Source organism: Pleurodeles waltl, chromosome 12, assembly GCF_031143425.1.
Source record: "Pleurodeles waltl isolate 20211129_DDA chromosome 12, aPleWal1.hap1.20221129, whole genome shotgun sequence".
Taxonomy (NCBI): Eukaryota; Metazoa; Chordata; class Amphibia; order Caudata; family Salamandridae; genus Pleurodeles; species Pleurodeles waltl.
This window is the reverse complement of record NC_090451.1, coordinates 27752277-28040634: the sequence shown is the minus strand read 5'-3', so window position 1 is coordinate 28040634 and position 288358 is coordinate 27752277. Positions and strand designations below refer to the sequence as shown.

Here is a 288358-nt window from a genome sequence, read left to right as displayed (position 1 = left end):
ACAGCAGTAAGATCAGGTTTTTAAATCACATAATTCCAGTGGCCCTCTCTCTAGGTCAGTTTCCATGCAGTAATGGAGTCTGAAGAAAGGCTGCAAAGAATCCAACAGATTATCGTCTTCCAGATGTGCATATAATTGCAGATGGCCAGCCTGTTCTAAGATTCGAGATGGTAGGAGCAACAAGAAATGGGTCTGGAATTATTCCGTTGGGTAGGCTCGGAGGTGGGTTTCTTTAGGAGACCTAGAGTCACAGCTTTATTCCAGGATCGGGGAACCATGACCGTCTCAATCGACAGATGGCATATCACAATACAAATTGGTCCATTCTGATTCTAATTACACGCAGTGGTCAGAAACCAAGAGGGAAACCTGATTTGTTGGTTGGTAGGAGGTGGAGTACATGGCTTTCCTTAATGGGTCAAGATTTTGACTGGAAAGTTCCAGATGTGTGGAGTAAAGTCTCTTCGAGATGCAGCAAGAGAGTAAGGGCCTGATTTATACTATTTTAGCGCCGCATTTGTGTCATTTTTTGATGCAAAAGTGGCACAAACTTACAAAATTAAATTATATTTTGTATGTTTGCGCCACTTTTGCGTCAAAAAATTACGCAAATGCGGCGCTAAAATAGTATAAATCAGGCCCTAAGTGAGGTGGAGGCAGAAACCCCTTGTACATTTTTCTCAGGTTTATCCTTAGGAAGGTAGTTATATTATCACGCAGGGATAAATTGTAAAATTGCTCACAGTGAAGTTAGAGAAATTATTCACAATGGCAAATTGCTCTCTAAAGGGATTTTTTGAGTTTTTAATCTTAGCAGAATATTAGGCTGTTTTAGCTTCTTCTATAAGGACTTATTAACTCCTATGAGTAGCTCTGTATTTTGTTGTAGCTTCACTCTCATAGGATTTCCCCCACACCTATTCAAGAAGTCTACATTGATGTTTAGCTCTTCTGAGATTTTCTGAAAAATAAAATGGAGCAGGTGTCTGTCTTTTATGTTCCACCTCGTGCATGGGTACAAGAGATTCAAGGACAGGTGTAGCCCATGCATTAAAATTGCAGAGTATCTGTATCCTCTATAGTACAACGCGTATTGATATTGAAACCTCAAGGTTATCAGAATTGTGTTTAGCCCACTGGAGAGCTTTTAGGGAGTTTGGTGGCTTCTTGGGCCCTAGTTGGCCATAGGAATGCTGATCCTAAATGGAACCACAGTATGGTCAGACCAAGTCCTGCGGGAGGGGCAGGTTCTGTCTGCCTGGGCTGTTATTTACTGGCGGAATGAGCCTCAGGGCAATGCCCAGGCTGCCAGAGAGCCTTATTTATAGGGGTATTGTGGCCTGACAGCCTTTTCCTGTCTGCTAGAGAGTTGTTCAAAGAGGTACTGGAGCAGCTGTGCCAGCAGTGGGCCTGGCTTTTCCAAACTGGCATGGGTATATCTAAAAAGAATTGCAGATTCTCTTTCTGAAGATAAGGTCGTGTTTACTCGCTACAGAGGGCCTGGCAGCAGCACAGGATTCTCAGCATCTGCTAGATGTGGTTTCAAAGATTCTCTTGCAGCATCTGTTCCAGGAGGAAGCATCCATTGTCCAGTTTTGGATCTTTCATAGATTCACATGCTTGCATCATTCCCCATCGTCATAGTGGGAGTCCCACAGTACCATAATAAAGCCGTATGTTAAACTATCATAGTCTATAATGGCGCTAGGCCATTAGTTTAACAGCCTAAGTATGTCCTTTTTAGAAAAGGACCAAACTTTCAGTATCACCAATCAGCTACTAGCACTCACTAGAACACTCCCAAGAGAAGATGGTTCCCTCCGATGTTCTACCACACATCATGTGAAGGGAGTCTTCCTGAGATCTGCTCAGTTTTTTCATAAATAGCCAAATGTTTTTCATCTAAAATGTTTGAGTCTTTTAAAAAAGGCCTCTTCATATTCTGCAAGTCCTGTGGGAAGAAAAGGCTACATGTGGACGACCCACACAGAGACTGTCTCTATTGCCTCTTCCCTAAACACCAGATGAATCCCCAAAATCCAGCTCTTCTGAGGAGGGCAGTGGACAATGGGGCTTCTGAGGAGAGTAGAAAGACCTGCCTAAAAAGGAGAAACTCAAACTCATCTCCATAGGTATACCCTCTTCTCAACCCTCTATCTGTTAAAAAAGGGAAACAACAACAAACTCTATCCTTAGAACCTATCGACGTTGAGAGCAAAACCTCCTCTCAAGAAACTCTTGACGATGACAACTCCATCGGCATTAGTGTTGACGACAACGGTGACCGTCACCACTGTCTCATCCACAAAGCTATCATCGATGAGAACTTTGACTACGGCAGCCATTAACGCTTCCATTCCATCGACCACGGTGATCACTTCTTCTAAGTCACTGTCGACTATAGACTTGACTTCAACTTCACCAGCGTTGATAAAGATATAGTTGATGAAGACACCGTCGACAGCAGCGGCACTATCCACAATAGGGCCATTGACGGCAACAACGTCAATGACTACACCCTCGATGGTGACAACATCTACAGCAGCATTGCTGATGATGGCACTGCCGAAGACGGTACTGTCGATGGGGGAATTTGTACCGTTGACACCTCAATTCACTTTCGCGTCATCTATGACTTCATCGACGAGACCATCAACGAGGATTAAAATGACCAAACTAACCAAGGCTGCTTTAAGGCCTGACGTCACCTCTCCAAGCACGGTTTCATCGTTGCTACCCAGTTACTTACTGGACTGGGAGAAGTCAGAAAATGAAGTACCTTCTGGTGACGCACACAGTCCTTCAGGGTTTCACATCAAGTACCAGGAGGACGATGATGATGATGAGAAGGATGAGCAAACAGGGTTACCAACTGGAGGAGGCTGGCTCAGTTTACGCTGTACATTTATGGTGTGCCACCCTATGCTGAGTCCAGGCAACCCTTAGTGATAGTGTTTTGGTGCCTAGGTAACCAAAGCTGTCTAGGGGTAACTGTGGAGAGCAGCTTAGGCTTATCTTGGAAGAGTGTAAAGCACTTACAATACCAGAGTGGTCAGTCAGTGATTGTCCACAAGAATAAATCACACCAAGTATTGCAAAAATGAAGTATTGCAACACTACTACTAAACTAACGTCGGTATATCTCCATTTGGAGATATCTACACACAAAATATACACTTAGCAACAAGAAGGAAAAGCACAGAAATACATCGGACCCTATGGGGGGGCAAACCATATACTTAGAAAGTGGTATAAGAATGGAGATGCATAACCACAGTAAGTTTGTTAGAATCCCAAGGACTGGAGAAGTAAGGAATTAGCAGAGGTAAGTATCAGAAATCCCACAGGTGCCCGGGTACAGAGTAGTTATCAAGCTGGGTGTCCCATAGGCTAATTGTTGTGGTTGGAATGCTCAAGATTCAGGACCCTTCCCAGAGGACCCCCAGGAAATCAGTTGGCACAAGGAAGGTTGGATAGTGCCCCCACCTGTGGATACCCACACCTGCACCAGGGAGTCCACTTGAATAGGAGTGAAGTGACGTAGGAAAGCCGTGTTGGAATCACTGGGTGCCTCGGTTGTCCAGCTGTTGTCGTGACCCGTGGACGAGGTCGGTGGAATCAAAAGGTGGATTCTTGACATGAAAAACCTGAAAAAGAAGGGGGCAGGTCCAGACCACTCGGAGATGTCTAGGCGGTTCAGGTAGGCAATGCCCACCCTCATAGAGGTGCAGTTCCTGCAGGTCGTGAAGGATGAGGTCCGGCTGCGGAGTCCACGGGATGCAGGGGATCCTTGGAGTCACCCACAAGCTGTGTCACATTGGTTGCCGAATTGCAGGAGGGTCAGTGGCCAGCAGGACCACCAACCAGCATTGACAAATGCAAGAAGTTGCAGGAAGTTTGCAGGATTTTGGGAACCCGCAAGGTCCATGAGAATCGACCCTTGGATGGGAGTCAGGGCTGGAACACAGCACACAGGAGAGCTGGCAGGAATCATTGGAGTCCTCACAAGTGACTAACTGGCAGCAGGCACAGGGAATCACAGGGAGACCTTAGCAGGACAGCAAAACAGAAGTTCCATGCCACAGGCGATGCAGAGTGGAAGTTGAACTTGGAGCTGCAGAGTGCTGGAGTCTGAGGCTTCTTGGAACATGAAGTCTCTTAGAGGAAGAGTCAACAAGCCTTGGTAAAAGCAATAGTTGTGGTGTACAGGGGTTCCGTTCTAGTGGCTGCAACAAGGGCCCACCATCCCCCAAGTTGGTCAGAAGACAAGTTGGACTTAGGGAGGACCACAGAACCATGACCTGTGTTGCAGAGACTTTGGATGTCTGTGGGACAGCACAATCCACCCGCCGGTCATTGTCGTCTTAAGGTGCCTGCGGAAGCAGGGAAGTGACTCCTTCATTCCAAGGGAGATTCCTTCTTGGGTGCAAACAGAGTCCTTGTGACCCTAGAGGATGTACAGCCATGGATGTTGCAGTGGGAGCCCTCCCAACTGGTTACAGTCTTGTTTCAGTTCCGAAAGCAGATCAGCAGCGGTTCTAGAGACCAAAAGAAGATGTCTTGCATAGAGTTCCTTGCAGTGTATTACTTGACGAATCTGAGGACCCACCCTTGGGGGAGCCCTTACGTAACCCTAAAAGGGAGTTGGTCACTATCTGCAGTGACCCACCTATCATAGGGGGCCAGGGACATCATTTACCTGGCCTAACCAGTCAGATGCTCCCAGTGGCCTCTGCACATCTTGTTTCCAAAATGGCAGAATCAACCGGCCACCTGGCAGAGCTCTGTTCATCTCCCTAAGGGATGAGCTGGACAGGGGGTGGTCACTCCCCTGTCCTTTGTGTGGTCTCACGTCAGAGGGAGAACTGGGGGTTCCTGCACTAGTGCAAATTGGTTTATGCAAGGAGGGCACCAATTGTGCCCTTCAAAGGAGTCTGGTGGTGCTCAGAGACCACCTCATCCCAGCCCAGAGACACCCATTTCAAGGGGAGAAGTAGTCCTACTTCTACCCTACAGGAAATCCTTTGTACTGCCTTCCCTTGCTCATGTTAGGCTCAGTAGCCGGAGGGCAGAATAGTTTGGGCTGGCAGACAGACCCTGCAAGGCGTTCAAGCAGATCTGGGGGATTCTCTAAGGAGCCCCCAGAGTACATAGTCTCATGCATCTAACACTGGAATCAGTGTAGTTGCATGATTCCAACATGTTTGATGCCAAACATGCCTATGTTCGGTGAAGCCATTATGTCATTGGACTACTTGTGTTGACCAGTGTCCTGTACATACCTTAAGATGTCTTCCCTGCACTTACAAAGCCCAGGGAATGTAGTCTGAGGTTTGTAGGGGCACCTCTGCTCAGGCAGGGGTACCCTCCGACTTAGGAATATGCACCCTGCCCTTGGTCTAAAGGTCCTACCAGGGGGGTGACTTACAGTGTCTAAGTGCAGAGACCCTGATATAAGGCAAGCCTTAAATTTAAAGTGAAAGGTGAAAGGTGCATGCACCATTTCATGCAGGCTGCAATGGCAGGCCTGCAGACACAGTTTGCATGGGTCCCCAGGGGTCGCATAATACATGCTGCAGCACATGGAAGACGCCTGGTGTACCAGTGTCCTGGGTACCTAAGTACCATGTACTAGGGACTTACATAGGTACACCAGTATGCCAATTGTGGTGGGTAAATGTTAGCAAACAACCAAATTTAAAGGAGAGAGCGCAGACTATGGGTTCCTGGTTAGCAGGATCCTAGTGCACTACATTCTAAAGACACTGACACCAGGCAAAAAGTGGGTGTAGCAATGTCAGAAAGATGTTACTTTACTAAACTAACCATATCATGCCCCTCCTAGATGCCATTATGAACACAGTGAATATCACCCGCATCCTCGGCCTAGGCAAGGTGTTATGGAGATGCTGATCTCTTTAGTTCAAGATCTACAGGTCATGTTACAGGATTGCAGAAAAAGATTTCCTGAATCTCCTCACGAGTAACAACCTGTACCCCTACCTGCTTCTCCTGTTACACCAAGGAACAGTCCTCCTCCAATAACGCCCAGGACAACACCTGCCTCAACCACTGCAGCACCACTGAGAGAGGATCCATCATCTTCAGAAGATGAGAAGGAGGAAGGGGAGATCCCTGATCCTCAATGACCATAGGATAAATGGGATGACTACCTTGTACCTTCCCCATCTCGACCAACACCTCATCCTTCAGACTGCCCCCCAGAGAACATCGGGACTTCCATAATCTGATGGACCGAGCTGCTCTCCGTTTCCATCTGCCAACTTCAGTAAAACAGTCAAACTACTTTCTTCATGATTTTAAGGAACAAGCCAGGAAGTCTGTAGGAGTCATTCCGTCTGTAGGAGTCATTCCCATCACAGACTATAAGTGGGATGGGGGAATGAAAATCATGAAGACTCTGGCTACTGTACCATCAGTTCCACCTCGCCTGGTTAAGAAATACAAAGTCACAGATGATTCTCCTGCATGTCTCACTGGTCATCCCAAGCCTGACTCCGTCATCTCACAAGCAGCGCAGAGGCACACAAAAAATCCTTCAGCTCCCATCTCCGCGCCGCCAGACAAAAAAGGCAGATGCCTGGATAACATAGGAAAGAGAGTCTCTTACGTCTGCAGTCACTGTGTGAGCAGCCAACACATTGGCCATGCTGGGGCGTTATGACCGCCAAATGTGGTCAAATACCAGCTACATCCACCAACCACATGGGTGTGAACAACTCCAACTGTCTCTCCCAGTGGAAGGAGATAACACTGGACAGTTGGGTTTTGGACTTAGCAAATTACGGACATACCCTGGAGTTTGTGCAGAAACCACCAAAGGAGAGTATTCCCCTCGACTTCACTTACTGAAGAAAGGAGCCCTGATAATGCTGGCCAAGGGTGCAATAGAAAAGGTTCCTTCTCTTCAAAAAGGCATGGGACTTTACTCCTGTTTTTTCCTTGTAAAAAAGAAGACAGGAGAATGGAGACCCATCCTATACCTCTGGAAACTAAACAAATCTCTGCGCAAACAGTGCTTCTATATGATTACTCTATCCCGCATCCTCCATCTTTTAAACAGCGGAGATTACTTGACATCCCTAGATTTGCAAGATGCATACTTCCACGTTCCCATACATCCCAAGCATTGCAAGTATCTCCGTTTCATCATAGCTGGTACCCACTACCAATTTAAGGCCCTTCCCTTTGACCTTGTCTACTCCTCAAATCTTTACAAAATGCCTTGCCCCTGTTGCAGCCACCCTTCACAAACAAGGGCATCAGGTATTCCCCGACCTAGATGACAGGCTGCTAAATGCCTCAACAGCACAGTAAGTTGGCAAAGCTACGAAAGCCTACCTGTCACTGTTTCACAAGCTAGACCTCACATTAAACTACTCAATATTCTCCACCATTCCAAGTCAGACTATAATGTTTTTGGGGGCCAACCTCGCTCCAGTCAGAAACAAGGCATATCTCTCACAATACAGGCAACAAAGATTGTCAAACCTAGCTCTACATATCTCCAAAAGAAAGTTCGTTTCACTATGGCTGTTAAACTTTCTCCTAGGCAGGATCTCCGCAATAAGGTTGGTCCCGCTGGCACGATTAAACATTAGGTCTTTGCAGGAGGAACTCCAGATACAATTACCCCTCTCAGTCCGGATTCCGAGCCAATCACAGCACAGAAACCGCCCTCATCTCAGTCACAGACGACATCAGAACTCTGATGGACAACGGAGAAACAGTCGCCCCCATCCTCCTCGACCTCTCTGCTGCCTTCGACACCGTCTGCCACCGAACCCTAATATCCCACCTCCGCTCCACCGGTATCCAAGGACAGGCCCTGGACTGGATCACCTCCTTCCTCTCCAACCGCTCCCAAAGAGTCTACCTCCCACCGTTCCGCTCAGACCCCACCGAGATCATCTGCGGCGTCCCACAAGGCTCCTCGCTCAGCCCGACTCTCTTCAATGTCTACATGAGCCCCCTCGCCTACATCGTACGCAAACACAACATCAACATCACCTCCTACGCCGACGACACTCAGCTGATACTTTCCCTCACCAAGGACCCCACCAGCGCCAAGACCAACCTGCAAGATGGAATGAAAGACGTCGCAGAATGGATGAAACTCAGCCGTCTGAAACTGAACTCAGACAAAACGGAAGTCCTCATCCTCGGAAACACCCCGTCTGCCTGGGACGACTCCTGGTGGCCCACGGCCCTTGCCACCGCACCATCCCCCTCAGACCACGCACGCAACCTCGGATTCATCCTGGACCCACTTCTCACCATGACCAAACAAGTCAACGCCGTATCATCTTCCTGCTTCCTCACCCTCTGCATGCTCCGAAAGATCTTCCGTTGGATCCCCGCCAACACCAGAAAGACTGTGACCCACGCCCTCGTCACGAGCCGCCTGGACTACGGTAACACCCTAAACGCAGGAACCACTGCTAAACTCCAGAAACGTCTGCAGCGAATACAAAACGCCTCTGCCCGCCTCGTCCTCGACATACCCCGCAACAGCCACATCTCCGCCCACCTGAGACACCTGCACTGGCTTCCCGTCAACAAAAGGATCACCTTCCGGCTCCTCACCCACGCACACAAAGCCCTCCACAACAAGGGACCCGAATACCTCAACCGTCGCCTCAGTTTCTACACGCCCACCCGTCAACTTCGCTCCGCCAACCTCGCACTCGCCGCCGTCCCTCACATCCGCCGCACCACGGCAGGTGGGAAATCCTTCTCCTACCTGGCGGCCAAGACATGGAATTCCCTCCCCACCAACCTCAGGACCACCCAGGACCACCTCGCATTCCAGAGGCAACTCAAGACCTGGCTCTTCGAGCAGCAGTAACCCCCTCGCCCTAGCGCCTTGAGACCCCCACGGGTGAGTAGCGCGCTTTATAAATGTTTTTGATTTGATTTGATTTGATCCAATCACAAGGCTCCTTTGAAGACTTGATCACCATTACCCCAAGGATGAAAGAAACACTAGCATGGTGGTCTCACATAAATCAACTCTCTCAAGGTGTCACATTCCTGACTTCAGTACCAGACTTCGTCATCACGACCGATACCTCCTTGGAGGGCTGGGGCAGCCATTTACAGGACCTTCGGACACAGGAAAAGTGGTCCACACTTCACAAATCAATGCACAGCAATCGCCTTGAACTGAAAGTGATATTTCCCACTCTACAGGCCTTTCTACCATGAATAGAAGGAGCCTCTGTGCTTGTCCGTACAGACACTACAACCAGCATGTATTACATAAACAAGCAAGGAGGAAACAAGTCTTTATCTCTCTCTCAGGAGGATCACGACCTTTGGAACTGGCTCACTGTCGGCAACATATCTCTAAAAGCCGAACACGTTTCAGGAGTGAACAACACCCTAGCGGACACTCTCAGCAACCCACAGACAATTGCCATGAGTTGGAACTGGATCAAATGGTATTAGACAGGATATTCTCACACTCAGGCAAACCAACCTTGGTCCTCTTTGCGACAGAGAAGAATGCAAAATGCCAGTTCCATGCCACTTGATACCAACTCCCAGGGTCATGGGGGAATGCCCTTTCACTGAGATGGTGCAGGATTTATTTTTACGCTTTACCCCCTTCCCTTTCATACCAAGACTCCTCAACAAGACAAAAAGAGAGCTGTTGCCTCATTGTAATAGCTCCCAAATGGCCCAGACAGCATTGGTTCAAGGAGCCCCTGCTGCTCTCGAAATCCAGTCCCATCTGCCTGTCGAAGTAAGCCTCAGCAAGGCCTACTAGTGCAAGGGGTTCGCCCTTCTCTGCACAAAGTCCTCAGACCATATAGGAAGACGTTGGCACAGAAACTGAAATAAAAGACAAAGGGCCATATGTACCAACACTTTTCCCCATAGACACAGAATGGGTAAAAACCTTTGCTACATCTGGCCCTAAGTTTATTAAACCTCATGAGGTGGTACCACAGTTCAAACAACACCCTTTGGTAATGTTTGAAGTAGCAAACTGAACTAAGAGAGCATGGTCCTTTTATACCCACGCAGGGGCTAAAAGAAGGTGATACAATTATAGAAGCAAGACTTATATACATATAAGGTCATATGGAAATGCACAGTCGACAGGTAGGAGGGGCTAACAGTTTTCAAGGACTAGTTGACACATTACTGTCTGTTACTGATTACTAACAGCTGCAGATTTTACTGGGCATATGCGAAAGTGGGAGATGCTAAATATAACTTGTCACTAGACAGATTTTCAAGAGTAGTTAACAGAAAGGTAGGACAGAGCACATGGCGAGCACATGGCAGAGAAAATGGCTGCCATGAATACAAAATGGATTCCGCGAAATGTTCACAATAGTTGCTAAATACAAGATGGCTTCTGCTAATGCTTAATCTAATCGCTACTAAATTACAACAGACGACCCTTTCAGCATTAGCTGAAGACATTCGTCTTTCTGGGATAATCTAAATATTCATCTTGTATATTTATGCTCATCATTTCAGCTATTTCCTTATCTAACATGTGTTGTGCTTTCATTTCTGTAATATTTATTTTGGTAGGCATACAAGCAGTAATACACATGGAGCAGAACATTGGACCACACTGAATACAGATACAGCATGTGAAAAATATTGCAATCATTACACACAGGATAGTCAGTAGTTTCCAGCCCCAAGCGGAAACAAGAGCCCAAAACCATCCAGAAAAAGTCCAAGTACCAGTCTCTGTGTGTATTTCTGCAGCAATTTTATGCAATTTAGATATTGCATCATATACTGAAGGTGAATGATCTGGAATGAAAACGCAGCAACTACTACCGATGATGCGACATGCACCACCTCGATCAGCTAATATCACATCTAGTACCATACGATTTTGGAGCACTACAATCCTCGCAATTTGGAGCTCCTCAGTAATATTCCCAAGTGCCAGAGCTGCCTGAGTGGTAACAGCTTCCACACCCCTAGTCATACGTCTCACTTTCCTACTGTTTAATGCAGCACCCACACAGGAGAACAACCCTAAATTAAAATCAACATATTGTTGCAGGCTAGTGTCCGTTTGGTCTACCTCATTTGTACTTATTGTCATTTTATATCTATTTTTAATGATGTCATTGAACAGTTTAAAATCTCGGTGATATGATGCAGGGGCCAAAAACACAGGGGGTAATAGAAAAGATACATAACACACACCTGACCACCCAACAGGTAGTTGGTAATATCCATAGTTACCACAAACAAAATATGTATTATGTGAAGCTGTAAAACTACTATTATTCACACCCTCAATAGTTAAAATCAAGGTACAATCGCTTATCCCCACTGGAATTCGCCCAATGCTACGTATACATAAATCTGTGTTAGTTTTTGTAACAGAAATCACAAATTGTTCTTTCTTGTCAGAGTCTCTTATATTTGTGAAGACATATGGTATTGAAACATTGTCCGGTTTAATACTCTTCCCATTCCCATTTAGTTCCTTTGGCATGGGGATACCCATCTTTGTCTTGGTAGCATACTTTATTAAGGCGAAAAAGAAGTCAGCCCTCTGTACGTTTTCCAGATGCAAACAAAAGCGTATACCAAGCTTGACAAGAACCATTGTGTGAAAAAGGAAGAGGAATGAAAGGTGTTCCTCCTTTCTCTTGATGCGCAGGTATCATTCCACATACCCAACAGTTAGTAGTATTTGTAGCATTATGAGTATGATGCAACATCTGAATGAAAGTATTATTGAAGTATGATTGACGGGGCTTCTGCTCCTGATAGGGAAGCGTAAAAGTAATAATGATCCTCTGGTACTGGAGTAGTGGCAACAGAAAACTCACGAGCAGGAGCCTTCTTTCCAACAAACCAGGTGATTATTGCTATAACCACCAAAACAACAACAAACCCCATAGTACTAATGATCATTTTATTATTCATTTTAGCAACAGTGTTAATCGACCCTTTCAGAAATTAATTAAAAACAATCGTTGGAGCTCTTATCCCTGGGCAGCCGCAGATTTCTTCACCATGGGCCAAGACGGGTGTCACTACTCCAATGCATGGCTGATCCCCCCCCTTGCCACATTGGCTCTCCGTTTCACTAACCCAGGGCGGTAGCTCAACCAGTTTTCTCCAGCACTACGGGGTCTTTCCTCGGTCTCAAATTATATTGCGACACTCCAGAAGTCGTATGGTCCTGGAAGAACTCTGCAGATTTGTCAGGTGATATAGCACGGCCTTTCTCTGTAGTCAAAATCTCTCGATGATCGGTCAGCACAGCAGGTTCCACCAAGGTAGGTAGCACTCTCTTGCAGTGAGTACTATGGACCCAGTTCTTTCAGTTCGTCACTCAAACTGCTGTCCTTGTCGCAAGGAGCACCTGCTCTGGGCCTCGCCAACTTGGTTCCAAGCTGCTTGATCTTTCAAATGACTTAATCATCACCTGGTCACCAGGTCGGAGTTCATGGCCTTCACCTGTAGATCTGTCAGGAAGTGCTTCTGAAACCCGATCCTTTAGGAGGAACATACAAAGGCACGGCCTCGCCCATTGGTTTTGCATGAACTATCATAGTCTTATCTGTTCCGAAGATGGAAGCTTGCACCCCGCCGGTCTGAGATGTCCGTGCAACTACGTCCACGGCCCTTTTCTCCTCTTGTAAACGGACTGCTGCAACACACAATTTCACCAAACGCCTGATTGCATCAGCCACCGGGGAGAAAACAAAAAGACCATCACGCATTTGCTTATGATCAGCTGCTACATCGTCGGGTTCTAACTCATCAGAATATTTCCAAAATAGTTCAATAACTTCTGTGCCAAATGCCTCTGTAAAATATAGCTGCTCCTTTTCCGTCCACCCTTTCATGTTGTCTAAAAGTTCAGAAGCAGAGATAAGGCTATGAATTGTTTTATGAGCAGTAGATCTAAGCTCAGACGCACGGTCAGCAGGCAACATAGAGCGACTGTCTCGTATCTTCTGTTGCTCCGTACCGGAGACCTCAGCTAACTCATGAGGGGCAGAAGGAACGACATCCGGAGGTGAAGGGTGATCTAGTAACAAAAAATCATTGTGCGGTTTATTAAGGATAGGATAGAGAGGTTGCCTAACTGTGTATTGGCCAGTTACCTGTAATTTACGTTCTTTCTCTTCTAGCTCCTTTAAGTCATTTATTTATTTATTTCTAATTTCCAATGCTTTCACATATACATTCTTCCGCTGCTCTTTCTCAAGCAAGGCTTGCTCACGCTTCACTTGTCCATGCACTTCTTTCTCCCACATTCGTACACAGTCAAACATATCTTGCCTAGACCTTCGCTTACACATACATTGTTCCACATACTCAATCTTTTGCAAATCAAATGACCCATGCATAGGCCAACGTAACTCAAGATCCGCACCAGTGCATTTATTCCATAATGTGATGTACATTATAGAAGAAAGATCATGTTTAACACACATATCTCTTTTGGGCGTCCTCTCTGGGGGTGCCGGTTGCGATTCTTCCAGTCTCAAACTGGTACCTTTACAAAAGCAACACATCCTACGAAGTGTGCTAAAAACAGGCATGCCAAAAATAGTGCAGAATATGCAGTATTATAATCAAAGTAGCACTTAAGGTGCCGTTCAAATCAAAATTAAATTGGAGAAAATTCTCCTCATTACCTGCCTATAAAAATTGCAATTTATATTTCAATTCAAAGGACACAAATTAACTAGTCACCCAAAACACGAGAGCCACAGTAAGTGGTGCTAAACTTCATTACCAAACAAAGGCATCAAAACCCACAGCAAGTGCCGTAAAACGGCTCTTACCAATCACAGGGCGTCCAGGTTCCAACTGCCAAGTTCTAAAATCGACCAAATGGTCACTGCATGACGAATGAACAAAAAGGATCTCAGTCGAGGACCGGTGCCCCACGGATGGTCAAATCAGAAAGAAGGGGAAAACACCGTGGTTGCCAAGACTCGGGTCTCCTCAGGCATTGATCATCCGCAGCGAGATCCTAATCCTTCGTCGCGACCAATCCATCATGCGTCCGAGTCGCCGATGAGTCCCTGTTCTGGTACCAATTTGTCGAAGTAAGCCTCAGCAAGGCCTACTAGTGCAAGGGGTTAGCCCTTCTCTGCACAAAGTCCTCAGACCATATAGGAAGAAGATGGCACAGAAACTGAAATAAAAGACAAAGTTAATTAAACCTCATGAGGTGGTACCACAGTCCAAACAGCACCCTTCGGTAATGTTTGAAGTAGCACACTGAACTAAGAGAGCATGGTCCTTTTATACCCAAGCAGGGGCTAAAAGAAGGTGGTACAATTATAGAAGCAAGACTTATATACATATAAGGTCATATGGAAATGCAGTCGACAGGTAGGAGGGGCTAACAGTTTTCAAGGACTAGTTGACACATTACTGTCTGTTACTGATTACTAACAGCTGCAGATTTTACTGGGCATATGCGAAAGTGGGAGATGCTAAATATAACTTGTCACTAGACAGATTTTCAAGAGTAGTTAACAGAAAGGTAGGACAGAGCACATGGCGAGCACATGGCAGAAAAAATGGCTGCCATGAATACAAAATGGATTCCGCGAAATGTTCACAATAGTTGCTAAATACAAGATGGCTTCTGCTAATGCTTAATCTAATCGCTACTAAATTACAACAGACGACCCTTTCAGCATTAGCTGAAGACATTCGTCTTTCTGGGATAATCTAAATATTCATCTTGTATGTTTATGCTCATCATTTCAGCTATTTCCTTATCTAACATGTGTTGTGCTTTCATTTCTGTAATATTTCTTTTGGTGGACATACAAGCAGTAATACACATGGAGCAGAACATTGGACCACACTGAATACAGATACAGCATGTGAAAAATATTGCAATCATTACACACAGGATAGTCAGTAGTTTCCAGCCCCAAGCGGAAACAAGAGCCCAAAACCATCCAGAAAAAGTCCAAGTACCAGTCTCTGTGTGGATTTCTGCAGCAATTTTATGCAATTTAGATATTGCATCATATACTGAAGGTGAGTGATCTGGAATGAAAACGCAGCAACTACTACCGATGATGCGACATGCACCACCTCGATCAGCTAATATCACATCTAGTACCATACGATTTTGGAGCACTACAATCCTCGCAATTTGGAGCTCCTCGGTAATATTCCCAAGTGCCAGAGCTGCCTGAGTGGTAACAGCTTCCACACCCCTAGTCATACGTCTCACTTTCCTACTGTTTAATGCAGCACCCACAAAGGAGAACAACCCTAAATTAAAATCAACATATTGTTGCAGGCTAGTGTCCGTTTGGTCTACCTCATTTGTACTTATTGTCATTTTATATCTATTTTTAATGATGTCATTGAACAGTTTAAAATCTCGGTGATATGATGCAGGGGCCAAAAACACAGGGGGTAATAGAAAAGATACATAACACACACCTGACCACCCAACAGGTAGTTGGTAATATCCATAGTTACCACAAACAAAATATGTATTACGTGAAGCTGTAAAACTACTATTATTCACACCCTCAATAGTTAAAATCAAGGTACAATCGCTTATCCCCACTGGAATTCGCCCAATGCTACGTATACATAAATCTGCGTTCGTTTTTGTAACAGAAATCACAAATTGTTCTTTCTTGTCAGAGTCTCTTATATTTGTGAAGACATATGGTATTGAAACATTGTCCGGTTTAATACTCTTCCCATTCCCATTTAGTTCCTTTGGCTTGGGGATACCCATCTTTGTCTTGGTAGCATACTTTATTAAGGCGAAAAAGAAGTCAGCCCTCTGTACGTTTTCCAGATGCAAACAAAAGCGTATACCAAGATTGACAAGAACCATTGTGTGAAAAAGGAAGAGGAAGGAAAGGTGTTCCTCCTTTCTTTTGATGCGCAGGTATCATTCCACATACCCAACAGTTAGTAGTATTTGTAGCATTATGAGTATGATGCAACATCTGAATGAAAGTATTATTGAAGTATGATTGACGGGGCTTCTGCTCCTGATAGGGAAGCGTAAAAGTAATAGTGATCCTCTGGTACTGGAGTAGTGGCAACAGAAAACTCACGAGCAGGAGCCTTCTTTTCAACAAACCAGGTGATTATTGCTATAACCACCAAAACAACAACAAACCCCATAAAACTAATGATCATTTTATTATTCATTTTAGCAACAGTGTTAATCGACCCTTTCAGAAATTAATTAAAAACAATTATTGGAGCTCTTATCCCTGGGCAGCCGCAGATTTCTTCACCATGGGCCAAGACGGGTGTCACTACTCTAATGCCTGGCTGATCCCCCCCCCTTGCCACATTGGCTCTCCGTTTCACTACCCCAGGGCGGTAGCTCAACCAGTTTTCTCCAGCACTACGGGGTCTTTCCTCGGTCTCAAATTATATTGCGGCACTCCAGAAGTCGTATGGTCGTGGAAGAACTCCACAGATTTGTCAGGTGAAATAGCACGGCCTTTCTCTGTAGTCAAAATCTCTCGATGATCGGTCAGCACAGCAGGTTCCACCAAGATAGGTAGCACTCTCTTGCAATGAGTACTATGGACCCAATTCTTTCGGTTCGTCACTCGAACTGCTGTCCTTGTCGCAAGGAGCACCTGCTCTGGGCCTCGCCAACTTGGTTCCAAGCTGCTTGATCTTTCAAAGGACTTAATCATCACCTGGTCACTAGGTCGGAGTTCATGGCCTTCACCTGTAGATCTGTCAGGAAGTGCTTCTGAAACCCGATCCTTTAGGAGGAACATACAAAGGCGTGGCCTCGCCCATTGGTTTTGCATGAACTATCATAGTCTTATCTGTTCCGAAGATGGAAGCTTGCACCCCGCCGGTCTGAGATGTCCGTGCAACTACGTCCACGGCCCTTTTCTCCTCTTGTAAACGGACTGCTGCAACACACAATTTCATCAAACGCCTGATTGCATCAGCCACCGGGGAGAAAACAAAAAGACCATCACGCATTTGCTTATGATCAGCTGCTACATCATCGGACTCTAACTCATCAGAATATTTCCAAAATAGTTCAATAACTTCTGTGCCAAATGCCTCCGTAAAATATAGCTGCTCCTTTTCCGTCCACCCTTTCATGTTGTCTAAAAGTTCAGAAGCAGAGACAAGGCTATGAATTGTTTTATGAGCAGTAGATCTAAGCTCAGACGCACGGTCAGCAGGCAACATAGAGCGACTGTCTCGTATCTTCTGTTGCTCCGTACCGGAGACCTCAGCTAACTCATAAGGGGCAGAAGGAACGACATACGGAGGTGGAGGGTGATCTAGTAACAAAAAATAATTGTGCGGTTTATTAAGGACCCCTCCCAATCCGGCTTCAGACGAAATCATAGCACCGAAACTGCGCTCCTCGCCGCCACAGACGACATCAGACAGCAAATGGACAACGGCGAGACTTCAGCCCTCATCCTTCTAGACCTCTCCGCGGCCTTCGATACAGTCTGCCACCGCACCCTACTAACTTGTCTCCACGAAGCCGGAATACAAGACAAAGCCCTCAACTGGATCTCATCTTTCCTCTCCGGCAGAACCCAAAGAGTCCGACTCTCACCCTTCCACTCTGAAGCCACCAACCTCATCTGCGGTGTCCCCCAAGGCTCCTCGCTAAGCCCGACGCTGTTCAACGTCTACATGGCCCCCTCGCACAACTGGCCCGTCAACACAACCTCAGCATCCTCTCCTACGCCGATGACACCCAGCTCATCCTCTCCCTCACCACAGACCCACACACCGCCAAAGCCAACCTCCATGAGGGATTGAAATCCATTGCCGAATGGATGAGAGACAGCCGCCTAAAATGAAACTCCGACAAGACGGAAGTCCTCATCCTCGGACACCCCCCCTCGGCCTGGGACGACTCCTGGTGGCCCACCGCACTGGGACCCCCCCTACTCCAGCCAACCACGCACGCAACCTCGGCTTCATCCTCGACTCCGCCCTCACCATGTCCAAACAGGTCAACGCAGTCTCCTCCTGCTTCAACACCCTTCGCATGCTCCGCAGAATCTACAAGTGGATCCCGACGGAGACCAGAAAAACGGTGACCCAGGCCCTCGTCAGTAGCAGACTGGACTACGGCAACGCCCTCTACACAGGCATCCCAGCAAAAGACATCCAACGACTCCAACGCATCCAGAACGCATCCGCCCGCCTGATTCTCGACATTCCTCGCCAATGCCACATCTCCCACCACCTGAAAGACCTCCACTGGCTCCCTGTGAACAAGAGGATCACCTTTAAACTACTCACCCACGCGCACAAAGCACTACACAACGCCGGACCCGCCTACCTGAACAACAGACTCAACTTCTACGTCCCCTCCCGCCAACTCCACTCTGCCAACCTCTCCCTCGCCATCGTCCCCCGAATCCAACGCAAGACCTCCGGCGGCAGATCCTTCTCCTACCTCGCTGCCAAGACCTGGAACTCCCTCCCGACCCCCCTGCGCCAGACCCAGGACCTCCTCACCTTCAGGAGACTCCTCAAGACCTTGCTCTTCGACCAATAGCAGCTCCCCCCCCCCTCAGCGCCTTGAAACCCTAACGGGTACATAGAGTGCTTTATAAATGTTATGATTGATTGATTGATTGATAGGATAGAGAGGTTGCCTAACAGTGTATTGGCCAGTTACCTGTAATTTACGTTCTTTCTCTTCTAGCTCATTTAAGTCATTTATTTATTTATTTCTCATTTCCAATGCTTTCACATATACATTCTTCCGCTGCTCTTTCTCAAGCAAGGCTTGCTCACGCTTCACTTCTCCATGCACTTCTTTCTCCCACATTCGTACACAGTCAAACATATCTTGCCTAGACCTTCGCTTACACATACATTGTTCCACATACACAATCTTTCGCAAATCAAATGACCCATGCATAGGCCAACGTAACTCAGGATCCGCACCAGTGTATTTATTCCATAATGTGCTATACATTATAGAAGAAAGATCATGTTTAACACACATATCTCTATTGGGCGTCCCCTCTGGGGGTGCCGGTTGTGATTCTTCCAGTCTCAAACTGGTACCATTACAAAAGCAACACATCCTACGAAGTGCGCTAAAAACAGGCATGCCAAAAATAGTGCAGAATATGCAATATTATAATCAAAGTAGCACTTAAGGTGCTGTTCAAATCAAAATTAAATTGGAGAAAATTCTCCTCATTACCTGCCTATATAAATTGCAATTTATATATCAATTCAAAGGACACAAATTAACTAGTCACCCAAAACACGAGAGCCACGGTAAGTGGTGCTAAACTTCATTACCAAACAAAGACATAAAAACCCACAGCAAGTGCCGTAAAACGGCTCTTACCAATCACAGGGCGTCCAGGTTCCAACTGCCAAGTTCTAAAATCGACCAAATGGTCACTGTATGACGAATGAACAAAAAGGATCTCAGTCGAGGACCGGTGCCCCACGGATGGTCAAATCAGAAAGAAGGGGAAAACGCCGTGGTTGCCAAGACTCGGGTCTCCTCAGGCATTGATCATCCGCAGCGAGATCCCAATCCTTTGTCCCGACCAATCCGTCATGCGTCCGAGTCGCCGATGAGTCCCTGTTCTGGTGCCAATTTGTCAAAGTAAGCCTCAGCAAGGCCTACTAGTGCAAGGGGTTCGCCCTTCTCTGCACAAAGTCCTCAGACCATATAGGAAGAAGTTGGCACAGAAACTGAAATAAAAGACTAAGGGCCAGATGTAGCAAAGGGTTTTTCCCATTCTATGTCAATGGGAAAATGTGTTCGTACATATGGCCCTAAGTTTATTAAAACTCATGAGGTGGTACCACAGTTCAAACAGCACCCTTCGGTAATGTTTGAAGTAGCACACTGAAATAAGAGAGCATGGTCCTTTCATACCCACGCAGGGGCTAAAAGAAGGTGGTACAATTATAGAAGCAAGACTTATATACATATAAGGTCATATGGAAATACACAGTGGACAGGTAGGAGGGGCTAACAGTTTTCAAGGACTAGTTGACACATTACTGTCTGTTACTGATTACTAACAGCTGCAGATCTTACTGAGCATGTGCGAAAGTGGGAGATGCTAAATATAACTTGTCACTAGACAGATTTTCAAGAGTAGTTAACACAAAGGTAGGACAGAGCACATGGCGAGCACATGGCAGAGAAAATGGCTGCCATGAATAAAAAATGGATTCCGCAAAATGTTCACAATAGTTGCTAAATACAAGATGTCTTCTGCTAATGCTTAATCTAATCGCTGCTAAATTACAACATGGCTACCTAGACTATCCTCATGAAGAACAATGGCCAGATCCTGCACCTGGAACGAGCTTGTCTCCAATTACATGCATGGCTCCTGCATTCGAATCCTGAGATCTAAATCTCTCTCAAGATTGTAGAGACATTCTGGCCAAAGCAATAGCAGAATCAACAAACATGACATACAGGTTGAAATGAAGAAGTTTCTGTTTGTGGTGTCAGCAATCTAACCTGCCTCCCTTAGCAGCAGCACCAGAGCAGGTTTTACCGTACCTACGTTCACGAGCCAGGACAGGTTTGGTACACGAGTCTGTTAAAGTTCACCTAGCCCCGATTTCAGGATACATACATTCCACTCATTCTCCCTCTCTATGTTGCACTAGGATAGTCAAACAATTCATGAAGAGGTGTTTTTTATTCATATTAAATTCAAATATTTATTTCAGTCAACTGAATATTGTCGTTTGATCTATTAATGCTTATTTATCTAAAGGGTTAGAAAGAAAGCTTAAGATTTCAAATGTATACCTATCTATCTACATTATATATATATATATATATATATATATACACATATATATATATCGCACCAAAACCTCAACATAGAAAGGAAATTCTCGGACACGTGATCAAGGCTACGGCTGAAACGTGTTGGGAGGAAGCATAGTTTTACAAAAGAACATATGCAATTTCAAACGTGTCACAGCATTTCCTTTCTATGATGAGGATTTGGTGCGATATTTATGTGGAATTCCAGGTCCACGCTCAGACCAACACTAAGTTGAGCCACGGGTCTCCGGTATCTGTGTTTGGCGATATATATATATATATATATATATATATATATATATCTTTTGTATAGTCTGTTAGAAAGTGTATTGCTTTTAGTCACCATCCTCTAAGGGTACTTAAGTTACTTACAATACTGCTTGCTATTCCAATTCAAGTATGCGAATCTATGAAAGATCCGATACTGGATAAGAAAATTAGTTACTTACTTTAACAGAAATTATCCAGTACTAGTATCTTTCATAGATTCACATGCGACCCACCCTCCTCCCCTGAGAGGCTACCCTTATAACTAGGGATGTTATTCCCACTTGTGCTTGGAAATCTGAGGGCATCAGCCTCTCTTGGGAGTGTTCTAGAGGATGCCTTTTTCAAAAGGACATAGATAGGTTGTTAAACTAATGGCCTAGTGCCATTATAGCCTATGATAGTTTCACATACTGCTTTATTATGGTACTGTGGGACTCCCACTACGATGTCAGGGAATGATTCAAGCATGTGAATCTATACAAGATACTAGTACTGTATGAAAGCAGTTACAGGTAAGTAACTAATTGTCTGTCTATGCCAGTACAGGGGCTTTGCCCTGCCTAAGCACCTATCAAAAGGGGGTGATAATTTGAGCCAGTATTGAGAAACTTACTCTGCCTGATTTTGAGCCTGAAAGCCTTCACAGCATTCATGTTAGTAGATGATCTCTAGTCTGTCTGCCAGATGTGCACACTAAAAGCCCTCACAGCATCTGTGCCATCTAATGAAGTCTAGGCTGTCTGCCAGATGTGGACACTAAAAGCCATCACCACATCTGTGACATCAGATGGGCTCTAGCCTGTCTGCCAGGTGTGAACACTAAGGGGGTGATTTTAACCGCCGTGAAATGACCGCACCGCGGTCAAAAGACCGCGGCGGCCATTTAAACATTTCCGCTGGGCCGGCGGGCGCTCTCCGAAAGAGCGCCCGCCGGCCCAGCAGAAATGCCCCTGCAACGAGGACGCCGGCTCAGAATTGAGCCGGCGTAGTTGCAGGGGTGCGAGGGGTGCAGTTGCACCCGTCGCGTATTTCAGTGTCTGCAAAGCAGACACTGAAATACTGTGCGGGGCCCTCTTACGGGGGCCCCTGCAGTGCCCATGCCAGGGGTTTCCCGCCATGAACAGGATGGCGGTAGGGGGTGTCTGAATCCCCATGGCTCCGCCGCCATGGAGGATTCAATGGGGCAGCGGTAAACCGGCGGGAGACCGCCGGTTTACCCTTTCTGACCGCGGCTGAACCGCCGCGGTCAGAATGCCCTCGGGAGCACCGCCAGCCTGTTGGCGGTGCTCCCGTGGTCGGTGACCGCCAGGGTCAGAATGACCCCCTAAATGTCATCACAGCATCTGTGCCATAAGAGGGGATCTAGCCTGTGCCTGATATGGACACTAAAATCCATCACAGCACTTATGCCATAAGAGGGGCTCTAGCCTGTGCCTGAGGTGGACACTAAAAGCCATCATAGCATCTTTGTCATCAGATGTGCTCTAGCCTGTCTGCCAGATGTGAACACTAAAATCCATCATAGCATCTGTGCTATCAGAGGGGATCTAGCCTGTCTGCCAGATGTGAACACTAAAAGCCATCACAGCATATGTGCCATAAGAGAGTCTCTAACCTGCCTGCCAGATGTGGACAATAAAAGCCATGACAGCTAATGTGCCATAAGAGGGGCTCTAACCTGCATGCCAGATGTGGACACTAAAAGCCATGACAGCAACTGTGCCATAAGATGGGCTCTATCCTCTGCCACATATGGACACTAAAAGCCATCACATCATCTGTGCCATAAGAGGGGCTCTAGCCTGTCTGCCAGATGTGAACACTCAAATCCATCAGAGCATCTGTGCTATCAGGGGGCTCTAGCCTGTCTGCGAGCTGTATACAGTAAAAGCCATCACAGCATCTGTGTCATAAGAGGGGCTCTAGCCTGTCTGCCAGATGTGGACACTGGAAAATAAAAGCCATCACAGCAGAGGTGCCATGAGAGGTCCTCTAGCCTGTCTGCCAGATGTGGACACTAACATCCATCACAGCATCTGTGCCATAGATGTGGGTAGAGTCAGCACATCACTGAGACCATGGTGGGTGGTTTCAGCACAAGGCTGACTGGGTGCATTGTGGGCAGCATCAGCACATGATATTGACTGGGAGCATTGTGGGCAGAGTCAGCACATGACATTCACTGAGAGAGCATTGTGGGCAGCGTCAGCACATGACATTGACTGAGAGCATTGTGGGCAGCATCAGCACATGCCATTCACTGAGAGCATTGTGGGCAGCGTCAGCACATGATATTGACTGGGAGCATTGTGACTGGTGTAAGCAGGGTATGCTGGGAACATTGTGAGCAGTGTTAGCACATGATGTTGACCGACATACCTGGTAAAGAACAACACTGGCTGCTGAATAAAGAAGTGCTCTGTGCATTACCTATGACTTATGCGCCTAGGTTTATGCGTAAATTGCTAGTAAATGCGTAATTTAGTTTGGTAGAGCACTAGCCCTTATGCGTGAGGGAAGGGCATATGGGTTTTCTAGTAAGTGTGGTGTTTTGTTACCTGCACTGGCTAGTCTCGCGCAAAGATAAAAACCCTTACTTCTGGTGCAAGCAGGGCCATACCATACACAACGGTGATGTACTCTACGCACTACACGAGCCATGAGAGAGGGTGCTTGCTGCCCAAAGGCCCCACACCAGGTGAGGCTCATCTGACTGTCTAAACTAACATCTCTGGGACATTCACTGCTGGTGCCCGTGGTGCATTAGGTGAGGCTGCTTTCAGTTTGTGTGTGAAGTGAAGCTGTCTTAAGTTTGTGACCATATTCCAAAGCTTTGTTTATGCTAAAAGTTTTGAAATTTCAGATTTTGTTACATCTGTGTTTGTGTAGTTTTTTCCTTGTCAGAGACTTGGGGCTTCATTACAAGATTGGCAGTCCTAGGAACCCCAATGCCACGGTGGAGGTCGGACTGCCGCGCTCCAGGAGGTCTGACTGCCACATTACTACCCTGGCGGTCGGACTGCCAGAGGACCACCGTCCCTGCCAGGAGCATGGTTCCCGATGGACTGACAGCAGTTGGAGTCGTGGTCAGCCACAGCGGCGCTGAGATCAGCGCCACCGCACTGCTCACGAGTCCGGTTTCTGCCAGCCTTTTCATGGCAGGGACCCCGTCATGAAAAGGCTGGCAGACACACAGTGCAAGGGGCCACAGGAGGTCCCTGCAGTGCCCATAACCATGTCGTGGGCAGAGCAGGGGGCCCACTGCCCAGCACCATCAAAATGCACTCTGTCTGCTTTCCAGACAGTGCGCATTCCGAGGGTCCTTAAGGGAGCTGAGACCAATTACCGTAGGACTGTTCCCATTGGTCAGCCCAGTGGGGACATCATAATATGACGGGGTGAGGCGGCCGGGTTGATGTCTGCCTCATCCCCGTGAGTTTGGCGGTCGGCTCGTTCAACTGCCAAACTCCTAATGGGCCCCTTGGTTTGAGCAGAAAATCTGTTGCTCAGACTTGTAACGTATGAGTGAGCCGCACGCGCAGCGCTAGAAACACTCCCTGCATGACTTTTGAAAAAGTATGGCGAATGCATTGAAAAATATGGCAAGATTTTAGTACAGATTACATACATCGCAAATAATTTTCATGCAGACGACACCCGAGGGAAACCTGCACATGCCTTTTTCGCAAGGTTTATGCTCTGAATCAAACACACATTGTCATCCAGCCACCACAGCGTCACTCAAACATGCCCCCGTGAGACAGAGTAATGGCATCAGCTGGCCTGGCCCCAGCCCTGAGGCAGAGCAGAGCCTCTTACGCCGGTACCCACACTGGGCACGGGTTAGAGCCCAGCCAGAGATGGGGGTGCTGCCTCTCTCTGGCTCTCGGGTGTCTTGTACTGTCTCAAGCTGGCACTGTTTGTCCTTTTCTGCTGGTTCATGGTTCCACCTAAGAGGAGTCGAATTTTTTCTTCATCGCTTCCTTCTCTAAAAACCTGTAGCTTTCATTTCAGCTCTTCGAGGCAGCGTGTTCTTTCTTCCAGGTACAGTGAACGAAGGAACAAATGTATTTTTATGAATTTCAGAATCTGAGTGTCTTCTGCTCCCTGCTGGCGAGGAGTACGAACTGCAGGCATTTGCTGCAGCGCAAGAAATGTCTGTTGTTTCTGGCCCTCTCAGGGACCCAAGGAAAGTGCCGCCCCTTCCTTCCCACAAACAATACATACCCAGGACTTAGGGACTGATTTTGAGTTTAGCGGAAAGAGTACTCTGTCACAAACGCAATGGAGCCTGCCCTCCAAGCCCTCGGCCTGCCTGCCTCATTCAGCGTGAGGCAGATCTGAAGTTGTCCACGGAAGGAGCCCTCGCTGGCATTTTTGACGAGACATTTCCTCCAATGGCCTGCCAGAGTAGGGGCTGTCGGAGTAGGGACATTACACTGCAGTTTTATTTAGGGTGGATGGTATAATGACTTTTTTTCATTCCTGACCACCGGCCTATAGAAAAAACCTAGCAGTGAGGGACAGAAAAACAATAAGGACCATCAGTACCATGGGTGAGAGCTCCCGGGGCGTGAGGGTCATTCGTTTTATTGTTCTTCATAAACAATCTCTCACTTTGGCAGTTTGTTTAAAAAAAAAAAAAACTTTTGAAAAGTTTGGTGAATGGCCGTGATAACCAATGGCACCTGTCCGCTAAACATTCTGTACCTTGAAAGGAAGCACTGTGACAATGCATCCTTTCGAACAACATAGATGATCAGTGGGTGGGCGGTCATCTCTGAATCTGATAGGTGGTAGTCCTTCGGGATGGCGGAGGCAATATCTTCCACCACCCTGGCGGATGCAGAACTGTCTCTCAATGCCTACCTAATTCTAGCTTGATCCTGAGTTTGTGAACAGGCTATTCAGACAAACACACGCCACACATGCTGTCACCTTATTACAAGAGCATTATACGTAGACTATGGTACTAGTAGCAAGGCAGATGGGATATCTGTCACATTTGTGACAGAGTAACACGTGCACCAAACTCTAAATCCGAACCAACGATTTCTACAAATCCAACAGAATTTGGGTCTTTGTGGGGTCAGGATGCATCTGTCTGGTGGTGACCCGGGTGGAGCAGAAAAATTCTGCACCCAAATCAGCATTCTTCAGAAGAAACTACAGTTTGTGGCACACTTTTCAGAATTTAAATACACAATTTTAAATCTAGCTCATACAGATTGTGATACTTGAAAAAGATGCATCAGATATGGTGCTCGAAAGTTAAAAGCTGACCCTGGCAATTGCGGATTGCATCTTCCAATATTAAGCAGGCACTAAAGAACAGACACTTTTACTCAAAAAGTAAAAATGTTCTCAGTTGAGGCACACGGGGTAGGCATGTGCCTGCTTCATAAAAACAGTCTTTACACATTTAAATGCAAGTGGTTTATTTTTATTCTGTTATGCTACAGACACTGCTCTCAAGGAAGCAATGAAGAGTTCAGATTATACAAAAACATCCCAAACATTGTACTTCTATTTTTAAGTTCCAGTGAGTTGAATCGTACAATGTTTAAGGCTCTTTCTTGGTGGAAGAGGTGCTTCCAGAAGCCTATGGCATGGACACAAAGTAAAAACAAAACTGAAGACAAACTCCGAAACAAAACCTAGATGCGCGTGAGAATAGGGGCTCGCCTGTTTTTACATGACTTGCTCACAGAAAGGTTTGTTGTCTGCTGAGTGCAACATTGCATGATTTACACAGTCTAAGAGTCTTACGGGACAGTGTCAATAAAATAGTGTCCCTGGGCTTCCAATCAAGAGGCCTTTGTGGTGAACAGTGAACCGCATCTTTCAATGGTATCTGATGATTGTGTATATGTTCTTTCTTCAGAAACCTATGTATTTTGAACAGAATTGTAATCCATTTTGTATGAACGTGCTAACATGGTGAGATATTAAGATTATGCTGCCAAATAATTTGCTGACCGATGGTACATAATTTAGCTCTCCTTGCTGTATAACGTAGTCAGACTTACAGATAATTAATGTGTCCATTGTTGCAGAATACCATGACCCCTGGTCATAACCTGTGCTTTTGTTCAAGCTGGTATTTCACAAAAATTAACATATTTCTTTCGCTTCATAAAAGACCTTCTTCAATTCATTGTTTTCACAGCTTCCCTCGCATAGTCTGAGCTGATGCTGAACCCTGGGACCACCCATTTCCCCCTTGGCCAGGCTGGCACAATGCTGTGGTTTTAAAGACGTGCACTCTGCAGGCTTTCTCTTTTTTATTTAAGTTTCATATTTTATAGTATCACAAGTTTTTTTCCTGTACCCTCACTCCCCCAATTCCACTTTCATACACGTTCCTTTCTACTTCTGCATCTAATGTGAGAGGCTCTGAGGACGGGCTCCAAGAAGGGAAACTTGAGTTAGACTGAGCTTCAAACCATGGGACCTGCAGAGAGAGATTCTGTGCCCCAAGGTGTGGGACTCACACCAAATGAGTGAGCCTGTCAGTCTTTGCTTAAGAAGTGACGTTTATAAAGTGCTACGTTATGTCTATTTGGAGCGCGCACTATCACCCGCGAGGGTATCCTGACGCTGAGCTGTTGCCCGGCCCTACCTATGGTAGTTATTTGTATGTGTAGAACACACTATCACCCGCGAGGGTATCCTGGCGGTGACCGGGTCCCTGGCCCAGCATATGGTAGTTATTTGTATTTGTAGAGCGCACTATCACCCGCGAGGGTATCCTGGCGCTGAGCAGGTGCCCGGCCCTGCCTACGGTAGTTATTTGTATTTGTATAGCGCACTATCACCCGCGAGGGTATCCTGGCGCTGAGCAGGTCCCCGGCCCTGCCTGTGGCAGTTATTTGTATAGCGCACTATCACCAGCAAGGGTATCCTGGCGCTGAGCAGGTGCCCGGCCCTGCCTGTGGTAGTTATTTGTATTTGTATAGCGCACTATCACCCGCAAGAGTATCCTGGCGCTGAGCAGGTGCCCGGCCCTGCCTGTGGTAGTTATTTGTATTTGTAGAGGGCACTATCACCCGCGAGGGTATCCTGGCGCTGAGCAGGTGCCCGGCCCTGCCTGTGGAACTTATTTGTATTTGAAGAGCGCACTATCACCCGTGAAGGTTTCCTGGCGCTGAGCAGGTGCCCGGCCCTGCCTATAGTAAATATTTGTATTTGTAGAGCGCACTATCACCCGCAAGGGTATTCTGGCACTGAGCAGGTGTAGGCGCCCAGCCCTGCCTACGGTAGTTATTTGTATTTGTAGAGCGCACTATCACCTGCGAGGGTATCCTGGCGCTGAGCAAGTGCCCGGCCCTTCCTATGGTAGTTATTTGTATTTGTAGAGCGCACTGTCACCCGCGAGGGTATCCTGGCGCTGAGCAGGTGCCCGGCCCTGCCTATGGTAGCTATTTGTATTTGTAGAGCGCACTATTACCCACAAGGGTATCCTGGCGCTGAGCAGGTGCCCGGCCCTGCCTGTGGAAGTTATTTGTATTTGTAGAGGGCACTATCACCCGTGAGGGTTTCCTGGCGCTGAGCAGGTGCCCGGTCCTGCCTATAGTAAATATTTGTATTAGTAGAGCACACTATCACCCACAAGGGTATTCTGGCACTGAGCAGGTGTAGGCGCCCGGCCCTGCCTACAATAGTTATTTGTATTTGTAGAGCGCACTATGGTAGGTATTTGTATTTGTAGAGCGCACTATCACCCGCGAGGGTATCCTGGCGCTGAGCAGGTGCCCGGCCCTGCCTATGGTAGATATTTGTATTTGAAGGGCGCACTATCACCCGCGAGGGTATCCTGGCGATGAGCAGGTGCCCGGCCCTGCCTATGGTAGTTATTTGTATTTGTAGAGCGCATTATCACCCGCGAGGGTATCCTGGCGCTGAGCAGGTGCCCGGCCCTGCCTATGGTAGTTATTTGTATTTGTAGAGCGCACTATCACTTGCGAGGGTATCCTGGCGCTGAACAGGTCCCTGGCCCTGCCTATGGCAGTTATTTGTATTTGTAGAACGCACTATCATTTGCAAGGGTATCCTGGCGCTGAGCAGGTGTAGGCGCCCGGCCCTGCCTATGGTAGTTATTTGTAATTGTAGAGCGCACGATCACCCGTGAGGGTATCCTGGCGCTCAGCAGGTGTAGGCACCCGGCCCTGCCTATGGCAGTTATTTGTATTTGTAGAACGCACTATCATCTGCGAGGGTATCCTGGCGCTGAGCAGGTGTAGGCGCCCGGCCCTGCCTATGGTAGTTATTTGTATTTGTAGAACGCACTATCATCTGCGAGGGTATCCTGGCGCTGAGCAGGTGCCCGGCCCTGCCTATGGTAGTTATTTGTATAGCGCACTATCACCCGCGAGGGTATCCTGGCGCTGAGCAGGTCCCTGGCCCTGCCTATGGTAGTTGTTTGTATTTGTAGAGCGCACTATCCCCGCGAGGGCATCCTGGCGTTGAGCAGTTGCCCGGCCCTGCCTATGGTAGTTATTTGTATTTGTAGAGCGCACTATCCCCACGAGGGCATCCTGGCGTTGAGCAGGTGCCCAGCCCTATCTATGGTAGTTATTTGTATTTGTATAGCATACTATCACCCGCAAGGGTATCCTGGCGCTGAGCAGGTGCCCGGCCCTGCCTGTGGAAGTTATTTGTATTTGTAGAGGGCACTATCACCCGTGAGGGTTTCCTGGCGCTGAGCAGGTGCCCGGCCCTGCCTATAGTAAATATTTGTATTTGTAGAGCGCACTATCACCCGCAAGGGTATTCTGGCACTGAGCAGGTGTAGGCGCCCGGCCCACGGTAGTTATTTGTATTTGTAGAGCGCACTATCACCTGCGAGGGTATCCTGGCGCTGAGCAGGTGCCCGGCCCTTCCTATGGTAGTTACTTGTATTTGTAGAGCGCACTATCACCCGCGAGGGTATCCTGGCGCTGAGCAAGTGCCCGGCCCTGCCTATGGTAGATATTTGTATTTGAAGAGCGCACTATCACCTGCGAGGGTATCCTGGCGCTGAGCAGGTCCCTGGCCCTGCCTATGGTAGTTATTTGTATTTGTAGAACGCAGTATCATTTGCAAGGGTATCCTGGCGCTGAGCAGGTGTAGGCGCCCGGCCCTGCCTATGGTAGTTATTTGTATTTGTAGAGCGCACAATCACCCGTGAGGGTATCCTGGCGCTCAGCAGGTGTAGGCACCCGGCCCTGCCTATGGCAGTTATGTGTATTTGTAGAACGCACTATCATCTGCGAGGGTATCCTGGTGCTGAGCAGGTGTAGGCGCCCGGCCCTGCCTATGGTAGTTACTTGTATTTGCAGAGCGCACTATCATCTGCGAGGGTATCCAGGCACTGAGCAGGTGCCCGGCGCTGCCTATGGTAGTTATTTGTATTTGTAGAGCGCACTATCACACGCGAGGGTATCCTGGCGCTGAGTAGGTGCCCAGCCCTATCTATGGTAGTTATTTGTATTTGTATAGCATACTATCACCCGTGAGGGTATCCTGGAAGTGAGCAGGTGCCCGGCCCTGCCTATGGTAGTTATTTGTATAGCGCACTATCACCCGCGAGGGTATCCTGGCGCTGAGCAGGTGCCCGGCCCTGCCTATGGTAGTTATTTGTATAGCGCACTATCACCCGCGAGGGTATCCTGGCGCTGAGCAGGTGCCCGGCCCTGCCTGTGGAAGTTATTTGTATTTGTAGAGGGCACTATCACCCGTGAGGGTTTCATGGCGCTGAGCAGGTGCCCGGCCCTGCCTATAGTAAATATTTGTATTTGTAGAGCGCACTATCACCCGCAAGGGTATTCTGGCACTGAGCAGGTGTAGGCGCCCGGCCCTGCCTACGGTAGTTATTTGTATTTGTAGAGCGCACTATCACCTGCGAGGGTATCCTGGCGCTGAGCAGGTGCCCGGCCCTTCCTATGGTAGGTATTTGTATTTGTAGAGCGCACTATCACCCGCGAGGGTATCCTGGCGCTGAGCAAGTGCCCGGCCCTGCCTATGGTAGATATTTGTATTTGATGAGCGCACTATCACCCGCGAGGGTATCCTGGCGCTGAGCAGGTGCCCGGCCCTGCCCATGGTAGTTATTTGTATTTGTAGAGCGCACTATCACCCACAAGGGTATCCTGGCGCTGAGCAGGTGCCCGGCCCTGCCTATGGTACTTATTTGTATTTGTAGAGCGCACTATCACCTGCGAGGGTATCCTGGCGCTGAACAGCTCCCTGGCCCTGCCTATGGCAGTTATTTGTATTTGTAGAACGCACTATCATTTGCAAGGGTATCCTGGCGCTGAGCAGGTGTAGGCGCCCGGCCCTGCCTATGGTAGTTATTTATATTTGTAGAGCGCACGATCACCCGTGAGGGTATCCTGGCGCTCAGCAGGTGTAGGCACCCGGCCCTGCCTATGGCAGTTATTTGTATTTGTAGAACGCACTATCATCTGCAAGGGTATCCTGGTGCTGAGCAGGTGTAGGCGCCCGGCCCTGCCTATGGTAGTTATTTGTATTTGTAGAACGCACTATCATCTGCGAGGGTATCCTGGCGCTGAGCAGGTGCCCGGCCCTGCCTATGGTAGTTATTTGTATAGCGCACTATCACCCGCGAGGGTATCCTGGCGCTGAGCAGGTCCCTGGCCCTGCCTATGGTAGTTATTTGTATTTGTAGAGCGCACTATCCCCGCAAGGGCATCCTGGCGTTGAGCAGGTGCCCAGCCCTATCTATGGTAGTTATTTGTATTTGTATAGCATACTATCACCCGCAAGGGTATCCTGGCGCTGAGCAGGTGCCCGGCCCTGCCTATGGTAGTTATTTGTATAGCGCACTATCACCCGCGAGGGTATCCTGGCGCTGAGCAGGTGCCCGGCCCTGCCTGTGGAAGTTATTTGTATTTGTAGAGGGCACTATCACCCGTGAGGGTTTCATGGCGCTGAGCAGGTGCCCGGCCCTGCCTATAGTAAATATTTGTATTTGTAGAGCGCACTATCACCCGCAAGGGTATTCTGGCACTGAGCAGGTGTAGGCGCCCGGCCCTGCCTACGGTAGTTATTTGTATTTGTAGAGCGCACTATCACCTGCGAGGGTATCCTGGCGCTGAGCAGGTGCCCGGCCCTTCCTATGGTAGGTATTTGTATTTGTAGAGCGCACTATCACCCGCGAGGGTGCCCGGCCCTGCCTATGGTAGATATTTGTATTTGATGAGCGCACTATCACCCGCGAGGGTATCCTGGCGCTGAGCAGGTGCCCGGCCCTGCCTATGGTAGTTATTTGTATTTGTAGAGCGCACTATCACCCGCAAGGGTATCCTGGCGCTGAGCAGGTGCCCGGCCCTGCCTATGGTACTTATTTGTATTTGTAGAGCGCACTATCACCTGCGAGGGTATCCTGGCGCTGAACAGGTCCCTGGCCCTGCCTATGGCAGTTATTTGTATTTGTAGAACGCACTATCATTTGCAAGGGTATCCTGGCGCTGAGCAGGTGTAGGCGCCCGGCCCTGCCTATGGTAGTTATTTATATTTGTAGAGCGCACGATCACCCGTGAGGGTATCCTGGCGCTCAGCAGGTGTAGGCACCCGGCCCTGCCTATGGCAGTTATTTGTATTTGTAGAACGCACTATCATCTGCAAGGGTATCCTGGCGCTGAGCAGGTGTAGGCGCCCGGCCCTGCCTATGGTAGTTATTTGTATTTGTAGAACGCACTATCATCTGCGAGGGTATCCTGGCGCTGAGCAGGTGCCCGGCCCTGCCTATGGTAGTTATTTGTATAGCGCACTATCACCCGCAAGGGTATCCTGGCGCTGAGCAGGTCCCTGGCCCTGCCTATGGTAGTTATTTGTATTTGTAGAGCGCACTATCCCCGCAAGGGCATCCTGGCGTTGAGCAGGTGCCCAGCCCTATCTATGGTAGTTATTTGTATTTGTATAGCATACTATCACCCGCAAGGGTATCCTGGCGCTGAGCAGGTGCCCGGCCCTGCCTGTGGAAGTTATTTGTATTTGTAGAGGGCACTATCACCCGTGAGGGTTTCCTGGCGCTGAGCAGGTGCCCGGCCCTGCCTATAGTAAATATTTGTATTTGTAGAGCGCACTATCACCCGCAAGGGTATTCTGGCACTGAGCAGGTGTAGGCGCCCGGCCCTGCCTTCAGTAGTTATTTGTATTTGTAGAGCGCACTATCACCTGCGAGGGTATCCTGGCGCTGAGCAGGTGCCCGGCCCTTCCTATGGTAGTTATTTGTATTTGTAGAGCGCACTATCACCCGCGAGGGTATCCTGGCGCTGAGCAAGTGCCCGGCACTGCCTATGGTAGATATTTGTATTTGAAGAGCGCACTATCACCCGCAAGGGTATCCTGGCGCTGAGCAGCTGCCCGGCCCTGCCTATGGTAGTTATTTGTATTTGTAGAACGCACTATCATCTGCGAGGGTATCCTGGCGCTGAGCAGGTGTAGGCGCCCGGCCCTGCCTATGGTAGTTATTTGTATTTGTAGAGCGCACTATCACCCGCGAGGGTATCCTGGCGCTGAGCAGGTGCCCGGCCCTGCCTATGGTAGTTATTTGTATTTGTAGAGCGCACTATCACCTGCGAGGGTATCCTGGCGGTGAGCAAGTGCCCGGCCCTGCCTATGGTAGATATTTGTATTTGATGAGCGCACTATCACCCGCGAGGGTATCCTGGCGCTGAGCAGGTGCCCGGCCCTGCCTATGGTAGTTATTTGTATTTGTAGAGCGCACTATCACCCGCGAGGGTATCCTGACGCTGAGCAGGTGCCCGGCCCTGCCTATGGTAGTTATTTGTATTTGTAGAGCGCACTATCACCTGCGAGGGTATCCTGGCGCTGAACAGGTCCCTGGCCCTGCCTATGGCAGTTATTTGTATTTGTAGAACGCACTATCATTTGCAAGGGTATCCTGGCGCTGAGCAGGTGTAGGCGCCCGGCCCTGCCTATGGTAGTTATTTATATTTGTAGAGCGCACAATCACCCGTTAGGGTATCCTGGCGCTCAGCAGGTGTAGGCACCCGGCCCTGCCTATGGCAGTTATTTGTATTTGTAGAACGCACTATCATCTGCGAGGGTATCCTGGCGCTGAGCAGGTGTAGGCGCCCGGCCCTGCCTATGGTAGTTATTTGTATTTGTAGAACGCACTATCATCTGCGAGGGTATCCTGGCGCTGAGCAGGTGCCCGGCCCTGCCTATGGTAGTTATTTGTATAGCGCACTATCACCCGCGAGGGTATCCTGGCGCTGAGCAGGTCCCTGGCCCTGCCTATGGTAGTTATTTGTATTTGTAGAGCGCACTATCCCCGCGAGGGCATCCTGGCGTTGAGCAGGTGCCCAGCCCTGCCTATGGTAGTTATTTGTATTTGTAGAGCGCACTATCCCCGCGAGGGCATCCTGGCGTTGAGCAGGTGCCCAGCCGTATCTATGGTAGTTATTTGTATTTGTATAGCATACTATCACCCGCAAGGGTATCCTGGCGCTGAGCAGGTGCCCGGCCCTGCCTGTGGAAGTTATTTGTATTTGTAGAGGGCACTATCACCCGTGAGGGTTTCCTGGCGCTGAGCAGGGGCCTGGCCCTGCCTATAGTAAATATTTGTATTTGTAGAGCGCACTATCACCTGCAAGGGTATTCTGGCACTGAGCAGGTGTAGGCGCCCGGCCCTGCCTACGGTAGTTATTTGTATTTGTAGAGCGCACTATCACCTGCGAGGGTATCCTGGCGCTGAGCAGGTGTCTGGCCCTTCCTATGGTAGTTATTTGTATTTGTAGAGCGCACTATCACCCGCGAGGGTATCATGCGCTGAGCAAGTGCCCGGCCCTGCCTATGGTAGATATTTGTATTTGAAGAGCGCACTATCACCCGCGAGGGTATCCTGGCGCTGAGCAGGTGCCCGGCCCTGCCTATGGTAGTTATTTGTATTTGTAGAACGCACTATCATCTACGAGAGTATCCTGGCGCTGAGCAGGTGTAGGCGCCCGGCCCTGCCTATGGTAGTTATTTGTATTTGTAGAGCGCACTATCACCCGCGAAGGTATCCTGGCGCTGAGCAGGTGCCCGGCCCTGCCTATGGTAGTTATTTGTATTTGTAGAGTGCACTATCACCTGCGTGGGTATCCTGGCGCTGAGCAGGTCCCTGGCCCTGCCTATGGCAGTTATTTGTATTTGTAGAACGCACTATCATTTGCAAGGGTATCCTGGCGCTGAGCAGGTGTAGGCGCCCGGCCCTGCCTATGGTAGTTATTTGTATTTGTAGAGCGCACGATCACCCGTGAGGGTATCCTGGCGCTCAGCAGGTGTAGGCACCCGGCCCTGCCTATGGCAGTTATGTGTATTTGTAGAACGCACTATCATCTGCGAGGGTATCCTGGCGCTGAGCAGGTGTAGGCGCCCGGCCCTGCCTATGGTAGTTACTTGTATTTGCAGAGCGCACTATCATCCGCGAGGGTATCCAGGCACTGAGCAGGTGCCCGGCGCTGCCTATGGTAGTTATTTGTATTTGTAGAGCGCACTACCACACGCGAGGGTATCCTGGCGCTGAGTAGGTGCCCAGCCCTATCTATGGTAGTTATTTGTATTTGTATAGCATACTATCACCCGTGAGGGTATCCTGGAAGTGAGCAGGTGCCCGGCCCTGCCTATGGTAGTTATTTGTATAGCGCACTATCACCCGCGAGGGTATCCTGGCGCTGAGCAGGTGCCCGGGGCTGCCTATGGTAGTTATTTGTATTTGTAGAGCGCACTATCCCCGCGAGGGCATCCTGGCGCTGAGCAGGTCCCCGGCCCTGCCTATGGTAGTTATTTGTATTTTTATAGCGCACTATCACACGCAAGGGTATCCTGGCGCTGAGCAGGTCCCTGACCCTGCCTATGGTAGTTATTTGTATTTGTAGAGCGCACTATCCCCGCGAGGGTATCCTGGCGCTGAGCAGGTGCCCGGCCCTGCCTATGGTAGTTATTTGTATTTGTAGAGCGCACTATCACACGCGAGGGTATCCTGGAAGTGAGCAGGTGCCCGGCCCTGCCTATGGTAGTGATTTGTATAGCGCACTATCACCCGCGGGGGTATCCTGGCACTGAGCAGGTTCCCGGCCCTGCCTATGGTAGTTATTTGTATTTGTATAGCGCACTATCACCCGCAAGGGTATCCTGGCGCTGAGCAGATGTAGGTGCCTAGGAGTGAGACGATGCTTCCCCATCGCCTTGTCCTTTCATTGGGCAGGGGTTTGCTTCTGGGGACTTCAAAGCTCCAGAGATGGACACAGTCACACAAGAAGCTTAATTCAATGGATCACGCTTGCAATCAAATGAGCAAAGAAGTTTTGTTAAGGTTTGGTCACCTATTTGCTTTTTCCTAAATTGTGATCAGTGTGCGCCATTTTGTCTCAGATTTCAGCGTTCCTTAATGTGTGAACATGGCTGATATGAATAATACAGCACCCAGCAGATCCACCTTGCCTGACATTAATGGGAAGGGATTTGTTGAAATAGATGCTTTGGATCTGATTTTGAAGTTGTCAGAACCCTGGACCCGCACAAAGCACTGTCTCCTCTCATACGTCCTCACGCCCTCGCTCAAGGAGCGGCTTGTCGGCGATTGGAGGCAACCACTGGGCTTCTCCCGGACCCTGCCTCGCTTCCCTTTCTTCTTTCTCTAGGCACAAAAGGCTCAGCTTCTCTGTGCCAATTAGGGCCTCTTCTTCCATAGACCAGCAGCATCTCACTTTCAGGCTTCGGAGGGTTCTTGGCGCTGCATATAATGGGCTCGCTCGGGGGCCTCATCGGAGACCTGTCTGCAGATGAAAGGATATACCCTGACACTCGAAGTCGAAAACCCTGAGACGTCATGACAAAATAAGGTTAATAAAAGCCATTATATCCCAAAACCAGTTCCTTCACACTTCTGGGATGAGTGTCCTTGGTTAGTCTCGCACAAATTACTTCTTCCAAAAGTTATGTGAGACGCTTAGGGCCACATGTACAAATGTCAGGTTTTGCGACTCTCAAACAACAGTGATGTACAACAGTGTCTCAGACACTGTTGGTGATTCCCAAGTTGGTTGCAAGGGACCTGCCTCATTAACATTCATGAGGTAGGTTGCAAATTGCGACCCATGTGAGAATGGCCGCACTCACAAGGATAGAGCCCTCCTAGGGTCAGCAGACCACCATGTCTGTGTCTGCTGTTTTAAATAAAGCAGTTGTGTTTTTTGATATACAGCCTGTTTTCCTTAAAGGAAAACGTGATGCATTTAAAAAATAAAAAATTAAACTTTTCAGTTTCATTTTTTCAGAGTAGACAGTCATCCGTGGGACCACTGCCTGCTCTGAAAAATGTTTGCGCCCCCATTCAAAAAGGGGAAGGGGTCCCTTGCGGACCCCTTCCTGTTTGCAAAAGGGTGAACACCAATTTGAAATTGGTTGTAACTGTGATTATTTTGCGACCGAATTTACGTCACAGAACAATCATACACTGCGACTCGCAATTAGGAAGGGACGCCCTTGGCACGCCCCTTCCTAATTGCGACTCGCAAACCTATTTTGCGATTCAGTAAATAGATTACTGAATTGCAGAACAGCATTTGTACAAACCAAAATGCTTTTTATTGTGTGCAAACTTCCTGATTCTTTGAATAGGGCCGTTTGTGCACAGAAAAAAGCTTTGTATATGTGGCCCCTAATCTTCAAAGCACTTTTGCCTTGTAAGCCGATCTAATAGGACATATTTAGATAAAAAAAATTCAAATGGACGTTGATAAAACTTGCCAAGGAAAGCAAATATGTTTAAAAAAACGAAGCTCAGGGGAACTCTTTAAAGCACTTCGGTACCAGTCGAGTTATTAACCTCTTAAGTGCGGGCGTCGGCCACTGGCCGACGCCCACACACCCTCCCTGGTGCGGGTCACGACCAGTGGCCGACACCAGGAAGGGCATTAATAAATCCTCGGGTGCGTCGCACCCGAGGATTTTTTATTTTTTTCCCCCCCCCACCCGGGAGACACGGAAGCTACCGTGTCTCCCCCCGCCCCCCACCCGCCCCTTTGTGACGTCAGCGCGCCGCGAGGCGCGCTGACGTTGCAAAGGTGTTTTCCCCATGAAAGCAGGAAGCAGCCTTGCGGCCGCTTCCTGCTTTCATGGGGAAAACGGCCTTTTACACGTTCGGGAAGGCCTCGTAAGAAAGGGGAGACACTCCCCTTTCTTACGAGGCCTTCCTGAAAGTGTTTCCTGGCCCCCGGTCGCAGCTGTGCTGCGATCGGGGGCCAGGAAACACTTTCAGGTTTCCTGGCTCCCCCGATCGCAGCACAGCTGCGATCGGGGGGGTCAGGAAACATTTTGAAAAGGCCTCGTAAGAAAGGGGAGACTCTCCCCTTTCTTACGAGGCCTTCTGAAACTGTTTCTTGATCGGGGGCCAGAAACAGTTTCAGAAGGCCTCGTAAGAAAGGGGAGAGTCTCCCCTTTCTTACGAGGCCTTCTGAAACGGTTTCCTGGCCCCGATCGCAGCACAGCTGCGATCGGGGGCCAGGAAACCCCACTAGACACCAGGGATTTCACTTTTGGGGGGCGCCCCCCCCCGGAAATCGGGCGGCCCCCCTCCCCGGCATAATTTTCATCAAAAAAAAAAAAGGTAGGTGCCCCCAGGGTATTTTTGTTTTTTCCAAAAAAATAAAATAAAAAAAAATATGAAATGACAGGGGGTCGCCCGTGGGCAGGGTGACCCCCTGTGGGGGCAATTGTTTTTTTAGATGTTGTAGGGTTTCCCTGGGGGCCATTTTGGCCCCCAAGAAAACCATACAACAACTAAAAAAATATATATGTATATATCTATATATATATATCTATGTAGATAGATATATCTAGGTACATGGATATATCTATAGATATATCTATGTAGATATATATTTATATATATATATATATATATATAGGTAGATCTGTATCAAAGAGATTTATAAAGCGCGCTACTCACCTGTGAGGGTCTCAAGGCGCTGGGGGGGGGACGGGGGGAGGGAAAGGGGCTAGGAGGTTCACTGTTCAAAAAGCCAGGTTTTGAGGCCCTTCCTGAAAAGAAGTAGGTTTTGGGTCTTGCGAAGGTGGGTTGTGAGTGCGTTCCATGTTTTGGGTGCAATGTAGGAGAAGGATCTGCCCCCGGTGGTGGTGTGTTTGATGCGGGGGACAGAGGCGAGAGAGAGGTCAGCTGAACGGACGTTTCGTGTGGGGGTGTGGAAGGTGACTCTCGTTGAGGTAGGCAGGGCCTGTGTTGTGGAGTGATTTGTGTGTGAGGATGAGGATCTTGAAGGTGATCCTTTTGTCAATGGGGAGCCAGTGGAGGGATTTGAGGTGTGGAGAGATGTGTTCGTGTCGGTGGAGGTCGAGGATGAGTCGTGCTGCTGAGTTCTGGATGCGTGTAGTTTGCACTTGAGTTTTAGAGTGGTGCCGGCGTAGAGGGCGTTTCTGTAATCAAGCCTGCTGCTGATGAGTGCGTGAGTGACAGTTTTTCTGGTCTCTGTGGGGATCCATTTGAATGTTTTTCAGTATACGGAGTTTGTTGAAGCATGAGGAGGTAAGAGCGTTGATTTGTTGGGTCATAGAGAGGGAGGAGTCTAGGATGATGCTGAGGTTGCGTGCGTAGTTGGCGGGGGTGGGTGCAGGGCCTAGCGTGGTGGGCCACCATGGGGGGTCCCAGGTTTTTTTAGTGAGGGCCAAAGAGGATTATTTCGGTTTTGCTTGAGTTGAGTTTCAGGTGGTTGGCTGTCATATATACATCACTTTTGTCAATATGTGTGTGGTTTCCCTGGGGGGAAAAGGGTCCGACTTGTCTAGTGGCAGTTTTAGTGCCATAAAGAAGCACAGAAGGTTTATATGCCTACTGCAAAGAGCACATCTGTATTTTATGTAAATAGCTGAGTACATTAGTAAAGTCTATGGAGAGATGAAGGGCACTTTTGCTGGGTGGTAATGAGGGAATCCGAGGAGGAGGGAGTGGGAGCACCAATAATGATTGTTGGACTGGGCGCAGGAGGTGCTAAAGACTGTGACGAATGGTATGTGACAAGGTGTTTTTTGAGTGTCTTGAAAGTACGTGCTGATTGAGGGAAGAAGCGCAGGTAAGGTGGCCTCTACTGTTGCACGTATCTCACACACACCATCGATTTTGTGACTGTCTACGTAGGCTAGTGTTTTAGAGCAACAGTTTAGCCAATAGCAGAGATGGCATCTTGATGGATGACTGCTGCCTGCACTCGGGTTATAGAGGACCGCTCTGACATAGGATCAGAGACTGAGACATCAGATACTGAGACAGCATCTGAGGGATAGGACAATGGCGCAGACTCTGGGAGTGATTTTTCAGTCAGAGGAGTCCCATTCGAAAACTCCTCTTCCAGTACATTATGAGGGAGGTGATGAGGACAGTCCTGCTGTCCCTTCGCAAGCTGTTCGTGCAACTGGGTAATAGTGGGTTAGGCCAACCCAGAGAGCAGGTGAATGCGGCGGCAAGCAGAGAGAGAGTGCTCTCTTGGGAGCTCACCAATTTAGTTCAGCCCCAAATTCCACCACCCAAATCATATTGTGGAGACATCAAAATTGTCTATGGCAAAACAAACTGGTTTTGTAAGGCAGGCAGCTGTGTTTTTGGTCCTGGATTCGGCGACCATATAGAGAAACACACTAAACCCAAACATTTCTGGAAACTAGACATTCGGGGGAGTCCACAGAGGTGTGACTTGTGTGGATTCCCCAAAGTTTTCTTACCCAGAATACCCTGCAAAGCTGAAATGTTGAAAAAAACCTCTATTTTTCTCGCATTTCTGTCACACAAACTACAGGAATATGCTGGGATCCACAACATTCCTACCACCCAGTGACTCCTCACCTGTCCTGATAAAAACACTACCCCACTTGAGTGCCTACACCTAGTGCCTGTGTCAGGAATGGATCACCCCAGGGTCAACAGCTGCCTCACGTAAGGACCAACATTGACCGTTGTGTGATCTATTCCTGTCACAGGCACCAGGCCTAACCACACAAGTGAGGTATCATATTTATCGGGAGACTTGGGGGAACGCTGGGTGGAAGGAAATTTGTGGCTCCTCTCAGATTCCAGAACTTTCTGTCACCGGAATGTGAGGAAAACGTGGTATTTTAGCCACATTTTGAGGTTTGCAAAGGATTCTGGGTAACAGAACCTGGTCCGAGCCCCACAAGTCACCTCATCTTGGATTCCCCTGGGTTTCTAGTTTTAAAAAATGTGCTGGTTTGCTAGGTTTCCCCAGGTGCCGGTTGAGCTAGAGGCCAAAATCCACAGGTAGGCACTGTTTTCTATGAAAAAATGTGATGTGTCCACGTTCTGTTTTGGGGCATTTCCTGTCGCGGGCGCTAGGCCTACCCACACAAGTGAGGTATAATTTTTATCGGGAGACTTGGGGGAACGCCGGGTGGAAGGAAATTTGTGGCTCCTCTCAGATTCCAGAACTTTCTGTCATCGAAATGTGAGGAAAACTTGTTTTTTTAGCCACTTTTTGAGGTTTGCAAAGGATTCTGGGTAACAGAACCTGGTCCGAGCCCCGCGAGTCACCCCTCCTTGGATTGCCCTAGGTCTCTAGTTTTCATAAATGCACAGGTTTGGTAGGTTTCCCTAGGTGCCGGCTGAGCTAGTGGCCAAAATCTACAGGTAGGCACTTCTCAAAAAACACCTCTGTTTTCTTCCAAAAATTTGGATGTGTCCACGTTGCGCTTTGGGGCGTTTCCTGTCGCGGGCGCTAGGCCTACCCACACAAGTGAGGTATCATTTTTATCGGGAGACTTGGGGGAACGCCAGGTGGAAGGAAATTTGTGGCTCCTCTCAGATTCCAGAACTTTCTGTCACCGAAATGTGAGGAAAACTTGTTTTTTTAGCCACTTTTTGAGGTTTGCAAAGGATTCTGGGTAACAGAACCTGGTCCGAGCCCCGCAAGTCACCCCTCCTTGGATTCCCCTAGGTCTCTAGTTTTCAGAAATGCACAGGTTTGGTAGGTTTCCCTATGTGCCGGCTGAGCTAGAGGCCAAAATCTACAGGTAGGCACTTTGGAAAAAACAGCTGTGTTTTCTATAAAAAAAATAGGATGTGTCCATGTTGTGTTTTGGGGCATTTCCTGTCGGGGGCACTAGGCCTACCCACACAAGTGAGGTATCATTTTTATCGGGAGACTTGGGGGAACACAGAATAGCAAAACAAGTGTTATTGCCACTTATCTTTCTCTACATTTTTTCCTTCCAAATATAAGAGAGTGTGTAAAAAAGACGTCTATTTGAGAAATGCCCTGCAATTCACATGCTAGTATGGGCACCTCGGAATTCAGCGATGTGCAAATAACCACTGCTCCTCAAAACTTTATCTTGATCCCATTTTGGAAATGCAAAGGTTTTCTTGATACCTCTTTTTCACTCTTCATATTTCAGCAAATGAATTGCTGTATACCCAGTATAGAATGAAAACCAACTGCAGGGTGCAGCTCATTTATTGGCTCTGGGTACCTAGGGTTCTTGATGAACCTACAAGCCCTTTATATCCCCGCAACCAGAAGAGTCCAGCAGACAAAACGGTATATTGCTTTCAGAAATCTGACATCGCAGGAAAAAGTTACAGAGTAAAACATAAAGAAAAATGGCTGTTGTTTTCAGTTCAATTTCAATATTTTTTTATTTCAGCTGTTATTTTCTGTAGGAAAACCTTGTAGGATCTACACAAATGACCCCTTGCTGAATTCAGAATTTTGTCTAGTTGTCAGAAATGTTTAGCATTCCGGGATCCAGCATTGGTTTCACACCCATTCCTGTCACTAACTGGAAGGAGGCTGAAAGCACCAAATATAGTAGAAATGGGGTATGTCCCAGTAAAATGCCAAATTTGTGTTGAAAAATTTGGTTTTCTGATTCAAGTCTGCCCGTTCCTGAAAGGTGGGAAGATAGTGATTTCAGCACCAGAAACCCTTTGTTGATGGCATTTTCAGGGAAAAAAACACAAGCCTTCTTCGGCAGCCCTTTTTTCCCAAAGGTTTGGAAAAAACTAAATTTTCACTGTATTTTGGCTATTTTCTTGGTCTCCTCCAGGGAAAACCACCAACTCTGGGTACCATTAGAATCCATAGGATGTTGGAAAAAAAGGACGCAAATTTGGCGTGGTTAGCTTATGTGGACAAAAAGTTATGAAGCCCTAAGCGCGAACTACCCCAAATAGCCAAAAAAGGGCTCAGCACTGGGGGGGGGGAAAGGCCCAGCAGCTAAGGGGTTAAAACCATTAATTTAAAGTCACAGTTGGTGGTGGGGAGTTTCGCATGAAAGCTTTTGATAACTTAAGAGCTTTTCTTCAGAGAGTTCAACGAAATTGATCCGAATTCCTCCCCTGTGAATTCAGGAAATTATGTGTGTCAGACATGGTGTCTGGCTGTTTCTCCTTATTTTCCCTTACCCTTGGAGGGCTACTCCAGCAGGTGATTGCACTGCACTCTACTAACCAAGACATTTCCCCCTCCATCTGTGATGGAAAGGTGCCCTCACGAGTTTCTTAAGTATGATCGTTGTTCAGGCAGTCAGGACCTGTCCAGGGTGGTACGGTTGGTTCTAGACATAGTTATGGTTTCTTTGGTCCCGTCACATCACACAGAACCAATATAAAATGTCTCACACAGGTACTTCAGGCTGTTCCACCTGGTAGGGACAGAATGCCCCGATAGGCTATTCGAATACGGACTCCATCCCGCAGGTTACATAGCTCTCAAGCTTCCCAGGTCCAAGAGTGAGTACATCATTCATTCCAGATTTTAGCTTTGCATTCTGATATCCAAAGTCCTGTTTATCCAATTAACAATCCATAATTGCAAGTTCCAGAATGCAAACAAAAATTCTGGATGGATGAACTACTCATGCATAAAAACCTGGAAACATGACACTTCTGGGGTTCCAGGTCCCCCAAACTATCAAACCCCTAAAGCGGCATGTTTTGGGATGTTTATGTACAATTCATAACTAAAAATACGTTGGCACTAGGAACATTACCTAGACCCTACACGTAGAAAATTTTAAAAAGGCATTTTATTTTTCATCTATCAAGCAAGAGAGGTGTTTCCAACCTTTGACCTGCTGCCTTTGCAGGCTTTCTCAAGAGGAGTTCCACGTGTTTCACCTTCTCAGGACCCCCACGAATCGGCTTCAGTGCTAGGTCACATTTCAGTTGTGTTTCACAGTACTGGATTATTTTGAGGACAGGATATGGGATTTATAACAAATATATTAATTGAGCTGCATGGACGTCCACAAAACCTTCGCTTTGTCTATGGCCCAAGAGCTTGCGTGACCAGATGGCCCTGTGTCACAGTCGTGTCTCTCTTCCATTCCTGGCTTTTACCAAGCCATTGTTGTCAGGTGTGGTGGTCTAACTGGATTATTTAGAACGAGCAACGCTACAACTCTCAGAATGCTCTGTTATGTTAAAACAGAAGGCAGAACTGGAAAAGTTGTGTCCTGGTGACCCTGCAGTCATCTGGTCACCCTCTGGAGGACTCAGCTGAAGGCTCAAAGAATCCACTAAACCAGCCGCCATTTTAAACCCAAAATGGGTGGAGCCAAAATCTCTCAACCCTCTTACAATAGACACAGAAAACATCTCATACTTTCAACAACTGCCTAGAAGTGGTCTGATCTGATTAATACGTATTCGAATGATTTCAGGATCGACAACGTTTCACCCTGACGAGGTTCTGGCTTTATTGAAACAGAAAGGTGTGGGAGGGGCGGGACAGGATATTTCCTTCTTGCGTACCCCGCCTGAGAGCTTGAGGGCAGAGGTTTATAATCCTGCCACTCTCCCTCCTGTAACCCTTGGCCCCCTCCACCCTACCATCAGCCAGCCTCGGGGTAGGCCTCCTACCTTCATTAGAGATGCCTGGGTGCCCCCCAGGTGCCACCACCCTCTCGGTGCAGCTGCCTGTAATTGGCAGGAGATAGCAGTGAGCCGGAAGCAACCCTTGCCGGGGTGACTGACTCCCTCTGGACCGGAGGGAGCTGATGAGCCTGTGTGGCCAGGATCGGGCTGGGACAGAAAATAGGCCAGACACCAAAATAATAGGGGACCCCCCCCATTAGTGAATCAGGTAACTTAAAAAGTGGCCTTTGTTTGCTCATTGGGCAGTTTTGAACTTGTAAAGACATGCTGTATAAGTGTTTTGCAAATCATGGAAGACTGCGTGCATTTGAGCTTGCCCAGGCAAAGTTTGTTTTAATATCATGGAGTTGAACAGTAAACCTGGCCCAGCAGTCCATAAAACAGGCTCACGAACAGTCCGGTTATCGGCCAACACACTGACCTGTCAAATCAGCTGGCCAAGCACTGCCTGGTTGCCCTCCAGGCTAGTCTGACTTTGTGGGTGACTGACTCTCCGTGGACAGGAGACATCACTGATATGCCTGCAGCTCTCCCCTGGGTGACTGACTGCCTGGACAGGAGATAGCAGGGATCTGATTGCAGCTCTTCCCTGGGCCTGGATGACTGACTCTCTGGACAGGTAATAGCAGTGAGCAGGCAACTGTCCGCCCCTGGGCATAGGTGACTGACTGCTCATAGACAGAGAGATGGCAGAGAACTGACTGCTCCTCTCCCGTAGGTCTGGGTGGCTGACTCCCTCTGGACAAGAGAGAGATAATGAGCCTGGGTGACTGACAGGGACATTTTTAAGGCATGGGCAAAGTGGACTGTGGCCCAGGGCCCCATCCTTTAAGCAGCACCCCCCCGATAGAGACAACGCTGTTCTGCAGAAAGCCTTGCCCTGCTGACATTGGATAAAACAGTTTTAAATGCTGTTTTCCTTTAATTTACTTTTTATATGAGTGATCTGTGAGAGTCTGTTACAGACATTCTGCAGTCAGTCACCCAGGCCTGTAGGACAGCTGCAGCCACGTCACTGGTATATCTTTGTCTATGAGCAGTCAGTCACCTACACCCAGGGGCGGACAGTTGCCAGTTCACTGCTATTTCCTGTCCCGACAGTCAGTCACCCAGGCCCAGGGGAGAGCTGCAAGCAGATCACTGCTATCGCCTTTCCAGACAGTCAGTGACTTCGTGTAAGAGGAGGGAGCAGTGATCTGGCAGCAGCTCTACCCTGGGTGAGTGACTTTCCATAGACAGGAATGAGAGAGAGAGCAGGGATCTGGCTGCAGCTGTCCCAGGGCCTGGGTGACTGACTCCGTGGCAGGGGAGGGAGCAGTGATCTGGCTGCAGCTCTCACCTGGGCCTAGGTGAGTGACTTTCCATAGACAGGGGAGAGAGAGCAGTGAACTGGATGAAGCTCCCCCTCCTGACACTGACACGACCAGGACAGAATGTGTACATTAAACAAAATGATGATACTGGAGTCTGGTTGGAGAAGGACCATCCTCCTGCCCTTTAGGCACGCCCATGTGCCAAGCTCTCTAGGCCCGACCCTCCTCCTGACCTCTAGGCGCACCTGGTGCCAAGCTCTCTAGGCCCGCCCCTCCGCTCCATCCTTCTGCCCTCTAGGCGCATCTGGTGCCAAGCTCTCTAGGCCCGGCCCTCCGCTCCATTCTCCTGCCCTCTATGCGCACCAGGTGCCAAGCTCTCTAGGCCGCCCCTCCACTCCATCCTCCTGCCCTCTATGCGCGCCCAGGTGCCAAGCTCTCTAGGCCCAACCCTCCGCTCCATCCTCCTGCCCTCTATGCAAGCCCAGGTGCCAAGCTCTCTAGGCCACCTCTCCGCTCCATCCTCCTGCCCTCCATGCGCACCTGGTGCCAAGCTCTCTAGGCCCGTCCCTCTGCTCCATCCTCCTGCCCTCTAGGCGCAACCAGGTGCCAAGCTCTCTAGGCCCGTCCCTCCGCTCCATCCTCCTGCCCTCTAGGCGCGCCCAGGTGCCAAAAGACAGACAAAACAGAGATCCCCATCTTCGGCAGCAACCCCTCCACTTGGAACAATTCCTGGTTGCATACCTCCCTAGGAGCCGCACCCATACCCACCACCCAAGTACGAAACCTGGGAATCATCTTGGACTCAGCACTCAGCATGACTCAGCAGGTCAACGCAGTCTCCTCTTGTAGGAAAGTACCATCTTGCCTGGCATGTTACCCCCATATTTCACTGTATATATGTTGTTTTAGTCTATGTGTCACTGGGACCCTGCCAGGTAGGGCCCCAGTGCTCATAAGTATGTGCCCTGTATGTGCTCCCTGTGTGATGCCTAACTGTCTCACTGAGGCTCTGCTAACCAGAACCTCAGTGGTTATGCTCTCTCTGCTTTCCACATTTGTCACTAACAGGCTAGTGACCAATTTCACCAATTCACACTGGTACACCCATATAATTCCCTAGTATATGGTACTGAGGTACCCAGGGCATTGGGGTTCCAGGAGATCCCTATGTGCTGCAGCATTTCTTTTGCCACCCATAGGGAGCTCTGACAATTCTTACACAGGCCTGCCAGTGCAGCCTGATTAAAATAACGTCCACGTTATTTCACAGCCATTTACCACTGCACTTAAGCAACTTATAAGTCACCTATATGTCTAACCTTCACCTGGTGAAGGTTGGGTGCAAAGTTACTTAGTGTGTGGGCACCCTGGCACTAGCCAAGGTGCCCTCACATCATTCAGGGCAAATTCCCCAGACTTTGTGAGTGCGGGGACACCATTACACGCATGCACTGTACATAGGTCACTACCTATGTACAGCTTCACAATGGTAACTCCGAACATGGCCATGTAACATGTCTAAGATCATGGAATTGTCACCCCAATGCCATTCTGTCATTGGGGGGACAATTCCATGATCCCCCGGGTCTGTAGCACAGAACCCGGGTACTGCCAAACTGCCTTTCCGGGGTCTCCATTGCAGCTGCTGCTGCTGCCAACCCCTCAGACAGGTTTCTGCCCTCCTGGGGTCCAGGCAGCCCTGGCCCAGGAAGGCAGAACAAAGGACTTCCTCTGAGAGAGGGTGTAACACCCTCTCCCTTTGGAAATAGGTGTGAAGGCTGGGGAGGAGTATCCTCCCCCAGCCTCTGGAAATGCTTTGATGGGCACAGATGGTGCCCATCTCTGCATAAGCCAGTCTACACCAGTTCAGGGATTCCCCTAGCCCTGCTCTGGCGCGAAACTGGACAAAGGAAAGGGGAGTGACCACTCCCCTGACCTGCACCTCCCAGGGGAGGTGCCCAGAGCTCCTCCAGTGTGTCCCAGACCTCTGCCATCTTGGAAACAGAGGTGTTTGTGGCACACTGGACTGCTCTGAGTGGCCAGTGCCAGCAGGTGACGTCAGAGACTCCTTCTGATAGGCTCTTACCTCTCTTAGTAGCCAATCCTCCTTCCTAGGTAGCCAAACCTCCTTTTCTGGTTATTTAGGGTCTCTGCTTTGGGGATCTCACCAGATAACGAATGCAAGAGCTCACCAGAGTTCCTCTGCATCTCCCTCTTCACCTTCTGCCAAAGGATCGACGCTGACTGCTCAGGACGCCTGCAAAACAGCAACAAAGTAGCAAGACGACTACTAGCAACCTTGTATCGCTTCATCCTGCCGGCTTTCTCAACTGTTTCCAGGTGGTGCATGCTCTGGGGGTAGCCTGCCTCCTTCTTGCACCAGAAGCTCTGAAGAAATCTCCCGTGGGTCGACGGAATCTTCCCCCTGCAACCGCAGGCAACAAAAGACTGCATCACCCGTCCTCTGGGTCCCCTCTCAGCATGACGAGCGTGGTCCCTGGAACTCAGCAACTCTGTCCAAGTGACTCTCACAGTCCAGTGACTCTTCAGTCCAAGTTTGGTGGAGGTAAGTCCTTGCCTCCCCACGCTAGACTGCATTGCTGGGTACCGCGTGATTTGCAGCTGCTCCGGCTCCTGTGCACTCTTCCAGGATTTCCTTTGTGCACAGCCAAGCCTGGGTCCTGGACACTCTAACCTGCAGTGCACAACCTTCTGAGTTGTCCTCCGGCGTCGTGGGACTCCCTTTTGTGACTTCGCGTGGACTCCGGTTCAGTCTTCTTCCAAGTGCCTGTTCAGGTACTTCTGCGGGTGCTGCCTGCTTCTATGAGGGCTCTCTGACTTGCTGGGCGCCCCTTCTGTCTCCTCATCCAAGTGGCGACATCCTGGTCCCTCCTGGGCCACAGCAGCATCCAAAAACCATAACCGCAACCCTTGCAGCTAGCAAGGCTTGTTTGCGGTCTTTCTGCATGGGAACACCTCTGCAAGCTTCTACACGACGTGGGACATCCATCCTCCAAAGGGAAAGTTCCTAGTCCTCTTCGTTCTTGCAGAACACCAAGCTTCTTCCACCCAGTGGCAGCTTCCTTGCACCCTCAGCTGTCATTTCTTGGGCTCCTGCCCTCTCTTGACACTGTCGTGACTCTTGGACTTGGTCCCCTTGTCTTACAGGTACTCAGGTCCAGAAATCCACTGTTGTTGCATTGCTGGTGTTTGTTTTCCTTGCAGAATCCCCCTATCACGACTTCTGTGCTCTCTGGGGGTAGTAGGTGCACTTTACACCTACTTTTCAGGGTCTTGGGGTGGGGTATTTTTCTAACCCTCACTGTTTTCTTACAGTCCCAGCGACCCTCTACAAGCTCACATAGGTTTGTGGTCCATTCGTGGTTCGCATTCCACTTTTGAAGTATATGGTTTGTGTTGCCCCTATACATATGTGCTCCTATTTCAATCTACCGTAACTTTACATTGCTTAGATTACTTCCTTTTGCTATTATCTGCATAATTTTGGTTTGTGTACATATATCTTGTGTATATTTCTCATCCTCATACTGAGGGTATCTCACTGAGATACTTTTGGCATTTTGTCATAAAAATAAAGTACCTTTATTTTTAGTATATCTGTGTATTGTGTTTTCTTATGATATTGTGCATATGACACCAGTGGTATAGTAGGAGCTTTACATGTCTCCTAGTTCAGCCTAAGCTGCTTTGCCATAGCTACCTTCTGTCAGCCTAAGTTGCTAGAAACACCTCTTCTACACTAATAAGGGATAACTGGACCTGGCACAAGGTGTAAGTACCTCTGGTACCCACTACAAGCCAGGCCAGCCTCCTACATTGGTTGTGCAGCGGTGGGATAAGTACTTGTAACTACTTACCACTTTGTCATTGTGTACTTTTCATAAGAGAATAATATACAAAACAAGTTCAGTGTATGTACACTTAACCAAAAAGTTTTGCTTTTCTCATCTGACACTTTCTACTAAGTGCTGAAAAGTACTCTAAAACTTCTAAAAGTTTCCAAAAAGTTTGAAAAAGTTTTTTTTCTCTGTTCTTTAAAAAGTTCTGAAACTTTTTCTTTCTTCTCACTGTCTCTAAACCTTCTTCTAGCATGTCTGATGTAGGAGCTGCTCTTAAAATGGTCAATACTACCTATGACAATTTAAATTTCAAGAGCCTAAGGAGTCTCTGCTTAGATAGAGGTTTAGTGATAGGAAAAAACCCTACAAGAGAGTTTCTGTATAACATGCTCATTGTGAATGATGAGTCCCTAGCTGGCACTTCAAATGAGAAGTTAATAGATAGCTCCCATTCTGACTCAGGGGAACTCCTTGAGGGAGGTGGGGAGGGTTATATTCCAAATCGGCCCCTCAGCAGACCACATAGCAATGCTGGTAGTAATAGGAGCTCCCATTATAGTAGGGATGTTTTTATTCCTGGAGGCCAGGTTGTTAGAGTCCAAGCTGTTAGGGACAGATCTCCCTCTGTTGTTTCCAATTTATCCTCAGTGTCCAAGCATTCCCAACCCACCCACCCTGAAGACAACATGTTAGAAAAGGAACTCAAAAAATTGAGAGTGGAAGTGACCAGACTGAAGCTTAAACAGCAACAGCTGGCTCTAGACAGGGAATCCCTAGACCTGGACAAGGAGAGACAGATTGGGGTTTGGACCCCATGGTGGCAGCAGCAGTATTCCTGATAGTAATCCTGTTAGAGAGCATGATTCCAGGAATCTGCACAAGATAGTTCCCCCTTACAAGGAGGGGGATGACATCAACAAGTGGTTTGCTGCACTTGAGAGGGCCTGTATGGTACAGGGAGTCCCTCAAAGGCAGTGGGCTGCTATATTGTGGCTATCTTTCAATGGAAAGGGTAGGGATAGGCTCCTTACTGTTAGAGAAAGTGATGCTAACAATTTTGCAGTTTTGAAGGATGCACTCTTGGATGGATTTGGCTTAACCACTGAACAATACAGGATTAAGTTCAGAGACACCAGAAAAGAGTCCCCACAAGACTGGATAGACTTTGTTGACTGTTCAGTGAAGGCCTTGGAGGGGTGGTTACATGGCAGTAAAGTTTCTGACTATGAAAGCCTGTATAATCTTATTCTGAGAGAGCATATTCTGAATAACTGTGTGTCTAACTTGCTACACCAATATCTAGTGGACTCAGATCTGACCTCTCCCCAAGAATTGGGAAAGAAGGCAGACAAATGGGTCAGAACAAGAGTGAACAGAAAAGTTCATACAGGGGGTGACAAGGATGGCAAGAAGAAGGATGGTAAGTCTTCTGACAAGGGTGGGGACAAAAGTAAAACTGAGTCTTCATCAGGCCAACAAAAATCCTCTGGTGGGGGTGGTGGGTCCAAATCCTCTTCAAATTAAGTTAAAAAGCCTTGGTGTTATTTGTGTAAAGTCAAAGGCCATTGGACAACTGATGCCAGTTGTCCAAAGAAAAACACCAAACCTCCCACTACCACAACCCCTACTGCAAACTCTAGTGCCCCTAGTAATAGAAGTGGTGGTGGGAGCAAACCTACTAATAGCCAATCCAAGGGAGTAGCTGGGCTCACTTTTGGTAATTTAGTTGGGGTTGGTCTTGTTAGGGAGACCACAGAGGCTGTGTTAGTCTCTGAAGGTGCCATTGATTTGGCCACCTTGGTTGCTTGTCCCCTTAATATGGATAAGTACAAGCAACTTCCCCTAATATATGGTGTTGAGGTTCAGGCCTACAGGGACACAGGTGCCAGTGTTACCATGGTAATAGAGAAACTGGTACACCCTGAACAACACCTACTTGGTCACCAGTACCAAGTGACAGACGCTCATAACAACACTCTTAGCCACCCCATGGCTGTTGTGAATCTCAACTGGGGGGTTGGGGGGGGGTTACTGGTCCAAAGAAAGTTGTGGTTGCTTCAGATTTACCTGTAGACTGTCTACTAAGAAATGATTTAGAGACATCAGCTTGGGCAGAAGTGGAGTTGGAGGCTCATGCAGCAATGCTGGGCATTCCTGGGCATATTTTTGCTTTGAAAAGGGCTCAGGCCAAAAAGCAAAAAGGACAGGGTGACTTGGATCCTGGAACAATGGACCAAGTGCTCCCTAAAGCTAGGGGTAGCAAGGGTAAATCCCTACCCACTATCCCTCCCTCTACAGATGATTCTCCTTCTGAGGAAGAAGAATTTCCTCCCTGTGCAGAACCTTCACCAGATGAGCTGGCAGCAGACACTGCTGAGCTTTTAGGTGGAGGGGGGCCTGCCAGGGAAGAGCTGAGTGTGGCACAGCAATCCTGTCCCACATTAGAGGGTCTCAGACAGCAAGTTGTCAAGCAGCAAAATGGGGATGTCAGTGACTCACATAGAGTTTACTGGGAGGACAACCTCTCGTACATAGAGGCAAGGGACCCGAAACCTGGAGCAGCCAGGAGATGGGTCATTCCCCTGCAGTACAGAGAGTTCCTCCTACCTCTGGCACATGACATGGGCCGGATCAAAACATGGGAAAGGCTTGTCCCCCTGTTTCACTGGCCTAGGATGTCAGAGGACACAAAATATTTCTGTAAGTCTTGTGTGACCTGCCAAGCCAGTGACACGACTGGTGGCACACCAAAGGCTCCCCTTATTCCACTACCTGTGGTTGGGGTCCCCTTTGAAAGGGTAGGGGTTGACATAGTTGGCCCCCTTGACCCTCCTACTGCTTCAGGCAATAGGTTTATCTTGGTGGTTGTGGACCATGCCACAAGATATCCTTAAGCAATTCCTCTAAGGACCACTACAGCTCCTGCAGTGGCAAGAGCACTCATGGGAATCTTTTCCAGGGTGGGTTTCCCAAAAGAGGTTGTATCAGACAGGGGTAGCAACTTTATGTCTGCATACTTGAAAGCTATGTGGAAGGAATGTGGTGTAACCTACAAATTTACCACACCTTATCATCCACAGACTAATGGACTGGAAGAGAGGTTTAATAAAACTCTCAAAGGAATGATAATGGGACTCCCTGAAAAACTCAGGAGGAGATGGGATGTCCTGTTACCTTGCCTCCTTTTTGCTTACAGGGAGGTACCCCAGAAAGGAGTGGGCTTCAGCCCCTTTGAACTCTTGGGCACCCTGTAAGAGGTCCACTAACACTTGTGAAGGAGGGTTGGGAACAACCTTTAAAAGCTCCCAAACAGGACATAGTGGACTATGTACTTGACCTAAGATCCAGAATGGCTGAGTACATGAAAAAGGCCAGTAAAAACCTGCAGGCCAGCCAAGAGCTCCAGAAGCAATGGCATGACCAGAAGGCTGTTCTGATTCAGTACCAACCAGGACAGAAGGTGTGGGTATTGGAGCCTGTGGCCCCAAGAGCACTCCAAGACAAATGGAGTGGACCCCATCTCATTGTTGAGAAAAAGGGCGAGGTCACCTACTTGGTTGACCTGGGCACTGCCAGGAGTCCCTTTAGGGTGATTCATGTCAACCGCCTAAAACCCTACTATGACAGGGCTGATCTCATCCTGCTCATGGCAACAGATGAAGGACAGGAAGAAGAGAGTGACCCTCTTCCTGATCTCTTCTCCTCCACTGAAGATGATGCTTTAGTGGAGGGAGTAGTTTTAGCAGATTGACTGACTGCAGAACAGAAAGACAACTGCATAAATCTTCTTGGACAATTTTCTGAACTCTTTTCAACTGTGCCAGGCACCACATCTTGGTGTGAACACACAATTGATACTGGAGACAGCATGCCTGTCAAAAGTAAAATCTATAGGCAGCCTGACCATGTCAGGGACTGCATAAAACAAGAGGTTCAGAAAATACTTGATCTAGGAGTGGTTGAACCTCCTGAAAGCCCATGGGCGAGTCCTGTGGTGCTTGTACCAAAGCCTCACTCAAAAGACGGAAAAAGGGAGATCAGGTTTTGTGTAGATTACAGAGGTCTCAACCAGGTAACAAAAACTGATGCACACCCTATACCCAGGGCAGATGAGCTCATAGATACACTGGCATCTGCCAAGTATCTAAGCACCATTGATTTGACTGCAGGGTATTGGCAGATCAAATTGGCTGAGGATGCTAAACCTAAAACTGCATTTTCAACTATAGGAGGGCACTACCAATTTACAGTGATGCCCTTTGGGTTGAAAAATGCACCTGCCACTTTTCAGAGGTTGGTGAACACAGTCCTGCAAGGGTTGGAGGCTTTTAGTGCAGCATATCTTGATGATATAGCTGTCTTTAGCTCCACCTGGGATAAGCACCTGGTCCACCTTTGGAAAGTTTTGGAGGCCCTGCAAAAGGCAGGCCTCACTATCAAGGCCTCAAAGTGCCAGATAGGGCAGGGAAAGGTGGTTTATCTGGGACACCTGGTAGGTGGAGAACAGATCGCACCACTTCAGGTGCATCCAGACAATCATGGATTGGGTTCCCCCTACAACGCAGACCCAGGTGAGAGCCTTCCTAGGCCTCACTGGGTATTACAGGAGATTCATTAAAAACTATGGCTCCATTGCAGCCCCACTTAATGATCTCACTAGCAAGAAGATGCCTAAAAAGGTATTGTGGACAGATAGCTGTCAGAAAGCTTTTGAGGAGCTCAAACAGGCCATGTGCACTGCACCTGTCATAAAAAGCCCATGTTACTCCAAGAAATTCATTGTTCAAACTGATGCATCTGAATTAGGGGTAGGGCCAGTCTTTTCACAACTTAATTCTGAGGGCCAGGATCAACCTGTTGCTTTTATCAGCAGACAGTTGACCCTTAGAGAAAAGCGTTGGTCTGCCATAGAGAGGGAGGCCTTTGCTGTGGTCTGGGCACTGAAGAAGTTGAGGCCATACCTGTTTGGCACTCACTTCATTGTTCAGACAGACCACAAACCTCTACTTTGGCTAAAACAAATGAAAGGTGAAAATCCTAAATTGTTGAGGTGGTCCATATCTCTACACGGAATGGACTATACAGTGGAACATAGACCTGGGAGTACCCACTCCAGTGCAGATGGACTCTCCAATTTCCACTTAGACAATGAAGACTCATCAGGTTATGGCTAGTCTTATTGTCCTTCGTTTGGGGGGGTTGTGTAGGAAAGTACCATCTTGCCTGGCATGTTACCCCCATATTTCACTGTATATATGTTGTTTTAGTCTATGTGTCACTGGGACCCTGCCAGGCAGGGCCCCAGTGCTCATAAGTATGTGCCCTGTATGTGTTCCCTGTGTTATGCCTAACTGTCTCACTGAGGCTCTGCTAACCAGAACCTCAGTAGTTATGCTCTCTCTGCTTTCCAAATTTGTCATTAACAGGCTAGTGACCAATTTCACCAATTCACACTGGCATACTGGTACACCCATATAATTCCCTAGTATATGGTACTGAGGTACCCAGGGTATTGGGGTTCCAGGAGATCCCTATGGGCTGCAGCATTTCTTTTGCCACCCATAGGGAGCTCTGACAATTCTTACACAGGCCTGCCAATGCAGCCTGAGTGAAATGATGTCCACGTTATTTCACAGCCATTTACCACTGCACTTAAGTAACTTATAATTCACCTATATGTCTAACCTTCACCTGGTGAAGGTTGGGTGCAAAGTTACTTAGTGTGTGGGCACCCTGGCACTAGCCAATGTGCCCCCACATCGTTCAGGGCAAATTCCTCGGACTTTGTGAGTGCGGGGACACCATTACACACGTGCACTGTACATAGGTCACTACCTAAGTACAGCGTCACAATGGTAACTCCGAACATGGCCATGTAACATGTCTAAGATCATGGAATTGTCACCCCAATGCCATTCTGGCATTGGGGGGACAATTCCATGATCCACAGGGTCTCTAGCACAGAACACGGGTACTGCCAAACTGCCTTTCCGGGGTCTCCACTGCAGCTGCTGCTGCTGCCAACCCCTCAGACAGGTTTCTGCCCTCCTGGGGTCCAGGCAGCCCTGGCCCAGGAAGGCAGAACAAAGGACTTCCTCTGAGAGAGGGTGTAACACCCTCTCCCTTTGGAAATAGGTGTGAAGGCTGGGGAGGAGTATCCTCCCCCAGCCTCTGGAAATGCTTTGATGGGCACAGATGGTGCCCATCTCTGCATAAGCTAGTCTACACCGGTTCAGGGATCCCCCAGCTCTGCTCTGGTGCGAAACTGGACAAAGGAAAGGGGAGTGACCACTCCCCTGACCTGCACCTCCCAGGGGAGGTGCCCAGAGCTCCTCCAGTGTGTCCCAGACCTCTGCCATCTTGGAAACAGAGGTGTTTGTGTCACACTGGACTGCTCTGAGTGGCCAGTGCCTGCAGGTGACGTCAGAGGCTCCTTCTGATAGGCTCTTACCTCTCTTAGTAGCCAATCCTCCTTCCTAGGTAGCCAAACCTCCTTTTCTGGCTATTTAGGGTCTCTGCTTTGGGGATCTCACCAGATAACGAATGCAAGATCTCACCAGAGTTCCTCTGCATCTCCCTCTTCACCTTCTGCCAAAGGATCGACCGCTGACTGCTCAGGACGCCTGCAAAACCGCAACAAAGTAGCAAGACGACTACTAGCAACCTTGTATCGCTTCATCCTGCCGGCTTTCTCGACTGTTTCCAAGTGGTGCATGCTCTGGGGGTAGCCTGCCTCCTTCTTGCACCAGAAGCTCTGAAGAAATCTCCCGTGGGTCGACGGAATCTTCCCCCTGCAACCGCAGGCAACAAAAGACTGCATCACCGGTCCTCTGGGTCCCCTCTCAGCACAACGAGCGTGGTCCCTGGAACTCAGCAACTCTGTCCAAGTGACTCTCACAGTCCAGTGACTCTTCAGTCCAAGTTTGGTGGAGGTAAGTCCTTGCCTCCCCACGCTAGACTGCATTGCTGGATACCGCGTGATTTGCAGCTGCTCCGGCTCCTGTGCACTCTTCCAGGATTTCCTTCGTGCACAGCCAAGCCTGGGTCCTCGACACTCTCACCTGCAGTGCACAACCTTCTGAGTTGTCCTCCAGCGTCTTGGGGCTCCCTTTTGTGACTTCGCATGGACTCCGGTTCACTCTTCTTCCAAGTGCCTGTTCCGGTACTTCTGCAGGTGCTGCCTGCTTCTATGAGGGCCCTCCTGACTTGCTGGGCACCCCTCTGTCTCCTCATCCAAGTGGCAACATCCTGGTCCCTCCTGGGCCACAGCAGCATCCAAAAACCCTAACCGCGACCCTTGCAGCTAGCAAGGCTTGTTTGTGGTCTTTCTGGGTGGGAACACCTCTGCAAACTTCTTCACGACGTGGGACATCCATCCTCCAAAGGGGAAGTTCCTAGTCCTCTTCGTTCTTGCAGAACACCAAGCTTCTTCCACCCAGTGGCAGCTTCCTTGCACCCTCAGGTGGCATTTCTTGGTCTCCTGCCCACTCTCAACACTGTCGCGACTCTTGGACTTGGTCCCCTTGTCTTACAGGTACTCAGGTCCGGAAATCCACTGTTGTTGCATTGTTGGTGTTTGTTTTCCTTGCAGAATCCCCCTATCACGACTCCTGTGCTCTCTGGGGGTAGTAGGTGCACTTTACACCTACCTTCCAGGGTCTTGGGTTGGGCTATTTTTCTAACCCTCACTGTTTTCTTGCAGTCCCAGCGACCCTCTACAAGCTCACATAGGTTTGGGGTCCATTCGTGGTTCGCATTCCACTTTTGGAGTATATGGTTTGTGTTGCCCCTATACCTATGTGCTCCTTTTGCAATCTACTGTAACTTTACATTGCTTGCATTACTTCCTTTTGCTATTATCTGCATAATTTTGGTTTGTGTACATATATCTTGTGTATATTTCTCATCCTCATACCTTTATTTTTAGTATATCTGTGTATTGTGTTTTCTTATGATATCGTGCATATGACACCAGTGGTATAGTAGGAGCTTTACATGTCTCCTACTTCAGCCTAATCGGCTTTGCCACAGCTACCTTCTATCAGCCTAAGCTGCTAGAAACACCTCTTCTACACTAATAAGGGATAACTGGACCTGGCACAAGGTGTAAGTACCTCTGGTACCCACTACAAGCCAGGCCAGCCTCCTACACCTCTTCCTGCTACAACACCCTTCACATGCTCCGCAAGATTTTCAAGTGGATTCCCATCGAAACCAAAAAGACTGTAACCTACGCCCTGGTCAGCAGCCGACTGGACTACGGCAACGCACTCTATGCAGGAAGCACGGGCAAACTACAAACGAAAATGCAGCGTATCCAAAACGCCTCCGCCCGACCCATCCTCGCCTTGAGAGCCTAACGGGTGAGTAGCGCGCTTTATAAATTATGTGATTGATTGATTGATGGATTGATTGCCAAGCTCTCTAGGCCCATCCCTCCGCTCCATCCTCCTGCCCTCTACGCGCACTCCGCTCCATCCTCCTGCCCTCTAGGCACACCAGGTGCCAAGCTCTCTAGGCCCGTCCCTCCGCTCCATCCTCCTGCCCTCTAGGTGCACCTGGTGCAAAGCTCTCTAGGCCCATCCCTCTGCTCCATCCTCCTGCCCTCTAGGCACACCTGGTGCCAAGCTCTCTAGGCCCGTACCTCCGCTCCATCCTCCTGCCCTGTAGGCGCACCTGGTGCCAAGCTCTCTAGGCCCATCCCTCCACTCCATCCTCCAGCCCTCTATGCGCACACAGGTGCCAAGCTTTCTAGGCAAGTCCCTCCGCTCCATCCTACTGCCCTCTAGGCGCACCAGGTGCCAAGATCTCTAGGCCGTATCTCCGCTCCATCCGCTCCATCCCCCTGCTCTCCATGCTCACCTGGTGCCAAGCTCTCTAGGCCCGTCCCTCCGCTCCATCCTCCTGCCCTCTAGGCACGCCCAGGTGCCAAAAGACAGACAAAACAGAGATCCTCATCTTCGGCAGCAACCCCTCCACTTGGAATGATTCCTGGTTGCCTACCTCCCTAGGAGCCGCACCCACACCCACCACCCAAGTACGAAACCTAGGAATCATATTGGACTCAGCACTCAGCATGACTCAGCAGGTCAACGCAGTCTCCTCTTCCTGCTACAACACCCTTCGCATGCTCCGCAAGATTTTCAAGTGGATTCCCATAGAAACCAGAAAGACTGTCACCTACGCCCTGGTCAGCAGCCGACTGGAGTACGGCAACGCACTCTATGCAGGAACCACGACCAAACTACAAATGAAAATGCAGCGTATCCAAAACGCCTCCACCCGACCCATCCTCGCCTTGAGACCCTAACGGGTGAGTAGCGCGCTTTATAAATTACGTGATTGATTGCCAAGCTCTCTAGGCCCATCCCTCCGCTCCATCCTCCTGCCCTCTAGGCGCACCTGGTACCAAGCTCTCCAGGCCCGTCCCTCCGCTCCATCCTCCTGCACTCTAGGCACGCCCAGGTGCCAAGCTCTCTAGGCCTGTCCCCCCGCTCCATCCTCCTGCCCTCTAGGTGCACCAGGTTCCAAGCTCTCTCGGCCCGCCCCTCCGCTCCATCCTCCTCCCCTCTAGGCGCACCAGGTGCCAAGCTCTCTAGGCTCGTCCCTCTGCTCCATCCTCCTGCCCTCTAGGGGCGCCCATGTGCCAAGCTCTCTAGGCCCGCCCCTCCGCTCCATCCTCCTGGCCTCTATGCGCACCTGGTGCCAAGCTCTCTAGGCTGTCCCTCCACTCCATCCGCCTGCACTCCAGGTGCGCCCAGGTGACAAGCTCCGTAGGCCCGTCCCTCCGCTCCATCCTCCTGCATTCTAGGCGCGCCCAGGTGCCAAGCTCTCTAGGCCCGTCCCTCCTCTCCATCCTCGTGCCCTCTAGGCGCACCAAGTGCCAAAGTCTCTAGGCCTGTCCCTCCGCTCCATCCTCCTGCCCTCTATGCGCACCAGGTGCCAAGGTCTATAGGCCGTCCCTCCGCTCCATCCTCCTGCCCTCTATGCGCACCAGGTGCCAAGCTCTCTAGGCCCGTCCCTCCGCTCCATCCTCCTGCCCTCTAGGTGCACCAGGTGCCAAGCTCTCTAGGCCTGTCCCTCTGCTCCATCCTCCTGCCCTCTAGGCGCACCAGGTGCCAAGCTCTCTAGGCCGTCTCTCCGCTGCATCCTCCTGCCCTCTATGTGCACCACGTGCCTAGCTCCCTAGGCCCTTCCCTCCGCTCCATCTTCCTGCCCTCTAGGCGCACCAGGTGCCAAGCTCTCTAGGCCGTCCCTCCACTCCATCCTCCTGCGCTACAGGTGCCAAGCTCTCTAGGCACGTCCCTCCGCTCCATCCTCCTGCCCTCTAGGCGCACCAGGTGCCAAGCTGTCTAGGCCGTCTCTCCGCTCCAACCTCCTGCCCTCTATGCGCACCAGGTGCCAAGCTCTCTAGGCCCATCCGTCCGCTCCATCCTCCTGGCCTCTAGGCGCACCTGGTGCCAAGCTCTCTACGTCCGTCCCTCCGCTCCATTCTCCTGTCCTTTATGCGCACCAGGAGCCAAGCTCTCTAGTCCCATCCCTCCGCTCCATCCTCCTGCCCTCTAGGCGCGCCCAGGTACCAAGCTCTCTAGGCCCATCCCTCCGCTCCAACCTCCTGCCCTCTAGGCCACCAGGTGCCATGCTCTCTAGGCTCGCCCCTCCGCTCGATCCTCCTGCCCTCTAGACGCACCTGGTGCCAAGCTCTCTAGGCCCGTCCATCCCCTCCATCCTCCTTCCCTCTAGGCGCACACAGGTGCCAAACTCTCTAGGCCCGTCCCTCCGCTTCATCTTTCTGCCCTCTAGGCCCGACCCTCCTCCTGCCCTCCAGGCGACCAGGTGCCAAGCTCTCTATGCCCGCCCCTCCGCTCCTTCCTCCTGCCCTCTGTGTGCACCTGGTGCCAAGCTCTCTAGGCCGCCCTTCCTCTCCATCCTCCTGCCCTCTATGCGCACCAGGTGCCAAGCTCTCTAGGCCCGCCCCTCCGCTCCATTCTCCTGCCCTCTATGCGCACCAGGTGCCAAGCTATCTAGGCTCGTCCCTCTGCTCCATCCTCCTGCCCTTTAGGGGCACCCAGGTGCCAAGATCTCTAGGCCCGCCCCTCCGCTCCATCCTCCTGGCCTCTAGGCGCACCTGGTGCCAAGCTCTCTAGGCTGTCCCTCTGCTCCATCCTCCTGCCCTCTAGGCGTGCCAAGGTGCCAAGCTCCCTAGGCCCGTCCCTCCGCTCCATCCTTCTGCACTCTAGGCGCGCCCAGGTGCCAAGCTCTCTAGGGCTGTACCTCCGCTCCATCCTCCTGCCCTCTAAGCGCACCAGGTGGCAAGCTCTCTAGGCCGTCCCTCCACTCCATCCCCTGCCCTCTATGCGCACCAGGTGCCAAGCTCTCTAGGCCCGTCCCTCCGCTTCATCCTCCTGCCCTCTAGGCACCCCAGGTGCCAAGCTCTCTAGGCCCGTCCCTCCGCTCCATCCTCCTGCCGTCTAGGCGCACCCGATGCCAGGCTCTCTAGGCCGTCCTTCCACTCCATCCTCCTGCACACCAGGTGCCAAGCTCTCTAGGCCCATCCCTCCGCTCCATCCTCCTGCCCTCTATGCGCACCTGGTGCCAAGCTATCTAGGCCCGTCCCTCCGCTCCATCCTCCTGCCCTATAGGCGCACCTGGTGCCAAGCTCTCTAGGCTTGTCCCTCCGCTCCATCCTCCTGCCCTCTAGGCACACCCAGGTTCCAAGCTCTCTAGGCCCGCCCCTCCGCTCCATCCTCCTGTCCTTTATGCGCACCAGGAGCCAAGCTCTCTAGGCCCATCCCTCCGCTCCATCCTCCTGCCCTCTAGGCGCGCCCAGGTACCAAGCTCTCTAGGCCCATCCCTCCGCTCCAACCTCCTGCCCTCTAGGCCACCAGGTGCCATGCTCTCTAGGCTCGCCCCTCCGCTCGATCCTCCTGCCCTCTAGGCGCACCTGGTGCCAAGCTCTCTAGGCCCGTCCATCCCCTTGCCCTCTAGGCGCACACAGGTGCCAAACTCTCTAGGCCCGTCCCTCCGCTTCATCCTTCTGCCCTCTAGGCCCGACCCTCCTCCTGCCCTCCAGGCGACCAGGTGCCAAGCTCTCTATGCCCGCCCCTCCGCTCCTTCCTCCTGCCCTCTGTGTGCACCTGGTGCCAAGCTCTCTAGGCCGCCCTTCCTCTCCATCCTCCTGCCCTCTATGCGCACCAGGTGCCAAGCTCTCTAGGCCCGCCCCTCCGCTCCATTCTCCTGCCCTCTATGCGCACCAGGTGCCAAGCTATCTAGCCCCGCCCCTCCGCTCCATCCTCCTGCCCTCTATGTGCACCAGGTGCCAAGCTCTTTAGGCCCGCCCCTCCCCTCCATCCTCCTGCCCTCTAGGCGCACCAGGTGGCAAGCTCTCTAGGCTCGTCCCTCTGCTCCATCCTCCTGCCCTTTAGGGGCACCCAGGTGCCAAGCTCTCTAGGCCCGCCCCTCCGCTCCATCCTCCTGGCCTCTAGGCGCACCTGGTGCCAAGCTCTCTAGGCTGTCCCTCTGCTCCATCCTCCTGCCCTCTAGGCGCGCCCAGGTGCCAAGCTCTCTAGGGCTGTACCTCCGCTCCATCCTCCTGCCCTCTAAGCGCACCAGGTGCCAAGCTCTCTAGGCCGTCCCTCCACTCCATCCTCCTGCCCTCTATGCGCACCAGGTGCCAAGCTCTCTAGGCCCGTCCCTCCGCTTCATCCTCCTGCCCTCTAGGCACCCCAGGTGCCAAGCTCTCTAGGCCCGTCCCTCCGCTCCATCCTTCTGCACTCTAGGTGCGCCCAGGTGCCAAGCTCTCTAGGGCTGTACCTCCGCTCCATCCTCCTGCCCTCTAAGCGCACCAGGTGCCAAGCTCTCTAGGCCGTCCCTCCACTCCATCCTCCTGCCCTCTATGCGCACCAGGTGCCAAGCTCTCTAGGCCTGTCCCTCCGCTTCATCCTCCTGCCCTCTAGGCACCCCAGGTGCCAAGCTCTCTAGGCCCGTCCCTCCGCTCCATCCTCCTGCCGTCTAGGCGCACCCGATGCCAGGCTCTCTAGGCCGTCCCTCCACTCCATCCTTCTGCCCTCTAGGTGCACCAGGTTCCAAGCTCTCTAGGCCCGCCCCTCCGCTCCATCCTCCTCCCCTCTAGGCGCACCAGGTGCCAAGCTCACTAGGCTCGTCCCTCTGCTCCATCCTCCTGCCCTCTAGGGGCGCCCATGTGCCAAGCTCTCTAGGCCCGCCCCTCCGCTCCATCCTCCTGGCCTCTATGCGCACCTGGTGCCAAGCTCTCTAGGCTGTCCCTCCACTCCATCCGCCTGCACTCTAGGTGCGCCCAGGTGACAAACTCCGTAGGCCCGTCCCTCCGCTCCATCCTCCTGCATTCTAGGCGCTCCCAGGTGCCAAGCTCTCTAGGCCCGTCCCTCCTCTCCATCATCGTGCCCTCTAGGCGCACCAGGTGCCAAAGTCTCTAGGCCTGTCCCTCCGCTCCATCCTCCTGCCCTCTATGCACACCAGGTGCCAAGGTCTATAGGCCGTCCCTCCGCTCCATCCTCCTGCCCTCTATGCGCACCAGGTGCCAAGCTCTCTAGGCCTGTCCCTCCGCTCCATCCTCCTGCCCTCTAGGTGCACCAGGTGCCAAGCTCTCTAGGCCTGTCCCTCTGCTCCATCCTCCTGCCCTCTAGGCGCACCAGGTGCCAAGCTCTCTAGGCCGTCTCTCCGCTGCATCCTCCTGCCCTCTATGTGCACCAGGTGCCTAGCTCCCTAGGCCCGTCCCTCCGCTCCATCTTCCTGCCCTCTAGGCGCACCAGGTGCCAAGCTCTCTAGGCCGTCCCTCCACTCCATCCTCCTGCGCTACAGGTGCCAAGCTCTCTAGGCACGTCCCTCCGCTCCATCCTCCTGCCCTCTAGGCGCACCAGGTGCCAAGCTGTCTAGGCCGTCTCTCCGCTCCAACCTCCTGCCCTCTATGCGCACCAGGTGCCAAGCTCTCTAGGCCCATCCGTCCGCTCCATCCTCCTGGCCTCTAGGCGCACCTGGTGCCAAGCTCTCTACGTCCGTCCCTCCGCTCCATCCTCCTGTCCTTTATGCGCACCAGGAGCCAAGCTCTCTAGGCCCATCCCTCCGCTCCATCCTCCTGCCCTCTAGGCGCGCCCAGGTACCAAGCTCTCTAGGCCCATCCCTCCGCTCCAACCTCCTGCCCTCTAGGCCACCAGGTGCCATGCTCTCTAGGCTCGCCCCTCCGCTCGATCCTCCTGCCCTCTAGGCGCACCTGGTGCCAAGTTCTCTAGGCCCGTCCATCCCCTCCATCCTCCTGCCCTCTAGACGCACACAGGTGCCAAACTCTCTAGGCCCGTCCCTCCGCTTCATCCTTCTGCCCTCTAGGCCCGACCCTCCTCCTGCCCTCCAGGCGACCAGGTGCCAAGCTCTCTATGCCCGCCCCTCCGCTCCTTCCTCCTGCCCTCTGTGTGCACCTGGTGCCAAGCTCTCTAGGCCGCCCTTCGTCTCCATCCTCCTGCCCTCTATGCGCACCAGGTGCCAAGCTCTCTAGGCCCGCCCCTCCGCTCCATTCTCCTGCCCTCTATGCGCACCAGGTGCCAAGCTATCTAGGCTCGTCCCTCTGCTCCATCCTCCTGCCCTTTAGGGGCACCCAGGTGCCAAGCTCTCTAGGCCCGCCCCTCCGCTCCATCCTCCTGGCCTCTAGGCGCACCTGGTGCCAAGCTCTCTAGGCTGTCCCTCTGCTCCATCCTCCTGCCCTCTAGGCGTGCCAAGGTGCCAAGCTCCCTAGGCCCGTCCCTCCGCTCCATCTTTCTGCACTCTAGGCGCGCCCAGGTGCCAAGCTCTCTAGGGCTGTACCTCCGCTCCATCCTCCTGCCCTCTAAACGCACCAGGTGCCAAGCTCTCTAGGCCGTCCCTCCACTACATCCTCCTGCCCTCTATGCGCACCAGGTGCCAATCTCTCTCGGCCCGTCCCTCCGCTTCATCCTCCTGCCCTCTAGGCACCCCAGGTGCCAAGCTCTCTAGGCCCGTCCCTCCGCTCCATCCTCCTGCCGTCTAGGCGCACCCGATGCCAGGCTCTCTAGGCCGTCCCTCCACTCCATCCTCCTGCACACCAGGTGCCAAGCTCTCTAGGCCCATCCCTCCGCTCCATCCTCCTGCCCTCTATGCGCACCTGGTGCCAAGCTATCTAGGCCCGTCCCTCCGCTCCATCCTCCTGCCCTATAGGCGCACCTGGTGCCAAGCTCTCTAGGCTTGTCCCTCCGCTCCATCCTCCTGCCCTCTAGGCACACCCAGGTTCCAAGCTCTCTAGGCCCGCCCCTCCGCTCCATCCTCCTGTCCTTTATGCGCACCAGGAGCCAAGCTCTCTAGGCCCATCCCTCCGCTACATCCTCCTGCCCTCTAGGCGCGCCCAGGTACCAAGCTCTCTAGGCCCATCCCTCCGCTCCAACCTCCTGCCCTCTAGGCCACCAGGTGCCATGCTCTCTAGGCTTGCCCCTCCGCTCGATCCTCCTGTCCTCTAGGCGCACCTGGTGCCAAGCTCTCTAGGCCCGTCCATCCCCTCCATCCTCCTGCCCTCTAGGCGCACACAGGTGCCAAACTCTCTAGGCCCGTCCCTCCGCTTCATCCTTCTGCCCTCTAGGCCCGACCCTCCTCCTGCCCTCCAGGCGACCAGGTGCCAAGCTCTCTATGCCCGCCCCTCCGCTCCTTCCTGTTGCCCTCTGTGTGCACCTGGTGCCAAGCTCTCTAGGCCGCCCTTCCTCTCCATCCTCCTGCCCTCTATGCGCACCAGGTGCCAAGCTCTCTAGGCCCGCCCCTCCGCTCCATTCTCCTGCCCTCTATGCGCACCAGGTGCCAAGCTATCTAGCCCCGCCCCTCCGCTCCATCCTCCTGCCCTCTATGTGCACCAGGTGCCAAGCTCTTTAGGCCCGCCCCTCCCCTCCATCCTCCTGCCCTCTAGGCGCACCAGGTGGCAAGCTCTCTAGGCTCGTCCCTCTGCTCCATCCTCCTGCCCTTTAGGGGCACCCAGGTGCCAAGCTCTCTAGGCCCGCCCCTCCGCTCCATCCTCCTGGCCTCTAGGCGCACCTGGTGCCAAGCTCTCTAGGCTGTCCTTCTGCTCCATCCTCCTGCCCTCTAGGCGCGCCCAGGTGCCAAGCTCTCTAGGGCTGTACCTCCGCTCCATCCTCCTGCCCTCTAAGCGCACCAGGTGCCAAGCTCTCTAGGCCGTCCCTCCACTCCATCCTCCTGCCCTCTATGCGCACCAGGTGCAAAGCTCTCTAGGCCCGTCCCTCCGCTTCATCCTCCTGCCCTCTAGGCACCCCAGGTGCCAAGCTCTCTAGGCCCGTCCCTCCGCTCCATCCTTCTGCACTCTAGGTGCGCCCAGGTGCCAAGCTCTCTAGGGCTGTACCTCCGCTCCATCCTCCTGCCCTCTAAGCGCACCAGGTGCCAAGCTCTCTAGGCCGTCCCTCCACTCCATCCTCCTGCCCTCTATGCGCACCAGGTGCCAAGCTCTCTAGGCCCGTCCCTCCGCTTCATCCTCCTGCCCTCTAGGCACCCCAGGTGCCAAGCTCTCTAGGCCCGTCCCTCCGCTCCATCCTCCTGCCGTCTAGGCGCACCCGATGCCAGGCTCTCTAGGCCGTCCCTCCACTCCATCCTCCTGCGCACCAGGTGCCAAACTCTCTAGGCCCATCCCTCCGCTCCATCCTCCTGCCCTCTATGTGCACCTGGTGCCAAGCTATCTAGGCCCGTCCCTCCGCTTCATCCTCCTGCCCTATAGGCGCACCTGGTGCCAAGCTCTCTAGGCTTGTCCCTCCGCTCCATCCTCCTGCCCTCTAGGCACACCCAGGTTCCAAGCTCTCTAGGCCCGCCCCTCCGCTCCATCCTCCTGCCCTCTATGCGCGCCCAGGTGCCAAGCTCTCTAGGCCCGCCCCTCCGCTCCATCCTCCTGCCCCCTAGGCGTACCAGGTGCCAAGCTCTCTAAGCTTGTCCCTCTGCTCCATCCTCCTGCCTCTAGGGGCGCCCAGGTGCCAAGCTCTCTAGGCCAGCACCTCCGCTCCATCCTCTTGGCCTCTAGGCGCACCTGGTGCCAAGCTCTCTAGGCTGTCCCTCCGCTCCATCCTCCTGCCCTCTAGGTGCGCCCAGGTGACAAGCTCCCTAGGCCCGTCCCTCCGCTCCATCCTCCTGCATTCTAGGCGTGCCCAGTTGCCAAACTCTCTAGGCCCATCCCTCCGCTCCATCCTCGTGCCCTCTAGGCGCACCAGGTGCCAAGCTCTCTAGGCCTGTCCCTCAGCTCCATCCTCCTGCCCTCTACACGCACTAGGTGCCAAGCTCTCTAGGCCGTCCCTCCGCTCCATCCTCCTGCCCTCTATGCGCCCAGGTGCCAAGCTCTCTAGGCCCGTCCCTCTACTCCATCCTCCTGCCCTCTAGGCGCAGCAGGTGCCAAGCTGTCTAGGCCTGTCCCTCCGCCCCATCCTCCTGCCCTCTAGGCGCACCAGGTGCCAAGCTCTCTAGGCCGTCTCTCCGCTGCATCCTCCTGCCCTCTAGGCGCACCAGGTGCCAAACTCTCTAGGCCCGTCCCTCCACTCCATCCTCCTGCGCACCAGGTGCCAAGCTCTCTAGGCACATCCCTCCGCTCCATCCTCGTACCCTCTATGCGCACCAGGTGCCAAGCACTCTAGGCCCGTCCCTCCGCTCCATCCTCCTGCCCTCTAGGCGCGCCCAGGTGCCAAGCTCCCTAGGCCCGTCCCTCCGCTCCATCCTTCTGCACTCTAGGCGCGCCCAGGTGCCAAGCTCTCTAGGCCCGTCCCTCCGCTCCATCCTCCTGCCCTCTAGGCGCACCAGGTGCCAAGCTCTCTACGCCCGTCCCTCCGCTCCATCCTCCTGCCCTCTAGGTGCACCAGGTGCCAAGCTCTCTAGGCCGTCCCTCCGCTCCATCCTCCTGCCCTCTATGCGCACCAGGTGCCAAGCTCTCTAGGTCCGTCCCTCCGCTTCATCCTCCTGCCCTCTAGGCGCCCCAGGTACCAAACTCTCTAGGCCCGTCCCTCCGCTCCATCCTCCTGACGTCTAGGCGCACCAGATGCCAAGCTCTCTAGGCTGTCCCTCCACTCCATCCTCCTGCGCACCAGGTGCCAAACTCTCTAGGCCCATCCCTCCGCTCCATCCTCCTGCCCTCTATGCGCACCTGGTGCCAAGCTCTCTAGGCCCGTCCCTCCGCTCCATCCTCCTGCCCTATAGGCACACCTGGTGCCAACCTCTCTAGGCTCGTCCCTCCGCTCCATCCTCCTGCCCTCTAGGCACACCCAGGTTCCAAGCTCTCTAGTCCCGCCCCTCCACTCCATCCTCCTGCCCTCTATGCGTGCCCAGGTGCCAAGCTCTCTAGGCCCGCCCCTCCGCTCCATCCTCCTGCCCTCTAGGCGTACCAGGTGCCAAGCTCTCTATGCCTGTCCCTCCGCTCCATCCTCCTGCCCTCTAGGTGCACCAGGTGCCAAGCTCTCTAGGCCGTCCCTCCGCTCCATCCTCCTGCCCTCTATGCGCACCTGGTGCCAAGCTCTCTAGGCTCTCCCTCCGCTCCATCCTCCTGCATTCTAGGCGCGGCCAGGTGCCAAGCTCTCTAGGCCCATCCCTCCGCTCCATCCTCATGCCCTCTAGGCGCACCAGGTGCCAAGCTCTCTAGGCCTGTCCCTCAGCTCCATCCTCCTGCCCTCTAGACGCACCAGGTGCCAAGCTCTCTAGGCCGTCCCTCCGCTCCATCCTCCTGCCCTCTATGCACACCAGGTGCCAAGCTCTCTAGGCCCGTCCCTCTACTCCATCCTCCTGCCCTCTAGGCGCAGCAGGTGCCAAGCTCTCTAGGCCTGTCCCTCCGCCCCATCCTCCGGCCCTCTAGGCGCACCAGGTGCCAAGCTCTCTAGGCCGTCTCTCCGCTGCATCCTCCTGCCCTCTATGCGCACGAGGTGCCAAACTCTCTAGGCCCGTCCCTCCACTCCATCCTCCTGCGCACCAGGTGCCAAGCTCTCTAGGCACGTCCCTCCGCTCCATCCTCGTCCCTTCTAGGCACACCAGGTGCCAAGCTCTCTAGACCTCTCCCTCCGCTCCATCCTCCTGCCCTCTAGGCGCACCAGGTGCCAAGCTCTCTTGGCCATCTCTCCGCTCCAACCTCCTGCCCTCTATGCGCACCAGGTGCCAAGCTCTCTAGGCCCGTCCCTCCGCTTCATCCTCCTGCCCTCTAGGCACCCCAGGTGCCAAGCTCTCTAGGCCCGTCCCTCCGCTCCATCCTCCTGCCATCTAGGCGCACCAGATGCCAAGCTCTCTAGGCCGTCCCTCCACTCCATCCTCCTGCGCACCAGGTGCCAAGCTCTCTAAGCCCATCCCTCCGCTCCATCCTCCTGCCCTATAGGCGCACCTGGTGCCAAGCTCTCTAGGCTCGTCCCTCCGCTCCATCCTCCTGCCCTCTAGGCACACCCAGGCTCCAAGCTCTCTAGTCCCGCCCCTCCACCCCATCCTCCTGCCCTCTATGCGTGCCCAGGTGCCAAGCTCTCTAGGCCAGCACCTCCGCTCCATCCTCTTGGCCTCTATGCGCACCTGGTGCCAAGCTCTCTAGGCTGTCCCTCCGCTCCATCCTCCTGCCCTCTAGGTGCGCCCAGGTGACAAGCTCCCTAGCCCGTCCCTCCGCTCCATCCTCCTGCATTCTAGGCGTGCCCAGGTGCCACGCTCTCTAGGCCCATCCATCCGCTCCATCCTCCTGCCCTCTAGGCGCACCCAGGTACCAAGCTCTCTAGGCCCATTCCTCCGCTCCATCCTCCTGCCCTCTAGGCCACCAGGTGCCATGCTCTCTAGGCTCGCCCCTCCGCTCGATCCTCCTGCCCTCTAGGCACACCTGGTGCCAACCTCTCTAGGCTCGTCCCTCCGCTCCATCCTCCTGCCCTCTAGGCACACCCAGGTTCCAAGCTCTCTAGTCCCGCCCCTCCACTCCATCCTCCTGCCCTCTATGCGTGCCCAGGTGCCAAGCTCTCTAGGCCCGCCCCTCCGCTCCATCCTCCTGCCCTCTAGGCGTACCAGGTGCCAAGCTCTCTATGCCTGTCCCTCCGCTCCATCCTCCTGCCCTCTAGGTGCACCAGGTGCCAAGCTCTCTAGGCCGTCCCTCCGCTCCATCCTCCTGCCCTCTATGCGCACCTGGTGCCAAGCTCTCTAGGCTCTCCCTCCGCTCCATCCTCCTGCATTCTAGGCGCGGCCAGGTGCCAAGCTCTCTAGGCCCATCCCTCCGCTCCATCCTCGTGCCCTCTAGGCGCACCAGGTGCCAAGCTCTCTAGGCCTGTCCCTCAGCTCCATCCTCCTGCCCTCTAGACGCACCAGGTGCCAAGCTCTCTAGGCCGTCCCTCCGCTCCATCCTCCTGCCCTCTATGCGCACCAGGTGCCAAGCTCTCTAGGCCCGTCCCTCTACTCCATCCTCCTGCCCTCTAGGTGCAGCAGGTGCCAAGCTCTCTAGGCCTGTCCCTCCGCCCCATCCTCCGGCCCTCTAGGCGCACCAGGTGCCAAGCTCTCTAGGCCGTCTCTCCGCTGCATCCTCCTGCCCTCTATGCACACGAGGTGCCAAACTCTCTAGGCTCGTCCCTCCACTCCATCTTCCTGCGCACCAGGTGCCAAGCTCTCTAGGCACGTCCCTCCGCTCCATCCTCGTCCCTTCTAGGCACACCAGGTGCCAAGCTCTCTAGACCTCTCCCTCCGCTCCATCCTCCTGCCCTCTAGGCACACCAGGTGCCAAGCTCTCTTGGCCATCTCTCCGCTCCAACCTCCTGCCCTCTATGCGCACCAGGTGCCAAGCTCTCTAGGCCCGTCCCTCCGCTTCATCCTCCTGCCCTCTAGGCACCCCAGGTGCCAAGCTCTCTAGGCCCGTCCCTCCGCTCCATCCTCCTGCCATCTAGGCGCACCAGATGCCAAGCTCTCTAGGCCGTCCCTCCACTCCATCCTCCTGCGCACCAGGTGCCAAGTTCTCTAAGCCCATCCCTCCGCTCCATCCTCCTGCCCTATAGGCGCACCTGGTGCCAAGCTCTCTAGGCTCGTCCCTCCGCTCCATCCTCCTGCCCTCTAGGCACACCCAGGCTCCAAGCTCTCTAGTCCCGCCCCTCCACCCCATCCTCCTGCCCTCTATGCGTGCCCAGGTGCCAAGCTCTCTAGGCCAGCACCTCCGCTCCATCCTCTTGGCCTCTATGCGCACCTGGTGCCAAGCTCTCTAGGCTGTCCCTCCGCTCCATCCTCCTGCCCTCTAGGTGCGCCCAGGTGACAAGCTCCCTAGCCCGTCCCTCCGCTCCATCCTCCTGCATTCTAGGCGTGCCCAGGTGCCACGCTCTCTAGGCCCATCCATCCGCTCCATCCTCCTGCCCTCTAGGCGCACCCAGGTACCAAGCTCTCTAGGCCCATTCCTCCGCTCCATCCTCCTGCCCTCTAGACACACCCAGGTTCCAAGCTCTCTAGTCCCGCCCCTCCACTCCATCCTCCTGCCCTCTATGCGTGCCCAGGTGCCAAGCTCTCTAGGCCCGCCCCTCCGCTCCATCCTCCTGCCCTCTAGGCGTACCAGGTGACAAGCTCTCTATGCCTGTCCCTCCGCTCCATCCTCCTGCCCTCTAGGCGACCAGGTGCCAAGCTCTCTATGCCCGCCCCTCCGCTCCTTCCTCCTGCCCTCTGTGCGCACCTGGTTCCAAGCTCTCTAGGCCGCCCTTCCTCTCCATCCTCCTGCCCTCTATGCGCACCAGGTGCCAAGCTCTCTAGGCCCGCCCCTCTGCTCCATTCTCCTGCCCTCTATGCGCACCAGGTGCCAAGCTATCTAGCCCCGCCCCTCCGCTCCATCCTCCTGCCCTCTATGTGCACCAGGTGCCAAGCTCTTTAGGCCCGCCCCTCCCCTCCATCCTCCTGCCCTCTGGGCGCACCAGGTGGCAAGCTCTCTAGGCTCGTCCCTCTGCTCCATCCTCCTGCCCTCTAGGGGCGCCCAGGTGTCAAGCTCTCTAGGCCCGCCCCTCCGCTCCATCTTCCTGGCCTCTAGGCGCACCTGGTGCCAAGCTCTCTAGGCTGTCCCTCCGCTCCATCCTCCTGCCCTCTAGGCGCGCCCAGGTGCCAAGCTCCCTAGGCCCGTCCCTCCGCTCCATCCTTCTGCACTCTAGACGTGCCCAGGTGCCAAGCTCTCTAGGCCCGCCCCTCCGCTCCATCCTCCTGCCCTCTAGGCGCACCAGGTGCCAAGCTTTCTAGGCCTGTCCCTCCGCTCCATCCTCCTGCCCTCTAGGCGCACCAGGTGCCAAGCTCTCTAGGCCATCCCTCCACTCCATCCTCCTGCCCTCTATGCGCGCCAGGTGCCAAGCTCTCTAGTCCCGCCCCTCCGCTCCATCCTCCTGCCCTCTATGCGTGCCCAGGTGCCAAGCTCTCTAGGCCCGCCCCTCCGCTCCATCCTCCTGCCCTCTAGGCGTACCAGGTGCCAAGCTCTCTAGGCCAGCACCTCCGCTCCATCCTCTTGGCCTCTATGCGCACCTGGTGCCAAGCTCTCTAGGCTGTCCCTCCGCTTCATCCTCCTGCATTCTAGGCGCGCCCAGGTGCCAAGCTCTCTAGGCCCGTCCCTCCGCTCCATCCTCGTACCCTCTAGGCGCACCAGGTTCCAAGCTCTCTAGGCCTGTCCCTCAGCTCCATCCTCCTGCCCTCTAGACGCACCAGGTGCCAAGCTCTCTAGGCCGTCCCTCCGCTCCATCCTCCTGCCCTCTATGCGCACCAGGTGCCAAGCTCTCTAGGCCCGTCCCTCTACTCCATCCTCCTGCCCTCTAGGCGCAGCAGGTGCCAAGCTCTCTAGGCCTGTCCATCCGCCCCATCCTCCGGCCCTCTAGGCGCACCAGGTGCCAAGCTCTCTAGGCCGTCTCTCCGCTGCATCCTCCTGCCCTCTATGTGCACGAGGTGCCAAACTCTCTAGGCCCGTCCCTCCACTCCATCCTCCTGCGCACCAGGTGCCAAGCTTTCTAGGCACGTCCCTCCGCTCCATCCTCGTGCCCTCTAGGCATACAAGGTGCCAAGCTCTCTAGACCTCTCCCTCCGCTCCATCCTCCTGCCCTCTAGGCGCACCAGGTGCCAAGCTCTCTTGGCCATCTCTCCGCTCCATCCTTCTGCCCTCTATGCGCACCAGGTGCCAAGCTCTCTAGGCCCGTCCCTCCGCTTCATCCTCCTGCCCTCTAGGCACCCCAGGTGCCAAGCTCTCTCTACGCCCGTCCCTCGGCTCCATCCTCCTGCCATCTAGGCGCACCAGATGCAAAGCTCTCTAGGCCCGTCCCTCCGCTCCATCCTCGTGCCCTCTAGGCGCACCAGGTTCCAAGCTCTCTAGGCCTGTCCCTCAGCTCCATCCTCCTGCCCTCTATGCGCACCATGTGCCAAGCTCTCTAGGCCCGTCCCTCTACTCCATCCTCCTGCCCTCTAGGTGCAGCAGGTGCCAAGCTCTCTAGGCCTGTCCCTCCTCCCCATCCTCCGGCCCTCTAGGCGCACCAGGTGCCAAGCTCTCTAGGCCGTCTCTCCGCTGCATCCTCCTGCCCTCTATGCGCACGAGGTGCCAAACTCTCTAGGCCCGTCCCTCCACTCCATCCTCCTGCGCACCAGGTGCCAAGCTCTCTAGGCACGTCCCTCCGCTCCATCCTCGTGCCCTCTAGGCACACCAGGTGCCAAGCTCTCTAGACCTCTCCCTCCGCTCCATCCTCCTGCCCTCTAGGCGCACCAGGTGCCAAGCTCTCTTGGCCATCTCTCCGCTCCATCCTCTTGCCCTCTATGCGCACCAGGTGCCAAGCTCTCTAGGCCCGTCCCTCCGCTTCATCCTCCTACCCTCTAGGCACCCCAGGTGCCAAGCTCTCTAGGCCCGTCCCTCCGCTCCATCCTCCTTCCATCTAGGCGCACCAGATGCCAAGCTCTCTAAGCCCATCCCTCCGCTCCATCCTCCTGCCCTATAGGCGCACCTGGTGCCAAGCTCTCTAGGCTCGTCCCTCCGCTCCATCCTCCTGCCCTCTAGGCACACCCAGGATCCAAGCTCTCTAGTCCCGCCCCTCCACTCCATCCTCCTGCCCTCTATGCGTGCCCAGGTGCCAAGCTCTCTAGGCCAGCACCTCCGCTCCATCCTCTTGGCCTCTATGCGCACCTGGTGCCAAGCTCTCTAGGCTGTCCCTCCGCTCCATCCTCCTGCCCTCTAGGTGCACCCAGGTGACAAGCTCCCTAGCCCGTCCCTCCGCTCCATCCTCCTGAATTCTAGGCGTGCCCAGGTGCCACGGTCTCTAGGCCCATCCCTCCGCTCCATCCTCCTGCCCTCTAGGCGTGCCCAGGTACCAAGCTCTCTAGGCCCATCCCTCCGCTCCATCCTCCTGCCCTCTAGGCCACCAGGTGCCATGCTCTCTAGGCTCGCCCCTCCGCTCGATCCTCCTGCCCTCTAGGCGCACCTGGTGCCAAGCTCTCTAGGCCGGTCCATCCCCTCCATCCTCCTGCCCTCTAGGCGCACACAGGTGCCAAGCTCTCTAGGCCTGTCCCTTCGCTCCATCCTCCTGTCCTTTAGGCGCATCAGGTGGCAAGCTCTCTAGGCCCGACCGTCCTCCTGCCCTCCAGGCGACCAGGTGCCAAGCTCTCTATGCCCACCCCTCCGCTCCTTCCTCCTGCCCTCTGTGCGCACCTGGTACCAAGCTCTCTAGGCCACCCTTCCTCTCCATCCTCCTGCCCTCTATGCGCACCAGGTGCCAAGCTCTCTAGGCCCGCCCCTCTGCTCCATTCTCCTGCCCTCTATGCGCAGCAGGTGCCAAGCTAACTAGCCCCACCCCTCCGCTTCATCCTCCTGCCCTCTAGGCGCCCCAGGTACCAAACTCTCTAGGCCCGTCCCTCCGCTCCATCCTCCTGACGTCTAGGCGCACCAGATGCCAAGCTCTCTAGGCTGTCCCTCCACTCCATCCTCCTGCGCACCAGGTGCCAAGCTCTCTAGGCACGTCCCTCCGCTCCATCCTCGTGCCCTCTAGGCACACCAGGTGCCAAGCTCTCTAGACCTCTCCCTCCGCTCCATCCTCCTGCCCTCTAGGCGCACCAGGTGCCAAGCTCTCTTGGCCATCTCTCCGCTCCATCCTCTTGCCCTCTATGCGCACCAGGTGCCAAGCTCTCTAGGCCCGTCCCTCCGCTTCATCCTCCTACCCTCTAGGCACCCCAGGTGCCAAGCTCTCTAGGCCCGTCCCTCCGCTCCATCCTCCTTCCATCTAGGCGCACCAGATGCCAAGCTCTCTAAGCCCATCCCTCCGCTCCATCCTCCTGCCCTATAGGCGCACCTGGTGCCAAGCTCTCTAGGCTCGTCCCTCCGCTCCATCCTCCTGCCCTCTAGGCACACCCAGGATCCAAGCTCTCTAGTCCCGCCCCTCCACTCCATCCTCCTGCCCCCTATGCGTGCCCAGGTGCCAAGCTCTCTAGGCCAGCACCTCCGCTCCATCCTCTTGGCCTCTATGCGCACCTGGTGCCAAGCTCTCTAGGCTGTCCCTCCGCTCCATCCTCCTGCCCTCTAGGTGCACCCAGGTGACAAGCTCCCTAGCCCGTCCCTCCGCTCCATCCTCCTGAATTCTAGGCGTGCCCAGGTGCCATTGTCTCTAGGCCCATCCCTCCGCTCCATCCTCCTGCCCTCTAGGCGTGCCCAGGTACCAAGCTCTCTAGGCCCATCCCTCCGCTCCATCCTCCTGCCCTCTAGGCCACCAGGTGCCATGCTCTCTAGGCTCGCCCCTCCGCTCGATCCTCCTGCCCTCTAGGCGCACCTGGTGCCAAGCTCTCTAGGCCGGTCCATCCCCTCCATCCTCCTGCCCTCTAGGCGCACACAGGTGCCAAGCTCTCTAGGCCTGTCCCTTCGCTCCATCCTCCTGTCCTTTAGGCGCATCAGGTGGCAAGCTCTCTAGGCCCGACCGTCCTCCTGCCCTCCAGGCGACCAGGTGCCAAGCTCTCTATGCCCACCCCTCCGCTCCTTCCTCCTGCCCTCTGTGCGCACCTGGTACCAAGCTCTCTAGGCCACCCTTCCTCTCCATCCTCCTGCCCTCTATGCGCACCAGGTGCCAAGCTCTCTAGGCCCGCCCCTCTGCTCCATTCTCCTGCCCTCTATGCGCAGCAGGTGCCAAGCTAACTAGCCCCACCCCTCCGCTCCATCCTCCTGCCCTCTATGTGCACCAGGTGCCAAGCTCTTTAGGCCCGCCCCTCCCCTCCATCCTCCTGCCCTCTAGGTGCACCAGGTGGCAAGCTCTCTAGGCTAGTCCCTCTGCTCCATCCTCCTGCCCTCTAGTGGCGCCCAGGTGCCAAGCTCTCTATGCCCGCCCCTCCGCTCCATCCTCCTGGCCTCTAGGCGCACCTGGTGCCAAGCTCTCTAGGCTGTCCCTCCGCTTCATCCTCCTGCCCTCTAGGCACCCCAGGTGCCAAGCTCTCTAGGCCCGTCCCTCCGCTCCATCCTCCTGCCATCTAGGCGCACCAGATGCCAAGCTCTCTAGGCCCGTCCCTCCGCCCCATCCTCGTGCCCTCTAGGCGCACCAGGTTCCAAGCTCTCTAGGCCTGTCCCTCAGCTCCATCCTCCTGCCCTCTAGACGCACCAGCTGCCAAGCTCTCTAGGCCGTCCCTCCGCTCCATCCTCCTGCCCTCTATGCGCACCAGGTGCCAAGCTCTCTAGGCCCATCCCTCTACTCCATCCTCCTGCCCTCTGGGCGCAGCAGGTGCCAAGCTCTCTAGGCCTGTCCCTCCGCCCCATCCTCCGGCCCTCTAGGCGCACCAGGTGCCAAGCTCTCTAGGCCGTCTCTCCGCTGCATCCTCCTGCCCTCTATGCGCACGAGGTGCCAAACTCTCTAGGCCCGTCCCTCCACTCCATCCTCCTGCGCACCAGGTGCCAAGCTCTCTAGGCACGACCCTCCGCTCCATCCTCGTGCCCTCTAGGCACACCAGGTGCCAAGCTCTCTAGACCTCTCCCTCCGCTCCATCCTCCTGCCCTCTAGGCGCACCAGGTACCAAGCTCTCTTGGCCATCTCTCCGCTCTATCCTCCTGCCCTCTATGCGCACCAGGTGCCAAGCTCTCTAGGCCCGTCCCTGCACTTCATCCTCCTGCCCTCTAGGCACCCCAGGTGCCAAGCTCTCTAGGCCCGTCCCTCCGCTCCATCCTCCTGCCATCTAGGCGCACCAGATGCCAAGCTCTCTAAGCCCATCCCTCCGCTCCATCCTCCTGCCCTATAGGCCCACCTGGTGCCAAGCTCTCTAGGCTCGTCCATCCGCTCCATCCTCCTGCCCTCTAGGCACACCCAGATTCCAAGCTCTCTAGTCCCTCCCCTCCACTCCATCCTCCTGCCCTCTATGCGTGCCCAGGTGCCAAGCTCTCTAGGCCAGCACCTCCGCTCTATCCTCTTGGCCTCTATGCGCACCTGGTGCCAAGCTCTCTAGGCTGTCCCTCCGCTCCATCCTCCTGCCCTCTAGGTGCGCCTAGGTGACAAGCTCCATAGCCCGTCCCTCCGCTCCATCCTCCTGAATTCTAGGTGTGCCCAGGTGCCACGCTCTCTAGGCCTGTCCCTCAGCTCCATCCTCCTGCCCTCTAGACGCACCAGGTGCCAAGCTCTCTAGGCCGTCCCTCCGCTCCATCCTCCTGCCCTCTATGCGCACCAGGTGCCAAGCTCTCTAGGCCCGTCCCTCTACTCCATCCTCCTGCCCTCTAGGCGCAGCAGGTGCCAAGCTCTCTAGGCCTGTCCCTCCGCCCCATCCTCCGGCCCTCCAGGCGCACCAGGTGCCAAGCTCTCTAGGCCGTCTCTCCGCTGCATCCTCCTGCCCTCTATGCGCACGAGGTGCCAAACTCTCTAGGCCCGTCCCTCCACTCCATCCTCCTGCGCACCAGGTGCCAAGCTCTCTAGGCACGTCCCTCCGCTCCATCCTCGTGCCCTCTAGGCACACCAGGTGCCAAGCTCTCTAGACCTCTCCCTCCGCTCCATCCTCCTGCCCTCTAGGCGCACCAGGTGCCAAGCTCTCTTGGCCATCTCTCCGCTCCATCCTCCTGCCCTCTATGCGCACCAGGTGCCAAGCTCTCTAGACCCGTCCCTCCACTTCAATCTCCTGGCCTCTAGGCACCCCAGGTGCCAAGCTCTCTAGGCCCGTCCCTCCGCTCCATCCTCCTGCCATCTACGCGCACCAGATGCCAAGCTCTCTAAGCCTATCCCTCTGCTCCATCCTCCTGCCCTATAGGCGCACCTGGTGCCAAGCTCTCTAGGCTCGTCCCTCCGCTCCATCCTCCTGCCCTCTAGGCACACCCAGGTTCCAAGCTCTCTAGTCCCACCCCTCCACTCCATCCTCCTGCCCTCTATGCGTGCCCAGGTGCCAAGCTCTCTAGGCCAGCACCTCCGCTCCATCCTCTTGGCCTCTATGCGCACCTGGTGCCAAGCTCTCTAGGCTGTCCCTCCGCTCCATCCTCCTGCCCTCTAGGTGCGCCCAGGTGACAAGCTCCCTAGCCCGTCCCTCCGCTCCATCCTCCTGAATTCTAGGCGTGCCCAGGTGCCACGCTCTCTAGGCCCATCCCTCCGCTCCATCCTCCTGCCCTCTAGGCGTGCCCAGGTACCAAGCTCTCTAGGCCCATCCCTCCGCTCCATCCTCCTGCCCTCTAGGCGCACACAGGTGCCAAGCTCTCTAGGCCCGTCCCTCCGCTCCATCCTCCTGTCCTTTAGGTGCATCAGGTGGCAAGCTCTCTAGGCCTGACCCTCCTCCTGCCCTCCAGGCGACCAGGTGCCGAGCTCTCTATGCCCGCCCCTCCGCTCCTTCCTCCTGCCCTCTGTGCGCACCTGGTGCCAAGCTCTCTAGGCCACCCTTCCTCTCCATCCTCCTGCCCTCTATGCGCACCAGGTGCCAAGCTCTCTAGGCCCACCCCTCCGCTCCATTCTCCTGCCCTCTATGCGCACCAGGTGCCAAGCTAACTAGCCCCGCCCCTCCGCTCCATCCTCCTGCCCTCTATGTGCACCAGGTGCCAAGCTCTTTAGGCCCGCCCCTCCCCTCCATCCTCCTGCCCTCTAGGCGCAGAAGGTGGCAAGCTCTCTAGGCTCGTCCCTCTGCTCCATCCTCCTGCCCTCTAGGGGCGCCCAGGTGCCAAGCTCTCTAGGCTCGCCCTCTGCTCCATCCTCCTGGCCTCTAGGCGCACTTGGTGCCAAGCTCTCTAGGCTGTCCCTCCGCTCCATCCTCCTGCCCTCTAGGCTCGCCCAGGTGCCAAGCTCCCTAGGCCCGTCCCTCCGCTCCTTCCTTCTGTACTCTAGGCGCGCCCAGGTGCCAAGCTCTTTAGGCCCGTCCCTCCGCTCCATCCTCCTGCCCTCTAGGCGCACCAGGTGCCAAGCTTTCTAGGCCTGTCCCTCCGCTCCATCCTCCTGCCCTCTAGGCGCACCAGGTGCCAAGCTCTCTAGGCCATCCCTCCACTCCATCCTCCTGCCCTCTATGCGCCCAGGTGCCAAGCTCTCTAGGCCCGTCCCTCTACTCCATCCTCCTGCCCTCTAGGCACAGCAGGTGCCAAGCTCTCTAGGCCTGTCCCTCCGCCCCATCCTCCTGCCCTCTAGGCGCACCAGGTGCCAAGCTCTCTAGGCCGTCTCTCCGCTGCATCCACCTGCCCTCTATGCGCACGAGGTGCCAAACTCTAGGCCCGTCCCTCCACTCCATTCTCCTGCGCACCAGGTGCCAAGCTCTCTAGGCACATCCCTCCGCTTCATCCTCGTGCCCTCTATGCGCACCAGGTGCCAAGCTCTCTAGGCCAGTCCCTCCGCTCCATCCTCGTGCCCTCTATGCGCACCAGGTGCCAAGCTCTCTAGGCCCGTCCCTCCGCTCCATCCTCCTGCCCTCTAGGCGCGCCCAGGTGCCAAGCTCTCTAGGCCAGCACCTCCGCTCCATCCTCTTGGCCTCTATGCGCACCTGGTGCCAAGCTCTCTAGGCTGTCCCTCCGCTCCATCCTCCTGCCCTCTAGGTGCGCCCAGGTGACAAGCTCCCTAGCCCGTCCCTCCGCTCCATCCTCCTGCATTCTAGGTGCGCCCAGGTGCCAAGCTCTCTAGGCCCTTCCCTCCGCTCCATCCTCGTGCCCTCTAGGCGCACCAGGTGCCAAGCTCTCTAGGCCTGTCCCTCAGCTCCATCCTCCTGCCCTCTAGACGCACCAGGTGCCAAGCTCTCGAGGCCGTCTCTCCGCTCCATCCTCCTGCCCTCTATGCGCACCAGGTGCCAAGCTCTCTAGGCCCGTCCCTCTACTCCATCCTCCTGCCCTCTAGGCGCAGCAGGTGCCAAGCTCTCCAGGCCTGTTCCTCCGCCCCATCCTGGTGCCCTGTAGGCGCACCAGGTGCCAAGCTCTCTAGGCCGTCTCTCCGCTGCATCCTACTGCCCTCTATGCGCAGGAGGTGCCAAACTCTCTAGGCCCGTCCCTCCACTCCATCCTCCTGCGTACCAGGTGCCAAGCTCTCTAGGCACGTCCCTCCGCTCCATCCTCGTGCCCTCTAGGCACACCAGGTGTCAAGCTCTCTAGGCCTGTCCCTCTGCTCCATCTTCCTGCCCTCTAGGCGCACCAGGTGCCAAGCTCTCTTGGCCATCTCTCCGCACCATCCTCCTGCCCTCTATGCGCACCAGGTGCCAAGCTCTCTAGGCCCGTCCCTCCGCTTCATCCTCCTGCCCTCTAGGCGCCCCAGGTGCCAAGCTCTCTAGGCCCGTCCCTCCACTCCATTCTCCTGCAATCTAGGCGCACCAGATGCCAAGCTCTCTAGGCCGTCCCTCCACTCCATCCTCCTGCGCACCAGGTGCCAAGCTCTCTAGGCCTATCCCTCCGCTCCATCCTCCTGCCCTATAGGCGCACCTGGTGCCAAGCTATCTAGGCTCGTCCCTCCGCTCCATCCTCCTGCCCTCTAGGCACACCCAGGTTCCAAACTCTCTAGTCCCGCCGCTCCACTCCATCCTCCTGCCCTCTATGCGTGCCCAGGTGCCAAGCTCTCTAGGCCCGCCCCTCTGCTCTATCCTCCTGCCCTCTAGGCGTACCAGGTGCCAAGCTCTCTAGGCCAGCACCTCCGCTCCATCCTCCTGGCATCTATGTGCACCTGGTGCCAGGCTCTCTAGGCTGTCCTTCCGCTCCATCCTCCTGCCCTCTAGGTGCACCAGGTGACAAGCTCCCTAGCCCGTCCCTCCACTCCATCCTCCTGCATTCTAGGCGTGCCCAGGTGCCAAGCTCTCTAGGCCCGTCCCTCCGCTCCATCCTCGTGCCCTCTAGGCGCACCAGGTGCCATGCTGTCTAGGCCCGTCCCTCTACTCCATCCTCCTGCCCTCTAGGCACAGCAGGTGCCAAGCTCTCTAGGCCTCTCCCTCCGCCCCATCCTCCTGCCCTCTAGGCGCACCAGGTGCCAAGCTCTCTAGGTCGTCTCTCCGCTGCATCCTCCTGCCCTCTATGCGCACGAGGTGCCAAACTCTCTAGGCCCGTCCCTCCACTCCATCCTCCTGCACACCAGGTGCCAAGCTCTCTAGGCACGTCCCTCCGCTCCATCCTTGTGCCCTCTAGGCACACCAGGTGCCAAGCTCTCTAGGCCTGTCCCTCCGCTCCATCCGCCTGCCCTCTAGGCGCACCAGGTGCCAAGCTCTCTTGGCCGTCTCACCGCTCCAACCTCCTGCCCTCTCTGCGCACCAGGTGCCAAGCTCTCTAGGCCCGTCCCTCTGCTCTATCCTCCTGCCCTCTAGGTGCACCAGGTGCCAAGCTCTCTAGGCCCGTCCCTCCCCTCAATCCTCCTGCCCTCTAGGCGCGCTCAGGTGCCAAGCTCTCTGGGCCCATGGCTACGCTCCATCCTCCTGCCCTCTAGGCGCGCCCAGGTGCCAAGCTCTCTAGGCCCATCCTTCCGCTCCATCCTCCTGCCCTCTAGGCGCACCCAGGTGCCAAGCTCTCTAGGCCGTCCCTCCGCTCCATCCTCCTGCCCTCTATGCACACCAGGTGCCATGCTCTCTAGGCCCGTCTCTCTGCTCCATCCTCCTGGCCTCTAGGTGCACCTGGTGCCAAGCTCTCTAGGCCCGCCCCTCTGCTCCATCCTCCTGGCCTCTAGGCGCACCTGGTGCCAAGCTCTCTAGCCCCGTCTCTCCGCTCCATCCTCCTGCCCTCTATGCACACCCAGGTGCCAAACTCTTTAGGCCCATCCCTCCGCTCCATCCTCCTGCCCTCTAGGCGCACCAGGTACCATGCTCTCTAGACTCACCCCTCCGCTCGATCCTCCTGCCCTCTAGGCGCACCTGGTGCCAAGCTCTCTAGGCCCGTTCATCCCCTCCATCCTCCTGCCCTCTAGGCGCACACAGGTGCCAAGCTCTCTAGGCCCGTCACTCCGCTCCATCCTCCTGCCCTCTAGGCGCACACAGGTGCCAAGCTCTCTAGGCCCGTCACTCCGCTCCATCCTCCTGCCCTCTAGGCGCACCAGGTGCCAAGCTCTTTAGGCCCAACCCTCCTCCTGCCCTCCAGGCGACCAGGTGACAAGCTCTCTAGGCCCGCCCCTCCCTCCTGCCCTCTATGCGAAACCTGGTGCCAAGCTCTCTAGGCCCACCCCTCACTCCATCCTCCTGCCCTCTATGCGAACCAGGTGCCAAGCTCTTTAGGCCCGCCCCTCCGCTCCATCCTCCTGCCCTCTATGCGCACCAGGTGCCAAGCTCTCTAGGCCCGCCCCTCCGCTCCATCCTCCTGCCCTCTATGCGCACCAGGTGGCAAGCTCTCTAGGCTTGTCCCTCTGCTCCATCCTCCTCCCCTCTAGGGGTGCCCAGGTGCCAAGCTCTCTAGGCCCGCCCCGCCCCTCCGCTCCATCCTCCTGGCCTCTAGGCGCACCTGGTGCCAAGCTCTCTAGGCTGTCCCTCCGCTCCATCCTCCTTCCCTCTATGCACACCAGGTGCCCTGCTTTCTAGGCCCGTCTCTCTGCTCCATCCTCCTGGCCTCTAGGTGCACCTGGTGCCAAGCTCTCTAGGCCCGCCCCTCTGCTCCATCCTCCTGGCCTCTAGGCGCACCTGGTGCCAAGCTCTCTAGCCCCGTCTCTCCGCTCCATCCTCCTGCCCTCTATGCACACCCAGGTGCCAAACTCTTTAGGCCCATCCCTCCGCTCCATCCTCCTGCCCTCTAGGCGCACCAGGTACCATGCTCTCTAGACTCGCCCCTCCTCTCGATCCTCCTGCCCTCTAGGCGCACCTGGTGCCAAGCTCTCTAGGCCCGTTCATCCCCTCGATCCTCCTGCCCTCTAGGCGCACACAGGTGCCAAGCTCTCTAGGCCCGTCACTCCGCTCCATCCTCCTGCCCTCTAGGCGCACACAGGTGCCAAGCTCTCTAGGCCCGTCACTCCGCTCCATCCTCCTGCCCTCTAGGCGCACCAGGTGCCAAGCTCTCTAGGCCCAACCCTCCTCCTGCCCTCCAGGCGACCAGGTGACAAGCTCTCTAGGCCCGCCCCTCCGCTCCTTCCTCCTGCCCTCTATGCGAAACCTGGTGCCAAGCTCTCTAGGCCCACCCCTCACTCCATCCTCCTGCCCACTATGCGAACCAGGTGCCAAGCTCTTTAGGCCCGCCCCTCCGCTCCATCCTCCTGCCCTCTATGCGCACCAGGTGCCAAGCTCTCTAGGCCCGCCCCTCCGCTCCATCCTCCTGCCCTCTATGCGCACCAGGTGGCAAGCTCTCTAGGCTTGTCCCTCTGCTCCATCCTCCTGCCCTCTAGGGGCGCCCAGGTGCCAAGCTCTCTAGGCCCGCCCCGCCCCTCCGCTCCATCGTCCTGGCCTCTAGGCGCACCTGGTGCCAAGCTCTCTAGGCTGTCCCTCCGCTCCATCCTCCTTCCCTCTGGGCGCGCCCAGGTGCCAAGCTCCCTAGGCCCGTCCCTCCGCTCCATAGTTCTGCACTCTAGGCGCGCCCAGCTGCCACGCTCTCTATGCCCGTCCCTCCGCTCCATACTCGTGCCCTCTAGGCGCACCAGGTGCTAAGCTCTCTAGGCCTGTCCCTCCGCTCCATCCTCCTGACCTCTAGGCGCACCAGGTTCCCAGCTCTCTACGCCGTCCCTCCGTCCATCCTCCAGCCCTCTATGCGCACCAGATGCCAAGCTTTCTAGGCCGTCCCTCCACTCCATACTCCTGCGCACCAGGTGCCAAGCTCCCTAGGCCCATCCCTCCGCTCCATCCTCCTGACCTCTAGGCGCACCAGGTGCCAAGCTCTCTAGGCCCGTCCCACCGCTCCATCATCCTGCCCTCTAGGCACACCTGGTGCCAAGCTCTCTAGGCCCGTCCCTCCGCTCCATCCCCCTGGCCTCTAGGCGCACCCAGGTTCCAAACTCTCTAAGCCTGCCCCTCCGCTCCATCCTCCTGCCCTCTAGGCGCACCAGGTGCCAAGCTCTCTACGTTCGTCCCTCTGCTCCATCCTCCTGCCCTCTAGGGGCGCCCAGATGCCAAGCTCTCTGGCCCGCCCCTCCGCTCTATCCTCCTGGCCTCTAGGCGCACCAGATGCCAAGCTCCCTAGGCCCGTCCCTCCGCTCCATCCTCCTGACCTCTATGCGTGCCCAGGTGCCAAGCTCTCTAGGCCCGCCCCTCCGCTCCATCCTCCTGCCCTCTAGGCGCACCAAGTGCTAAGCTCTCTAGGTTCGTCCCTCTGCTCCATCGTCGTGCCCTCTAGGCGCACTAGGTGCCTAGCTCTCTAGGCCTGTCCCTCCGCTCCATCCTCCTGCCCTCTATGCGCACCAGGTGCCAAGCTCTCTAGGCCGTCTCTCCCCTGCATCCTCCTGCCCTCTATGCGCACCAGGTGCCATGCTCTTTAGGCCGTCCCTCTGCTCTATCCTCCTGTCCTCTAGGCGCATCATGTGCCAAGCTCTCTAGGCTGTCCCTCCACTCCATCCTCCTGCGCACCAGGTGCCATGCTCTCTAGGCTCGTCCCTCTGCTCCATCCTCGTGCCCTCTAGGCGCACCAGGTGCCAAGCTCTCTAGGCCTGTCCCTCCGCTCCATCCTCCTGCCCTCTAGGTGCACCAGGTGCCAAGCTCTCTAGGCCGTCCCACCGCTCCATCCTCCTGCCCTCTAGGCGTGCCCAGGTCCCAAGCTCTCTATGCCCGTCCCTCCGCTCCATCCTCCTGTCCTCTAGGCGCACCATGTGCCAAGCTCTCTAGGCTGTCCCTCCACTCCATCCTCCTGCGCACCAGGTGCCAAGCTCTCTAGGCTCGTCCCTCTGCTCCATCCTCGTGCCCTCTAGGAGCACCAGGTGTCAAGCTCTCTAGGCCCGTCCCTCCGCTCCATCCTCCTGTCCTTTAGGTGCATCAGGTGGCAAGCTCTCTAGGCCTGACCCTCCTCCTGCCCTCCAGGCGACCAGGTGCCAAGCTCTCTATGCCCGCCCCTTCGCTCCTTCCTCCTGCCCTCTGTGCGCACCTGGTGCCAAGCTCTCTAGGCCACCCTTCCTCTCCATCCTCCTGCCCTCTATGCGCACCATGTGCCAAGCTCTCTAGGCCCGCCCCTCCGCTCCATTCTCCTGCCCTCTATGCGCACCAGGTGCCAAGCTAACTAGCCCCGCCCCTCCGCTCCATCCTCCTGCTTTCTATGTGCACCAGGTGCCAAGCTCTTTAGGCCCGCCCCTCCCCTCCATCCTCCTGCCCTCTAGGCGCAGCAGGTGGCAAGCTCTCTAGGCTCGTCCCTCTGCTCCATCCTCCTGCCCTCTAGAGGCGCCCAGGTGCCAAGCTCTCTAGGCCCGCCCTCTGCTCCATCGTCCTGGCCTCTAGGCGCACTTGGTGCCAAGCTCTCTAGGCTGTCCCTCCGCTCCATCCTCCTGCCCTCTAGGCGCGCCCAGGTGCCAAGCTCCCTAGGCCCGTCCCTCCGCTCCTTCCTTCTGCTCTCTAGGCGCGCCCAGGTGCCAAGCTCTCTAGGCCCGTCCCTCCGCTCCATCCTCCTGCCCTCTAGGTGCACCAGGTGCCAAGCTTTCTAGGCCTGTCCCTCCGCTCCATCCTCCTGCCCTCTAGGCGCGCCAGGTGCCAAGCTCTCTAGGTCGTCCCTCCACTCCATCCTCCTGCCCTCTATGCGCCCAGGTGCCAAGCTCTCAAGGCCCGTCCCTCTACTCCATCCTCCTGCCCTCTAGGCGCAGCAGGTGCCAAGCTCTCTAGGCCTGTCCCTCCGCCCCATCCTCCTGCCCTCTAGGCGCACCAGATGCCAAGCTCTCTAGGCCGTCTCTCCGCTGCATCCTCCTGCCCTCTATGCGCACGAGGTGCCAAACTCTCTAGGCCCGTCCCTCCACTCCATCCTCCTGCGCACCAGGTGCCAAGCTCTCTAGGCACATCCCTCCGCTCCATCCTCGTGCCCTCTATGCGCACCAGGTGCCAAGCTCTCTAGGCCCGTCCCTCCGCTCCATCCTCCTGCCCTCTAGGCGCGCCCAGGTGCCAAGCTCTCTAGGCCAGCACCTCCGCTCCATCCTCTTGGCCTCTATGTGCACCTGGTGCCAAGCTCTCTAGGCTGTCCCTCCGCTCCATCCTCCTGCCCTCTAGGTGCGCCCAGGTGACAAGCTCCCTAGCCCGTCCCTCCGCTCCATCCTCCTGCATTCTAGGTGCGCCCAGGTGCCAAGCTCTCTAGGCCCGTCCCTCCGCTCCATCCTCGTGCCCTCTAGGCGCACCAGGTGCCAAGCTCTCTAGGCCTGTCCCTCAGCTCCATCCTCCTGCCCTCTAGACGCACCAGGTGCCAAGCTCTCGAGGCCGTCCCTCCGCTCCATCCTCCTGCCCTCTATGCGCACCAGGTGCCAAGCTCTCTAGGCCCGTCCCTCTACTCCATCCTCCTGCCCTCTAGGCGCAGCAGGTGCCAAGCTCTCCAGGCCTGTCCCTCCGCCCCATCCTCCTGCCCTGTAGGCGCACCAGGTGCCAAGCTCTCTAGGCCGTCTCTCCGCTGCATCCTACTGCCCTCTATGCGCACGAGGTGCCAAACTCTCTAGGCCCGTCCCTCCACTCCATCCTCCTGCGTACCAGGTGCCAAGCTCTCTAGGCACGGCCCTCCGCTCCATCCTCGTGCCCTCTAGGCACACCAGGTGTCAAGCTCTCTAGGCCTGTCCCTCTGCTCCATCTTCCTGCCCTCTAGGCGCACCAGGTGCCAAGCTCTCTTGGCCATCTCTCCGCTCCATCCTCCTGCCCTCTATGCGCACCAGGTGCCAAGCTCTCTAGGCCCGTCCCTCCGCTTCATCCTCCTGCCCTCTAGGCGCCCCAGGTGCCAAGCTCTCTAGGCCCGTCCCTCCACTCCATTCTCCTGCAATCTAGGCGCACCAGATGCCAAGCTCTCTAGGCCTATCCCTCCGCTCCATCCTCCTGCCCTATAGGCGCACCTGGTGCCAAGCTATCTAGGCTCGACCCTCCGCTCCATCCTCCTGCCCTCTAGGCACACCCAGGTTCCAAACTCTCTAGTCCCGCCGCTCCACTCCATCCTCCTGCCCTCTATGCGTGCCCAGGTGCCAAGCTCTCTAGGCCCGCCCCTCCACTCCATCCTCCTGCGCACCAGGTGCCAAGCTCTCTAGGCCTCTCCCTTCGCTCCATCCTCCTGCCCTATAGGCGCACCTGGTGCCAAGCTATCTAGGCTCGTCCCTCCGCTCCATCCTCCTGCCCTCTAGGCACACCCAGGTTCCAAACTCTCTAGTCCCGCCGCTCCACTCCATCCTCCTGCCCTCTATGCGTGCCCAGGTGCCAAGCTCTCTAGGCCCGCCCCTCTGCTCTATCCTCCTGCCCTCTAGGCGTACCAGGTGCCAAGCTCTCTAGGCCAGCACCTCCGCTACATCCTCCTGGCATCTATGTGCACCTGGTGCCAGGCTCTCTAGGCTGTCCTTCCGCTCCATCCTCCTGCCCTCTAGGTGCGCCCAGGTGACAAGCTCCCTAGCCCGTCCCTCCACTCCATCCTCCTGCATTCTAGGCGCGCCCAAGTGCCAAGCTCTCTAGGCCCGTCCCTCCGCTCCATCCTCGTGCCCTCTAGGCGCACCAGGTGCCATGCTGTCTAGGCCCGTCCCTCTACTCCATCCTCCTGCCCTCTAGGCACAGCAGGTGCCAAGCTCTCTAGGCCTCTCCCTCCGCCCCATCCTCCTGCCCTCTAGGCGCACCAGGTGCCAAGCTCTCTAGGTCGTCTCTCCGCTGCCTCCTCCTGCCCTCTATGCGCACGAGGTGCCAAACTCTCTAGGCCCGTCCCTCCACTCCATCCTCCTGCACACCAGGTGCCAAGCTCTCTAGGTACGTCCCTCCGCTCCATCCTTGTGCCCTCTAGGCACACCAGGTGCCAAGCTCTCTAGGCCTGTCCCTCCGCTCCATCCGCCTGCCCTCTAGGCGCACCAGGTGCCAAGCTCTCTTGGCCGTCTCGCCACTCCAACCTCCTGCCCTCTCTGCGCACCAGGTGCCAAGCTCTCTAGGCCCGTCCCTCTGCTCTATCCTCCTGCCCTCTAGGTGCACCAGGTGCCAAGCTCTCTAGGCCCGTCCCTCCCCTCAATCCTCCTGCCCTCTAGGCACGCTCAGGTGCCAAGCTCTCTGGGCCCATGGCTACGCTCCATCCTCCTGCCCTCTAGGCGCGCCCAGGTGCCAAGCTCTCTAGGCCCATCCTTCCGCTCCATCCTCCTGCCCTCTAGGCGCACCCAGGTGCCAAGCTCTCTAGGCCGTCCCTCCGCTCCATCCTCCTGCCCTCTATGCACACCAGGTGCCATGCTCTCTAGGCCCGTCTCTCTGCTCCATCCTCCTGGCCTCTAGGTGCACCTGGTGCCAAGCTCTCTAGGCCCGCCCCTCTGCTCCATCCTCCTGGCCTCTAGGCGCACCTAGTGCCAAGCTCTCTAGCCCCGTCTCTCCGCTCCATCCTCCTGCCCTCTATGCACACCCAGGTGCCAAACTCTTTAGGCCCATCCCTCCGCTCCATCCTCCTGCCCTCTAGGCGCACCAGGTACCATGCTCTCTAGACTCGCCCCTCCGCTCGATCCTCCTGCCCTCTAGGCGCACCTGGTGCCAAGCTCTCTAGGCCCGTTCATCCCCTCCATCCTCCTGCCCTCTAGGTGCACACAGGTGCCAAGCTCTCTAGGCCCGTCACTCCGCTCCATCCTCCTGCCCTCTAGGCGCACCAGGTGCCAAGCTCTCTAGGCCCAACCCTCCTCCTGCCGTCCAGGCGACCAGGTGACAAGCTCTCTAGGCCCGCCCCTCCGCTCCTTCCTCCTGCCCTCTATGCGAAACCTGGTGCCAAGCTCTCTGGGCCCACCCCTCACTCCATCCTCCTGCCCTCTATGCGAACCAGGTGCCAAGCTCTTTAGGCCCGCCCCTCCGCTCCATCCTCCTGCCCTCTATGCGCACCAGGTGCCAAGCTCTCTAGGCCCGCCCCTCAGCTCCATCCTCCTGCCTTCTATGCGCACCAGGTGGCAAGCTCTCTAGGCTTGTCCCTCTGCTCCATCCTCCTGCCCTCTAGGGGCGCCCAGGTGCCAAGCTCTCTAGGCCCGCCCCGCCCCTCCGCTCCATCCTCCTGGCCTCTAGGCGCACCTGGTGCCAAGCTCTCTAGGCTGTCCCTCCGCTCCATCCTCCTTCCCTCTGGGCGCGCCCAGGTGCCAAGCTCCCTAGGCCCGTCCCTCTGCTCCATAGTTCTGCACTCTAGGCGCGCCCAGCTGCCACGCTCTCTATGCCCGTCCCTCCGCTCCATCCTCGTGCCCACTAGGCGCACCAGGTGCTAAGCTCTCTAGGCCTGTCCCTCCGCTCCATCCTCCTGACCTCTAGGCGCACCAGGTTCCCAGCTCTCTACGCCGTCCCTCCGCTCCATCCTCCAGCCCTCTATGCGCACCAGATGCCAAGCTTTCTAGGCCGTCCCTCCACTCCATACTCCTGCGCACCAGGTGCCAAGCTCCCTAGGCCCATCCCTCCGCTCCATCCTCCTGACCTCTAGGCGCACCAGGTGCCAAGCTCTCTAGGCCCGTCCCACCACTCCATCATCCTGCCCTCTAGGCACACCTGGTGCCAAGCTCTCTAGGCCCGTCCCTCCGCTCCATCCCCCTGGCCTCTAGGCGCACCCAGGTTCCAAACTCTCTAAGCCTGCCCCTCCGCTCCATCCTCCTGCCCTCTAGGCGCACCAGGTGCCAAGCTCTCTACGTTCGTCCCTCTGCTCCATCCTCCTGCCCTCTAGGGGCGCCCAGATGCCAAGCTCTCTGGCCCGCCCCTCCGCTCTATCCTCCTGGCCTCTAGGCGCACCAGATGCCAAGCTCTCTAGGCCGTCCCTCCACTCCATCCTCCTGAGCACCAGGTGCCAAGCTCCCTAGGCCCGTCCCTCCGCTCCATCCTCCTGACCTCTATGCGTGCCCAGGTGCCAAGCTCTCTAGGCCCGCGCCTCCCCTCCATCCTCCTGCCCTATAGGCGCACCAGGTGCTAAGCTCTCTAGGTTCGTCCCTCTGCTCCATCGTCGTGCCCTCTAGGCGCACCAGGTGCCTAGCTCTCTAGGCCTGTCCCTCCGCTCCATCCTCCTGCCCTCTATGCGCACCAGGTGCCAAGCTCTCTAGGCCGTCTCTCCCCTGCATCCTCCTGCCCTCTATGCGCACCAGGTGCCATGCTCTTTAGGCCGCCCCTCTGCTCTATCCTCCTGTCCTCTAGGCGCACCATGTGCCAAGCTCTCTAGGCTGTCCCTCCACTCCATCCTCCTGCGCACCAGGTGCCATGCTCTCTAGGCTCGTCCCTCTGCTCCATCCTCGTGCCCTCTAGGCGCACCAGGTGCCAAGCTCTCTAGGCCTGTCCCTCCGCTCCATCCTCCTGCCCTCTAGGTGCACCAGGTGCCAAGCTCTCTAGGCCGTCCCACCGCTCCATCCTCCTGCCCTCTAGGCGTGCCCAGGTGCCAAGCTCTCTATGCCCGTCCCTCCGCTCCATCCTCCTGTCCTCTAGGCGCACCATGTGCCAAGCTCTCTAGGCTGTCCCTCCACTCCATCCTCCTGCGCACCAGGTGCCAAACTCTCTAGGCTCGTCCCTCTGCTCCATCCTCGTGCCCTTTAGGCGCACCAGGTGCCAAGCTCTCTAGGCCTGTCCCTCCGCTCCATCCTCCTGCCCTCTAGGTGCACCAGGTGCCAAGCTCTCTAGGCCGTCCCACCGCTCCATCCTCCTGCCCTCTATGTGCGCCCAGGTGCCAAGCTCTCTAACCCCATCCCTCTGCTCCATCCTCCTGCCCTCTAGGCGCACCAGGTGCCAAGCTCTCTAGGCCCGTCCCTCCGCTCCATCCTCCTGCCCTCAATGCGCGCCCTGGTGCCAACCTCTCTAGGCCCGCCTCTCCGCTCCATCCTCCTGCCCTCTAGGCGCACCAGGTGCCAAGCTCTCTAGGCCCATCCCTCCGCTCCATCTTCCTGCCCTCTATGCGCACCAGGTGCCAAGCTCTCTAGGCCCGTCCCTCCGCTCTATTCTCCTGCCCTCTAGGCGCATCAGGTGCCAAACTCTCCAAGCCCATCCCTCCGCTCCATCCTCCTGCCCTCTAGGCGCACCAGGTGCCAAGCTCTCTCATAGGCCCATCCCTCCGCTCCATCCTCCTGCCCTCTAGGCGCCCCTGGTGCCAAGCTCTCTAGGCCCGCCCCTCCGCTCCATCCCCCTGCCCTCTACGCACACAGGTGCCAAGCTCTCTAGGCCCGCCACTCCGCTCCATCCTCCTGCCTTCTAGGCGCACCAGGTGCCAAGCTCTCTAGGCCCGTCCCTCCGCTCCATCCTCCTGCCCTCTAGGCGCACCAGGTGCCAAGCTCTCTACGTTCGTCCCTCTGCTCCATCCTCCTGCCCTCTAGGGGCGCCCAGATGCCAAGCTCTCTGGCCCGCCCCTCCGCTCTATCCTCCTGGCCTCTAGGCGCACCAGATGCCAAGCTCTCTAGGCCGTCCCTCCACTCCATCCTCCTGCGCACCAGGTGCCAAGCTCCCTAGGCCCGTCCCTCCGCTCCATCCTCCTGACCTCTATGCGTGCCCAGGTGCCAAGCTCTCTAGGCCCGCGCCTCCCCTCCATCCTCCTGCCCTCTAGGCGCACCAGGTGCTAAGCTCTCTAGGTTCGTCCCTCTGCTCCATCGTCGTGCCCTCTAGGCGCACCAGGTGCCTAGCTCTCTAGGCCTGTCCCTCCGCTCCATCCTCCTGCCCTCTATGCGCACCAGGTGCCAAGCTCTCTAGGCCGTCTCTCCCCTGCATCCTCCTGCCCTCTATGCGCACCAGGTGCCATGCTCTTTAGGCCGCCCCTCTGCTCTATCCTCCTGTCCTCTAGGCGCACCATGTGCCAAGCTCTCTAGGCTGTCCCTCCACTCCATCCTCCTGCGCACCAGGTGCCATGCTCTCTAGGCTCGTCCCTCTGCTCCATCCTCGTGCCCTCTAGGCGCACCAGGTGCCAAGCTCTCTAGGCCTGTCCCTCCGCTCCATCCTCCTGCCCTCTAGGTGCACCAGGTGCCAAGCTCTCTAGGCCGTCCCACCGCTCCGTCCTCCTGCCCTCTATGTGCGCCCAGGTGCCAAGCTCTCTAACCCCATCCCTCTGCTCCATCCTCCTGCCCTCTAGGCGCACCAGGTGCCAAGCTCTCTAGGCCCGTCCCTCCGCTCCATCCTCCTGCCCTCAATGCGCGCCCTGGTGCCAACCTCTCTAGGCCCGCCTCTCCGCTCCATCCTCCTGCCCTCTAGGCGCACCAGGTGCCAAGCTCTCTAGGCCCATCCCTCCGCTCCATCTTCCTGCCCTCTATGCGCACCAGGTGCCAAGCTCTCTAGGCCCGTCCCTCCGCTCTATTCTCCTGCCCTCTAGGCGCATCAGGTGCCAAACTCTCCAAGCCCATCCCTCCGCTCCATCCTCCTGCCCTCTAGGCGCACCAGGTGCCAAGCTCTCTCATAGGCCCATCCCTCCGCTCCATCCTCCTGCCCTCTAGGCGCCCCTGGTGCCAAGCTCTGTAGGCCCGCCCCTCCGCTCCATCCCCCTGCCCTCTACGCACACAGGTGCCAAGCTCTCTAGGCCCGCCACTCCGCTCCATCCTCCTGCATTCTAGGCGCACCAGGTGCCAAGCTCTCTAGGCCCGTCCCTCCGCTCCATCCTCCTGCCCTCTAGGCGCACCAGGTGCCAAGCTCTCTACGTTCGTCCCTCTGCTCCATCCTCCTGCCCTCTAGGGGCGCCCAGATGCCAAGCTCTCTGGCCCGCCCCTCCGCTCTATCCTCCTGGCCTCTAGGCGCACCAGATGCCAAGCTCTCTAGGCCGTCCCTCCACTCCATCCTCCTGCGCACCAGGTGCCAAGCTCCCTAGGCCCGTCCCTCCGCTCCATCCTCCTGACCTCTATGCGTGCCCAGGTGCCAAGCTCTCTAGGCCCGCGCCTCCCCTCCATCCTCCTGCCCTCTAGGCGCACCAGGTGCTAAGCTCTCTAGGTTCGTCCCTCTGCTCCATCGTCGTGCCCTCTAGGCGCACCAGGTGCCTAGCTCTCTAGGCCTGTCCCTCCGCTCCATCCTCCTGCCCTCTATGCGCACCAGGTGCCAAGCTCTCTAGGCCGTCTCTCCCCTGCATCCTCCTGCCCTCTATGCGCACCAGGTGCCATGCTCTTTAGGCCGCCCCTCTGCTCTATCCTCCTGTCCTCTAGGCGCACCATGTGCCAAGCTCTCTAGGCTGTCCCTCCACTCCATCCTCCTGCGCACCAGGTGCCATGCTCTCTAGGCTCGTCCCTCTGCTCCATCCTCGTGCCCTCTAGGCGCACCAGGTGCCAAGCTCTCTAGGCCTGTCCCTCCGCTCCATCCTCCTGCCCTCTAGGTGCACCAGGTGCCAAGCTCTCTAGGCCGTCCCACCGCTCCATCCTCCTGCCCTCTAGGCGTGCCCAGGTGCCAAGCTCTCTATGCCCGTCCCTCCGCTCCATCCTCCTGTCCTCTAGGCGCACCATGTGCCAAGCTCTCTAGGCTGTCCCTCCACTCCATCCTCCTGCGCACCAGGTGCCAAGCTCTCTAGGCTCGTCCCTCTGCTCCATCCTCGTGCCCTTTAGGCGCACCAGGTGCCAAGCTCTCTAGGCCTGTCCCTCCGCTCCATCCTCCTGCCCTCTAGGTGCACCAGGTGCCAAGCTCTCTAGGCCGTCCCACCGCTCCATCCTCCTGCCCTCTATGTGCGCCCAGGTGCCAAGCTCTCTAACCCCATCCCTCTGCTCCATCCTCCTGCCCTCTAGGCGCACCAGGTGCCAAGCTCTCTAGGCCCGTCCCTCCGCTCCATCCTCCTGCCCTCAATGCGCGCCCTGGTGCCAACCTCTCTAGGCCCGCCTCTCCGCTCCATCCTCCTGCCCTCTAGGCGCACCAGGTGCCAAGCTCTCTAGGCCCATCCCTCCGCTCCATCTTCCTGCCCTCTATGCGCACCAGGTGCCAAGCTCTCTAGGCCCGTCCCTCCGCTCTATTCTCCTGCCCTCTAGGCGCATCAGGTGCCAAACTCTCCAAGCCCATCCCTCCGCTCCATCCTCCTGCCCTCTAGGCGCACCAGGTGCCAAGCTCTCTCATAGGCCCATCCCTCCGCTCCATCCTCCTGCCCTCTAGGCGCCCCTGGTGCCAAGCTCTCTAGGCCCGCCCCTCCGCTCCATCCCCCTGCCCTCTAGGCGCACACAGGTGCCAAGCTCTCTAGGCCCGCCACTCCGCTCCATCCTCCTGCCTTCTAGGCGCACCAGGTGCCAAGCTCTCTAGGCCCGTCCCTCCACTCCATCCTCCTGCCTTCTAGGCGCACCAGGTGCCAAGCTCTCTAGGCCCGTCCCTCCGCTCCATCCTCCTGCCCTCTAGGTACGCCCAGGTGCCAAGCTGTCTAGGCCCGACCCACCGCTGCATCCTCCTGCCCTCTAGGCGCGCCCAGGTGCCAAGCTCTCTAGGCCATCCCTCCGCTCCATCCTCCTGCCCTCTACGCGCGCCCAGGTGCCAAGCTCTCTAGGCCGTCCCTCTGCTCCATCCCCCTGCCCTATAAGCGCACCTGGTGCCAACCTCTCTAGGCCCGTCCCTCCGCTCCATCCTCCTGCCCTCTATGCGCGCCCAGGTGCCAATCTCTCTAGGCCCGCCCCTCCGCTCCATCCTCCTGCACTCTATGCACACCAGATGCCAAGCTCTCTAGGCCCGTCCCTCCGCTCCATCCTCCTGCCCTCTAGGCACGCCCAGGTGCCAAATTCTCTAGGCCCGTCCCTCCACTCCATCCTCCTGCCCTCTATGCGCACCCTGGTGCCAAGCTCTCTAGGCCGCCCCTCCGCTCCATCCTCCTGCCCTTCAATACGCACCCAGGTGCCAAGCTCTCTAGGCCCGTTCCTCCGCTCCATCCTCCTGCCCTCTAGGCGTACCAGGTGCCAAGCTCTCTAGGCCGCCCCTCCGCTCCATCCTCCTGCCCTCTAGGCGCCCCAGGTGCCAAGCTCTCTAGGCCCGTCCCTCCGCTCCATCCTCCTGCCCTCTAGGTACGCCCAGGTGCCAAGCTCTCTAGGCCCGACCCACCGCTGCATCCTCCTGCCCTCTAGGCGCGCCCAGGTGCCAAGCTCTCTAGGCCGGCCCTCCGCTCCATCCTCCTGCCCTCTACGCACGCCCAGGTGCCAAGCTCTCTAGGCCGTCCCTCTGCTCCATCCCCCTGCCCTATATGCGCACCTGGTGCCAAGCTCTCTAGGCCGCCCCTCCGCTCCATCCTCCTGCCCTCTAGGCGCACCAGGTGCCAAGCTCTCTAGGCCGCCCCTCCGCTCCAGCCTCCTCACGTGGTTGATGCGACCACAAGCCACCAAAGGCAGGTCTCAGCTCTCACAGAAATCCCGCCTCTGCTTGACCAGGATCGGAGTGGCAAGTGTCCTGCAGGGCGGTGCCGATAGCCCTCAGGACCCTTTATAAACCCCAAGAGAGGTTCTGTAGAATCACGTGTGACACCTACATGAATATGGGGCCCTGAGGACCGCGGCCCTCCAGTGCAGGCAGCTGAAGTGAGGCCACCGGGGCCAGGCTCTCTGGGACACTTTTACTAAGATACTGCTTACAAGAAGTGGCCGGCAAGTACAACTTGTCTTTTTGCAACCAGTAACTTTTTTTTGCAAACCGACCACTATACTTATTTCTAAAAAATACCCAATCATAGTGTGCCACTGGCTGACCTTCCTCATGAATATTAATTAGGCAGGTCGCAATTTGCCACCCATTGTGATTGGGTGCATTCACAGGGGTGGGGGTCTGCAAAGGCCAGTGGACCACCGTGCCTTTAATTCTTTAAAAAAAAAAGAAAACCTTTGTTTTTAAAGCAGACCAATGTTTGGAAAGGAGGCGGGCTGCTTTAAAAAAAGCAATGACTACAGACAAAACTTTTTTGTTCTGTTTTATTTATTTAAAAAAAGAGGGGACAAGGCAGAAAAGACATCATGTCTCCAGTCATCCTGCTCTTAATGAAAAATATTACACAGTTTGCTCCGGCCCCATCCGCTTTCTTTTGCCGCTCCCCGACACACTTCTCAGAAGACCCTGCTGCCATACAGCAGGAATTTAGAACCAGTTCTTCCTCTGCAGCAGTGTGGTGCTTCAGACATTCAGTAGTCTATGTAACACAAGATATTGTAATTTGCTCCCATTCTCTGAGTCCTATATGGAACTAAGTCCTCAGTTTCACAAGTCACCGGTGTCATAGTCCAGATCGATAAACTATGCAGATTTCATTCCTGCTCATGAATAAGAAAAGCAGGACTACAATTCCCAGAATGCACTTGGGTACCTGAGTACAAAAGCCAGAATCATACACTCACTTTGTAGCAGAATTGCTTGTGTGTTTCACAAGTCCATTATGGAAGGGTTGGGCAGAGGAAGACGTTCCTGGCCACCACTGCCCTATGGCGGGGTCCACAGATCAGCTGGATGTGGTGCCTCTCACCAGAACAGACAACTCGGTGAGCTAGGGAGAGGGGTTTGTGGAAAGATGCTCAGACTTCCCAACCTCTTCTGGTTACCTTCTGCTCCTTCTGGGAGTCCCACCAGTCCTGTGTTGGTGTGTCACTGGAGCCAGTCCAGGTCTCTCCCTTTCAGAAGACTTCCACTGAGCAGCAGTTCAGATCCGCTCCGCAGTCTGCACTCTGAGGGAGAGAAAAGTGTAGACACCATTGCTGGGGTTAAGGCCACATATGTTAACCTATTAGCCCTGGCACCAGGTTGATGATAACAGTCTTGTCCATTTACGCTTTTGTTGTCTATAATTGACATCATCACCTCTGTGCTTTCAAATAGAAATGTTTTTGCTTTCAAATTTCCTTAATATTCTCTCTGTTCCAAGAGGACTTGATTTTGTTTATTTTTAATTTTAGAGGGTTACATCTATCTTAAACCTTTCCATAGTTTATGCACTTCCTACCTAGCATTTCATAACCTCTCTAATGCTGTCTCCCCCTCTTGCTAGCCCCACTATGGGCCCTTAGCCTCTTTTCACATCATGCACTTTTGCTTCTTCCTTTGCTCTACATTCAATTGTTAACAAGTTACGGTCTGATTTAGAATTTGGCAAACTGGACATACGCCATGTTTGGGACTGAGCACCGGTCTGTCAAACACCAGGCTCTGAATCTTTCTAATTACTGAGGATACCCTTGCGTAGGCCAATTGCTGACACATCTTGACAGCCTTTTGGGATCCAATATTTTGTAATCACTGCACGTTGTTGCTTGCATCCTACCCTGTCCTTTGCTTTGTCTGGATGCTAGAGTCTCTTTGGATTCTGCTGTGGGCTCTGTTGTGGGTGTTGTGTTCCTGAACTCAGCTGCGCTTGCCAAAGTCGCTGTGCTGCTGAAGCTGTGACTCAGTCATGAGGCTCAGCAAGACCAGTGCATGTTGATGCTGGCCTGTGGCCCTGGTCAGAGGGAGCATGGGTTTTTTAGATCTACAAGATTTACTGGACTGAGCTTTTAGGGACAGGATCAACACTGATTGGCATGCGGTTGATTCCTGTCTACACTGGACAGACGAGTGTGAGAATCTCCATCCATCACATTTTCTTTTTTGCTGTACTTTGAGATAAGCCTGTCATCTAGAGGGTTGTATGTCATCCCATGGTGCACAGAAAATTGGTTACATAAATATTGAAGCTTATAGTTTACAAAAATATCACCCCAGTGGGTGCAGGTTTTCTGTTATTAAGGCAAGGGGCTGATATGTTTATAGACTATATTTACAGCATTTTATGTATGCCTGGCAATATTCTAACAACAATATTCTGGTGTAGGAAGTTTCTCAAACTTCCTGCAGCTGCTACCCCTGCCTTCTTGCTCACCCAGCCCATGCCACCTTTCACCTCATACCTGACTCTCACCCATTTTCCTGCCCCAGCCCTCCTCTATTTGACCATTAATCTTCAGTCTATTTGTATGTCCATTCCGTGGCTCACCTGTCGACACAACCCTGCTCCTCAGGGCCGCCTCTTCACCACCTGCCTCAGGTGGAGCTCGCTCTCCGCTGCCACGATCGGCTGCTCGTTCTGAAGGTGGTAGTTTATGAGGTGGCTAATGCTGTCAAACAGAACGTCCTTCGTCCTCACCTGAAATTAATGCAAAGACCAAGGTCAGAATATTGCCTACAGGTGTATTCTCTGACAGAAATATTCCGACCTAAATATAGTTGAAAAAATATTGACTCAATGGGACTAGGTTTTCTGTACATTCAAATGGAGCAATATTTTTGTACATAATACGTAGGACACACTGTTTATGCCAGGCGATATTCTGACAACGATAGTCTGGTCCCATAAATATCAGAGATAGAGGACAGTAACACTGCAAGGCAGCCTGGAATGGGCGATAGCACCAAACAGGACAGTGACAGAGGGGAGATCGGAGTGAACCCTGCTGCACGACATGCCAGAGGAGAGCCACAGAAAGTATGACTGATACAGATGATACCTTCCAGAAGCACATGCCTTTAGGGCAGATCTAGATTTGTATGGCTAGACTGGAGAGCAGGGGTCAGTACATCACTGGTGGGGGTCCCTCAAACAGTATTCTGCGGGTGAATGGGTTGCTGGCCAGGATATCAATGGACCACAGGAGAGGAGCCCACAGGGTTAATGGATCATAGAGAAGGTTTCAGTGGATCGTTCGGTTGGTCAGTGTATCCCTGGACATGGGGCAACAAACCACAGGGTATGGGTAGATGAAATATTTGGCAGAGGGCAGTGAAGTGGCTGGACGGAGCTCAGTGGTCACTGCAGGGAGTTGAAGTCTGACTGCGCGGGACCAGTGTTTCATTAAGTAGGAACTGATCATTCTAAGGATGGGAGCTCATGTACCACACATGTGCAGGGACAATGTCGATGGACCACTTGACAGGAGTTACTGAACCTCTTACTCAGCGTCAATAGAAGCAGATGTCAATAAACAGAAAGGTGTGGTGAATGAATACCAGGGCAGTGACGTCACAAACAGAATCTTACAGACACTCCTGATGAACAAAGCTGTTAACGGTGCAGGGGCTGTTGGTCTGTGCTTCATTGAAAAGTGATGGGTTCTGATGTGTTGGCTTAGAAAAGATTTATTTTCATTGGGTTGTGCTGCATCTAGCATTCAAATGATTTGGGTTTGGTTGGCCTGGAGTAGGTGTGGTTTGATTGGGTTGTACTGCTTCGAGGAGTTTGGGGTTCAGTTGGCTTAGTTTGAAGCAGATTGTGGTTAGATTGGATTGGGTGGCATTGAATAGTGTTTCCCTCAGTTGTGTTGAATTGTCCTGGTGTGATTAGGGTTCTATTGGGTTGTGCCTCATTGAGAAGAGTTTAGGATCCAACTGGGTTGACTGGACGTGGATGGTGTTTTATTTGGGTTTTCTGCAATGAGAGTAGTACTTGGTTCATTTTGGGTTAAGCTGGACTGGAATGAGCCGAAGTTATTTGGATAAATGGTGTTGTCTCCGGGTGTAATCGGTTGTGTTGGAAAAAAATTGTTTTTCTGAGTTGTGTTGCTTTGAATAGCATAGGGTTCAGTTGGGTTGGGTTGTCTTGGGATGGATTCATTTCATTGGTTTGCGCAGCACTGGGTGGCTTGGATTTTGGTTGGGTTGGGTTGGCTTGGCTTGGAGTGGATGGGCTTTTATTGGTGAACAGGTTTTAAATGTTCATTATATTGTCAAACTCACTCTTCGATAAATCCATAAATGTACTGATTACAAGCATCTCAGTGTGGGTCTTACAGTGACCAAGACTTCATAACTTTATCAGAACTGCTAGGTGCGTTAGGAAAATTCTAATGAGCAACAAGTCAGAAACTTACTTTTCTAGGAGCACAACCGGGCTCCTTAAACCCAAACCTGCTGACAGATCAGGGACCGAAGCTCCCCATCTGAAGAAGCTGGATCTGGAACTAATGGGTTCAGGAAGTGGTGAGTGTCTTAAATTGAGCTTACCACTCCCTCGGGGTCCACAAGCAGGAGGTGCTTGGGCTGGCCGATGTGCATCCCCGTCAGGACGTACTGCCCAGGATTGGTGATGCTATCCCTCACCAGGAAGTCCCCGTCCATCTGTAAGAGCTTCTCCGCCTCTCGCCGGCTCATCTTCCCATGGTACCACGGCTCTTGCCTCAGTTGCTCTTCCGTTGGGGCGACGGGTGCCTTCCTAGTGGGCGGGCTGGGCCACTGGTCCCCGGTGGGTGGGCTCCCAACCACTATGGATTCGTGGAGCTTCAGGGCATCTTCAAAGGGCCCTGAAAACACAAATATCTATGGAGGCAGCTCTTTGGAACAGGCACACACAACACTCCTGCCTGGCTCTTAAAGTTGGAGGTACCATCTGCTTGTGGGGTTGAAAATAACACTGTTGTCCTTGCAGTTTCAACCTCTGGTAGAATGCTTCACTACACTGACCCTCTAAGGAACACAATGTCAGTTTCCTCTACCCACTGTTCAGTAGTATGTCATTCCTTCCTCAATCAAACCCTACCTCCTCCGCATGCCTCAGTTCTTACAAGCCACTCTCCCTTCGCTATTAGTTTGTCTCGGTCTATGAACTGTCTGTACTTGCCTGCCTTCTGTTTGTGACTCCATCTGGATATGTCTGTCTCCCTCTCTGTTGACCTCTTTTTAGATTAGTCTGTCTACTGTGTCTCTGCCTCCTGCATTTGGCTCTTTCTGTATTCGGCTACTCCTTTCTGTATCTTCCGCTTTCTCTATTTGTCTCTCTCCTGTATTGGTCGAGCTCTTTCTGCATGTGCCTCCTTCTGCATTTGTCCATCTTATTCTGTGTTTGTCTACCTCCTTTTGTATTGTTCTCTTTCCTTCTGTCTGCGTTTTGTCTTTCCATTAGTCTGCCTCCTTCTGTAGTTTTTTTCTTTCCTTCAGTTTGTGTTTTTCTCTTTCCTTCTGTCTGCCCCCTCCTGCGTTTGTCTTTCTCCTTCTGTGTCTGTCTGCCTCCAGTCCTTCTTGTGTTTGTCTTCTTCTGTATTTCTCTCTCTCTTTTTTTCTCTGTCTGCCTCATTGTGAAACTGTCTCTCCTTCCTTCTGCCAGTGTTTTTCGGCCTCCATGCCTCGGTACCTTCTCCAGATTCACGACTTTCCTGTATTTCATCTCCCGCCCCTCAGTGTCTGTCACTCTGTTTCTCTCAAACATCCATGAACAGACTTTCCATTAAAAGGGGGCTGCTGAAGGGACCCCCAGACACTCAGCCATGAAAACAGAGTGAAACGCAAAACTACAGCCTCGGCGGCCAGGGACCTGCCGCATGTCATCAAGAGCTCTTTAATGAGGTGTGTACCTCCCTCTCCACGCGACAGAACCACTGCCCTGCTCAGCCCAATTACAGCGCCTCCTCTGCGCACCGCTGATCTCCCCAGCCCCCCACTGCTGCCAGAACACCCCCAAATTCTAACTTGACACCCCTGGCACTTCCCCCGAGATCAGCTCCGTCTGGGCTGCCTCATCCCCTCTCCTCCTCGGTTCTGCCTCCCCCGCTAGGTTTAAAGCTTCTTCTCTCCCGGGAGCTTCCTCCATGCCCCCTCCTCCCCTACCATCTCCAGAGGAGGACAGCTCCCCGCAGGTGACACTCAGCCTCTCCTCTGTCTTCTCTCACTTCTTGTTCTCTTCTTCTCTAGATATTTCTTGTTACTTCCTTTGTACTCCTTTCCTCTCCTCCTTACCCCTCCCTGCACCTGTCCAGCGTCCTCCTCACACTTAGGCTCTTCACCCTCCTCACATGACACTCAGTCTCTCCTCAGTCTTCTCTCACTTCTTGTTCCTCTTCTTCTCTAGATATTTCCTCAGTTACTTCCTTTGTACTCCTCTCTTCCTCACCCCTCCCTGCTCCCGTCCAGCGTCCTCCTCACACTTAGGCTCTTCACCCTCCTCACATGACACTCAGTCTCTCCTCAGTCTTCTCTCACTTCTTGTTCCTCTTCTTCTCTAGATATTTCCTCAGTTACTTCCTTTGTACTCCTCTCTTCCTCACCCCTCCCTGCTCCCGTCCAGCGTCCTCCTCACACTTAGGCTCTTCACCCTCCTCACATGACACTCAGTCTCTCCTCAGTCTTCTCTCACTTCTTGTTCCTCTTCTTCTCTAGATATTTCCTCAGTTACTTCCTTTGTACTCCTCTCTTCCTCACCCCTCCCTGCTCCTGTCCAGCGTCCTCCTCACACTTAGGCTCTTCACCCTCCTCACATGACACTCAGTCTCTCCTCATTCTTCTCTCACTTCTTGTTCTCTTCTTCTCTAGATATTTCTTGTTACGTCCTTTGTACTCTTTTCCTCTCCTCCTTACCCCTCCCTGCACCTGTCCAGTGTCCTCCTCACACTTAGGCTCTTCACCCTCCTCACATGACACTCAGTCTCTCCTCAGTCTTCTCTCCTCCTCTCTTCCTTGACTCCACCACCCGCCCTCTTCTTCAGTTACCCCATCTCCCCTCCTCTCTCCCGTAGCCTCCTCCCCTCCCACGGGTGCTCTGCTCTCCTGTACTGTTGATGTATGTAGCGCTTGCTATCCCTGAGCTCTAGAGGCGCTAGGCAGACGGCTAGCACGCTTCTCTGGGGCCAGCATTGGTCCTGTGTGAGTTGCAGGTGTTGCACTTAACATCAGTGGAGCAGGTGCACTGATGAGTAGCATGCACGGTCCTCTCTGACCCCAAACGCCCCAGGCTTTCCTGTCTGTGCCCTACCACTCCCCTCTCTTCTTTCCTGTCTGTGACCTCAAGTGACCCGGAAGATAAAAGCTCCATGTCTTACTCATGTCGAAGAGGTCCTTCTTGGGGGAGTCCTCCAGGTCCCAGCCCTCCAGGCTCTGCGTGTTCACGTACATGTGCACGTCGTAGTCGCGTGACCCCAGCGGCCTCCCGTCCGGCTGCAGGTACCCGTCACTGGACTGAGCTTAAAGACAGAGAAACACACTCAGGCCGGCTGGCACTGCCCAGGTGGGACCCCCTGCACCTCTCCTGCGCAGCCAGGCAGGCCTCTGCGCCCACTTCTCCCCCAGACCCATCCAGCTCCCAGCTCTGCAGTGCACCTCGGGTCTGGGCCCCAGCAGCCCTTGCTGTCCCAGGAGCAACACCAAACTGTTCTTCAGTTCTTTCACTGACCTCAGGCCCGGCCTGTAGCATTCCTGCTGTTGCAGAGCTGCTGGGACCACTATTCACGCAGCTCTTTTATGCACCTCGAGCCTGCCCGAAGGTCTGTTTGCTGTTCCAGAGCTTGGACCCACGTCCACAGCTCTTTCATGGCACTTCAAGCCTGGCCTGCAGCTCCCTGTCTGATATTCCAGAGCTTGGACCCACATGCACAGCTCTTTCACGGCACTTCAAGCTTGGCCTACAGCTCTCTGGCTGATATTCCAGAGCTTGGACACACATACACAGCTCTTTCAAGGCACTTCAAGCCTGGCCTACAGCTCTCTGGCTGATATTCCAGAGCTTGGACACACATACACAGCTCTTTCATGGCACTTCAAGCCTGGCCTACAGCTCTCTGGCTGATATTCCAGAGCGTGGACCCACATACACAGCTCTTTTATCGCACCTCAAGCCTGGCCTGCAGCTCCCTGTCTGATATTCCAGAGCTTGGACCCACATGCACAGCTCTTTCAAGGCACTTCAAGCTTGGCCTACAGCTCTCTGGCTGATATTCCAGAGCGTGGACCCACATACACAGCTCTTTTATCGCACCTCAAGCCTGGCCTACAGCTCTCTGTCTGATATTCCAGAGCTTGGACCCACGTACACAGCTCTTTCATCGCACCTCCAGCCAGGTATGCAGCTTTCTGGCTGATATTCCAGAGCATTGACCCACATACACAGCTCTTTCATCGCACCTCGAGCCAGGTCTGCAGCTCCCTGTCTTATATTTCAGAGCTTGGACCCGCATATGCAGCTCTTTCATCGCACCTCAAGCCTGGCCTGCAGCTCTCTGTCTGATATTCCAGAGCTTGGACCCACGTCCACAGCTCTTTCATCGCACCTCCAGCCTGGCCTGCAGCTCCTTGTCTGATATTCCAGAGCTTGGACCCACATGCACAGCTCTTTCAAGGCACTTCAAGCTTGGCCTACAGCTCTCTGGCTGATATTCCAGAGCGTGGACCCTCATACACAGCTCTTTTATCGCACCTCAAGCCTGGCCTACAGCTCTCTGTCTGATATTCCAGAGCTTGGACCCACATACACAGCTCTTTCATCGCACCTCCAGCCAGGTATGCAGCTTTCTGGCTGATATTCCAGAGCATGGACCCACATACACAGCTCTTTCATCGCACCTCGAGCCAGGTCTGCAGCTCCCTGTCTTATATTTCAGAGCTTGGACCCGCATATGCAGCTCTTTCATCGCACCTCAAGCCTGGCCTGCAGCTCTCTGTCTGATATTCCAGAGCTTGGACCCACGTCCACCGCTCTTTCATCGCACCTCCAGCCTGGCCTGCAGCTCCTTGTCTGATATTCCAGAGCTTGGACCCACATACACAGCTCTTTCATCGCACCTCCAGCCAGGTCCGCAGCTTTCTGGCTGATATTCCAGAGCATGGACCCACATACACAGCTCTTTCATCACAGCTCAAGCCTGGTCTGCAGCTCTCTGGCTGATATTCCAGAGCTTGGACCCACATACACAGCTCTTTCATCGCACCTCGAGCCTGGCCTGCAGCTCCCTGTCTGATATTCCAGAGCTTGGGCCCGCATACACAGCTCTTTCATCGCACCTCAAGCCTGGCCTGCAGCTCCCTGTCTGATATTCTAGAGCTTGGACCCACGTACACAGCTCTTTCATCGCACCTCCAGCCTGGTCTACAGCTCTCTGTCTGATATCCCAGAGCTTGGGCCCACATACACAGCTCTTTCATCGCACCTCCAGCCTGGCCTGCAGCTCCCTGTCTGATATTCCAGAGCTTGGACCCAGGTACACAGCTCTTTCATCGCACCTTAAGCCTGGCCTGCAGCTCTCTGATATTCTAGAGCTTGGACCCACATACACAGCTCTTTCATCGCACCCCAAGCCTGGTCTACAGCTCCCTGGCTGATATTCCAGAGCTTGGACCCACATCCACAGCTCTTTCATCGCACCTTAAGCCTGGCCTGCAGCTCTCTGATATTCTAGAGCTTGGACCCACATACACAGCTCTTTCATCGCACCCCAAGCCCGGCCTACAGCTCTCTGGCTGATATTCCAGAGCTTGGGCCCGCATACACAGCTCTTTCATCGCACCTCAAGCCTGGCCTGCAGCTCCCTGTCTGATATTCTAGAGCTTGGACCCACGTACACAGCTCTTTCATCGCACCTCCAGCCTGGTCTACAGCTCTCTGTCTGATATCCCAGAGCTTGGGCCCACATACACAGCTCTTTCATCGCACCTCCAGCCTGGCCTGCAGCTCCCTGTCTGATATTCCAGAGCTTGGACCCACGTACACAGCTCTTTCATCGCTCCCCAAGCCTGGTCTACAGCTCCCTGTCTGATATCCCAGAGCTTGGGCCCACATACACACCTCTTTCATCGCACCTCCAGCCTGGCCTGCAGCTCCCTGTCTGATATTCCAGAGCTTGGACCCACGTACACAGCTCTTTCATCGCACCCCAAGCCTCGTCTACAGCTCCCTGTCTGATATTCTAGAGCTTGAACCCACATCCACAGCTCTTTCATCGCACCTTAAGCCTGGCCTGCAGCTCTCTGATATTCTAGAGCTTGGACCCACATACACAGCTCTTTCATCGCACCCCAAGCCTGGTCTACAGCTCCCTGGCTGATATTCCAGAGCTTGGACCCACATCCACAGCTCTTTCATCGCACCTTAAGCCTGGCCTGCAGCTCTCTGATATTCTAGAGCTTGGACCCACATACACAGCTCTTTCATCGCACCCCAAGCCCGGCCTACAGCTCTCTGGCTGATATTCCAGAGCTTGGACCCACATACAGAGCTCTTTCATCGCACCCCAAGCCTGGTCTACAGCTCCCTGTCTGATATTTCAGAGCTTAGACCCGCATATGCAGCTCTTTCATCGCACCTCAAGCCTGGCCTACAGCTCTCTGTCTGAAATTCCAGAGCTTGGACCCACGTCCACAGCTCTTTCATCGCACCTCGAGCCTGGCCTACAGCTCCCTGGCTGATATTCCAGAGCTTGGACCCACATACAGAGCTCTTTCATCACACCCCAAGCCTGGTCTACAGCTCCCTGTCAGATATTTCAGAGCTTGGACCCCCATATGCAGCTTGTTAGAAATGGGGTTTTTGGTTGGCAGTCAGGTTACTTCCTGTCCAAGCAAAAGCCCTCACTCTAGTCAGGGTAAGTCACACACTATCCAAGATTATCCTGTGCCCACCCTCTGGTAGCTTGGCACGAGCAGTCAGGCTTAACTTAGAAGGCAATGTGTAAAGTATTTGTGCAATAAATCATACAATACCACCATATAGCACCACAAAAATACACCACACAGTGTTTAGAAAAATATATAATATTTATCAGGATAATTGTAGGTCAAAAAGAATAAAGTTGCAATGGAAAATTGTAGAAATATCACAGGGAAGTGATATAGAGTGTCTTAAGTCTTTAGAATGCAATACAGTGTCTTTCAAGCACAAAGTACCTGGTTTCTGGTGGAAAATCTCCTCAGAGGGCCACAGGAGAAGAGATGCGTGGAAAAAGGGGTGTGTGCGTCGATTTCTCCTCAGCACACACAGACTTGCGTCGGTCTTTTCCACGCGGGGAAGTCGGGCGTCGTTTTCCGGCGCGCAGACAGTCTCTTTTTGTGGATCGCGGAGATTACCAGATGTCCCGGGTCTGTGCGTGGATTCTCCTGCTTGTTTTCCGGCTGCGTGTCGTTCTGCGGGGCTGCGCGTCGAAGTTTCGATCTCACGGTAGGCGTCGCGTCGATTTCTCCTTGGAAGTCGGGCGGCGTTGTCCTTGCGAGGCCGTGCGTCGAAAGTTTGGTCTCACGGCAGGCGTCGCGTCGATTTCTCCTTGGAAGTCGGGCGGCGTTGTCCTTGCGAGGCCGTGCGTCAAAGTTTCGCACTCACGGTGGGCGTCGCATCGATTTCTCCTGGAAAGTCGAGCGGCTTTGTCCTTGCGAGGTTGTGCGTCGAAGTCTCGATCGCCCCGAGGGCGTCGCGTCGATCAGCGTCGGTGTGCGGCGTTTTTCTCGCCGCGAAACAAGCTGTGCGTCGAAAGTTTCGGCGCACGGAGCGTCCAAGTGAAAGGAAGAAGTCTTTTTGGTCCTGAGACTTCAAGGAACAGGAGGCAAGCTCTATCCAAGCCCTTGGAGAGCACTTTCACAGCCAGACAAGAGTTCAGCAAGGCAGCAGGGCAACAGCAAGACAGCAGTCCTTTGTAGAAAGCAGACAGGTGAGTCCTTTGAGCAGCCAGGCAGTTCTTCTTGGCAGGATGTAGTTTCTGGTTCCGGTTTCTTCTCCAGCAAGTGTCTGATGAGGTAGGGCAGAGGCCCTGTTTTATACCCAAATGTGCCTTTGAAGTGGGGGAGACTTCAAAGAGTGGCTAAGAAGTGCACCAGGTCCCCTTTCAGTTCAATCCTGTCTGCCAGGGTCCCAGTAGGGGGGGTGGCAGTCCTTTGTGTGAGGGCAGGCCCTCCACCCTCCCAGCCCAGGAAGACCCATTCAAAATGCAGATGTATGCAAGTGAGGCTGAGTACCCTGTGTTTGGGGTGTGTCTGAGTGAATGCACAAGGAGCTGTCAACTAAACCTAGCCAGACGTGGATTGTAAGGCACAGAAGGATTTAAGTGCAAAGAAATGCTCACTTTCTAAAAGTGGCATTTCTAGAATAGTAATATTAAATCCGACTTCACCAGTCAGTAGGATTTTGTATTACCATTCTGGCCATACTAAATATGACCTCCCTGCTCCTTTCAGATCAGCAGCTGCCACTTCAACAGTGTATGAGGGCAGCCCCAATGTTAGCCTATGAAGGGAGCAGGTCTCCCAGTAGTGCAAAAACGAATTTAGGAGTTTTACACTACCAGGACATATAACTACACAGGTACATGTCCTGTCTTTTACCTACACAGCACCCTGCTCTAGGGGATACCCAGGGCACACATTAAGGGTGACTTATATGCAGAAAAAGGGGAGTTCTAGGCTTGGCAAGTACTTTTAAATGCCAAGTCGAGGTGGCAGTGAAACTGCACACACAGGCCTAGCAATGGTAGGCCTGGGACAAGGAAAAGGGGCTACTTAAGTGGGTGGCACAATCCGTGCTGCGGGTCCACTAGTAGCATTTAATCTATATGCCCTAGGCACCTGGAGTGCACATGACTGGGGACTTATAAGTAGATTAAATAGTTCAATCAGGTATGATCCAAAGTTACCATGTTTACAGAGAGAGAGCATATACACTTTATCACTGGTTAGCAGTGGTAAAGTGCGCAGAGTCTAAAAACCAGCAAAAACAGTATCCAAAAACGAGGAGGGAGGCAGGCAAAAAGTTAGGGGTGACTACCCTAAGGCTGTCAGGTCTAACATGTGTCCCCCCCAGCTGAAAGTGGGGAGAGCTACCCGACCTCCTGGGAGCTCTCATCGCTAAGGCGGAAGTACCTGGAGAGACCATCAGCATTGGCGTGGTCAACCCCTGGGCGATGTTCCACCGTAAAGTCCATCCCCTGTAGGGAAATGGACCACCTCAGAAGTTTTGGATTTTCACCCCTCATCTGCATGAGCCATCTGAGGGGCCTGTGGTCTGTCTGAACTAGGAAGTGAGTCCCAAACAGGTAGGGCCTCAGCTTCTTCAGTGCCCAGACCACAGCAAAAGCTTCTCTTTCAATAGCACTCCACCTCTGTTCCCGTGGTAATAGCCTTCTGCTAATAAAGACTACCGGTTGATCTTGGCCCTCCTCATTTAGCTGTGCTAGGACTGCCCCTATGCCATGCTCTGAAGCGTCTGTCTGCACAATAAATTCCTGGGAGTAGTCAGGGGCCTTGAGCACGGGGGCCGTGCACATGGCTTCCTTTAGGGCGTCAAAGGCTTTCTGACAAGCCTCTGTCCAATTCACCAACCTAGGTTGCTTCTTGGACGTGAGTTGTGTCAAGGGGGACACAATGGTACCATAGCCCTTGACAAACCTGCGGTAGTAGCCGGTGAGGCCTAAAAAGGCCCTCACCTCAGTCTGGGTTCGAGGTGGTTGCCAGGCCTTGATAGTTTCGATCTTGGCCTGGAGTGGCTGCACCTTGCCACCACCTACTAGGTGTCCCAAGTACACCACGGAACCCTGCCCAATCTGGCACTTACTAGCCTTGATGGTCAGGCCTGCCTGTTGCAGGGCCTGAAGCACCTCCTTGAGGTGGAGCAGGTGTTCCTCCCAGCTGGAACTGTAGACAGCTATGTCATCCAGGTAGGCTGCACAGAAGGCATCCTTGCCAGCCAGGACCCCGTTAACCAACCGTTGGAAGGTAGCGGGGGCATTTTTCAATCCAAACGGCATCACCCGGAACTGGTAATGGCCGTCAGGGGTGGAAAAGGCGGACCTTTCCTTAGCCCCCTCAGTCAGGGCGATCTGCCAGTACCCTGAAGTAAGATCAAACGTACTCAGGAACTTGGCAGCGCCTAGCCTGTCCACGAGCTCATCAGCTCGGGGGATGGGGTGAGCATCAGTCCGTGTGACTGAGTTGAGACCCCGGTAGTCCACGCAGAACCGGAGTTCTGGCTTCGCGCCTGGGGCAGTAGCCTTGGGGACCAACACCACTGGGCTGGCCCAGGGACTACTGGACTTCTCAATAACCCCTAGCGTCAACATCTTGGAGACCTCCTCCTTGATGCTGGCCTTCACCTTATCTGACAACCTGTAAATTTTGTTTTTCACAGGGAGACTGTCACCGGTGTCAATATCATGAACACAGAGGTGGGTCAGTCCCGGAGTAAGGGAGAAGAGGGGGGAGAACTGCTCCAACAGCTCATAGCAGTCTCCTTTCTGGTTTAGAGTCAGGGAGTCAGACAGAATGACCCCGCTTACGGACCCATCACCTTCTTGGGCAGAGAGGAGGTCAGGGAGAGGTTCACTCTCCTCTTCCATTCCTTCATCTGTGACCAGAAGCATGTTGATCTCCGACCTCTCAAAATGAGCTTTTAGTCGGTTCACGTGGAGCACCCTTAGGGGGTTCCTAGGGGTTTGGAGGTCCACTAGGTAAGTGGCCTCCCCTTTCCGCTCCTTTATTTCAAATGGGCCAGACCAGCGGTCCTGGAGAGCTCTGGGCTCTACTGGCTCCATTACCCACACTTTGTCTCCAGGTTGAAACTCTACCAGAGTGGCCTTCTGGTCATACCATTGTTTCATCACCTCTTGACTGGCCTCCAGGTTACTTTGGGCCTCTTTCCAGAAGCGGGTCATCTGATTGCGGAGGGCCAACATGTAGCTGACCACGTCCTGAGGGGGTGTCTTTGGAGCGTTCTCCAATCCCTCCTTGACAATGCTTAAGGGTCCCCTGACGGGGTACCCATAGAGAAGCTCAAAGGGACTGAACCCTACCCCCCTCTGGGGGACCTCTCTGTAAGCAAAGAGAAGGCATGGTAAGAGGACGTCCCATTTACGCCTCATGGCCTCAGGGAGGCCACCAATCATGCCTTTCAGGGTCTTGTTGAATCTCTCCACAAGCCCATTAGACTGGGGGTGATAGGGTGTGGTGAACTTGTAGGTTACACCACACGCATCCCACAGATGCTTCATGTACGCGGACATGAAGTTAGTGCCTCTGTCAGACACTATCTCCTTGGGGAATCCCACACGGGTAAATATCCCCATCAGGGTTCTGGCTACCACCGATGCAGTTACGGTCCTCAGAGGGATTGCCTCTGGGTACCGGGTGGCATGGTCCACCAAAACCAGGATAAACCTGTTGCCTAAGGCAGTTTTGGGGTCCAAGGGGCCAACAATGTCGACGCCCACCCTTTCAAAGGGGGTGCCAACGACAGGAAGTGGAATCAGGGGGATTTTAACCCTCTTTCCTGCTTTACCACTAGCCTGGCAGGTAGGACAAGCCCTGCAGAATTTGTCTGAGTGTGTCCTCATTTTGGGCCAATGAAAGTGGTTGACAAGCCTGTTGAAGGTCTTGTCTTGTCCCAAATGTCCTGCCAGGGGAATGTCGTGAGCCAGACCCAGTAGGAAGGCTCGGTAACATTGGGGGACCACCAGCACACGTGCTGCCCCAAAGACCGGAACCCTAGGCTCACTGTAGAGGAGATCATTCTCCCAATATAGGTGGTGATTGCCAGAGGCGTCACCTGCTGCCTGGTTTAAGGCTTGTTTCCTCAACCCTTCTAGAGTGGGACACTCTTTCTGCGCCTGGCAGAATTCCTCCCTGGTGGGTCCACCCTCAACTTGCCAGCCAGCAAGCTCCGGTAAGTCACCTAGGGTGGCAATGTCTTCCCCAGTTGGCTCGGGAGTCTCCTCCTCAGGAGCCCCGTCAGCCACTGTGGGAACTTCTGGGGCCGGTTTCCCGCGCCCCTCGTCCCTCCTCTTGGCAGCTCCCTGGGCCATCGTTCCAGGCTCCAGATGCCCTTGACTTCCCTCTCGGTCAGCCATGGACCGGGTGGTCATGCAGACCCACTCAGGTAACCCTAACATCTCCAGGTGAGATCTGAGCTCTACTTCTTTCCAAGCAGTATGCTCTAGATCATTGCCTAACAGACAATCTACAGGCATGGCAGGACTCACAGCTACTTTCAGAGTACCAGAGACCCCCCCCCACTCAAAGGGAACCCGAGCCACCGGTAGGTGACTCTCGCGGTTGTCAGCGACTATGACCTGGTGGAATGTATTCGGGATTATCTGCTCTGTGGACACCAGCTGACTCTTGATAGTAGTCATACTGGCTCCTGTGTCACGCAGAGCCTCCACCTTCTGCCCATCAATGAGGACCCACTGCCGGTACTTGGAAGTATTTTTAGGCATGTGGACCTTGGACATCATTTCTCCTTCTCCCAGGGACACTAGGGAAATCTCTACCTGCTCCCCAAAGCTAGTGGGGTCCATCTCCCCCCCGAGTGCTACACTAGTCAACCCAGGCGCCTGTCCGGTAGTGGACGGTGCCCTCTTGGGGCACTGTGGATCGCCTTTGTAGTGACCATATTGGTAACACTCCATGCATTTGGGGCTAGATTTTCCTGACCTGTCAAATGTCCCTGGTTTCTTCCCAAATTTGGAAAAGGAAGGGTTGCCACCCCCTCCCTGGGAATTCTTTTGGGGGCCTTTAGAGAGTTCCTTATCTGTAAGTTTATCTCCCCCCTCTTTCTTCTGTTGGGAACCCTGACCACCTTTGTGGGAGTCCCCCCCAGGTACCTTTTTGGACACTCTGGTGCTAACCCAGAGGTCCGCCTCCTCAGCAAGCTTCCTGGGATCAGTCAGCTTACTATCCACTAGGTGCTGGCGCAAATCGGTATAAGTAACATTAAGCATATGCTCTCTCAGGATCAAGTCATATAAACCTTTATAATCTGCTACTTTGTTGCCCCGCACCCATCCATTCAGTGCCTTACTAGAGAAATCAAAGAAATCTACCCATGTTTGTGTGGTTTGTTTGGTGCTGTCCCTGAACCTCTGACGGTATCCCTCAGGGGTCAGCCCAAACTTGGCAAGTAAAGTGGCTTTCTGGAGTGGGTATGTGTTTTGATCCGGTGGATCCAATGTGAGAAGTGTGTCCCTCCCCAATGGCGGCACATAACCCCACATAGCTACCCCCCATTGCCCTTCAGGAACCTCATGAGCCCTTAGTGCAACTTCATAAGCAGCTAACCATTTATCTATGTCATCTCCCACCACAAAACTGGGCACCACATTTTTGGGTATACGAACCTTCTTTTCTCCAGCAGGTCCTGTCTGTATGCTGCCACCATTATTGCTGGATTCAGACTGTCTTGCCTTGATCTCCAGCTCCTTGAGACTCAGTTCATGAGCCAACAAAAGTTTCTTTTCAGCCAACGCTCTTTCAGCTTCCACTTGTTTGGCTGTTCTTTCAGCTTCAATCTGTTTGGCTGCTCTTTCAGCCTCAGCTTGTCTGGCTTCTCTTTCTGCCCTCTTCTCCTCCTGTTGTGCCTCAATTTTCAGTTTTGCCATTTGCAATTGGAACTCCCTTTCTTCTCTCCTTTCCTCTGCGGTCAGGCTTTGCATGGAGACACTGCTCCCTGGTCTGGAAGGGTGCACAATTGCAGTGGTAACACCATCCATAGATAGTGGAAATCCTTCTGAGGGGCCATTTTCTGGCTCCTCTTCCTCATCATCCTCTAAATGGGCTTCTGCCCAGGCCCTCAGCGCCACTTGAAAGTCCTCCTTTCTGGAGGCCCCTTGGGTGGGTACCCTTAATGCCCTGCAGAATCCTCTTAGTTGTTTGACCGTGTATGTATCCAACTGGACTAGGTCAAAGTCCCCTGTCTGAGACCCAGTCAGAGACATGTTGAGTGAGGATTTAGTTTTTGAAAATTGTCAGGAAAAAACGGATTTTCAAAAAGAGATAAAAACCAAGTTGACCTTCAACTGTGGGTATGTAGTGAAATACTTAGCTACTGTATGTCACTGCACAAATACAAGTCCTATCCTCACCGCTGATCACCAATGTTAGAAATGGGGTTTTTGGTTGGCAGTCAGGTTACTTCCTGTCCAAGCAAAAGCCCTCACTCTAGTCAGGGTAAGTCACACACTATCCAAGATTATCCTGTGCCCACCCTCTGGTAGCTTGGCACGAGCAGTCAGGCTTAACTTAGAAGGCAATGTGTAAAGTATTTGTGCAATAAATCATACAATACCACCATATAGCACCACAAAAATACACCACACAGTGTTTAGAAAAATATATAATATTTATCAGGATAATTGTAGGTCAAAAAGAATAAAGTTGCAATGGAAAATTGTAGAAATATCACAGGGAAGTGATATAGAGTGTCTTAAGTCTTTAGAATGCAATACAGTGTCTTTCAAGCACAAAGTACCTGGTTTCTGGTGGAAAATCTCCTCAGAGGGCCACAGGAGAAGAGATGCGTGGAAAAAGGGGTGTGTGCGTCGATTTCTCCTCAGCACACACAGACTTGCGTCGGTCTTTTCCACGCGGGGAAGTCGGGCGTCGTTTTCCGGCGCGCAGACAGTCTCTTTTTGTGGATCGCGGAGATTACCAGATGTCCCGGGTCTGTGCGTGGATTCTCCTGCTTGTTTTCCGGCTGCGCGTCGTTCTGCGGGGCTGCGCGTCGAAGTTTCGATCTCACGGTAGGCGTCGCGTCGATTTCTCCTTGGAAGTCGGGCGGCGTTGTCCTTGCGAGGCCGTGCGTCGAAAGTTTGGTCTCACGGCAGGCGTCGCGTCGATTTCTCCTTGGAAGTCGGGCGGCGTTGTCCTTGCGAGGCCGTGCGTCAAAGTTTCGCACTCACGGTGGGCGTCGCGTCGATTTCTCCTGGAAAGTCGAGCGGCTTTGTCCTTGCGAGGTTGTGCGTCGAAGTCTCGATCGCCCCGAGGGCGTCGCGTCGATCAGCGTCGGTGTGCGGCGTTTTTCTCGCCGCGAAACAAGCTGTGCGTCGAAAGTTTCGGCGCACGGAGCGTCCAAGTGAAAGGAAGAAGTCTTTTTGGTCCTGAGACTTCAAGGAACAGGAGGCAAGCTCTATCCAAGCCCTTGGAGAGCACTTTCACAGCCAGACAAGAGTTCAGCAAGGCAGCAGGGCAACAGCAAGACAGCAGTCCTTTGTAGAAAGCAGACAGGTGAGTCCTTTGAGCAGCCAGGCAGTTCTTCTTGGCAGGATGTAGTTTCTGGTTCCGGTTTCTTCTCCAGCAAGTGTCTGATGAGGTAGGGCAGAGGCCCTGTTTTATACCCAAATGTGCCTTTGAAGTGGGGGAGACTTCAAAGAGTGGCTAAGAAGTGCACCAGGTCCCCTTTCAGTTCAATCCTGTCTGCCAGGGTCCCAGTAGGGGGGGTGGCAGTCCTTTGTGTGAGGGCAGGCCCTCCACCCTCCCAGCCCAGGAAGACCCATTCAAAATGCAGATGTATGCAAGTGAGGCTGAGTACCCTGTGTTTGGGGTGTGTCTGAGTGAATGCACAAGGAGCTGTCAACTAAACCTAGCCAGACGTGGATTGTAAGGCACAGAAGGATTTAAGTGCAAAGAAATGCTCACTTTCTAAAAGTGGCATTTCTAGAATAGTAATATTAAATCCGACTTCACCAGTCAGTAGGATTTTGTATTACCATTCTGGCCATACTAAATATGACCTCCCTGCTCCTTTCAGATCAGCAGCTGCCACTTCAACAGTGTATGAGGGCAGCCCCAATGTTAGCCTATGAAGGGAGCAGGTCTCCCAGTAGTGCAAAAACGAATTTAGGAGTTTTACACTACCAGGACATATAACTACACAGGTACATGTCCTGTCTTTTACCTACACAGCACCCTGCTCTAGGGGATACCCAGGGCACACATTAAGGGTGACTTATATGCAGAAAAAGGGGAGTTCTAGGCTTGGCAAGTACTTTTAAATGCCAAGTCGAGGTGGCAGTGAAACTGCACACACAGGCCTAGCAATGGTAGGCCTGGGACAAGGAAAAGGGGCTACTTAAGTGGGTGGCACAATCCGTGCTGCGGGTCCACTAGTAGCATTTAATCTATATGCCCTAGGCACCTGGAGTGCTCATGACTGGGGACTTATAAGTAGATTAAATAGTTCAATCAGGTATGATCCAAAGTTACCATGTTTACAGAGAGAGAGCATATACACTTTATCACTGGTTAGCAGTGGTAAAGTGCGCAGAGTCTAAAAACCAGCAAAAACAGTATCCAAAAACGAGGAGGGAGGCAGGCAAAAAGTTAGGGGTGACTACCCTAAGGCTGTCAGGTCTAACACAGCTCTTTCATCGCACCTCAAGCCTGGCCTGCAGCTCTCTGTCTGATATTCCAGAGCTTGGACCCACGTCCACAGCTCTTTCATCGCACCTCCAGCCTGGCCTGCAGCTCCTTGTCTGATATTCCAGAGCTTGGACCCGCATACATAGCTCTTTCATCGCACCTCCAGCCAGGTCCGCAGCTTTCTGGCTGATATTCCAGAGCAAGGACCCACATACACAGCTCTTTCATCGCAGCTCAAGCCTGGTCTGCAGCTCTCTGGCTGATATTCCAGAGTTTGGACCCACATACACAGCTCTTTCATCGCACCTCGAGCCTGGCCTGCAGCTCCCTGTCTGATATTCTAGAGCTTGGACCCATGTACACAGCTCTTTCATCGCACCTCCAGCCTGGCCTGCAGCTCTCTGATATTCTAGAGCTTGGACCCACATACAAAGCTCTTTCATCGCACCCCAAGCCTGGTCTACAGCTCCCTGTGTGATATTTCAGAGCTTGGACCCGCATATGCAGCTCTTTCATCGCACCTCAAGCCTGGCCTGCAGCTCTCTGTCTGATATTCCAGAGCTTGGACCCACGCCCACAGCTCTTTCATCGCACCTCGAGGCTGGCCTACAGCTCCCTGGCTGATATTCCAGAGCTTGGACCCACATACAGAGCTCTTTCATCGCACCCCAATCCTGGCCTGCAGCTCCCTGTCTGATATTCTAGAGCTTGGACCCACGTACACAGCTCTTTCATCGCACCTCCAGCCTGGTCTACAGCTCTCTGTCTGATATTCCAGAGCCTGGGCCCACATACACAGCTCTTTCATCGCACCTCGAGCCTGGCCTGCAGCTCCCTGTCTGATATTCTAGAGCTTGGACCCACGTACACAGCTCTTTCATCGCACCTCCAGCCTGGTCTACAGCTCTCTGTCTGATATTCCAGAGCCTGGGCCCACATACACAGCTCTTTCATCGCACCTCCAGCCTGGCCTGCAGCTCCCTGTCTGATATTCCAGAGCTTGGACCCACGTACACAGCTCTTTCATCGCACCCCAAGCCTGGTCTACAGCTCCCTGTCTGATATTCCAGAGCTTGAACCCACATCCACAGCTCTTTAATCGCACCTTAAGCCTGGCCTGCAGCTCTCTGATATTCTAGAGCTTGGACCCACATACAAAGCTCTTTCATCGCACCCCAAGCCTGGTCTATAGCTCCCTGGCTGATATTCCAAAGCTTGGACCCACATCCACAGCTCTTTCATCGCACCTTAAGCCTGGCCTGCAGCTCTCTGATATTCTAGAGCTTGAACCCACATACACAGCTCTTTCATCGCACCTCAAGCCCGGCCTACAGCTCTCTGTCTGATATTCCAGAGCTTGGACACACATACACAGCTCTTTCATCGCACCCCAAGCCTGGTCTACAGCTCCCTGGCTGATATTCCAGAGCTTGGACCCACATACAGAGCTCTTTCATCGCACCCCAAGCCTGGTCTACAGCTCCCTGTCTTATATTTCAGAGCTTGGACCCACGTACACAGCTCTTTCATCGCACCTCCAGCCTGGTCTACAGCTCCCTGTCTTATATTTCAGAGCCTGGACCCGCACATGCAGCTCTTTCATCGCACCTCCAGCCTGGTCTACAGCTCTCTGTCTGATATTCCAGAGCCTGGGCCCACATACACAGCTCTTTCATCGCACCTTAAGCCTGGCCTGCAGCTCTCTGATATTCTAGAGCTTGGACCCACATACACAGCTCTTTCATCGCACCCCAAGCCTGGTCTACAGCTCCCTGTCTGATATTCCAGAGCTTGAACCCACATCCACAGCTCTTTAATCGCACCTTAAGCCTGGCCTGCAGCTTTCTGATATTCCAGAGCCTGGGCCCACATACACAGCTCTTTCATCGCACCTCCAGCCTGGCCTGCAGCTCCCTGTCTGATATTCCAGAGCTTGGACCCACGTACACAGCTCTTTCATCGCACCCCAAGCCTGGTCTACAGCTCCCTGTCTGATATTCCAGAGCTTGAACCCACATCCACAGCTCTTTAATCGCACCTTAAGCCTGGCCTGCAGCTCTCCGATATTCTAGAGCTTGGACCCACATACAAAGCTCTTTCATCGCACCCCAAGCCTGGTCTACAGCTCCCTGTGTGATATTTCAGAGCTTGGACCCGCATATGCAGCTCTTTCATCGCACCTCAAGCCTGGCCTGCAGCTCTCTGTCTGATATTCCAGAGCTTGGACCCACGTCCACAGCTCTTTCATCGCACCTCGAGCCTGGCCTACAGCTCCCTGGCTGATATTCCAGAGCTTGGACCCACATACACAGCTCTTTCATCGCACCTCAAGCCTGGCCTGCAGCTCCCTGTCTGATATTCTAGAGCTTGGACCCATGTACACAGCTCTTTCATCGCACCTCCAGCCTGGTCTACAGCTCTCTGTCTGATATTCCAGAGCCTGGGCCCACATACACAGCTCTTTCATCGCACCTCCAGCCTGGCCTGCAGCTCCCTGTCTGATATTCCAGAGCTTGGACCCACGTACACAGCTCTTTCATCTCACCTCAAGCCTGGCCTGCAGCTCCCTGTCTGATATTCTAGCGCTTGGGCCCACGTACACAGCTCTTTCATCGCACCTCCAGCCTGGTCTACAGCTCTCTGTCTGATATTCCAGAGCCTGGGCCCACATACACAGCTCTTTCATCGCACCTTAAGCCTGGCCTGCAGCTCTCTGATATTCTAGAGCTTGGACCCACATACACAGCTCTTTCATCGCACCCCAAGCCTGGTCTACAGCTCCCTGGCTGATATTCCAGAGCTTGGACCCACATCCACAGCTCTTTCATCGCACCTTAAGCCTGGCCTGCAGCTCTCTGATATTCTAGAGCTTGGACCCACATACACAGCTCTTTCATCGCACCTCAAGCCCGGCCTACAGCTCTCTGTCTGATATTCCAGAGCTTGGACCCACATACACAGCTCTTTCATCGCACCCCAAGCCTGGTCTACAGCTCCCTGGCTGATATTCCAGAGCTTGGACCCACATACAGAGCTCTTTCATCGCACCCCAAGCCTGGTCTCCAGCTCCCTGTCTTATATTTCAGAGCTTGGACCCACGTCCACAGCTCTTTCATCGCACCTCCAGCCTGGCCTACAGCTCCCTGGCTGATATTCCAGAGCTTGGACCCACATACACAGCTCTTTCATCGCACCTCAAGCCTGGCCTGCAGCTCCCTGTCTGATATTCTAGAGCTTGGACCCATGTACACAGCTCTTTCATCGCACCTCCAGCCTGGTCTACAGCTCTCTGTCTGATATTCCAGAGCCTGGGCCCACATACACAGCTCTTTCATCGCACCTCCAGCCTGGCCTGCAGCTCCCTGTCTGATATTCCAGAGCTTGGACCCACGTACACAGCTCTTTCATCGCACCTCAAGCCTGGCCTGCAGCTCCCTGTCTGATATTCTAGCGCTTGGGCCCACGTACACAGCTCTTTCATCGCACCTCCAGCCTGGTCTACAGCTCTCTGTCTGATATTCCAGAGCCTGGGCCCACATACACAGCTCTTTCATCGCACCTTAAGCCTGGCCTGCAGCTCTCTGATATTCTAGAGCTTGGACCCACATACACAGCTCTTTCATTGCACCCCAAGCCTGGTCTACAGCTCCCTGGCTGATATGCCAGAGCTTGGACCCACATCCACAGCTCTTTCATCGCACCTTAAGCCTGGCCTGCAGCTCTCTGATATTCTAGAGCTTGGACCCACATACACAGCTCTTTCATCGCACCTCAAGCCCGGCCTACAGCTCTCTGTCTGATATTCCAGAGCTTGGACCCACATACACAGCTCTTTCATCGCACCCCAAGCCTGGTCTACAGCTCCCTGGCTGATATTCCAGAGCTTGGACCCACATACAGAGCTCTTTCATCGCACCCCAAGCCTGGTCTACAGCTCCCTGTCTTATATTTCAGAGCTTGGACCCACGTACACAGCTCTTTCATCGCACCTCCAGCCTGGTCTACAGCTCCCTGTCTTATATTTCAGAGCCTGGACCCGCACATGCAGCTCTTTCATCGCACCTCCAGCCTGGCCTGCAGCTCTCTCTCTGCTGTTTCAGGACTGACCTCATCAATATATTCCAACCAATGCGCGCTTCTGTTCCAGCATGGGGCTGCTGCGTAAAGCTCCCGCCCTTTACCGGGTGCCAGGGTACTGGACATGTTTCTGGCTGCACCAACCAGCCTGCACATTTACACACCTCTAAACCACGAGGTACGAGCTATGCCCAACGTCTTTCAAACATCAAACCTTGAGGCCCATAGTTATACTTTTCGCATTTGCGCCGCTTTTGCGTAAATAAAAAATTACGCAAATGCGGTGATACAAAAGTATAAATATGGGCCTGAGTGTGTGGCTGTCCAGGCACTCCGCCGTCTTTCAGTCCTTAAAGGCATGCTCTTACGCTGCTTCTCCGCTAGGTTCCTTTATCTCTGTATCAAGCGCCTACTCATCCTTCCTACGCCGGAAGTCGCTTTAGTTTCCTTTACACATCACATGGCGCTCACATGCGCCCGGCAATCCATACCTGCTGCACCCAGGCTGTCGCCTTCCCAGTGAGGGGCCGCGGAGGCGCTCAGGTCTCGTCTGGAGGGAGATCCGCTCTGTGCAAGAGAGGAGGGAAAGCGCTGAAGGTGAGTGCCTGGCCTTCTAGGCACATTCACTACAAAAACGTAGGCGTGCGTGTGCGGAGATCCCCGTCGTCGGGAAGAGGTCTCTGCATAGGAGAGGCATGGCTCCCCAGATGCAGGTTTGTGGATAGCCCTCTGTGGTGTATGGATCCTACTATTGCAGGGCCACTGAACATGCTACAAAATGGAGTTTGTGACTAGTCCCCAAGGCTCTCGGGCAGATGTATGTATGCAGGAAGCGTGCTGGACAGATCTCTAATGTTGTGGCACACGTCATACTCCTCCCATCAGGCAGCGCGACCTGTTACTAACTGTGCAGACCACAGACCCTTCAGGACTGATCGAACACTACAGCCACAGACCATCCCAAGAGCAGCCACAGACCATCCTAGGAGCAGCCACAGACCATCCTAAGAGCAGCCACAGACCATCCCAAGAGCAGCCACAGACTATCCCAAGAGCAGCCATAGACCATCCCAAGAGCAGCCACAGACTATCCCAAGAGCAGCCACAGACCATCCTAAGAGCAGCCAGAGACCCGAGGGGCTGGAAATGGCGCCGAACGTGCCACGAGGTGCCACGAATACTAGCCTTCGGCTACACAGAGGCGCTATAACACAGCATGAGTGTGATGAACAGGGCTCAGATTTGGTTTGGGGGAACTTACGTGACCCCCAAGGTCTCATTCTGCTGATAATTTGAGGCGCGCGCGTTCGGACGCACCTGGATGAAGTGGTTGGTGCTGGGGGGCTGGGTGTGGACGTGGCCCATCAGTGGCCCCTGCCTCATCCTAGAATCCATGATTCCGCCCGGCGGGGGCTCCTTCCCGGGAATGCTGTTATAGTAATCGTGCTCCGCCGACTCCTCGTCGTCTCCCCAGGCGGACTCGTCGCCGGCCAGCAGTCTGCAGAAAGGCCAGAAAAGAACAGGTCCAGTGTTATGGGGTGCTGCAGAGAGACGCGTAAAAGGCTGAGATTGGGAGAAGTGGGGGAGCCATGACAACCTTCACCCATGTCTTAGAGGGAGTTGTGAAATGAATCCTGTCTTAGAAAGTTTCTTACTAGCTCTAAGACACCAGAGACAGTCTGAGTGGCCCTGGAGACTGACACAGCGTCCGGTACATCTCTCGGGCTGTTCCCTCAGCTTCGCGAGCAGCGACGGAGCTTTAGGAGCACGGCAGGCGAGGCCGGATCACAGGTGGGAGAGGCTTGAAACAACTGGGGGAAGGTAAAAATCAGCGAGCAGGTGGCGGGGAGTAAAGAGAGCCTTAGACCAATGTCTCTGGCTCGGCAGGAGAGACAGGAGGATGCGGAGAGATGCAGGAGAGCGCTGGGGATGTCCCACGGGCGAGAGGCCTTACCTGTCAGGGGGGGCCACCACCTGGGGGGGGCTGTGCAGGTACTGCTTGAAGCGAAGCTCGAAGGCTTGTCCCACGGTGCTGATGACGCTCTGGGCGAGACCATCCCAGCACTCCAGGATGTGGCAGGCTGGGGGGAGACAAGCACAGAGTCACCCCCTCAGCCGCAGTGCACATGCAGATCTGACTCCATGTTCATGTGTTCACCGAGGACTTGTTCGCTTCTAACCCTCTCAGTCCGTCTTTTCTTTCCACTCCACACAAACGCTCAAGCGCATCACCAAGAAATACAGGCACCAGAAGCAACCCCCTGTCTCGCCTGAAGGATGGGCTTGCCCCAACTGGGGTCCACCTGTCGACCAACCCCCCTCCAGAAAGAGGTAAAAACCTTGTTGTGCACCCCCGCATGTCTGCATGTTTCATTTCAACATATGCATCGCCTTTCTTCTCAGTACACCAACATTTCAACTCTGTGTGGCCGCCTTCTACTTCCCGCCTTAAATATGACTTGCTTTTCTATGTTTAGTGTTTCGTGTAGAAATAGCAATGCTTATCGATAACTAATAATGTATTTCTTATTCAACCGTTCGCATCAAACTGTTGCTGTGTGTTGACTGCACAGATCAGCTGAACCCGTTGCTTCATCCAACAATACTCGAGTTACCATCCATGCAGGGATGAAAGTCTTTGCTGGTCCTGCCAGGGGCTGACCTTGTGGCTTCCACGTCTCGCTGAGCGCGGCGCCTCTTGGAAGCCACAGCACCCCCACCGTGGAGTGTGACCCTCCAAACGTGCACCTTATCCCACCCATGCGGAGGCCCGCTGCTTTCCGTTATCATCCCTAGAATTGTTTGCACGTAGGTTTCCTGTCTCAGTGGAGTCTGGGGGGGCTCGGGCCCTGCATCGGGTGTATTTCACATTGTTGCAGCAAGCCTGCGGCATTTTGTGTTTATTTGGAGGCCGTGCCGCTGCGCAATACATGATATGAGGCACGTGGCCTTTCTTTATTCCACAGCAGTGCGGGGACTCGTCTCCTGCCAGGAACGCGTGAGAGTTGCTCAAGGCGCTTTAGCTGTGTGTTCGCCGCAGCGTGCTTTGCTCCGGTGTATTCACTGTCTTGGGGGCACACGCACAGCTGAACAGGTTTCCATCAGATACAGAAGCTATTGTTGATTTTGACAAGTGTCAAGCTTTGGTAAGGTACTGTCAGGTCCAATCCTTGTCACCTGCAAGCAGTGGGGATGGAAGGTGAACCTGGTGAGCCTGGAGTTGTAGACATGGGACAAAATATCCTTTTCAGAAATTGGGATCAGTGTCGGCAACATTGTGTCATTGTTTCTGCTTAAATTGTGTTCTCTGCGGCACATGCTAGGAAACAGAGTAGGGTCTATTGTTTCCCAGCCTCAGTGATAAAATTATTCAGAGGGCCCAATTCTCGAAGACCCTCTGCGCTTGGGCAGACCCTCTGCACTTGAGGCGGACCCTCTGCACTTGAGGCGGACCCTCTGCACTTGGGCGGACCCTCTGCGCTTGGCTGGACCCTCTGCGCTTTGCAAGACCCTCTGCGCTTGGGCAGACCCTCTGCACTTGAGGCGGACCCTCTGCACTTGAGGCGGACCCTCTGCGCTTGGGCGGACCCTCTGCGCTTGGGCGGACCCTCTGCGCTTGAGGCGGACCCTCTGCACTTGAGGCGGACCCTCTGCACTTGAGGCGGACCCTCTGCACTTGAGGCGGACCCTCTGCGCTGGGTGGACCCTCTGCGCTTGAGGCGGACCCTCTGCGCTTGAGGCGGACCCTCTGCGCTTGGGGGGACCCTCTGCGCTTGGGTGGACCCTCTGCACTTGAGGCGGGCGGACCCTCTGCACTTGAGGCGGGCGGACCCTCTGCACTTGAGGCGGGCGGACCCTCTGCACTTGAGGCGGGCGGACCCTCTGCACTTGAGGCGGGCGGACCCTCTGCACTTGGGCGGACCCTCTGCACTTGTGGCAGACCCTCTGTGCTTGGGCGGACCCTCTGCGCTTGATGGGGACCCTCTGCGCTTGAGGTGGACCCTCTGCACTTGAGGCAGGCGGACCCTCTGCGCTTGGGTGGACCCTCTGCACTTGAGGCGGGTGGACCCTCTGCACTTAAGGCAGACCCTCTGCGCTTGGGCGGACCCTGTGCGCTTGGGCGGACCCTCTGCGCTTGTGGCGGACCCTCTGCGCTTGTGGCGGACCCTCTGCGCTTGTGGCGGACCCTCTGCGCTAGGGCGGACCCTCTGCGCTAGGGCGGACCCTCTGCGCTAGGGCGGACCCTCTGCGCTTGGGGGGACCCTCTGCGCTTGGGGGGACCCTCTGCACTTGAGGCGGGCGGACCCTCTGCGCTTGGGCGGACCCTCTGCGCTTGGGTGGACCCTCTGCGCTTGGGCGGACCCTCTGCGCTTGGGCGGACCCTCTGTGCTTGGGCGGACCCTCTGCACTGTAGTCATCGCAGGGATCCTGCAGTGAATGGCTCGGCAATGTGCAGTGAGCAGGAGAAGCCATATACGTTGAGTCATCCTCCCATAGTGGCCATGGAAGCAGTTCCAGGGGGTCCAGCCACCTTGTGGTTGGTCAGACGGACATATTCAGTGGCTTACCAAACCCAGCAGGAACGGGGGGACCGGTGGTGGCCCCCGAGCTCTCAGCCCCTCAAACACCCTCGGAGGTTCCGGGCCCGGAGCTGGGCCTCGCCGCTCCAGCTCAGCTTCTTCAGGCGCTGTTAAGTCCGAACCATCAAATCATCCCATTTGCATATGTAAAATGAGATTGCCGAAGAAGTGGCTACAGAATAATCACAGGAAAGACCTTCACACAGACGAGGTGCTTCCCAAGAGCACATAAAACCTTCCTCGTCCCCGACCTGCAGCTCACAAGAGGTTCAACACAGCTTCCTTTGCCTCTGCATGACATGCACCTTGTGCACATTGCACCATGTGCCTCTGAGTGAGATGCCTCATGTGCACGTCGCACCTGTGCCTATGTGTGAGATGCATCTTATAGGCACTGCACCTGTGCCTCTACTTGACATGCACCTCATACACGTCACACCTGTGCTTCTGCGTAACATGCACCTTGTGCACATCGCACCTGTGCCTCTGCGTGACATGCACCTCATGCACGTCACACCTGTGCCTCTGTGTGATATGCACAATTTGCCTCTGCATGACATGCACCTTGTGCACATTGCACCATGTGCCTCTGAGTGAGATACCTCATATGCACATTGTACCTGTGCCTCAGTCTGAGGTGCCCTATGTTCCCACTGCGCCTGTGTCTCACCATGACATGCACCTCGTGCACGTCACACTTCGACCTCAGCGCGACATGCACCTCATGGATGTCGCACCTGTGCCTCTGAATGAGATGCACCATTTGCCTTTGCATGGAATGCACCACATGCTTCTGCATGACATGCACCTCGTGTACATTGCACCATGTGCCTGTGTGAGATACCTCATGTGCACGTTGCACTTGTGCCTATGTTTTGAGATGCACTATGAACGCACTGCACCTGTGCCTCTGCTTGTCATGCATCGCGTACACGTCATACCTGTGCTTCAGCATGACATGCAAATCATGCACGTCACATCTGTGCCTCTGTGTGAGATGCACCACTTGCCTATACATGGAATGCACCATGTGCCTCTGCACGATATGTATCTCGTGCACATTGCACCATGGACCTCTGTGTGATATGTGTGATATGCCTAATGTACACCTCGCACTGTGCCTTAGTGTGAGATGCACCATGTGCACACTGCACCTGTGCCTCTGCTTGACATGCACCTTGTGGACATTGCACCATGTGCCTCTGTGTGAGACACCTCGTGTGCATGTCGCACCTGTGCCTATGAGTGAGATGCACCATGCACCTGTGCCTGTGTGACAAGCACCACATGCACGTCACACCTGTGCCTCTGCGTGACATGCACCTCATGCATGTCACAGCTGTGCCTCTGAGCAAGATGCACCATATGCGTTTTCATGACATGCCCCCGAGCTCTCAGCCCTTCAAACACTCTCAGAGGTTCCGGGCCCGGAGCTGGGCCTCGCCGCTCCAGCTCAGCTTCTTCAGGCGCTGTTACGCCAGAACCATCAAATCATCCCATTTGATTGGGATCATTTGCCTCAGTGTGAGATGCACCATGTGCACACTGCACCTGTGCCTCTGCGTGACATGCACATTGTGCACATCGCACCTGTGCCTCTACATGACATGAACCTCATGCATGTCGCACCTGTGCCTGAGTGAGATGCACCATGAACGCACTGCACCTGTGCCTCTGCTTGACATGCATCGCATGCACGTCAAACCTGTCCTTCTGCGTGACATGCACCTCACGTATGTCACATCTGTGCCTCTGTGTGAGATGCACCTCTTGCCTATGCATGGAATGCACCATGTGCCTCTGCATGATGTGTATCTCATGCACATTGCACCATGGACCTCTGTGTGATATGCCTAATGTACATCTCGCAATGTGCCTCAGTGTGCGATGCACCATGTGCACACTGCACCTGTGCCTCTGCCTGACATGCACCTCATGGACGTCACACCTCTTCCTCTGCGTGGCATGCACCTCACCATGTCACTTCTGTTCCTCTGAGTAAGATGCAACATTGCTCCATGTGTCTTTGCTTGACATGCCTAATGTGCACATCGCACGTGTGCCTCAGTGTGAGATGCATGTGCACAATGCACCTGTGTTTCTGTGTGACCTGCACCTCGTGCATGTCACACCTGTGCCTCTGCGTGACATGCCTCTCATGCATTTCACACCTGTGCCTCTGAGTGAGATGCACCATTTGCCTTTGCATGGAATGCACCACGTGCACATTGCACCATGTCCCTTTGCGTGAGATGCCTCATGTGCAAGTTTCACCTGTGCCTCAGTGTGAGATGTACCATATGCACATTGCACCTGTGCCTCTACTTGACATGCGCGCCTCATGCATGTCACATCTGTGCCTCTGTGTGAGATGCACCACTTGCCTATGCATGGAATGCACCATGTGCCTGCGCATGATATGTATCTCGTGCACATTGCACTATGGACCTCTGCGTGCTATGCCTAATGTACACCTCACACTGTGCCTCAGTGTGCGAGGCACCATGTGCACACTGCACCTGTGCTTCTGCGTGACATGCACCTCATGCATGTCAGACCTGTTCCTCTGCTTGACATGCACCTCACACGTCACACCTGTGCCTCTGAGTAAGATGCACCATTTGCCTTTGCATGGAATGCACCACATGCTTCTCCATGACATGCACACCGTGCACATTGCACCATGTGCCTATGTGTAAGATACCTCATGTGCATATTGCACCTGTGCCTCAGTGTGAGATGCACCATGGGCACAGTGCACCTGTCCCACTGCTTGACATGCACCTTATGCACATCACACCTGTGTCTCTGCATGACATGCACCTCATGCATGTCACACCTGTGCCTCTGGATGAGATGCACCATTTGCCTATGCATAGAATGCACCAAGTGCCTCTGCATGACATGCACCTCGTGCACATTGCACCATTGCCTTTGCTTGACATGCCTAATGTGCACATTGCACCTGCGCCTCAGTGTGAGATGCATGTGCACAATGCACCTGTGCTTCTGTGTGACCTGCACCTCGTGCACGTCACACATGTGCCTCTGCGTGACATGCATCTCATGCATTTCACACCTGTGTCTCTGAGTGAGATGCACCATTTGCCTTTGCATGGAATGCACCACATGCCTCTGCATGACATGCACCTCCTGTACATTGCACCATGTGCTTCTGCGTGAGATGCCTCATATACACATTGTATCTGTGCCTCAGTGTGAGGTGCCCTATGTTCACACTGCACCTGTGTCTCACCGTGACATGCACTTGGTGCACATCACACTTCTGCCTCTGCGTGACATGCACCTCATGGATGTCGCACCTGTGCCTCTGAATAAGATGCACCATTTGCCTTTGCATGCAATGCACCACATGCTCTGCATGACATGCACCTTGTGTACATTGCACCATGTGCCTCTGTGTGAGATACCTCATGTGCCCGTCGCACCTGTGCCTATGTGTGAGATGCACTATGAACACACTGCACCCGTGCCTCTGCTTGACATGCATCACGTACACGTCATACCTGTGCTTCAGCGTGACAGGCAAATCATGCATGTCACATCTGTGCCTCTGTGTGAGATGCACCACTTGCCTATGCATGGATTGCACCATGTGCCTTTGCATGATATGTATCTCGTGCACATTGCATCATGGACCTCTGCGTGATATCCATAATGTACATCTCGCACTGCGCCTCAGTGTGAGATGCACTATGTGCACACTGCACCTGTGCCTCTGCATGACATGCACCTCATGCACATTGCACCTGTGCCTCTGAGTAAGATGCACCATTTGCGTTTGCATGGAATGCACCACATGCCTCTGCATGACATGCACCTCGTGTACATTGCACCATGTGCCTCTGTATGAGATATCTCGTGTGCACGTTGCACCTGTTCCTATGAGTGAGATGCACCATGCACCTGTGCCTTTGCGTGACCTGCACCTCATGCAAGTCACACCTGTGCCTTTGCATGACATGCACATCATGCATGTCACATCTGTGCCTCTGTGTGAGATGCACCATTTGCCTTTGCATGGAATGCACCAAATGTCTCTTCATGACATGCACACCATTCACATTGCACCATGTGCCTCTGTGTAAGATGTCTCTTGTGCATATTGCACCTGTGCATCAATGTGAGATGGACCATGTGCACACTGCACCTGTGCCTCTGCTTGACATGCACATTGGGCACATCACACCTGTGCCTCTGCATGGCATGCACCTCATGCATGTCACACCTGTGCCTCTGCATGACATGCACCTCATGCATGTCACACCTGTGCCTCTGAGTGAGATGCACCATGAACTCACTGCACCTAATGCACACCTCACACTGTGCCTCAGTGGGAGATTCACCATGTGCACACCGCACCTGTGCCTATGCTTGACATGCACTTTGTGCACATCACACCTGTGCCTCTGCATGACATGCACCTCATGCATGTCGCACCTGTGCCTCTGAGTGAGATGCGCCATTTGCCTTTGCATGGAATGCACCACATGCCTCTGCATGACATGCACCTTGTGCACATTGCACCATGTGCCCTTGTGTGAGATGCCTCATATATACATTGTACCTGTGCCTCAGTGTGAGGTGCCCTATGTTCACACTGCACCTGTGTCTCACCGTGACATGCACCTGGTGCACATCACACTTCTGCCTCTGCGTGACATGCACCTCATGGATGTCGCACCTGTGCCTCTGAATAAGATGCACCATTTGCCTTTGCGTGGAATGCACCACATGCCTCTGCATGACATTCACCTTGTGTATATAGCACCATGTGCCTCTGTGTGAGATACCTCACATGCATGTCGCACCTGTGCCTCTGTGTGAGATGCACCATGAACGCACTGCACCTGTGCCTCTGCTTGACATTCATTGCGTACACATCACACCCGTGCTTCTGCGTGGCATGCACCTCCCACATGTCACATTTGTGCCTCTGTGTGAGATGCACCACTTGCCTATTCATGGAATGCACCACATGCCTCTGCATGATATGTATCCCGTGCACATTGCACCATGGACCTCTGTGTGATATACCTAATGTACACCTCGCACTGTGCCTCAGTGTGAGATGCACCATGTGCACATTGCACCTGTGCCTCTGCCTGACATGCACCTTGTGCACATCACACCTGTGCCTCTGTATGGCATGCACTTCATGCATGTAGCACCTGTGCCTCTGTGTGATATGCACCACTTGCCTGTGCATGGAATGCACCATGTGCCTCTGCGTGATATGTATCTCGTGCACATTGCACCATGGACCCCTGCGTGAGATGCCTCATATATACATTGTACCTGTGCCTCAGTGTGAGGTGCCCTATGTTCACACTGCACCTGTGCCTCTGCCTGACATGCACCTTGTACACATCACATCTGTGCCTCTGTATGACTTGCACCTCATGCATGTAGCACCTGTGCCCCTGAGAGGCACCATGAACCTGTGCCTCTGCTTGACAAGTATCGCATACATGTCACACCTGTGCTTCTGCATGACATGCACCTCACGCATGTCACATCAGTGCCTCAGTGTGAGATACACCATGTGCACACTGCACCTGTGCCTCTGCTTGACATGCACCTCATGCATGTCGCACATGTGTCCCTCTGTGATAAGCACCATTTGCCCTTGCATGGAATTCACCACATGCCTCTGCATGACATGCAAACCATGCACATTGCACCATGTGCCTCTGTGTAAGATACCTCATGTGCATATTTCACTTGGGCCTCAGTGTGAGATGCACCATGTGCACACTGCACCTGTACCTCTGCTTGACATGCACCTTGTGCACATCACACCTGTGCCTCTGCATGACATGCACCTTGTGCACATCACACCTGTGCCTCTGCATGACATGCACCTCATGTATGTCACACCTGTGCCTCTGAGTAAGATGCACCCTTTGCATGGAATGCACCACATACCTCTGAATGACATGCACCTTGTGTATATTGCACCATGTGCCTCTGTGTGAGGAACCTCATGTGCACGTCGCACCTGTGCCTATGTGTGAGATGCACAATGAATGCACTGCAACTGTGCCTCTGCATGACATGCACCTTATGCATGTCACACCTGTGCCTCTGAGTAAGATGCACCGTTTGCCTTTGCATGGAATGCACCACATGCCTCTGCATGACATGCACACTATGCACATTGCACCATGGACCTCTGCGTGATATGCCTAATGTACAGCTCGCGCTGTGCCTCAGTGTGATATGCACCATGTGCACAATGTACCTGTGCCTCTGTGTGACCTGCATCTCATGCATGTCGCCCCTGTGCCCGTATGAGATGCAGCATTTGCCTTTGCATGAAATGCACCAAGTGCTTGTGCATGACATGCACCTCGTGTACATTGCCCCGTGTGCCTCAGTGTGAGATGCACCGTGTGCACACTGCACCTGTGCTTCTGTGTGAGATGCACCGTGTGCACACTGCACCTGTGCTTCTGTGTGACCTGCATCTCGTGCATGTCGCACCTGTGTTTCTCTCAGGCATGTCGCACTTGTGCCTCTGCGTGACGTGCACGTCGCACCTCTGAGTGAGATGCTCCGTTTGCATAAAAGGTCACTAAAAATGTCAATGTTAGGCACAGTTACCCCGCGGGCATCATGCGTAGCGGCTGTTTTTGTTGTCTGTGTAGGCTCTAATTTTGACTTAGCCCGATAATCACCGAATTTGTCTTGCAACGTAGGATTTTCTGCTAAAAGAGAATGAATTACAGGCTCAAACATGTTGCGTCCATTTTACACTTGTTTTCATTAAACGTTCAGCGTTTTCAATAGTGTTAACACCCCATATGGCTGGGCGTGTCAAGACCATCTGTGGAAACGTTATCAGTTCCATTAAGCATCCTCCCATAGTCCCACAGACCTGAAATGCCACATTCAGTGTTACCAGTCTTCAGCCCTGCATCAACCTCTTAAGGAGAGCTATCCTGTCACCGTGCAAGCTTCAAGAGTCCCAGGCACTTGGTCATCTGACCTCTGACCTCTTACCTCTTTGGTTAATTGGATCCTTTGCAACATATGCCACATAATCCGTTGTGTCCTGCAGAAGAAGGAAACATGAAAAGAAAGGTTAAACCGGGCATGAGTGCTCGGGGACTGCTGCTATGGTCACTTCTTGAGGGTCCCAGTGTAAGCGCCCCCTGGGGGCAGAGGGGTGTACTGCTGTATTTAAATGAATTTTACTCAGAAGCTCAGACCTGAGAACATCACTGGTGAACTGATGGACCTCTGCGTCAGCCATGGGAGAATCATCAAGGTGGGGGGCAGGCCAGAAGACGGGGGGGGGGACCCACACGAACCCTGGACTCTTAGAGGGAGACGCCTGTGACATTAGAGAGAAGTATGAAAGTATGTCTCTGTGCAACACCCCGCACAGATCACAAGTTATTTTCAAAGAATATGTTGACTTGAACCTGGTGCTAGAAGTGCATTCTGGAAACACTCACTCCTTTAGCTCGATAACATTAGTAACGTTGTCTTTATATTGAGAGATCCTTTTGGGGCTCGCAGCCTGGTGTGGGGCTCTGAACTCTTCACTTGGGTTTCGGTTCTACATACCACTCATGAAGGTATGTAAATAAAGGTCTGTGAATTTGCGCTGCAGCCGCCCTATCAGAATAGAGGTTACCCTTTCACTTGAAGCCATCACCACGCAGGGATCACAAAAAGGCTGTGTTGTATTTCATCCAATAATTGTCCATCAAGCCAAGGGGTTTTCACTAAAATATTTTCCCTTTACAGGAAGCAGTTGAGGAGAGATATCTTTTTTTTTTTTTTTGTGGAGACACTTATTTCTATATATCTGTCTACTGCTTGGTACAGCGGGTACCACCTGCATTACATTCGGGGTACCAGGACCAGAACCGGGGGGCACAAAGTCTGCCCATCCAAATCAGCAAACTAGGCCCAATCCTACCCAAGAAAAGAAGGGAATCGGCATCAACCCAGCGTTCCGGAAAGTATTAATTCTCATCTTTTTCCAATATATGACACAACTCGCTGTGAGCCCAGAGGATCCCAGGTCGGGGTGATGCACCGCGCAGATGGACTTGACACTAGTGAGAAACATGTCACTCGTCTTAGTGCTGGGACGCCAGGTATCCTTTAACACAGGCAGGAGCATCCTAAGTTTACTACCAATAAGATATCTTCATGGGGGAGTCGATACTTCGTTAATCTCCTCTGATCCCTGTATCCGTTCTCCCGCCATATTTAATTTTCAACAATAGGGGCAGCAGGGTAGACATTGACTCATAAAAGCAGAGGAGAATGTGTAGTTCATCTATACGAGTTTAAGAACCATACATCAGCCATGCAAAATATGTTTTCTGTTGTTAAAATGTAACAACATTTCCGATTTTCGCCCTTCACAAAGTTTCAGATTTTAACCTCTGCTCCCCAGGCAGCGTTTTGCGCCCATTGTAAGAAAATGTTAATTGCGCCCTGAGATCATTTTCACCCCCAAGAAGAACAACGAATGCACTCTTTTTGTCTCCAAGTTTACTTTTTGAGACATAGATCGTTACAAAAGTCACACACTAACGTAGCAAAGGGTAAACCCACTCAACTGCCAGGAAAGGAAAGCACAGAATGAAAAAGGTTTCTTTGGAGAGGACCTTTCTTCCAAGTTTTGGCGCCGGTGCCCTGAATGTATGGCTTCAGTATTACTCGTCTGGACCGATGACCCCAGGACTGAGAGCCGGTCTACACCGCCCCGCACCCTGGTACTGCACCCATGTGTCATTTGGAAAGCACACACCCACATCACTGACCCTCGTCTCCGCAGCGAGCAGGGGATCTCACTCCCGGATCCACACTCCGGGACGGTGCTCTATTGAATACACACCATGCTGCGTTGACTGTTTGAACAGCTCCTGGATTTATTGTGGGAACGCCAGTCTGTTTCCAGTGAGGAGCAGTGGTCTGGCGTAAGGTGGTGCCTTGGTAAATGGGGGTCCCTTCCGTCTTTGAGAGCACCAGCCCCTCCATGGGGAGGGAGCCTGGTGCCTGCGCTGAGAGACAGATTCCATGGATCACCCGCAGTGTCGACTTCCAAGAGAGGGGTCTGCGGTTCAGAAACTAGTCTACGGTCTATTTTTGGAAGTCTGTAACTAAGCAACTGCTGCCAAAGCCAGCCAACCAGGGCCTTGGAGGAGGCAGAGGCAAGATTCCTACCTACATAATGAAAAAAAAACTGACGCATCAGTTGTGTTTGTCCCGGACTTGGAGTAAGTCCATGCATTGCCAGTAAGGCTTGGGAACATGAGAAGACCCTCATCAACTCGAGGTCTGCCCCCCTAAACTGTGAATTGCAAGAGCCCCCTCTGGATCACCCACACAAGCGGCTGAACCCATGTGGGCCTTCGGAGGTGGAGAGGCGTGAACTTACTCCTGCGCGCGGATGCTTACCGTGTCCCCTCCGGAAGCGAAGGATATGGACTGCATGTGGTGGTTTGCAATAATCTGTTGAGAAATGAGAGACAAGCATTGGACACCCATTAGTTTTACAGCAGGTGCACTGCAGTGTGCCTTCAACAACCATGTAATCTCATGCCAACATGACCCCCATGTCACCCTGAGGAAGATCTTTAGTGTTCAGATTGCTGTGAAGGTGCGAGGTGGAGTTTCATGAGCCCTTTGATACTAGGAAGACGGTATTACATGGCTAGTAGTGCTCGGAGCTGTAAATGTCATTTTATGTGTAATCCCTCTTATAGGACTGCTTGAGATATCCTTCTTACGTAGTAATCACAGCAGGTTTATGCTGTCTTTCCAATCTCTAAGGACCCCCACCCCACGACCAACAGCTGCCTTCCCAGTAACCATGCAGACACAAGTACATCTGAACACTGATGAATGACGTGGACATCACCCTCTGTGCCCACACACGGAAGGGTGACAAGCCTACCACCAACCCATCCAACCAGTTTTCACCCTCTGTGCCCACACACAGAAGGGTGACAAGTCTACCACCAGCCAACCCATCCGCCCTTCACCCCATGTGCTCACACACAGAAGGGTGACAAGTATAGCACCAGCCAACTCAACCACTCTTCTTCTCTGTGCCCACACACAGAAGGGTGACAAGTCAACCACCAGCCAACCCATCCGTTCTTCACCGTCTGTGCTCACGAGCAAGGGTGACAAGTCTACCACCAACCAACATACTGCTCTTCACCCTCTGTGCTCACACACAGAAGGATGACAAGTCTACCACCAACCAACCCAACTGCTCTTCGCCCTCTGTGCCCACATGCAGAAGGGTGACAGGTCTACCACCAGCCAACCCAACCGCTCTTTACCCTCTGTGCTCACACACAGAAGAATGACAAGTCTAGCACCAGCCAACTCAACCACTCTTCACCCTCTGTGCCCACACACAGAAGGGTGACAAGTCTGCCACTAACCAACCCAACTACTCTTCGCCCTCTGTGCCCACAAACAAGGGTGACATGCCTACTACCAACCAACTCAACCGCTCTGCACCCTCTGTGCCCAAGAACAAGTGACAAGTCTACCACCAACCAACCCAACGTTCCTCACCCTCTGTGCCCACACACACAAAAAACAACTACTAATTCATCAGCCTCCCCAGCAGCCCATCTACTGAAGCTCACCTACTCATCCACAGACCTCACAGACAGAAACTCGCCCCTGAGCACACTAATCGGAAAAGACAATACAATACCCACTCACACCGAGATCACACGTAGCTTGTGAGGAAAGAAGCAAAGACGGCAAGTGGCGGTGCCAGTGTCGGGGAGGGATGTGCCTGGTGTGCTGCAATTGGCAGGGAGCATATATCGAATGTATGTGATAATTATTCATGGTAAATTGCATATTTTTCACTTAGAAGCTGACCCTGAGTATATTCCTTAATAGATCAGAGCTGAGTTTTATAATTAACACCCAAAGTAATCTTTTTTAACATCTAACTCTTTTTTGCATGAATCCTGTATATACGTCTTAATAGCTAGCACCTGATTAGTTTCACAAGAAGACACACCTGTGCTAACCAGTTCTATGGTGATAAAAGTACGCCTGGACAGAGTTCACGCAGTCTGAGTCCATGGAATTCCACAAAGTTGAAAAAAAACTCAGTGGAATTCCGCAGAGGCGGAGTTCCGTGACCAGTGGAGTCCTGAATGCGCCTGATCTCGGAAGCGCTAGGCAGGGTCGGGCTGGTCAGCCAGGTCCGACCCTGCTTAGCGCTTCCAAGATCGGGGGCATTCAGGAGAGGGTCTTGGCAGAGAAAGCTGCCATTTCAGGCCTCTTGTGCACCGGCGTGCACCGCTTGTTCAGTATAGCGCCCAGGTGGGACAGGTCCTGGAGGCATTCGCCATAATAAATATGTATATATATATATATATATATATATATATATATATATATATATATATATATATATATATAAAAAGGGAGAGAGAGATTTTGTATGTACCACCAATGTAATAGTACGCATGGAAGTTGTGACAGTGTTAGTGTCCTGTAGGGATCTATAAGTAGATAACCATTAAAGCAGCCAGGAATAGGCCCAGACACCACCAATACCCCTCTTAACTTTGAGTGCCCCCACGTGAGATTTTTGCTACTTGTACCCCTACTCGATCAACCCTGCTGCTGCTTCAAGGTTCATGTGCAGTAGCTGCATGAAACACACCACACAGACAATACACAATCAGAACAAGGATGGACGGACGCACACAATTAAAAAGTATAAAACGTTAAAAGGCTAAATGCCACTAATAAACTATTTAAACACGAAAAGCACAGTGACAGCTAAAGATTAAAATAGCGGACACTGTTGCAGATGCCTGGTTTCAAGGTGGAGCTCAATGATTCGCTGCACTTCCCCGCGTCAATCCCACTGCCCCATAAATGAACGAAGAGAGTGACCTTTTAGAGGGTGGAAGGCCTTGCGTGACATCTGGCCTCTCTTCGCCACAGCTCTGTCCCATACCCCAGGCCTCTTTGATGTACTGTTTCCATAACCAAGAACTGGTTTGTAATTGAATTCTGAACCCTTTATGCCAGTGCCTAATTTGTAAATAAAAAGATGCCGGTGCCCAAAGCTCTCCTCTTAAACTCGCGACTGCTCAGAAGACTGAGGCAGCCTAATCCAAAATCCATCTCGGGCCTCTTCAATCCATTTAGAGCCACTCCCTGCCCCTTCAGCTCACTCTTGCAGCTTTCTGCTTTCTCCCATTGTGACTCTTCTTTGTTTTTCTTTTTCCGTCTTTCCCAAATGTGTCTTTTGCTCGCAGTAAATGCCTGAGGCAGAAAAATAAGTGCCGGCCATCAAAAATAAGTGCTGGTGCCCGCACCAGAAATAACGAGCACAAATTAAGCACTGATATCGAGCCACGTTAGTGGGACGCAAGCGCTTCTTGTACGCTGTGGTTCCTAGCTTGTGCATGATGGAGCATTTGCAGTAAAAAAGCTGCAGGGATTCGTGCTTGGGTGCCGCAGAGCTTGCACGTTTCTGAAAAAGTTGCTTCTTCCAGGGTGGCAGGCTGTAAATATGTCTGGCATAAAATAACTACAGTGTACTCTCGGTTAACAACTGTAAAAACACTCTCAACCTTTCTTTCCACTGTCCTCACCTCTGTCCTCACATACATCACTTAGCACCATTCACCACGTTCAACAAAGTTCTTCTAGCACAGCCTGTTCTAAGTGCTCCTTGCTTCTTGGAGCCATGTCTGCTTTGTATCAACTATTTCATGCCACCTGGCAGGCAAGACGTTCAAGGCACAAATGGCACATGAGCACCAGCCAGAAAAATAGGATGTGTACCTGACTATGGTTAATAGTGAACCCACCGAGGATAAAGTGTCCGTCATATCCTTAAGTTCTAAAGATGCATTCTTGGAGCCGAGGTTTTGACTCACCTAATTTCACCTGCTTCGTAAAAGGAAAGCTCAACACTGGCACTGTGTGCCCTGTATACTGTTTGGTGCCAGAGGCAGCTTAAACTTTGTGTTGGTGTAAGAATTATTATTGCATCACTTTGTGTGTGTGTGTGTTGTGTGTGCGTGTATTTTTTCAATGAAAAAAACAAAGGTTACAGGGGTGTTATAATTAGGAAATAGAATAAAAAAAACATAGAAATACACTTTAAAAACAAAGGTTACAGAGGTGTTATACTTAGGTTCACATTTTAATCACACAAAACCTCAGAAATTCAGCAGCTGTAGTTCTGCTTATCTCAAGTAGCTATAACTGGTGCCCTAAGGTAATTACAACTCATGCCCCGCTATGCGCCGTTGTCTCATCAGTATCAATAATTTTACTGCAAATACTGCAGTGACATTATCAATGATGTCGTAGAAGATGTTGTGAGGTGTTGTATTATGTGGGGTAACTATAACTCGCGCCTTTGCCATGCTCAGCTAATCACTCCACATATATCATTGATGAGATCTTGAATGGCATTGTTGATATTATCACTGCAACATTTGCAATAAAATGATTAAACTGTGCATGGCAAGTGCACAAGTAATAGTTACCTTAGGGCACAAGCAGTGCTTAATTTGGGTTTGTTGTTTCAGGTGCGGAGCACCAGCACTTATTTTTGAGGGCCGGGGCTTATTCTTCTGCCTCAAGCCTTTACTGTGAGCAAAAGACACATATGTGAAAGATGGAGGAATGGAAAAATGAAAAAGTGTCACAAAGGGAGAAAGGAGAAAGCTTCAAGAGTGAGCTGAAGGGGCAGAGAGTGGCTTTATATGGATTGAAGAGGCACATGATGGTTTCAGGATTACGCCGCCTCAGTATTCCGTGTTCCCACATTTAATTGCAGCAGCCGCACGTTTAAGAGGAGGGCTTTGGGCACCGGCACCTTTTTATTTACAAATTAAGCACTGGGCGGAGGTTATAGTTACTCGTGTCCTAAGGTAACTATAACTCGCGCCCTTGCCATACACTGGTAATTACTTCAGAAATTTGACACTCATGAGGTCTCTGATAACATCATTTATAATATCAATGTAATATTTGTAGTAACATTTTTAACAAAAAGAGTGTGCGTGTCGAGGGCGCAAGTTATAGTTACTTGAGATAACTTTAACTATAACAGTTGAATTGCTGTGGTTTTCTTTGTTTAAAATGTGAGCCTAACTATAATGTCCCTGTAACCGTTGGTTTTTTAAGTGAATATATATATATATATATATATATATATATATATATATATATATATATATATATATACACACACACACACACACACACACACAGTGTTTGGTATGTGCTCCAGGGCTCCCTCGGATGGGCGGAACTATCCAGTGTTATGACTTTAGTGGGGATTCCCCTGGGAGAGAACAAGGATTGCAGGTGAGTAACTTTTCCACCTCACACTCTTCTACTCTCTGTCTCTCTCCGTCCCTCACGCTCTCCCTCTCATTCTCTCCACTCTCACGTTTCCTTTTATGACTTTCTCTCGCCTCCTTTGTTTTCTCTTTCTCGCCCCTCCTTCATCTCTGCCTCTCTCACATCCTCTCCCACCTGCCGTCCCCGTGCTCTCTGCTTCTCTGTCCCCGGGCCTTTCCCCCTGTGTGTAATCAGTAACTGGACTCAACCTGTGACTCGGTGCTTCCTCCCAGCTCGGCCTTGCCAGGCACTTCCCTGAGGTGGGGACTCTCTGGGGGCCCTGGAGCTGGCCATGGGGCTCGACGCTGTGTGCTCTGGAGTCTGTGTCCAAACCCTGGAGTGACCCTCCCCCTGCCGGGCGCCGCTGCGTGTGCAGAGGCTTCAAGGCGCCTGCGTGAGAGCAGTGCGGGACTCTTGTGTCACTGCCAAGGGGAGCTGTGCAGGGGTGGCCCCTGAGTGCAGCCAGGTTACCCAAAGATTGGAGGGAGCGAGGGAGGGAGGGAAAAAGAGGGACGGGGCGGAAGAAGGAGAGAATGCGAGAACGTGGACCAGGGCCTCAGTGTTGCTGACTCATCTCCCTGCAGTGTGCCCGCCTGAATGATTCCACCCCGCATCACTGCAGGGTGATGACTCGGCAACATGCCACCTCTGCTCTTACAAACCAGCTACCCCAGTCACTGGCTGCCCCAGAGACACCAGGAGTGAGGGGGCAGCTCCTTAATGCAGACAGGAGGGGTGAAATCATTCAAGCTGGCACACTGCAGGGTGATGTGTCAGGAACATGCCACCTCTGCTCTTACAAACCAGCTACCCCAGTCACTGGCTGCCCCAGAGACACCAGGAGTGAGGGGGCAGCTCCTTAATGCAGACAGGAGGGGTGAAATCATTCAAGCTGGCACACTGCAGGGTGATGTGTCAGGAACATGCCACCTCTGCTCTTACAAACCAGCTACCCCAGTCACTGGCTGCCCCAGAGACACTAGCAGCGAGGGGGAGCTCCTTAATGCAATGTAACGCGTGTTTTTGTAACAGGCACACTTGTAATCCTTCTCCTCTTGTATCTCTACTTTGCCTATTGTGAAGCGCTCTGACACCTTCGGGTAAAGTCCGCGCTATATAAAAACGCATTAAATAAATAAATAAAAAACACCGGGGTGAAATCATTCAAGCTGGCACACTGCAGGGTGATGCGTCAGCAACAGGCCACCTCTGCTCTTACAAACCAGCTACCCCCAGCCACGGGCTGCTCCAGAGACACCAGGAGTGAGGGGGCAGCTCCTTAATGCAGACACCGGGGTGAAATCATTCAAGCTGGCACACTGCAGGGTGATGCGTCAGCAACCGGCCACCTCTGCTCTTACAAACCAGCTACCCACAGCCACGGGCTGCTCCAGAGACACCAGGAGTGAGGGGGCAGCTCCTTAATGCAGACACCGGGGTGAAATCATTCAGGCTGGCACACTGCAGGGTGATGCGTCAGCAACCGGCCACCTCTGCTCTCACAAACCAGCTACCCACAGCCACGGGCTGCTCCAGAGACACCAGGAGTGAGGGGGCAGCTCCTTAATGCAGACACCGGGGTGAAATCATTCAGGCTGGCACACTGCAGGGTGATGTGTCAGGAACCGGCCACCTCTGCTCTTACAAACCAGCTATCCCAGTCACTGGCTGCCCCAGAGACACTAGCAGTGAGGGGGCAGCTCCTTAATGTAGACACCGGGGTGAAATCATTCAGGCTGGCACACTGCAGGGTGATGTGTCAGGAACATGCCACCTCTGCTCTTACAAACCAGCTACCCCCAGCCACGGGCTGCCTCGGGTAGGTGTGCACTATATAAATACCATGTACATACTCTGCGCAAGTCAGCTCGCAAAAACATGGACAGGCACGCTGACTCTTCATATACAGAGGGGGACCACTAGCGAGGCGTCTGTGCGAGCAGCTACAAGAGTAAAGTGTCCTGTGCCCCCCAGAATAAAAGCTACAGCGTGCACGTCTCTCACAAAGAGACGCTGCGCAGATCCCAGATGAGAGTTACCTCCAGTAACTGGACCACCAGCCACATAACACCCATGCTGGGGATGTCAGGGAGTGTGACCCCCAGCAGTGAACCTGGGGCAGTGAGGAGCGGGTGACTTACAGGAATATCATGAACACAAAGTCAAATATAGTACACCAGCCTGTTGTACTCCGAGCAAAATACCCAAAGACGTGGTATTACAAGGAAGAAAAAAACTAGGCCCCAGCCTAGGAGCGATGGTGGTGAGTATCTTCTTGCCCAAGCTTCAACTCACTAAGCAGCACGTACTGCCGAACTGCAACATCTTGACGTAGATGGGAGCCAAGCTTCCTCCCACAAAGAAGAGGCTCAACTTTGGCGGTATCGCAAAAAATCTATGCTTCATCTCATTAAGCAACGTGTTGATGACATCACAGAGAAACAAAGCTTTATCTCATTAAACAAAGTCATGATGACATAATTATAGGAGCCAAGCCTCATGTTGTTGATGACCTCATAGAGGAGTCAAGCCTCATCTCATTATGCAAAGGGTTGATGACATCATAGAGAAGTTAAGCTCCATCTCAGACTTGACAAAGTGTAGATGACACCATGGAGAAGGCAAGCTTCATCTCATTAAGCAAAGTAATGAAATGTGATGACATCACAGAGGACAACACACTAAATTACATAAAACTGAGATAGATGGGATGCTTGAATTCATCTCAGCCACTTGTAATTTTTCGGGGCTGCATCCAAGTCCCTCATTATTTTGCACTCCGTGCCACTTCAGTTTGGACCCAGCCATTTGCAAACCAGTCTCGACCCTCCTCCAGTATGAACAGCCCAGCCAAACCTGCCAGTCTAGGTCCTCCCCGAACCAAAACACAAGCAACAGAGGAATAACCATGGACTGGCGTGCGGCCTGAGTAATTACTAGTGACTGAGATTAATTCAAGAATTCCATCCATCACTTTTTTGTATACTTTAGTGTGTCGCTCTAAATGGGGCAGGTATACCCATATGTTGGTCCTGCACACACTATGCAAATGAAACCAAGCTATACCTGACTGATGAGCTATAATAAGAATTAAACTGGTCCTACGTGCTTGTGTTCCGGTTCAGAGAAGAATTGATATAGCAGTTTGGGGTGGACTATTCCCATTGGTTTGGCCAGCCAACTGGGTTGTAATAAGTAAATCATTCCACAGCAAAGAATGGAGAATTACAGATAAAGTCTCCGTCACCCTCTGCTGGGCAAGCAGAAATCCTCCAATTCAGACAAACAGTTTTCCACTTACCCAAACCACAACGGGGGTATAAAGGACATGATAAATAGAGCAATAAGTTGCAGGAGAGCAGCGTTACATCTTTTTAATAGCCTGTCTCAGTGTTATGTTGGTTGGTAAAATAGGGTTCATGCCCAAGAGTGGCCTGAGTGCTCCGATTAAGGTCTCATGCACGCTCCTTGGTGGGACACCAGATGTCAATAATGGGTGTGTGTCATGCACTCTCACTGGTAGGACACCAGGTGGCGTAAAGACTGTGTGTCATGCATTCTCACTGGTAGAACACCAGGTGGCGTAAAGACTGTGGGGGTCATTCTGACCCTGGCGGCCGGTGACCAACAGGCTGGCGGTGCTCCCAAGGGCATTCTGACCGCGGCGGTTCAGCCGCGGCCAGAAAGGGTAAACCGGCGGTCTCCCGCTGGTTTACCGCTGCCCTGTTGAATCCTCCATGGCGGCGGAGCGCGCTCCGCCGCCATGGCGATTCAGACACCCCCTACCGCCATCCTGTTCCTGGCGGGTCTCCTGGGGGCCCCTGCTGTGCCCATGCCCCGTAAGAGGGCCCCGCAAAGTATTTCAGTGTCTGCAAAGCAGACACTGAAATACGCGACGGGTGCAACTGCACCCGTCGCACCTTCCCACTACGCCGGCTCCATTCGGAGCCGGCGTCCTCGTGGGAAGGTAGATTTGCCCTGGGCTGGCGGGTGGCCTTTTGGCGGCCGCCCGCCAGCCCAGGGCAAATCTCAAAATACCCTCAGCGGTATTTTGACGGGGGAACATTGGCGGGCGGCCTCCGCCGCCCGCCAATGTTAGAATCACCCCCTGTGTGTCATGCACTCTCATTGGTACAACACCAGGCGGCGTAAGGGGTGTGTGTCATGCACTCTCATTGGTAGAACACCAAGTGTCATAAGGGTTTAACTCATTACCTGCCGGCTCGTGGGCACCATGAGATTCAGGCCGTCAGTGGAGATGTTTACAGCAATGTTCATTCCTGCAAATCGGAGGTTGCTTTTGCCAAGGATGTGGAAGAGGGCTTTATTTGGAGCCTGAAAAAGTGAAGAAAAGCTGCCAATTAGTAAACAGAGCTGCCAATTAGTAAATAGCAGAGAAATCTCACATCATTAAAGGATGCATTCTCAAGAGTTGCACTGCAGCAGTGTGTCCCGCAGCTCTAGCATTCAAAGTTAAACCCCTGTGCATTGTGGGAGTCGTAGTGTAGACGTCTGATGTAAATTTGACACACTTTATTTGCTTTAAGTGGGGTGTGTGAAAGCCAGATGCAACCTCTAGTCTCATACTAAAAAACAGTGGTGTCTCTAAAGAGGGCCCAGAAAGCTCTATGTTTCCTGGCCCCCATTTGTGCCCACCATGACAGATGCTGAATGTGCCAGGAGGCGACAGGGGAAAAACAGACACTGCACCTCACCTACATTAATTAGTCCTACTGGCTTTCATTGCAAAGCAGTGATGTTTGCCTTAAATGTTTAAATCTGACTTTCCATATATAGCAAGTCGCCCCATCAGACTACCTGTGGCCCAGTGCGTGCCACACTAAAACGCACTGCCAGACCAGACTTTACTTTTCCGGCTGGAGTATGCTCTCGCTGTGTCGGTCAGGTTGCCACCGGCATACGCTACTATGTGTCTTTGATCACCTTCTTTGTCATATTGTCCTAGGATAGCTCTAAGTCCCACAGGACTGGCATCCACAGTGATCTCAGTCTTCTTGCAGGGATTAAAGTATGCCAGATTACTCTCTTATTCAACGGTGTCTTTGATTGCATTGAACGCTTGATCACATCTTGCAGACCATCTGAACGGTTGTCCTTTTCTTGTCAGCTCCCTGAGGGGATAGCTGATGGTAGCATTGTCCTTGATGTGCCGGGAGCAGTAGCTGGCCATCCCAAGAAACGATCGGACAACCCCAGCAACTTGAGGCTGGGGGTGTCAGTCAGGGCCATGACTTTCTCGGGGTTTGGCCTCATCCTGTCACCTGAGAAGATGTGCCTATAAAACTTCAGTGTGGACTTGTGGAATTCGCACTTGTCTGTGTCGAGAATCAGGTTGGCTTCCAGAAGGGCATGACATGCCTGGTCCAAAACTTTGTCATGTTCTTTGACTGTGGCCCCAAATATAAGGATACCGTTGCAGTAGTTAAGGGTGTTGGGAATGTGTTGGATTACTCTCCTGATCGCTTCTTGAAATATCTCAGCTGCTGATGAAATGCCGAAACTGAGCAGTTTGTACCAAAATAGCCCTTGTGTGTTGAAAATGTGGTGATGTAGTGTGAACTCCGAAGTTCGAGATGGTGGTAGCCCTTGTTTAGATCCATCTTGGAGAATACTTTTACCCCATTTAGTAGTGTGATCATGTCACTGATGTGGGTGCCTGGATGTCTTTCTCGTTCAATGGCATTGTTTGGGGCTCTCATGTCCACACATAGATGTACTTTGCAGCCAGATCCTCGTTTAGGTACCACTACCACTTGGGACACCCACGTGGTGGGTCCAGAGGTTTTCTCTATGATATCTGCCCGGAGGAGGTCACGTAGTTCGCTCTCGACCGCTTGTTGGAGGTGAAAGGGTACCTTCCTGTGATGCTGGGCCACTGGTGGTACTTGCTCTTTTATGTGCAGGTGGACTTCAAAGCGAGCCAGCTTTCCAAGTCTTGTGAACAGCTCCGGGAACTTGTGTACAATGCCCAGTTCATCCTCCCCTCTATATAGTATCTCCACCAGCCTTAGTCGTTCGGCAGTGGGTAGACTTAGGAGGAAGTCTGCTTTGGGCCCCTCAATCACATGAATCTGTGCCTGTACCGTTCGGTCTTTGTATGTGAGAGGTGTTTGAAACAGCCCTAAACATAGGAGAGGGCCTTTGGCCACCCACATGTAGACTTGAAAAGCTGCTTTGTGTAATTTAGGCTTTGTGTTTCTCCCGTTATATTCTGTGACACTGATGCAGTTGAGGGAGGCACCACTGTCTAGCACAAATGTGGTGAAGTTTGTTCCCATTTGTAGATGAGGCCTTAGGTATTTCTTGAGTTTTTCGTGGTCAGCAACCATGCAGATGTTCTCCTCACTGTCTCGCGAGATTGGTGTGAGCGACCCTGATTCACAGGATTCAGAGCATCGTGATCTGTATGTGCTACACAGGGAAAGGCTTGCTCTGGATGAGCTGGTGGAGCGTTCCCAGCGGTCACACATGGCCTTCGCATGATGATGTGGCCTGGGCTCCCTTGATTTCCATTGTATGTTCTTCTGCAAGGCCTGGCACACCTTTTCAAAGTGGTGTTCCTTTCCGCAGTGATGACGGTGCTGGCCCAATCTTGGGCATGGATCAGTTTGCAGGAAGTCTTGGCCGAAGCAATGGCATTTCAGCTGTTGCTCCTTCCTCGGACCCCGCTTGTTGGGGCTGCGATGATGCCCTGTTTTTTGGGGATGGTTTGTAGATTTCAAAGTCCTCCGGCGTCCCGGTGACTGTTGTTCCTTCTGATGAGTTTGAAGCCTGAATGCCTGTTCCCGTTTCACTAGCTTTCCTTCTTCCATCTTCTTTGCATGTTCTTCTGCTTGATCATTGACCTTTGACATTTCTTAAATTTCGTCCGACGAGTAGCGTTTCTTTAGGAGGTGTCTGTGCAGGGACTCAGATTAACATCCTTCAAGGATCCACAAGGAAAGAGCATCTTCAGTCATGAAAGTGTCACAAGCGCAGTACCGGGCTAAGCGTTTACTCGTAAAATGAACTCCCCCATTGATCCATCCCTCTCCTGCGATGCTAGGTTAAAGATGTAACGTTCATAGTCGATGTTCCTTTTATGAAGAAATGCTGTTTTAAGTGTTTTGCAGACATTTTGATAGGTTAACGCAGTGTCTGTCCGCAGTTCCTTAAAATGGGGCCAACCTCCTTTCTAATGAGGTTATGTAGCGCAATTAGCTGTTGCCCAGGGTAAGTGACTTGTGACCCTTTCATGAAATCTTCAAAGTCTTCCAGCCAGTCTTGCCAGTGAAGGCCCTTGCCATGCCCGGACATGAGGGTGAGAGGTTCCGGCGGGTGCAGAAATGGGACCCCCAGTATGGCTGGTCTGTGCATGACGTGAGGTGGGGAACTAGGCGACATGACATGGACCCGTCTCGGGTGACGTGGACATGTCGTGATGTTCTGTGTCTTGAGTCCGCCAGCTGCTAAGGTGCGAGGCATGTCAGGTAAGTAGTCACACTGATGGATCACGAAGTGTAGGCAGTATTGCGTTCGCGGTGGTGCAATGGCAGTATTAGGGTCTGCTTGGAGCCTAGAAAGGCAAAAAGCTCCTGCGGTACTGGTTTTGCAATCCCAGTGACTGGGCACTATTGTGAGCCTCTTCAGTGTTCCCTCTGTATGCTTTTGTATGGGTGCCTGGCCTTGAGATGGCCACTGTCTGTTACTCACAGCTCATTGACTGAGCTGCCAGACACCAAGATTGTTGCCGTAATCTTGCAGGACTTCAAAGGTTTGTTTAGAGAGCTGGAGGTAAACAGCGCTCCGGTTACCTCCTTTAGAAGCCCACTGACGTAGACTGCTGGTGGCACATGGCATGTGGATGCAACCGGGGTGGACTCCTGGCGTTGCTCGTACTCTGGGATGTCTTCTGCGTGATCGGGGTGGGTTCCCAATGTTGCGCTGCAGTTGTGGGAACTTAGTTCCGTGGCACTCCAGTGTCGTCACGCGGCAAATGGATGCGACCAAGGTGAGCTCCTGATGTCGTTCCAGTGTCTTCTGGCGATCAGGTGGGCTCCGATATTGCGCTGTAGGGGAAGGTCGTGCACGCCGCTGCACGATGCTGCTGCGCTGCATGATGCACAGAGTGGATGTGACTGGGGTGAGCTCCTGATGTCGCTCCAGCGTCTTCTGGCGATCAGGTGGGCTCCGATATTGCGCTGTAGGGGAAGGTCGTGCACGCCGCTGCACGATGCTGGTGCGCTGCATGATGCACAGAGTGGATGTGACTGGGGTGCGCTCCCGGGTTCACTCTCTCATCGCCAGTTGTAGTGTCATGACCCCAGGAATGATGAGGTGCAGCCCTGGGTGAGTACTTGCTCGTTTCTTTTATTTGTTATTTCAGAGCCCCTTCGTCCTCGACCTTTCTCCTTCTCGTATCTCGTCTTCTCTGTCCCTTATCCCTCCCTTTCCGGTTCTTGGCCCCTCTGACCCCGCTGGACACTGCGCTGTCCCCTGAGGTCCTAGTGCCCTCATGTCGCTGCTTCTATCGCGACATTACAGCCACTTCTAAGGACTGGCTGGGAACTGCAGGAGATGTGGGGAGACCCCTTTGATCTCAAATCCATTACAACCAGGAAAGTACAGACGTGAATTGCAGAGCCTGGGAAATGCTGCTCCCCCGTCAGGGTAACCAGAGGCGTGCTACTGTTAAAGAGAGTACCCAAGCCAGCACTCTGCCCCTGTTTCTTTTCACCCCACTGCCCTTCTGGGTCAAACGAATTTAATGGTGATCTTGTTGGATATGTCTCATCCAAGTGTTCAGATGACACCAAAAGTAAGATCCCTTGTAATCAAACGGCCCAAGCTCCAAGCTGAACCAGGTGCATGCACAGTGAGATTTCAGGACTACTTCATAGGATCAATTTATATATCATACATCTAAAAGCAAATAATTTTAGTCAGAGGCTGCCCTGAAAATGTGGCCGGGAGCCAGCCCCATAGGCTCTTCTGCAGACAACCCTGGACAACAGGGACTGTTAAGGTAAATTCAAACTCCAGAAACACAGAATGAGTTAGGATGGGAATGCGATGGGCAGGAGTGGATCTAGTCCAACGCCTTCTAGAGTATGTTTGTCTTCTTCAGTGTATGACTTCTCCTGCAACCCAGTAGAAACACACAGAGATCTGATGGGATTTGTGCAAACCCTTCTCCCTGAGACCCACCCTGCAGCCTCCTCACACCCAATCCTTTCAGGACCATCACTTATAACAGCCCCTACCCCGTTCCTCTTCCCCCAGACATAATCCTACCCCCACCGGTCGCTCAGCGACTGGCCCTAGATGTCTTGGCTCTGTATACGCACCTTTTTCTTCCAGTTGCCTTTGACCCCAGGGACAGCCTCGTACAGCCGGTTGATGGCCTCCCTGTGACAGAAATGCATCCGCGTTAGTTTCATGAATGGGAATGCAGATGATATTTTAATAAAGATGTGCCCACATATATCACAGGTCTTGGTTTAGTCAATGCTTTGTTGCAGAACATGGCATTAGCTACATGATAACTCAGACATTAATAAGAGAAAGAATGGAGGGTGAGGGATATTTGTGGGGAGGGGGTTCATAGCTTGACAAATTATCTTCTTAAATTTTGGTTTCTTAGCTAGATGGGCCTTCTTCTGGACAAGAACTAACCTTTCAATTTCCTTGAACACAAGAGCTCTGCAATCTGGAGTTGAATGCCATAAGGCCCTGTGGTAAGTTACCTGCCATTAATGAACATCCGTGGTTGGAGTGCCAATCTGGAAGGATCAGGTTCTCCTTAAGTTTGAAGTGAGGCTTCTTGCGCTATCAACGGTGTGATCTTTTCCGCTGGTGTTTCTACACCCCTTCTTAATGGAGTGAGAAGGCCAGGGCCTCTACATCAGTCAGCTTCGACTGTATCACACGGTGTCATACCAGGCTAAACCCCACATTTTTACAGGCAGGGACTTTCCATATTGGGTGTTTGCTTGGAATTAGTGCCAATGACTAATGATTCTTCCTGGCATAGTTCTTCCACATCAGATCTGGATCTTCCATGAACCTAGCTGTAGTGTAGGACACAATGTGGTATTTCTTCTATGTTGATATGTTGAATATCCAACGTAGTGTTTCTTCTCTGCTCATTCTCTTGAGACAGGTGTTTACAGAATACCACCAAACATCGAGATAGTGCAATTAACATAAATTTCTTCTTTTAATCATCAAAATGTCCTGCGCTCAAGTCTGACTTCGAACTTAACAATTTTTGCCTGAGTAATGAGTAGTTAGCGTCTGGCACCGAAGACCTTGTCACTATACTAACATCAACTACTTTAGTGGTTCACCACTGAGCCTTTGTGTAGAAAATATGTGGTTTGAACTCTTTTTTTTATGTATTGCGAAACTGATTGATTTTACACATTGACAAACTTGCCCTCTGGATTTTGGTAATTCTTGTCACGCAGAAGCGACTTCTGAGACATACTCATCCCATTGCATACATTCTTGAAACCACCTTTGCTGGTCACAGGAAAACAAATGAACACTAATATTTTATGACAGAGAAGCATGTCACTCAACAAGGTTGTTCTTCACCTTTGAAGGGATTCTGTGCACATAACCTTTAGGACGCTCTCGCGTAAGGCTGGGTTGCCAGTGCCTCATCAGCTCTTGGTGCCTGAGGATTAACTTAGCTCTGTGATTGTCATCCGCAGTGTATATGAGAAGTCTGGTGTCTCTTAAAACGTGCCCAAGGCCACGCTGTGTTTTATGAATGTCTGCATCAAAAAAACTGCAAATCGTCGTGGGGAGTGCGCCCCTTTAGTCTTGGTTTAGCACTGAAAATTCTCTATGTTTTAATAGGCTCCCCCTTGTTCTCAGCAGTGTTTATGGTTTCCTTGCTGTGCTTTGCACTCTGCTCTGCCAAGTTACCTACATCATGTCCATGCTCAGGTGTTACCCCTGGTACTGCTCTTGGGTTCCCTAGTCTCAAGGGCAAGAAAACAGTGGCCTGAATATACAGTAAAGGTGGCTCTCGAGCCCTGGGTCCTGGATGCAGTTTCTGCTCCTTTCCCTCTCTGGGGCCATCAGCAGCAAGTAGGAGGCTCATCAGGGGTCTGTGGGTGAGTAAAGACCTGTGATGTCACTAGGAGAGTTAAGAGCATGTGACGTCACTCCACTACCTCTGGCATTTTAGTGAGCCGAGGTCCATGCTCTAAGTAGAAGGACGATGTGGAGGGACCCAGATGTGAGCAGAACATAGCATAAATTAGAAGAGGAAGGCCTGTGGCCAGGTGACCATCAGCGGGGGGATCCTGAGATCTTACCTGTCGACACCTCCAGAGCACAGAGCCGGAAGGATCAAGGAAACCGCGCATACACGGCCTGCTGGAAGGGTACATGGTGCAGGGCAAACCTCGTGTATGGACAGACTTCTGAATCTGAGCAGGTATGCATTTAGCATCAGAGATACTTTAGCAGAAATGCAATTCCTTAAGGAGAACAACGTTAGATGCATTTTAATCAGAAAACCTGTTCTATACCTTGTGCCATTATTTGAGATGGAAAGTGGTGGGCGTACTATGCAGGGACACCATTTGTATTAACAAGGTGTACTGAGTACATAGAATAGATATGTCAGCAAAACAGCTTTCCATATAATTTACAATCTTATCCCAAACACATAAACATTAAAAAAATGTCTGGGGACAATGGAACTGAGAAAACAAGGGTAAAGCTGAACACCAGGCAGGTCTGGAATGTCAGAGAAGCAGAAAAACTGCAAGACTGAGGTGATAATTTTGAATTCTGCGGTCTTTACGTAAGACCGCCGCGGGCGCCAAGATACCGCCAGTGCTGCCGGTTTAAAGACTGCCATATTACGATGTTGTGCTGATTTCCGCACAATTTCGGGTGGAAATCCGACACAGTCGGCCTGGCTGATGTCGTAATAGAGACGGTTTCCACCGCCAGCCCTGCCACGCCTACAGGACTCCGCCCGGCGTATTACAACCTGTAACACAGCGCAGTGGTTTCCTGCAGGGAGGTGCGGTGGTGGAAAGCACAGGGACCCATCCCCTCCCAGACGACCACCTTGCTGAAGGAGGTCAGTTGATCATCCAAAAGAGGGAGGGGTTTGAGGGGGGGTGTTGTGTGAATGTGAGTGGTGTCTGCATGTGTGTATGTATGCGGGGGTGGGGATGTCTAAGTATTAGTGTGTGCATGCCGAGGGGGGAAGAGGGTCTTGTGTGTGTGTGAGTGCGTGTATGCTTGTGCAAATGTGGGGGGGGTGTATGTCTGAGTGCATACATGTGAGTGAATGCGTATGTCTGAGCGCATGCATGCGAGTGAATGATTATGTCTGAGTGCGTGCATGCGAGTGAATGCGTATGTCTGAGTACATGCATGTGAGTAAATGCGTATGTCTGAGTTGGTGTGAGAGTAAATGGGTGTATCTGAGTGAGTGTTTGGGTACGAGTGTGTGGGGGATTTGTAAGTGAATGCGTGGGTGAGTGGGGTGCATGAATGTAGATGTGTGGTTGTGTAGGGGGTGTCTGCCAGCGACAGGAATGGAGATTCCTGTTACCGGGTGTATGACCGCCAGCATTTTCGTGGCGGTGCGACCGCCATGAAAATACTGGTGGTCTGCCGAGTCGTAATGCTGAAGGCGGTTTTGCGGCTACCGCCAGGCCAGAGATACTCACCACGGCCTGGCGGTCCCACCGCTCTGGCGGTACGTGCGCTGTTTCGGCGGTTTGGCTGAAGTCCTAATAAGGCAGTCTTTACTGCCGGCCCAGCGGCAGTAAGACCGCCACCGCGAGTCTGGCAGTCCAAGGACCACCAGACTCGAAATGAGGGCCTGAATGTTTCTGAGGTTCAGTATCTGGAAATAAATTATCAGCTTCGATGCAACTCACCCAGGGCACCTGCCTGCTGTAAGAATTTATCTGTTACACAATGTCAACCTATGACCTGTAATAATCGAGTTTAGGTTGTTGATTAGCATAACACAACAGGGAAGTTCTCTTTTTAAAGGAAATAATCGGTTCTGTGGGGTGCTGTGTACTTGCACTGTGGTGAGTTTTGGGGGACAGAAGAGTCCAGCAGTTGAAACACTCATGCATGCCTGTGCTGGCCTGCTTGGTGGGTGGGGGGAGGGGCAGTGCATCTGGAGCTCTCGCGGGATTTGGGGCATTCATGCCACACTCATCCAAAGAGGGGAGGGGTCAGGATCATGTTCCCAACCCCTCCCTCCCCAAGAACTCCCATGACATTCAGCTGTCATTCACTGCAGACAGCCGAGCTGGGCCGGCGATCCGCACATCCATAATTTATAAGTCAGCGGTGAAAGCTTTTATCCTCCTTCTTGAAGGTATTTGTGCTAGAGTCTACAGTCTCCGGGCTGGGGGCTGCGGCCCCTGGCACCCCTGCCGGCCCTCAGTTCCATAATATCTGCTGGCACGTGGAGGCGGCAGGATGGCACGTGTCATGCTTCTCCTGTGGCAGGAAGAAGGCTGTGGTTGGGACATGCACTGGAATGTTGTAAACATAACGATGAAAATCTATGGAGCCTGGCATCAGATGCCCAGCTCAGCCTCATGCGAATCCTGTGCCATGGGGTCCTGAGGTCTCTCGCTGGGCCCTGCGAAGGACCTTGGGAGGCCATGGTCACTTCCAGTCGCTTGTTCTCTTCTGAAGTCATAGCCTCCTTCAGAAATCCCACTGAAAGACCCTGTGGGCACTTGGTCACCTTAAGACCCACCCCCACCGAGGCCTGAGCTTCCCCTCCAGAGCCCAGCCATAGATCCAGTAGCGTGAGGGCTTTAGTCACCTTTAGACTAGTCTCCACCAATGGAGCTCTCAGCCTTCTACGGTAGGCCTTAGGGAGGGAAAAGGGGTTCTATTACTGTCAGGTCCGTCTCCACCTATCACTCCCTCCTGGAGGTCTTTGGTAGGTGCTGCGTGGGCGAGGACGTTCATCACTTTTAGGCCACTCTGCCAGCTTCCTTCCAGACATCTGAGAGTTCTGTTACCATCAGGTTCATCTCCTCCCGACAAGGACGCAGCTCCCTCCTACAGGCATGTGGTAGACATTTTGTCATCTTCTAAAACTGGCCACTATTTCTGAGTCAAAGAATAGTAGTTTGCACCTTTAATTAACCTCCAAACAACATTTCAATTTTCTCCAATATTGGATCTTTCATAGATTCACATGCTTGAATCTTTCCCCATCGTCGAAGTGGGAGTCCCACGGTACCATAACATAGCAGTGTGTATCATTACCACAGGCCCTAATGGGAATGAACAGTCCCTGTAATAACTTTGTTTTTAAATGACTAAACTTGAACTATGACCAATCAGGCGACAGCACCCTGTAGAACTCTCAAGAGAGACTGCATTCCTCAGGTTTTCTACGGCATGTCATGTGAAGGGAGTCTCCCTGATCTCTGATCAGTTTTTCCTTCCTTCAACCTAAATAATTCTGCTGAAAATGTCTAATACTTCCTAAAAAGGACTCTTCAGATCCTGTAAGTTGTATGGAAGAAAACGACTACATGTGGAGGATGAAGGATTGTAAGATCTGTAAAACTTTCTCTACAAAGACTTTGAAGGGCAGAGAGAGGAGACTACTCCTGCGGCTACAGAAGTCTAAACCCCAGAAGGTTACCACTTCTGAGGAGGACAGTAACATCTCAGAGAGGTCACGAAAAAAGGCAAGTTCCTCTGATCAGGGGACATCTGAGGAGAGTAGAATGGCCTTGAAAACACATCATAAAGATCCTCTGAAAAAGGAGAAAAGACACCACATCTCCACAGAGGAGGCCTCCTCTCAGCCCACCACCCCATCTCTAAAATCTGGAGAATTATCCACAACAAAGCAAAAGACTGATTTAAAAGCACCGTCGATGACGACATTGTTGCCAACAGCAGTCTCGTTGACGACGATGGCGGTTGTCACTGACTCGTCCACGAGGCCATTGTCGACAGGAACAATGTGGACGACAGCCGTTGACGCTCCCATATTGTCAAGAATATTCACCCACCATCGACACTCCCACCAACGACTATGCCATTGACTGCAACTTCGTCAATGACACCAATATCGACGGCAACACCAACGAAGACATCGTTGACAGTGAAACAACATTCATCAACGACAACAACTCCAGTTCCAACCATTGCATCAATGGCAACATCGTCAACAACGACGTTGATGGGACTGTTGATGATGATTATAAAGGTGGCTACAAGGGCATTGACTCCAGCGCTAACATCTTCCAATAAGGTTTCACCCTTTCCTCCATCCCATCTGTTGGATATGGAGGAGTCAGATGATGATGGACCATTTGGGCCTCCACACAGTCTATCTGAATTATCAGTTAAATGCCAAGAAGATGATGACCTTGATGAGGAAGTGGAACAACATTATCAGCAATACTATGCTTCTCGGCCAAAAAGACATTATGAGCACCATTATGAACCTCAAAAACGACAGGAGGAAGTACAGTTACCTGTTTCTTTGGTCCAGTATTCTTCAAGCTGTGTTGCAAGATTACAGGAGGAGGTTTCCTGAACCACCAAGTGACTAGGAGGCGCTACCACGTCCACCAGCTGTGCCAACTACGCCTCAGTAAATCCCTCTGCCTGTAACTCCAGAACGAAGGCAGGGCCAAGCATAGCGGCACCACCAAGGGAGGACCCCTCTTTATCGAAGGATGGAAGGGAAGAAGGAGAGATACCGATCATGCTCCTCCACAGAATGAGTGGGATGACTCTCTAATTCCCACACCGTCACCTCCACGGCCACACCCATCAGATTCTCCCCCAGAGGACGTCGGGGTTTCATAATTTGATGGACAGAGCAGCGACAAGGTTTCACCTCCCAACTTCTATCAAGCAGGCTGACTGTTTCCTATATGATTTTAAGGAACATTCAAGAAAATCAGTCAGTGATATCCCCACGATTGGCTACATCTGGCAGGAGGGGATAAAGATAATGAAGAACCCCGCTACAATGGCTACAATGCCACCCCGGGTAGACAAGAAGTGCAAGGCCCAGGATGAATCTCCTGCTTTCCTTACAGGTCATCCCAAACTGGACTCCGTGATATCGCAAGCTGTGCAACGTCGCTCCAAAAACCCTTCCGCTCGCGTCTGTACACCAACAGACAGGAAGGGTAGACGTCTGGATAATGTGGGCGAGAGGTTGTCCCTCATGTTTGACATTGTGGTACAAGCAGCAAACTCTGTCCATCCTCGGCAGTTATGATAGGCAGATGTGGTCTAACATCTGGAACCTCAAAGAACTTATCCCTGACAATAAGAAAGCCGAAGCAGCAAATATCTTGCAAGAGGAGGAGCGCACCACATCCGATCCTGTGGGTGCGAAGATCTCCAACCATCTACCCCAATGTAAACAGATAACAACGGACAAATGGGTGTTAGACCTGGTCACTTATGTCTATACCCTAGAATTTGTACATAGACCACCAAACAATTCTCCAAGAAGATCGCACCCCCCTCATCTTCATTTACTGAGGAAAGCAGCTCTCACCATGCTTACAAAGGGAGCAATCGAGAGAGTTCCATTTTCACAAAAGGGCATAGGCTTCTACTTAAAAAAATGAAACAAATTCATACGCAAGCAATCAGGTTACCCTCTCCGATATCCTGTGCCTCCTCAACAGCAGAGATTTCATGACGACTCTCGACTTGCAGGATGCATATTTCCACATCCCCATACATCCCAAAAACAGAAAATATCTTCACTTCACAGTGGCCGGTGCCCATTACCAATTGAAAGTCCTCCCATTCGGACTCAAGTCAGCACCTCGCATATTCACCAAGTGCCTGATGCTGATTGTGCTTTTTAGAGTGATTAGCAAGATGTCCCTCTCTTTTCTGTGTTCTTTAAACACTGTTAAAGAGTAATCTTCTGACAAGAGACAGAAGATACTTGTGCCAATGGATGAGAGGCCAGGCTAGGGCACAACTCCCGATAACATTGTCACCCTAAGGACGCTCCGTCCAGAGGACCCTCACCCTGCAAGCTAGTGGTGGAGAGCTTAGGCAACGTCACAACTCCTGATAACATTGTCACCCTAAGGACGCTCCATCCAGAGGAATCTCACCCCACAAGCCAGTGGTGGAGAAGTCCAGGCAAGGCCACTTCTCCAGATAACATTGTCACCCTAGGGAGTTTGAGACCAGAGGGCTCTTGAGCCACGAGCCAGTGGTGGAGGGCCCAGACAAGGCCACATCTCCAGATAACATTGTCACCTGGGGAGGCTCAGTATAGAGGGCTCTCGGCCCAAATGTCAGCACTGGAGAAGCCTAAGCTAGGCCACATCTCCAGATAACATTGTCACCCTGGGAAGACTCAGTCCAGGGGTTTGTCGCCCCTCAAAAGTGCTAGTGATCCTCGTTTCAAAGATGGAGACCAAGGGAGGTTGCTGCTACCACTTCAAGTAACACGAGGAGGGGTCATAATAAAAAGAGGGTCTCCGACCTCTTTAAAGTTAAGAAGAAAAAACAACCAACAGCTTTCAGAGAAGTAAAACCAACAGACAGACTGTTTTTTTTTTGTTAGGAAACTATTATCTGCAAAACCCACTCACATAAACTTTAAAGGGCCAATGTTCCCCTTAAAAATGTATAATTTGTACAGCATGAAGAAATCTCCACATTTTGCAATATCATGAAATAGCAAAATGAGGAATTTATAGACAGAAGTGTGATCTTGCACACCCTAGCCTCAATATTCCTGCCTACGAGACTAGTGAATGATTGTGAACCGAGTTACACAACCCCAACTCTTGTGGTGTGTAGCTATTTGTAAAAACATGCAGAAAACATACTGAGGGAGATGTGTGCAGGAGTAATTCACATGTGCCCATCCAGCTCCTTGCACCATTATACTGTCTCTGAAGCAGGGATAAAATGTAATTTAACATTTAAAATATAATTGAAAAACCACAGGAAAGAGCAAGTCTTAGAAGGTACTTTGGAATGCAAGCGCTCTTCAGCTCCCTAGAGAACTTAGCACATGATTGAGTGAAGGTACTCTGAGAGAGTACTGTAGAGTGTTAGCACTCTTCAACCACTAGGAGAACTTAGCACATGAGGGAGTGAAGGCACTCTTAGAGTACTGTAGAGTGTTAGCACTCTTCAACCACTGGGAGAACTTAGCACATGAGTGAGTGAAGGCACTCTGAGAGGGCACTGTAGCGTGCAAGTGCTTTTCAGCTCCCTAGAGAAGTTAGCACATGAGTGAGTGAAGGTACTCTGAGAGAGTACTGTAGAGTGTTAGCACTCTTCAACCACTAGAACTTAGCACATGAGTAAATGAAGGCACTCTTAGAGTACTGTAGAGCGTTAGCACTCTTCAGCCACTAGGAGAACTTAGCACATTTGTAAATGAAGGCACTCTTAGAGTACCGCAGAGTGCAAGAGCTCTTCAGGTCCCTAAGAAAACTAGGCACATGGGTGAGCTAAGGCACTCTTAGAGGGTACTGTAGAGTGCAAGCGCTCTTCAGGTCCCTAAGAAATCTAGGCACGTGGGTGAGCAAAGGCACTCTTAGAGGGTACTGCAAAGTACAAGCGCCCTTCAGGTCCCTAAGAAAACTAGGCACATGGGTGAGCGAAGGCACTCTTAGAGGGTACTGCAGGGTGCAAGCGCTCTTCAGGTCCCTAAGAAATCTAGGCACGTGGGTGAGCTAAGGCACTCTTAGAGGGTACTGCAAAGTACAAGCGCCCTTCAGGTCCCTAAGAAAACTAGGCACATGAGTGAGTGAAGGCACTCTTAGAGGGTAGTGTAGAGTACAAAGACTCTTCAGGTCCCTAATAGCTAACCTCCTGATATCACCCTAACCACTGGAATAGCCTGATTCGTAGTCCATGCATAATTAGATCTCTAAGATATTAAAAGATTTTCCCCAGGATAATTAGAAAGGGTTAATTGGCTTATATGAAAGGCCAGCCCACGCGTATCCATAGTTTGTAATTGCTGTAGCACAGTTGACCACTAGGGGTGAGCAAAGCTTTTCTAACACGGACGAGGCTTCCCAGAGAGACCAGTTATTTGTCTACAATTGATCGCTGAGCTATCTGCTTTTTTAGGTCGAGTGCACAAGCGCTCTGGCCTGGTGTAATCTACCTGTGGGCTTTTAACCACGCCCACCGCAAATTCATCACTATCACTCGTTCATGGGCTTGCCTTTCAAAAATCTTTTGTTATCATTGGTGAATGCTTTACGTTTGTCCCTCCTTGGGGCAGTTTTGTTACTACCTTGTACAACAACCCTGTTACATGGGTAATTGACCTTTTGCTGATATGTTTGACTGCAAGCAAACTTCTTTTTTTTTTGTGTCTCTCCTTCGCGCTCATGCTCATTGCGGCCATGGCGCTTTGAGTCAGCTCATTTATGTCAACTGTTTTACTTTTCATTTTCAATTTATGAGCAAAGAAAAGTCCATTTAGGAATTTACAACGCTAATAGCTGTAACTCGAGCAAACGAGAGACCCATTGCATTGCAAATGCTTGTTGTAAATTATTGCCACGTCGTACTTATTCCCCACACACTAGAAATATTTCCTGTCCGTGCTAGCTCTTGATGTAATGGATGTGCCATTTAACTTGAAAACTGTTTCCCTCACAATTTTGTCAAACTTTTTTCTCAAAACCTTTTAAAATGGGACTAAATTATCGATTTATAGTCAAAGACCATCATCGTAAATCTGTTGAGGAATTTTTAATATAGAATTGGCGATAAACAGGCTAATGAAAACAAAATGGTGAATGCCCCTCTAAACAAAATAAGATTTGGCTTTTCTTTTCGCCCCTTCACCTTCTTCCGCTATTAACCACCCCTAGTCTTCTCACCTTCCTGTTCTCTTGGAGACTATGCCACCCTCTCACTCCATTCCTACTTTCTCCATGTTTCCCTGCCACACCCATGGGCTTTTTGTCTGTCTTTCTCTCTCTAGCTCTCTCGTCCTTCTCCTCCTACTTATTTCTCCTCTCTTGCTACCCCCTGCCACTTTTCCTCTATTTACCTTTGCCTGTCTTCTTGTTTACTTCTTCTTATGCTTCTGCTTCTTAATTTCTGGATCATGGTAGACATAGAAGAAAGATTACTGTGGCCCCTTTTTGGGCTGAGCGCGCATGCGCTCCGGCCTGTTGTAATCTATCTGTGGGCTTTTACCCACGCCCATCACTCTCACTCGTTCATGGTCTTGCCTTTCAAAAATCCTTTGTTATCATTGGTAAATGCTTTACGTTTGTCTCTCCTTGGGGCGGTTTTGTTACTGCCTTGGCCACCGACCCTGTTACATGGATAATTGCACATTTGCCGATACATTTGATTGCGAGCGAACTTCTTTTTCTTTTTGTGTCTCTCCTTGGCGCTGGTGCTCATGGCGGCCGTGGCACATTGAATCGGCTCACTTATGTCAACTGTTTTACTTTCCATTTTCAATATATGTGGCAAGAAAAGTCCACTTAGAAATTTACAATGCAAATATCTCTAGCTCGAGCAAACGTAAGACCCATTGTATTGCAAATCCTTGTTCCTTTTCCCTTCTGATCTTTTCTATTTACTCTTAACTAAGGCTCCAAGTTTTCTGTTTTCACAGATTTTTACAGATAAACACAGACAGAAAACAATATGTTTCCTGTCTTTAATTATTTTTAAAAGTGGAAAAATACTGAAAATTGTGCTTGTTGTGAGTGACACTCCGTGCTGTCTTTTGTGAATCCAGGACAACAGCTGAGCAGTCGACAGCATGGAAAGTTAAAGAACAGGTTGAGATTTCCCTAAATACAGGCAAATATTAATTTATATTTGTAGCACAATGCTGGTATGTACCTGTGGGTGTAGTGGTTTGCTATATTTGGCTGCTTAATTTGCTAAAACATGACAGGCATCAAAGTACGAGCACAATTATCATTTAAATAAATGTGGAAATATACCATTTTACGACTCCATTTACTCTCAAAACACAAATAAATATAGATAAATATCAACAAGATGGCCAAAAAATAAATATGGATAAATACAGATGGAAATGTTAAACAAATAAATATCAGAAAACCGGGAGCCATATTCTCACCATTCCTCAGTTTTATGGTGATCGGTGCTATCCTGGAAGTCAATTGGAAAGCTGACCATTTCTTATACTGCTCTGCACTTTCCAACATCCCCTTTATTTAATTAGGAAAGTTCTCAACCTCGTGTTGCTGTTTCATGACTACAAACACCACAATGCCCCGTGTACCTGAGTTAAAAAACTATGGCTTAGGCAACATTACCAGCCCAGTGAGAGAGTAAAGTGGGGTCCCCCCCTAGCGCAAGCGATAGGAAGGTGCCATTCTTGTTTCATTTTTCACACAGTGCTAACACCACAAACACCAGAATGCTTTTCTCTTTATGGTGCAATTCACGGCCAGTGGAAGTAGGCCTGGAATGCTTCAGCTCTGTTACTGATCTGAGGGCATCAGAACTGAGTGCGTGGCAAGGATGAAGTTACAGGCTGCTTCTGCCCGTCACTTGGATGCCTCTAGGGCCAGGAAATAAGCGGGCATCTACCCTCCCACTCACAGGGCTTCAGCTCTGAGGCTGAAGGACTAGAATGCATTCACAACTTACCTTGTGACCTGGGTCCGCGTGTTAAAATCCAGCGACCGCATGGACCTCAGCACCTCGATGCAGCCCATATACTAAAAAAAAAAGAACTGATTTAGAAAAGATCCAGAGACTTGCTTAAGGAGAGATAAGATTACTAAAACATTCCAATACTCCTCATCACCCCTAAGGATAACTCTAAGGTAATCCCAGGCACCGGTAGGCATCACTAGCTTGTCCAGTCCTTCTCCCTAGAGCTTTGGACTCTCTAGAGAGGGAGCATGAGTAAGAGAAGATATCTGTCCGAGAGAGTACAACAGACTTTGCAGTGTTGTTTCCAACCCATATGCACACAACCCAGGGATGCTTTAAAGCTTTTAAATAGATCCCTCTAATCAACTGACAGATTCTGAGGTGAGCGTGGAGTCAGCCCTGTGTGTGAAAAGGCTGAAATTGGCATTTTGAAAAATGTATTTCTGGATCCCAATTGAAGCAATGACGCGTGGTCCCTTCTTGCACCTGTAAATCCACCCCACAGCATGAGCTCTTTGAGCTCCGCATGCACTCTCACTCTCGCTCGTATCACAAGCGTAGGTCCGCGAAGACGCACACGACTCTATGACAGCCTCAACGCCCTCCTCCAGGTGGTACTCTTGCGATAGATCTAATCACAGACCACCAGAGATCTTTGTGCATAAGGCAAGTCCATACTGCCGCTCATCCTTGAAGGGAAATGCAAGGGAGGGATCCCCGTCAAAAAGAAACACTGCCAAGTAAGTAACAACTGCAGGAGACTCGCCTTTGAATGCTTAAATCATACTTCAAGGTGGCTACAAGTTAACATCATATACCAACCTCTCTGAATAATGACAGGCTGTTGAGTGATGCCTTAACCACCCAAAAAACTGATTTAATCAGGAAGTTATTCATGGACAGGGTCGGGTTTGGAAGGTGGGCATTCAGTCGGTGCTCGAGGCCAGATGTGGGCCAGTTTTTTCAGCCCGAGCTGCTGCAGCAGCCCCTCCCCATCCTATGACAGACTGTCTACCAGTTGTCCTTCTGCCTGCCGGCCCACTGCACATACAGGCTGCGAATCGGCCAGCCCCAGCAGGCACAGCATGTGCTTCGCCTCCTTTTTGCCCCGGCCTTAAGGCACAACAGGGAGGCTTTGCCTCAGGAGATGCTGCTTCTAAGCAGAAATGTTCACGTACCTCGCAAGGAAGGTGATGGGGGCCATGAGGGCATTCTGCTTTTGTCCAGAGGCGCAGCTAGCATCGCTGCAACACTTGCATTACACTGGGGCCTGAGTTAATAGTCTTTCCACCCCACCTGCAATGGCTGCTCTTTCTTCTTTAGCCACGGTGTAAACCTCTTCAAACCAACCTTCTAAATAAAAGGTCCAACCTCTTAAATAAATGGTATAAGGAGGAATGCAAGTGGCAGTACTGGCACTCTGCAATTTAGAAACAGTCCTTTTGGGGAGACATAAGGCTGAGGTGTATCCCCTTTTAGGCGAGGATACCAGTAATACAAACACCAATACTAGCCCTACCAAGGTCAATATTGCCATCCATATCGCTAGCAACACCAGCAGTCCTGTAGGCAACCACCGTCTGCAACATACTAACATTCAACCAGAGGAAAACGGTCCTCCGGAGGCAGAGACACTGTCAGAAAACAGTGACCTCTGTATGGTGCCAGCCACCACCCCCACCCCCACCGCATCAACTCAAAGTACGGGCAGAAGTACCAATTACCTTCATCAATGATCCCATATAACATCCAACAGGTGGGTGCTCAGAATCATCCTATGGGCATACCTTAGAGTTTAAACTAAATGTTCCACCCAAAAGGACCGACAACTTCCTACTTGAAAGAGCTACTATTGCAGATCTCCACCATGATGTGGAAAGGGTCAACAGAAATAGTTCAGAAGGCTCAGAAGGGAATCATTTTCTACTCTTGCTTCTTCCTTATCCAGAAAAAGACAGGAGATAGGTGCCCCATCGCAGATCTTTGACAACTCAACAAATTTCTGAAGAAACAGTCATTTCGCATGGTGACTCTTCAGAATGTGCTGCATCTTCTCCACCAAGGTGATCATATGACAGACTAGGATCTCCAAGGCGCCTCCTTCCATATTCCAATCCACCCCAAACACGGGACATTCGTGCAGTTCAGGGCAGCCATCACCCATTACCAATTCAAGGTGTTGCTATTCCGGCTAAGGTCAGCAAATCGAATCTTCACAAAGGTGTTAGCTTCAGTAGCAGCCTGTCTCAGACAGGAAGGAGTCCAAGTATTCCCGTATTTGGACAATTGGCTGATAAAGGCGCACACATCCCTACAAACAGCACAAGATACAACAACCTGTCTATCTTCCGTACTTTAGGTCTTCTAGTAAACGACCAAAAGTCGCATCTAGCACCCACGACCACCATCACCTTTTTGGGAGCAGTGATGGATACAAGACACATAAAAGCCCTCGCCTCCCAAGAGAGGCAAGAAAAGATTCAAAGACCTGCACTGAGGTTAACCACAAGAAGGTCTGTTTCTGTCCGACTCTACAAGTCTTTTTCTAGGGATGCTCCCCTCATGCATTACCATCATCCCAAACTGCAGTCTCCACATGAGACCACTACAGGAAGAGTTAGACAAGCAGTGGCTACAAACCAATAGATCATCCCGCAACATCATTCAGATTACGCCAACAATGAGGCAAGCCATGCTATGGTGGTCGCGCACAACTAACCTCACAGTAGGTCTCTCCTTTCTGGCACAGATTCCAGAGTATGTAATAACGACAGACGCATCCCTAGTAGGCAGGGGCGCTCATCTCCAGGACTTAACAGTCAGAGGTAGATGGAATGCCCAACACGCTATGCTCCATATAAACCTACTGGAGTTGAAGGCAATCGCCTTAGAGCTAAAATCTTTTCTGTCCAAGATCACAGAATCACCAATGCTCATCCGCACCAACAACACCACAAGCATGCACTACCTAAACAAGCACGGTGGAACACGCTTGTAGGAGGCTGGCCTGGCTTGTAGTGGGTACCAAGGGGTACTTACACTCTGTACCAGATCCAGTTATCCCTTATTAGTGTAGAAGAGGTGTTTCTAGCAGCTTAGGCTGATAGAAGGTAGCTATAGCAGAGCAGCTTAGGCTGAACTAGGAGACATGCAAAGCTCCTACTATACCACTGGTGTCATATGCACAATATCATAAGAAAACACAATACACAGAAGTACTAAAAATAAAGGTACTTTATTTTTATGACAATATGCCAAAAGTATCTCAGTGAGTACCCTCAGTATGAGGGTGCCAAATATACACAAGATATATGTACACAATACCAAAAATATGCAGTAATAGCAAAAGGAAGTAATGCGGGCAATGTAAAGTTACAGTAGATTGCAATAGGAGCACATAGGTATAGGGGCAACACAAACCATATACTCCAAAAGTGGAATGCGAACCACGAATGGACCCCAAACCTATGTGAGCTTGTAGAGGGTCGCTGGGACTGTAAGAAAACAGTGAGGGTTAGAAAAATAGCCCACCCCAAGACCCTGAAAAGTAGGTGTAAAGTGCACCTATAACCCCAGAGAGCACAGAAGTCGTGATAGGGGGTTTCTGCAAGGAAGACCAACACCAGCAAAGCAACAATAGTGGATTTCCAGACCTGAGTACCTGTGAAACAAGGGGACCAAGTCCAAGAGTCGCGACCATGTCGAGAGTGGGCAGATGCCCAGGAAATGCCAGCTGAGGGTGCAAAGAAGCTGCCACCGGATGGAAGAAGCTTTGGTTTCTGCAAGAACGAAGAGGACTAGGAACTTCCCCTTTGGAGGATGGATGTCCCACGTCGTGAAAAAGCTTGCAGAGGTGTTCCCACGCAGAAAGACCACAAACAAGCCTTGCTAGCTGCAAGGGTCACGGTTAGGGTTTTTGGGTGCTGCTGTGGCCCAGGAGGGACCATGATGTCGCCACTTGGATGAGGAGACAGAGGGGGCGCCCAGCAAGTCAGGGAGACCTCACAGAAGCAGGCAGCAACCGCAGAAGTACCGGAGCAGGCACTTAGAAGAGGAGTGAACCGGAGTCCACCCGAAGTCAGAAAAGGGATTCCCACGATGCCGGAGGACAACTCACAAGGTTGTGCACTGCAGGTTAGAGTGTCGGGGACTCAGGCTTGGCTGTGCACGAAGGAAATGCTGGAAGAGTGCACAGGAGCCGGAGCAGCTGCAAATCACGCGGTACCCAGCAATGCAGTTTAGCGTGGGGAGGCAAGGACTTACCTCCACCAAACTTGGACTGAAGAGTCACTGGACTGTGGGAGTCACCTGGCAGAGTTGCTGAGTTCCAGGGACCACGCTCGTCGTGCTGAGAGGGGACCCAGAGGACCGGTGATGCAGTCTTTTGTTGCCTGCGGTTGCAGGGGGAAGATTCCGTCGACCCACGGGAGATTTCTTCAGATCTCCTGGTGCAAGAAGGAGGCAGGCTACCCTCAGAGCATGCACCACCAGGAAACAGTCGAGAAGGCGGCAGGATGAGCGATACAAGGTTGCAGTAGTCATCTTTGCTACTTTGTTGCGGTTTTGCAGGCATCCTGAGCAGTCAGCGGTCGATCCTTTGGCAGAAGGTGAAGAGGGAGATGCAGAGGAACTCTGATGAGCTCTTGCATTCGGTATCTGAAGAATTCCCCAAAGCAGAGACCCTAAATAGCCAGAAAATGAGGTTTGGCTACCTAGGAAGGAGGATAGGCTAGTAACACAGGTAAGAGCCTATCAGAAGGAGTCTCTGACGTCACCTGCTGGCCCTGGCCACTCAGAGCAGTCCAGTGTGCCAGCACACCTCTGAATCCAAGATGGCAGAGGTCTGGGGCATGCTGGAGGAGCTCTGGGCACCTCCCCTGGGAGGTGCAGGTCAGGGGACTGGTCACTCCCCTTTCCTTTGTCCAATTACGTGCCAGAGCAGGGCTCGGGGATCCCTGAACCGGTGTAGACTGACTTATGCATAGATGGGCACCATCTGTGCCCATCAAAGCATTTCCAGAGGCTGGGGGAGGCTACTTCTCCCCAGCCCTGACACCTTTTTCCAAAGGGAGAAGGTGTAACACCCTCTCTCTGAGGAAGTTCTTTGTTCTTCCTTCCTGGGCCAGGCCTGGCTGGACCCCAGGAGGGCAGAAACCTGTCTGAGGGGTTGGCAGCAGCAGCAGCTGCAGTGAAACCCCGGGAAAGGTAGTTTGGCAGTACCCGGGTCTGTGCTAGAGACTCAGGGGATCATGGAATTGTCTCCCCAATGCCATTCTGGCATTGGGGTTACAATTCCATGATCTTAGACATGTTACATGGCCATGTTCGGAGTTACCATTGTGACGCTATACATAGGTCGTGACCTATGTATAGTGCACGCGTGTAATGGTGTCCCCGCACTCACAAAGTCCAGTGAATTTGCCCTGAACAATGTGGGGGCACCTTGGCTAGTGCCAGGGTGCCCACACACTAAGTAACTTAGCACCCAACCTTCACCAGGTGAAGGTTAGACATATAGGTGACTTATAAGTTACTCAAGTGCAGTGGTAAATGGCTGTGAAATAACGTGGACGTTATTTCACTCAGGCTGCAATGGCAGGCCTGTGTAAGAATTGTCAGAGCTCCCTATGGGTGGCAAAAGAAATGCTGCAGCCCATAGGGATCTCCTGGAACCCCAATACCCTGGGTACCTTAGTACCATATACTAGGGAATTATAAGGGTGTTCCAGTATGCCAATGTGAATTGGTGAAATTGGTCACTAGCCTGTTAGTGACAATTTGGAAAGCAGAGAGAGCATAACCACTGAGGTTCTGGTTAGCAGAGCCTCAGTGAGACAGTTAGTCATCACACAGGGAACACATACAGGGCACACTTAGGGGCACTGGGGCCCTGGCTGGCAGGGTCCCAGAGACACATACAATAAAACAACATATATACAGTGAAATATGGGGGTAACATGCCAGGCAAGATGGTACTTTCCTACAACGCTCACCAGCTCTGTCTCCTCAAATGCAGGAGATATGGAATTGGGCTCTTTGACACCAGAAAACACTCAGAGCAGGACATGTGCCATGGATATATAATATCCTCGAAGACTCGCTGAGCAGGACCAACATCACCTGCACCGAATGGGAGCTCGACCAGCAAACTCTAGACCATCTTTTCCATCAATGGGGCAAACCGAACTTAGACCTGTTCGCGATAGGCGAGAACCAGAAATTCCAGTTCTTCACCAGATGGCAACCACAGAAAGGATCATGGGGAATGTATTTTTTATAAGATGGTAAGAAATCTATGCTTTTGCTTCTCCCCCTATCCCATAGATCCCAAGGTTTCTAAGGAAAATTAAGAGGGAGCCTTGCTGAGTACTTCTCATGGCTCCCACATGGCCTATGCAGTTTTGCTTCATGGAGCTCCTGCTCCTCTCAGAACAACCTCACATCCAGCTGAAGCCACTACCAACTCTGCTGACAATGAACCAAGGCAAGGTCCATCATCCCAACCCGACATCACTTCATTTGTCTGCCTGGCTCCTGAACTCAATGAGTTTGCCAGACTAGATATTCCTTCTGAATGCAGAGAAATACTTGCAAATGCCAGGGCACAGACCATGAACAAGACATACAGACTTAAGCAGAAGAGATTTTGGGCCTGATTACAACCTTGGCGTATCAGATACTCCGTCACAAACGTGATGGATATCACGTCCGCCATATTACAAGTTCCAGTATATCCTATGGAACATTTGTGATGGAGTATCCCTTCAGCCAAGGTCGCAATCAGTCCCATTTGTCTCTGGTGTATGGACTCCAGGATACATCCTTTCACACCATCACCAGAGCAGATACTCCCATACCTCCTCCACCTAGTGAAATCTAGTCTTTCTCAATCTTCCATCAAAGTCCATCTGGCAGTGGTTTCTATATCTTGACGATCCAGTAATTCTCCATCTCTATGGTCTTCAAGAAAAATAAATCAATTCCTTAAAGGACTATTCAGAACATTTCTTCCCGTGAAACTTCCTCCTCTTCCTTGTCACCTGAATATTGTGCTTCTGCAACTCATGAGACATCTGTTCGAACCCATTCACAAGGCAGAGTAGAAAAACATTTCTTGGAAGACAGCACTTCTGGTAGCGCTTACTTTAGCCAAGAGGGTGAGCGACATCCAAGCATTCACTATCAAACAACCTTTTCTCCAACTCAAATCCGACAGTGTGATCCTCAGGAGCAATCCTAAATTTATACCTAAGGTTCCTTCAAGCTTTTCACCTAAACAAACCAGAATTTTTTAGAACAAACAGCGGCTGAAAGATCATTACAAATGTTAGCTGTCGAACAATGTCTAAATTTCTACCTACATAGAACCAACAACATCTGCAAAGCTGATCAACTGTTTGTAGCCTATTGGGACCTCAGAAAGGTGTTTATGGTTTCTAAACAGACTATAACAAGATGGTTGCTTCAGCCATACAATTTTATCATCGGCAAGCAGGAAAACCGTTGGCTAGCGAGGTCAAGGCTCCTTCCTCCAGAGCTGTCTCCACCTCCGCAGCTCTTTTTGCCCGGGTACCCATTTAACAGATATGCCGAGCAGTACCCTGGTCCAGCGGGCACACCTTTACTCGGCATTACTGCCTTGATTCGGCAGAGAAAACTGAGGCGGCAGTACGACAAGCAGCTCTACATCTATTTCAATAAGGTGAGCCTCTATTCTTCCCACCTTCCTCTACATTAATATCATTATATGTTTATGTCTGAGTTGCTCACTGCTAGGTATTCAGATTCAAGCACGTAAATCTATGAATGATCCAATACTGGAGAAGAAAATAAGTTACGGACCTGTAACCTTGGTTTTCCAGTATTGGTATCTTTCATAGATTCACATGTAACCCTCCCTCCTCCCCATAGAGGCTTATGTATTCTCATTATTTATCTCACTTGTGCAAAGAAAATCTGAGAGACTGAAGCTTCTGTGCTGAGGGTTCGAAAGGGTGCTGTCCCCTGATTGGCTGCACTTAGGGTAATTTCTAATAACACTGATAAGCTATTAAAGTGAATATCGTTTGTATAAACTTCAGTGTTGTTTTTTCAGTACTGCTTTCTGTGGTACTGTGTGACTCCCTGTTCAACAACGGGAAATGATTCAAGAATGTGAATCTATGAAAGATACCAGTACTGGAGAACCACAGTTACACGTAAGTAACTTACTTTCTTTTCATTCCCACTGCCTGCCCTGAAAATTAAAAAGAAAAATGTTCTTTTTTGTTTTTGAAATGTATCTTGTTTTCCTTTAAGGAAAAAGGACTGCATTAAAAAATAATACTGCTTTATGTAAAAGCAGTCGCAGACATGGTGGTCTCCTGTCCCCAGCAGGCCACCATCCCTGTGAGGGCAGTCATTCCCGATGGGGTCGCAAATTGCGACCTACCTCATAAATATTCATGAGGTAGGTCATTTGCGACCCCATTGGGAATCGCAAACAGTGTAAAGTACACTGTTGTACATCCAGTTTTATGACTCGCAAATTGCGAGTCGCTAAGACTCGCAGTTTGCGAGTCGCAAAACCAGATCTTTGTACATGTGGCCCTTAGTGTTTTTATCAACAATCAGTCCAACAAATGGCTGGATTCGTCCCCCTCCGCATGTTGTCTAGCCGGTGTCACTCTCCATCCAATTTACATAAGCCATATGCCCAAATAGGAAAGCAAGTTTATAGTGCACATGCACTTTACGTGACTTATGCATGTATATTTACCCCCAGTGGAAAAGGTGCATGGATTGTCAGATAAATATGAACGGCACAACTAAAGAGTAATTGTAACCCATAGCAGCCATATTCCCTTCACATTGTGTAGCCTGTTAAGCAGAAGTTCCCGCTGCTGAGGCCAGGATCACTCTCGCCACATGAGGACTGCTGACCTGGGAAAAATTCAGCACATGTTGATACCTGGAAGGTCCTCTGCTCAGTCTCTGGTACTCCTGTGATTTCATCTACACACTTGCTTGTTAAGTCGTATGACTGTGGCAGGGAGCTCCAGCGCCCGTCTGCAGGTCGGCGCCCTGGGCATGGGCTCGGCTCGCAAATGGTAAAGGCCGGCCCTGGGGTCTCCTACTTCATATTTCTAAGGCTAACAGCATTTAATGCATGCATTTACCTATTCAATTGAAAACTGAGTCCTGAAGATGTCTTCCACAAATACAAACTTGTGATGTCACAGTCATACACAAGTACTTCGAGTAGGATGGAAACCACGGGAGTGCATTCGCACATCCAGTAGGTGGACTGGGCTCTAAGTATGTGGCACAGGTGGCCACTACATTGTGGGCTGTAGTAGGAAGGGACAGTGAGAAGAAACCTTTATTTACAGAGACGGTGAGGGACATCTGAAATAGACCAGCAAATATATTGGATGCATGGAGCAGCCCTCGACACTAGAAGTGGATGCATGGTCTCAGTTCCTAGAAGAAGCATTGGGTGCAACCAGGGACCTCCAGACAAATTAGTGATGCATGGTGCACCCACCAGAAGAGGGAATGATGCATGGAACAACCCCAGAAGAAGTGTGGCTCTGTCTCTTCCCCTCTCAAGACTCGTGCCCTGGCCCCTCTCCCTGACTCTGCCTGGTGCCCTGCCCCCTCTCCCTGACTCTGCCTGGTGCCATGGCCCTTCTCCCTGACTCTGCCTGGTGCCATGGCCCCTCTTCCTGGCTCTGCCTGGTGCCCTGGCCCCTCTCCCTGACTCTGCCTGGTGCTATGGCCCCTTTCGCTGACTCTGACTGGTGCCCCGTCCCGTCTCCCTGATGCCCTGGCCCCTCTCCCTGCCTGGTGCCCTGGCCCCTCTCCCTGCATGGTGCCCTGCCCCCTCTCCCTGACTCTGCCTGGTGCCCTGGCCCCTCTCCCTGACTCTACCTGGTGCCCTGGGCCCTCTCCCTACCTGGTGCCCTGACACCTCTCCCTGACTCTCCCTGGTGCCCTGGCCCCTCTCCCAGACTCTGCCTGGTGCCCTGGCCCCTCTCCCTGAATCTGCCTGGTGCCCTGGCCCCCTCTCCCTGACTCTGCCTGGTGCCCTGGCTCCCCTCTCCCTGCCTGGTGCCCTGCCCCTCTCCCTGCCTGGTGCCCTGCCCCTCTCCCTGACTCTGCCTAGTGCCCTGGCCCCCTCTCCCTGCCTGTTGCCCTGCCCCTCTCCCTGACTCTGCCTAGTGCCCTGGCCCCTCTCCCTGACTCTACCTGGTGCCCTGGGCCCTCTCCTTGACTCTGGATCTGCCTGGTGCCCTGGCCCCTCTTCCTGACTCAACCTGGTGCCCTTGCCCCTCTCCCTGACTCTGCCTGGTGCCCCGCCCCCTCTCCCTGACTCTGCCTGGTGCCCTGGCTCCCCTCTCCCTGCCTGGTGCCCTGCCCCTCTCCCTGCCTGGTGCCCTGGCCCCCTCTCCCTGACTCTGCCTGGTGCCCTGGCTCCCCTCTCCCTGCCTGGTGCCCTGCCCCTCTCCCTGCCTGGTGCCCTGCCCCTCTCCCTGACTCTGCCTAGTGCCCTGGCCCCCTCTCCCTGCCTGGTGCCCTGCCCCTCTCCCTGACTCTGCCTAGTGCCCTGGCCCCTCTCCCTGACTCTACCTGGTGCCCTGGGCCCTCTCCTTGACTCTGATTCTGCCTGGTGCCCTGGCCCCTCTTCCTGACTCAACCTGGTGCCCTTGCCCCTCTCCCTGACTCTGCCTGGTGCCCCGCCCCCTCTCCCTGACTCTGCCTGGTGCCCTGGGCCCTCTCCTTGACTCTGACTCTGCCTGGTGCCATGGCCCCTCTCCCTGACTCTGCCTGGTGGCATGGCCCCTCTCCCTGGCTCTGCCGGATGCCCTGACACCTCTCCCTGACTCTGCCTGGTGCCCTGGGCCCTCTCCTTGACTCTGACTCTGCCTGGTGCCCTGGCCCCTCTCCCTGACTCTGCCTGGTGCCCTGTGCCCTCTCCTTGACTCTGACTCTGCCTGGTGCCCTGGCCTCTCTCCCTGACTCTGCCTGGTGCCTTGGCCCCTCTCCCTGCCTTGTGCCCTGCCCCTCTCCCTGACTCTGCCTGGTGGCATGGCCCCTCTCCCTGGCTCTGCCGGATGCCCTGGCCCCTCTCCCTGACTCTGCCTGGTGCCCTGTGCCCTCTCCTTGACTCTGACTCTGCCTGGTGCCTTGGCCCCTCTCCCTGCCTCTCTCCCTGACTCTGCCTGGTGCCCTGGGCCCTCTCCTTGACTCTGACTCTGCCTGGTGCCCTCTCCCTGACTCTGCCTGGTGCCCTGCCCCCCTCCCTGACTCTGCCTGGTGCCCTGGCCCCTCTCCCTGCCTCTCTCCCTGACTCTGCCTGGTGCCCTGGCCCCTCTCCCTGCCTCTCTCCCTGACTCTGCCTGGTGCCCTGTGCCCTCTCCCTGACTCTGCCTGGTGCCCTGGCCCCTCTCCCTGCCTCTCTCCCTGACTCTGCCTGGTGCCCTGGCCCCTCTCCCTGCCTCTCTCCCTGGCTCTGCCGGATGCCCTGGCCCCTCTCCCTGACTCTGCCTGGTGCCCTGTGCCCTCTCCTTGACTCTGACTCTGCCTGGTGCCCTGGCCCCTCTCCCTGACTCTGCCTGGTGCCCTGCCCCTCTCCCTGCCTGGTGCCTTGGCCCCTCTCCCTGACTCTCTCCCTGACTCTGCCTGGTGCCCTGCCCCTCTCCCTGCCTGGTGCCCTGCCCCTCTCCCTGACTCTGCCTGGTGCCCCGCCCCCTCTCCCTGACTACCTGAGCTGTCACTCAGACCTGTTCTTTGCGCCCAGGATGCCAAGGGTTAATTTGTTTACATCTCTTTCTTACGCTGCAAATTGAGTTACGCGAGGCAGGCGCAGGCCGCACGCTGCAGTAATGTATCAGTGATTAGCTGGGAGGAGGGAGGAAGGTTCCAGAATGAGCAGGGGAGGCCTGTTCTTTCTCCTGACATTAAATTACTGCTCGTTAATTAAGAAGAAGCTTGGGAGACTCACAGAACTGCAAAGTGCAGTTAGCCGGGTGATCTAGGACATACCTCTGCAATGTACTGGTCAAGAATCTGACATGCCTAGTCCATGTCGTTTACCAGGATGTTAACCCATATGTGATTTAGGACATGCCTCACCTGTGCAGCTTTCAAGGGTCTGAGCATACATATGATGTTGAATATGCCTTGTCCATGCAATCTTGAAAACTCTGAACACCACATCTGTGACCAGGGACATGCTTTGTTCATGTAAGGTGTGGGGTTCTGAACATATGTATGATGTTAGACGTTGTTTGTTAATGCAATATTCAAGGTTCAAAACACATGTATGAGCCAGGATATGCCTTAAGCAGCCAATATTTGAAGTTTCAAAAGCACAAATGATGCCGGACATGACTAGACGCTTGGAGGTTTTGAACATACACATGATGTGGGGCATGCCTAATACATGCAATGCTCAAGGCTCTGAACACATGTAATCTACAACAGGATTTTCCCAAGAGAATTTTATTTTTTTAACTTACTACACATGATCCAGGAAACACTGCACACATGCAATGCTCAATGCCATGTTCATGAACCTAATGTTGTATCTGCCTCGCCCACGCAACGCCCACGGTTCTGAACACACATGAAACCACCATGTTTTAGTCAGGCAGAGTTTTGAACTGTTAGTGAGGTGCCTAGATACATTTTGGCTATAGTTCCTTACAAATGACGCAACATTAAATATGATATGGCAAGTCTTGGCCATGAAGATTCAAGAGTGAGAACCCAAGTATGATTTTGGACATGCCTTGCACATGTGATAGTCAAGGTTCTGAACACACAGATATGATGTGAGACACACGTCTCTCAAGTAATGTTTAGCGGTTCAAACTCACCTGTGATCTAAGGCATGTAAACCCCTAGGTTCTGAACAAATGTATGACTTGAGATGTCTGTCACATGTGCAATGTTCAAGGCTCTCAACACATACATAATCAAGGACATACGTCCACCATGCAGTGATCCAGATTCCGAACACATGCTTAATCTAGAAGATATCACGTTCTTTCAGTGTTGAAGACTTTGAAAACATACATGATCTATTCTATGACATAACACATGTCTCCAGTTTTTAGGGCTCTGAAAACACATGATCTGACATAACTTGCCTGTTCAATGTTCAAGGCTCAGAACGCATCCATGATATGGGACATAACTTGATTGTACAATGCTCGATGTTCTGAACACATAAATAATCTGGGACGCACCCATTCATGCAGAGTTTAGGGCTCTGAACACATGCATCTGGGACATACCTCACCTGTACAATGTTTTGGGGACTACGCCTATACATGATACAGAACATACCTCGCCTGTGGAGTGTTTCAGCTTCTGAAGATAAATAATATGTTGCTCATGCCACAGATATGACATGTATTTTCATGCCACATGCGTGGCAGTTACATGCACAGAGGTGGACATACCACACGCATAAGATTTTCGAAACTTTAAAAGCACAAATATAATGCTCGACGTGCTGCATTAATGGAATTTTTAAACATTTTAGCATTACTGTGATTCGGGTCATGGCACATAGATGGAATTTTCAAGGACTGTAGCACACACGATTTGTATCATGCCTACAACATGGGATTGTTGGCAATCTGAACAAACCCTAGGCCAGCCTTTAGAAACTTCAGAATAGCCACGTGGGCTCTGAGCCATCACTGAACCCCCACACTGGATAAGGGTGCAACTGCTTGCATCCTCGGACACCCGCACATGGGTGTTCAGCCTGTCCTCAGCCCTGGGGTCTGGGTCCCACTGCCTAGAGATGAGCCTCCTGCCTCTTCCTGTAGGCCCGGGATCTGGGTCTGAGCCCCACTGCCTAGGGGTGAGCCTCCTGCCTCTTCCTGTAGGCCCGGGATCTGGGTCTGAGCCCCACTGCCTAGAGGTGAGCCTCCTGCCTCTTCCTGTAGGCACAGGGGTCTAGGTCTTACTGCCTAGAGATGAGCCTCCTGCCTCTTCTTGTAGGCCCGGGGATCTTGGCCTGAGCCCCACTGCCTAGAGATGAGCCTCCTGCCTCTTCCTGTAGGCACAGGGGTCTGAACCCACTGCCTAGAGATGAGCCTCCTGCCTCTTCCTGTAGGCCCATGGATCTGGGTCTGAGCCCCACTGCCTAGAGATGAGCCTTCTGCCTCTTCCTGTAGGCCGTGGATCTGGGTCTGAGCCCCACTGCCCAGAGATGAGCCTTCTGCCTCTTCCTGTAGGCCTGGGATCTGGGTCTGAGGCCCACTGCCTAGAGATGAGCCTTCTGCCTCTTCCTGTAGGCCCATGGATCTGGGTCTGGGTCCCACTGCCTAGAGATGAGCCTCCTGCCTCTTCCTGTAGGCCCAGGATCTGGGACTGAGTCCACTGCCTAGAGATGAGCTTCCTGCCTCTTCCTGTAGGCCCGGGATCTGGGTCTGAGCCCCACTGCCTAGAGGTGAGCCTCCCGCCTCTTCCTGTAGGCCCGGGATCTGGGTCTGAGCCCCACTGCCTAGAGGTGAGCCTCCTGCCTCTTCCTGTAGGCACAGGGGTCTAGGTCTTACTGCCTAGAGATGAGCCTCCTGCCTCTTCTTGTAGGCCCGGGGATCTTGGCCTGAGCCCCACTGCCTAGAGATGAGCCTCCTGCCTCTTCCTGTAGGCCGTGGATCTGGGTCTGAGCCCCACTGCCTAGAGATGGGCCTCCTGCCTCTTCCTGTAGGCCCGGGATCTGGGTCTGAGCCCCACTGCCTAGAGATGAGCCTTCTGCCTCTTCCTGTAGGCCCATGGATCTGGGTCTGGGTCCCACTGCCTAGAGATGAGCCTCCTGCCTCTTCCTGGATCTGGGTCCCACTGCCTAGAGATGAGCCTCCTGCCTCTTCCTGTAGGCCCGGGATCTGGGACTGAGTCCACTGCCTAGAAATGAGCCTTCTGCCTCTTCCTGTAGGCCCGGGATCTGGGTCTGAGCCCCACTGCCTAGAGATGAGCCTCCTGCCTCTTCCTGTAGGCCCGGGATCTGGGTCTGAGCCCCACTGCCTAGAGGTGAGTCTCCTGCCTCTTCCTGTAGGCCCGGGATCTGGGACTGAGTCCACTGCTTAGAGGTGAGCCTCCTGCCTCTTCCTGTAGGCCGGGGATCTGGGTCTGAGCCCCACTGCCTAGAGATGAGCCTCCTGCCTCTTCCTGTAGGCCTGGAATCTGGGTCTGAGCCCCACTGCCTAGAGGTGAGCCTCCTGCCTCTTCCTGTAGGCCCGGGATCTGGGTCTGAATCCACTGCCTAGAGATGAGCCTCCTGCCTCTTCCTGTAGGCCCGGGATCTGGGTCTGAACCCCACTGCCTAGGGGTGAGCCTCCTGCCTCTTCCTGTAGGCCCATGGATCTGGGTCTGAGCCCACTGCCTAGAGAGGAGCCTCCTGCCTCTTCCTGTAGGCCCAGGGGTCTAGGTCTTACTTCCTAGAGATGAGCCTCCTGCCTCTTCTTGTAGGCACAGGGGTCTGAGCCCACTGCCTAGAGATGAGGCTCCTGCCTCTTCCTGTAGGCCGTGGATCTGGGTCTGAGCCCCACTGCCTAGAGATGAGCCTTCTGCCTCTTCCTGTAGGCCCATGGATCTGGGTCTGAGCCCCACTGCCCAGAGATGAGCCTCCTGCCTCTTCCTGTAGGCCTGGGATCTGGGTCTGAGGCCCACTGCCTAGAGATGAGCCTTCTGCCTCTTCCTGTAGGCCCATGGATCTGGGTCTGGGTCCCACTGCCTAGAGATGAGCCTCCTGCCTCTTCCTGTAGGCCCAGGATCTGGGACTGAGTCCACTGCCTAGAGATGAGCCTCCTGCCTCTTCCTGTAGGCCCGGGTTCTGGGTCTGAGCCCCACTGCCTAGAGGTGAGCCTCCCGCCTCTTCCTGTAGGCCCGGGATCTGGGTCTGAGCCCCACTGCCTAGAGGTGAGCCTCCTGCCTCTTCCTGTAGGCACAGGGGTCTAGGTCTTACTGCCTAGAGATGAGCCTCCTGCCTCTTCTTGTAGGCCCGGGGATCTTGGCCTGAGCCCCACTGCCTAGAGATGAGCCTCCTGCCTCTTCCTGTAGGCCGTGGATCTGGGTCTGAGCCCCACTGCCTAGAGATGAGCCTCCTGCCTCTTCCTGTAGGCCCGGGATCTGGGTCTGAGCCCCACTGCCTAGAGATGAGCCTTCTGCCTCTTCCTGTAGACCCATGGATCTGGGTCTGGGTCCCACTGCCTAGAGATGAGCCTCCTGCCTCTTCCTGGATCTGGGTCCCACTGCCTAGAGATGAGCCTCCTGCCTCTTCCTGTAGGCCCGGGATCTGGGACTGAGTCCACTGCCTAGAAATGAGCCTTCTGCCTCTTCCTGTGGGCCCGGGATCTGGGTCTGAGCCCCACTGCCTAGAGATGAGCCTCCTGCCTCTTCCTGTAGGCCCGGGATCTGGGTCTGAGCCCCACTGCCTAGAGGTGAGTCTCCTGCCTCTTCCTGTAGGCCCGGGATCTGGGACTGAGTCCACTGCTTAGAGGTGAGCCTCCTGCCTCTTCCTGTAGGCCGTGGATCTGGGTCTGAGCCCCACTGCCTAGAGATGAGCCTCCTGCCTCTTCCTGTAGGCCCGGGATCTTGGACTGAGCCCCACTGCCTAGAGATGAGTCTCCTACCTCTTCCTGTAGGCCCGGGATCTGGGTCTGAGCCCCACTGCCTCGAGATGAGCCTTCTGCCTCTTCCTGTAGGCCCGGGGATCTGGATCCCACTGCCTAGAGATGAGCCTCCTGCCTCTTCCTGTAGGCCCGGGATCTGAGCTCTAGGACTTGAGTCATCAGACAAGGTGGAATCGCTTCCTTGACTTACCAGTAGTAGCTGTGGGCGAGCAGTCTAAAGCCTGGCACATTGGGCCAAAACTGTTGTGAAGGTTGCAACCAAATCCAGGGTGACAAACCAACAACAATCCATAATGGTGACCATCCAGGCAGAGTTACTCACGAGATACTGTCAGGTAGAAAGCAGAGGTCTGAAGCTCATGTGCTTCTCCATATATTAACCTCAAACAGCGACAGCAAGACATGTGCAGCCAAGATGATGCGGACCCCGTTCAGCTGTGTTAACATTGCTAGCAAAGCTTTGTAAGACTTTGGAAATGTTGGGGCACCATCGCTGCCCTTCCCTCGTGTTCGCCTCGTTGTAGAAAGCCAACAGGGCAGTGTTGCAGTGAAGATACAACGGTCTCTGACAATCGACGTTAGGAAGGACGCTGTGGGACACTGACATTGCACTGGTCGCCCTAAGGTTGGGGTTTCTCTTACAAATCAGTTTTGGAAAGGACGTTCCATGTTATTTCTTTGATGTCACTTGGTGGGTGATGGAAATGTGCTTCCATTCACAGGTGTCTGGGCGCTCCACTGGGTCACGGCTGCAGTTCAGTGGCAGGTCACAAAATGAGGTGGTATCTCATGGAAATCCTGTCGCAGCTGTATATTTAAGTGTCTTAACTTCACATGGTGCCACAGTTAGGGTGACTGAAGCTACATATTGGCTCATATCTTGAAATCTAACAGCAGCCGGATGCTCTTGTGCCCCGAAGGGACTTTGGGCCAGATGTAGCAATGTCAGAATTTGCGATTCTGAAATTGCGAGTCGGTGCGACAATTTCAGAATCGCAAATCCTGATGCAGAACGGTGTCTCAGACACCGTCTGCGACTCGCTATGGGGTCGCAAAGACCTACCTCATTAATATTAATGAGGTGGGTCACATTTTGCGACCCAATAGCGAGTCCCTGCACTCACAGGGATGGTGGCCTGCTGAAGTCAGCAGACCTCCATGTCTGTGACTGCTTTTTAAATAAAGCAGTTTTTTATTTATTTTGCAGGCCGTTTTCCTTAAAGGAAAACGAGTGGCAAAATAAAAAAATAACAAAACTGTGTGGTTTCGGTTTTTCAGAGTAGACAGTGGTCCATTGGACCACTGCCTGCTCTGAAAAACCCTTTTTGGCAACATTCACAAAGGGGAAGGGGTCCCATGGGGACTCCTTCCCTTTTGCGAATGGGTTACCACCAGTGTGACACTGGTGGTAACTGCGAATTGCTTTGCGACCGCATTCACGGTCACAAAGCAATTCTGCATTGCGATGCGAGTCGCAAGTAAGAAGGGAACACCCCTTCCTATTTGCGAGTCGCATTCACAATTTGCGAGTCGGTACCGACTCGCAAATTGTGAATGTACATCGCAGAAGGCTTTTTGCATGGCGCAAACTGCGATTTTTCGCAGTTTGCACCATGCAAACAGCTTTCTACATCTGGCCCCTAGTGTTTCTGGCACCAGCAGGTCAGAGGCAGCGCCTGAGTTTCTACACTTGTATCTCAGAATGTCTACTTAAGGTGGAGTTTTGTTTTTTTAGCAAAAGCTTGTCCACTGCCCCAGTGGCTGACTTGATTAAGTGTTTGTGCGAGACCTTGGATCTTAATGGTGGTGAGTAAATGCATGCCATCAGGTGCGCTAACAAAAGGTTGAACTCAATGTCATGCCGAACAAGTTCAAAACTTGAACGTCAAGTGTCCTGGGCACTCTTGCCACCCAGGTGGACAGTCACAGGGCCTGGCCATGGCACACTAGCCTGAGATTTGCACTAAGGATGGGTGACCTGTGTCTGCACAGTGAAGAAGGGTTGTTGATGCAGCATGAGTTGGGCAGGGTCACCATCTCAGAGCACCCACCTGGATGTCTCAGTATTCATCTTGGTCACTGTGGCCAGTCCTGCAGCAGGGCGTGGCCCATCCCTTCATTGGAAAGCCGCATGCTCTCGGAGGCACGAGAGGGCGGTCCTGGACAGAGTATGTCCCTGTAATGCTCTCAAGAGAAGGAACATGAGCACCATGCATCTCCAGCGTTCAGGGAGTGTGAGGTTCTTGCAGGTCTCAAGGGCCCAGCTTTTTAAGATATTAACTGCAGAGACCTGGTGCTTTTTTAGACCATGGGACCCGGACTGTAGTCTAGCTCCGATCACATAGGAACTGTGCTGTGAACTTAAGCAACCAGGGGACGCAGCATGGTCACAGTCTTTGTCCCAAGCACACCGAGGACGATTGATTTACATAATCTTTCTGGCAGGGGTAAGTGGGGAAGAGGGGGGTGGCCGCAGGCTGTCCGTCTCGTGGGCAACAACCACCCTGCAAGGGTGCATTCCTCAAGCATCATTTATTTCACACTTACTAAACTTTTTGGGGTACAGGAAAGTTTTTTTTTCATGGGGACAGCATGGATTTGACACTGGATTGTTGACCTCATCCCTAAGTAGAGAAACAAGCATTGGCAAAGCCAATATGTCTCGGCAAAGGGCGACCTGTTGCCTTTGGCAGAGGGGTGAGGGTATTGAATGGGAAGGTGGATTGGGGTGTGAGAAACTGGCCACCCTCGTCCTTCGCTGCTGCAGTGCTGAAGGCAGAGCACGGATGGGGCAGAAGAAGGGGATATGGCACACAGCATAATAATAACAAGAAACAAGTAGAGAGGCACAAACAGAGGTCAAGAAACTGGCAGAAAACGAGCAGAAAAGCGCAAACAGAGGACAAGAAGTGAGCAGAAAACCTGCAGAGCGGCACAAACAAAGGTCAAGAAACGAGCGGAAAACGGGTAGATGGGCACGGAAAAGAAGGCAGCCATGTGAAACAAACTGAGTGACAGGAACAATAGTGCTCCTAATGTGTGGCAGGACTGGTGACCCATTAAAAACAAAATAAAAAGGTAGTCGTCCTGAAACAATAGCTAAAAAATGGCCGCTGCTTACATTAACAGTTGTCCGGTGCCCTCGGGGAGGGCTAAACACCGGAAAAGGCGTGACCTATGCATGCCCTTGACAAATGGGGATACTGCAAAAGAAGCAATGATGGTGCCAGCAAATGGGAAGGCTATAAGCAGGGAAACACCCAGAACAACGACTCCGGAACCACGAAGTCATGAAAAACGAAAGCGAAACAACTCGTTTTCCACGACTTCATGGTTTTCGTACCTTAACCACGCATATCTGATCCACGTACATGCGTGATTAACGTACAGAAGAAGGGAGTTGGAGTTGACGCGGTGAAGGAGGAGGTAAGTTGGGCTGGGACTGGGGCTGGTCTTTTTGGGGGGGTGGGGTGGGGGCTCGGGTGATTAGGGTTTGGGGGGAGGGCGGGTCAAGGTTTAGGTTTAAGGGGCGGGTTGGGGGGTTGAGGTGTTTAGGTTTTAGGGGCGGGTGGGGGGACTCAGTATTTTTAGTTTTTGGGGTGGGGTGGGGGGCTGGGGGTGATTAGGGTTTGGGGGAGGGGGAGTCAGGATTTAGGTTTAAGGCGTGGGTTGGGGGTTTGGGATGTTTAGGTTTATGGGGCGGGGTGGGGACTCAGTATTTTTAGTTTTTGGGGTGGGGTGGGGGCTGGGGGTGATCAGGATTTAGGTTTATGGGGTGGGTTGGGGTGGTTTAGGTTTTAGGGGAGGGGGTTGGGGTTGTGGTAATTTTGGGGGTGGGGGGTTGGGGTAGTTGTGGGGATAGAGAGGTCACAGTAATTTTGGGGGGTGGGGGGCTAGAGGGGTAGCATGCTGGAACCGTGCATGCTGATCACTAATGCCTTTACCACAAATGCGTTTACAATGAAAAATTGTTGAAAACGCATTAGTGGTAAAGGCATTAGTGATAAGAACAAGGTCGTTGTTCCGACCTCGTTGTTGAGTCATGGGTGCTTGAAGCACTCGTGGTTCCGACATATAACCCTATAAGCAAGCTGAAGTGCACAATGTAGATACAGCATGTCTCAGTTCCAGACAGCACATGCGCGCCGTCTAGGGCCGAGATCTAAAATCGCTATGCTCCCAACACGCACTAGATAACCACCACACACCTGATGTCCCATTAGTCAAGGAAGGGGTGCTTCTCCATTGTGGACAGAAGTAGGGGGCAGTTGGATCATCTTCCCCCATTGGCAGGTCAGACATCAGAGTCCTCATATCAAGCAGTAAAAATTACACTCTGGTGGTCTCTGGGTTAGGAACATTCTTGTGAATTAGAATTCCTGCAAGTCTCTCCCTTGAAACCCTCTTGTCCACCCCTCTTGCCCCTTCACTGATTCTTAGCAGGATGGCGGGTGATTCTAAGATGCGAGGCAGCTGAGAGCACCTCTCTCGTCTATGTGCTTAGACACCTGGAGCTGCAGCAAGCCATAAGGTTTGTTATCTAAGAGTTGTGCTCTAAGGGCGCCTTAATTAGGAGCAGATGATTATATCACTGTCTTGAGTATAGCTCACCAAGCTGTGGTGGCAGCATTCCATGGTTTAGAACAGATCATTAGTGTGACTAGGCCTTTTTATATGACACTGTGAATTATGCCAACTGGCCCACTTGTGTAAAGTTCTGCTGTGATGCGTATGCCAGAGCAATACGCTGGCATCTCATGCGTTTGTCATGTGAGTGCATGTGTGCAGTGCATACACCACATGTATGGTAGTAGAGTTTGCATGTGTGAGTAAGTCTGAGTACTGAAGCCAGTGTGATCCATTTCAGATGTGCCTGGCCTGGCACCGCACAAGATGGAGAGTACGGAATGGTCTCACCGACAGTAGAACTGTACGCCCGCATTCCTGTGGCTAAAGGAGGGCAATCCAGGCAGGGAAGTGAGGAGGATGGAGACAAGTCACCTTTAGAAGTTTCATAAGCTCTTTTGTTAGCAAGAAGGTGCTGATTAGTCTTCCTGGTAGTAGGTGAGCGGTGGGACTGCAGACTCCGCTGTAAAGGTGAGGAAGCCTCTAGGTGAGGCTGCTCTTCTGTCTGACCTTGATTACTCCTTCAGTTAGATTGATGACAGCAAGGTGCAGAAGCCTCACACTTCATTGTGCCTGTACTGTGGGTGCTCCATGCTGGAGACAGCCCCAGCGCTACCTGCTGCCTGTGTCTTGAGAGCAGTCTGAGGACACTTGAAAGGACAACCCAAATTGGTCCTGCGACTTGAGACAGTGGATCCACATCCATTGTCTTGAGGATGTACATCAAAGTGGGACCCAAATTCATCCATTTAGTTCCAGTTATAATTCCTCTATGATCAAGGATGGGACCGCTCCGCAAAGACCTCAAAGAACTGATGTGCAACCCGGGCTGGCATCTGCCTGGGCGCATTTTCACAGTTCGTTGAAACAAGATGTGCTAAAAACTTTACAGGCCATCACAATGAGAACTCCCCTACGAGTATGGGGCCGATAGCACCTCGTGCAATCCACACCACTCATCCAATGATGCTCTAACAGGCCAGAATAAAATGTCCATACTGTCAGTTCCCGAGCACAGCCCAGGCTTCGGTGGGGTTTGAAATAATTACCCTTGAGCCCCTACAATGGGAACTCTGATGGCGCCTGAGTAACACTGCTCCATAGAAGTTGTCGCCCCTGTTGGCCTCTTCCACAGGGCACACCTTTTCTGTTCTTTCCAGTTACTCCTTCCTTAGTTTACAGTATCTCTATACTGCCGACTACTCCCTCGTGTGAACGGTAACTGAACCATAATGGTGACATGAGGAAGCACAGACCTTCTTCCAGAAGCGGACCTGAGAAGGGGAGAGACACATTGCCACACCTGGTGAAACCTGAGGGAGGAGAGGAGGGGACCCAGGATGTTTGTGATGTTGCTGAGGCGTCCTAGTCCAGCACTTCCCAGTTACACAACAGTTGGTGAAGATCTGTGCCCACGCCGTGTTCTTAATCCCAGGCCCTATTATCAAAATACAAGGGTTTTTGGTTCCAAACAAGGCTGTCTGGTCCATTCGGGACACTGTACTGAAAGAGGCACTGCAATCCGTCAACTACCAAATTCTGGCAGATGCCAGGAATACAGTCCCCTACTAACCACAGGCACAAAGTTATGTCATTAACACTTGCATAGTGCCTTACAGCATCAGCAAGGCACTAGTGTGCTTCATTAACCTAGACCCACTTCTCAGATGGTTCTGGGATTTTTCTTAGTTGTGTAAGATAACTTATTTTTTTTTTTGGTTGTTTAGGGATAGAAAAGCATTGTTAAATGTCAAATTTGACTAGCTTTCCATAGGAAACATTCTATTCTACAGACACAGAAAATATGTGGCCCAGCAGGACCGTGCCTCCCCAGAATGCTACCATTAGGATGCAGGGAATCCAGGGCCAACCAACCTGTCCCTCATGTGTTTTACAAGGAAACCGGGGTAACCAGCCTGTCCCACCCACGCGTGCTACCAGAGAGAGGTAAACCGGGATAACCAGCTTGACCCACCCATGCGTGCTACCGGACAGATGCAAGGCATCTAGGGGCCTAGCAACCATACAGATACAGGGAATCCAGGGCCAACCAACCTGTCCCTCTTATGCATTCTACAGGGAAACCGGGGTAACCAGCCTGTCCCTCCCACGCGTGCTACCGGAGAAAGGTAAACCGGGGTAACTAGCTTGTCCCTCCCATGCGTGCTACAGGAGAGAGGTAAACCTTGGTAACCAGCCTGTCCCTCCCATGCGTGGTACTGGAGAGAGGTAAACTGGGGTAACCAGCATGTCCCGCCCATGCATGGTACTGGAGGATGCAAGGCATCTAATGGCCAAGCATTCCGCCTGTCCCGTGTATGCTACCATACGGATACTGGAAATAAGGGGCCATCCAACCTGCCTCTGCCATCCGAAGTCACACAGCGATGAAGGAAATCAGGCCCAACTGGTCTGTCCGTGCCATGCATGTTACTTTGTACAGAAGACTTCACACGCATCCAACACAGCACACACATGCCTCGCACAAAAAATAATAGTAAACAGCTGTGTGCCCCAACATCTGTTAACTTCAACCCAGCTACCCAGAGAATACACTAGAGAGAGCGCTCTAAAAGTATCCACCTGAGCAGGGGCACTGAACCCTTTGGTATCATAGTGCGCACACAGCAGATATGCTATGTTGAGTTCTACCACAGTACTGACTCCCATCATGTTGTCGTGCAGAGGATGTGGATGAAGTTAAGAACAGTAAATCTATACCTTGATGTTATGTTGGTAGCAGATACTGTGGGGCCGATATATGTGCAGTGGATATCATCGACCTCAATATTGTGACATATAACTAAATATCAGTGGGTATCATTGACTCACCACACAACATATTATATAGAACACACAATGTCCAACAAAGTTCAGTTATGCTATATTGTTGGGTATCAAATGCGCACAATGCAAGCGCTTTTCTTAGTACTTCCCACACCAACCAGTCAACAAAAACGTTCATCAGAACTTCTGCACTGACCCAGCAGTGATCAGATATCCAGGACAGGGATATCATGGCTGCCCAACACCAACCTGGGCATGGTTACCCCATAGTAACTGGAAGTGAATACCGTCACAACTCGACTATCACCAGGGGATCCACTTCCCCCTGCCATGGGGTAATAAGACGTGAACTGCAGGCAGAATTCTGCAGCTGTCCACTGACTTCTGCGAAAGCAATGGCCCAGAAGCACATTCAAGGCAGTTGCCCGGGAGCTAGTCTGATTGGCTACCACTATCCAATCAAATTTGCTATAACACAGAACCCTAATCTGATTTGTTGAAAGGGTGGCCAATAAGAATTGGCACCTTTGTCAGGTTCATTTTAATTGGATGTCAGTCATCAATCAAAATCACTGCAGGTAACTTGCATCTACCTGCACCTCTGTTGTGGTAGCTGTAGGGTGCTCTTACACAAATGGGCTCTTAAAGACTATTCCCCCTGGCAGGGCAGATAGCATCAGTTTCACCTACAACCACACCACATCCTCACTAGCTTCAGTTAACTCACTCACAGAACATTACACCAGGGAATGGATAAGCCAGTCTACCCAGGCAGCAAGGAAACACTTTTGGGAGCCCTCGGGTCTCACACATTAAACTCTATAATCCATACATCTATGAAAACACGCGGTGTACACAGGAGCAAACAACAAATACGCTGCACGTGCCACAAACCATAAAGCCTTCAAGGCTCCAGCTTATGTTGGACTCCAAAACCAAGGCGCAAAAGGAGTCAGAGCTGACGGGGCAGAGGAAATACTGAAAGCATAACGTGTGCTGTGCACCTGATGCAATATGACATGAAATAACATAACAAATAGATCCAGGGACTTCGGGGTGCAGGCGCCAGAACCCATCCCACGTGCCAGAGCACCCGATCAACGAGGGAGGCCACCGTCTTTTGTAAACCAAAGAATGCATCCTTTAGGCTGTCTCCCGCCTGGAATTGCCTGCCGGCCGCTAGAAGTCAATGGGGGCACTATACCCTCGAGTTCCCAGCGAGGACCAGGCCGGACCCCGTTTCTTGCGTTTGTCAGTCAGACTGACGAGACGCTCTTGTTGGCTTCTTACAAGTTGCTCTGAATTGTTCTCAGAAGGTGGAGGTTTCAGGGCCTGGTAATTCCCGAACGCCGACTTTATTAACAGTATTTGTATAGCGCTTACTGCCCCTGCGGAGGCGTCGTAGCGCCGCTGGACTGAGCCCCTCATTCCTTCCTCGTTTCGGGGAGCACAAGACACGGACTGCAGCTATGTTGACGAGACATAAATATATCAGGTCTCAGCGGCTTTAGGGGCCCCCACAGTGCACCCCAGCAGTCTCGGTTCAGGAAAACAAGTGAAACCGTCTCGTTTTAAAGCAGAAATCCAGCCTCCCTTGACCGCTGTGAAGACATTGTTTTAAGACTTGGGGTTCCAGGGTGCTGTTTCTGTGTCACGTGCCTGCGCATCCACGTGCGCCTCTGGGAGGAGCCTGGGGGGGGGGGGCCTAAGCACATCACATGGCCTGTGGGGGGCCGGGCGCCTCCCCCGGGGGCCCAGCTCTCAGTGGAGATCGCCTGGAGAGAAATACTGCATCAGTGAGCACAAAAACCTGCCTCAGAGATAAACCAAAATCCATGAGTTTCTAACACAGGCAATGAAAATGAACTGGCCTGGGGTGCAGGGGCGAGCCTAGGCCGACTGTCAGCTGTGCCTTGCCCATGTGGGTCCCGGGCGCCCCCCACAGGTTTAATGCAAGGTTCACAGTCATCTGATGCAGGGCGATGCTTGGAGCCTCTCTTGTGTACCTGACGTCATAGCAGGTGGCCCAGGGGGACCAGCACCACAGCAGGGGGGACCAGCACCACAGCAGGGTGCCTGCCAGGCTCGGCCACCCCCCTACCGACCCTTAAGGAGGAGCCACGCCTTTCAAGAGAACTTTGTAGACTCTCTCTCTTTCTCATTGGTTAAGGCCAACCCTGGCGGGCATTTTAACTTTTGTGTCTAGGGAAGGCTAACAAAAGGCGGCGCAACTGTCATGCTACAACCCTGCTGATATGTACAGGCATCCATGCAGTCTCACAGAAACATACCAGCTTCACTAAAATCTCATGGTACATACATGCATGGCTCCAGTCTCACGGTACATACATGCATTGCTCTTCTCACGGTATATACATGCATGGCTCCAGTCTCACGGTACATACATGCATTGCTCTATTCTCACGGTACATACGTGCATGGCTCCCGTCTCATGGTACATACATGCATGGCTCCCGTCTCATGGTACATACATGCATGGCTCCCGTCTCACGGTACATACATGCATGGCTCCAGTCTCACGGTACATACATGCATGGCTCCAGTCTCACGGTACATACATGCATTGCTCTATTCTCACGGTTTATACATGCATGGCTCCCGTCTCATGGTACATACATGCATGGCTCCCATCTCACGGTACATACATGCATGGCTCCAGTCTCACGGTATATACATGCATGGCTCCCGTCTCATGGTACATACATGCATGGCTCCCGTCTCACAGTACATACATGCATTGCTCTATTCTCACGGTACATACATGCATGGCTCCCGTCTCATGGTACATACATACATGGCTCCCGTCTCACGGTACATACATGCATGGCTCCCGTCTCACGGTACATACGTGCATGGCTCCAGTCTCTCAGTATATACCTGCATGGCTCCCGTCTCATGGTACATACATACATGGCTCCAGTCTCACGGTACATACATGCATTGCTCTATTCTCACGGTACATACATGCATGGCTCCCGTCTCATGGTACATACATGCGTGGCTCCCGTCTCATGGTACATACATGCATGGCTCCAGTCTCACGGTACATACGTGCATCGCTCCCGTCTCACAGTACATACATGCATGGCTCCAGTCTCACGGTACATACATGCATGGCTCCCGTCTCATGGTACATACATGCATGGCTCCTCCCGTCTCACGGTACATACGTGCATGGCTCCCGTCTCACGGTACATACATGCATGGCTCCCGTCTCACGGTACATACGTGCATCGCTCCAGTCTCACCACAGGTACATCAGGAGACAGAGTGAAGCTAGTGAGCACCAGTTCAAGCTATGAGCGGCCTTGCTGGGTCCACACCAGTGTGTAGGCCAACAAACCCCACCCGCCTCCTCAACCTTTCAGGAGTGACCCCCACTCTGCATTGGAAACAGGTACTCTCGCTGATCACCACTGTTGAGAGTTCCTTCTGCCCTCACCCCTGCGGGCTAGGATTGTACCTTGTGAGCGTAACTCAAATGGAGCTCTTGAAGCAAGTACATCCCAAACCCCCACAACACGTACAACAGCAACAGCAATGTCTATTTAAATGTTGTAAATGCAGTGAACGCCGAAGCCCCCATCAGAAGCCACAAGGACTCACCCTTACGATGTAGGAGACGCCAGGCCCCAAGATCCGGTCATCTGGGTGCAGCCAACCCTGAGCAGGTTTGTTGATGAAACTCCCCTTGCGGTTCCACTCCTCGCCAGCAAGCTTGATGCCCTCCACACGGCTGGCCTTCCTGCCTCCTGCACCAGCCGCTGCTCCACCATTACCACCACCACCGCTGCCACCTCGAAAGCGGTTCATCACCTGCAAAGAACATGGAGTCGAACAGACGGGCTCACAGGCGCTTAAGACAGCGGCCAAGCTGGCAGCGGGCCCCGCGGCCTCCGCAGGGGCCACGTTGCGGGCATTTGGCAGATCCTTGCTGACGCTGGAAGGGCTGCGGTTCAGGAACCCCGACGGGTTCGCAAACTTCCATTGTGGCATTTTGGGGATAAGCATGCAAAATGTGGTGGCCACCTCCTGGTCATCCTGCAGGCGTGGGTCAGCCAAAGGAGGGCACGAGTGGGCCGGTGATGGGGACGGGGATGCGACCGGCGTGGAGGCGACCTTGCTGCTCATGTCTAGGCCGGGTACCGCGTCCTCCGGAGATGTCACAGAGTCCCTCCGCAAGCGATCATAGCCAGGCTCTGTCAGCATGCCCTGCTGCCGTGTGTCTGCCCGAGTGCTTTTAGAGTGCTGGTCCCAAGTCTCTCTCTCCCAGCTCCATCCCCACCCCTGTGGGAGGCTCAGCTCGCGTGGTGATGTCAGGCTATATTATTGCTCCTTTGCCAGCTCACTGCAGACCTGGGAGAGCTGTGCTACTGAAAAAAACAAACAGCCCTCTCTCTTGAAACCGTGGCTCTGCCTGTCAGCAAATACCACTCTCCCAGCCCCTCCCTCCCTTCATCCATCAGTGTCCTCGCCCTTCCCTCCTTCCATCCATCACTCACTCACGGGCTTTCTCGCTCGTTATGGCTCCTATTTCTCACCCCCCACCTCACATTGTTCTCAGACAGACAGATAGACAGGCAGATAGATAGCTGGACAGGCAGATAGCAAGACAGACAGACAGACAGATAGCAAGACAGGTAGATAGACAGATAGAGAGACAGACTTATAGAAAGACAGGTAGATAGATAGATAGATAGATAGATAGATAGATAGATAGATAGATAGATAGATAGTGCAGTATCAGATAGATAGATAGATAGATAGATAGATAGATAGATAGATAGATAGATGTAAGTTATAGTCCAGGATAGATAGATAGATAGATAGATAGATAGATAGATAGATAGATTTTTTAATGCAGTATCAATAGATAGGTGTATTTTATAATACAGTACCAGATAGATAGATAGACAGAAAGACAGATAGACATAGATAAATAGATAAATAGATAAACAGATAGATAGATAGATAGATAGATAGATAGATAGATAGATAGATAGATAGACAGACAGACAGATAGATAGATTCAATATTGGGTGTGTTCTGGTCCTTATTAAAATATTTCCATAAATGCATTACTACAAAGTGATAACCAGTGGAAACAACTAAAGGAAAACAAACATAAAAAATGCAGTAAAAAAAGACAGTATAACAGATAAAAAGCTTAAACCGAACCATATTAACACCTAATATATGTGTTGTAGAAGGGTAAAGTTTATGACAACTTGTTACAAAATTTCAAATGCCGAGGGAAGGGTGTGGGTTGTTTTCCTAAGAGTGGGGCCGGGGGTTAGTGAGTGTAATGTACCGGAGGCGTCAACCCCATTAAAATCAAGAAGTGGCCTGGTTTATGTATAGAGTTTTATTTTCTATATGTGTATTTTATTCTTATTTTTATGTGGTAAATTTCAGCAGTTTGCATTTCCCGGTTTTATAATTCAAGTACTTCATGTCTTTTAGTTTTGGGTGTAGACATTACAGTGTGGACTTTCGGTGGGTTACAGCAGAGCTACTTTCTTCCCTTCACCTGTCCTTCAACCCCAGTGTTACAGCAGACCTACCCTCTTCACTTCACCTTTTGTCCCACCCCAGAGTTACAGCAGATCTGCCCTCGTCACTTCACCTGTCCTTTCACCCAGGGTTACAGCAGACCTACCCGCTTCGCTTCACCTGTTGTCCCACCCAGAGTTACAGCAGAGCTACCCTCTTTACTTCACCCGTCCTTCCACCCCAGAGTTACAGCAGAGCTACCCTCTTCACTTCACCCGTCCTTCCACCCCAGGGTCACAGCAGAGCTACCCTCTTCACTTCATCCGTCCTTCCACCCAGGGTTACAGCAGAGCTACCCTCTTTACTCCACCCGTCCTTCCACCCCAGAGTTACAGCAGAGCTACCCTCTTCACTTCATCCGTCCTTCCACCCAGGGTTACAGCAGAGCTACCCTCTTTACTTCACCCGTCCTTCCACCCCAGAGTTACAGCAGAGCTACCCTCTTTACTTCACCCGTCCTTCCACCCCAGAGTTACAGCAGAGCTACCCTCTTCACTTCATCCGTCCTTTCACCCAGGTTTACAGCAGACCTACCCTCTTCACTTCATCCGTCCTACCACCCGTGGTTACAGCAGATCTACCCTCTTCACTTCACCCGTCCTTCAACCCCAGGGTACAGCAGAGCTACCCTCTTCACTTCACCTGTCCTTCCACCTCAGGGTTACAGCAGAGCTACCCTGTTCACTTCACCTGTCCTTACACCCAGGGTTACAGCAGAGCTACCCTCTCCATTTCACTTGTCCTTCCACCCAGGGTTACAGCAGACCTGCCCTCTTCACTTCACCCGTCCTTCCACCCTAGGGTTACAGCAGAGCTACCCTCTTCGCTTCACCCGTCCTTCCACCCCAGCGTTACAGCAGACCTGCCCTCTTCGCTTCACCTGTCCTTCCACCCAGGGTCACAGTAGAGCTACTCTCTTCGCTTCATCCGTCCTTCCACCCCAGGGTTACAGCAGACCTGCCCTCTTCGCTTCACTTGTCCTTCCACCCAGGGTTACAGCAGAGCTACCCTCTTCGCTTCATCCGTCCTTCCACCCAGGGTACAGCAGACCTGCCCTCTTCACTTCACCTGTCCTTCCACCCCAGGGTACAGCAGAGCTACCCTCTTCCCTTCATCTGTCGTTCCACCCCAGGGTTACAGCAGAGCTACCCTCTTCACCTCACCTGTCCTTCCACCCCAGGGTACAGCAGAGCTACCCTCTTCACCTCACCCTTCCTTCCACCCCAGGGTTACAGCAGACCTACCCTCTTCACTTCACCCGTCCTTCCACCCCAGGGTTACAGCAGACCTACCCTCTTCACTTCACCCGTCCTTCCACCCCAGGGTACAGCAGAGCTACCCTCTTCACCTCACCCTTCCTTCCACCCCAGGGTTACAGCAGACCTACCCTCTTCACTTCACCCGTCCTTCCACCCCAGGGTACAGCAGAGCTACCCTCTTCACTTCGCCCTTCCTTCCACCCCAGGGTTACAGCAGATCTACCCTCTTCACTTCACCCGTCCTTCCACCCCAGGGTACAGCAGAGCTACCCTCTTCACCTCACCCTTCCTTCCACCCCAGGGTACAGCAGAGCTACCCTCTTCCCTTCATCCGTCGTTCCACCCCAGGGTTACAGCAGAGCTACCCTCTTCACCTCACCTGTCCTTCCACCCCAGGGTACAGCAGAGCTACCCTCTTCACTTCACCTGTTGTCCCACCCAGGGTTACCGCAGATCTACACTCGTCACTTCATCCGTCCTTCCACCCCAGGGTTACAGCAGCCCTACCCTCTTCACTTCACCCGTCCTTCCACCCCAGGGTACAGCAGAGCTACCCTCTTCACCTCACCCTTCCTTCCACCCCAGGGTTACAGCAGACCTACCCTCTTCACTTCACCCGTCCTTCCACCCCAGGGTACAGCAGAGCGTACCCTCTTCACTTCGCCCTTCCTTCCATCCCAGGGTTACAGCAGATCTACCCTCTTCACTTCACCCGTCCTTCCACCCCAGGGTACAGCAGAGCTACCCTCTTCACCTCACCCTTCCTTCCACCGCAGGGTTATAGCAGACCTACCCTCTTCACTTCACCCGTCCTTCGACCCCAGGGTACAGCAGAGCTACCCTCTTCCATTCATCGGTGGAAAGAGAGTGAGAGACAGAGAGAGGGGCAGACTGGGAGAGGGAGGGAGAGAGAATCTCCCGTATGTCCATCCCACCCACTGTTTGCATGAGCTGACATCGCCCCCAGCCCTGATAACACCGGAATCCTATCGCTTTAATGCGCCTCAGGGAGCTGGAGTCAGTGCGTGGCATGGCTCCTTTAGGGCACGAGCCTAATGCCAACCTTGCACAGTAGCCAGCGCTCGGTAGGTTAGCTACTAACCTTGGGTTCGGAATAGCGCGCTTCTTGTGATGAAGCGCTTCAAGGCCGTGCAAGGGCAGTAAATAATACATAAATGCAGTGACAATACTGTAACTTCCTGTTTGTTTGGTGACTTGGATCTTTCCACTGCTCTCATTAGGGGACCAGCTTGTTTCTCTTCCCTTCAGCTCTCCACGCTGCTTCCCTCTCACAGCCAAGCCCACAGTTCTTGTGGCACGTGTCTTACGTCCCACCCCTGGCTGCTCCGATGCCCCCCGCCCCCTCAGCTGGCATCGTGGATGCCCACTGTCCAGCAGCACACGGTTTCTATCTCTGGCACCCTCCTCCTCTGCTGTTCCCGTGCCCATCCTGGACCCACTTTTTGAAATATATTGAAGGGCCCGGCTGTCAGGACACTCCTTTCTTTGCACGATGCTTTCACGACTCCTTTGTTGTGTGCTTTAATGTGTCAGCCCTAGATGGGCATCTGCCATCTTGGCACACCACATTTTAAAACGGCAAACGGCCTTAGAGTCATGTTCCCTGGGCTCCCATATCTCAGCCTCCTGCAATAGAAAATGAGCATTTTTCTCTTTTTACTGATGCTGTTTAGCATCAATAACAACCATTGAGATCGTCAAAAGGTTGGCAAAAACCTTTGAAAAGCAGGACATATTGGCTTTGCCGATGCTTGTTACTTCTTGAAAGGAGGTCTGGGAATCTGCATGGTTCTCTGTAGAGGGAATGCACATCCACCACCCATGCGTGGGTTGTGCACTATTCTCCAGTCCTGGGAATCTGCACAGTCCTCTGTAGAGGGAATGCACATCCACCACCCATGCATGGGTTGTGCACGTTTTTTCAGTCCTCTGACTCTGCACGGTCTTCTGTAGAGGGAATGCACATCCACCACTCATGCATCGGCTGTGCACCATTCTCCAGTCCTGGGAATCTGCATGGTTCTCTGTAGAGGGAATGCACATCCACCACCCATGCATGGGTTGTGCACATTTTTTCAGTCCTCGGACTCTGCACGGTCTTCTGTAGAGGGAATGCACATCCACCACTCATACGTCGGTTGTGCACCATTCTCCAGTCCTGGGAATCTGCATGGTTCTCTGTAGTGGGAATGCACATCCACCACCCATGCGTCGGTTGTACACCGTTCCCCAGTCCTGGGAATCTGCATGGTTCTCTGTACAGGAAATGCACATCCACCACCAATGCGCCAGTTGTGCACCATTCTTCAGTCCTGGGAATCTGCACAGTCCTCTGTAGAGGGACTGCACATCCACCACCCATGCATGGGTTGTGCAAGTTTTTTCAGTCCTCGGACTCTGCACGGTCTTCTGTAGAGGGAATGCACATCCACCACTCATGCATCGGCTGTGCACCATTCTCCAGTCCTGGGAATCTGCATGGTTCTCTGTAGAGGGAATGCACATCCACCACCCATGCGTCGGTTGTACACCATTCTCCAGTCCTGGGAATCTGCATGGTTCTCTGTACAGGAAATGCACATCCACCACCCATGCGTCAGTTGGGTACCATTCTTCAGTCCTGGGAATCTGCACAGTTCTCTGTAGAGGGAATGCACATCCACCACCCATGCATGGGTTGTGCACGGTTCTTCAGTCCTGAGAATCTGCACGGTCCTCTGTAGAGGGAATGCACATCCATTACTCATGCATCCATTGTGAACCATTCTCCAGTCCTGGGAATCTGCACAGTCCTCTGTAGAGGGAATGCACATCCACCACCCATGCATGGGTTGTGCACGGTTCTTCAGTCCTGAGAATCTGCATGGTCCTCTGTAGAGGGAATGCACATCCACCACCCATGCGTCGGTTGTGCACTATTCTCCAGTCCTGGGAATCTGCACAGTCCTCTGTAGAGGGAATGCACATCCACCACCCATGCATGGGCTGTGCACGTTTTTTCAGTCCTTGGACTCTGCACGGTCTTCTGTAGAGGGAATGCACATTCACCACTCATGCATCGGTGCTGCACCATTCTCCAGTCCTGGGAATCTGCATGGTTCTCTGTAGAGGGAATGCACATCCACCACCCATGCATCAGTTACATCCACCACCCATGCGTCAGTTGTGCACCATTCTTCAGTCCTGGGAATCTGCACAGTCCCCTGTAGAGGGAATGCACATCCACCACCCATGCATGGGTTGTGCACAGTTCTTCAGTCCTGAGAATCTGCATGGTTCTCTGTAGAGGGAATGCACATCCACCACCCATGCGTTGGTTGTGCACCATTCTCCAGTCCTGGGAATCTGCACAGTCCTCTGTAAAGGGAATGCACATCCACCACCCATGCATGGGTTGTGCACGGTTCTTCAGTCCTGAGAATCTGCACGGTCCTCTGTAGAGGGAATGCACATCCACCACTCATGCATCCGTTGTGCACCATTCTCTAGTCCTGGGAATCTGCATGGTTCTCTGTAGAGGGAGTGCACATCCACCACCCATGCGTTGGTTGTTCACCATTCTCCAGTCCTGGGAATCTGCACAGTCCTCTGTAGAGGGAAAGCACACCCACCACCCATGCATGGGTTGTGCACAGTTCTCCAGTCCTGGGAATCTGCATGGTTCTCTGTAAAGGAAATGCACATCCACCACCCATGCATGGGATGTGCATGGTTCTTCAGTCCTGGGAATCTGCACGGTCCTCTGTAGAGGGAATGCACATACACCACTCATGCATCGGTTGTGCACCATTCTCCAGTCCTGGGAATCTGCATTGTTCTCTGTAGTGGGAATGCACATCCACCACCCATGCATCGGTTGTACACCATTCTCCAGTCCTGGGAATCTGCATAGTTCTCTGTAAAGGAAATGCACATCCACCACCCATGCGTCAGTTATGAACCATTCTTCAGTCCTGGGAATCTGCACAGTCCTCTGTAGAAGGAATGCACATCCACCACACATGCATGGGTTATGCACCATTCTCCAGTTCTGGGAATCTGCATGGTTCTCTGTAGAGGGAATGCACATCCACCACCCATGCGTCGGTTGTGCACCATTCTCCAGTCCTGGGAATCTGCAAAGTCCTCTGCAGAGGGAAAGCACATCCACCACCCATGCATGGGTTGTGCACAGTTCTCCGGTCCTAGGAATCTGCATGGTTCTCTGTAATGGAAATGCACATCCACCACCCTTGCGTCGGTTGTGCACGGTTTTACAGCCCTGGAAATGAGCATGGCCCTCTGCAGAGTGAATGTGCATCCACCATCCATGCATGGGTTGTGCACGGTTCTCCAGTCCTGGAAATCTACATTGTTCTCTGTAGAGGGAATGCACATCCATCACCCACGCATCGGCTGTGCACCATTCTCCAGTCCTGGGAATCTGCATGGTTCTCTGTAGAGGGAATGCACATCCACCACCCATGCATGGGTTGTGCACGGTTCTCCGGTACTGGGAATCTGCATGGCCTTCTGGCCTGTGGTTGAATGGATCAATAGCGGTCATAACGCCTTTAGTCTGTTAATGTTGGGTTCGTTCGATTAAGCCCCATGTATTAAAGGCCACCCAAAGTAGGAGAGGTTGTGCTTTCCAATAATGGAAACGGTATTAGGTGGGGATGGGTTGAAAAACATCAGGATGCTCTAGAGAAGGTGGTAAACATAGCCAAAGAACAACTGGTGATATTGGATGGGCTTCTCCCAGCGAGACAGGCCCGTACCTGGAAAGGGCCCACAAAACACTATTTTATTAATATGAGTCAAATAGCAATGCATGGCAATGAGTGCGCTCCCAAACCTCGAAAGGAAGGCCCGTTGTATACTAAATCCTGTAGGGTGGCCAGGACAGAGCTTCTGTTAGCTGAAAAAGCTGAAACTAATTCCCAACTTGTGCACTGTAGGGCAACCTACAAAACAGAGGCGGCCACGGCCAAGAGGGGCTGGGAAGATGCAGTATGGGGCGAGCTAACATTGCTATGTCCTCCAAGAATACCAGAAGGTTTTGGGTACCCTGGCACTGAGAGGAGATGATGGGAGGATTGCCACTGGAATGCGATGTACAACCCCAGGACTCAAAATCGAGTTTAGTAATTTGTACTCTTGCAGTGCAGATCCCGCATGGATGAGCATTGATCCAGCACTGGCAGCAAAACCGAGACCCATGACACCCTGAGACTGGAACTCAGGGAGGCGACAGGAACGATTAGTTCAACTCTTCAAGATAAACCACCAGGCCTGGACAGGATCCAAAGTGAGCTGCTCAAAGCCCACTTGGACATCTGAGGTCCCTACACGGATTATCTCTCTAAGTTGATCGTACAGGGTATGAAGATCCGCCCCACCTGGCTCGTTGCAGATATTATCCTGATTTACAAGAAAGGTCTACACAGGTCCCAAGTAAGTACCAGCCGATTGGTCTATGCTTAGCAGAAGATTTTGTGCAGGCGAGCGTTAGCGCATCTTCTGGCCTAGACCAGGGAGAGAAGCGTACTCTCCGAGTTTCAGGCGGGATTTAGGGCCAGATGTAGCAATGTTTTTCCGATTCTGTGTCAATGGGAAAATGTGTTCGTACGTATGGCCCTTCGACGCAGCACTAGCAGGCGTGATCATGTCTTCTGTTATAATCGTATCTTTGGAAGGCCGCAGCTATTGGGGTCGTCACTTTGTCGCCTTCGTTGATCTCCGGCGCCTTTGATCTAGTCCCAAGAGTACTGCCGTGGAGAGCCCTAGATACGGTGGGCATCCCCTCCAATCTACTGGCAATTCCCGTCCAGGTACACAAGGAAATTATGCTGGGGTCCGACGGGTGAGCAACTCACAGACCATCTAGGGATGTTGTGGGGTGTGAGGCAGGGCTGTTTGCTGGCCCCAACCCTATTTTCACTGTGACGTAGTGAATTGGCTGGATAGGGATGGCTGTGATTCCCAAAAAATCTTAGGCCGGTGTGTTCCCTCCCTGCTGATATCAGAATCACTTAAAGGCCTATAGCAGCTTCGGGGTGACGTTACCGTTTTTGTAAGGAGCACGGGTTGGAGCTTAAAAGCGCATAAACTACATTTATGGTATTGAATCCTGCAAGAAGTAAGAACTCAAACTGTAAGCTGCTTGTCAAAAAAGATCCTATAGAACAAGCTTACAACTTCGATTAACTAGGTCTAAGATAACACCAAACTTGGACTGAACTATCCTCTCCTGTACCTCTCATCTCTCCACCGCCACCACCGATACTCCATTCTAGGCCTCTCTCCTGCCCCAGGCTCCTGCACATCTCTCCCCTCTCTCCCCTCCCTTGCACTCCCCTTCTCTCTCCTCTCCACCACCCATACTCCATTCTTGGCCTCTCTCCAGCACCAGATTAATGCACATCTGTCCTTCCTCTCTCTCCCCTCCACTCCCCTCCCCTCTCCTCTCTCCACCACCTCCACCCATACTCCATACTGGGCCCCTCTCCTGCCCCAGGCTCCTGCACATTTCTCCCCTCTCTCCCCTCCACTCCCCTCCCCTCTCTTCTCTCCACCGCCACCAGCGATACTCCATTCTGGGCCCCTCTCCTGCCCTAGGTTCCTGCATATCTCTCCCCTCTCTCCTCCACTGCCTTCCACTCCCCTTCTCTGCCCTCTCCTCTCTCCACCACCCATACTCCATTCTGGGCCCCTCTCCTGCACCAGATTCATGCACGTCTGTCCTTCTCTCTCTCCCCTTCCCTTCACTGCCTTCCACTCCCTTCCTTTGCCCTCTCCTCTCTCCACCACCGATATTCCATTCTGGTCCCCTCTCCAGCACCAGATTCATGCACGTCTGTCCTTCTCTCTCTCTCCTCCTCTCTCCTCCCTTGCACTCCCCTCCTCTCCCCTCTCCTCTCTCCACCACCCATACTCCATTCTTTGCCTCTCTCCAGCACCAGATTCATGCACATCTGCCCTTCCTCTCTCTCCCCTCCCTTCTCTCCACCACCACCACCGATATTCCATTCTGGGCCCCTCTCCTGCACCAGATTCATGCACATCTGTCCTTCTCTCTCTCTCCCCTCCCCTCCACTGCCTTCCACTCCCCTCCTCTGCCCTCTCCTCTCTCCACCACCAATACTCCATTATGGGCTCCTCTCCTGCAACAGATTCCTGCACATCTGTCCTCCCCCCTACCCCTCCCTGCTCTGTGCTGCCCCTCCCCGCCCCTCACCGGGCGGTGATAGAGGGCGGGAGCCTGTGACTTCACTCTGTCGGATCGATACCTCCCAGTAATTGGATCAGGGCCCGTCTCAGCCTTGGGATGCGGCTCCTGCCTCCTCTGCCTGGTTTATGAAATGATGTTATGGAGGAGGCGGGGGGTAGGGGGGGTGCGGTGCGGGGGGGGCGCTGCTAAGTGAAAGGGTTGCTCAGAAGAGCCGGGTTGGGGTGGGTGCAGCCCCGTCACATGGTTTGGTACCAGCCGTAGGTGGGTAAAAGCTCCAAGGAGTCTGCAACCCCCCCCCCCCTCCCCCCGCCCCCTGTAATGGAAATTTGGGGTCCAGAGAAGTATCCATTGTGCAGAAGGTTCTGGCAGAGTCGGGTCCGATTTCCAAACAGGACAGGAGCTCAATATTGCAGGACGCCAGGGCCTGGCACAAGCCAATGGAGCAATATTTCTTCACAGCATCAAATGACGACCTTTTGAGTATAAACTCTGCCAACCCTGGTGCCTCATACAAACCACCTACTGTCCAGCCGGCACATCTTTCTGCCACAGGGGGGACAGGGCCTAAAGAACTATTCTACACGATGAAACCTGACAGTGTCACACAAATACCCATCACGTGCCCGCTGAAAGCCGGGTCTATGCCCGACTCCTCACAGGGCACAGCTCAGTGCTGCAGGGTGGAGAGGCCGAGGCCCGGATCCGGGATAAACCTCCTTGCAGGTGTCAGGCAGTGTCCTGGGGCTTCGGCGGGCGTCCCCTTGTCTGTGAAAGTTGCAGAGCACCGCCCTGTAGCAGGCGAGGAATGCGGCTGTGGGAGGCGCAGGAGGCCCCATGGCAGGTGACCAGCCGCCCCGGATTTGTCGGGACAGCCCCGTTTTTTCACCGGCTGTCCCGGGAGATTTAGCTCATGTCCCGGTTTTTGGCTTCAGAATTATGGTCACCCTACCCCATGGGCACCTTTCTGGCCCCCAAACCGCAGGCCGCAGTCAGGATGTCCGGCAGGGGTCCAGTGAGAGGCTGCCCAAGGGGCGGTGCGGGCCCCGCTCCCTTCTATGCGGCACCGCCAGGGCCTGCGGCTGCCAGGCCTAACACCAAAGTACTTGAGTAACATCAGCAGTGCTTCAGGAGTATTCAACCAGCCCCTAAGTGTCCGACTCCTATCAGTAACGGAACTAAAGAGAGCCCAGCCCTTTCAGTTACTACCAACTGTACGTGGATATTCTCTGAATAATCCCATTTTAGAAGTTCCGAGGCCTAACCACGTAGGGCGGTAAGAATAGGTAAAACTGTACTACACGAGTGCTGCTTGGCATAGGTGTTGTGAATAAGAGCCATAGTCTGCAGCGCACACGCGCAGTGTGCCGCCCACGGTTCTGACAGGCTGTGAGCTGTCACTAATTCAGTGCCCGCCTCCAACGGAACAAAAGCAGACATCCGCCATCTTGACTTCAATCAGTGCACTTTGCTTAAGGTGAGCAGGCCACCCCCCCCCCTCCTTCATGGACATGAGCCTGTCACCAAACCACCGCAGTGAAGAGCCTCATCTCACAGTCGAGCACCTATAACTCCGGTGCATTCCTCAGCAGACCTTCCAACTCACACAGGTCCAACGTGTGTCACAAGATGTCTGCTCCCTTCACACGGGGCTGGAGCAGACTACTGCATTGGTCCTGGTGTCACTGAAGTCGTTACTGGTGTCGGTGAACTAGCTAAAACTTGTTAGGTGAAGTCTTTGTTGGCCCTGAGACGTCAGAACAGGAGGCAAGCTCAATCCAAGCCCTTGGGGAGCACTTGTAGGGAAGGCAGAGTCCTTCCAGCACAGAGGCCAGCAGGCAGCAGGGCAACAAGCAGGGCAGCAGTCCTTCTCAGCAAAGCAGTCCAGATGAGTCCTTTGGCCAGCCAGGCAGTACCTCTGAGAGAGTCCAGGTGGGGATCCAGAAGTGTCTGATTTGGTGGGGTCAGAGACCCAGTTTATATACCAAAAAGTGCCTTTGAAATGGGGGAAACTTCAAAGAGTGGTTTTGAAGTGCACAAGTTCCCTTTTCAGCCCAGTCCTGTCTGCCAGGATCCCTGTGAGTGGTTATCGGTACTGTGTGTGAGGGCAGGCCAATGGCCTTTGAGATGTAAGAGGGAGGCCCTCCACCCTTCCTGCCCAGGTAGACCCAGTCAGTATGCAGATGAAGGCTGATGTGACTGAGTGTCCTGTGTTTATGGCATATGACTGGAATGCACAAGGGGAGCTGTCAACCAGCCCAGCCAGACATGGATTGGAGACAGGCTGTAAGGCACAGATGGTTTTAAGTGCAAAGAAATTCCCACTTTCTAAAAGTGGCATTTCGAAAATAGTAATATCAAATCCAGCTTCACCAGTAAGCAGGATTTTCTATTACCATTCCGACAATACTAAACATGACAGGGCTACTCCTTCCAGATCAAAATATACCACTTAAAAGTATATGAGAGAAGTTCTAATGCTAGTCTATGCGAGGAGCAGGCCTCACAGTAGTGGAAAATGAATGTGTGAGTTTTTCACTACCATGTCATGTAAAACACATATGTACATGTCCTGCTTTCTACCTACAATGCACCCTGCCCTATGGGTTACCTAGGGCATACCTTAGGGGTGACTTATATGTAGAGGCTTGGCAAGTAGTTTTAAATGCCAAGTCAAAGTGGGAGTGAAACTGCACACACAGGCCTTGCAATGGCAGGCTTGAGACATGGTTAAGTGGCTACTTATGTGGGTGGCACAATCAGTGCTGCAGGCCCACTAGTTTTGTTTAATTTACAGGCCCTGGGCACATGCAGTGCACTTTACTAGGAACTTACAAGTAAATTAAATATGCCAATTGGGTATGAGCCAATGTTACCATGTTTTAGGGAAAGAGTACATGCACTTTAGCACTGGTTAGCAGTGGTAAAATATCCAGAGTCCTAAAGCCAACAAAAATGAGGTCAGAAAATAGGAGGAGGAAGGCAAAATGTTTGGGGTGACCCTTCAGAGAGGGTCATTTTCTAACAGTAGCCCAGTGACCAGTCAGTATCACATAATGGAACAAGTGGGCAGCTCATTGTTAGAGGCTGTAAGCAGCCAATGTTTATTACCCATGTTAAACAAGCACCTATAAGTCTGCTGTGTGCCTCAGCAGACCTTCCAACTCGCACAGGTCCACGGTGTATCACAAGATATCTGCTCCCTTCACACAGTAACCCAGTGACCAGCCGGTATCACATGTTGGAACAAGTGAGCAGCTCATGTTAGGAAGCTGTAAGCTGCCAATGTTTATTACCCATGTTAAACAAGCATCTATAAGTCTGCTGTGTGCCTCAGCAGACATTCCAACTCACACAGGTCCACGGTGTATCACAAGATATCTGCTAGCTTCACACAGTAACTCAGTGACCAGTCTGTATCACATGTTGGAACAAGCAGTGCTTAATTTGTTTCCGGTGCTGAGCACCAGCGCTTATTTTTGTGGGCCGGGGCTTATTCTTCGGCCTCAATCATTTGTTGCGAGCAAACAACACATATGGGAAAGACGGAAGAAGGGAAAAACGAAAAAGTGTCACAAAGGGAGAAAGTGGAAAGCTGCAAGAGTGAGCTGAAGGGGCAGGGAGTGGCTGTGAATGGGTTAAAGAGGCATGAGATGGCTTCAGGTTTACGCCGCTTCAGCATTCCGTGTTCCCATATTTAATTGCAGCAGTCGCATGTTTAAAAGGAGGGATTTGGGCACCAGCACGTTTTTATTTACAAATTAAGCACTGGGAACAAGTGAGCAGCTCATGTTAGGAGGCTGTAAGCTGCCAATGTTTATTACCCATTTTAAACCTCCCCAGTGCATTGATGGCAGTCTCTGAACCTATCCTTTTTTAAGAGGGCGGCGGGGTTGGTAGTGCTAGCCACAATGCCCCGACACTCTTCAAAGCACCACCCTCTCCTGTTCAGAGGGTGCTTCATCATGGCACTCCTGCAGAGTAGAGACGAGACCACACCTCGTACTCTGCAGTCTGTCACCAGTGTCTTCACACCACTGGCACTGTGCAGATAGCAAGCACCTTCCTTGGTCCACAGGGAGGTGTCGCTGCAGAGACCTTTCCCCGGGTTACAGCCTCCTGGATCCAAGCCTGCTTCACCTCCTGGGAAGGTCTATTCCACCACCACGAGGAGCCCGTCTCCCCACCCTACGGAGAGAAAAGCAACAGCCAAGCTGGCTACACTTGAACACTGTACCCATGTCTGTCTCCCCTCACTCCGCTCTGCCCCCCAACCCCTCACTCGCCTTAACAACCAAGAACTGCCCAAAGGAAGGCAGGCCACCCCCAAAGCTGCCGCACACCACAACTGCTAGCCCTCACCTTTCTGCTTGTCTGACTTTCACACATGCAAATATTATAAAAATGTGCGCTTAAAATTGAGTAATTACATGAATGTCTCTGGCATAATTAAAATTTCACCCCAACTAGTAAGAGCGTTATGCACCAGCAGCCCTGGACGGAGGGAAGGCTTCAGTTGTGTTCTCCTGCATGTGTGAGCCTACCTTAATGTGCTCACACTTGTATAATTCCGACTCAACAACTTGTTTACTTCTTCTCATTGTGTGTTGGTGATGATTTTTCAGTCCATAGTGTGACACGGAAGTAATTAATTTCCTTTCCTTATGTTTAGTGATTTTAAGTGCTACATGTTCTCATTAAATTTCAATTAAAATATATTTAAATAAAAGCAATTAGTTGAAGGAAAAATCCATTTAAACAGAGAATTAAAAGAAAAATTGAAAAAATCACTGAAAATAAAATCAGAGAAATACAAATTGGAAAACAACTCTTTACAATGGGTTCAAGGTTGGGTTTAGAGGTTGGCGTGATAGTTACTGCAAAGATGAAGCTTATCCCAAGGTTAGGGGCGTGTAAGGGAAGGTCCAAAGTTAGAGTTATTTTCTAGGCTTGGGGCGAGGGTGAATGTTAGGGTCAGGGTTGGGGCCAATGTAATGTTTGCCAAAGAGTAAATGTCAGGGCATGGGTGAGGGTCAGGGTGAAGTTACTCAAGGTCGAGTGAGGGTCATGGCTGGAGATTTAGTAGGGTAAAGGTAAGATCATGCATGTGTTTTGGATAAGGTTGGAGTTATTCATAAGGTCAAAGTGGAGAATACGATTTAGGAAATGGTCAGATTAGGTTTAGGATTTAGGCTACGAAAAAAGACTCATTTAAAGATTGTTGATGGAGTTGAGTTAGGTTTCAATACATTAATAAAGTAATTTATTAAATAAAATATATTTCAATTGAGAGGGAAATATAATTGATAATAAATCCTGTTGTTCGCTAAAAAAATTCAAAAGGTTTTTCTTGAACATGTGACTTCTTGCGTAGCCCGCGGGGGAACAAGGTGTTGGCAAGCAGGATAGAGGTCGCCGTGGAGGATTCACTGTGCGGAGGGCACAAGTCGCAAGAGGTGCACCAACATTGCCCACAACTAGGTGCCAGCCTGTCAAAGAGAGCTTGGACTGGTTTCTGCGTTAGTTGATGCACACCACATTTGCACCTGGTCTCGGCGCGAGGTGATATAGATGCACGCGACAATGTAAGCGTGGATACCTGCTCCAGGCCAGTACCTGCCAACACCATGAATGGTTCAGCACCTTTGGTTGATGAAAGTTCTCACCTGCCTCACACCCCTGCACCTTTGTTTTGTTGTACCCTTACGCACCCGCTGCCTTTGGTCTGAGTTGGCCCTGTTTCTTTCATTTCTTCCCCAGTTTTGCTGTGTACTCCTGAAGTATAACCAAGGCCACTGGAATTATGCAGTTGTGGGGAAGATGCATTTTGTGCATAATTGTGGATTTGTAGCATTTCCCACATAATCCTTCATCTGCTGAAAAATCTGCAGATTTTAACAAAAAGGTTTTGCTTCTATCTGAAATTAATCAAAAGTAGACATGCCAACAAGTGTTGCTGCCCTGTGGAAGTCCCTTCGCTAAGGTTGACTGGTCACCTCTCTGTTGCTTATTGCTGTATCTTGGTGCTAATGAGGTGACATCTTTGCTCAGATAATGTTAACAGCCGTAAAAATGACAACATAATGGGGTAATACTATGACAAAATATGCCACATCATGGCTCAGATGTTGCCTTTTCTTGCTGCATAATTTAGTCAACCCTGACACACAATTTTGTCCTCCCCTGCCACATAATTCCAGTCTTCTGTCCTGGCTTCTGTCCTGGCCTGAACCGGTGAATCTCTGGTGTAGCTCTTTACCTTCTATGTACTCTTGTGTGGATGATGCTTGAAAGATCCACCCTCTTTTGTAGGTACCACAATTTGCTCCTGCGTCTGTTTGTTTTTTCTCCTTCTCTCACCCTCATTTTCAACACCGTACATAAAAATCTGACCTTTATACTGAAATTGTTTTCAGTGAATCAAGTTCTCTGAAGCCGTATTTCTCTGAAATGTACTGCGATGAAATGACAGAGCTACTTCTCTCCGATTGGACAGGAGTAAGTGAGCTCAGATTGCCCACAAAACCCTATCAACCTCTCGCCTTGTCTCTCACTGTCTCGCAAACTCCCCCAAAACAAAAAGTGGTTCACTCTAGAGAGAGTTGGGAGCAGAGATCTTGTTGGATAGGTCTGAAGGCTTTGTTCATGTGGTCCTCTCTGGTGAGATACAATAAAACAATGTTAATCTGTAGAGAATATGTGTGGTCTCTGTAAATAACCACCAAATTGCTTGCATTCGCGGTTTTCAGGGTTGAGTTCACGGTGTGTAAAACTGTGCCAAAAAAAGCAGACTCTGCCTGTCACCCATGCTCTCCTCTCATCCTCCAAGAATTAAGAACAAAGCAATAAACTTTGATGTCAGAAAGATATGCCCTTCTAGTGGCTGAATTGCACAGCCTGAAAATGGAAAATGTACAGTTATCCTGGCTTCCCTACTTGACCTATGTGTGTGACATTGAGCAACTACTTTTTTTCGCCAGGGCTCCTTTTTAGGGTCAAGCCTGCGTGTGCATGCGCTAGTGCATGCACCTGCTTGTGAGACTCTGTTGTGTACAGCAAAGGGCTTGGAGTCTGCTTCTCGCTTCCTAATTTGTTGGCTTACTTGGCACTCTTCTTTACAGCCTTGTCATTTGTCACTGCAGGCCTAGCATCGTATCCCTTCATCTGTGTGGAGCAGAGACCAAGCACTGATTGATTCAACGTAATCAGGTCCTGTCTGCTGCTCCTGACGTGATTGAGGTACTATTTTGTTCTTTTTGAGTTCTAGTGCCCTGCAAACAGAAAACTTGTGACTGGCAAAAACATGCCCATCAGGACAAACAAAATTGCAAAGTTTTATTTTTTATAGCTAACTTTCTTTTATTATGCCAAGTCCTCTTTTCTCACTTTGCACTCATGTTTTCTTTTGTTTTTCCCTGTGGGCACCTTATTCTAAAATTTATTTATTATGTGTAATTTTTGAAATGATGCTTAGACAGATAATAGTACAGTACACCCCAATTCACCTGACTCCAATCCACCCACCCCAATCCAATCCACCCCACACCAATCCACTCCAATCCACCCCACTCCAATCCAGTCCACCCACCCCACTCAAATCCACCCCACCTCAATGCAATCTACCCCACACCAATCCAATCCATCCACCCCACTCCTGAGTCAGACCAAGGAACTCCTTACCTTCAGGAAACTTCTCAAGACCTGGCTGTTCGAGCAGTACCAGCACTGCTCTCCCCCCCCCCCCCACCACCTCACCACCGTGAGACCCTCACACGTGAGTAGTGTGCTTTACAAATTCCTGATTGATTGACTCCACTCCAATCCACCCCACCTCAATCCAATCCACCCACCCCACCCCAATGCAATCCACCCCACTCCAATGCATCCCAGTCCAATCTACTCTGCTACAATACATCACATTTCGAATCAACACACCCCACTCCAGTCTAATACATCCCACCCCACTTCAATCCATCCCACTGCAGCCCACCACACCCCAATCCAATCCACCCCATTTCAATCCACCCACTTCACTCCAATCCTCCCCACACCACCCCATTCCAACCCACCTGACCAACTCCAATCCACACACTCTATCCCAATCCAATCCACCTACCCCATCGCAGTTCAGTTCACCCCAATCCAATCCATCAAGCCCACCCCAATCCACCCCACTTGAATCCAGTCTACCCCACTCCAATCTACCCTACTCCAATCCAATTCACCCCACTCCAATACAGTCCACCCCACTTCAATCTAATCCATCAAGCCCACCCCAATCCACCCCACTCCAATCCATCCCACTGCAGCCCACCACACCCCATTTCAATCCATCCCACTCCAATCCTCTCCACACCACCCCATTCCAATCCACTTTACTAACTCCAATCCACCCCACACCACCCCATTCCAATCCACTTTACTAACTCCAATCCACATACTCTATCCCAATCCAATCCACCTACCCATCCCAGTTCAGTCCACCCCACTCCAATCTATCGAGCCCACCCCAACACCCTCTCCAATCCAGTCTACCCCACTCCAATCTACCCTACTCCAATCCAATTCACCCCACTCTAATCCAGTCCACCCCACTCCAATCCAATCCACCCACTCCAATCCAATCTACCCTTCTCCAATCCACCGCACTCCATCCCACACCATTCCAATCCATCCCACTCACTCCACTTCACACACTCTATTCCAATCCATTCCAACCCACCCCATCCCAGTTCAGTCCACCCCACTCCAATCCAATTCATCAAGCCCACCCCAATCCAACCCACTCCAATCCAGTCTACCCCACTCCAATCTACCCTACTCCAATCCAATTCACCCCACTCTAATCCAGTCCACCCCACTCAAATCCAGTCCACCCACTCCAATCCAATCTACCCTTCTCCAATCCACCCCACTCCATCCCACAACATTCCAATCCATCCCACTCACTCCACTTCACACACTATTCCAATCCATTCCAACCCACCCCATCCCAGTTGAGCCCACCACACTCCAATCCATCCAGCCCACCCCACTCTAGTCCACCTACTGCAATCCAATCCACCCCACTCCAATCCACCCTACTCCAATCCAACCCACCCACTCCATTCCAATCTACCCTACTCCAATTCACCCCACTCCAATCCAATCCACCCCACTCCAGTCCAATTTAATCTACCCCAATCCACCTCACTCCAATACACCCCACTCCAACCCATCCTACTCCAATCCAATCCACCCCACACAAATCCAATCTACCCTACTCCAATCCAGTCCACCCAGTCCACCCCACTCCAATCCATCAAGCCCACCCCAATCCACCCCACTCCAATCCATCCCACTGCAGCCCACCACACCCCATTTCAATCCATCCCACTCCAATCCACCCCACCCCATTCCAATCCACTTTACTAACTCCAATCCACACACTCTATCCCAATCTAATCCACCTACCCATCCCAGTTCAGTCCACCCCACTCCAATCCATCGAGCCCACCCCAACCCCCACTACAATCCAGTCTACCCCACTCCAATCTACCCTACTCCAATCCAATTCACCTCACTCTAATCCAGTCCACCCCATTCCAATCCAATCCACCCACTCCAATCCAATCTACCCTTCTCCAATCCACCCCACTCCATCCCACACCATTCCAATCCATCCCACTCACTCCACTTCACACACTCTATTCCAATCCATTCAACCCACCCCATCCCAGTTGAACCCACCCCACTCCAATCCATCCAGGCCACCCCACTCTAGTCCCCCCTACTGCAATCCATTCCACTCCACTCCAATCCACCCTACTCCAATCCAATCCACCCCACTCCAATCCAATCTACCCTACTCCAATTCACCCCACTCCAATCCAATCCACCCCACTCCAGTCCAATGTAATCTACCCCAATCCACCTCACTCCAATCCACCCCACTCCAATCCACCCTACTCCAATCCAATCCACCCCACACAAATCCAATCTACCCTACTCCAATTCATCCCCCTCCAATCCAGTCCACCCCACTCCAATCCAACCCACTCCAATCCAGTCTACACCACTCCAATCGACCCTACTCCAATCCAATTCACCCCACTCTAATCCAGTCCACCCCACTCCAATCCAATCCACCCACTCCAATCCAATCTACCCTTCTCCAATCCACCGCACTCCATCCCACACCATTCCAATCCATCCCACTCACTCCACTTCACACACTCTATTCCAATCCATTCCAACCCACCCCATCCCAGTTCAGTCCACCCCACTCCAATCCAATTCATCAAGCCCACCCCAATCCAACCCACTCCAATCCAGTCTACCCCACTCCAATCTACCCTACTCCAATCCAATTCACCCCACTCTAATCCAGTCCACCCCACTCCAATCCAGTCCACCCACTCCAATCCAATCTACCCTTCTCCAATCCACCCACTCCATCCCACAACATTCCAATCCATCCCACTCACTCCACTTCACACACTATTCCAATCCATTCCACCCCACCCCATCCCAGTTGAGCCCACCACACTCCAATCCATCCAGCCCACCCCACTCTAGTCCACCTACTGCAATCCAATCCACCCCACTCCAATCCACCCAGTCCAATCCAATCTACCCTTCTCCAATCCACCGCACTCCATCCCACACCATTCCAATCCATCCCACTCACTCCACTTCACACACTCTATTCCAATCCATTCCAACCCACCCCATCCCAGTTCAGTCCACCCCACTCCAATCCAATTCATCAAGCCCACCCCAATCCAACCCACTCCAATCCAGTCTACCCCACTCCAATCTACCCTACTCCAATCCAATTCACCCCACTCTAATCCAGTCCACCCCACTCCAATCCAGTCCACCCACTCCAATCCAATCTACCCTTCTCCAATCCACCCCACTCCATCCCACAACATTCCAATCCATCCCACTCACTCCACTTCACACACTATTCCAATCCATTCCACCCCACCCCATCCCAGTTGAGCCCACCACACTCCAATCCATCCAGCCCACCCCACTCTAGTCCACCTACTGCAATCCAATTCACCCCACTCCAATCCAATCCACCCCACTCCAGTCCAATTGAATCTACCCCAATCAACCTCACTCCAATCCACCCCACTCCAACCCATCCTACTCCAATCCAATCCACCCCACACAAATCCAATCTACCCTACTCCAATCCAGTCCACCCAGTCCACCCCACTCCACCCCACTCCAATCCAATCCATCAAGCCCACCCCAATCCACCCCACTCCAATCCATCCCACTGCAGCCCACCACACCCCATTTCAATCCATCCCACTCCAATCCACCCCACCCCATTCCAATCCACTTTACTAACTCCAATCCACACACTCTATCCCAATCTAATCCACCTACCCATCCCAGTTCAGTCCACCCCACTCCAATCCATCGAGCCCACCCCAACCCCCACTACAATCCAGTCTACCCCACTCCAATCTACCCTACTCCAATCCAATTCACCTCACTCTAATCCAGTCCACCCCATTCCAATCCAATCCACCCACTCCAATCCAATCTACCCTTTTCCAATCCACCCCACTCCATCCCACACCATTCCAATCCATCCCACTCACTCCACTTCACACACTCTATTCCAATCCATTTCAACCCACCCCATCCCAGTTGAACCCACCCCATTCCAATCCATCCAGGCCACCCCACTCTAGTCCCCCTACTGCAATCCATTCCACCCCACTCCAATCCACCCTACTCCAATCCAATCCACCCCACTCCAATCCAATCTACCCTACTCCAATTCACCCCACTCCAATCCAATCCAGCCCACTCCAGTCCAATGTAATCTACCCCAATCCACCTCACTCCAATCCACCCCACTCCAATCCACCCTACTCCAATCCAATCCACCCCACACAAATCCAATCTACCCTACTCCAATTCATCCCACTCCAATCCAGTCCACCCCACTTCAATCCAACCCACTCCAATCCAGTCTACACCACTCCAATCGACCCTACTCCAATCCAATTCACCCCACTCTAATCCAGTCCACCCCACTCCAATCCAATCCACCCACTCCAATCCAATTTACCCTTCTCCAATCCACCTCACTCCATCCCACACCATTCCAATCCATCCCACTCACTCCACTTCACACACTCTATTCCAATCCATTCCAACCCACCCCATCCCAGTTCAGTCCACCCCACTCCAATCCATCCAGCCCACCCCACTCTAGCCCCGCTACTGCAATCCAATCCACCCCACTCCAATCCACCCTACTCCAAACCAATCCACCCCACTCCAATCCAATCTACCCTACTCCAATTCACCCCACTCCAATCCAATCCACCCCACTGCAGTCCAATGTAATCTACCCCAATCCACCTCACTCCAATCCACCCCACTCCAATCCAGTCCACCCAGTCCACCCCACTCCAATCCAATCCATCAAGCCCACCCCAATCCAACCCACTCCAATCCAGTCTACACCACTCCAATGTACCCTACTCCAATCCAAGTCAATGCACTCCAATCCAGTCCACCCAGTCCAATCCAATCCACTGATTCCAATCCAATCTACCCTTCTCCAATCCACCCCACTCCATCCCACACCTTTCCAATCCTCCCCACTCACTCCAATTCACCCCACTCCAATCCAATCCACCTCACTCCAATCTAATCTACCCTACTCCAATCCACCCCAGTCCAATCCAATCCACCCCACTCCAGTCCAGTGTAATCTACCCCAATCCACCTCACTCCACTCCAATCTACCCTACTCCAATTCACCCCACTCCAATCCAATCCACCCCACTTCAGTCCAATGTAATCTACCCCACTCCACCTCACTCCAATCCAATCCACCTCACTCCAATCTAATCTACCCCTCTCCAATCCACCCCAGTCCAAACCAATACTCCTGACCCAAGCCCTATCACTCTAATCCAAACCACCCACCCCACTCTGATCCAATCCAGACGACAACAATCCAACCCACTCCACTCAATGCACACTACTCTACCCCAATCCACCCTACTCTACTCCAGTCCAATCCACCCCACTACCTCTATGCAGTCCAAACCACTCCACCCTATTTCATCCTCCTCCACTCTACAACACTCTCTGCCACTGAACTGTACTCCCCTCTACTCCAGTCTACAACACTCTATTCTAATAAACGCCCTGCACAGCACTCCCCCCACCACTCTCTGACACTCAACGCCAGTAACTTTTAGCCATGCTGGAGAGCAGCCACACTGTCAATAGCTCTTGTATAGGGGAGACCTACTGGCTTTGCCAATTCTTGTTCTTCATTATCACATATGGGATCACCTTGAAATACATGAGTTCAGGATGGGCGCTGTACAAAAACCTCTCCTGCACTTGACTTGATATTATTTAATGTTGCTCCCTCTGTAAGAGGTGTCTAGGCCCCATGGAGGGTGCACATCTCCCATGACTTGTCTCTCAGGTCACCAAGTTAACCACAGTCACCAGGGCGGCGGCAGGATTGTTTCTCAGTTCAAGTTTTAAAACCCTTGACTTTTGATACTTTCACCGGAAGTGCTTGGGCGAAACGCTTCCGTGTGTTAAAGTAGTGCACAGTTTTGACCTGTGAAGGCGTTTTAGCTCATGTATTTAGATAAGATTGCTGCGCCTTATACATGCCAGATATGTTCACGGCTCGTACACGGGCTCTTAGGGCCTGTCCAGTTGTCCGCACCCCAACATCTCTGTCTTAAGCACTGCTCGTGCATGGGCTCTTGGGGCCGGGCCGACCCTTGGCTTGGCTCGGCTCTCCCTGCCCTCTGTGTTAAGCTCGGCTCGTGCACGGGCTCTTGGGGCCGGGCCGACCCTTGGCTCGGCTCTCCCTGCCCTCTGTGTTAAGCTCGGCTCGTGCACGGGCTCTTGGGGCCGGGCCGACCCTTGGTTCGGCTCTCCCTGCCCTCTGTGTTAAGCTCGGCTCGTGCACGGGCTCTTGGGGCCGGGCCGACCCTTGGTTCGGCTCTCCCTGCCCTCTGTGTTAAGCTCGGCTCGTGCACGGGCTCTTGGGGCCGGGCCGACCCTTGGCTCGGCTCTCCCTGCCCTCTGTGTTAAGCTCGGCTCGTGCACGGGCTCTTGGGGCCGGGCCGACCCTTGGCTCGGCTCTCCCTGCCCTCTGTGTTAAGCTCGGCTCGTGCACGGGCTCTTGGGGCCGGGCCGACCCTTGGCTCGGCTCTCCCTGCCCTCTGTGTTAAGCTCGGCTCGTGCACGGGCTCTGGGGGCCGGGCCGACCCTTGGCTCGGCTCTCCCTGCCCTCTGTGTTAAGCTCGGCTCGTGCACGGGCTCTTGGGGCCGGGCCGACCCTTGGCTCGGCTCTCCCTGCCCTCTGTGTTAAGCTCGGCTCGTGCACGGGCTCTGGGGGCCGGGCCGACCCTTGGCTCGGCTCTCCCTGCCCTCTGTGTTAAGCTCGGCTCGTGCTCGGGCTCTTGGGGCCGGGGCCGACCCTTGGCTCGGCTCGGCCGTCTCTGTGTCGAACAGGCTCGGGAGCGGGTGGTCCTGGTACAAGTGAAAGGTCGGGGCTGTCATCACCCAGACTGCAGGTATGAGATGGCGGAGGGCAGGACATGTCCAGCGTGCATTGAACTCTTCCCCCCCCCCCCCCCCCCCGCGCTCTGAGAGAGACGCTAACATCTACAAAATCCAATTTTTACAGATGGATAATGATTTCCTCGGCGCTGTCGATCGATACCTTCACCTCGCTGATGGAGAGCGACAATGGAGGAATCTGCAGCCGGGGGGCGGGCGGGGGGACTGGAGGGGGTAGGAGGGTGAACCTGGCAGAGAAGGAGCCAATGCATGCACTGCAGCTCCGATCACACGTGTTCTGCACATGCATGCACTGCACCACTCCTTACACGAATCGTGCACGCACTGCACCGCTTCTAACACACATCGTGCTCACACTGGATACACTGCACCACTTCTTACACATACTGCACAGCCTTCCATGCACTGCACCACTCCTCACACGCATCGTGCACGCACTGCACCGCTTCTAACACACATCGTGCTCACACTGGATACACTGCACCACTTCTTACACATACTGCACAGCCTTCCATGCACTGCACCACTCCTCACACGCATCGTGCACGCACTGCACCGCTTCTAACACACATCGTGCTCACACTGGATACACTGCACCACTTCTTACACATACTGCACAGCCTTCCATGCACTGCACCACTCCTCACACACATCGTGCATACACTAGATACACTGCACCACTTCTTACACATACTGCACAGCCATGCATGCACTGCACCACTCCTCAGACATATTCTGCATGCACTGCACCACTCCTCACACGCAGTGTGCAGATACTGCATGCACTGCACCACACACACATCGTGCATACACTAGATACACTGCACCACTTCTTACACATACTGCACAGCCATGCATGCACTGCACCACTCCTCAGACATATTCTGCATGCACTGCACCACTCCTCTCACACGTGTGCGCACAGAATGTACTGCACAGCTTCCGACACATATTGCATAGTGATGCATACACTGCATCACCCCTCACACACACTCTGAAATCACTCGTGCAGTGCAGCAATCTTCCCTCACTCAACCAATCCTCACACAAGAACTGCACTCATTGCACATCCCACACCTCTGCTGCCATATGCTGTGCAGACATGGCCTGTGCCACTCATGCATACCGTGGATGTTCTGAAGGCATCACATCGCTGCTACCAGACACTGTGCCCCCTTCATGCACTGCACATCTGCGCACCCTCTGTTTACATTACATCACACATACAGTGCTTGCAGTGCAACTTTCTCATACTTATTATACAACTGTTGTGTGTACCCACTGCATGCGCTGCACCGCTCCTCACACATACTACAGAATCACTGCATGCAATGCACCACTCCTCGCAAACTGTACACACAGCAGCTCTTCTATCACATACTGTATAACCACTGCATGGACTGCACCACTACTGAAACACACTGTGCATCAATGCAACAATCCTCATATATAGTGTGCAACCACTGGAGTCATTGCATTGTTCCAATACTGTGCACTCACTGCATGCATGGCACCATTCCTCACACTACACGCTACAGAACGACAGCATGCACTGCACCACTCCTCACACAAACTACACAACCACTGCATGCGCTGCACCACTCCTCACACACTGTATACACAGCAGCTCTTCTCTCACATACTGTATAACCACTGCATGGACTGCACCACTACTGAAACACACTGTGCATCAATGCAACAATCCTCATATATAGTGTGCAACCACTGGAGTCATTGCACTTCTCCACAGTACTGTGCACTCACTGCATGCATGGTACCATTCCTCACACATACTACAGAACCACTGCATGCACTGCACCACTCCTCACACAAACTACACAACCACTGCATGCGCTGCACGGCTCCTCAATCATTGCATAGACTGTACCTCTTCTCTCACATACTGTATAACCACTGCATGGAATGCACCACTACTGAAACACACTGTGCATTCAATGCAACAATCCTCATACTTAGTGTGCAACCACTGGCGTCATTGCACTTCTCCACAGTACTGTGCACTCACTGCATGCATGGCACCATTCCTCACACATACTACAGAACCACTGCATGCACTGCACCACTCCTCACACACACTACACAACCACTGCATGCGCTGCACTACTCCTCACATACTGTATACACAGCAGCTCTTCTATCATATACTATCTAACCACTGCATGGACTGCACAACTACTGAAACACACTGTACATTCAATGCAACAATCCTCATATATAGTGTGCAACCACTGGAGTCATTGCACTGTTCCAGTACTGTGCACTCACTGCATGCATGGCACCATTCCTCACACATACTACAGAACGACTGCATGCACTGCACCACTCCTCACACAAACTACACAACCACTGCATGCGCTGCACCACTCCTCACATACTGTATACAAAGAAGCTCTTCTATCATATACCATCTAACCACTGCATGGACTTCACCACTACTGAAACACACTGTGCATCAATGCAACAATCCTCATAAATATTGTGCAACCACTGGAGTCATTGCACTTCTCCAATATTGTACACTCACTGCATGCATGGCACCATTCTTCACACATACTACAGAACCACTGCATGCACTGCACCACTCCTCACACAAACTACACAACCACTGCATGCACTGCACCACTCCTCACACAAACTACAGAACCACTGCATGCACTGCACCATTCTTCACACATACTACAGAACCACTGCATGCACTGCACCACTCCTCACACAAACTACACAACCACTGCATGCGCCGCACCACTCCTCACTCATTGCATAGACTATACCTCTTCTCTCACATACTGTATAACCACTGTATGGACTGCACCACTACTGAAACACACTGTGCATTCAATGCAACAATCCTAATCCATAGTGTGCAACCACTGGAGTCATTGCACTTCTGCAATACTGTGCACTCGCTGCATGCATGGCACCATTCCTCACACATAATATAGAACCACTGCATGCACTGCACCACTCCTCACACAAACTACACAACCACTGCATGCGCTGCACCGCTCCTCACTCATTGCATAGACTGTACCTCCTCTCTCACATACTGTATAACCACTGCATGGAATGCACCACTACTGAAACACACTGTGCATCCAATGCAACAATCCTCATACTTAGTGTGCAACCACTGGCGTTATTGCACTTCTCCACAGTACTGTGCACTCACTGCATGCATGGCACCATTCCTCACACATACTACAGAACCACTGCATGCACTGCACCACTCCTCACACATTGTATACACAGCAGCTCTTCTCTCAAATACTGTATAACCACTGCATGGAGTGCACCACTACTGAAACATAGTGCACATTCAATGCAACAATCCTCATACATAGTGTGCAGTGTGCAACCACTGGAGTCATTGCACTTCTCCAATATTGTACACTCGCTGCATGCACAGCACCATTCCTCACACATACTACACAACCACTGCATGCACTGCACCACTCCTCACACACTGCATACACAGCAGCTCTTCTCTCACATACTGTATAACCACTGCATGGACTGCACCACTACTGAAACACACTGTGCATCAATGCAACAATCCTCATACATAGGGTGCAACCACTTGAGTCATTGCACTTCTCCAATATTGTACACTCGTTGCATGCACAGCACCATTCCTCACACATACTACAGAACCACTGCATGCACTGCACTACTCCTCACATACTGTATACACAACAGCTCTTCTATTATATACTATCTGTTAGAAATGGGGTTTTTGGTTGGCAGTCAGGTTACCCCCTGTCCAAGCAAAAGCCCTCACTCTAGTCAGGGTAAGTCACACACAATCCAAGATTATCCTGTGCCCACCCTCTGGTAGCTTGGCACGAGCAGTCAGGCTTAACTTAGAAGGCAATGTGTAAAGTATTTGTGCAATAAATCATACAATACCACCATATAGCACCACAAAAATACACCACACAGTGTTTAGAAAAATATATAATATTTATCAGGATAATTGTAGGTCAAAACGAATAAAGTTGCAATGTGAATTTGTAGAGATATCAATGAAAAGTGATATAAAGTATCTTAAGTCTTTAAAAAGCAAACAAAGTCTCTTTCAAGCACAAAGTACCTGGTTTGGAGTGGAAAATCTCCTCAGAGGGCCACAGAAGAAGAGATGCGTGGAAAAAGGGTGTGTGCGTCGATTTCTCCCTAGCACACACAGACTTGCGTCGTTATTTTTCACGCGGGGAAGTCGTGCGTCGTTTTCCGGCGTGCGGACAGTCTCTTTCTGTGGATCGCGGGGATTACCAGATGTCCTGGGTATGTGCGTGGATTTTCCTGCTTGTTTTCCGGCTGCGCGTCGTTCTGCGGGGCTGCGCGTCGAAATTTCGATCTCACGGCAGGCGTCGCGTCGATTTCTCCTCTGGAAGTCGGGCGGCGTCCTTGCGAAGCCGCGCGTCGAATTTCCGGTCGTCCCGAAGGCGTCGCGTCGATCAGCATCGGTGTGCGGCGTTTTTCTCGCCGCGGAACAAGCTGTGCGTCGAAAATTTCGGCGCACGGAGCGTCCAAGTGAAAAAGGGAAGTCTTTTTGGTCCTGAGACTTCAGGGAACAGGAGGCAAGCTCTATCCAAGCCCTTGGAGAGCACTTTCACAGCCAGACAAGAGTTCAGTAAGGCAGCAGGCCAACAGCAAGGCAGCAGTCCTTTGTAGAAAGCAGACAGGTGAGTCCTTTGAGCAGCCAGGCAGTTCTTCTTGGCAGGATGTAGTTTCTGGTTCAGGTTTCTTCTCCAGCAAGTGTCTCTGATGAGTTAGGGCAGAGGCCCTGTTTTATACCCAAATGTGCCTTTGAAGTGGGGGAGACTTCAAAGAGTGGCTAAGAAGTGCACCAGGTCCCCTTTCAGTTCAATCCTGTCTGCCAGGGTCCCAGTAGGGGGTGTGGCAGTCCTTTGTGTGAGAGCAGGCCCTCCACCCTCCCAGCCCAGGAAGACCCATTCAAAATGCAGATGTATGCAAGTGAGGCTGAGTACCCTGTGTTTGGGGTGTGTCTGAGTGAATGCACGAGGAGCTGTCAACTAAGCCCAGCCAGACGTAGATTGTAAGGCACAGAAAGATTGAAGTGCAAAGAAATGCTCACTTTCTAAAAGTGGCATTTCTAGAATAGTAATATTAAATCCAACTTCACCAGTCAGCAGGATTTTGTATTACCATTCTGGCCATACTAAATATGACCTTCCTACTCCTTTCAGATCAGCAGCTACCACTTCAATACTGTATGAGGGCAGCCCCAATGTTAGCCTATGAAGGGAGCAGGCCTCACAGTAGTGCAAAAACGAATTTAGGAGTTTTACACTACCAGGACATGTAAACTACACAGGTACATGTCCTGCCTTTCACCCACACAGCACCCTGCTCTAGCGGTTACCTAGGGCACACATTAGAGGTGACTTATATGTGGAGAAAGGGGAGGTTTAGGCTTGGCAAGTACTTTTAAATGCCAAGTCGAGGTGACAGTGAAACTGCACACACAGGCCTTGCAGTGGCAGGCCTGAGACAAGGAAAAGGGGCTACTTAAGTGGTTGGCACAACCAGTGCTGCAGGCCCACTAGTAGCATTTAATCTACAGGCCCTAGGCACAGAGAGTGCACATTACTAGGGACTTATAAGTAAATTAAATAGTCCAATCAGGTATGATTCAAGGTTACCATTTTTTAAGGGAGAGAGCATATGCACTTTAGCACTGGTTAGCAGTGGTAAAGTGCGCAGAGTCTAAAAGCCAGCAGAAATAGTGTCTAAAAAGTGGAGGGAGGCAGGCAAAAAGTTAGGGGTGACCACCCTAAGGCTGTCAGGTCTAACATGTCCCCCCCCCCAGCTGAAAGTGGGGAGAGCTACCCGACCTCCTGGGAGCTCTCATCGCTAAGGCGGAAGTATCTGGAGAGACCATCAGCATTGGCGTGGTCAACCCCGGGGCGATGTTCCACCGTAAAGTCCATCCCCTGTAGGGAAATGGACCACCTCAAGAGTTTTGGATTCTCACCCCTCATCTGCATGAGCCATCTGAGGGGCTTGCGGTCTGTCTGAACCCGGAAGTGAGTCCCAAACAGGTAGGGTCTTAGCTTCTTCAGTGCCCAGACCACCGCAAAAGCTTCTCTTTCAATAGCACTCCACCTCTGTTCCCGTGGTAATAGCCTTCTGCTAATAAAGACTACTGGTTGGTCTAGGCCCTCCTCATTTAGCTGTGCTAGGACCGCCCCTATGCCATGCTCTGAAGCGTCTGTCTGCACAATAAATTCCTGGGAGTAGTCAGGGGCCTTGAGCACGGGGCCGTGAACAAGGCTTCCTTCAGGGAGTCAAAGGCTTTCTGACAAGCCTCTGTCCAATTCACCAACCTAGGTTGTTTCTTGGAAGTGAGTTCTGTCAAGGGTGACACAATGGTACCATAGCCCTTGACAAATCTGCGGTAGTATCCGGTGAGGCCTAAAAAGGCTCTCACCTCAGTCTGAGTTCTAGGTGATTGCCAGGCCTTGATAGTTTCCATCTTGGCCTGGAGTGGCTGCACCTTGCCACCACCCACTAGGTGTCCCAAGTACACCACGGAACCCTGCCCAATCTGGCACTTACTAGCCTTGATGGTCAGGCCTGCCTGTTGCAGGGCCTGAAGCACCTCCTTGAGGTGGAGCAGGTGTTCCTCCCAGCTGGAACTGTAGACAGCTATGTCATCCAGGTAGGCTGCACAGAAGGCATCCTTGCCAGCTAGGACCCCGTTAACCAACCGTTGGAAGGTAGCGGGGGCATTTTTCAACCCAAATGGCATCACCCGGAACTGGTAATGGCCATCAGGGGTTGAAAATGCAGATCTCTCTTTAGCCCCTTCAGTCAGGGCGATCTGCCAGTACCCTGAAGTAAGATCAAATGTACTCAGAAACTTGGCAGCGCCCAGCCTGTCAACGAGCTCATCAGCTCGGGGGATGGGGTGAGCATCAGTCCGGGTGACTGTGTTGAGACCCTGGTAGTCCACACAGAACCGAAGTTCTGGCTTCGCACCTGGGGCAGTAGCCTTAGGGACCAACACCACTGGGCTGGCCCAGGGACTACTGGATTTCTCGATAACCCTTAAAGCTAACATCTTGGAGACCTCCTCCTTGATGCTGGCTTTCACCTTATCCGATAACCTGTAAATTTTGTTCTTCACAGGGAGACTGTCACCAGTGTCAATGTCATGAACACAGAGGTGGGTCAGTCCAGGAGTAAGGGAGAACAGGGGGGAGAACTGCTCCAACAGCTCATAGCAGTCTCCTTTCTGGTTTAGAGTCAGGGAGTCAGAGAGGATGACCCCTTTCACAGACCCATCACCTTCTTGGGCAGAGAGGAGGTCGGGGAGAGGTTCACTCTCCTCTTCCATTCCTTCATCTGTGACCAGAAGCATGTTGACCTCAGACCTCTCAAAATGAGCCTTTAGCCGGTTGACCTGGAGCACCCTTAGGGGGTTCCTAGGGGTTTGGAGGTCCACTAGGTAAGTGGCCTCCCCTTTCTGCTCCTTTACTTCAAATGGGCCAGACCAGCGATCCTGGAGAGCTCTAGGCTCTACTGGCTCCATTACCCACACTTTGTCTCCAGGTTGAAACTCTACCAGGGTGGCCTTCTGGTCATACCAGCGTTTCATTACCTCTTGACTGGCCTCAAGGTTACTGTGGGCCTCTTTCCAGAAGCGGGTCATCTGGTTGCGGAAGGCCAACATGTAGCTGACCACATCCTGAGGGGGTGCCTTTGGAGCTCTCTCCAACCCCTCCTTGACAATGCTTAAGGGTCCCCTGACAGGGTACCCATAGAGAAGCTCAAAGGGACTGAACCCCACCCCCCTCTGGGAGACATCTCGGTAAGCAAAGAGAAGGCATGGTAAGAGAACGTCCCACTTACGCCTCATGGCCTCAGGTAGGCCACCAATCATGCCTTTCAAGGTCTTGTTGAATCTCTCCACAAGACCATTAGATTGGGGGTGATAGGGTGTGGTGAACTTGTAGGTTACACCACACGCATCCCACAGAGACTTCATGTATGCAGACATGAAGTTAGTGCCTCTGTCAGACACTATCTCCTTTGGGAATCCCACACGGGTAAATATTCCCATCAGAGTTCTGGTCACCACCGGTGCAGTTACGGTCCTCAGAGGGATTGCCTCTGGGTAACGGGTGGCATAGTCCACCAAAACCAGGATGAACCTGTTGCCTAAGGCAGTTTTGGGGTCCAATGGACCAACAATGTCGATGCCCACCATTTCAAAGGGGGTGCCAACGACAGGAAGTGGAATCAGGGGGGTTTTAACCCTTTTCCCTGCTTTACCACTGGCCTGGCAGGTAGGACAAGATCTACAGAACTTATCTGAGTTTGTCCTCATTCTGGGCCAATAAAAGTGGGTGACAAGCCTGTCAAAGGTCTTGCCTTGCCCCAAATGTCCTGCTAGGGGAATGTCGTGAGCCAGACCCAGTAGGAAGGTTCGGTAACACTGGGGGACCACCAGCATACACGCTGCCCCAAAGGCCGGAACCTTAGGCTCACTGTAGAGGAGATCATTCTCCCAATATATGTGGTGATCGCCAGAGGCTTCACCTGCCGCCTGGTCTGAGGCTTGCTTCCTCAGACCCTCTAGAGTGGGACATTCTTTCTGCGCCTTGCAGAATTCCTCCCTGGTGGGTCCACCCTCAACTTGCCAGCCAGCAAGCTCCGGTAGGTCACCTAGGGTGGCAATGTCTTCCCCAGTTGGCTCGGGAGCCTCCTCCTCAGGAGCCCCGTCAACCACTGCGGGAACTTCTGGGACCGGTTTCCTGCACCCCTTGCCCCTCCTCTTGGCAGCTCTCTGGGCCATTGTTCCAGGCTCCAGACGCCCTTGACTTCCCTCTCGGTCAGCCATGGACCGTGTGGTCATGCAGACCCATTCAGGTAACCCTAACATCTCCAGGTGAGATCTGAGCTCCACTTCTTTCCAAGCAGTATGCTCAAGATCATTGCCTAACAGACAATCTACAGGCATGGCAGGACTCACAGCTACTTTCAGAGTACCAGAGACCCCCCCCCCCACTCAAAGGGAACCAGAGCCACCGGTAGGTGACTCTCACGATTGTCAGCGACTATGACCTGGTGGAGTGTATTAGGGACTATCTGCTCTGTTGACACCAGCTGACTCTTGATAGTAGTCATACTGGCTCCTGTGTCACGCAGAGCCTCCACCTTCTGCCCATCAATGGTGACCCACTGCCTGTACTTGGAAGTATTTTGGGGCATGTGGGCTTTGGGCACCATCTCTCCTTCTCCCAGGGACACTAGGGAAATCTCTACCTGTTCCCCAAAGCTATCTGGGTCCATCTCACCCCGAGCGCTACACTAGTCAACCCAGGTGTCTGTCCAGTAGTGGACGGTGCTCTATTGGAGCACTGGGGGTCGCCTTTATAGTGACCATACTGGTAACACTCCATGCATTTGGGGTTGGATTTCCCTGACCTATCATATGTCCCTGGCTTTTTCCCAAATCTGGAAAAGGAATGGTTGCCACCCCCTCCCTAGGAATTCTTTTGGGGGCCTTTGGAGAGTTCCTTATCTGTAAGTTTTTCTCCCCCTCTTTCTTCTGTTGGGAACCCTGACCACCTTTGTGGGAGTCCCCCCAGATGCCTTCTTGGACACTCTGGTGCTAACCCAGAGGTCCGCCTCCTCAGCAAGCTTCCTGGGATCAGTCAGCTTACTATCTACCAAGTGCAGGCGCAACTCTGTATAGGTAACATTGAGTATATGCTCTCTCAGAATCAAGTCATATAACCCTTTATAATCATCTACTTTGTTGCCCCGCACCCATCCATTCAGTTCCTTACTGGAGAAGTCAAAGAAATCTACCCATGTTTGTGTGGTTTGTTTGGTGCTGTCCCTGAACCTCTGACGGTATCCCTCAGGGGTCAGCCCAAACTTGGCAAGTAAAGTGGCTTTCTGAAGTGGGTATGTGTTTTGATCAGGTTGATCCAATGTGAGAAGTGTGTCCCTACCCAATGGCGGTACATAACCCCACATAGCTACCCCCCATTGCCCTTCAGGAACCTCATGAGCCCTTAGTGCAACTTCATAAGCAGCTAACCATTTATCTATGTCATCTCCCACCACAAAACTGGGCACCACATTTTTGGGTATACGAACCTTCTTTTCTCCAGCAGGTCCTGTCTGTATGCTGCTCCCATTATTGCTGGATTCAGACTGTCTCGCCTTGATCTCCAGCTCCTTGAGACTCAGTTAATGAGCCAACAATAGTTTCTTTTCAGCCAAAGCTTTCTCAGCTTCCACCTGTTTGGCTGCTCTTTCAGCTTCAGCTTGTTTGGCTTCTCTTTCAGCTTCAACATGTTTGGCTGCTCTTTCAGCCTCAGCTTGCTTGGCTTCTCTCTCAGCCCTTCTTTCCTCCTGTTGAGCCTCAATTTTCAGTTTTGCCATTTGCAATTGGAACTCCCTTTCCTCTCTCCTTTCCTCTGCGGTCAGGCTTTGCACAGAGACACTGCTCCCTGGTCTGGAAGGGGGCACAATTGCAGTGGTAACATCATCCACAGATAGCAACAAATCCTCTGAAGGGCCATTTTCTGGCTCCTCATCATCCTCTTCTAAATGGGCTTCTGCCCAGGCCCTCAGCGCCACTTGAAAGTCCTCCTTTTTGGAGGCCCCTTGGGTGGGTACCCTCATTGCCCTGCAGAACCCTCTTAGCTGTTTGACCGTATATGTATCCAACAGGACTAGGTCAAAGTCTCCCATTTGAGACCCAGTCAGAGACATGTTGAGTGAGGATTTAGTTTTTGAAAATTGTCAGAAAAAAAATGAAATTTAGCAAAAAGAGATAAAAATCAAGTTGACCTTCAACTGTGGGTAGGTAGTGAAATACTTAGCTACTGTATGTCACTGCACAAACACAAGTCCTATCCTCACCGCTGATCACCAATGTTAGAAATTGGGTTTTTGGTTGGCAGTCAGGTTACCCCCTGTCCAAGCAAAAGCCCTCACTCTAGTCAGGGTAAGTCACATACAATCCAAGATTATCCTGTGCCCACCCTCTGGTAGCTTGGCACGAGCAGTCAGGCTTAACTTAGAAGGCAATGTGTAAAGTATTTGTGCAATAAATCATACAATACCACCATATAGCACCACAAAAATACACCACACAGTGTTTAGAAAAATATTTAATATTTATCAGGATAATTGTAGGTCAAAACGAATAAAGTTGCAATGTGAATTTGTAGAGATCTCACTGAAAAGTGATATAAAGTATCTTAAGTCTTTAAAAAGCAAACAAAGTCTCTTTCAAGCACAAAGTACCTGGTTTGGAGTGGAAAATCTCCTCAGAGGGCCACAGAAGAAGAGATGCGTGGAAAAAGGGTGTGTGCGTCGATTTCTCCCTAGCACACACGGACTTGCGTCGTTATTTTTCACGTGGGGAAGTTTTCCGGCGCGCGGACAGTCTCTTTCTGTGGATCGCGGGGATTACCAGATGTCCCGGGTCTGTGCGTGGATTTTCCTGCTTGTTTTCCGGCTGCGCGTCGTTCTGCGGGGCTGCGCGTCGGAATTTCAATCTCACAGCAGGCGTTGCGTCGATTTCTCCTCTGGAGGTCGGGCGGCGTTGTCCTTGCGAAGCCGTGCGTCGAAGTTCCGGTCGTCCCGAAGGCGTCGCGTCGATCAGCGTCGGTGTGCGGCGTTTTTCTCGCCGCGGAACAAGCTGTGCGTCGAAAATTTCGGCGCACGGAGCGTCCAAGTGAAAAAGGGAAGTCTTTTCGGTCCTGAGACTTCAGGGAACAGGAGGCAAGCTCTATCCAAGCCCTTGGAGAGTACTTTCACAGCCAGACAAGAGTTCAGCAAGGCAGCAGGCCAACAGCAAGGCAGCAGTCCTTTGTAAAAAGCAGACAGGTGAGTCCTTTGAGCAGCCAGGCAGTTCTTCTTGGCAGGATGTAGTTTCTGGTTCAGGTTTCTTCTCCAGCAAGTGTCTCTGATGAGGTAGGGCAGAGGCCATGTTTTATACCCAAATGTGCCTTTGAAGTGGGGGAGACTTCAAAGAGTGGCTAAGAAGTGCACCAGGTCCCCTGTCAGTTCAATCCTGTCTGCCAGGGTCCCAGTAGGGGGTGTGGCAGTCCTTTGTGTGAGAGCAGGCCCTCCACCCTCCCAGCCCAGGAAGACCCATTCAAAATGCAGATGTATGCAAGTGAGGCTGAGTACCCTGTGTTTGGGGTGTGTCTGAGTGAATGCACAAGGAGCTGTCAACTAAGCCCAACCAGACATGGATTGTAAGGCACAGAAAGATTTAAGTGCAAAGAAATGCTCACTTTCTAAAAGTGGCATTTCTAGAATAGTAATATTAAATCCAACTTCACCAGTCAGCAGGATTTTATATTACCATTCAGGCCATACTAAATATGATCTTCCTACTCCTTTCAGATCAGCAGCTACCACTTCAATACTGTATGAGGGCAGCCCCAATGTTAGCCTATGAAGGGAGCAGGCCTCACAGTAGTGCAAAAACGAATTTAGGAGTTTTACACTACCAGGACATGTAAACTACACAGGTACATGTCCTGCCTTTCACCCACACAGCACCCTGCTCTAGGGGTTACCTAGGGCAGTGTTCCCCAACCCCCCGGGCCGCGGACCGGTGCCGGTCCGTGGATCAATCAGCACCGGGCCGCCCCACTGTGGCGGGCGGTAAATGTTTGATAATTGTTCCGTGGCCCGCTTGTCACACAATGGGACAAGCGGGCCACGGAAAAATTATCAAACATTTACCGGTCTGCGGCGAGAAAAAGGTTGGACAACACTGACCTAGGGCACACATTAGAGGTGAATTATATGTGGAGAAAGGGGAGGTTTAGGCTTGGCAAGTACTTTTAAATGCCAAGTCGAGGTGACAGTGAAACTGCACACACAGGCCTTGCAGTGGCAGGCCTGAGACAAGGAAAAGGGGCTACTTAAGTGGTTGGCACAAACAGTGCTGCAGGCCCACTAGTAGCATTTAAATTACAGGCCCTAGGCACAGAGAGTGCACATTACTAGGAACTTATAGGTAAATTAAATAGTCCAATCAGGTATGATTCAAGGTTACCATGTTTTAAGGGAGAAAGCATATGCACTTTAGCACTGGTTAGCAGTGGTAAAGTGCGCAGAGTCTAAAAGCCAGCAAAAATAGTGTCCAAAAAGTGGAGGGAGGCAGGCAAAAAGTTAGAGGTGACCACCCTAAGGCTGTCAGGTCTAACACTATCTAACCACTGCATGGACTGCACAACTACTGAAACACACTGTACATTCAATGCAACAATCCTCATATATAGTGTGCAACCACTGGAGTCATTGCACTGTTCCAATACTGTGCACTCACTGCATGCATGGCACCATTACTCACACATGCTACAGAACGACTGCATGCACTGCACCACTCCTCACACAAACTACACAACCACTGCATGCGCTGCACCACTCCTCACATACTGTATACAAAGAAGCTCTTCTATCATATACCATCTAACCACTGCATGGACTTCACCACTACTGAAACACACTGTGCATCAATGCAACAATCCTCATAAATATTGTGCAACCACTGGAGTCATTGCACTTCTCCAATATTGTACACTCACTGCATGCATGGCACCATTCTTCACACATACTACAGAACCACTGCATGCACTGCACCACTCCTCACACAAACTACACAACCACTGCATGCACTGCACCACTCCTCACACAAACTACAGAACCACTGCATGCACTGCACCATTCTTCACACATACTACAGAACCACTGCATGCACTGCACCACTCCTCACACAAACTACACAACCACTGCATGCGCCGCACCACTCCTCACTCATTGCATAGACTATACCTCTTCTCTCACATACTGTATAACCACTGTATGGACTGCACCACTACTGAAACACACTGTGCATTCAATGCAACAATCCTAATCCATAGTGTGCAACCACTGGAGTCATTACACTTCTGCAATACTGTGCACTCGCTGCATGCATGGCACCATTCCTCACACATAATATAGAACCACTGCATGCACTGCACCACTCCTCACACAAACTACACAACCACTGCATGCGCTGCACCGCTCCTCACTCATTGCATAGACTGTACCTCCTCTCTCACATACTGTATAACCACTGCATGGAATGCACCACTACTGAAACACACTGTGCATCCAATGCAACAATCCTCATACTTAGTGTGCAACCACTGGCGTTATTGCACTTCTCCACAGTACTGTGCACTCACTGCATGCATGGCACCATTCCTCACACATACTACAGAACCACTGCATGCACTGCACCACTCCTCACACATTGTATACACAGCAGCTCTTCTCTCAATTACTGTATAACCACTGCATGGAGTGCACCACTACTGAAACATAGTGCGCATTCAATGCAACAATCCTCATACATAGTGTGCAGTGTGCAACCACTGGAGTCATTGCACTTCTCCAATATTGTACACTCGCTGCATGCACGGCACCATTCCTCACACATACTACACAACCACTGCATGCACTGCACCACTCCTCACACACTGCATACACAGCAGCTCTTCTCTCACATACTGTATAACCACTGCATGGACTGCACCACTACTGAAACACACTGTGCATCAATGCAACAATACTCATACATAGGGTGCAACCACTTGAGTCATTGCACTTCTCCAATATTGTACACTCACTGCATGCACAGCACCATTCCTCACACATACTACAGAACCACTGCATGCACTGCACTACTCCTCACATACTGTATACACAGCAGCTCTTCTATCATATACTATCTGTTAGAAATGGGGTTTTTGGTTGGCAGTCAGGTTACCCCCTGTCCAAGCAAAAGCCCTCACTCTAGTCAGGGTAAGTCACACACAATCCAAGATTATCCTGTGCCCACCCTCTGGTAGCTTGGCACGAGCAGTCAGGCTTAACTTAGAAGGCAATGTGTAAAGTATTTGTGCAATAAATCATACAATACCACCATATAGCACCACAAAAATACACCACACAGTGTTTAGAAAAATATATAATATTTATCAGGATAATTGTAGGTCAAAACGAATAAAGTTGCAATGTGAATTTGTAGAGATATCACTGAAAAGTGATATAAAGTATCTTAAGTCTTTAAAAAGCAAACAAAGTCTCTTTCAAGCACAAAGTACCTGGTTTGGAGTGGAAAATCTCCTCAGAGGGGCATAGAAGAAGAGATGCGTGGAAAAAGGGTGTGTGCGTCGATTTCTCCCTAGCACACACAGACTTGCGTCGTTATTTTTCATGCGGGGAAGTCGTAAGTCGTTTTCCGGCGTGCGGACAGTCTCTTTCTGTGGATCGCGGGGATTACCAGATGTCCTGGGTATGTGCGTGGATTTTCCTGCTTGTTTTCCGGCTGCGCGTCGTTCTGCGGGGCTGCGCATCGAAATTTCGATCTCACGGCAGGCGTCGCGTCGATTTCTCCTCTGGAAGTCGGGCGGCGTCCTTGCGAAGCCACGCGTCGAATTTCCGGTCGTCCCGAAGGCGTCGCGTAGATCAGCATCGGTGTGCGGCGTTTTTCTCGCCGCGGAACAAGCTGTGCGTCGAAAATTTCGGCGCACGGAGCGTCCAAGTGAAAAAGGGAAGTCTTTTTGGTCCTGAGACTTCAGGGAACAGGAGGCAAGCTCTATCCAAGCCCTTGGAGAGCACTTTCACAGCCAGACAAGAGTTCAGCAAGGCAGCAGGCCAACAGCAAGGCAGCAGTCCTTTGTAGAAAGCAGACAGGTGAGTCCTTTGAGCAGCCAGGCAGTTCTTCTTGGCAGGATGTAGTTTCTGGTTCAGGTTTCTTCTCCAGCAAGTGTCTCTGATGAGGTAGGGCAGAGGCCCTGTTTTATACCCAAATGTGCCTTTGAAGTGGGGGAGACTTCAAAGAGTGGCTAAGAAGTGCACCAGGTCCCCTTTCAGTTAAATCCTGTCTGCCAGGGTCCCAGTAGGGGGTGTGGCAGTCCTTTGTGTGAGAGCAGGCCCTCCACCCTCCCAGCCCAGGAAGACCCATTCAAAATGCAGATGTATGCAAGTGAGGCTGAGTACCCTGTGTTTGGGGTGTGTCTGAGTGAATGCACGAGGAGCTGTCAACTAAGCCCAGCCAGACGTAGATTGTAAGGCACAGAAAGATTTAAGTGCAAAGAAATGCTCACTTTCTAAAAGTGGCATTTCTAGAATAGTAATATTAAATCCAACTTCACCAGTCAGCAGGATTTTGTATTACCATTCTGGCCATACTAAATATGACCTTCCTACTCCTTTCAGATCAGCAGCTACCACTTCAATACTGTATGAGGGCAGCCCCAATGTTAGCCTATGAAGGGAGCAGGCCTCACAGTAGTGCAAAAACGAATTTAGGAGTTTTACACTACCAGGACATGTAAACTACACAGGTACATGTCCTGCCTTTCACCCACACAGCACCCTGCTCTAGGGGTTACCTAGGGCACACATTAGAGGTGACTTATATGTGGAGAAAGGGGAGGTTTAGGCTTGGCAAGTACTTTTAAATGCCAAGTCGAGGTGACAGTGAAACTGCACACACAGGCCTTGCAGTGGCAGGCCTGAGACAAGGAAAAGGGGCTACTTAAGTGGTTGGCACAACCAGTGCTGCAGGCCCACTAGTAGCATTTAATCTACAGGCCCTAGGCACAGAGAGTGCACATTACTAGGGACTTATAAGTAAATTAAATAGTCCAATCAGGTATGATTCAAGGTTACCATTTTTTAAGGGAGAGAGCATATGCACTTTAGCACTGGTTAGCAGTGGTAAAGTGCGCAGAGTCTAAAAGCCAGCAGAAATAGTGTCTAAAAAGTGGAGGGAGGCAGGCAAAAAGTTAGGGGTGACCACCCTAAGGCTGTCAGGTCTAACATGTCCCCCCCCCAGCTGAAAGTGGGGAGAGCTACCCGACCTCCTGGGAGCTCTCATCGCTAAGGCGGAAGTATCTGGAGAGACCATCAGCATTGGCGTGGTCAACCCCGGGGCGATGTTCCACCGTAAAGTCCATCCCCTGTAGGGAAATGGACCACCTCAAGAGTTTTGGATTCTCACCCCTCATCTGCATGAGCCATCTGAGGGGCCTGTGGTCTGTCTGAACCCGGAAGTGAGTCCCAAACAGGTAGGGTCTTAGCTTCTTCAGTGCCCAGACCACCGCAAAAGCTTCTCTTTCAATAGCACTCCACCTCTGTTCCCGTGGTAATAGCCTTCTGCTAATAAAGACTACTGGTTGGTCTAGGCCCTCCTCATTTAGCTGTGCTAGGACCGCCCCTATGCCATGCTCTGAAGCGTCTGTCTGCACAATAAATTCCTGGGAGTAGTCAGGGGCCTTGAGCACGGGGCCGTGTACATGGCTTCCTTCAGGGAGTCAAAGGCTTTCTGACAAGCCTCTGTCCAATTCACCAACCTAGGTTGTTTCTTGGAAGTGAGTTCTGTCAAGGGTGACACAATGGTACCATAGCCCTTGACAAATCTGCGGTAGTATCCGGTGAGGCCTAAAAAGGCTCTCACCTCAGTCTGAGTTCTAGGTGATTGCCAGGCCTTGATAGTTTCCATCTTGGCCTGGAGTGGCTGCACCTTGCCACCACCCACTAGGTGTCCCAAGTACACCACGGAACCCTGCCCAATCTGGCACTTACTAGCCTTGATGGTCAGGCCTGCCTGTTGCAGGGCCTGAAGCACCTCCTTGAGGTGGAGCAGGTGTTCCTCCCAGCTGGAACTGTAGACAGCTATGTCATCCAGGTAGGCTGCATAGAAGGCATCCTTGCCAGCTAGGACCCCGTTAACCAACCGTTGGAAGGTAGCGGAGCATTTTTCAACCCAAATGGCATCACCCGGAACTGGTAATGGCCATCAGGGGTTGAAAATGCGGATCTCTCTTTAGCCCCCTCAGTCAGGGCGATCTGCCAGTACCCTGAAGTAAGATCAAATGTACTCAGAAACTTGGCAGCGCCCAGCCTGTCAACGAGCTCATCAGCTCGGGGGATGGGGTGAGCATCAGTCCGGGTGACTGTGTTGAGACCCTGGTAGTCCACACAGAACCGAAGTTCTGGCTTCGCACCTGGGGCAGTAGCCTTACGGACCAACACCACTGGGCTGGCCCAGGGACTACTGGATTTCTCGATAACCCTTAAAGCTAACATCTTGGAGACCTCCTCCTTGATGCTGGCTTTCACCTTATCCGATAACCTGTAAATTTTGTTCTTCACAGGGAGACTGTCACCAGTGTCAATGTCATGAACACAGAGGTGGGTCAGTCCAGGAGTAAGGGAGAACAGGGGGGAGAACTGCTCCAACAGCTCATAGCAGTCTCCTTTCTGGTTTAGAGTCAGGGAGTCAGAGAGGATGACCCCTTTCACAGACCCATCACCTTCTTGGGCAGAGAGGAGGTCGGGGAGAGGTTCACTCTCCTCTTCCATTCCTTCATCTGTGACCAGAAGCATGTTGACCTCAGACCTCTCAAATGAGCCTTTAGCCGGTTGACCTGGAGCACCCTTAGGGGGTTCCTAGGGGTTTGGAGGTCCACTAGGTAAGTGGCCTCCCCTTTCTGCTCCTTTACTTCAAATGGGCCAGACCAGCGATCCTGGAGAGCTCTAGGCTCTACTGGCTCCATTACCCACACTTTGGGCCTGATTCTTACTTTGGAGGACGGTGTTAAACCGTCCCAAAAGTGGCGGATATACCACCTACCGTATTACGAGTCCATTATATCCTATGGAACTCGTAATACGGTAGGTGGTATATCCGCCACTTTTGGGACGGTTTAACACCGTCCTCCAAAGTTAGAATCAGGCCCTTTGTCTCCAGGTTGAAACTCTACCAGGGTGGCCTTCTGGTCATACCAGCGTTTCATTACCTCTTGACTGGCCTCAAGGTTACTGTGGGCCTCTTTCCAGAAGCGGGTCATCTGGTTGCGGAAGGCCAACATGTAGCTGACCACATCCTGAGGGGGTGCCTTTGGAGCTCTCTCCAACCCCTCCTTGACAATGCTTAAGGGTCCCCTGACAGGGTACCCATAGAGAAGCTCAAAGGGACTGAACCCCACCCCCCTCTGGGAGACATCTCGGTAAGCAAAGAGAAGGCATGGTAAGAGAACGTCCCACTTACGCCTCATGGCCTCAGGTAGGCCACCAATCATGCCTTTCAAGGTCTTGTTGAATCTCTCCACAAGACCATTAGATTGGGGGTGATAGGGTGTGGTGAACTTGTAGGTTACACCACACGCATCCCACAGAGACTTCATGTATGCAGACATGAAGTTAGTGCCTCTGTCAGACACTATCTCCTTTGGGAATCCCACACGGGTAAATATTCCCATCAGAGTTCTGGTCACCACCGGTGCAGTTACGGTCCTCAGAGGGATTGCCTCTGGGTAACGGGTGGCATGGTCCACTAAAACCAGGATGAACCTGTTGCCTAAGGCAGTTTTGGGGTCCAATGGACCAACAATGTCGATGCCCACCATTTCAAAGGGGGTGCCAACGACAGGAAGTGGAATCAGGGGGGTTTTAACCCTTTTCCCTGCTTTACCACTGGCCTGGCAGGTAGGACAAGATCTACAGAACTTATCTGAGTTTGTCCTCATTCTGGGCCAATAAAAGTGGGTGACAAGCCTGTCAAAGGTCTTGCCTTGCCCCAAATGTCCTGCTAGGGGAATGTCGTGAGCCAGACCCAGTAGGAAGGTTCGGTAACACTGGGGGACCACCAGCATACACGCTGCCCCAAAGGCCGGAACCTTAGGCTCACTGTAGAGGAGATCATTCTCCCAATATATGTGGTGATCGCCAGAGGCTTCACCTGCCGCCTGGTCTGAGGCTTGCTTCCTCAGACCCTCTAGAGTGGGACATTCTTTCTGCGCCTTGCAGAATTCCTCCCTGGTGGGTCCACCCTCAACTTGCCAGCCAGCAAGCTCCGGTAGGTCACCTAGGGTGGCAATGTCTTCCCCAGTTGGCTCGGGAGCCTCCTCCTCAGGAGCCCCGTCAACCACTGCGGGAACTTCTGGGACCGGTTTCCTGCACCCCTTGCCCCTCCTCTTGGCAGCTCTCTGGGCCATTGTTCCAGGCTCCAGACGCCCTTGACTTCCCTCTCGGTCAGCCATGGACCGTGTGGTCATGCAGACCCATTCAGGTAACCCTAACATCTCCAGGTGAGATCTGAGCTCCACTTCTTTCCAAGCAGTATGCTCAAGATCATTGCCTAACAGACAATCTACAGGCATGGCAGGACTCACAGCTACTTTCAGAGTACCAGAGACCCCCCCCCCCACTCAAAGGGAACCAGAGCCACCGGTAGGTGACTCTCACGATTGTCAGCGACTATGACCTGGTGGAGTGTATTAGGGACTATCTGCTCTGTTGACACCAGCTGACTCTTGATAGTAGTCATACTGGCTCCTGTGTCACGCAGAGCCTCCACCTTCTGCCCATCAATGGTGACCCACTGCCTGTACTTGGAAGTATTTTGGGGCATGTGGGCTTTGGGCACCATCTCTCCTTCTCCCAGGGACACTAGGGAAATCTCTACCTGTTCCCCAAAGCTATCTGGGTCCATCTCACCCCGAGCGCTACACTAGTCAACCCAGGTGTCTGTCCAGTAGTGGACGGTGCTCTCTTGGAGCACTGGGGGTCGCCTTTATAGTGACCATACTGGTAACACTCCATGCATTTGGGGTTGGATTTCCCTGACCTATCATATGTCCCTGGCTTTTTCCCAAATCTGGAAAAGGAATGGTTGCCACCCCCTCCCTAGGAATTCTTTTGGGGGCCTTTGGAGAGTTCCTTATCTGTAAGTTTTTCTCCCCCCTCTTTCTTCTGTTGGGAACCCTGACCACCTTTGTGGGAGTCCCCCCAGATGCCTTCTTGGACACTCTGGTGCTAACCCAGAGGTCCGCCTCCTCAGCAAGCTTCCTGGGATCAGTCAGCTTACTATCTACCAAGTGCAGGCGCAACTCTGTATAGGTAACATTGAGTATATGCTCTCTCAGAATCAAGTCATATAACCCTTTATAATCATCTACTTTGTTGCCCCGCACCCATCCATTCAGTGCCTTACTGGAGAAGTCAAAGAAATCTACCCATGTTTGTGTGGTTTGTTTGGTGCTGTCCCTGAACCTCTGACGGTATCCCTCAGGGGTCAGCCCAAACTTGGCAAGTAAAGTGGCTTTCTGAAGTGGGTATGTGTTTTGATCAGGTTGATCCAATGTGAGAAGTGTGTCCCTACCCAATGGCGGTACATAACCCCACATAGTTACCCCCCATTGCCCTTCAGGAACCTCATGAGCCCTTAGTGCAACTTCATAAGCAGCTAACCATTTATCTATGTCATCTCCCACCACAAAACTGGGCACCACATTTTTGGGTATACAAACCTTCTTTTCTCCAGCAGGTCCTGTCTGTATGCTGCTCCCATTATTGCTGGATTCAGACTGTCTCGCCTTGATCTCCAGCTCCTTGAGACTCAGTTAATGAGCCAACAATAGTTTCTTTTCAGCCAAAGCTCTCTCAGCTTCCACCTGTTTGGCTGCTCTTTCAGGTTCAGCTTGTTTGGCTTCTCTTTCAGCTTCAGCATGTTTGGCTGCTCTTTCAGCCTCAGCTTGCTTGGCTTCTCTCTCAGCCCTTCTTTCCTCCTGTTGAGCCTCAATTTTCAGTTTTGCCATTTGCAATTGGAACTCCCTTTCCTCTCTCCTTTCCTCTGCGGTCAGGCTTTGCACAGAGACACTGCTCCCTGGTCTGGAAGGGGGCACAATTGCAGTGGTAACATCATCCACAGATAGCAACAAATCCTCTGAAGGGCCATTTTCTGGCTCCTCATCATCCTCTTCTAAATGGGCTTCTGCCCAGGCCCTCAGCGCCACTTGAAAGTCCTCTTTTTTGGAGGCCCCTTGGGTGGGTACCCTCATTGCCCTGCAGAACCCTCTTAGCTGTTTGACCGTATATGTAACCAACAGGACTAGGTCAAAGTCTCCCATTTGAGAACCAGTCAGAGACATGTTGAGTGAGGATTTAGTTTTTGAAAATTGTCAGAAAAAAAATGAAATTTAGCAAAAAGAGATAAAAATCAAGTTGACCTTCAACTGTGGGTAGGTAGTGAAATACTTAGCTACTGTATGTCACTGCACAAACACAAGTCCTATCCTCACCGCTGATCACCAATGTTAGAAATGGGGTTTTTGGTTGGCAGTCAGGTTACCCCCTGTCCAAGCAAAAGCCCTCACTCTAGTCAGGGTAAGTCACATACAATCCAAGATTATCCTGTGCCCACCCTCTGGTAGCTTGGCACGAGCAGTCAGGCTTAACTTAGAAGGCAATGTGTAAAGTATTTGTGCAATAAATCATACAATACCACCATATAGCACCACAAAAATACACCACACAGTGTTTAGAAAAATATTTAATATTTATCAGGATAATTGTAGGTCAAAACGAATAAAGTTGCAATGTGAATTTGTAGAGATCTCACTGAAAAGTGATATAAAGTATCTTAAGTCTTTAAAAAGCAAACAAAGTCTCTTTCAAGCACAAAGTACCTGGTTTGGAGTGGAAAATCTCCTCAGAGGGCCACAGAAGAAGAGATGCGTGGAAAAAGGGTGTGTGCGTCGATTTCTCCCTAGCACACACGGACTTGCGTCGTTATTTTTCACGTGGGGAAGTTTTCCGGCGCGCGGACAGTCTCTTTCTGTGGATCGCGGGGATTACCAGATGTCCCGGGTCTGTGCGTGGATTTTCCTGCTTGTTTTCCGGCTGCGCGTCGTTCTGCGGGGCTGCGCGTCGGAATTTCAATCTCACAGCAGGCGTTGCGTCGATTTCTCCTCTGGAGGTCGGGCGGCGTTGTCCTTGCGAAGCCGTGCGTCGAAGTTCCGGTCGTCCCGAAGGCGTCGCGTCGATCAGCGTCGGTGTGCGGCGTTTTTCTCGCCGCGGAACAAGCTGTGCGTCGAAAATTTCAGCGCACGGAGCGTCCAAGTGAAAAAGGGAAGTCTTTTCGGTCCTGAGACTTCAGGGAACAGGAGGCAAGCTCTATCCAAGCCCTTGGAGAGTACTTTCACAGCCAGACAAGAGTTCAGCAAGGCAGCAGGCCAACAGCAAGGCAGCAGTCCTTTGTAAAAAGCAGACAGGTGAGTCCTTTGAGCAGCCAGGCAGTTCTTCTTGGCAGGATGTAGTTTCTGGTTCAGGTTTCTTCTCCAGAAAGTGTCTCTGATGAGGTAGGGCAGAGGCCCTGTTTTATACCCAAATGTGCCTTTGAAGTGGGGGAGACTTCAAAGAGTGGCTAAGAAGTGCACCAGGTCCCCTGTCAGTTCAATCCTGTCTGCCAGGGTCCCAGTAGGGGGTGTGGCAGTCCTTTGTGTGAGAGCAGGCCCTCCACCCTCCCAGCCCAGGAAGACCCATTCAAAATGCAGATGTATGCAAGTGAGGCTGAGTACCCTGTGTTTGGGGTGTGTCTGAGTGAATGCACAAGGAGCTGTCAACTAAGCCCAACCAGACATGGATTGTAAGGCACAGAAAGATTTAAGTGCAAAGAAATGCTCACTTTCTAAAAGTGGCATTTCTAGAATAGTAATATTAAATCCAACTTCACCAGTCAGCAGGATTTTATATTACCATTCTGGCCATACTAAATATGATCTTCCTACTCCTTTCAGATCAGCAGCTACCACTTCAATACTGTATGAGGGCAGCCCCAATGTTAGCCTATGAAGGGAGCAGGCCTCACAGTAGTGCAAAAACGAATTTAGGAGTTTTACACTACCAGGACATGTAAACTACACAGGTACATGTCCTGCCTTTCACCCACACAGCACCCTGCTCTTGGGGTTACCTAGGGCAGTGTTCCCCAACCCCCCGGGCCGCGGACCGGTGCCGGTCCGTGGATCAATAAGCACCGGGCCGCCCCACTGTGGCGGGCGGTAAATGTTTGATAATTGTTCCGTGGCCCGCTTGTCACACAATGGGACAAGCGGGCCACGGAAAAATTATCAAACATTTACCGGTCCGCGGCGAGAAAAAGGTTGGACAACACTGACCTAGGGCACACATTAGAGGTGACTTATATGTGGAGAAAGGGGAGGTTTAGGCTTGGCAAGTACTTTTAAATGCCAAGTCGAGGTGACAGTGAAACTGCACACACAGGCCTTGCAGTGGCAGGCCTGAGACAAGGAAAAGGGGCTACTTAAGTGGTTGGCACAAACAGTGCTGCAGGCCCACTAGTAGCATTGAAATTACAGGCCCTAGGCACAGAGAGTGCACATTACTAGGAACTTATAGGTAAATTAAATAGTCCAATCAGGTATGATTCAAGGTTACCATGTTTTAAGGGAGAAAGCATATGCACTTTAGCACTGGTTAGCAGTGGTAAAGTGCGCAGAGTCTAAAAGCCAGCAAAAATAGTGTCCAAAAAGTGGAGGGAGGCAGGCAAAAAGTTAGAGGTGACCACCCTAAGGCTGTCAGGTCTAACACTATCTAACCACTGCATGGACTGCACAACTACTGAAACACACTGTACATTCAATGCAACAATCCTCATATATAGTGTGCAACCACTGGAGTCATTGCACTGTTCCAATACTGTGCACTCACTGCATGCATGGCACCATTACTCACACATGCTACAGAACGACTGCATGCACTGCACCACTCCTCACACAAACTACACAACCACTGCATGCACTGCACCACTCCTCACATACTGTATACACAGCAGCTCTTACATCATATACTATCTAACCACTGCATGGACTGCACCACTACTGAAACACACTGTGCATTCAATGCAACAATTCTCATACATAGTGTGCAACTACTGGAGTCATTGCACTTCTCCAATATTGTACAGTCGCTGCATGCACTGCACTATTCCTCACACATACTACACAACCAGTGCATGCAGTGCACCACTCCTCACACACTGCATACACAGCAGCTCTTACATCATATACTATCTAACCACTGCATGGACTTCACCACTACTGAAACACACTGTGCATCAATGCAACAATCCTCATAAATATTGTGCAACCACTGGAGTCATTGCACTTCTCCAATATTGTACACTCACTGCATGCACTGCACCATTCTTCACACATACTACAGAACCACTGCATGCACTGCACCACTCCTCACACACTGTATACACAGCAGCTCTTCTCTCACATACTGTATAACCACTGTATGGACTGCACCACTACTGAAACACACTGTGCAGTAATGCAACAATCCTCATACATATTGTGCAACTACTGGAGTCATTGCACTTCTCCAATATTGTACACTCGCTGCATGCATGGCACCATTCTTCACACATACTACAGAACCACTGCATGCACTGCACCACTCCTCGCACACTGTATACACAGCAGCTCTTCTCTCACATACTGTATAACCACTGTATGGACTGCACCACTACTGAAACACACTGTGCAGTAATGCAACAATCCTCATACATATTGTGCAACTACTGGAGTCATTGCACTTCTCCAATATTGTACACTCGCTGCATGCATGGCACCATTCTTCACACATACTACAGAACCACTGCATGCACTGCACCACTCCTCACACACTGCATACACAGCAGCTCTTACATCATATACTATCTAACCACTGCATGGACTTCACCACTACTGAAACACACTGTGCAGTAATGCAACAATCCTCATAAATATTGTGCAACCACTGGAGTCATTGCACTTCTCCAATATTGTACACTCACTGCATGCACTGCACCACTCCTCACACAAACTACACAACCACTGCATGAGCTGCACCACTCCTCACATACTGTATACAAAGAAGCTCTTCTATCATATACTATCTAACCACTGCATGGACTGCACCACTACTGAAACACACTGTACATTCAATGCAACAATCCTCATATATAGTATGCAACCACTGGAGTCATTGCACTGTTCCAATACTGTACACTCACTGCATGCATGGCACCATTCCTCACACATGCTACAGAACTACTGCATGCACTGCACCACTCCTCACACAAACTACACAACCACTGCCTGCGCTGCACCACTCCTCACATACTGTATACACAGCAGCTCCTACATCATATACTATCTAACCACTGCATGGACTTCACCACTACTGAAACACACTGTGCATCAATGCAACAATCCTCATAAATATTGTGCAACCACTGGAGTCATTGCACTTCTCCAATATTGTACACTCACTGCATGCATGGCACCATTCTTCACACATACTACAGAACCACTGCATGCACTGCACTACTCCTCACACAAACTACACAACCACTGCATGCGCTGCACCATTCCTCACACAAACTACACAACCACTGCATGCACTGCACCACTCCTCACACAAACTACACAACCAGTGCATGCGCTGCACCATTCCTCACACAAACTACACAACCACTGCATGCGCTGCACCACGCCTCACATACTGTATACAAAGAAGCTCTTCTATCATATACTATCTAACCACTGCACCACTACTGAAACACACTGTGCATTCAATGCAACAATCCTCATACATAGTGTGCAACCAATGGAGTGACTGCACTTATCCAATACTGTGCACTTGCTGCATGCACGGCACCGTTTCTCACACATACTATACAACCATCGCATGAAATGCATTATTTCTCACACATGCTGGTCATACACTGAATGCACTGCACCACTCCTTACACATGCTGTGCATAAACTGACTGCACTGCACCACTCCTTATACACACTCTGCAGCACTGTATCAACAGCACAGCTTAAATAGATACTGCTCACCCACTGCAGGTGCTGCACCAATCCTCATCATACTCTTTATACAGTGCATGTCTCCCACCTCTTCTTGCACATACTGTGTTCATACATATACTGGACTCTTACTACATGCACTGCACAGCTCCTCAGAGACATGTACACACATTGCATGCGCTGTACCATTCCTTGTGCTGAGAAGTACCTAAGAGGCACTTTTGCCCTGACCCGCCCCCAACCCCGTCCTCCTCCAAAAAGGGCTTGCTGAGGCTGATTGCAGATGTGCTAATGTGTTATCACACCCTCTAATGGGCGCTGCAGTTCAAAGCCTCCAAAAACGAGCTGGAAATCCACTGTATGCAGTGGTTTCCAGCTCAGTTTCCCTGCCACTGTGTGATATCGGCTCCTCACCAGGTGACCGTGTGAAAGGAGTCAATACTGTGTGTCATACAGTGGCTCTGTGTGAGGTGTCAGGGCTGCCACCTCACAGACAGGGCGGGGTTTGCTTTGCACAGGCTCCTCCCTCCATCCATTAGTCGCTGGAAAGGCATTCTTAGAGCAGTCTTGTTAACATTTAATGCACTTTCCATGAAATGCTCTCTGAGAGGACAGAGAGAGGGGTTGAGGCCACAAGTTACTCTGAACACCATTTGTCTGGAATGGACCCCCTCCACTGACACCGGGAAGCAGACCTGCCAACTCGCACACTGCCACTGTGTGTCACACGATTTCGGCTCCCTTCACACAGTCACCCGGTGAGGATCTGAAATCACACAGTGGCAGGGACAACAAACTACTGTAAATAGTGGGTTTCAAGCTCATTTAAGGCAGCTGTAAGCAGCCGATGTCCATAGAAGGTGTGAAGGCACTCCAGGATATCGACCACAGCCTCAAAGGCACTTTGTTTTTCTGTTTTTTTTAGGAAGGGGTGGGGGCTTGGTGAGGGACAGAGTGCCTCTTAGCTCTTTGCACCAGGCCCATCCCCTCCAGGGACCCTCTCCCTCTTCACATTGTGAAAATGTTTCGTATGTTGGCAGGTCTGGGGGAGATCAGTGAGCGTGATGACGTCTACTGTACCAGATGCACATCATGTGTTGACACTAATAGATATTTTGGGGATTTTAAGTTGTTTGAGGAAAAACAGTCTGTTTCCACATTAATGTCACACAAGAGCACTACTTAATTTATAAATAAAAATGTGCCGGTGCCCAGAGCTCTCCTCTGAAACACACGGCTGCTGAAATTAAGTACGAGCATGGAATACTGAGGCAGCGTAATCCTGAAGCCATCTCGGGCCACTTTAATCCATTTACAGCCACTCCTGCCCCTTCAGCTCACTCCTGCTGCTTTCTCCTTTCTCCCTTTGTGAGCCTTTTTTTTTATTTTCTCTTCATCTTTCCATATGAGTCGTTCACTCGCAGTAAATGCTTGAGGCAGAAAAATAAGTGCTGGCCCTCAAAAATAAGTGCTGGTGCTCTGCACCGGAAGCCACCAACACAAATTAAGCACTGCACAAGAGTTCATATTTCTAAAGAGTCAGGCTTCACGGACAGGGACATCGTGGGCTCAGTTAAGCAAGCTTCCCTTGCACCACAGATAAAACACGGGCAGCAGAGGAAGCTTTTCAAATGCACAGTAGAGGTACTGGATGAACAATAGCAGTGCCAGCTTCCCTCACACATAGAACTCTTACAGCATAGACAACAGTGGTACAAGGTTCATCACACACATAACAAGGTATATCATGGACAGCAGTGGTACAAGCTTCTATCACACACAGAACAAGATATATCATGGGCAGCAGCACCGCAAGCTTCCATCACACACAGAACAAGGTATATCATGGACAGCAGCACCGCAAGCTTCCATCACACACAGAACAAGGTATATCATGGGCTACAGCAGCGCAAGCTTCCATCACACACAGAACAAGGTATATCATGGGCTACAGCAGCGCAAGCTTCCATCACACACAGAACAAGATATATCATGGGCTACAGCAGTGCAAGCTTCCATCACACACAGAACAAGGTATATCATGGACAGCAGCAGCGAAAGCTTCCATCACACACAGAGCAAGGTATAGCATGGGCTACAGCAGTGCAAGCTTCCATCACACACAGAACAAGGTATATCGTGGACAGCAGCAGCGCAAGCTTCCATCACACACAGAGCAAGGTATAGCTTGGGCTACAGCAGTGCAAGCTTCCATCACACACAGAGCAAGGTATAGCATGGACAGCAGCAGCGCAAGCTTCCATCACACACAGAACAAGGTATATCATGGACAGCAGCAGCGCAAGCTTCCATCACACACAGAACAAGGTATAGCATGGGCTACAGCAGTGCAAGCTTCCATCACACACAGAGCAAGGTATATCATGGACAGCAGCAGCGCAAGCTTCCATCACACACAGAGCAAGGTATAGCATGGGCTACAGCAGTGCAAGCTTCCATCACACACAGAACAAGGTATATCATGGACAGCAGCAGCGCAAGCTTCCATCACACACAGAGCAAGGTATAGCTTGGGCTACAGCAGTGCAAGCTTCCATCACACACAGAGCAAGGTATAGCATGGACAGCAGCAGCGCAAGCTTCCATCACACACAGAACAAGGTATATCATGGACAGCTGCAGCGCAAGCTTCCATCACACACAGAACAAGGTATATCATGGACAGCTGCAGTGCAAGCTTCCATCACACACAGAGCAAGGTATAGCATGGGCTACAGCAGTGCAAGCTTCCATCACACACAGAGCAAGGTATATCATGGACAGCAGCAGCGCAAGCTTCCATCACACACAGAACAAGGTATATCATGGGCTACAGCAGTGCAATCTTCCATCACACACAGAACAAGGTATATCATGGACAGCAGTGGTGCAAGCTTCCATCACACACAGAACAAGGTATAGCATGAACCACAGCAGTGCAAGCTTCCATCACACACAGAACAAGGTATAGCATGAACCACAGCAGTGCAAGCTTCCATCACACACAGAACAGTTACGGCACAGACAGCAGTTGTTCAAGTTTTCCTCACACACAGAACATATACTGTATGAAGAGAAGCAGTGCAAGTTTCCCTCACACACAGAACGTGGTATGCCATGGGCAGCAGCAGTGCAAGCTTCCATCACACACAGAACAAGGTATATCATGGACAGCAGCAGCGCAAGCTTCCCTCAGACACACAACAGGTACTGCATGAATAGCAGCAGCAGTGCAAGCCTCCCTCACACACAGGACAGGTGCAGCATGCCCTGGCAGCAAACGTGCAAGCTTCTCTCATACATAGAACAGGTACAGCCAGGGCAGCAGCAGTTCAGGCTTTCCTCACACACAGAAAAGGTACTGCATGAACAGCAGTGGTGCAAGCTTCCTTCACACGCAGGATCGGTACTGCATGAACAGCATCAGTGCAAGCTTCCCTCACACACAGGATAGGTGCAGCACTGGCAGCAGCGGTGCAAGCCCCCCTCACACACAGGACAGGTGCAGCACAGGCAGCAGCAGTGCAAGCTTCCCTCACACCCAGGACCGGTATCAGTTCAGGTTTCCCTCACAGGACAGGACAGGTGCAGCGCAGACAGCAGCAGTGCAAGCTTCCTTCACACACAGGACCAGTACTGCATGAACAGCAGTGGTGCAAGCTGTACTCACACATGGACCGGTACTACATGAACAGCAGCAGTGCAAGCTGCCCTCACACATAGGAAAGGTGCAGCACTGGCAGCAGCAGTGCAAGCTTCCCTCACACATAGGAAAGGTGCAGCACTGACAACAGCGGTGCAAGCTTCCTTCACACACAGGACCAGTACTGCATGAACAGCAGTGGTGCAAGCTTCCCTCACACATGGACCGGTACTATATGAACAGCAGCAGTGCAAGCTTCTCTGAACAGGTACGGCAGCTTTGTTTCCTTCCTTCAGACATGCACATGAAGGGCAGCACTAAATACAGATTTTTACAGTTGAATTGAATTTACATAATTATTCATCATTTTCTGAACTGCATTACTAATCAGGCCCCATAAGTATTCCCTAACTGACCCGAGCCCAAGCTGGAGGCTATTTAATTGTATACATAATTAGTTTGTCTTTCTTAATGTGTATTTATATTTAGTAAATGAACCTCCTGCAGATGTTTTTTGGTTCCTTTGAGGTCGCGGTAGCTTAAGGACAGTGTGTGCCCTCTACTGGCAGTAACTGTGAACTGCTGATAAATACCAACATTCTAATAGCCTCCCTAAAAAACAAGAACCTTTGCATCATTGCAATTTTACTCCCAAAACCCCCAAAAAATAAATAATAATATTTGGAATTGTCAATTATGACTCAAAATTCACACTAAGTAGGTGAAGACTTTGACATTTTCCCGAGTTGGTGAGCGTTTTAATTAGTCTGGAGGGCATGGTGTAGTGCTGACTAGTGTTTCACACGTAGTGCGTGACATCAAATACACGCTAGCGCTTCAGACAGTATGATGGCCAGCGTGTCACACACAGTGCTTAACATGAAGTACACGCTAGTGCTTCAGACAATGTGCTGACTAGCATGTCACACATAGCGCTTAACATGATATATAGGCTAGTGTTTTAGATGGGGTGTGGCTAGCGTGTCACACACAGAGCTTGACATGAACTACAGGCTAGCACTTCAAACTAATGATCACTAGCGTGTCACACATAGTACTTAACATGATGTATAGGATAGTGTTTTAGATGGGGTGTGGCTAGCGTGTCACACACAGTGCTTGACATGAAGTACAGGCTAGCGCTTCAGACAATATGATGGCTAGTTTGTCACACACAGTGCTTAACATGAAGTACACGCTAGTGCTTCAGACGATGTGCTGACTAGCACAACTCATAATGCTTAACATGATGTATAGGCTAGTGTTTTAGATGGGGTGTGGCTAGCGTGTCACACAGTGCTTGACATGAACTACAGGCTAGCGCTCCAGACAATATGATGTGTAGCATGTCACACACCGTGCTTCACATGAAGTACAGGCTAGCCCTTTAGACTAATGATGGCCAGCGTGTCACACATAGTGCTTAACATGATGTATAGGCTAGTGTTTTAGATGGAGTGTGGCTAGCGTGTCACACACAATGCTTGACATGAACTACAGGCTAGCGCTTCAGATAATATGATGGCTAGCATGTCACACACAGTGCTTAACATGAAGTACAGGCTAGCATTTCAGACAATATGATGGCTAGCGCGTCACACACAGTGCTTAACATAAAGTACACGCTAGCACTTCAGACGATGTGCTGACTAGCATGTCACACACAGTGCTTAACATGATGTATAGGGTAGTGTTTTAGATGGGGTGTGGCTAGCGTTTCACACAATGTGCTTGATATGAACTACAGGCTAGCACTTCTGACAATATTCCGACAATATGATGGCTAGCCTGTCACACACAGTGCTTAACATGAAGTACACGCTAGCTCTTCAGACAATATGATGGCTAGTGTGTAACACATAGTGCTTGACATGAAGTACAGGCTAGTGCTTCAAACAATCTGATGGCTGGTGCGTTACACATAGTGCTTCATGTGAAGTACACGCTAGCTCTTCAGACAATATGATGGCAGGCGCGTCACTCATAGTGCTTCACATGAAGTACACGCTAGCTCTTCAGACAATATGATGTCTAGCGCGTCACACACAGTGCTTAACATGAAGTTCACACTAGTGCTTCAGACAATATGATGGCTAGTGTGTCACACACAGTGCTTTAATCAATCAATCAATCACTTGTTAAGCACGCTACTAATCCGGTAGGGTCTCACGGTGCTGGGGGTATGGGGGTGTTGCTACTGCTCGAATAGCCAGGTCTTGAGGTGTTTCCTGAAGGTCAGGAAGTCCTGGTTCAGGCGTAGGTTGACGGGGAGGGAATTACAGGTTTTGGCAGCGAGGTGGGAGAAGGATCTGCCGCCGGTTGTGGTATGGTGGATGCAGGGGACGGTGGCGAGGGCGAGGTTGGCGGAGCTGGTGGGTGAGCACGTAGAAGCTGACACGCTCCTTGAGGTAGACAGGGCATGCGTCATGGAGTGCCTTGTGAGCGTGGATCAGGAGTTTGAAGATGATCCTCTTGCTGACGGGTAGCCAGTGAAGATCTCTGAGGTGGGCTGAGATGTGTTCGTGGTGAGGGAGGTTAAGGATGAGGAGTGCGAAGGCGTTCTGAATGCGCTGAAGTTTCCCCTGGAGCTTGGCTGTTGTTCCAGCGTATAGTGCGTTGCCGTAGTCCAGTCTGCTGCTGACGAGGGAGTGGGTGACCGTTCTTCTGTTTTTGATGGGGATCCATCTGAAGGTCTTGCGAAGCATGCAGAGAGTTTTGAAACATGAGGATGAGACGGCGTTGACTTGCTGGGTCATGGTGAGCGATGAGTCTAGTATGAAGCCGAGGTTGCATGCGTGGGTGGTGGGAGTTGGAGCGGCTCCTAGTGTAGCAGGCCACCAGGAGTCTTCCCATGCTGATCGGTTGGAGCTGAGGATGAGGATCTCAGTCTTATCCGAGTTCAATTTAAGGTGGCTTATCTCCATCCAGTTGGCGATGGCATGCAGTCCGTTGTGGAGATTGATCTTAGCGGTGGCGGCGTCCTTGGTGAGTAAGAGGATCAGTTGGGTGTCGTCCACGTAGGAGACGATGTTGAGGCCGTGGGACCGGACAATGTTGGCGAGTGGCGCCATGTAGACGTTAAAAAGGGTAGGGCTGAGAGAGGATCCTTGGGGGACTCCGCAGATGGTCTTGGTGACTTTCGACAGGAACGGAGGGAGGCGGACTCTCTGAGTTCTGCCAGAGAGGAAGGATGTGATCCAGTCCAGGGCCTTGTGGCGGATTCCGGCATTGTGGAGGCGTGTGGGAAGTGTGTGGTGGCAGACGTTATCGAAGGCTGCTGAGAGGTCAAGGAGGATGAGGGCCATGGTTTCACCTTGGCCGAGCATGATCCTGATGTCGTCGGTAGCTGCGATGAGAGCGGTCTTGGTGCTGTGGTTCTTGCGGAAGCCACATTGGGAGATGTCGAGCAAACTGTTGTCATCTAGGAAGCGGGATAGTTGGCTGTTGACTATCTTCTCTATGACCTTCTCTGGGAAGGGGAGGAGGGAGATAGGCCAGTAATTATTTAGGTCTTCGTGGTCTGCCTTGGGTTTTTTGAGCAGGGTGTTAACTTTGGCGTGTTTCTAGCTCTCCGGGAAGGTGGCAGTCTCTAAGGAGCTGTTGAATGATAGTACGGAGTTGGGGGGGCGATGATTTCGCTGGCTTTGTTGAAGACATAGTGAGGGCAGGGGTCGGTGGGTGATCCGGGGTGGATGGTGCTCATGGTCTTGGTGGTGTCCTCATCGTTGATGTGGGTCCAGGTGCTCAGGAGGTTGGTATGGTTGGGTACGTTGGGGTTGGTGTTGGCCGTGGTGGTCGTGGGGATCGGGGAGGTGAAGCTGCCGTGGATGTCCGTGATCTTGCGGTGAGAAAAGGTGTCGAGAAAGTCGCAGAGGTCTTTGAGGGGGTGGGGTCAATGGAGCAAGACTTGGGGTTAGAGAGTTCTTTGATGATGCTGAAGAGCTCTTTGCTGTCGTGCGCATTGTTGTCGATTCGTTCCTTGTAGAATGATCATTTGGTGATCCAGATGAGCTGGCTGTCTTGAGGGTGGCGTGGTTGCTCTCCGTTTGTTCGTGGCGCCATATTTTCTTGATTTTCCGTTACTCCCGCTTAGAGGCCTGAAGGTCGGCGGTGAACCAGGGTGCTTTCTTGCTGGTGCGGGTGTTGAGTGGTTTCCTGAGTGGAGCGAGGGTGTTGGCGCAGTCGTCTAGCCATTGTTTGAGGTTGATGGCGGCGGTGTTGGGGTCACTGCTGTTGGGTGGCGGGCGTGAGCGAGGGTGGAGATCAACTGGTCCTTCGAGATCTTGTTCCAGCTGCCGTGAGGGATCTGTTGCGGGTGGTGGTGAGCGGTGGGTTTCTGGAAGGAGAAGTCGACACAGCTGTGGTCGGTCCAGTGGAGTTCGGTGGTATGGGAGAAGGTGATGTGGCAGCTGGTGGAGAAGGTGGGGTCGAGTGTGTGGCCAGCTGAGTGGGTGGGCGTTGTGACGAGTTGTTTGAGACCTAGGTTGGCAAGGTTGTCGATCAAGGCTGAGGAGCTGCTGTTATTGGTGTTCTCTAGGTGAAAATTCAGGTCGCCGAGGAGCATGTAGTCCGTAGAGGCGAGGGCATGGGCACTGATTGTGTAGGCGATGGCGTCGCAGAACTGTGGACAGGGTTTGGGGGTCTGTAGACAAGGGTTCCTCTCAGGGTGGTGTTGCCGTTGACGTAAATCTGGAAGTGCAAGTGTTCAGCGGCATCGATGGTGTCATGGGTGTTGGTTGAGATCCTGATGGTGCTCCTATGGACTATGGCGATTCCTCCTCCCGGTTTGTTGGTGCGGTCTCTGCGGGTAATCTTGTAGCCTTCAGGGATGGCTATGGCGATGTCGGGTTCCGAGGGAGGGGTTCATCCAGGTTTCGGTGAGGAAGGCGATGTCTTGGGAGGTTGAGGTGAGAAGGTCCCAGGTTCGACGGCGTGTTTGTGGATGGAGCGGGTGTTGAGGAGGATGCAGCTGAGGTGGTTGTTATGGGTGGAGCTGTTGTGGCGCTTGGTGGCTTTGGTGCAGGTGAAGACATGGTGCTTAACATGAAGTACAGGCTAGCGATTTAGACTAATGATAACTAGCGTGTCACACATAGCGCTTAACATGATGTATAGCTATTGTTTTAGATGGGGTGTGGCTAGCATGTCACCCAGTGCTTGACATGAACTACAGGCTAGTGCTTCAGACAATATGAAGGCTAGCGTGTCACACACAGTGCTTAACATGAAGTACAGGCTAGCGTTTCAGACAATATGATGGCTAGCGTGTCACACACAGTGCTTGACATGAAGTACAGGCTAGTGCTTCAGACAATATGATGGCTAGCGTGTCTCACACAGTGCTTGACATGAAGTACAGGCTAGAGCTTCAGACATTATGATGGTTAGTGTGTCACACACAGTGCTTCACATGAAGTACAGGCTAGTGCTTCAGACAATATGATGGATAGCATGTCACACATAGTGCTTCACGTGAAGTACAAGCTAGCGCTTGAGACAATATGATGGCTAGCATGTCACACACAGTGCATAACCTGAAGTACAGGCTAGCGATCCAGACAATATGATGGCTAGCGTGTCACACACAGTGCTTAACATGAAGTACAGGCTAGCGCTTGAGACAATATGATGGCTAGCGTGTCACATATAGTGCTTGAAATGAAGTACGGGCTAGCGCTTTAGACAGTGTAGGTTTCCACCTTTTTTCTCATGGTGAGTTTCACCAGTTTTTCTCCCGTCTTATGTTTACTACTTTTTGTCAGTCGCTGCTCTTTAAAGGGGCAGAGCAAGGGCGGCGCACGGGGTGGGTGCGGCATTTAGTAAAAAAAAAGAAAGAACGAAAAACTTACCTCCTCCGTTGCTGCTGCGCCGCTCCTCTGTCCCTCGTAGCTCCAGCCTGCCCTACGGACAATCCTGACACTGCTCAGAGCAGCATTAGGATTGGCTAGGAGCGCAGCTCAGTGCCGGGCTGGAGAGAGCACACTGCGCATGTGTGTTTGGTAGGCCTGAGACAGCCGGCTAAACATAAATGCTCACTGAGGGGAGTGCTCTGTGCACTCCCCTCAGTGCTCATCACCCCCAGTGCCCTGCCCCTTTACAAGAAAACGATAATAACCACAGATTTTTATTGTTTTCTTGTAAAGGTTTCGCACCTGCCGCTGCTGGCAGGGGGGCAACGCTCCGCTGCCCTAACAGAGAAGCCGCCCCTGCCTCTTCTGTTATCAGATTGGTATTTCTCTTTTTTGCCTTCCTTCCAGGTCAGCCCCGCTTTGTGCATGTGAGGAGAGCTCGGTGTGACGTCACTTCACATGGGCCTTCACTGTGCCGGACAATGCTCTGTGTTCTTCGTCTTTTCCTCTCCTTTGCTCACTCTCCAGCTCGCCATATTGTTTGAGTCCTGCTGGTGATCCCTCAATTTAATGAGATCGACACGTGTTTGACTTTCTAATGTACGTACCCTTATTGCCATTATATATTGATCAGGGTCCTAATGAATGTGCTTGTGTTTGTCACACTTATACAACATTTATACATATCAGTTGTCATGGTTCTTCAGCACCGGACGATTTTACTAACTCATACTTTACATATTATTTCTGTTTACTTCAGTTGTTTGACTAATGTTTATGTTTTTTTTAATTATGTTATTAACACGTTATTATGCAAACATTTCTTCTTAATATTTTGAACAAGGGAAAAAATATTGTTGTTTTGACTATATATGCTGTCACTGTGGCACAAATTGACCCCGTCACTGAGTCCCCTTCTGTCACACACTGTCACTTCAGTGCACCTTCACCCCTGTTACTGAGTCCCCTTCTATCACACACTGTCACTGCAGCACTCCTTGACCCCGTCACTGCGTCCCTTCTGTCACACACTGTCACTGCAGTGCTCCTTGACCCCGTCACTGCGTCCCTTCTGTCACACACTGTAACTGCAGTGCTCCTTGACCCCGTCACTGAGTCCCCTTCTGTCACACACTGTCCCTGCAGCGCTGCTTGACCCCGTCACTGCGTCCCTTCTGTCACACACTGTCACTTCAGTGCACCTTCACCCCTGTTACTGAGTCCCCTTCTGTCACACACTGTCACTGCAGCGCTCCTTGACCCCGTCACTGAGTCCCGTTCTGTCACACACTGTCACTGCAGTGCTCCTTGACCCCGTCACTGAGTCCCCTTCTGTCACACACTGTCACTGAAGTGCTCCTTGACTCCATCAGTGAGCCCCTTCTGTCACACACTGTCACTGCAGTGCACCTTGACCCCCGTTACTGAGTCCCCTTCTGTCACACACTGTCACTAAAGTGCTCCTTGACCACGTCACTGAGTCCCCTTCTGTCACTCACTGTCACTGCAGTGCTCCTTGACCACGTCACTGAGTCCCCTTCTGTCACACACTCTCACTGCAATGCACCTTGACTCCATCAGTGAGTGCCTTCTGTCACACACTGTCACTGCAGCGCTCCTTGACCCCGTCACTGAGTCCCCTTCTGTCACACACTGTCACTGCAGTGCTCCTTGACCCCATCACTGAGTCCCTTATGTCACACATTGTCACTGCAGTGCTCCTTGACTCCATCAGTGAGCCCCTTCTGTCACACACTGTCACTGCAGTGCACCTTGACCCCCGTTACTGAGTCCCCTTCTGTCACACACTGTCAATGAAGTGCTCCTTGACCACGTCACTGAGTCCCCTTCTGTCACTCACTGTCCCTGCAGTGCACCTTGACCCATCAGTGAGTGCCTTCTGTCACACACTGTCACTGCAGCGCTCCTTGACACGTCACTGAGTCCCCTTCTGTCACACACTGTCACTGCAGTGCTCCTTGACCCCGTCACTGAGTCCCCTTCTGTCACACACTCTCACTGAAGTGCTCCTTGACCACGTCACTGAGTCCCCTTCTGTCACTCACTGACACTGCAGTGCTCCTTGACTCTGTCACTGAGTCCCCTTCTGTCACACACTGTCACTGCAGTACTCCTTGACTCCATCAGTGAGTGCCTTCTGTCACACACTGTCACTGCAGTGCACCTTGACCCCCATAACTGAGTCCCCTTCTGTCACACACTGTCACTGCAGCGCTCCTTGACACGTCACTGAGTCCCCTTCTGTCACACACTGTCACTGCAGTGCACCTTGACCCCGTCACTGAGTCCCCTTGTCACACACTGTCACTGAAATGCTCCTTGACCACGTCACTGAGTCCCCTTCTGTCACTCACTGTCACTGCAGTGCTCCTTGACCACGTCACTGAGTCCCCTTCTGTGACTCACTGCCACTGCAGTGCTCCTTGACCCCATCACTGAGTCCCCTTCTGTCACACACTGTCACTGAAGTGCTCCTTGACCACGTCACTGAGTCCCCTTCTGTTACTCACTGTCACTGCAGTGCTCCTTGACCACGTCACTGAGTCCCCCTTTGTCACTCACTGTCACTGCAGTGCTCCTTGACCCCGTAACTGAGTCCCCTTCTGTCACACACTGTCACTGCAGTGCTCCTTGACTCTGTCACTGAGTCCCCTTCTGTCACACACTGTCACGGCAGTGCTCCTTGACTCCATCACTGAGTCCCTTATGTCACACATTGTCACTGCAGTGCTCCTTGACTCTGTCACTGAGTCCCCTTCTGTCACATACTGTCACTGCAGTGCTCCTCGACTCCATCACTGAGTCCCTTATGTCACACACTGTCACTGCAGTGCTCCTTGACTCCATCAGTGAGCCCCTTCTGTCACACACTGTCACTGCAGTGCACCTTGACCCCCGTTACTGAGTTCCCTTCTGTCACACACTGTCACTGAAGTGCTCCTTGACCACGTCACTGAGTCCCCTTCTGTCACTCACTGTCACTGCAGTGCTCCTTGACCACGTCACTGAGTCCCCTTCTGTCACACACTGTCACTGCAGTGCTCCTTGAACCCGTCACTGAGTCCCCTTCTGTCACACACTCTCACTGCAGTGCACCTTGACTCCATCAGTGAGTGCCTTCTGTCACACACTGTCACTGCAGCGCTCCTTGACCCCATCACTGAGTCCCTTCTGTCACACACTGTCACTGCAGCGCTCCTTGACCCCATCACTGAGTCCCTTATGTCACACATTGTCACTGCAGTGTTCCTTGACTCCATCAGTGAGCCCCTTCTGTCACACACTGTCACTGCAGTGCACCTTGTCCCCGTCACTGAGTCCCCTTCTGTCACTCACTGTCACTGCAGTGCTCCTTGACCACGTCACTGAGTCCCCTTCTGTGACTCACTGCCACTGCAGTGCTCCTTGACCCCATCACTGAGTCCCCTTCTGTCACACACTCTCACTGAAGTGCTCCTTGACCACGTCACTGAGTCCCCTTCTGTCACTCACTGTCACTGCAGTGCTCCTTGACCACGTCACTGAGTCCCCCTTTGTCACTCATGGTCACTGCAGTGCTCCTTGACCCCGTCACTGAGTCCCCTTCTGTCACACACTGTCACGGCAGTTCTCCTTGACTCCATCACTGAGTCCCTTATGTCACACATTGTCACTGCAGTGCTCCTTGACTCCATCAGTGAGAGCCTTCTGTCACACACTGTCACTGCAGTGCCCCTTGACTCTGTCACTGAGTCCCCTTCTATCACATACTGTCACTGCAGTGCTCCTCGACTCCATCACTGAGTACCTTATGTCACACATTGTCAATGCAGTGCTCCTTGACTCCATCAGTGAGCCCCTTCTGTCACACACTATCACTGCAGTGCACCTTGACCCCCGTCACTGAGTCCCCTTCTGTCACACACTGTCACAGAAGTGCTTCTTGACCACGTCACTGAGTCCTCTTCTGTCACTCACTGTCACTGCAGTGCTCCATGACCCCATCAGTGAGCCCCCTCTGTCACACACTGTCACTGCAGTGCTCCTTGACTCCATCAGTGAGTGCCTTCTGTCATACACTGTCACTGCAGTGCACCTTGACCCCCGTCACTGAGTCCCCTTCTCTCACACACTGTCACTGCAGTGCTCCTTGACCCCATCACTGAGTCCTCTATGTCACACACTGTCACTGCAGTACTCCTTGACTCCATCAGTGAGCCCTTTCTGTCACACACTGTCACTGTAGTTCACCTTGACCCCGTCACTGAGTCCCCTTCTGTCACACACTGTCACTGAAGTGCTCCTTCACCACGTCAATGAGTCCCCTTCAGTCACTCACTGTCACCGCAGTGCTCCTTGACCCCGTTACTGAGTCCCTTATGTCATACACTGTCACTGCAGTGCTCCTTGACTCCATCACTGAGTCCCCTTCTGTCACTCACTGTCACTGCAGTGCTCCTTGACCCGTCACTGAGCCCCCTTCTGTCACTCAGAGTCACTGCAGTGCTCCTTGACTCCATCAGTGAGGGCCTTCTGTCACACACTGTCACTATAGTGCACCTTGACCCCTGTCACTGAGTCCCCTTCTGTCACACACTGTCACTTCAGTGCTCCTTGACCCCATCACTGAGTCCCTTGTGTCACACACTGTCACTGCAGTGCTCCTTAACTCCATCAGTGAGTGCCTTCAGTCACACATTGTAACTGCACCTTGACTCCATCAGTGAATGCCTTCTGTCACACATTGTCACTGCAGTGCTCTATGGCCACCATCAGTGAGCCCCCTCTGTCACTCACTGTCACTGCAGTGCACCTTGACTCCATCAGTGAGCCCCTTCTGTCACACACTGTCACTGCAGTGCACCTTGACCCCGTCACCGAGTCCCCTTCTGTCACACACTATCACTAAAGTGCTCCTTGACCACATCAATGAGTCCCCTTCAGTCACTCACTGTCACTGCAGTGCTCCTTGACCCCGTTACTGAGTCCCTTATGTCACACACTGTCACTGCAGTGCTCCTTGACTCCATCACTGAGTCCCCTTCTGTCACTCACTGTCACTGCAGTGCTCCTTGACCCCGTCACTGAGCCCCCTTCTGTCACACACTGTCACTGCAGTGCTCCTTGACTCCATCAGTGAGTGCCTTCTGTCACACACTGTCACTACAGTGCACCTTGACCCCCGCCACTGAGTCCCCTTCTGTCACACACTGTCACTGCAGTGCTCCTTGACCCCATCACTGAGTCCCTTATGCCACACACTGTCACTGCACCTTGACTCCATCACTGAGTGCATTTTGTCACACACTGTCACTGCACCTTGACTCCATCAGTGAATGCCTTCTGTCACACAATGTCACTGCACTGCACCCTGATCCCCGTCACGGAGTCCCATTCTGTCACACACTGTCACTGCAGTGCACCTTGACCCCGTCACTTAGTCCCTTCTGTCACACACTGTAACTGCAGTGCTCCTTGACCCCATAAGTGAGCCCCCTTCTGTTACACACTGTCAGTGCAGTGCTCCTTGACCCTGTCACTGAGTCCCTTATGTCACACACTGTCACTGCAGTGCTCCTTGACCCCATCACTGAGTCCCTTAAGTCACACACTGTCACTTCAGTGCTCCTTGTCTCCATCAGTGAGTGCCTTCTTTCACACACTGTCACTGCACCTTGACTCCATCAGTAAATGCCTTCTGTAACACACTGTCACTGCAGTGCTTCTTGGCCCTCATCAGTGAGTCCCCCACTGTCACACACTGTCACTGCAGTGCTCCTTGACTCCGTCACTGAGTCCCCTTCTGTCACTCACTGTCACTGCATTGCACCTTGACCCCATCACTGACTCCCCTTCTGTCACTCACTGTCACTGCAGTGCACCTTGACCCCATCAGTGAGCCCCCTTCTGTCCCACCCTGTCATTCGGTGCTCCTTGACCCCATCACTGAGTCCCTTCTGTCACACACTGTCTCTGCAGTGCACCTTGACCCCATCAGTGAGCCCCCTTCTGTCACACACTGTCACTGCAGTGCTCCTTGGCCCTTATCAGTGAGTCCCCCTCTGTCACACACTGTCACTGCAGTGATCCTTGACTCCATCACTGAATCCCCTTCTGTCACTCACTGTCACTGCAGTGCTCCTTGACCCCATCACTGAGTCCCTTCAGCCACACACTGTCACTGCAGTGCACCTTGACCCCATCAGTGAGCCCCCTTCTGTCACACACTGTCACTGCAGTGCTCCTTGGCCCTCATCAGTGAGTCCCCCTCTGTCGCACACTGTCACTGCAGTGATCCTTGACTCCATCACTGAGTCCCCTTCTGTCACTCACGGTCACTGCAGTGCACCTTGACCCCGTCACTGAGTCCCTTCTGTCACACACTGTCACTGCAGTTCTCCTTGACCCCATCACTGAGTCCCTCCTGCCACACACTGTCACTGCAGTGCACCTTGCCCCCATCGGTGAGCCTCCTTCTGTCACACACTGTCACTGCAGTGCTCCTCGGCCCTCATCAGTGAGTCCCCCTCTGTCGCACACTGTCACTGCAGTGATCCTTGACTCCACCACTGAGTCCCCTTCTGTCACTCACTGTCACTGCAGTGCTCCTTGACTCCATCAGTAAGCCCCTTCTGTCACACACTGTCACTGAAGTGCACCTTAACCCCCGTCACTGAGTCCCCTTCTGTCACACACTGTCACTGCAGTGCTCCTTGACCCTATCAGTGAGTGCCTTCTGTCACACAATGTCACTGTAGTGCTTCATCACTCCATCAGTGAGTGCCTTCTGTCACTGGCTGTCACTGCAGTGCTCCTTGACTCCATCAGTGAGCCCCCTCTGTCTATGCTGTCACTGTGGCACACCTTGACTCCGTCACTGAGTCCCCTTCTGTCACACACTGTCACTGCAGTACACCTTGACTCCATCAGTGAGTGCCTTCTGTCACTCACTGTCACTGAGGTGCTCCTTCACTCCATCAGTGAGTGCCTTCTTTCGCACACTGTCACTTCAGTGCTCCTTGACCCCGTCACTGAGTCCCCTTCTGTCACACAGTGTCACTGCAGTGCTCCTTGAATCCATCACTGAGTCCCCTTCTGTCACACAGTGTCACTGCAGTGCTCCTTGACTCCATCAGAGAGTGCCTTCTGTCACACACTGTCACTGCAGTGCTCCATGACTCCATCAGTGAGTTCCCTTCTGTCACACACTGTCACTGCAGTGCACCTTGACTCCATCAGTGAACCCCCACTGTCACACACTGTCACTGCAGTGCTCCTTGAATACATCACTGAGTCCCCTTCTGTCACACACTGTTGCTGCAGTGCACCTTGACTCCATCAGTGAGTGCCATCTGTCACACACTGTCACTGCAGTGCTCCTTGACCCCATCACTTAGTCCCTTCTGTTGCACACTGTCACTGCAGTGCACCTTGACCCCGTCACTGAGTCCCCTTCTGTCACACACTGTCACTGCAGTGCTCCTTGACTCCATCAGTGAGTGCCTTCTGTCACTCACTGCCAGTGTGGTGCTCCTTGACTCCATCATGAGTGCCTTCTGTCACACACTGTCACTGCAGTGTTCTTTGACCCCCATCAGTGAACTCCTTCTGTCACACACTGTCACTGCAGTGCTCCTTAACCCCGTCACTGAGTCCCCTTCTGTCACACACTGTCTCTGCAGTGCACCTTGACTCTATCAGTGAGTGCCTTCTGTCACACACTGTCACTGCAGTGCTCCTTGACCCCATCACTGAGTCCCTTCTGTTGCACACTGTCACTGCAGTGCACCTTGACTCCGTCAGAGAGTGCCTTCTGTCACACACTGTCACTGCAGTACTCCATGACTCCATCAGTGAGCCCCCTTCTGTCACTCACTGTCATTGCAGTGCTCCTTGACCCATCACTGAGCCCCCTTCTGTCACTCAGAGTCACTGCAGTGCTCCTTGACTCCATCAGTGAGGGCCTTCTGTCACACATTGTCACTACAGTGCACCTTGACCCCTGTCACTGAGTCCCCTTCTGTCACACACTGTCACTTCAGTGCTCCTTGACCCCATCACTGAGTCCCTTGTGTCACACACTGTCACTGCAGTGCTCCTTAACTCCATCAGTGAGTGCCTTCAGTCCCACATTGTAACTGCACCTTGACTCCATCAGTGAATGCCTTCTGTCACACATTGTCACTGCAGTGCTCTATGGCCACCATCAGTGAGCCCCCTCTGTCACTCACTGTCACTGCAGTGCACCTTGACTCCATCAGTGAGCCCCTTCTGTCACACACTGTCACTGCAGTGCACCTTGACCCCGTCACTGAGTCCCCTTCTGTCACACACTATCACTAAAGTGCTCCTTGACCACATCAATGAGTCCCCTTCAGTCACTCACTGTCACTGCAGTGCTCCTTGACCCCGTTACTGAGTCCCTTATGTCACACACTGTCACTGCAGTGCTCCTTGACTCCATCACTGAGTCCCCTTCTGTCACTCACTGTCACTGCAGTGCTCCTTGACCCCGTCACTGAGCCTCCTTCTGTCACACACTGTCACTGCAGTGCTCCTTGACTCTGTCACTGAGTCCCCTTCTGTCACTCACTGTCACTGCAGTGCTCCTTGACTCCATCAGTGAGTGCCTTCTGTCACACACTGTCACTACAGTGCACCTTGACCCCCGCCACTGAGTCCCCTTCTGTCACACACTGTCACTGCAGTGCTCCTTGACCCCATCACTGAGTCCCTTATGCCACACACTGTCACTGCACCTTGACTCCATCACTGAGTGCATTTTGTCACACACTGTCACTGCACCTTGACTCCATCAGTGAATGCCTTCTGTCACACAATGTCACTGCACTGCACCCTGACCCCCGTCACGGAGTCCCATTCTGTCACACACTGTCACTGCAGTGCACCTTGACCCCGTCACTAAGTCCCTTCTGTCACACACTGTCACTGCAGTGCTCCTTGACCCCATAAGTGAGCCCCCTTCTGTTACACACTGTCATTGCAGTGCTCCTTGACCCAGTCACTGAGTCCCTTCTGTCACACACTGTCACTGCAGTGCTCCTTGACCCCATCACTGAGTCCCTTAAGTCACACACTGTCACTTCAGTGCTCCTTGTCTCCATCAGTGAGTGCCTTCTTTCACACACTGTCACTGCACCTTGACTCCATCAGTAAATGCCTTCTGTAACACACTGTCACTGCAGTGCTTCTTGGCCCTCATCAGTGAGTCCCCCACTGTCACAGACTGTCACTGCAGTGCTCCTTGACTCCGTCACTGAGTCCCCTTCTGTCACTCACTGTCACTGCATTGCACCTTGACCCCATCACTGACTCCCCTTCTGTCACTCACTGTCACTGCAGTGCACCTTGACCCCATCAGTGAGCCCCCTTCTGTCCCACCCTGTCATTCGGTGCTCCTTGACCCCATCACTGAGTCCCTTCTGTCACACACTGTCTCTGCAGTGCACCTTGACCCCATCAGTGAGCCCCCTTCTGTCACACACTGTCACTGCAGTGCTCCTTGGCCCTCATCAGTGAGTCCCCCTCTGTCGCACACTGTCACTGCAGTGATCCTTGACTCCATCACTGAGTCCCCTTCTGTCACTCACTGTCACTGCAGTGCTCCTTGACCCCATCACTGAGTCCCTTAAGTCACACACTGTCACTTCAGTGCTCCTTGTCTCCATCAGTGAGTGCCTTCTTTCACACACTGTCACTGCACCTTGACTCCATCAGTAAATGCCTTCTGTAACACACTGTCACTGCAGTGCTTCTTGGCCCTCATCAGTGAGTCCCCCACTGTCACAGACTGTCACTGCAGTGCTCCTTGACTCCGTCACTGAGTCCCCTTCTGTCACTCACTGTCACTGCATTGCACCTTGACCCCATCACTGACTCCCCTTCTGTCACTCACTGTCACTGCAGTGCACCTTGACCCCATCAGTGAGCCCCCTTCTGTCCCACCCTGTCATTCGGTGCTCCTTGACCCCATCACTGAGTCCCTTCTGTCACACACTGTCTCTGCAGTGCACCTTGACCCCATCAGTGAGCCCCCTTCTGTCACACACTGTCACTGCAGTGCTCCTTGGCCCTTATCAGTGAGTCCCCCTCTGTCACACACTGTCACTGCAGTGATCCTTGACTCCATCACTGAATCCCCTTCTGTCACTCACTGTCACTGCAGTGCTCCTTGACCCCATCACTGAGTCCCTTCAGCCACACACTGTCACTGCAGTGCACCTTGACCCCATCAGTGAGCCCCCTTCTGTCACACACTGTCACTGCAGTGCTCCTTGGCCCTCATCAGTGAGTCCCCCTCTGTCGCACACTGTCACTGCAGTGATCCTTGACTCCATCACTGAGTCCCCTTCTGTCACTCACGGTCACTGCAGTGCACCTTGACCCCGTCACTGAGTCCCTTCTGTCACACACTGTCACTGCAGTTCTCCTTGACCCCATCACTGAGTCCCTCCTGCCACACACTGTCACTGCAGTGCACCTTGCCCCCATCGGTGAGCCTCCTTCTGTCACACACTGTCACTGCAGTGCTCCTCGGCCCTCATCAGTGAGTCCCCCTCTGTCGCACACTGTCACTGCAGTGATCCTTGACTCCACCACTGAGTCCCCTTCTGTCACTCACTGTCACTGCAGTGCTCCTTGACTCCATCAGTAAGCCCCTTCTGTCACACACTGTCACTGAAGTGCACCTTAACCCCCGTCACTGAGTCCCCTTCTGTCACACACTGTCACTGCAGTGCTCCTTGACCCTATCAGTGAGTGCCTTCTGTCACACAATGTCACTGTAGTGCTTCATCACTCCATCAGTGAGTGCCTTCTGTCACTGGCTGTCACTGCAGTGCTCCTTGACTCCATCAGTGAGCCCCCTCTGTCTATGCTGTCACTGTGGCACACCTTGACTCCGTCACTGAGTCCCCTTCTGTCACACACTGTCACTGCAGTACACCTTGACTCCATCAGTGAGTGCCTTCTGTCACTCACTGTCACTGAGGTGCTCCTTCACTCCATCAGTGAGTGCCTTCTTTCGCACACTGTCACTTCAGTGCTCCTTGACCCCGTCACTGAGTCCCCTTCTGTCACACAGTGTCACTGCAGTGCTCCTTGAATCCATCACTGAGTCCCCTTCTGTCACACAGTGTCACTGCAGTGCTCCTTGACTCCATCAGAGAGTGCCTTCTGTCACACACTGTCACTGCAGTGCTCCATGACTCCATCAGTGAGTTCCCTTCTGTCACACACTGTCACTGCAGTGCACCTTGACTCCATCAGTGAACCCCCACTGTCACACACTGTCACTGCAGTGCTCCTTGAATACATCACTGAGTCCCCTTCTGTCACACACTGTTGCTGCAGTGCACCTTGACTCCATCAGTGAGTGCCATCTGTCACACACTGTCACTGCAGTGCTCCTTGACCCCATCACTTAGTCCCTTCTGTTGCACACTGTCACTGCAGTGCACCTTGACCCCGTCACTGAGTCCCCTTCTGTCACACACTGTCACTGCAGTGCTCCTTGACTCCATCAGTGAGTGCCTTCTGTCACTCACTGCCAGTGTGGTGCTCCTTGACTCCATCATGAGTGCCTTCTGTCACACACTGTCACTGCAGTGTTCTTTGACCCCCATCAGTGAACTCCTTCTGTCACACACTGTCACTGCAGTGCTCCTTAACCCCGTCACTGAGTCCCCTTCTGTCACACACTGTCTCTGCAGTGCACCTTGACTCTATCAGTGAGTGCCTTCTGTCACACACTGTCACTGCAGTGCTCCTTGACCCCATCACTGAGTCCCTTCTGTTGCACACTGTCACTGCAGTGCACCTTGACTCCGTCAGAGAGTGCCTTCTGTCACACACTGTCACTGCAGTACTCCATGACTCCATCAGTGAGCCCCCTTCTGTCACTCACTGTCATTGCAGTGCTCCTTGACCCATCACTGAGCCCCCTTCTGTCACTCAGAGTCACTGCAGTGCTCCTTGACTCCATCAGTGAGGGCCTTCTGTCACACATTGTCACTACAGTGCACCTTGACCCCTGTCACTGAGTCCCCTTCTGTCACACACTGTCACTTCAGTGCTCCTTGACCCCATCACTGAGTCCCTTGTGTCACACACTGTCACTGCAGTGCTCCTTAACTCCATCAGTGAGTGCCTTCAGTCCCACATTGTAACTGCACCTTGACTCCATCAGTGAATGCCTTCTGTCACACATTGTCACTGCAGTGCTCTATGGCCACCATCAGTGAGCCCCCTCTGTCACTCACTGTCACTGCAGTGCACCTTGACTCCATCAGTGAGCCCCTTCTGTCACACACTGTCACTGCAGTGCACCTTGACCCCGTCACTGAGTCCCCTTCTGTCACACACTATCACTAAAGTGCTCCTTGACCACATCAATGAGTCCCCTTCAGTCACTCACTGTCACTGCAGTGCTCCTTGACCCCGTTACTGAGTCCCTTATGTCACACACTGTCACTGCAGTGCTCCTTGACTCCATCACTGAGTCCCCTTCTGTCACTCACTGTCACTGCAGTGCTCCTTGACCCCGTCACTGAGCCTCCTTCTGTCACACACTGTCACTGCAGTGCTCCTTGACTCTGTCACTGAGTCCCCTTCTGTCACTCACTGTCACTGCAGTGCTCCTTGACTCCATCAGTGAGTGCCTTCTGTCACACACTGTCACTACAGTGCACCTTGACCCCCGCCACTGAGTCCCCTTCTGTCACACACTGTCACTGCAGTGCTCCTTGACCCCATCACTGAGTCCCTTATGCCACACACTGTCACTGCACCTTGACTCCATCACTGAGTGCATTTTGTCACACACTGTCACTGCACCTTGACTCCATCAGTGAATGCCTTCTGTCACACAATGTCACTGCACTGCACCCTGACCCCCGTCACGGAGTCCCATTCTGTCACACACTGTCACTGCAGTGCACCTTGACCCCGTCACTAAGTCCCTTCTGTCACACACTGTCACTGCAGTGCTCCTTGACCCCATAAGTGAGCCCCCTTCTGTTACACACTGTCATTGCAGTGCTCCTTGACCCAGTCACTGAGTCCCTTCTGTCACACACTGTCACTGCAGTGCTCCTTGACCCCATCACTGAGTCCCTTAAGTCACACACTGTCACTTCAGTGCTCCTTGTCTCCATCAGTGAGTGCCTTCTTTCACACACTGTCACTGCACCTTGACTCCATCAGTAAATGCCTTCTGTAACACACTGTCACTGCAGTGCTTCTTGGCCCTCATCAGTGAGTCCCCCACTGTCACAGACTGTCACTGCAGTGCTCCTTGACTCCGTCACTGAGTCCCCTTCTGTCACTCACTGTCACTGCATTGCACCTTGACCCCATCACTGACTCCCCTTCTGTCACTCACTGTCACTGCAGTGCACCTTGACCCCATCAGTGAGCCCCCTTCTGTCCCACCCTGTCATTCGGTGCTCCTTGACCCCATCACTGAGTCCCTTCTGTCACACACTGTCTCTGCAGTGCACCTTGACCCCATCAGTGAGCCCCCTTCTGTCACACACTGTCACTGCAGTGCTCCTTGGCCCTCATCAGTGAGTCCCCCTCTGTCGCACACTGTCACTGCAGTGATCCTTGACTCCATCACTGAGTCCCCTTCTGTCACTCACTGTCACTGCAGTGCTCCTTGACCCCATCACTGAGTCCCTTAAGTCACACACTGTCACTTCAGTGCTCCTTGTCTCCATCAGTGAGTGCCTTCTTTCACACACTGTCACTGCACCTTGACTCCATCAGTAAATGCCTTCTGTAACACACTGTCACTGCAGTGCTTCTTGGCCCTCATCAGTGAGTCCCCCACTGTCACAGACTGTCACTGCAGTGCTCCTTGACTCCGTCACTGAGTCCCCTTCTGTCACTCACTGTCACTGCATTGCACCTTGACCCCATCACTGACTCCCCTTCTGTCACTCACTGTCACTGCAGTGCACCTTGACCCCATCAGTGAGCCCCCTTCTGTCCCACCCTGTCATTCGGTGCTCCTTGACCCCATCACTGAGTCCCTTCTGTCACACACTGTCTCTGCAGTGCACCTTGACCCCATCAGTGAGCCCCCTTCTGTCACACACTGTCACTGCAGTGCTCCTTGGCCCTCATCAGTGAGTCCCCCTCTGTCGCACACTGTCACTGCAGTGATCCTTGACTCCATCACTGAGTCCCCTTCTGTCACTCACTGTCACTGCAGTGCTCCTTGACCCCATCACTGAGTCCCTTCAGCCACACACTGTCACTGCAGTGCACCTTGACCACATCGGTGAGCCCCCTTCTGTCACACACTGTCACTCCAGTGCTCCTTGGCCCTCATCAGTGAGTCCCCCTCTGTCGCACACTGTCACTGCAGTGATCCTTGACTCCATCACTGAGTCCCCTTCTGTCACTCACGGTCACTGCAGTGCACCTTGACCCCGTCACTGAGTCCCTTCTGTCACACACTGTCACTGCAGTGCTCCTTGACTCCATCAGTGAGCCCCCTCTGTCTATGCTGTCACTGTGGCACACCTTGACTCCGTCACTGAGTCCCCTTCTGTCACACACTGTCACTGCAGTGCACCTTGACTCCATCAGTGAGTGCCTTCTGTCACTCACTGTCACTGAGGTGCTCCTTCACTCCATCAGTGAGTGCCTTCTTTCGCACACTGTCAATTCAGTGCTCCTTGACCCCGTCACTGAGTCCCCTTCTGTCACACAGTGTCACTGCAGTGCTCCTTGAATCCATCACTGAGTCCCCTTCTGTCACACAGTGTCACTGCAGTGCTCCTTGACTCCATCAGAGAGTGCCTTCTGTCACACACTGTCACTGCAGTGCTCCATGACTCCATCAGTGAGTTCCCTTCTGTCACACACTGTCACTGCAGTGCACCTTGACTCCATCAGTGAACCCCCACTGTCACACACTGTCACTGCAGTGCTCCTTGAATCCATCACTGAGTCCCCTTCTGTCACACACTGTTGCTGCAGTGCACCTTGACTCCATCAGTGAGTGCCATCTGTCACACACTGTCACTGCAGTGCTCCTTGACCCCATCACTTAGTCCCTTCTGTTGCACACTGTCACTGCAGTGCACCTTGACCCCGTCACTGAGTCCCCTTCTGTCACACACTGTCACTGCAGTGCTCCTTGACTCCATCAGTGAGTGCCTTCTGTCACTCACTGCCAGTGTGGTGCTCCTTGATTCCATCATGAGTGCCTTCTGTCACACACTGTCACTGCAGTGCTCTTTGACCCCCATCAGTGAACCCCTTCTGTCACACACTGTCACTGCAGTGCTCATTAACCCCGTCACTGAGTCCCCTTCTGTCACACACTGTCGCTGCAGTGCACCTTGACTCTATCAGTGAGTGCCTTCTGTCACACACTGTCACTGCAGTGCTCCTTGACCCCATCACTGAGTCCCTTCTGTTGCACACTGTCACTGCAGTGCACCTTGACTCCGTCAGAGAGTGCCTTCTGTCACACACTGTCACTGCAGTACTCCATGACTCCATCAGTGAGCCCCCTTCTGTCACACACTGTCACTGCAGTGCTCCTTGACCCCATCAGTGAGACCCTTCTGTCACACACTGTCACTGCAGTGCTCCTTGACCCCATCAGTGAGCCCCTTCTGTCACACACTGTCACTGCAGTGCTCCTTGACTCCATCAGTGAGTTCCTTCTGTCACACACTGTCGCTGCAGTGCTCCTTGAATCCGTCACTGAGTCCCCTTCTGTCACACAGTGTCACTGCAGTGCTCCTTGACTCCATCAGAGAGTGCCTTCTGTCACACACTGTCACTGCAGTGCTCCATGACTCCATCAGTGAGTCCCCTTCTGTCACACACTCTCACTGCAGTGCACCTTGACTCCATCAGTGAACCCCTTCTGTCACATGATGTCACTGCAGTGCTCCTTGACCTCGTCACTGAGTCCCTTCTGTCACACACTGGCGCTGCAGTGCTCCTTAACTCCATCAGTGAGTGCCTTCTGTCACACACTGTCACTGCAGTGCTACCTGACTCCATCAGTGAGCCCCTTCTGTCACACACTGTCACTGCAGTGCTCCTTGACCCCATCACTGAGTCCCCTTCTGTTACACAGTGTCACTGCAGTGCTCCATGACCCCATCACTGAGTCCCCTTCTGTCACACACTGTCACTGCAGTGCTCCATGACTCCATCAGTGAGTTCCCTTCTGTCACACACTCTCACTGCAGTGCACCTTGACTCCATCAGTGAACCCCTTCTGTCACATGATGTCACTGCAGTGCTCCTTGACCTCGTCACTGAGTCCCTTCTGTCACACACTGGCGATGCAGTGCTCCTTAACTCCATCAGTGAGTGCCTTCTGTCACACACTGTCACTGCAGTGCTACCTGACTCTATCAGTGAGCCCCTTCTGTCACACACTGTCACTGCAGTGCTCCTTGACCCCATCACTGAGTCCCCTTCTGTTACACAGTATCACTGCAGTGCTCCTTGACTCCATCAGTGAGCCCCTTCTGTCACACACTGTCACTACAGTGCACCTTGACCTCATCAGTGAGCCCCCTTCTGTCACACATTGTCACTGCAGTGCTCCTTGACCCCTTCACTGGGTCCCTTCTGTCACACACTGTCACTGCAGTGCTCCTTGACCCCATCAATGAGTCCCCTTCTGTTACACAGTGTCACTGCAGTGCTCCTTGACTCCATCAGTGAGTGCCTTCTGTCACACACTGTCACTGCAGTGCTACTTGACTCCACCAGTGAGCCCCTTCTGTCACACACTGTCAGTGCAGTGCACCTTGACCCTATCAGTGAGACCCCTTCTGTCACACATTGTCACTGCAGTGCTCCGTGACCCCTTCACTGGGTCCCTTCAGTCATACACTGTCACTGCACTGCTCCTTGACCCCGTCACTGAGTCCCCTTCTGTCACACACTGCCCCTGCAGTGCTCCTTGGTCCTCATCAGTGTGTCCCCCTCTGTCGCACACTGTCACTGCAGTGCTCCTTGACTACGTCACTGAGTCCCTTCTGTCACTCACTGTCACTGCAGTGCTCCTTGACTCCGTCAGTGAGCCCCTTCTGTCACACACTGTCGCTGCAGTGCTCCATGACTCCATCAGTGAGTGCCTTCTGTCACACACTGTCACTGCACCTTGACCCCGTCACTGAGTCCCCTTCTGTCACACACTGTTGCTGCAGTGCTCTATGACTCCATCAGTGAATCCCTTCTGTCACTCACTGTCACTGCAGTGCTCCTTGACCTCATCACTGAGTCCCTTCTGCCACACACTGTCACTGCAGTGCTCCATGACTCCATCAGTGAGCCCCTCTCTGTTGCACACTGTCACTGCAGTGCACCTTGACTCTGTCAGAGAGTGCCTTCTGTCACACACTGTCACTGCAGTACTCCATGACTCCATCAGTGAGCCCCCTTCTGTCACACACTGTCACTGCAGTGCTCCTTGACCCCATCAGTGAGCCCCTTCTGTCACACACTGTCACTGCAGTGCACCTTGACTCCATCAGTGAGTACCTTCTGTCACACACTGTCGCTGCAGTGCTCCTTGAATCCGTCACTGAGTCCCCTTCTGTCACACGCTGTCACTGCAGTGCTCCTTGACTCCATCAGTGAGTGCCTTCTGTCACACACTGTCACTGCAGTGCACCTTGACCCCGTCACTGAGTCCCTTCTGTCACTCCCTGTCACTGCAGTGCTCCTTGACCCCATCAGTGAGCCCCTTCTGTCACACACTGTCACTGCAATGCTCTTTGACCCCCATCAGTGAACCCCTTCTGTCACACACTGTCACTGTCACTGCAGTGCTCCTTAACCCCGTCACTGAGTCCCCTTCTGTCACACACTGTTGCTGCAGTGCACCTTGACTTCATCAGTGAGTGCCTTCTGTCACACACTGTCACTGCAGTGCACCTTGACCCCCATCAGTGAGTCCCCCTCCATCTGTGAGTCCCCTTCTGTCACTCACTGTCACTGCAGTGCTCCTTGACCCCGTCACTGAGTCCCCTTCTGTCACTCACTGTCACTGCAGTGCTCCTTGACCCATCACTGCGTCCCTTCTGTCGCACACTGTCACTGCAGTGCGCCTTTTTGACTCCATCACTGAGTCTCCTTCTGTCACTCACTATCACTGCAGTGCTCCTTCACTCCATCAGTGCGCCCCCTCTGTCACACACTGTCAGTGCAACACACCTTGACCCCATCAGTGAGCCCCCCTCTGTCACACACTGTCACTGCAGTGCACCTTGACCCCATCAGTGAGTCCCTTCTGTCACTCCCTGTCACTGCAGTACTCCATGACTCCATCAGTGAGCGCCCTTCTTTCACACACTGTCACTGCTGTGCTCCTTGACCCCATCAGTGAGCCCCTTCTGTCACACACTGTCACTGCAGTGCACCTTGACTCCATCAGTGAGTGCCTTCTGTCACACACTGTCACTGCAGTGCACCTTGACCCCCATCAGTGAGTCCCCCTCCATGTGTGAGTCCCCTTCTGTCACTCACTGTCACTGCAGTGCTCCTTGACCCCGTCACTGAGTCCCCTTCTGTCACTCACTGTCACTGCAGTGCTCCTTGACCCATCACTGCGTCCCTTCTGTCGCACACTGTCACTGCAGTGCGCCTTTTTGACTCCATCACTGAGTCTCCTTCTGTCACTCACTATCACTGCAGTGCTCCTTCACTCCATCAGTGCGCCCCCTCTGTCACACACTGTCAGTGCAACACACCTTGACCCCATCAGTGAGCCCCTCTCTGTTGCACACTGTCACTGCAGTGCACCTTGACTCTGTCAGAGAGTGCCTTCTGTCACACACTGTCACTGCAGTACTCCATGACTCCATCAGTGAGCCCCCTTCTGTCACACACTGTCACTGCAGTTCTCCTTGACCCCATCAGTGAGCCCCTTCTGTCACACACTGTCACTGCAGTGCACCTTGACTCCATCAGTGAGTACCTTCTGTCACACACTGTCGCTGCAGTGCTCCTTGAATCCGTCACTGAGTCCCCTTCTGTCACACACTGTCACTGCAGTGCTCCTTGACTCCATCAGTGAGTGCCTTCTGTCCCACACTGTCACTGCAGTGCACCTTGACCCCGTCACTGAGTCCCTTCTGTCACTCCCTGTCACTGCAGTGCTCCTTGACCCCATCAGTGAGCCCCTTCTGTCACTCACTGTCACTGCAGTGCTCCTTGACCCATCACTGCGTCCCTTCTGTCGCACACTGTCACTGCAGTGCGCCTTTTTGACTCCATCACTGAGTCTCCTTCTGTCACTCACTATCACTGCAGTGCTCCTTCACTCCATCAGTGCGCCCCCTCTGTCACACACTGTCAGTGCAACACACCTTGACCCCATCAGTGAGCCCCTCTCTGTTGCACACTGTCACTGCAGTGCACCTTGACTCTGTCAGAGAGTGCCTTCTGTCACACACTGTCACTGCAGTACTCCATGACTCCATCAGTGAGCCCCCTTCTGTCACACACTGTCACTGCAGTGCTCCTTGACCCCATCAGTGAGCCCCTTCTGTCACACACTGTCACTGCAGTGCACCTTGACTCCATCAGTGAGTACCTTCTGTCACACACTGTCGCTGCAGTGCTCCTTGAATCCGTCACTGAGTCCCCTTCTGTCACACACTGTCACTGCAGTGCTCCTTGACTCCATCAGTGAGTGCCTTCTGTCCCACACTGTCACTGCAGTGCACCTTGACCCCGTCACTGAGTCCCTTCTGTCACTCCCTGTCACTGCAGTGCTCCTTGACCCCATCAGTGAGCCCCTTCTGTCACACACTGTCACTGCAGTGCTCCTTGACTCCATCAGTGAGTGCCTTCTGTCACACACTGTCACTGCAATGCTCTTTGACCCCCATCAGTGAACCCCTTCTGTCACACACTGTCACTGTCACTGCAGTGCTCCTTAACCCCGTCACTGAGTCCCCTTCTGTCACACACTGTCGCTGCAGTGCACCTTGACTTCATCAGTGAGTGCCTTCTGTCACACACTGTCACTGCAGTGCACCTTGACCCCCATCAGTGAGTCCCCCTGCATCTGTGAGTCCCCTTCTGTCACTCACTGTCACTGCAGTGCTCCTTGACCCCGTCACTGAGTCCCCTTCTGTCACTCACTGTCACTGCAGTGCTCCTTGACCCATCACTGCGTCCCTTCTGTCGCACACTGTCACTGCAGTGCGCCTTTTTGACTCCATCACTGAGTCTCCTTCTGTCACTCACTATCACTGCAGTGCTCCTTCACTCCATCAGTGTGCCCCCTCTGTCACACACTGTCAGTGCAACACTCCTTGACCCCATCAGTGAGCCCCCCTCTGTCACACACTGTCACTGCAGTGCACCTTGACCCCATCAGTGAGTCCCTTCTGTCACTCCCTGTCACTGCAGTGCTCCTTGACCCCATCAGTGAGCCCCTTCTGTCACACACTGTCACTGCAGTGCTCCTTGAGTCCATCAGTGATTGCCTTCTTCACTCACTGCCAGTGTGGTGCTCCTTGACTCCATCATGAGTGCCTTCTGTCACACACTGTCACTGCAGTGCTCTTTGACCCCCATCAGTGAACCCCTTCTGTCACACACTGTCACTGCAGTGCTCCTTAACCCCGTCACAGAGTCCCCTTCTGTCACACACTGTCACTGCAGTGCACCTTGACTCCATCAGTGAGTGCCTTCTGTCACACACTGTCACTGCAGTGCACCTTGACCCCATCAGTGAGTCCCCCTCCATCTGTGAGTCCCCTTCTGTCGCTCACTGTCACTGCAGTGCTCCTTGAACCCGTCACTGAGTCCCTTTCTGTCACTCACTGTCACTGCAGTGCTCCTTGACTCCATCAGTGAGTGCCTTCTGTCACTCACTGCCAGTGTGGTGCTCCTTGACTCCATCATGAGTGCCTTCTGTCACACACTGTCACTGCAGTGCTCTTTGACCCCCATCAGTGAACCCCTTCTGTCACACACTGTCACTGCTGTGCTCCTTAACCCCGTCACTGAGTCCCCTTCTGTCACACACTGTCGCTGCAGTGCACCTTGACTCCGTCAGTGAGTGCCTTCTGTCACACACTGTCACTGCAGTGCACCTTGACTCCATCAGTGAGTGCCTTCTGTCACACACTGTCACTGCGGTGCACCTTGACCCCCATCAGTGATTCCCCTCCATCTGTGAGTCCCCTTCTGTCACTCACTGTCACTGCAGTGCTCCTTGACCCCTGTCACTGAGTCCCCTTCTGTCACTCACTGTCACTGCAGTGCTCCTGGATCCATCACTGCGTCCCTTCTGTCGCACACTGTCATTGCAGTGCGCCTTTTTGACTCCATCACTGAGTCTCCTTCTGTCACTCACTGTCACTGCAGTGCTCCTTCACTCCATCAGGGCGCCCCCTCTGTCACACACTGTCAGTGCAACACACCTTGACCCCATCAGTGAGTCCCTCTCGGCCGCCTGCAAATCAAATCACCAGAGTCAGTTACGTACCCTCCCGGCTAAAAGTGATTTAGCAGACTGAAGCCACTTTGGCAGCAGAGGTGCTAGGACCTTAGACGCTCACTGCTGAGGCATGCGGATGGAATCTCAGAAAGAGAGAGTCAGTCTTCCATCCCTCAGAGATGAGTAAACGGAGCACAGGGACGTGGGAAACAGTAACAGCGCTTAGGAACGCAGAAGCGCGCTATAAAGCGCTTTATAAATCAACCAGGTTAACACTGCTTGAACCTCTGCCCCTCCGCGCGCGGGCCTCCAGGCGCTGTGGGGATGTGCTGTGAGCACTTACCGAAGCCGCAGCGCACTTCTGCAGGACAGCTCGGAGTTGTGAGGCCTCAGTCCTGTGCAGATCCCCCGGGGGTCCGAGCCTCTCTCACCACATCCTGCGCCGGCCCTCGCACCTCCCCAACTTCCTGCTGAGATGAGCTGGAGAGGAGGCGGGGGGTGTTCATATGTACAGGAGCCAGACCCCCCCCCCCCCCCCACAGGTTAAGGCACTGGCTTGTGACAGGTAAACAAAAGCAGCGACCACTGGTCGATCAGACCCTGCAGCGAGATGGACTTCACTGTTCAATGTGTAACCACCGAAAACACAACGCGCAGCCAGCAAGCAAATCATTGATGGGTGTTCTGGTCACAGCGCAGTGTCCAGGAGGGCAGACGGGCGGGCAGAGCAGGTCCTACCAGCCGCGCCTGCTTCTGGGGCGCCTAGAATCGGCTGGTGGCCCTTCCCTGGAATCATGTGAGCTGTACGGCCCGGGCTGTATATCGAGGAACTCGTCATGTAATGTCAGTCTGTGACGCACCCGTCCCTGTTACCTGCACGCCCCCTCTCACGCGGATGTCCCTGGTAATGCCAGTCTATAGGTGGATGCACCTGTCCTGTTACCTGCAGGGTCCCCTCTCTCACACCTGCTGTCCCTGGTAATATCAGTGTATATATAGATGGATGCACCTGTCCCTGTTACCTGCACGGCCCCCCTCTCACACCTGATGTCCCTCGTAATGTCAGTCTATAGATTGATGCACCTGCCCCTGTTACCTGCACAGTCCCTCTCACACCTGATGTCCCTCGTAATGTCAGTCTATAGATTGATGCACCTGCCCCTGTTACCTGCACAGTCCCTCTCACACCTGCTGTCCCTGGTAATGTCAGTCTATAGATGGATGCACCTGTCCCTGTTACCTGCACAGTCCCTCTCACACCTGCTGTCCCTGGTAATGTCAGTCTATAGATTGATGCACCCGTCCCTGTTACCTGCACGCCCCCTCTCACGCGGATGTCCCTGGTAATGCCAGTCTATAGGTGGATGCACCTGTCCTGTTACCTGCAGGGTCCCCTCTCTCACACCTGCTGTCCCTGGTAATATCAGTGTATATATAGATGGATGCACCTGTCCCTGTTACCTGCACGGCCCCCCTCTCACACCTGATGTCCCTCGTAATGTCAGTCTATAGATTGATGCACCTGCCCCTGTTACCTGCACAGTCCCTCTCACACCTGATGTCCCTCGTAATGTCAGTCTATAGATTGATGCACCTGCCCCTGTTACCTGCACAGTCCCTCTCACACCTGCTGTCCCTGGTAATGTCAGTCTATAGATGGATGCACCTGTCCCTGTTACCTGCACAGTCCCTCTCACACCTGATGTCCCTGGTAATGTCAGTCCATAGACTGATGCACCTGCCCCTGTCACCTGCACGGCCCCCTCTCACAACTGATGACCCTGGCAGTATCAGTCTATAGATTGATGCACCTGTGTCTGTTACCTGCACGGCACCTCTCATATCTGTCGTCCCTGGTAATGTCAGTCTATAGATTGATGCACCTGCCCCTGTTACCTGCATAGTCCCTCTCACACCTGATGCCCCTGGTGATGTCAGTCTATAGATGGATGCACGTGTGCCTGTTACCTGCACAGTCCCTCTCACACCTGATGTCCCTGGTAATGTCAGTCCATAGACTGATGCACCTGCCCCTGTCACCTGCACGGCCCCCTCTCACAACTGATGACCCTGGCAGTATCAGTCTATAGATTGATGCACCTGTGTCTGTTACCTGCACGGCACCTCTCATATCTGTCGTCCCTGGTAATGTCAGTCTATAGATTGATGCACCTGCCCCTGTTACCTGCATAGTCCCTCTCACACCTGATGCCCCTGGTAATGTTAGTCTATAGATTGATGCACCTGCCCCTGTCACCTGCACGGCCCCTCTCACACCTGATGTCCCTGATAATGTCGGTCTATAGATTGATGCACCTGTGTTGTTACCTGCACAGCCCCCTCTCACACCTGATGTCCCTGGTGATGTCAGTCTATAGATGGATGCACGTGTGCCTGTTACCTGCACAGCTCCTCTCGCACCTGATGTCCCTGGTAATGTCAGTCTATAGATGGATGCACCTGCCTCTGAGTTACCTGCACATCTTCAGGCATCTCACCTGATGTCCCAGTAATGTCTTTCTCTGTAAACTGAGAAACCTATTCATCTTGCCTTTGCTGTCACGTTTTTTAAACACATTTTGTAACCCACCTTGTTCTGGTCTGATACACACATGACTGTTACACGGCCAGTCCCTTTGTATTTATTTTTTTATTACATGTATGATTTTAGCACAGAAGGGGAGCGAGAAGGCTCAAAGATCTGCAGGTCAGAGTGGAGGAAGAATATTGGGGGTCATTCTGACCCTGGCGGTAATTACCGCCAGGGCGGAGGTTGGCGGTAGCACCGCCAACAGGCTGGCGGTGCTCCGCCGGGCATTCTGACCGCAGCGGTACAGCCGCGGCCAGAAGCGGAAAGCCGGCGGTGTACCGCCGACTTTCCGCTGCCCATGGGAATCCGCCATGGCGGCGCAGCTTGCTGCGCCGCCATGGGGATTCTGACACCCCATACCGCCATCCTGTTCCTGGCGGTTCGCCCGCCAGGAACAGGATGGCGGTATGGGGTGTCGAGGGGCCCCTGGGGGCCCCTGCAGTGCCCATGCCAATGGCATGGGCACTGCAGGGGCCCCCGTAAGAGGGCCCCACAAAGATTTTCACTGTCTGCTTTGCAGACAGTGAAAATCGCGACGGGTGCCACTGCACCCGTCGCACCCCTTCAACTCCGCCGGCTCAATTCTGAGTCGGCTTCCTTGTTGACGGGGCTTTCCCGCTGGGCCGGCCGGCGGTCTTCTGGCGGTCGCCCGCCGGCCCCGCGGGAAAGCCAGAATGACCGCCGCGGTCTTTTGACCGCGGAGCGGTCTTTCGGCGGGAACCGCTTGGCGGGCGGCGACCGCCGACCGCCGCGGTCAGAATCACCCCCATTGTCTTCACGACCACCGCCCACCTGGCTGCAGACCCCTGTGAGGTCCAGAAACCCACAACAGCCATCAAACAAGGGGACGCCCCCGCTGCGCTGCTAGAAGCACAGGAAGCAGCGCTGACTCTACGCGACCAATCAGCGGCCTCCTGCTCTCTGGACCACAGCATCCTCTTGACAAGACTAAAGGACTGGATGGGGCCTGAGGTCCTGATGTGGAAAAGATTCAATCATTCATCTGTCAGTACATTAAAACCTGAAGGCCCTTTGGTCCTCTGACCAGAAATGATGCATACCCTATCCCAAGGGTCTTCTCTAGCCCCCCATCCTATTTTTGGTCAGGACTCTTCCGTGTGGAGGGCCCCAGCACTACAGATGAGAAGCAAAATGATTCTGTCAGCTTCCTCAAGTCTTTAAATACGTCTGCAATTTCTGATTCGCAAAATCGGATGCAGAACGATGTCTCAGACACCGTCTGCGAATCGCTATGGGGTCGCAAAGACCCACCTCATTAATATTAATGAGGTGGGTCGCATTTTGCACTCACAGGGAGGGCGGCCTGCTGAAGACAGCAGACCTCCATGTCTGTGACTGCTTTTTAAATAAAGCAGTTTTTTATTTTATTTTGCAGCCTGTTTTCCTTAAAGGAAAACGAGTTGCAAAATAAAATAATGAAACCACTTGGTTTCGGTTTTTCAGAGTAGGCAGTGGTCCATTGGACCACTGCCTGCTCTGAAATACCCTTTTTGGCAACATTCACAAAGGGGAAGGGGTCCCATGGGGCCCCCTTCCCTTTTGCGAATGGGTTACCACCAGTGTGACACTGGTGGTAACTGCGAATTGCTATGCGACCGCATTCGCAGTCACAAAGCAATTTAGCATAGCGATGCGAGTCGCAAATAGGAAGGGGACATCCCTTCCTATTTGCGAGTCGCATTCACAATTTGCGAGTCGGTACCGACTCGCAAATTGTGAATGTGCATCGCAATCGGCATTTTGCATGCCGCAAACTGCAATTTTCGTAGTTTGCACCATGCAAAATGCTTGCTACATCTGGCCCTTTGTTCTTTTAAGGCTTTGCACATGCCTGTGGACATCTCTTCTGGAAGGCCTGGCTTGGTTGCCCACACAGTCGTGTAGTGCTTAGAAGTAGTGGAACGGAGCAAAAGGAGCTGTCCTGTGACCAGTCCGTCTCTCTTCTAAAGACCAGGAGGAGTTTCGTCAAATCTAACCGTGGAAAGTGGGTGGAGACGCGAGCTACAGCCCGGCGCGAGAGGGGGGTGGGGGTTGGTTGAGGGGTGTCGCCCTCCAGGTGGTAGAGGCAGGAGGTATAGTAAAAGTAAGTGAAAAGCCTCTGATTTGTGGAAGTGGAGATCAGTCCTGCAAAGAAAGTTTCTCCAGTGGAACAGAATTATACGGATGCAGATTTAGCACGCTGTACAGAAGGAAAGTGCAGGATTTCCTGTTACCACCGACCTCTGAACCACTGCCTGAGTTTCCTTCTGCAAACACCGTCTCTATAGGTTGATGTAAAGCCTTCGCAGCTCCTCTGCCCAGGACCGGGCGCCCTGGCACTGGTCACAGACGAGGTGTCGCAGACCGACCCTGTGGAGCTGCTGTTATTTCATTGGCATTCATTTCACTGCGTCTCAGCTTAGGCCCTCATGAGCGGGTGAGTGCACCCAGAGTGATAACTCCGGGTAGACATCTCCCCCACACTTACAAGTATCTGCGGGAGCCATCCTGTCTCTATCCCAAGTCAAAAAGGAAGATCTTCCTGGAGTCATTCTGAAGTCATCTAATGACTTCAGCTGGGCTATTCCTGTAATTATCTGGGGAAGTCATCACTTGCCATCCTGAAGTATGTGTATAGGGCAAAATATTTAAATGAGATGACTCCAGCGTCATCACTGAAACCACTGCAGGATGGTGTACTGATGACTTCCTTTGAAAATGTGTGATTATCTTTAACTGCTACAGGATTCTCCATGACAACAAAAGGATTAGAGCAGATTACTTTGTGATAACTCCATGACAACTCTGGGATGGGAACAGATTACTTCTGATGACTCTGTGACAACTTGGGGATGGGGATAGATTACTTCAAGATGACTCCATGACAACCAGGGGATGAGGGCAGATTATTTCATGATGACTCTATGACAACTAGGAGATGGAAGCAGATTACTACAAATTACACAATGGCAACTAGGGGATGGGAGCAGGCTATTTCACAATTACATCACTAGTACTTCAGGTGTTGCTTGCATGACTTCACAGTGACTTCATGTGTAATTCAGAGTGTGGTTTTATTACTTCACTGTGATCCCATGAGGACTTCTGGGTAGTTTTTCCCATTCCAGTAACAATCCAAGATGACTGCTTTTAAGTATTTCATTGTGCTTGGTGGTTCTCTCTCCCCGGGTCATTCCACTGGACTTTAACAGCACTGAAATGTACCATTAAAAAAAATATACAAGCCTTAATTAGTGAATGTCATATAGCTGCCTGACATACTGTTATGGTAATACTACAATTCAAATCCATATAAAGATGCATTCTTACCACCAGCTTTCAGTGAAATGAAATGGCCTCACTGCATGTCTTAATGTAGCAACACTGAGTTTAACTAAACTGAAACAATAATGTTAAAGGTAAGGAATTCTCCTTTCAGTATACTGGACATGAGCTTTTGCATGCACAGCAATCTGTTACAGAGGGCCAGAGAGAACTACCATCATGTCTTTAGCCCAGTTATCTCAATCTCACTAACCATTATCTCTTTTAGTTCTGACTGGATTTGTGTCAGCAGCGAGAGGTAGATAGTAATGACAGTGGGAGAGGAGCACGTAGGGAGGCTATGAGTGAGAGTGTGTTGGCAAGTGTGTTCAGAGGATGATATAAAGCTTCTGAGATGTGCCCGTGAATATTATTATTAGTGAGAGAAGGGAACAGATGTGAGTGTTACTGTGACTAGCTTGAGATGAGGAGCAGGTCAATTATGAATTAATGGGTTTGAAGGTTTCTGGTGTTACACAAGTGAATGGTGTAGTGAAATATGTGAAAAACATTGTGAGTTGTTTTGTTATTGGCTTGTAGGAGTAGGGCAAAGAGTATGTAATGAAAGTGGGAATTTGAGTGGTGGAAATTATATGATGTGAATCACTGTTGAGTTGTTAATGGGCGTCTCGGCGGTGGATGTTGAAGACTGGTATGAATAGGTGTTGGAGACTGGTTAAGAGTAATATTCAGAATAACTGTGCAATGCGAGTGATGATGCATTGTTGAGCATATGAACTTTACGCAACTAAGAAAAATGGATCTTTTGCAAGTGGCTGTTTGGTGTGAATAGTGTTGTGTGGTTGTAGTGAATGAACGGTGTGAAAAACTAGAAATAGTCTGTGAGCAGAGGATCTGAGTAAGTGGTAAGAGTGGGCTATTAGGTAGTGATTTGAGTGCCAATGCATTGGGATGAATGAATGGCAAGCATATGATGCAATTGGCTGTAAGTAAATGGGTATTGTACAAGGGCGAGAGTAAGTATGTTGGTGATGGATAAGTAGTAAGAGCACTTTCAAAGTAAATGTCATTGAGTAATGCAGTGAATCGTGTTCTACATGGCAGCGCATAAATCGTGCTATTTTTTTAAAAATCTGAGTAAACATGAATTATAAGTGCAAATTATAGTGTAAAGAGTGGATGGTACCCTAGACAGCGTATATAAGATGAGAGGATATGCTTAGAGATGCTTAGTGAAAGGAGTAGCTATGAATTGTGATCGTGGAGTGTGAAATCAAGACTATAGATATAATGAGTGAAGTGTGGTGTGCTGAGCAGATTTGGAGAGCACATCAAGCAGAAATTCCAAGAAAAATAATGTAGAGTGCCTGTGGAGGCTGGGAGTCAGCAGAGATGGGGAGTCAGTGGATGTTCAGGAGATAGGGAGACATGAGGATGTAGTGTGGATGAAACTGGACAAAGGAAAGGGGAGTGGCCACTCCCCTGACCATGAACTCCTAGGGGAGGTGCCCAGAGCTCCTCCAGTGTGTCCCAGACCTCTGCCATCTTGGATGCAGAGGTGTAAGGGCACAATGGACAGCTCTGAGTGGCCAGTGCCAGCAGGTGACGTCAGAGACCCCTCCTGATAGGTGCTTACCTTTCTCTGTAGCCAATCCTCGTCTGAGGTCTATTTAGGGTCTCTCCTGTGGGCATCTCACCAGATAACGAATGCAAGAGCTCACCAGAGTTCCTCTGCACTTCCCTCTTCGACTTCTGCCAAGGATCGACTGCTAACTGCTGCAGGACGCCTGCATAACCGCAACAAAGTAGCAAGAAGACTACCAGCAACATTGTAGCGCCTCATCCTGCCGGCTTTCTTGACTGTTTCCTGGTGGTGCATGCTCTGAGGGCTGTCTGCCTTCACCCTGAACTGGAAGCCAAGAAGAAATCTCCTGTGGGTCAACGGAATCTTCCCCCTGCTAACGCAGGCACCAAACTTCTGCATCACCAGTCCTCTGGGTCCCATCTCATCCTGACGAACGTGGTCCCTGGAACACAGGAGCTGGGTCCAAGTGTCTTCGACAGTCCAGTGGCCCTTCTGACCAAATTTGGTGGAGGTAAGTCCTTGCCTCCCCACGCCAGATAGTAATCCTGTGTAATGCGTGAACTGCAGCTGCTAGGGCTTCTGTGCACTCTTGCAAGGATTCCCTCGTGCACAGCCTAGCCCAGGTCCCCAGCACCCCGTCCTGCATTGCCCAACTCGCTGAGTTGGACTCTGACTTCGTGGGACCCTTTTTTGTGACTCTGAGTTGACCGTCATCCTCAGATCTTCTAAGTGCCTGTTCGGGTACTTCTGCGGGTGCTGCCTGCTTCTGCGTGGGCTCTCTGTATTGCTGAGCGCCTCCTTGTCTCCTCCTCCAAGGGACGACCTCCTGGTCCTTCCTGGGCCCTGGCAGCATCCAAAACCCTCAACCGCGACTCTTGCAGCTTGTAAGGCTTGTTCATGGTCTTTCTGCATGGAAACAACTCTGCATCCTCCAGCACTTCGTGGGACATTTTCTGACCAAAGGAAAAGTTACGGGCACCTTCCGTTGTTGCAGAATCTTTGGCTTCTTCCACCCGGAGGCAGCCCTTTTGCACCTTCATCCGGAGTGTAGTGGGCTCCTGCCCCCCCTGGACACTTGTGTGACTCTTGGACTTGGTCCCCTTCCTTTACAGGCCCTCAGGTCCAGGAATCCGTCTTCAGTGTTTTGCAGTCAGTTGTTGTCTTTGCAGAATCCCCTATCTCGACTTTACTGTCTTTCTGGGGTAGTAGGGTAACTTTACTCCTACTTTTCAGGGACTTGGGGTGGGGTATCTTGGACACCCTTAGTGTTTTCTTACACTCCCAGCAACCCTCTACACACTACACTAGGCCTGGGGTCCATTTGTGGTTCGCATTCCACTTTTGGAGTATATGGTTTGTGTTGCCCCTAGGCCTATTTCTCCCTATTGCATTCTATTGTGATTCTACATTGTTTGCACTACTTTTCTAACTGTTACTTACCTGATTTTGGTTTGTGTATATATTTTGTGTATATTACTTACCTCCTAAAGGATTATATCCTCTGAGATACTTTTGGCATATTGTCACTAAAATAAAGTACCTTTATTTTTAGTAACTCTGAGTATTGTGTTTTCTTATGATATAGTGCTAAGTGATATAAGTGGTATAGTAGGAGCTTTGCATGTCTCCTAGTTCAGCCTAAGCTGCTCTGCTATAGCCACCTCTATCAGCCTAAGCTGCTAGAAAACCTCTAATCTACTAATAAGGGATAACTGGACCTGGCACAAGGTGTAAGTACCACAAGGTACCCACTATAATCCAGGCCAGCCTCCTACATTAAACGTGACTTAACGCCACCTTGTAAATACGGCGCAGGGCTTTGTGCAACAGGAGCGTCACAAAAAGTGATGCTACGGTGGAGCTAGGGGCTCATAAATATGCCCCTTAATCTGCATGGTACATGCTCTTTGCAGCAGGCATATTCACCCTCTGCGCTACCTTAAAACATCCACTAGATAATCCAATCTCTCACCACTCAGAACATTAATCACCAGAGTTATCTTGACATATTTATTGTTGCCTGAAAAAGATCTGGAGGCAAGGAACATCACAACAGGTGCTTTTAAAACCATAATATACTTGTAACCATGGTGCCCCTCCTGAAGTCAGCACCCGGTTCTGTGGCACCGGTTGCACTGCCCTAGAGCCAGCCCTGGCTGGAGTACAGAAGAGAAACAATTGTAGTGAACCATAAACCCAGTGACATAACAAAACTTAAGGTGATGCTACTTCCCAGCTGCACCAGGGCAAATTTTTAGCTACTTGGCCTAAAGTTTGTACATTGGACTTTTTTCCAGCATTGGGATGCCCCAGCCTTTGGCTTTCTAAGGTAAGACAGTTGACAGTGAGAGGGGTGTGGTCTGGAGTGATGCCCAATAACAATATCTATGGGGGGGAGTAAGACCAAGCAACTTTGCTTGATAGCAGGCGATGGTGCATAATGTTGGACTCAGAATCTGATTAGCAAACATGTTTATGGTAGGGTCTCTGATGGAGACCATGGGCAAGAGGCAAAAGTCACCATTGCAGGAATGGTTTCCATTTTTTTTTACTTTGCAGTACTGCACTTTACACAGTTAAAAAAGCATGTAAAGTTTCAAGTTGTCCGAGTCTGCAACCCCTTGTTAAACTATCAAGTGGCCAAATTTCACAGAATGTGCAGTATAGTTTGCATTCTTTGATAATTTGATTTTCCCCAGCTGCATGGTTTAGACAATACTGCTCAATAAGTTCATACTCGATTACTGCCTAATCCCATTGGCCCTACATACAATTGATCAATTGGAATCTAAACTAACATGTTTTTAACATTTTATCACCAATATACTTGTTATTACTGATTATTATAAATAAAATAATGTAAAAAACTCCAAAAATATTTACCTGTGACTGTTCTTACATTTCTTATGAAGCACACTGTATGCTAATTTGCATTTAAAAAAAAAAACTTTTAATGCCTAAATAGTGTTCACTGAGTAGTAATCAGCAAATAATTCTAAAATCACACCACAGGTCGGACCTTTCTTACAAAAATGTAGCCAAAATAGTGGGTGTATTCTTGGGGTAGTCAGCAAATCATTCTCAAAACATGTTAGAAAGAAATTATGCTTGTGGAGTTTTATATATATATTTTCAAATCATCAAGAACAGATTGGATCTTATGAAATAATCAGATACTCTTTCTTAAATCCTCCTGAAGTCATCAGTAATAGTCACACCTTGTGAAGTCATCAGGTACTCATTCTGAAATCATCCTGAAGGTGTCAGGAAAGTCGCACCTCTTAAAGCCATCAGATGCTTATTTTTAAATCCTCCTCAAGTCATCAGAAATAGTCCCACCTTGTGAAGTCATCAGATGCTTATTTTTAAATCCTCCTGAAGTCATCAGGAATAGTCACACCTTGTGAAGTCATCAGATGCTTATTTTTAAATCCTCCTGAAGTCATCAGGAATAGTCACACCTTGTGAAGTCATCAGATACTCATTTTCAAGTCATCCTCGAATCATCAGGCCTAAGTTTCTAAACTTTGCTGATGACTTCAAGAGCTTGATGATGTCTGATGATACGAAAATGACTTCTACAGTAGTTGGATGATCATCCAATGACTCTGGGATGGCTTCTAAAGTAATCCTGTTTGACCTGGGTAAACTCCAGACTGGCCAATCCCAGGCTTGGAGACACCTGATCCTTTGGCACGGTGCAGGGGCTGTGGGCACCAGAAGAGCCAGGGTGTGAAGCCTGCAGCAGTAGGGGGGGGGGGGCAGCCAGTGCTCCCCCGACAGACTTCAGCATTCCCTCCCCCTGCCCCCACCGGGCCATTCCTGACCCCTTCACAGAGCCGGTAGAAGATGACCGCAGCTTTCTCCCCGGAAGTGGGACAAACAACACGGAAACGGGCCCGGTGTCTGCAGGCAGCATGGGGAACCCAAGTCCAATGAGGAATCGGTGGATTTTGGTGCAAAAACTCTAGCTGGAAATTCGCTTCTGGATCTCGCACCAAAGCCAGGCAAGCTCCTAGTGAGGATTTAGCATTGTATCTGCCACACCCTCTTCTCATAATTTATTTTGCAATCGTTTCACTGGATTTTTCTGCTATTTTGGACTTTTGTTCAAGCTCATTAACCGAAGCACTATATTATAAAATAAATTCGAAGAAGAGGTTTACGTCTCCCATGGAACTTGTCTATGTTATTTGCATTGGAGAAATCTGCTATGCAAGTCCTTCCCTTTATACTTTGGGTGCTGCATTTTATTGAACTTGTATAGCGCCTGTTACCCCCTGATGAGGTGTTGGAGCGCTTTACCCCCGGAAGAACGCTGCTCCGTAGCCCGAGGTCAGTGGTTAATCCGGTGATAGCTGGTGATTGATGGTTATTGGGATTAATTTTATGCTCTCAAGGAAATCATCCCATGCGTTTTCTCCAGTTTCATGTGGTAGATTAAATTCAGAGGGTATTTTTACCTGACGTTCAGAACATGATTTCTAGAGATGGAGACATGTTCCAGGCAGAGGTCAAAGGGTAGCAAGCAAAGCATCCGACAGGATTGGAGGGATGTGGTTGAAAAAGATTACAGTGTACACACATCCAAGTGCAGAAGGAAACAAGATGAATCTACTGGCCTGAAAGAATACAAATTCACAAAATTAAAGTAAAAAACACATGATCAGCCCAACTTTTAGTAGCTTGTAGAGGGAATGGTCCTAGATCCCTCCCAGTCCAGATTCAGGAGCAACCACAGCACTGAAACAGCCCTCCTCTCAGCCACCGACATCGGTGCCATACTGAACCACGGAGGCACGGCCTCCGTCATCCTCTGCGACCTCTCCACTGCGTTTGACACAGTTTCCCACTCCACACTCTGCACCAGACTTCACGACGCCAGCATCAGTGGTAAAGCACAGGAATGGATTAGATCCTTCCTCACCGGAAGAACCCAGAGTGTCAGACTCCAGAGGTTGACCTCGGCACCCAAGGAAACCTGCTGCGGAGTACCCCAGGGATCCCCACTAATCCCGACCCTCTTTAACATCTACATGGCCTGCTCGCTAAAATTGTCAGACAGCACAGCCAAAACACTGTATCCTACGCCGCCGATACCCAACTGAGCCTCTCCTTGACCGACTATCCATCAACAGCCAAGAGAAATTTCCATTACGGAATGAGAGAACAGCACACCCGCAACAGCACCTTGAGAACCCGGGGGAGATAAGTTGCAGTTTACAAGTGATTGAATGATTGATTTAGGGTTCACGGCTGAGTGGTCTTTTGGATTTGGGAGGGTTTTTTGGGGGTTCAGGGATGAGTGCAGTGTAGGGATGGTGTGGTTTTTCTTCCGGGTTCATGGGTAGGCAGACTGAGGTGAAGAGAAGATTAAAGGGTCAGCGATGGGTGGAGTTTATGGCTAGAAAGAGTTTTAGGGTTCAGGAATGTATAGAATTTGGGGACAGAGAGGGGTTTTAAGGGTTCAGGGATGGGTTGAGCTTAGACATAGAAAACAGGATTTAGAGTTCACAAATGGGTGGAGGTTTGGGGGTAGTGAGGGTTGTTCGGGCTTAGAGTTGGATCGAGTTCAGGGCTAGATAGGGTTTTAGGGTTCAGGGATGGATAGAGTTTAAGTGTCCGGGCTCTGTAGAGTGTAGACATGTGGTGAGGAGTTTGAGGTTTCAGGGACGGGTGGAGTTTACAATATAAATGGCCTTAGTTACCCTAGGTATGGTGAAGGGTTTTAGGGGAGGGGTGGATGGTGTTTAGGGGTAGTGAGGGGGTCAGGGATGGGTGTGGTTTAGGTGTGGTGAAGTGTTTTAGGGGGCAGGGCTGGATGGTGTTTAGGGGTAGTGAGGGTGTCAGAGATGGGTATAGGTTAGATGTGGTGAAGTGTTTTAGGGGAGGGATGGATGGTGTTTATGAGTTGTGAGGGGTCAGTGATGGCTCTGGGTTAGGTGTGGTGAAGGGCTTTAAAGGGCAGGGATGGATGGTGTTATGAGTTGTGATGGCTCAGGGATGTGTGTAGTCTAGGTGTGGTGATAGGTTTTAGGGGGCAGGGCTGGATGGTGTTTAGGGGTAGTGAGGGGGTCAGGGATGAGTGTAGTTTAGGTGGTGTGAGAGACTGTAGAGGGCAGGGATGGATGGTGTTCAGAGGTTGGTAGGGGTAGGTGTAGCGTAGGTGTGGTGAAAAGTTTTAGGGGGCAGGGATGGAAAGTGTTCAGAGATTGAGAGGGGCCAGGGATGTGTGTAGTTTATTTCTGGTGAAGGGTTTTAAAGGGCAGGGATGGATGGTGTTTATGAGTTGTGAGGGCTCAGGGATGGGTGTAGTCTAGGTGTGGTGAGAGGTTTTAGGGGGCAGGGCTGGATGGTGTTTAGGGGTAGTGAGGGGGTCAGAGATGGGTGTAGTTTAGGTGTGGTGAAGTGTTTTAGGGGGAGGGATGGATGGTGTTTATGAGATGTGGGGGGTCAGTGATGGCTCTGGGTTAGGTGTGGTGAAGGGTTTTAAAGGGCAGGGTTGGATGGTGTTATGAGTTGTGAGGGCTCAGGGATGGGTGTAGTCTAGGTGTGGTGAGAGGTTTTAGGGGGCAGGGCTGGATGGTGTTTAGGGGTAGTGAGGGGGTCAGAGATGGGTGTAGTTTAGGTGTGGTGAAGTGTTTTAGGGGGAGGGATGGATGGTGTTTATGAGATGTGGGGGGTCAGTGATGGCTCTGGGTTAGGTGTGGTGAAGGGTTTTAAAGGGCAGGGATGGATGGTGTTTATGAGTTGTGAGGGCTCAGGGATGGGTGTAGTCTAGGTGTGGTGAGAGGTTTTAGGGGGCAGGGCTGGATGGTGTTTAGGGGTAGTGAGGGGGTCAGAGATGGGTGTAGTTTAGGTGTGGTGAAGTGTTTTAGGGGGAGGGATGGATGGTGTTTATGAGATGTGGGGGGTCAGTGATGGCTCTGGGTTAGGTGTGGTGAAGGGTTTTAAAGGGCAGGGTTGGATGGTGTTATGAGTTGTGAGGGCTCAGGGATGGATGCTGTTTAGGGGTGGTGAGAAGTCTGCGAATTACAGGCTTATACAGTAATTGTTTGACAGTATAAAACATAGAACTTCAAAGTAATGTGAAGTAAAGCGCTGAAATAACTACCTCTGACAAAAATGTTTCTGAAAGTAAGACCTGCAACCATTACATTTCCACCTGCGAGAATAAACCAGCAAAAGCCAATTTGTGTAAAAAAGACAGTGTATGAATTTGTATGAAATGGAAAATGCCAGTCATTCTGCAAATGTTCATTAAACAATTTAAGTCAAGTGGTTTCTCAATACAAGTATTGTATGAAACTGTTTTTCTATAAATTGACAGACGACCACTTTGGGCTGCCCAGTGCGAAACAAAACTTGACATCTTATTACCCTTTTTCTGAGAATTGAAGCCTGCATGAAGGCAGCTTTCACAAACGGGGCTTACACCAACGCAGTGTTTCCGGGCGCCCCTAAAATCCTTAATATTACAACTGGGCGGAGAGTAAGAGGTCGGTGTAACAGCAGAGAGAAGGCGAGAGGTTGAGATACTGCCAGGGCCCCTTGGAGAGTGGGCACCTCCAGCCAATTGCCCACTTTGGCCGCGCCCTAAAACGGCTCGGGGTGCATTGGTGGGACAAGGATGGAGAAGTGAAAATAACCTTGGGAAAGGGTTCCCGTTTCTATTGACCGCGTTGGAATGAGTAAAATAGGTCAGCAGCGCCGCCTGGTGCCCACTTGTGAAACACTCACGTGTACGCAGAGATGCTGTCGGCGGGGACCGTGGTTGAATTCAGCTGTTATGTGTTTTTGACTCTAGGCGACAATTCATCTGTTATGTGTTTTTGACTCAAGGGTACAGAAGCGAAATTGAGACACCCCTTTGAAAAGAAAGGGAGTCCGAACCCCGTTTTGTCCAGAGACATTTGGGGCATCTCAGCAAATCATCTTTAGCAATCAACTTCCCAGAGATAAGGGAGGACTGTAATCTACACCGGCTCCTTGCTTTACCTAGATGTGTCGATGTTGTATTATTAGTGAAAATTAAAACTCTGCAGCTAACTTAGAGGTTTTCTGAATGCTGCCTCTTGGAAGGTAAATCGTCCTACCTTAGGCTATGAAAAGAACACCTGCGGCCTTCGCTACAAGTTTATGGCTCTAACGTGTTTCACCTCTTTTGAAAAAGCGCCTGGTTGTGTTGTTTTCATGTGAAAATAATTCGCGCTGCACCGTCAATATGGAAAAAGCAGTACTTAATTTGTAAATAAAAACGTGCTGATGCCCAAAGCTCTCCTCTGAAACACGCAGATGCTGCAGTTAATTGTGCGAGCAAGGAATACTGAGGCAGCGTAATCCTGAAGCCATCTAGGGGCTCGTTAATCCATTTACAGCCACTTCCTGACCCATCAGCTCACCCTCGCAGCTTTCTCCCTGTGTGACGCCTTTTCGTTTTTCCTCTTCCTCCGTCTTTCCCATTTGTGTCTTTTACTCGCAGTGAATGCTTGAGGCAGAAAAATAGGTGCCGTTGCCACGCACCAGAAAACACCAGCTCAAATTAAGCACTGGGAAAAAGGATATGAACCCCCCATTCACAAAGCTTTTTATACTCGCATAACAGTTTTAAGGACTCACTTGACAAGACTTACAAGTCCGTTAAAGGTGAACTTGTAGACGTAAATCCGTCTACTCCCTCTTATATCTTTATCCCACGCCAACGTAATATTGCTTAGGAATATACCCCATGTAACATGCCTTTCAAGGTGTTTACAGCCTTGAACATTTGTGACTGCCACTAGAAAGGACCAGAGATATACTGCAGTCGATGGATGGGAAGGGAAACAGATCAGGTCCAAACTCCGTGGCACTGAGGAATGAGGTCATTCCTGGGGAATGTATTTCACTGTTGGGGAGTGATTGAGGTGCGTAAATGTATGTGAACTGTGATCATAAGTGCACGCGTACGGGGTCAGTGTACATGGGGGCGTGGCCAGAGGTGTGGCTAAAATACCTAAATATTCTACACACATTTTAAATGGAAAATAAATGCAAGTTACTGTAATCTCTGTTACGTTCTGAAAGCTCAGTTGGTTAATGCGATCACTGCAGATGTCTGTGTGTTTAACCAGTCACAGAGTCGAATCCTGCTTGCTGCATTGGAGAACAGTGACTTGTATTTACACTGCTATGATGTCCCACTGTGCGACTGAAAGCGCTGTGAATGTGCAACTCACTACTTTAAAATTGTATCACACAGCATAAGACAGGCTGCCGCAAATTGTGCAATACGATTTAGCATTTGTTGAAACAAGTGCGTCCAAAATATATATTTTTTAGCAGCACGCAGTCAGACTGCACCTTCTGCATTCCATTTGTAAATGTTTCCAGTCAGAAGGAGGCAACCCGGAACTCAGGTAAAACCCTCACATTAGGGTGACCAGATTTTGAAAAGAAAAAACCGGGACAGGCCAGACATAAAAGTAGGACTAAAGCC

The 288358-nt window shown here is 52.0% G+C and overlaps 1 protein-coding gene across 2 annotated transcripts; it reads right to left on the bottom strand.

Annotated features, from left to right (window-relative positions):
- Positions 1–96396: 96396 nt before the first annotated feature.
- On the bottom strand, positions 96397–271861 carry SHC2 (SHC adaptor protein 2). Of its 2 annotated transcripts, none has more exons than XM_069217509.1 (13): positions 271764–271861; positions 161013–161083; positions 148709–148769; positions 143577–143696; positions 134400–134453; positions 131979–132030; positions 122327–122453; positions 121690–121870; positions 120864–120939; positions 103239–103379; positions 100435–100730; positions 98432–98581; positions 96397–97130 (listed from the first exon to the last, which is right to left on the bottom strand). In XM_069217509.1, the coding sequence occupies exons 2-12, from the start codon at positions 161078–161080 to the stop codon at positions 98453–98455; spliced, it is 1305 nt and encodes a 434-aa protein (XP_069073610.1). In that variant the 5' UTR covers positions 161081–161083; positions 271764–271861; the 3' UTR covers positions 96397–97130; positions 98432–98452. The 2 variants fall into 2 exon arrangements, with proteins under 2 accessions (XP_069073610.1, XP_069073609.1); XM_069217508.1 differs by lacking the exon at positions 271764–271861 and adding an exon at positions 188696–189514.
- Positions 271862–288358: the final 16497 nt, after the last annotated feature.

What these genes read in the sequence shown, in the direction of transcription:
- SHC2 (XM_069217508.1), bottom strand. Translation starts at nt 189,298, where the DNA reads ATGCTGACAGAGCCTGGCTATGATCGCTTGCGGAGGGACTCTGTGACA. An exon ending in GCACCAACCACTTCATCCAG is followed by an intron (nt 120,940 to 121,689) that starts GTGCGTCCGAAC and finishes TCTCTTGCACAG; the next exon opens with AGCGGATCTCCCTCCAGACG. An exon ending in TTGTGGACCCCGAGGGAGTG is followed by an intron (nt 98,582 to 100,434) that starts GTAAGCTCAATT and finishes CATTAATTTCAG; the next exon opens with GTGAGGACGAAGGACGTTCT.